This window comes from Xenopus laevis, chromosome 6L, assembly GCF_017654675.1.
Source record: "Xenopus laevis strain J_2021 chromosome 6L, Xenopus_laevis_v10.1, whole genome shotgun sequence".
NCBI lineage: Eukaryota > Metazoa > Chordata > Amphibia > Anura > Pipidae > Xenopus > Xenopus laevis.
The window spans coordinates 28,666,250-28,910,042 of record NC_054381.1 but is presented as its reverse complement, the minus strand read 5'-3'; the positions used below and the strand labels follow the sequence as shown (position 1 = coordinate 28,910,042).

Below are 243,793 nucleotides of genomic sequence, written 5' to 3'. Positions count from 1 at the left end.
ATTAGAAATCTGTGTGAAAATCTGTGTGAGAATGGCGTCTTGTCATTTATGAGACAGCCCCAATGCAAGTAGACGGTGTGGCACAGAGGAGTGAGATGAGACTGAGCAGGTGGTTTATTTTGGAGGTAGAGAGGCCAGGCCATAAGACACAATAAAACTACATGTCCCAGTGTACACAAGGGCCCTGTGAGGAGGCGCTGCTGCTGCTGCTGAAGGATGTGCCTGTGAACGCGGGGGATGATGAAACGTGGGAGGCGCTTGAGTCCTCTCATCCCCATCAAACCACCCAATGCAGTAAAAGCACAAGAGCTGTAATGGCAAGCGGCGGCGGCGGCACACAATGCAGCACTGAGGGAGCACTGAGTGTGTGAGAGAACCCCGGCCATTTCACCTCAGCACCTCGGCATGCGTCTGTCGCGCTGACACTGGCAGCCATGCACATCAACGGGGGCCCATTAGCTTCATGGATCTGCTGTGTGATTGGATCCATCCATCTGGCTCATGCGAGCACCCGGCCAGGTGAGTTATCCATTTGTCAGGATCCTCACATCTGACATGTGTTTATTATTTACAGCCTTTATTATTATTATTATTCTCGATTCCTGTATGGCTACAGAGTGTCTCCTCCTCTCATTCCCCTGCATTGGGCTGGGAGTCCATTAGTGCAGGTGACCTACAAAACAAGCTTGACTGTGGGAGAATATAAACACACTGCTCTGGGTACCAGTCATCAATTGCACTCCTGTGTTTATTCACTCTCCCTACACCAGCCTTTCAGTCACACGCTCAATTCCTACATTCAGTGGATTGACCTGTCTAAAATGCAGAGGCTGGGGTCGCAAATGGACAGCTTGAGGGGCAAAATGTCTTGCTTTCTCCAGTCCGGCACAGCCAAGATGTAAGGGGCTAGCTTTGTGACGAACAATCTACCAGAATATGGCAAATGGAAATACTGAAAAAATCCTGAATTCGATAGCCGAACAGATGGCCAGCAATGTTTGTGTGATTGTTTACTGTACAGATAATTAAGCGCTAGTCTTAAGGGACCACCCGTGCCCCTTGCACTATAGCGTGTCCCTTTCAGGCTTCTCCCAACCTTGGGTCCCCCAGATTCAGAGACAGTGACTCCCAGAATCCCCCCACTTCACAACAAGCAGTGTGCTGACAGAAAGGTGACTACCTCTCTAAAGCTGGCCAAAGATCTCATCGTACGAATCGAGGATTCGTGCGATTTTCAGAACGCGCGTGGAGAGTCCCGACATTTTTCGTCGGGCGGAGATCATCGTTTAGTCGATTGGACAGGTTAAAAAATTTCTGTCGGCTGCCGATAATATCTCTGCGTGTATTGCCGATCGTGCGATTTTCAGTGGGAGACTGTCACTAGATTTTGTCTATCGTCGATTGCTGTCAGGGGCAGAACATCGGCTGATCTGTTCTTTAACTACTTTATTTGATCGGAATGGTTAGTGGCAGGTCGGGAGATGGGAAAGTCCGATCGTACATTGATTCGTACGATCGGATCTTTGCGTCTGTGGCCAGCTTAACTCTGTTACCGTTGAACTGTTTTTGGGATGCTGTGGGTCCTACTTTAACTTCAGTTCTGAGTACTGAAAAAGGAAACCATTAGTCTCTGAAATGTGTCCATGTTTCTAAAATGTTATACTCCCTCCCCCATAGGGTTGCCACCTGGCCAGTATTTTACCGGCCTGATAAAAATGATGCTTGTCCCCAGTGGTATTAATAGTGAAAAAAATCTAAATATATAGGAAGGCCAGTATTTTTTTCCAAAAACAACCCTGCTCCCCCATGGCATTTATAATACATGTGGGAGAGTCTGGTATGGGTGCTATAGCAACATTTTGTTATGTAAATACATTTTAAGATAGGAGGGTCCATGTGCCTCAGCTGGTGTTCATTCAATTCCCATGTCTTGTTTGGGTTATAGAGGGAGACACCTAGTTACTGCATGGCATGTAAATAAATTCATGTACACTTGCATAAGTTTGGCACTGCAGGCCAGTTAGATTCAGAAGCCTGGATGTATGAGATTTAAAGGCACCATAAAATCAGCTCAGTGTTATGTGTGTTTTTCCTCCATTTATATTATTTTTGTTTCTTAGAAAATGGCGGGACATCAGGAATGCAGAGAAAAAAAGAGAACAGCGTCCTAGGGATGGAGGATACAGTACCATTGCGTTTGATCTTTAGTAATGAGGAGGACAATCAGACCACCCAAGGATTGCTCAGCACCAGAGTGAGAGCAGGGAGCCCTCAGCACCAGGATCAGGTAAATAGGGTGTGTCCACTTTAACTGGTATAGAGCGTTTGAGTTCTTGATGCCTTTATTTTAAATGTAACTACAGGTCAAGGTTTGCATTTTATTTTGTTTTTTGTAGCAAAAGTTATTTCAGGGGGTGCGGTGCCATTATACTTTTCTCTGTTGGGCTGTTGTTGGCAAGAGGTTTAAAATACTGCCGGTAATTTCATTACCAACATTTCAATGCTATTTAAAGTTGACTAGCATTACACTGTACTGAGAGTCATGTGCAATGTCAGAAATGGTTCCAAAACATACTTTAGGTCTTAGTGGTTGCAGGTGGGGTTTAACAATAATTTACTTATTGTGATTCAATAACCTGTGTTAAAGGGATTGTTCACCTTGGAGTTAACTTTTAGTATGATGTAGAGAGTGAGATTCCGAGAGATTATGCAATTGATTTTCAGTTATTAATATTTGCAGTTTTGGGGTTTATCTTTTAATTCAACAGCTCTCCAGTTTGCAACTTCAGTAAGGTAGTTGCTAGGGCCCAAAATACCGTAGCAACCATGGATTGATTTGAATGAGAGACAGGACTAAGACAAGTGGAGAGAAAGATGAGTAGTAAAAAGTAGCAATAGCAGTACCTTTGTAGCCCTGAAATGTATTTGTTTTTTTAGATGGGGTCAGCGACTCCCCCATTTGAAAGCTGGAAAGAGTCAGAAGCCAAATGATTAAAAGCTATAAATAAATAATGAAGGGCGATTGAAAAGTTGCTTAGAACTGGCCATTCAAATACATACCAAAAGTTAACCGAACGGCAAATCACCCCTTTAACCTGAAGATACACTTCATTTCTAGTTGTAAATGTGAGTATTTAGTGTGGTGGCACACGGGGAGATTTAGTCGCTTGCGATAAATATTCTCTACTGCGGGCGACTAATCTTCCTAAAATGCCTTCCCATTGGCAAGAATGTGAATTGATGAAGGGATGGCATGAGTACCGCTTCGGTTTTCTGAAGTCACCCGAACTTGCCTCACAAGGAAACTTTGGGTTACACATATGTGTCTTGTTGGTGGGAAGGCATTTCGGGGAGATTAGTCGTCCGCAGTAGCAAAGATTTATCGTAATCGATTAAATCTCCCCGTGTGCCAACACCCTTATAGCACTGTGGCACACCACATGGTCTACTTGATTTGATTTTCAGTGTTGAGTGTTCTTTTCTTTCTCTGTGGACATATGGCTTAATTGGGCCACTTACTAAATGTAGTTGCATGGTGTGCACCAAATGGCTGTTAGGCTGTTACCTTCATGGGCTGGCCAACCACTATTTCCTTTGACGACTGTTTACATTTCTGACCTGTGTCCAATTCTTAAGGTGGCCATACACGGAGAGATCCGCTCGTTTGGCGATGTCGCCAAACAAGCGGATCTCTCTCCCATATGCCCACCTTGAGGTGGGCAGTATCTGGCTGATCTGATCGTGGGCCCTAGGGCCCAACGATCGGATCCTAATGAATGGGAACGGGCGGTCGTATCGCGGGACAGCATCAACGAACAGATGCGGCCGCGATCCAACTGGATTTTTTGTCCCGTCCGATCGAGATCTGGCCTACTTTTGGGGAAGCCCGTCGGGGGGGCCCATACACGGGCCAATAAGCTGCCGACTCGGTCTGTTGGCAGCTTTTATCGGCCCGTGTATGGCCACCTTTAGTTCCACCTGTAATTCCCATGGCTTGTGTGTATATAAGGCCATGCAAAACGAATGGGCAGCCTAGCATGTTGAGTGTGTTTTGAATGGACCTTCCTTCCTCCTGTCAAGTTTGAGGAATCAACATAATGGATATAAAGAAGGGATGTCTGTGCTTTAGAAGGACACTGGGTAAATTAGGCTATCCTGCTGATAATAAATGCACGACGTCATCCAGTAAGCAATATCTTTATCTTTACATGACACATAATTATTTACTGGGAGTGGGGCAGGATGCAATATACAGAAAACAGGCTCAAGCTGCCATTTTTCTGCACTTTGCACCCTGCTGCACCATTAGCATCTGTAAATATTACAGGTCACCTATCTCTAACATACCTATATACTGTATATGTAGTGCTGCTTATACTACACAGAGCTTTTCACTAAATATTTCTTGCATATTGACCCATAGAGCTGACAGACTAAATTTGCTTTCTGAGCTTAGGTGACTTGTCCAAGGCCACAGGGGACAGAAACTGGAGTGATCAGTATGGGCAGACAGAATAATGACAAGCTGATTATGTATGGCAGATCAGGGGTTTGGCTAAGTCCAGTGTTTGGTCCATTATTGGTATTTTTGCAAACCTATAAAGCTGGATCTGCAGTATTGTCCTGTTCTGAGTCAAGATTATTGATAGATTAAAAGATTTTATACTTTTAAACTAATTTACCGATTGCCTCTATTTTTGATGATTCTCACACTCAAGGTTTTATTAGGGAATTTACCCATAACCCATAGACTGGGGTTCAGTTATGAGACCATCAGTTACTTTAAGACAACTGGGCTTTCTATGAACATTGTTTATTTGCCAACAAACACCGGTCATCCCTTTTTGATACCCCTACTCTACCCAAACCATGCTCTGTTCTGCCTCCGACCACATCCCTGGCCCCATCCTAATTATGTCCTGTTCTGAACTTCCCTTTGCCCTACCCCTCATGGAATTTTTTATTTATTAAATCACATTACATTAAATAATCAACATATGATAAACAGTTCACAAATCATAAAACAAAAATGACCAAAAACCCCACAAACCCACCTATATACCCTCCAGCCTGCAGGGTCCATCTCGCTGTCCATTCGCAACTTTCCCTCCAAGCAAATTAAAGGCCAGTTTACAAAGTCCGTTTTTTACCCCACCCCTCATAGGGTCATAAATATAGATAGTTATGGAACAAATGACAGGTCTGTGCAGGGTTGCACTGGGCTGACGGGGACACCAGGAAAAAACCTGGTGGGATGCTCAACTCCCCCACTGATATTGTGTCCACAATGCGTAAAAGTTTGGTACATGTTGTATGGCAGGGGGTTGGTGGCACTCACAACTGCGATGGGGGCTTTCAACCCCCGGGGCCCTGGACACCCCAGTCTGACACTCTTGGGGGCAAATTCACTAAGATTCGTAGTTGCGCCAGGCGTAACTTCGCCACACTTCGCCGCACATCACCACACTTCGCCAGGCGTAGTTGCGCCAGCGCTTCGCAAATTCACTAAAATCCGAAGTTGCGCTCAGGGGTAGCGTAAGGTTGCGAAGTTGCGCTAGCGTTGCTTCGCTAAGTAAAGCGAAGTTACGCTAGCGAAGGCTAATTTGCATACGGCACCAAATTCAAATTTCAATGGAGGAATACGTATCAGCACTACAAATGGCTAGAAAAGCTTCAAAACATCAAATAAAAATTTTATTTTGCCCTACACATGTGCCCACTGTCTTGGTAAGTTGCCATGAGTCAGGAAATGTAGGGGGGAAGGAGGGGAGCCCCAAAAATTTTTTCGATCTTTTTCAGCCTATCACCCATAATGTAGAAAACACGCCAGCGTTTTTTGGAACTTAGAAAAAATGTTGACTTTTTTTGAAGCAATCCCTATCTACTCTATTGCGCTTCGCCTGGTCTGAGGTGGCGAAGGAAGTCTAGCATAAAAGGTAGCGTTCAGTACACTGCGCGCGTTAGTGAATTTGCGTAGTTACGTCGCTAGCGAAACTTCGCCAGGCGTAAGGGTGCGAAGTAACACTAGCGAAACTATGCCAGCGTTCGTTAGTGAATTTGCGCAGTAACGAAAATGCCAAACGCTAGCGAAGTAACGCTAGCGTTCGGCGCTTAGTGAATTTGACCCTTGGTCTGTGGTTGAATTATGCATATTGCATAAATGTATTGAAATTGTCAAACAGGGTTCCTTTAGCATCTTTTCTCTTTAGCATCTTCCCCTTCCAGGAGCAGTGTTGGACTGGCCAACCAGGATACCAGGGAAATTCCTGGTGGGCCCAGGTGTCAGTGGGCCCTCCTGCTACTAAACATTTGACCTATTTCATGGCCATTCCTTATTTCCTTAGCAAAGAGGCTAAATAGATGGAATAATAGATTATTGTATGTAAAGAAAAGAGAACAGGAAAACATAGGTAGAGTGAGGAGAATGAGAGTGGGCCCCCGGTCTAAAGTTTTTTGGTGGGCCCCTAGTGTCCCATTCCGACACTGTCCTGGAGAACCCCTGCTGTACAGCCCTAAATCACAGATACTTCATAGTCTATAATAGAATGTCAGAAGACTAATATGGAGGACTCCGAATAAGAATAGGACTTGTGTTCCTTCATTTAGGGGCAGATATATTAAGGGTCAAATTTAAAATGTGAATTGGAATTTTCAAATTTTTTTGTATGGTCAAAACTCAAATTCGAATTGCTAATAATCCAAACTCCATTTGAATTTCAAATTGAATTAGATTTTCGAGATTTATCAAACCTTGCCCCTTTAAAAATTCCAATGCTACTATTCGCCACCTAAACCCTGCCGAGTTCATGTATAAGTCAATGGGAGAGGTCCAATGACCAATTTGAAGATGTTACTTGCCTTCCTGAGATTTCTCCGAATAAACACGATTCGAGTTTAGTCGAATTCGAATCAAATTCGATTTGAGTTTTCGGGTCAGTAATATTAGTTCGAGTTTTAGATATTTAATTTTTTTTATTTAATAATCCCCCAATCCAATTTCGGGTATATTCGAATTTATTATTGTTAAAAAAGAATTCGAAATTCGACCTTTGAAAAATGTGCCTCTTAATATTACAAGTATGTAATGTATGTAGATGGAGTCTGATGTAATATTCTAACAGAGCTATTTTTTTATTGTAGTGGCCTGACTATCTGATGCACCCCATGTTCTAATAATATAGTCACTGGGGACCTAAAGGCTGCTATAGTTATTGAACTGTGGGTTATCTGACCAACTGGCTTATGGGCAAGACACTGTTTTACTCATTCACAATATCAAACCAAATGATGAAATTTAACAGAACATAAGCCTTGGCTCCTTTGAGTTCCTCATCTGCTGATTTATCATATACACAACCCATGGATGAAATGTATAATCTGGACAGTTCAACTCCGATCCAATGGGATCCAATGGCGTTTTAATACTGCTCCCCTATGTGACAAACATATCCAAATGCTAGGGTGGTCAAAACCACTACTTCGATATATTCATAAAGATGATGTTAAATTTTGCAGATCTATGTTTGTAAATTCTTAATTTTATATAAAAAGTCAGCTCACCTTTAGATGATATAAATCTCTAATAAAAGACTATAGAATATACATCAAGGCTGTCCAGTTGGCGGCTCTTGGGCCGGATGCAGTCCCTCAAGGGATTTATATGGCTCTTAGCCTGCCTATGAGCTCTATAGATTTCTTTGTGTGGCATTGTTATTTTACAACCAATCAGTATGTTAAATGGTGCAATGGTGTGCAGCTAAACAAATCCTTCATTCCACCATGGCTTTGGGGTTTTTAGGTTTTATGTATAGAGTTAAAGGTGAACTTAATTAATGCCAGCACTGTGCCAATAAACTACAAATAATCTACATATGCATTCAAACTATAGGAATAATATTATGTCAGTGATAATTATGCTGTGCTTTTAGACAGCACTTTGCTTTCATCATGAGTTAATACATATTTAATAGTCTGCACTACTGAGCCCTTAGATAGATTTTCTCCATTTTAATGTATTGTGTTAATGTCTACATACTGTATAAATACATAACTACTATATGTTGCCCCGCCACCACTTTGAATTGGGCTACTGTAGGAAGTTAGATGAATATTGGACAGGGCGAGCATATATACCAAACTGGATGCAAAGTGATCTGGGGGGCTTACCGTATCAGACCCTGGCCCACCCCTGTTCTGTCTCTGCCCCGTCTCAATTCTGCCCCCACCCACCTGCAGTGCTCGCTGCTTCACTGCTTTGGACAATAATGGAAGACTTGGGGTAAAGGGTGACTATACAGTAGTGATCCCCAACCAGTAGCTCGTGAGCAACATGTTGCTCTCCAACCCCTTGGATGTTACTCCCAGTGGCCTCAAAGCAGGTGCTTATTTTTGAATTCCAGGCTTGGAGACAAGTTTTGGTTGTATAAAAATAGGTGCACTGCCAAACAGAGCCTCATTGTAGGCTGACAAGTCACATAGGTGCTACTAAATGGCCAATCACAGCTCTTATTTGGCACACCAGGAACATTTTTCATGCTAGTGTTGCTCCCCAACTTCTTTTTTACATCTGAATGTTGCTCATGGGTTCTAAAGGTTGGGGATCCCTGCATGCAGGAAGGGTCCTTTCTATAATAGTGTGTAAAATGCCAGAAAAAGTGTAAAAACCTGTGTAAAATAAATGGCAAATTTATCAAAGTTTATGCTGAGAAAAAAAAAAAATATGGATGAAACGGCTGCTTCCGATTACACCAGCTTTTTACACAGAGGTATACTGAAAAATCATTACGCAGCTTGATAAGTACACCGGTTTTTACACAGCGATGGTGAGTATGGGCCTCTCATCTTAAAGGGGTTGTTCACCTTTAAATTTAAAACTTAATATCCTGTAGAGCAGGCATCCCCAACCTTTTGAACCCGTGAGCAACATTCAGAAGTAAAAGGACTTGGGGATCAACACTAGCATGAAAAATGTTCCTGGGGTGCCAAATAAGTGCTGTGATTGGCCATTTGGTAGGCCCTATATGGACTGACAGCCTACAGGAGACTCTATTTGGCAGTACACCTGTTTTTTATGAAACCAAAACTTCCCTCCAAGCCTGGAATTCAAAAATAAGCTCCTGCTTTGAGGCCACTGGGAGCAACATCCAAGGGGTTGGAGAGCAACATGTTACTCACAAGCTACTGGTTGGGGAACACTGCTGTAGAGAGTGATGTTCTGAGACAATATGCTATTGGGTTTTCATTTTTTTTATTAATTGTTGTTTTTGAGTTATTTCATTTTATATTGAGCAGTTCTCTAGATTGCAATTAGAGCAATCTGGTTGCTAGGGCCCAAATTACCATAACAACCAGTACAGTAACTAGATGTTACTGGGCCCCACAGCAAATTATTTTTCAGGCCCCCAAAATGTCTCAACCTGTTTTACCAATATTTATTGAAATTGTATATGAATTAAGACCTTGTGGGGCCCCTATAGCTCCCGGGCCCCCTGCAGCCGCCAGGTCTGCTTTCTCTGTAGTTATACCCCTGCTAACAACCTTACATTGATTTGGTAAATTAAATCACTGCCTGACAACCCCAGTTTCTGCTATAAGACCTTTTTTCTTATTTATAAGAATATGAAGTGGTTCTCCTTTAGATGACTTCAGTGGTCAGAATGGCCCACGCAAAAATAAGCCTTATGTTACTCATTAGTTATATTTTCTGCTCACTTTGGCCATCTATTAAGACTTTGTATTGGTCAGTTATATTTAAGCGTACTAAATTGTACGTATGAGGGATGACAGGCCAATGTGCTACCAAATTCTCATTCTGTAGACCTCCAAAGTCTTGGCATATCCATGCTTATACAGGTAGGGGATCCATTATACGGAAACCTGTTATTCAGAAAGCTCCGGATCATGGAAAGGCTGTCTCGCAAAGACTCCATTTTATCAAAATAATCAAATTTTTTTCCAAATGATTTCCCTTTTCTCTGCAATAGTAAAAAGTACCTTGTACTTGATCCCAACTAAGATATAATTAATCCTTATTGGAAGCAAAACCAGCCTATTGGGCTTATTTCATGTTTACATGATTTTCTAGTAGACTTAAGGTATGAAGATCTGTTATCCGGAATACCCCAGGTCCCGAGCATTCTGGATAACAAGGTCCCATACCTGTTATAGCTGTCAGCCAAGTAGCATTTGTCCATTTCTGATGTGAGAAGGCTTGTCATGTCTCTGGTGTCCCAGTCTGGCAGCTCAGTAATTCAGGCGCAGACTCTAAACTGTTACAATTTTGCTATATTTAGTTGATACATTTCTCAGCAGCATCTCTGCAGTATTAGCAACTATTGTATCAATTCTAACAGCTGCCTGTAATGAAACTCAGTGATTCAGCTCAGCAGGAATAAAGATAAGAAATATATCAACTAAATGTATCCATTTAGAACAGTTTAGAGGGTCGGCGAACCCCCCTCCCAGAGCTTCTTTAGAAGGTGAAAAATTTTACTTCACACTTCAGTATTAGAAGAACGGTCACATATAGAAAATAGAAAGTAATTGGAAAAAGTCTTTATTTCTGGTGAACCAACTGAACTGTTGGAAGGTGAACAACCCCTTTAAGCTGGCCATAAATGAAGAGATACGCTCGTCTGGAGACATCGCCAAACGAGAGGATGTTTCACCGATATGCCCACCAATTTGTAGGGCTATATTGGGGTAATCCGAACATTCAGCCCTAGGGCCGAACGATCGGATTATAATGAGGGCTCCAACGGGTCGGGCAGTAGAAAAAATGAAACCTTCCCGATCGATATCGTGGCCAGATATCGATCGTGAAGACCCGTCGGAAGCCCCCATACAAGGGCAGATAAATTGTGGATCCAAAATGGCTAAAGCTTTACTATTTGGGCCCCATTTGCTGTACCATATAACTTTGCTTTGCAGATCCCCAGTAGTTTTGTACCTTATATACCCTTGCTGCTTTGAGATATCTACAGATCACTCAATGTCCATCTGCTTCCATATAAAAACAGTATCAATTTTGTATGTTCCCAAACTCAATATCATATTGCAGGATCTGTCAAAGTTCCTGGGTATACTGTAATGAATCCTATTTATTGTTGCTCTTTCATACAGTGATAAATGTCACAATGGCCAGTGTGTGAAGGTTTGGAGAAACCAAATAGAAGTGTATTGATTATATTCTGTGCAGTGAAAGACGAGAGTCGAGAGAGAAATAATAGGGCGTGTCTGTGAGATTGCTGAGTTGGCTTGGATGCCGAGGTGGTTCAAGGACAGTAGAGCGGAGAATGTTTGAGGGAAAGGTGGGAGTCTGATTGAGGAAGGAACACTGCCTTAATGGACAGGATATTAAACACTGCCACAAAAATACTCTTATAGAACATGTTATTGATGTAAGGATAGCAGTTTATTAATGCAGACTTGAATAATTGAATGCTGAATCAGATATCAGAGTGATGGCCATAAATATCTAAATAATGGCTCACAGAAGATTGCATTAGGTAAGGTAGGTTATACCCTTCAGTTTCCTCACTTCGGGCAACTTCGGAAAACGAAGCGCCGCGTGTGCCTTTCCCCAGACGATTTTCATTTTAGCCGGTGGAGGGCAGGGGGTTGGCAGCTTGGGGAGATTGTCGCCCCGAAGAAGAGGAGGTTTGTCATTGGGGCAACTAATCTCCCCGAATCTGCTTGTGTGGCCAGACCCTAAAAATGAAAAATTCGAAGTAAGACTTGCATTTGTTAAACCAGAGATAGACAACCTTCAGCCTTTCAGATATCATTAAACTACAATGCCAGGATATTCTTTGTCTGTTGGTGGCATAGACATGTAAAATGTGAGACGGGCACTCAATGATCTACCAGCCACCAGCACAAATAAGTTAAAGAGATAACATCTCTACAGCTTTACGCATTTCATGCTCCAGGAGCACATCATCATGGGCTGTTGGTGATATGGTGGGGAGAGGAAATATATATAGCACTGCATATAAGAGGAGGCCCAAGTGCTCTGCCCTGAGCCTTCAGGGAGTGGACAACACTGTGTTTTTTGTAGAGCAGGCACTCAAAGAGCAGTCCTCCAGGCTCAAGCCTATGATTAAGTTATGTGAGAACTCGAAATGCGTAAGGCTGTGATCCATGTTTGTACTTTTATAAATACTTGCTTTTTCACTTCTCTGCCGGGAGGACTGCTCTTTGAGTGCCTGTTCTACAAACAACACGGGAAGAGAAACTTCACAACATCTGAAGGTGGGCTCTAATTGTTCTTGAAAGGGTTCCAAGAATTGTAGTTTAACAGTAGCTTTGAACAGGTTGGCTTGGCACAGGAGGCTCCATTGTGATCTTTGGAAAAACTTAAAGGAGACATTATACTCTTTTAAATATAGAAGAGATGTTGTTTCAAAAGTAATGTTTCAAGCTGTTTTATTGAATATTTCTAAATAAACCCTTATAATCCTTCCCTTCTCTTACACTTCCTGCTCCCTGTTGTGCAGGGGCAGTCCGCACAGTGTATTTTAGGATAGGAACCAATCAGTTTCAAATGAGGGGTGGGTGTGTTCTAATGGTCCCTGCCAGAAGCACAGTAGCATACCTCCCAACATTTAGGAAACAGAAAGAGGGAGGCCCATTTTTGTGGCCACACCCCCTAATTACCATGTTCATTTTACATAATTTGGCAGGTTATGAAAGTTTGAACACATTTCTGTGGTTTTTATATGTTATTACAGTTTTGCAAATGAAAATGCATTGCCCTTTAAGCTGTGAGTCCAAGTTCTTATCTTATCAAACTGTTACAAAAGAATGTCAAGTATCTATTCCGGGCTGTCTGCAACATGCAATTAAGTTAGAAACTTTGTATCTGTTTCTGGCTGTTCAGTGCAGCAGATCAAAGAGAAACCTGGGACTTATCAGTACAAATCCGTGACAGTGGGTTGAGCTGTCAAAAGCGGGACTGTCCCGCTCAAAATGGGACAGTTGGGAGGTATGCAGTAGGAGGGGGACAGCCAATCACAGCCCTGCAGTCACACAAGCACAGATAGACTTCAGTTCCCTATCAGGTCCTGCTAGCTGCTGATTGGTTCCTGACATACAATGCAGTGAGCTGAGAGCCGCAGGCTCCTCTGCACAGCCTGGGAATTAAGAGAGTAGGAAGTGTAAGAAAAGGGAGGGAGGGATTATTAGGGTTTTTGCAGAAATATTCAATAAATCAGCCTGAAACACTACTTTTTAAGCACAATCCGTCTATATCTAAATGAGTATAATTCACTGGTTCATTCTTATTTTTAACACAAAATGTCTCCTTTAAGCTATATCCTGGAAAACTTATCAGTGATAAAAGATCTAACTGAATCCAAGATGCTTAATTTCCACACTGAAATGGTAGCCTGTTTGTTTCAGTTCCAGGAACTATTGTACTGTAAATTGATTAGTCAGACCTGACTGTACAGCATGTGCCTTCCTAGACTTCATTGCACACCAGGGCCTGCCTGGTTCTCTTAGCTTTTGTTTATTGTAGCAGTTATACTGTTTATACCTTGGCCTCTGTTGTCCTCTTCTCCATCTGTCTTCTGTATTCAGCACCTCCTCTGTGCTAGACAGTTTTTCATAAACGCAAATGGACTGACTGCTACACTACATCTAAAAGACATGTAAGATTACTTTATGAGGTGTGTAAAAATTACCAAGGTCGAGCATCTAATTAGCAGATTTACATTTCTAATATTTGATTGGTTGCCTAAGGGTTATCAGACAATGACAGTCTCTCCTTTATTACATAAGCCATTCACTTTTAAAGGAACAGTAACATCAAAAAATGAAAGTGTTTTAGAGTAATAAACATATAATGCAGTGTTGCCCTGCACTGGTAAAACTGCTGTGTTTATTGCTGATATTTTTTATATAAATAAGCTGCTGTGTAGCAATTGGGGCAGTCATTCAAAGTTGAAAAGGCTCAGGTTACATAGCAGATAGCAGATAAGCTCTGTAGAACATAATGGTGTTATCTGTTATCCACTATTTAACCTGTACCATATAGTCCTTTTTCAGTTTCTACAATTGCTACACAGCAGCTTGTTTATATGAACTATAGTAGTGTTTCTGAAGCAAACGCATCAGTTTTACCAGTGCAGGGCAACAGTATATTATATTTTTATTACTTTAAGACACCTTCATTTGTTGGTGTTACTGTTCCATTAAGCAGTGCTGCATGATTTTGTGCTGAATGGAATTTGCAGGGAAGAAGAAATTAATGTAGGCTGAGGTTCCCTGTAATAATACCCCCAGAACTCACAAACAGATGGTACAGGGGCAATTACATGTATAAATACCCCCAGAACTCACAAACAGATGGTATAGGGGCAAGTACATACATAAATACCAGCAGAACACACAAACAGATGGCACAGGGGCAAGTACATACATAAATACCCCCAGAACTCACAAGTACAAGGCTGCATACTGCAATAGATAGGGCTTTCCTTCCTTCGTTTTCTCCCGCGCTGCAATCTGTGCTACTGGCCAATCAGATGCTCCCTGGCTGCTCTCTCTCTCTCTGTCACAGCTGAAGTAATACGATCCGGCAGCACCATGACAAGGGAGGGGGGAGCGAGCAGCTAGGGAAGGAGCTAAAAGAAAACTCTGCTGCACAGAAGAAAAATCTTTGAGGGATCGCGACAGAAACCACAGTAAGCTGGGGCCAATGCACGAACAGGTGGAAACTTATGTGCACAGTCCCAGGGGGGGGCACTGCCCCCTCTTGCCCCCCTCTGTGGACGCCCATGATTAAATACATATCACTCTGCGTTGCTTTGCTTTGAGGACTATTGCAGTGTATTGAAACACCTCCTACCAGCAAGGGGTTAAAGAGATGCCACTAGACGGGAGGTATTGTATTTACAGTTTGTTGATCAGGGGCATGGAGAGAACATCAGTATGCTTGTGTAATGTATATTGCTCACAGAAAGTGACCTTGCACATAATAGCCTACCCAGAAGGGGGAATTGATCTAAGCCTCCCAACATGTGCCAAGGTGGATCATAAGAAATAAACCTTAAATGTTTAGGGCAGGTGTGTCCCTCAGATGTAATACATATAATGACATTTAAATACCCAAGCAATTTAAATCTTTATCTATTTTTCTATTCTATTTTTCTATTCCTATTTCTTCTGAATGTTGAACCCCCTGCACCAATTGCACCTTGGGACCATGCATGTGTAATTGTAAAAACTAGATGGTAAATACTACCATGTTTTGCTGGAATGATGACATTACACCGCTGTCTGTGTATTCATTGCTTAGATTAATGGTTAGGTAGTACAGGTATGAGATCCGTTATCCAGAAAGCTTACGGGAAGACCGTCTCCCATAGACTCTGTTTTTTCTAAATAATCCAAATTTTTAAAAATGATTTCCCTTTTCTCTGAAATAATAAAACAGTACCTTGTACTTGATCCCAACTAAGATATAATTAATCCTTATTAGAGGCAAAACCAGCCTAATGGATTTATGTAATGCTTACATGATTTTCTAGTAGACTTCTAGTAGATCCGAAAATCTGTTATCTGGAAAACCCTAGGTCCTGAGCATTCTGGATAACAGTTCCCATACCTGTATCACTTTTAACTATTTAGATTTTTCCAAAAACAGGATATTCCAAAAACAAAAAAAAACAAAAAAAAAACAGAAGTACATATAATTATGTTTAAATATATAATACTACAGGTACAGAATCCCTTATCTGGAAACCCGTTATCCAGAAAGCTCTGAATTATGGAAAGGCCATCTCCCATATCTCCATAACATTTTATCCAAACAATCCAAACTTTTAAAAGTGATTTCCTTTTTCTCTGTAATAATTAAACAGTACCTTGTACTTGATCAAACTAAGATATAATTAATCCTTATTTGAGGCAAAACCAGCCTATTGGGTTCATTTGGTTTTTAAATTATAATTTTAGTTTCTAGTAGACTTAAGGTATGGAGATCCAAATTACAGAAAGATTCACTATTCGGAAAACCCAGGTCCTGAGCATTCTAGATAACAGGTCCCAGGGATGCATGGGGTCAATTGTTAAACCACTGAATTATTTTGTTGTTGGAATTACCAACAACCACCTAAAAAAACCTTTGTGAATGGGTGAATTGTAGCAGTAATCTTTCCAAAGCATACTAATCAAAATATAAAAATGATGAGGCAGCACTTTCTTTTCAAAACTGAAAAAGGTGTATTTATTGTGAACAGGAACAAGCAAGCAAACATATTTGGGGTATTACTCTGCCCTTTTTCACTTCATCTATTTAAGCCACTACAAACTCCCCCCTCGCCATGGGTTGGGGCAGCCCGAAAGAGTTTAAATGCAGTCAGTGGCCCAATGGCCCACGTAGTGATTACAGTGAGTTTGATAACTAGGCAGTTATTAACTGTGCAGGGAATTATATATATATCTGGAATATATATATATATATAATATACACATACATATATATATATTGCTATTTTTTATTATTCATATTTCTATTGAAAAGAAATTACAGCAAATCCAGTTGATTTGACTTATTAATGTAGATATACTTTCTTCCAGCTTTCAATTGGGGGGTCACTGACCCCATCTAAAAAACTAATGCTCTGTAAATGTATTGTTATTGCTATTTTTTCTTACTCATCCTTCTATTCAGACCCTCTCCTATTCACAGTCTAACCTCTTATTCAAATCAGTGCATGGTTGGCAGTGTAATTTGGACCCAAACAACCAGATTGCTGAAATTGCAAACTGGAGAGCTGCTTAATTAAAAAGCATAAATAACTTAAAAAACACAATAATAAATCATTTACTACTTAGAATGAGCTCCCCCTATTCACTGTTCTGGGCCCTATATATGCAGCTGACCCCACAGATGAAGAACTCATATAAGACATTCACAATCATTCAGTGCTGGATCCTACCAGACACATAGACATATGTCAGGGTACAGGAATATGATGTACAAAGGAACGCACACACATTTATTTGGAATGGTCTAAACCAGAATATCAGTGTTTTATGGTGGACAAAAAAGATCTAAACTATTTGAACCTCAAAATAAGGCTTGCCCAGTCAAAGTTATCCTTAGTGAGGCTTAAAATATTGTCCGTTTATAGCCTATTAATTGTAAAATTTGCCATAAATCCTAAAAACGGAAATGTCTTAATTTTAAATGTCATATAAAGTGTAGTTAATATGTTAACTCATAAACAGACTATATAATGTTTTTCTCAACCTAACATTTATTCCAGCTGTAAAAAAAACACTCATGCTGTAAGTCACTGACAGATTTCTCCTGCCCTAACTGGCTGATTTCAGCTTGAGCCAGCATAAATCATTTATATATAAAAAAAAACTATGAGAAAAAAATAAAAAACCTATTCATGAAAAATAAGGTGCAGGTATTATCCAGATTATTCAGAAAGCTCTGTATAATGGGAAGGCCAACTCCCATAGTCTCTTTTTTTAATCAAATAATTCACATTTTTAAAAATGAATCCTTTTTTATGTTTCATTGATTTGTATTGAGAATTTTCAAGGATATCGAACTTATACATTTACAGACATCCACTGTGATAATACATAAGGTATGGGGATCCCTTATCCAAAAAAAAAAACAGGTCCCCAGCATTCTGGATAACAGGTCCCATAACACATTCAACCAGAAATTTTAAATACCATTTTATCTTTCAGAACTCAAAAAGGCTAAACCAGAATCTTATATAGCAAGTGTTTTTTTTTAGTTTTTATCTTTACCTATTCTTGCCCCAACCATGAAACCTCATATGTAGAAAACAGGACAAAAATAATACTGGAATAAGTTGTAAATTGCAATTAAAAGCAGTATCTGTCTGTACTTTCCTCTTTACTGCTTGCCTGACTACACAAACAATAGAGCAGTAATCAGCTGTCCTACAGCCAAGACTCCTGTTCTTGTTGCTCGTACAGGACTAATAAGACAAGGCTGAATTTTAGCCGGCACCTGCGGAAGTGCATAGGGCTGTGCAATATTTAATATGTTTTTTTTGGCACAGCTAATTTTTAAAGGAGAACTAAAGCATAACTAAAGAAGTAGCTAGAAATGTTGTGCATTATGTTTTGGGCTTCTGTACCAGCCCAAGGTAACCACAACATTTAACAGTAAAGATCTATGGCATGGAAGATGCCCCAGTAGCTCCCCATCTTCTTTTCTGCTGATTCACTGCACATGCTCTCTGTGCTGCTGTCACTTACTGAGCTTAGGGACCCACTCACAATATACAGAATATAAATGTCACAGTATAAGTTACTTAATACTGATAATTACTAAATGGCAGCACAGAAACCAGTGCAACTAGCATCCATCAGGATTTAAAAATCAGCCCTGTAGCACCAACCTCATTTTCTGCTTGTACCGTATATACTCGAGTATAAGCCGAGTTTTTCAGCATCCAAAATGTGCTGAAAAAGTCTACCTCGGCTTATACTCGGGTCAGCGGGCAGTAGCCAAGATTGCAGCCACTTTTAATCATTCCTATACCAACAGTTCACTTGGGGAGAGACTGCAATATCCCACAATGCCCTCTGTTGGTTTTATGAAAGAATAACAGTGCGCCCTCTGTTGGTTATATCAAAGAATAACAGTAACTGCAATATCACACAGCGCCATCTGTTGGTTGTATCAAAGAATAACAGTGACTGCAATATCACACAGCGCCATCTGTTGGTTGTATCAAAGAATAACAGTGACTGCAATATCACACAGCGCCATCTGTTGGTTATATCAAAGAATAACAGTAACTGCAATATCACACAGCGCCATCTGTTGGTTGAATAAAGGATTAACAGTGATGGCAATATCACACAGCGCCATCTGTTGGTTATACAAAAGATCAGTGATGGTTTTATGACACACAGCACTCTCTGCACAATTCTCTGTCACCATCAACTTTGCAAAGAAGTCCGGTCGATCGCTGGGGGAGTCTCTTTGGCGGAAGGTGCGCTGCTGGGAGACAGGGCTGTAGTTGTGTCTAGGCTTATACTAGAGTCAATAAGTTTTCCCAGTTTTCGTAGGTAAAATTAGGTACCTCGGCTTATACTCGGATCGGCTTATACTCGAGTATATACGGTAAATTTGTGACGACCCCTAAACTTAGCTTCTCATCAGCTGCTCAGAGCCCACTGAGCATGTGAGTGTCACAGACACTTTCCAAGATGGTGACCCCATGTGACAAGTTTGAAGTTCTGCATCATTGCTGCTATTGACAAGATAAAACGTTAGGCTGGTGCAATAAGTTCAGTAGATAACATATGACATTTTTAGCCACATTCATTTTTAGGGTTTAGTTCTCTTTTAATTGTCTCAACAACAAACATGGGAGAGCTGGAAAAATGGGGAGAACAATAATGTTGAAAAGGTTCAAAAGGTTATGGTTATGGTAAAGTAAGTTATTTTGACATTTGGAGCTAATATAGAGTTTTCAAAATTAGACTTTAGATCCACTCTAACGTTTTCTGTTTGGCTGGGCAAAAGTCTTTGCAACCCCAGATTGCATTCTGACTTAAAGGAAAATGTAACCCTAAATTAGAATGTGGCTATAAATGCTGTTTTTAGTATTCTGATCTCAAAGTACCATCCCAGATGTTCATCAACCCTGTAAAAGTAGTGATCCACGCTCTTAAATTTGTCCACAGTAGCTCTCCATCTTTTGATCTTGTAAATACACACACTTTGTGGCCTGCTGCAGAGAAACTAAGTTTAGGGGCCGTGGTAAATCATCAGAACATTAAGGCTAAGGCCACACTAGGCGATAGCGCCGCGATTTGACTCGCGGCGACTTTTCGCCGCGACTTTTAAGCCGCAATCGCTGGGGAAACTTTTGCGCTGGCGTCTATGGGGAATCGCGAAAAATCGCCAGCGTAAAAACACACGCGGCGATCTTTTTTCTATTGTCGCTCGAAATCGCCTAGCGAGGCAATTTCGAGCGACAGTAGAGAAAAGATCGCCGCGATTTTTCGCGATTCCCCATAGACGCGGCGCTATCGCCTAGTGTGGCCTTAGCCTAAAGGGGTGGTTTACCTTTGAGTTAACTTTTAGTATGTTATAGAATGGCCAATTCTAAGCAACTTTTCCATTGGCCTTCATTATTTTTTTTTTTTATATATAGTTTTTGAATTATTTGCCCTCTGCTTCTGACTCTTTCCAGCTTTCAAATGGGGGTCATTGGCCTTATCTAAAAACAAATGCTCTGTAAGGCTACAACTGTATTGTTATTCCTTCTTTTTATTACTCATCTTTCTATTCAAGTCCTCTCCCATTCATATTCTAGTCTCTTGTTCAACTCGATGCATGATTGCTAGGGTAATTTGGACCATAGCAACCAGATTGCTGAAAATTGCAAACTGAACAGCTGAATAAAAAGCTAAATTTATTATTACATTTCCCCAACATTTTCCTTCTGACTTTCGCATTTTTTTTTTGATTTTTCCCCCGGAAAACTCAGATTTTTGCCCGAAAACTCAGAAAACTTCAGGGTATTGTACGAAACCCTGCGCACATCAAAAAATCATTGGGACTTCTCCAATTGACTTATATGCAACCTCGACTGAGAGGTCTGAGATGCCAGATTTTCTGATTTGGACTTTTCCATCCTCGGGGTTTAATAAATTCCAAAATTTTTCCGTGATTTTTGCATTCAGAGTTTAGTAAATAACCCCCTAAAAGTTAACTTAAAGGTGAACAACAAATAGGGAGGTTACATCTGTCGTATAAGTTGTAATATCATTTCTGATGCTGAATAATGGATTTTGTGCTGTCTGAATCTGAATCTGAATAAGCTCCAGGGGGCAGTGAATGATGATCCTATATGAATAACAATGATAATAATGTTTAGGAAAGTAGCCTACATAAAATTGGGTTCACATTTTGGGTCTTTCTGGGCTCTGCCTGTGGGAACTGTAGTTGGCTTTTGCTCTGCACAGTGGACGTATTATGTGCACTGAATTTATTATCTTTTAATTAAGGCTGTGTAAAGTAATCTGAGCTTTTATTAATGGCAAAGGCATCAGGACAATTGTTGTTTGTGGTGAACCTCAAAGGCCTTTGAAAGGGCAAAATGTACATGATAAGAAGTCTACTTTAACAATGGTTTAAACTGGACATGGCAACAAGTTAAGCTGACCACAGACGCAAAGATCCGATCGTACGAATCATCATACGATTGGACTTCCCGACCTGCCACTAACCATTCCGATCAAATAAAGTAGAAAAGAACAGATCAGCCGATGTTCTGCCCCTGACAGCAATCGTACGAAAGTTATGTCAGACCAAAGCTAGTGATAGTCTCCCACTGAAAATCGTACGATCGGCAATACACGCAGAGATATTACCAGCAGCCGACAGAAATCTTCTAACCTGTCCGATCGACCGCCAGACAAAAAATGCCGGGATTCTCCACACACGGTCCGAAAATCGTACAATCCTCGATTCATAGGATCAGATCTTTGCGTCTATGGCCAGCTTTAGATATCTAGAAATATGGATGAATTTGCGAAATTAGGATTCGTTTCGGTATTCAGCCAAATCTTTCGCAAAAAATTTGGTTTGCGTTCATCCCTACTTGTGGAACATCTAACAAAAGGTCAAAATGGAATTTTCCATCTCTGAAAGGGCATTCCTACACCAGGATAGGGTACACCATTTTCCACCCATATCTCTCACAGACCCAACCTATCACATAAAATTTCTACCTATAAACAGTATGAGATGGATCCATGGTGCTCCCCTAAAAATTTAATTTAATTTGCTTGAGTGAAAATTTGAGAAACGGCAAAGAAAATTACCAAATGCATGTCAATGGTCGTGCAACAGTTTTTCAAACATTATTTTTTACTATAAATTAGAGTTCCAGGAAAACAAGGCAAAATCATCCCTATAGGCCAGGATGGATTTATGGTGGATGGTTGGGTTTTTATACTACATTTCACGATGTGCCTTGCAGATAATTAATTCTACCATTTGTTCTAGCTTTTATGTATTTCTGATTGAATGGTGAGTAGATTGTCTGGGGCGCCAGGACCCATTGCCTCTTACTGTAGAATTTGTATTGGAGGAAGTTCCCACTACCTCTTGTACTGCCTTTACTGTTTATGCATTCGAGATGTAGGGATATTGTTCTTGGAAGTCACTGGACTTTCATTTTTATGGTTTGCATTTCCTTTGTTTTTGAGTTTTCACATCAGGGACAGCAGTGCTCTCAAAGCATTGTACATGCCTGACATTCCTGCGTGGTGATAGATATCAGAAAACTATGTTTAAGAGTCTATATAATACACAAAGCCGTGAATATCCTGTAAATTATATCCTTATAAACAGTGAGTTCTGATGTCATCAGTTATAAACGGTGAGTTCTGATGTCATTTCTGCCACATGACTCACTGAAATGTGTGTATTATAATAAATAAAGTACCCCCAGTTGTAAAATATGAGGATATAAGAAGTTACTGAGGAGTTCCATGACCTGTATAAAAACACTCGGCCTTCGGCCTTGTGTTTTTATATGGTCATGAAACTCCTCGGTAACTTAGAATATCCTTATATTTTACAAGAGGGGGTACTTTATTCACTATATCATAGTCTGTTAGTTTAATATAGAGTGGCCAACCAACTGATCTTTAATCAGGCTAGGCAGTAGTACAAATGTGCTGGCAATGTATGAGCTGGTAACTTCTTTAAATTCTAAAATTCTGCTCTAAACTCAAAATTCACTATTTGTAATTCTGCAGGCCTGCCTTCTTCTGCACCTGGTCTACCCCATTGCCTGCGACCAGCTAATCTCCTAAACCTGGACCACATTAATTTAAGGTGGCCATACACGGGGCGATAAAAGCTGCTGACAGACCGAATTGGCAGCTTATTGGCCCGTGTATGGGGCCCTCCGACGGGCTTCCCTGATCGCTATCTGGCCGAAAGTCGGCCAGATGTCGATCGGACTGGACTAAAAATCCCGTCGGATCATGGCTGCATCTGTTTGTTGATGCGGTCCCGCAATCCGACCGCCCGTTAGCCATCATTAGGATCTGATCGTTGGGCCCTAGGGCCCACGATCGGATCGGCCCGATATTGCCCACCTCAAGGTGGGCATATCGGGGAGAGATCCGCTCGTTTGGCGACATTGCCAAACCAGCGTATCTCTCCATGTATGGCCACCTTTACTCATCCCCGCACATACATTCACTCACTCATTCCGTCACATACATTCACTCACTAATTCCATCACATACATTCACTCACTCATCCCCACCCAATCCACCCATTTATGTCACATCACACCCCCCTTACATCCAGGCTGGAATTTTTACTTTCAAAAGGTGACAGTTTTAGTAGGAATCAAATACCAATCATATTCCTGCTTAGCAGAAATCTGCAAAAAACAAGCCATTGTTTATCACTAAAAAATGTCGAAGATGATCTTTATGACAGTTGTAAGTAATGCTTTTTTCTCTTTGCAGCTCACTCACGTTGCCCAGGCCAGCTTTCAGATTGATGCATTTGGGTCTTCCTTCATCCTGGATGTGGAACTCAATCAGTGAGTATGAAATACATTAGTTATTATTATGCCTTGGTATGGTTCCTACTCATGGGACTACTTTTCTGCATTCATAGAGCAAGTTCCTCTCAGCCCCTCATTCACGTGCTTGATAGAACCTACAGCCTGATGAGCAGTTCTGGTGTTGGTCCAACATAAAGATTGACTTTCACTCTTAGGGAACATAAACATTAGAAACTGCACACCTCGGGCTTTGCTGCCTAATTAAAGGCTTATCTATAAATTTTAGTCATCTTCATACTCTCTTTAGAATATTAAATACTAAATGTTGCTTGCTTCCCTGCTTGTATTTTATGTTCAGATTGTATTCCAAAAGAAACATAGCAGCACTTTCCTTTTATTAAATCAATTCAGATATGAAAAGAAAAAAATATAGGATTGTTTTGCCATGAATAATGATTTATATTAGCGTACATATCAACATCAATTAAATCAAATTAGTAATAGATAGAGAAATAGAGAGTTTTTGTTTAAATAGGACCCTTTTGGAAAGGGCATTTCTGTATTTCACTTTTTGGATAATGGGTTTCCAGTTACTAGATCCCATAAATGCATTAAGTAGAGGAAACAAGGCCCAAACAGCTTTACTTAAAGGACAAGGAAAGTCTAAATGACTGGGGGGAAGGAAATATGTTACAATCACTAACATTAAACTCAGAACTCCTGATCACTAAATACACTGCCCTAGGTATATTTGTTCCAGTGCCTTCCCACCATCTTCTGAAAGGTTCCTAGGCTTTTGCTTAGACCCACATAGGACCACTGGGATGGCAATTGCTATACTCTTTACTGTACAGTAGAGTGTAAGTGTAACTGGCACTTTGTATAGAATTGTGAGCTTGCCTTTGATTAAGGGAGTTTATATAGCGACTAAAGCAATTCAATGTGAAATTAAGGGCTGTTATGTGATTAAAGAGTTAAAGGAACAGTAACATCAGAAAATGTGTGTTTTTTATGTAATAAAAATATAATGCAGTGTTGCCCTGTACTGGTAAAACTGATGTGTTTGCTTCAGAAACACTACTATTGTTTGTATAAATCAGCTGCTGTGTAGCAATGGGGGCAGCCATTTAAAGGAGAAAAAGCTCAGGTTACACAGCAGATAAGCTCGGTAGAACATAATGGTGTTATCTGTTATCCACTATTTATCCTGTGCCATATAGTCTTTTTTCAATTTTATATGAACTATAGTAGTGTTTCTGAAGCAAACACATCAGTTTTACCAGTGTAGGGCAACATTACATTTTCATTACTTTAAAACGCTTTCATTTTTTTTTGGTGTTTATTTGGTGCCCTGTTAAGGGCCTCCCCTTAGTTCATAACAAGATTACGGGTATAGGAAACACTTCTGTATCTACCAGTTCGAATTTGACAGCTCCAAGAATATCTAGTGCAACAATTTAATATTCACCCCAAATGTTACCTTAAATGTTTTTCAAGATGGACATTTACTTGTATCTAATATATAGCAAACAGGCCTTTCAATTGGTCTTCAGGCTGAGCCCTCCTTCATCTGTTCTATGCTCCTCCATTGTGACCCGCCCTACAGTTTGTGAACTACTAACTTAAGCGATGGTGCTCCAGAATTCCTGGGTTTTTCATCTGAAAAACACAGGCATTCTGGAAAATAGATCCCTTAGCTTTATAAGAATATTTATTACTGGTTGTTGATGACTTATGCATTATATCAACTTTAATTGTGTGGGTTTCTTTGAGGCCTGATTCATTCAGTGATCTCAGCACATCTGAAAGGGCTAACTCTGCGGCTTTTGACTGGAAGAGATTCAAGAATTAGTTTCCATGAGAAACCTGGCAAGCAGATTGATGAGACCTAACTAGATAGCAGAATATACATCTGGCAAGGGAATACCTGCTGAGGAAAGAACATTAATGCAGACACTTACATTTCTAGGGCTTTAAAAAAAAAAAAAAAAACTATCGTTCAAGTAAGAAAAATGTTTGGGGGAATGAGGAAAAAAAAGAGGAACAGAATTATTGCTCGGAGTTTGTTTTGGTTAAGAGAACACTTTGAATGCATGCACAGTACAATGCACTTCCAACTCAATACAGGTAAACATTGAACGTGCAGAAATAAGTGGTCATTCCCTTTAGACCTGTGCTTTACACCGTAACCAGCTATTTTATCAACACATCTTGAGTTCTAGGCTTAGTATACCTTGCGTAGCTTTTGATCTAGGACTTACTGTACCTTACAGATCTTTTTAATTTAGGGCTTTCTATTATGTGGTAAAAATACATTTGCAAATTATTGGGACTGGGAGACCAGTACCAGACTGGTAGGGGGCCAGAACCAGGGGATGCATGAAAAATTTGATATTCCAAGGGCTGGAGTTAAATTGCCTTCAACCCTACATGAAGTGGCAGCGCTTATGGGACTGGATGGGTTTCATCATAATAGGATGTGACTGGGGTGGATTGTGTATATACAGACCATACTTTTTTAATGGGGTTTATCTATACTTGTTGGAAAACACCTATAGCCAGTGGCCCAGGTGATCAAAATTTTATAATTGGCACAGCCTCCCAGGAAGTCTCAGTTGTTATAACACAGATGTTACGAGATTGGTGCCTGTGTGATTGGATTATCTCGCCCTGCTGGCTCTGCCTATTGTTCATATTCAGACATGGGCAGACTTGTTGGAGTCTTTGGGGGGTATCAGTACTCTCAATAAAGGGATAGGGTGCAGAAGGCAGTAGTATCATTAATAAAATACTACAGGTAGAACAGATTTACAACATAAGTATATATGTGTAAATTGCCCCAAACAGTAGCAACACTTGTAATAATGACCACAAAGACATTTGCTATATAATTACACAACTCATAGGCATCCCCTTAGACATCACAACTCATAGGCATCCCCTTTTCACCTGAGGAAGGCTGTTGAGCCAAAACATGTTGTGTATGACACTCCACAATGATGCTTTCATTTGCACTATGCTCTCCGGGTTAAATTTTGTTTCATTTGGAAATTTACTGCAGCATACACGGGGCTGCTACCTGTTAAGAAGCATTACACGGTAAAGACTAAAGAAAAGGTCCAGCTTTATTGTTAATTGATATTTACATTCCCCTTTGACTACATGTCTTGCTCCTTGAGGCTCCAGGTTACTGCCTGTGTTAGCACTGACTACTGAGTTAATTAGCACAAAAATCAATCCAGATACTGCTGGTTACAGACCAGATATGCAAAAGGACAAATAGGGCAAGGTCTGGGAATATAAGCGGAGCAGCGCTGAGAGTTGGAGTCAGAGGTTTAACCTATAGAGACAGCCAGCAATGAACTGGTGTGTAAAGGGAGGTCAGTGATGCAGGAGGGTATTAGTATGATATCATGGATTGACACTTTCATGGTTCTACCGAGGGGAGTTGGGTGAATACGCAGGACGGGCTCTAATTTGAGATATATGCAAGTAACAATGCAAGCTTCTCTGTTGCTGAATTTAGCAGCAATTGTCCAGTAGCAGGCAGGGAGGTAATGTTTTTTTGTAAATTGTGTGTTAATATGTGTGTTAATATTTTGTGTGTAAATATAGAGGATACACCCCCTGTCTGTTTAGGTCCTTCAGGAGAGGTATAAATTATATGGGCAATGGCAATGGCACTTTGCTGCTTATACTACAGGCACGGGATCCATTATCCGGAAACCTTTATCCAGAAAGCTCTGAATTACAGAAAGGCTGTCTCCCATAGACTCCATTGTATCCAAATAATCCAATTTTTGAAAATCTATTTCCTTTTTCTCTGTGATAATAAAACAGTAGCTTGTATTTGATCCCAACGAAAATATCAGTAATCTGTATTGGAGGCAAAACTAGTCTATTGGGTTTATTTCATGTTTTCATGTTTACATGATTTTCTAGTAGACTTAAGTTATGAAGATCCAGAAAACCCCTGGTCCTGAGCATTCTGGATAACTGGTCCCATACCTGTATTTCCTTGATTGCACAAAATACTACTCCTCCATAAACATTAATGGGGTGGTTCACATTTAAGTTAACTTTTAGTATGTTAGAGAATGGTCAATTCTAAACAACTTTTTAACTGGTCTTCATTATTTATTTCGTATCATTTTTAAACGACTGGCCATACCAATTTCCAAGAGACCTGCAACTGCTCCAGCAGAATCAGGGTGATTACTATTACAGTTTATAGAGGGGTATTTGCAAGCACTTTGCTGCCTGCCCTCCCATCAAGCTAGAAATTCTCGCTATTGAATTGATACCCGCGTGTTATTGCTATTGTTGTCAGGTTGATTGTATCTTCTAAACACATGCAACATGATTATGACCATTACTAAGGGGCAGATTTATTAAGGGTCGAATTGAAAATTTTAATTTTTTTAATGGTCAAAACTTTCAAATTTGAATTGTGAATTATCCAAACTCAATTTGAGTTTTAATTTTATGCATACATATGTAGGAAGTGCTGAATGGAAAGGGAAAGTAATTGCCTGCCCCGCCTCTAAGGCATAGAGGCGGGGCAGACAATATTTGATTGACAGCTGAGAATTTTAAATAAGTTTACAGCAGCTATGAATGCTTTAATGAAAAAAGAATTTGGATTTCATGTTTAACTTAAAAACAGCTGTTTATGTCTGGGTGACAGGTCCACTTTAAGGAGGGAACATTCTGCACACACTGATACTAACGCATGTCGTGTATTGTGCATATATATACGGATGCTGCTGATGTCATTACTGAATTAGGACAGCTTGAAAAATATTTAACCAAAAGCAAAATATTTATTTCTGATAAACAAAGCGTAAGCCAAGAAATCAATTTTGTGGTGGAATTCATTAAAATAATTTGCAAGGCTCACGGTGGAGAAGGTCAGTGTTTGTAAGCACTGTTAAATAAACCGACAGTCTGTTTGTATAAGGCACTGATCCCCAACCAGTGGCTCGTGAGCAACATGTTTTTCACCGACCCCTTGGATGTTGCTCCCAGTGCCTCAAAGCAGATGCTTATTTTTGAATGCCAGGCTTGGAGATAAGTTTCAAAGCACTTATTTGGTACCCCCAGGGACCTTTTTTCAATGTGAACAAAAAGTGTGGGGACCCCTGGTATAAGGTGTGGGGAACATAAGAGTGAATGTTTTTAGTTGCAGGCACAGAAATGGCAGAAACAGTGTATATATCTAAAAAAATACAGGTAGCATCTCTTTATGTTGTCAGCATCATCTTATTGTACATAAATGTGATACTGTACAAACAATTTCTTTATGGATCAAACAGCTTGCTGCAAACCCAGTAAGGGTAAGGCCACAGGAGGAGATTCTGGGAGATTTTGTTGCCTGTTGACTAATCGCCTTGTCTTCTGAGTGACAATCTCCCCGAACTGCCTCAGCGTGTTTTCCCATAGGCTACAATGAAAAGTCGCACGCGCTAATGCACACGTGGCGATGCATTTTCTATAGTTGCCCAAAGTTGTCGCCCCAAATCTCCTTGTGTGGTCTAACCCTAAGAAAAAGCCCACTGTAGTGCTTATGGGTATCCAGTTTTAATTTGTTCTCTAAGGACCATGCTTCCCTCCTTTCTTTTTTCTGCAGTTACTCTTTCTGCAACCATACACCAATTAATCTTACACCCCTCTTGCTTTTCTTGCATCCATTCTTATATTGTTCTTTCAGCAACCCTTGTTGCCTTGTAATTGAAACATAATGGGGCAGCCCAACCTTCCCTTGATCACATAAATGTTTTTTGCACAATGCTACTAAATCTTAAAGGGGAACTCCAGCTTCCAAACCAAAATCTGATAAAGAGGCCCACATAACACAGAAACCCCTAATAAAGCCATCACAGTTACCTGTTCCTTCAAAAAGTATGAATAAATCCCATTTTATATGCTGAAATCCAGTTGTTTAACAGTTCTTCTCTTTCGGCATCATTTGAAATCCTGGTAGGGAAGGAGGGACTAAACACTGACATTACAAATTGTAACAACTTCTCCACAGCTTACAGACAACATGCAGATACATAACCCACAATGCACTGCACTGTGATGTTCCTTTCCTTATTGAAGTAGTCAGACAGATCAGCAGGAGAGCAGGGGGCTAGGCTTAGGGAACTGGCAGAAACCATTAAAAATAATGAAAAGTCTGCATATTTTTTAAATGATGCTTGAAATTATGTGTATTATTCAAAAAGCTTAAATAATGTTTTTGTGGAGTTCCCCTTTAAGTAAAAAGAGAGCGATAGAGGGTATTCATATCTTTTCACAACGGGCCTTGTGGAATGGTGTTTATTTAAAGGGGTGGTTCACCTTTAAGTTAACTTTTAGGGGCAGATTCACTAACTTTCGAGTGAAGGATTCGAATGAAAAAAATTCGAATTTCGAAGTATTTTTTGGGTACTTCGACCATCGAATTGGTTAAATTCGTTCGAATTCGAACGATTCGAAGTAAAAATCGTTCGACTATTCGACCATTCGATAGTCGAAGTACTTTCCCTTTAAAAAAAACTTCGACCCCCTACTTCGGCAGATAAAACCTACCGAAGTCAATGTTAGCCTATGGGGAAGGTCCCCATAGGCTTGCTAACCTTTTTTTGATCGAAGGATTTTCCTTCGATCGTTGGATTAAAATCGTTTGAATTGTTCGATTCGAAGGATTTAATCGTTCGATCGAACGAAAAATCCTTCGATCGATCGATCGCAGGATTAGCGCTAAATCCTTTCAATTCGAGGGTCGAATTTCGAAGTATTTTTAACTTCGAAATTCGACCCTTAGTGAATCTGCCCCTTAGTATTTTATAGAGTGGCTAATTCTAAGCAACTTTTCAATTGTCCTTCATTTTTATTTATAGTTTTTGAATTATTTGCTTTTTTCTTCTGACACTTTCAAATGGGGGGGGGGGTCACTGACCCCATCTAAAAACAAATGCTCTGTACACATTTATTGTTATTGCTACTTTGTATTACTCATCTTTCTATTCAGGTCTCTCCTATTCATATTCCAGTCTCTTATTCAAATCAGTGCATGGTTTCTAGGGGAATTTGGACCATAGCAAACTGATTGGTTTAATTGCAAACAGGAGAGCTGCTGAATAAAAAGCTAAATAACTCAAAAACCACAAATAATAAAAAATGAAAACCATCTGCAAATTGTTTCAGCATATCATTTTCTACATATTACTAAAAGTTAACACATTCTACAACATGGCAGTTACGAATAACAGCAGCAGTGTGTTCTAAACACATTCCAGTAAGCAAAATTACTGGCATTAACTCATATTTTATTAATATAAAGCTGTTGAGGAATGCTCTTGCAAATGGTTTCAGGTTATTGTCTAAATCCATTAAATAGGCAGAAATAATAGCCACTTCTTTGCTGACGTCCCATTTTTACTGAGTAACTTGTTACTCTGCTATAGTAACCAATCAATAATCCTGCATACAATTTTTTCCGTCATCTGGAATCCTATTATCCAGAAACCTGTTATCCAGGAAGCTCCAAAATATGGGAAGGCCATCTCCCATGGACTCAATTTTAATCAAATAATTACATTTAAAAAAAAATAGATTTCCTTTTTCTCTCTAATAATAAAACAGTATCTTGTACTTAACCCAAACTAAGATATTATTGATCCATATTAGAGGCAAAACAACCCGATTGTGTTTATGTAACTATTTTTTAGTAGACTATAGAGAAGTTATGATATTATGAAATTATGGAAAGATTCCTTATCCGGAAAACCTGAGCATTCTGGATAACAGTTCCCATACCCGAAATCATTTGTACGCACAATGGGGCAGATTCAGTACAGCGAGGAAAATAAAGTTATATCATGATTTTTCACGTGAAAACTCATGGACAAGCTTCAATTTGAGGAGAAAATTTTTTCCTCATAGACTTCAATAGAGTTTTCACTGGTAAACCATGAGATAAGTTGTTCTGAATTGAATTGCATCTGAGATTAAATCTCGTCTATGAGTTTTCACATGACCTAAGAGTTTTCACATTGGCCTCAAAATTCTGCATGCAGTTAGCACCCATACAGCCTTCAATGTGCAATGTACAAAATGTAGCATCTGCAATGCCAGTTCTTGGTAAAAGAAAAGAAAGTGGTGTAAAAAGTCAGGACTAGGGATGCACCAAATACAGGATTCGGTTCGGGATTTGGCCAGGATTCTGCCTTTTTCATCAGGATTCAGATTCAGCCGAATCCTTCTGCCCGGCTGAACCGAATCCGAATCATGATTTGCAAATGCAAATTAGGGGTGGGGAGGGAAAATCACGTGACTTTTTGTCACAAAACATGGAAGTAAAAAATGTTTTCCCCTTCCCACCCCTAATTTGCATATGCAAATTAGGATTCGGATTTGGTATTCGGCCGAATCTTTTGCAAATTATTCAGGGGTTTGGCCGAATCCAAAATAGTGGATTCAGTGCATCCCTATTAAGGACCACGGAAGAAGTTACAATACAGGCAGGCTGGAGTAGGGTTAAGAGGCTCAAAGTCGAAATCCAGGCAAAAGTCAAGGCAAGCAGCTAGCAGAACCAGGAATTGAACCCATGTCTTTGGCATCCTTTTATTTTGAATTTTTGCTCCAAAACATAATGATAATGTCACATGACGGCACGCCAAGTCTGACGTTGCGGCTATGGGCAATGCCATCTTAATTTAGAAGTGGAGTTCTCTGTACCAGAGTGTAAAGAACTTTCTTTCTATAAGAATTTTTTGCAGTATATATATTCTGGGATATTTGCATTATGAGAAGGCAAATAGCATGCTTTTGGCTCCACTGTCAGTGAATATCAGATCACTTCCACTTCTTCTGGCTACAAACCTGCACCAGGTTCCACTGTAAAAACCCCTATTATTGAACTAAAACGGAGTTGTGGAGTTAGCTAATACCACAGCAGTGATAAACTGAAAAATCACAGAAAACACTAAAAATAGAATATTTCTTAGAGGACCACTCTGAATATGTGGATAACCGTTTTTGGGGGGTTTAGATCCCCTCTAAAAACAGTGGCTAAGAGGTAGATTAATTTCCGTAACTGTCAGGGAGCAAACACTGCTGCCACTGGAACAACCCCAACCAGAGGGGGTGAAGTAAGGATCGGTGACCCCCTTTTCCTTGCAGGACACAATCACAGAAAACACTAAAAATAGAATATTTTTTAAGAGGACCACTCTGAATATGTGGATAGCAGTTTTTTGGGGGTTTAGATCCCCTTTAAAAACAGTGGCTAAGGGATAGTTTAATTTCTGTAACTGTCAGGGAGCAAACTCTGCTGCCACTGGAGCAACCCCAACCAGAGGGGGTGAAGTAAGGATCGGTGACCCCCTTTTCCTTGCAGGACACAATCTCCATTTCACCCCCACCGGTGGCCCGCAATTCCTCTTCTTGCTACCTGCGATAAACATTCCAACCCCCACCTCGACACAGACCCTGATACAGCACTGCGTATTCTTGTTAACCAATCCCCCTCCCCATTGTTTTATGTTTGCAATGTGACTGACTCCTTAAAGAAGCAATATTTATGCACAGTCATCCAAATAAGGACTTTTGTCTTTTTCCTCTTAGTCTCAAGGGAACGGGCTGCATAATGCAGAATGCGGACGTCTTAAAGAAACCGCCTGGGACATAAGCAGCAAGAAAAAATATGTCTCGGCTAATCGTTTTTGGCAAATTAACTTTTTTATTATTTGCAAGTTGCAACATTTTGTGCAGCCCACACATAAATCACTGGGGGTTAATTATAAATGTGAAAGAGTTTTTCACGGACTATCAGCGCACATCCTGGTGAGATACAATCTGGAACACCATGATAAGGAACAATTTGTTAAAACAGAATGCATCCTTGTACTAATTTGTATTATGATAAACATTGTGGTGTCAGTAATTGATGATCAGAGGAGATTAAGTATCTGCAAGGGGCTCACCATTCAGCAATACTCGTATCTTGCCTTTTAGCACTGGAAGATACCGAGTGTGCATCTTCTGATCAGTTCCCCTGATACATTCATTTTTTTTATGCCAGTGTCTCAGCATTTTACTCAGAAAACACTGTAATGTCTCATCTTGTGTTAAACATAAATAACATCAGGGTCATGTAACAAATTTTATTATTATAAATTATTTTATTTACTTCATTTGAATAAACAACAATGTTGTAAGTGCATAGTATAGAACTTAGTAAGACTTTAGTTTCCTGATGGGAAGATGCTGCAGCTGTAGTAACATAGGCATCATGTTCTATAAGAAAGACTGTGTGCAAAGTGTATAAAACAAGTGCAAAACTCTCTTTTTTGCACTATTCACATAGCCTTACTTGACTGTAGAGAAACACGTGGCTTCCTCCTTTAATTGAACACTGCTTGTTTTTGACAGTGCTGTATTCATTAGGGGCTGGTGGAGAAAGGCATGTAAGCATATCTACTCCCACCTCCTAGCTGTCCCCTAACTTAAACTTCAGTCAGGATAACGGGGTTTCCCCAGGTTAGTGTCGGACTGGGATGCTGAAAACCTTAGATCTGGAGTCCCCAACCTTTTTTTTAACCTGTGAGCCACATTCAGATTCTAAAAAAGTTGGAAAGCAATGTAAGGACATAAAAAAAATCCTGGGGATACCAAATATGGGCTGTGATTGGCTATTGGTATCCCCTGTGTGGACTGGCAGCCTACAGGAGGCTCTGTTTGGTAGTACACAGGATTTTTTGTTACAACTAAAGTGCCTTCAAGCCAGGAATTTAAAAAAAGCACCTGCTTTGAGACCACTGGGGGCAACATCCAATGGGTTGGTGAGCAACATGTTTCTCGATGTTTCTCACTTCCTTAGACTATAGGCCCACTCTCTAACTATTTTTCCTCCTCTCCACACTCAACCTCTGTATTCTCCTAGTCTCTTATTTTACAAACTATAATCTTCCATATGTTAAGCCTCTTTCTTCCCATACAGAATTGAGGAATGACCATGGGCCAACCCGGTGTTCTCCTGGTATCCCTGTGGGCCATAGGATACCATAGGATAATCGGCCTATGGAAGAATCGCTACTTACCGAGCCCAGTGTCACTGAAACAGCACAGAAGATCTTTTAACAGTGTCAGAAAGTCGGGTCCAAGCAGGTTCCCGGGGCTGGGGAGTCTTTGAGGGGAACTATTCCCGGGTGCAGCAACTACTTGATACTACTATGATTTTTATATTTTATTTTATTTATGTGTCAGTATCGCTTTAAGGGAAATAGAACTTCAGGATGTGATGGTATTCATCCCTATGTAAGGAACTTAGTTCTGTGGTTGCCAGGCCCCTTTATTTAATCTTCAATTTCTGCCTTTGAAATGGAAGAAGTGCTAATAGGCAAGCATTTATTCAAAAAGGTTGTTCTACATCAGGGAACTATAGGACTGTTTAACATGTGTTAAACTTTTGGAAGGGATGTGAGGGGATACGATATTGGCATACATTTAGGGGCCGATTCACTAACTTCCAGTGAAGGATTCGAAGTTAAAAAACTTCAAATTTCGAAGTGTTTTTTGGGCTACTTCGACCATCGAATGGGCTACTTCGACCTTCGACTTCGATAGTTGAAGTACTGTCTCTTTAAGAAAAAACTTCGACCCCCTAGTTCGCCATCTAAAAGCTACCGAAGTCAATGTTAGCCTATGGGGAAGGTCCCCATAGGCTTTCCTAAATTTTTTTGGGTTGAAGGATAATCCTTAGATCGTTGGATTAAAATCCTTCGAATCATTCGATTCGAAGGATTTAATCGTTCGATCGAACGATTATTCCTTTGATCATTCGATCGAACTATTTGCGCTAAAATCCTTCGACTTCGATATTCAGAGTTGAAGGATTTTAATTCCCAGTCGAATATCGAGGGTTAATTAACCCTCGATATTCGACCCTTGGTGAATCGGCCCCTACAAGTCATAAATCTGCTAGTATGTGCCACCATGGTTTGATGAGCTATAGATACTGACAGGCCAATCTAATTTTCTTAGAAACGGTGAGCAGAAACCTACACTTTGAAGTTGGTGTGATGTATGTAGATTTTCCTAAAGCATTTGATAGAGAACAGAAGGTTACTGATTAAATACTGGCATCAATAATACTATTTGGGTAGCAACCTGTCTTAAAGATAGATTACAAGATGTGATCATAAATTAAATTCTATAAGTGGAGGTCCTCAGGGGACCGGTCCATTACTTTTTAGCTTCTTTATAGATGTTTTACTGGTTGGCATTGTGTGTGTGTGCAGAATAATTGCACTTTGTACACTGATTGGACTAAATTGTCCAATTCAGTGACATTGGTGATAAATGCAAAGTTATCCTTTTTAGAACAAAATAACCTTGAACTTTTCTTATTCACAAGTGCTATTGCATTGCAAGCTTCATTAATTAATTGAAGTTTTTTTTCAATACATGGGTGTATGGCCCTGCTTAGTAGAGCATACAGTCTAAAAATAGAAAGTGTATGAGATGCAAGGTTAGAGATGGGCACGGTCAGGAGTCAGCAGTGAGAGAAGCCTTGAGAAATCCCAACAGAAAGGGTGGCCATGATACTTCATTGTAGGGGACAATGAGAGAGATTGCTTTGAGAGATAAAAGGAAACCAGAATAGAACAGTGTCACAAATGCCAAGAATGGAGGGACTAGAGGAGCAGAGGATGATCAACAGTACCAAGATATATTGATTGTTGGTGGGCTTTGCTTCCATTAAGCTACAAGAACATTAGTGAGGTTGGACAATCATGTTGAGTATCAGGCCTGGCTTGCAGTTGGCTTTCTAGGTCATCCCACAGGTATTCTTCAGGCCAATCAAGTACCACCTCTATTCTCAACAAACAAACCAGTTCTGTATGGACCTTACATTAAAGGGCATTTTCATGCTGCACCAGGAAAGCACCATCCCAAAACCGTTACCACATGGGGGTATATTTATCAAAGAGTGAAGTTAGAGATCACCACAGCGCGCTAGAGTAAAATACCGCCTCTCTCCATTTATTTCTATGGGATTTTTAAAGGCGTATTTATCAAATGGTGAACTTTCGGCCTTTGATAAATACGCCTTTAAAAATCCCATAGAAATGAATGCAGAGAGGCGTTATTTCACTCTAGCGTGCTGTGGTGATCTCAAACTTCTCTCTTTCATATATATCACCCATTGAATCCACCACATGCCCTAGCTCAAACAATGGATAACATCCCCAGACCCTCCCTCTTCCTCCAGTCTTTGCAGTGCAACAAAGCGGGTAGCATTCTCCTTCTACGAAAATAAGACTTGTCTGTCATACTGCCAAGTGATGAGGAATATTTATCTCTCCAGCAAACATTTTCACTGGTCCAGAGTTCATTGGCAAAGACCTTTAAACCACAACTGATGCATTTTAAGAGGGAATATCTACGTGTAATACGTATGCGTGTGTATTGAAAACGTATAAAGTCTTTGAGAAAGGCTAGGGACCTAGCCGAAACGTTAGTCATTTATAATAAATACCTTCTTGTAGTAGTTATGGATAATTTATTGGCATTGCACCCAGGCAAATTTAAGTAACTTTATCGAGAGTGCTGGCAACCCTTGGACTTGTGTGTGTGTGTGTGTGTGTGTGTGTGTATATATATATATATATATATATATATATATATATATATATATATATATATATATATAATGAATGCCAGTGCTTACAAGTAGTTCCTAGTGAAAATATTGAGAAGTGGTAGGAGGAGGGTAGTGGGAGATCAGGAAACAAACACCCAGTAGGCAAAACACCTGAAATTTGCCCCATTTTCCCGTAGGCCTAAAAAGCTCCTGTATTTAATTATTCTACATGTGGAATTGTGAAATTCCTCCCACTCTGGGGCTTTCAAGCTGAGTTCCCATTCTTAGCAACAACTCACCTGCTTGATTTTGGAGGAGAGAGCCGACAGGAGCAGCAGCAGCATCCTCCACACCTCATTGATCCTATTCTTTTTTGGGAACATTTCCAGTTTTGCCTCTTCATGTTCTGAGAAGCAGCTTGCTCTAATCACTTAAATAATTCACTTTTCACTGTCAATACAAGGAAATAATTCAGAAACATAAAGGAGACAATCTCAAGCAGGCATTGGTGCTGATGCTCAAATGTAAGCCGCAAATGCATTATCGGCAGAAACCTTACCTTCTCTTCTTTGATGTGATTACCTAGTGGCTCACAAGCTCAGCTACAATTCATAATGGCTTTTTCTTCATTTTCTCTACTCGGCTTCCTAAAATAATTTCCCTTTAAATATATACATTTATGTTTCACTTGGTTGGGTAGAGATGTGTTTGGGTACAGCTATTACAAAATACAGCTATTGTATATGGGTATATAAAACAGTTCTGTTGTGTTTTTTGTTATGGGTGTCATGTTATATACTTTAATTGTGTGCAATTTCATGGGCACATACAAAAACAGTATTCAGCTCTGCGCAATATGTTGGAGCTCTAAAAATACTATATAATAATGCAAAGGGAGCCCTGTACTTATCACCTGGTCATTGAAAGATGTAAAATACAGGTTGCTCCTGTGCTTCAGTTTCAATAAAGGGTCAGAAACACCAATGACCATAAAAACATTTATATATATAATTCCACTATATTCGAATTGGCCAAATCTTTTGTGAAAGATTCTGCCGAATACCAAATCTGAATTTGCAAATTAGGGGTGGGAAGGGGAAAATATTTTTTACTTTCTTTTTTTTGTGACAAAAAGTCACGGTTTTCCCTCCCCGTGAAAGATTCGGCCAAATACCGAATCCAAATCCTAATTTGCATATGCAAATTAGGGATGGGAAGGGGAAAAACATTTTTTACTTTTTTTTGTGACAAAAAGTCACGGTTTTCCCTCCCTGTCCCTAATTTGCATATGCAAATTAGGATTCAGATTCGATTTGGCTGAGCAGAAGGATTCAGCCACATACGAATCCTGCTGAAAAAGGCTGAATCCCGAAACGAATCCTGGATTCGGTGCATCCCTAATATATATATATATTAGAGAAAACCTCAACCCGACCTGAACCTGCACTCGTCTCCCCCCTCCATTTATAGACCCGCACAGCCCCACCGATGATGTCACAAAAGGGGTGGGCGGGGCAGGCGCTAGTCTATAAAACAGGAAGCCGGAAATCAGAAGACGGCAGTCTAAGGTCGTGGGCGGAGGTATAAGAGCTCAACCCGAACCTGCCTGCGACCCGGAAGAGGTGCAGCGTGCTCAGCCCGAACCGGGTGGGTGTGATGATTTTTTACTGTAAAGAAATTAATATTTACCAGCGTTGTCCATTATGGATTTCCATTATTGCCAACAGCAATTGACACAAACAGATCAGGGTTTTTTAGAAAACTGCTGGTGTGTCATGAGTCTTGGGAAAGAAGTCGTTTCTAACATTTAATTCTAAATAGTGAAATATAAGACAACATTTTTGCTTACCTGAAATATTTATATCTGTGCTCTTTTTTATAAATTGAATATAATCTTCTCTCTCTAAAAAATCATGAAAATGTGAAGCCGATAAATATTAATAAAGATGTTGCGTGGTAAGTGTCTGCAGTATTTTTTTTTTTTTTTTGTAGCTGCGCCAAATGGTGTTATGTAGGATTGCTATAAATAATTGACAGAAAGTCAGAGCAGGTTGTAGGATCAGAATATGGAGGCTGATGAAAAGCAGAAGTAATTAACTGGCTGGGAGTATTGCTTTAGCTTCAGAATCTATGCTTCATACAAATACATGCACTGACACATAGAAAAACGAATAGTACTCTCGCTGACAATGAACTCATATGGCACCCGACAGCTATGGGCAGTTGTAGCCGTGTATTATCTGTAACATTATTGCATTAGTGAGGTTAGCACTTTGTATCAGTGTTGGACTGGCCCACCGGGAAACCAGGAAAACTCCCGTTAGGCCCAGGTGTCAGTGGGCCCTCCTGCTTTTAAACATTTGGCCTATTAGTAATTAACTATTTCTATGAGAACAAAGAGGCTAAATAGATGCAATAATAGATTATAGTATGTAAAGAAAAGAGACTAGAAGAACAGAGGTTGAGTGATGAGAGGAAGAAAATAGTGCTGAGAGTGGGCCCCTGGTTGAACGTTTTTTGGTGGGCCCCTGGTGTCCCAGTCCGACACTGCTTTGTATTGAAACTATCTTATCATACTCAGTTATAATGACAAGTGGCTTGTTGAATTTCCAGCAAGTTGCACCAAGTCAGCTAATGCAATAACTAGCTATGACTCCATTAGCTTCCCCAACCTGAGACCTGTCTCATATTTTTCATGTTCTATGATGTTTTAGCCTGACATGCCTGTAGCGCTAAGTTTGTCTGACAAACAGTGGTTGGAATCTTTAAGCCGGCCATAGATGTGCAGATTTTATCCATTGTGCGACGAACCCTTGTTTCAGTCTAATGTTCTACCATCAAACATTCAGATTAGAAAAAGAACAAATCAGACAATGTTCTGGCCATTAATTGACAGACAGCAATCGTACAAAAGTTATGCTGACAAATAGTAGTAGCAGCCTCCCATATTGGCAACATGTTGTCTACCGAGGACGGTATTATTTTGCTTTATAAACATTATACTGAACAGAAACGGAAGTTTACAACAGACTGAAGAAAGCTAATACAGAATGTGTGTGAGTCAGCATGTATGGATCCATCTGTGTGCATGTCTATATATAAATACAGCCCTCGTTGTTGTAGGTTTTCTTAATGACTTCACTCTATGGGGGTGTATTTAATAAAGACCTACAGAGTAGTTGAAGGGAATTTGACTGGCCCTTTGAAATCAGTAGGTTTTTGTTCACTTGGAGGAAGGTTTCTTACTCATCTCTCACAATCAATGAGGCTGTTTCTGGTACCGGAACCACAGAAGGTTACTGACCTGTACCGGAAAGAAATAGGGCTGGCATTTAGATTGTTGAATAATTAGACGTTCCTTGCCTAAACCTTCACACAATGCAGCTATGGAGATGTTGGGTGTGACTCCTACCTTAGCTGGAACATTTCACTTCAGATTATTCACTTCACATTAAACTCATCCAGAAGGCAATACTGTCAATCAATAATTAGCAACAGGTAGATTCCACTAACGTGTGGCTCTGATCACTAGAATGGCTGTATATTGTATTTCCTGTATTTCTCAGTGTTTTCCAAGCCCTGATTTCTATTGCTCATAACATGGAAGAGGTCTGGAGATTTTGTCAGTCAGTGTCTGGAACGGCAATAGGAACAAAATGCTATGGCCATGGTTTGTACGATTTTAGGCACTAGCAGCAGTTACCAGGAGATCTACTATTTTTTTATTCAACTGAATGAGATGTTATCTAGGGTGAGTATCAGGATTTGAAATGGTGCCTCAAGTAATCAAGAGTGATCAGAATGCTGCTTGTGCTGTGGCCCGTAGGGCTATAATAGTAACTTGCACTAAGTACAAGTACGGTACTTGGTATCTAGAATTCTCAGAACCTGGGGCTTTTCGATAATTAAGTCTACTAGAAAATCATGTAAACATTAAATAATAGTCTGGTTTTACCACCAATAAGCATTATTTATATCTTAGTTGGGATCAAGTACAAGCTCATGTTTTATTATAACAGAGAAAAAGGACTTTGTTTTTACAAATTTGGATTAATTGGATAAATTGGAGTCTATAGGAGATGGCCTTTCTGTAATTTGGAGCTTTCTGGACAATGGGGTTCCATTCCTCTGACATATGGATGCAGTTAATTGTGCATTATTTTTCTGCAAAATTTGTATTATTGTATTTCTGAAAACACATTGTCATAAGTCAAAAGAAAATTATTGTTAGTACAGGTATGGGACCTGTTATCCAGAATGCTCGGAACCTGGGGTTTTCCGGATAATGGATCTTTCCGTAATTTGGCTCTTACTAGAAATTAATTTAAACATTAAATAAACCCAATAGGCTGGTTTTGCTTCCAATAAGGATTAATGATATCTTAGTTGGGATCAAGTACAAGCTACTGTTTTATTATTACAGAGAAAAAGGAAATCATTTTTAAAAATTTGGATTATTGGGATATAATGGAGTCTATGGGAGACAGCCATTCCGTAATTCGGAGCTTTCTGGATATCGGGTATCCGGATAAGGGATCCTAACAAATATGCTTGTGATTTTTATCTGGAGGGCAAGTCAGTGTAAAAATATTACTACTACATTTCACATGATTCACCACCGCAAAGTTTATGAGTTGACAGCCCAGCATTGGACATGGCATGCCTTCTTAACCTAAATTTAACTGATGATGACCTCTGGGCTTTATCTTATGTCTCTTTACCTATTTGGCTGCTGGGGTACTGCTCCCCTATGTCCTGGATTTACATTACTTGTGGTAAAGAGGGACTGAAAGGCTGTCCTCAGAGTCATGGACACTGTAACATTGATGTTAAATTATATTGATGCAAATTAAAGGAGAACTAAAGCCTAACTAAAGAAGTAGATGTTGTACATTATGTTTTGGCCTTCTGTACCAGCCCAAGGCAACCACAGCCATTTAGCAGTAAAGATCTGTGTCTCCAAAGATGCCCCAGTAGCTCCTCATCTTCTTTTTTACTGATTCACTGCACCTGCTCTGTGCTGCTGTCACTTACTGAACTTAGGGACCCACTCACAATATACAGTACACTTAGAAAATTAATGTCACAATATAAGGCTGATTAGTAATTAATACAGATAATTACTACATGGCAGCACAGAAACCATTGCAATTAGCATCAGAATTTAATAATCAGCTTATATTGCAGACCAACCCCATTTTCTGCTTGATAATTAGTGACGACCCCTAAGCTTAGCTTCTCGACAGCTGCTCAGAGCCCACTGAGCATGTGAGTGTCACAGACACTTTCCAAGATGGTGACCCCCTGTGACAAGTTTAAAGTTCTGGATCATTGCTGCTATTGACAAGCTAAAACTTAAGACTGGTGCAAAAAGTTCAGTAAATAAAATATGGCATTTTTAACCATATTAATTGTTTAGTTTAGTTCTCCTTCAAGACCTTATCATAGGCAGAATTCTCTAGTGAGCAACCATCATAACTGCATTCTACATCTCTTTAATGAATGAATTCATACTAAATAGAAAGTGACAAAGACAGGAAGATGTAGGGATTCAATGGCTAATGTAGTGTAATGAGTAAAGTCAATGAGTAAAGTCAAATAACATCTACACTTATCTTTTTTTCATATCTGGTAACAGGAATCCAGGTAAGGAGCTTACTCTACAGAATCGTCCATGGTCCATTAAACCTGCAGCTCATGTTACTCCCCTCTCAATACGCTGCTGACTCCAGACATCCCATTGAAATGAAGACAACTTATTGCATTGTTATTTCCATTTTCATTTTTACAGGCTCAGGGTTTTGGTTAGAAAATTAACTAGTGTTACTGGATTCCAGTATTTCTAAAAATACTCCATTGGCAAAGTTGTGCTGCTATGCTGAGAGGTACACATGCTAATACAGGTTTGGGATCCCTTATCCAGAAACCCATCATACAGGATTACAGGAAAGTCATGTCCATTTAAAGCAAATAATTCTAATTTCAAAAATGATCCCTTTTCTCTGTGATAATAAAACAGTACCTTGTACTTGATGGTAACTAAGCTGTGTGAATCCATATTGGTGACAAAACAATCATGTTGAGCTTAATTAATGTTTACATTATTTTTAGCAGACTTAAGGTGGGACATTCACTAAGATTCGTTGTGCCAGCGTCCGCTTCGCCGCACTTCACCAGGCGTATTTTCGCCAGCTCTACGCAAATTCACTAAAATCCGAAGTTGCGCTCAGGGGAAGCGTAAGGTTGCAAAGTTGCACTAGTGTTAATTCGCCAAGCAAAGCAAAGTTACGCTAGCGATGCTTAATTTGCATACTGCGCCAAATTCAAGTTACAAAGGAGGTAAATGTAGAATCACTACACAAGCCTGGGAAACCTTCAAAACAGCAAATTTTATTTTGCCCTACACATGTGCCCACTGTATAGTTAAGTTGCCATGAGTTAGGAAATGTAGGGGGGAAGGAGGGTAGCCACAAATTTTTTTTCGATCTTTCTCAGCCTTTCACGCATAGAAAATGAAAAAACGCCAGCGTTTTTTGGGACTTAGAAAGATTTTTAACTTTTTTTGAAGCAATCCCTATCTACTCTATTGCACTTCGCCTGGTTTGAGGTGGCGAAGGAAGTCTGGCGTAAAAGGTAGCGTTCAGAATAATTTGCGCGTCAGTGAATTTGCGTAGTTACGTCCGTTGCGCAAATTCGCCAGGCGTAAGGGTGCAAAGTAACACTGGCGAATTTACGCCAGCGTCCGTTAGTGAATCGGCGAATTAAAGAAAATGCTCTATGCTGGCGCATTCACGCTAGCATTAGGCGCTTCGTCGTTTAGTGAATTTGCCCCAAGGTGTGGTGATGGTGATACATATTATCTGGCAAACAGCAGGTTGCAAGAATTCCAGATAAATGACCCTACACTTGTTTATTGGAGTTTTCCCAATACATGGACATGAAACCCATGAATGGGGCTCGGTATGAACTGGCTGATCATTCAGGGAGCTTGTAGCTCATATATTTCTCACCCATAGCCTAATATCTGATTGCAGTCTGTCTATCAGGAATCACACCAAATTCTATACAAAGTCCAAAGTAGCTGTAGCACACGATTCAGTTTTGTCAATGCAAAAAGTGACTTATTATTAAGTCACTTTTTGCATTGACAAAACTGAATCGTGTGCTACAGCTACTTTGGACTTTGTTGCAATATTACTGGCTCTTCGCAGGGGGCCTTGTATGCTGTTTAGCACCAGATACCTGAAAAGGTTGATGGAGTAACAGGTGAGCGCTCTAATTTTTTGTGTGGAACCAAATTCTATACAGACTTTGGTACAGGAGAGAAATTGCCTGCCTTATATATATTATATGATTTTGTGTATGTATTAGTTTCTGTCTCTAAATGCTGTTTCTTATTAGATACATATGCTGTGTACAGCAGTTAAAGGGGTGGTTCAATTTTAAGTTAATTTTTAGCACAGGTATGGGATCCATTATCCGGAAACCCGTTATCCGGAAAGTTCTGAATTACGAAAAGGCCATCTCCCATTGACTCCCTTATGGTCAAATAATCCAAATTTTAAAAAATTCATACCTTTTCCTCTGTATTAATAAAACACTTGATCCAAACTAAGATATAATTAATCCTCATTAGAAGCAGAACCAGCCTATTGGTTTTATTTAATGTTTACATGATTTTCTAGTAGTCTTAAGGTGTAAAGATCCAAATTACAGAAAGACCTGTTATCCGGAAAACCCCAGGTCCCGAGCATTCTGGATAATAGGTCCCATACTGTATGTTATAGAATAGCCAAATCAACTATTTGCCAAGCAACTTTTCTAATCGGTCTTCATTGTTTAATTTTTATATCTTTTTTGAATCATTTGCCTTCTTCTTCTGACTCTTTGCAGCTTTCAGATGGGGGTCACTGACATCTTCTTAAAACAAATGCTCTAAGGATACAAATTTATTGTTATTACTAATTTTTATTGCTCATCTTTCTATTCAGGCCTCTCCTATTCCTATTCCAGTCTCTGATTCAAATCAATGCATGGTTGAGAGGTAATTTGGACCCTAGCAGCCAGATTACCGAAATTGCAAACTGGAGAGCTGCTGAATAAAAAGCTAAATAATTTAAGCACCACAAATAATAAAAAATCCATTAGCAAATTGTCTTAGAATATCAATCTCTACATCATACTAAAAGTTAACCTAAAGGTGAACAACCCCTTAAATAGCCAAATGTGCTTTAATGAAAATACACTGATATTTGGGATGCACTGAATCCACTATGCATATGCAAATTAGGTCAGCAAAGGTTTAAAAAAAAAAAAAAACTTCCTTGTTCATGTTACAAAAAGTCACGTGATTTTAAGGATTTAGATTTGGTTCACCCGGGCACTTGGAATTGGCAGAATCGTGCTGAAAAAGTCCAAATCTTGGATTCGGCACATACCAGCTAAATATACTGGTCCACATCTGCGGGAGTGACTACATATATATATATATATATATATATATATATATATATATATATATATCATTGAGGCTTGTTTTACCAACATAGCTGCAAAGTTGCAGTGACCTTCAGAAAATATATTTAATCAATCTTGTGTGGTTAATGAAAGCCTATATCTGACTGGCTTGTGTTCCATAACTGCATGATTGCAGTTTTGTCCATCTGTTAGTATCAGGCCTGTCAAATAGGCAAGTATCATCTCTTTTTAAAGGGGAACGCCACAAAAACATAACTTAGGCACATTATTTCAAGCAACTTTGCAATATATATCAATTAAAAAATGTGTAGACTTTTCATGATTTTTAATGGTTTCTGACAGTTCCCTAAGCCTAGCCCCCTGCTCCCCTGCTGATCTGTCTGACTACTTTGCTGAGCTGGCTGAATACTGTTACTTTGTATCAGCAGCCATCTGTCCTCAGCCTGCATCCTCCAAACCCCACAATTCCCTGCACACTTGATTTCAATAAGGAAAGGAACATCACAGTGCAGTGCATTGTGGGTTATGTAGTTCCTGCATGCTGTCTGTAAGCTGAGGAGAAGATGTTACAATTTGTAATATCAGTATTTTAGTCCCTCCTTCCCTACCAGGATTTCAAATGATGCAGAAAGAGAAGAACTGTTGAACATCTGGATTTTTATAGAAAATGGCATTTTTTCATACTTTTTGAAGAAACAGGTAACTGTGATGGGTATATCAGGGGTTTCTTTTATCAAATTTTGGTTTGGAAGCTGGAGTTCCCCTTTAATTACTGCACACACATATACATATATACTGTATATATATATATATATATATATATATATATATATATATATATATATATATATATATATATATATATATGTTTGAGAAATTGACTGTGCACCCCAAAGGCTATCTGAACAGAGTGCTGACACTTAGCAAATAGCAAAGGCTATCTGCACATATATGCAACCGGTTTTTGGAAGGGCTCTCCAGGTGAAACCTTTTTTGGAAATCCAGACAGGACACTGAAAATAATGACATGGTGATCAGCCAATCACTGATCACCACATCACCAGCCCTACCCCTGACATCACCGGCCCGCGATGTTAAAAATCGACAACCCTAGCGACCAAATACTTGCACTCTGAACCAGTGTCCTACTTTTGTGGGCGCTGGGTCAAATCTTGTATAGCTCAAATGGACCCGCACTCCAAAGTTAGTGGTTCATAATTTTTTATTAATCATACTTGTGCATCCAACGTTTCGGCCCACATTATATATATATATATATATATATATATATATATATATATATATATACAGGGCAGCCATCAGGGGGGGACGGGGGAGAGTTGTAGGGGGCCCCGAGGGTAAGGGGGCCCGGCCACGCCACACTTACTTGTTAAGCCGGGCCCCCCCATCTTTCTGAGAGCTGCTGACTTCGGGAAGGCATGGACGTTTAAGGGGCCCTGGCCACCAATTTTCTTATAATGTGGGGAGTGCCCTGGCCACCAATTTTGGCCACCAATTTTTTTTTCTCATGTGGCGCCCTGACCACCAATATCTTTTTATTTAGGTGGGGCTTTTTTTATGAATGGCTATATCTCTGTATATATTGTGGGTTGACCAGACTAAAACGAATTTTACAAACCCTTAAAAGCAACTCCTGGCAACGAGCCATGAGACATAAGAATGTATTTATTTTATATGATTTTTATTGAATTTAAACAGATCGGTTTCATAGTCATCTTCTCTCATCAGGATTATATTAAAGTCCCACACTGTGATTAATGTACAGTCTTATATTTCTTGGTTCTAAAATATCATTATGTAAGAGAAAACCTTGCGGGCATAGCTGTGCCTCTTAAATTCAAGAACTTGAATTTAACTTGAAGGTTTATTTTTATCTGTGTAGATCTCAGTAGTCAATAACGTACAATGTTACCTGCTTGCTTTTTGCCATACGTTTTTGGATATAAATGATTGAAGAGATGCATATTTTATTTCCAGCTCCATGCTTGGTTTAGTAGGACACGGAGGTGGAGCGGCCTTCTCTGTGCCTTCAGATCATAATAGATGAACGTTGACCAGTTTTACACAGCAAATCCCATAACAGAGAAACTATTTCATAAAAATGTGTGACATGTTACAGCAAGTCCTAATGATATTTTCAGAATTTGCCCTCTTACTTTCAGAAGGGCTTATCATATTTTTATATATGTAAAATATCAAGAGCGCACTTCATTCTGTATGTTCTCCTGTGTCTGTATAAGTGTCCTCCAAGTAGAGTCCTGCGCGGGTCCATTTTTGGGACCCGACCTGTACCTGCAACCCAGACCCGCAACCCGCATTCTTACCCGCTTGGAACCGCTACCAGACCCTACCCGCAGCAACCTTATCAGCAACCCGGACCCGCGACCCACTGACCATCAAGAATCAGGAAGTGCTGTCATTGTAAACCGGAAGTGACGTCATCGGAAGTAGCCGTGGCCAAAAAAAAGGAGTAAATATCGCTATTGAGAAGACACGCGGCCTGACCCGCAAACCCACAGAACCGCTGACCCGTGTCTTTACCCGCACCCAGAACTTCTCCCTTCAACCCGCAAGCTACCGCAGGTTTTTGCAGGTAACCCGTGGGTACCCAACCCGCTGCAGGACTCTACCTCCAGGTTTCCATTGGAATATGATCCGATACACTGACTGCTGCATTTTTGTATCCATCCCCTAACTGTAGGGGTGGATAAGGGTTGTTTACTTGTTCAATTCCAGGCAGGGCTTACTAATGGTAAATTCGAAGTTTCGATTTTTTTTTTTTATGTCGAAACTCACACATTCGAATTTAAAAGCACTAACTCAACTGTAAATTCGAATGTGAGATTTAATAAATAACTCCTTAAGTGACCCATGATTAAATGGACGCTACTTTGAGTTAAGGTGGCCATAGATGTTAAGGCTTTTAAAAGATCTTTTCGTTGTCGTCGGACCTGAAATGATCATTTAAATGCAAGATTTGTCCATCAACAAAAAATATCACTTAAAGCAATATCGTCTAGTTGAAGCTTGGAAACAGTGGGTAGCTGCCTGCATGTCCCTGCAAACATTTGGACAATGGATATTGTGACTGATGAACATTTTCCCAACCTGGCCAACGTTGGACGAAAATTGTTAGACGGACGATCGTTCCGGGCAGCCAATAGCCTCACAATAATTTGAGGGATTTGTTAGATTGGATGAAAATTGGTCGAAAAATCTTAACACCTTTACATAAACGTGATAGGAACCTTAGATTGTAAACTCCACTGGGGTAGGGACTAATGTGAACGATTAGTCTCTATAAAAAAAACCTGCATAACATATTATTATAATAACTGGACCCCATGTAGGACATGGCTTGACCCATGAGTCAGCTCCTCTGGCCTCTAACACAGCCCTTGGATACTATTAACTGTATGAGCAGAGGGAGCAGAACATAGTTAATGGGTGCATAGAAAATGTAATGCATGCATACTTTCCTGTGCATTATACATGTACATTATAAGTGCATCCTCCCTCATTATATTAAATCATACTATGCTTCCAAACAGAGTGCTCATTTTATTGATCCTTGAGTTACTAAAGTTATTAAGGGAAAATGCAAAATTCAATTGGTTCTTTAATAATGTAGCCACTTTTAAAAAGCTGGGTTCTTATAGTATAGCAAATGGTTATTTTTAAGCTGTAAGGGGTCCTGTTATTCTGAGACAGTTTAACCTCATGGTTTTGATCCATTAAAAAGGCAGATATATAGATATATATATATATATATATATATATATATATATATATATATATATATATATATATATATATATATATATATAAAATAAAATTAAATCACGTGTCTATATTGGGAGTATTTGAGGTTGTTTTATTCGGAGCATAGTAGGCCTCATTTATTACTGGAGTGAAAAGATAAAGTGTACACATCTCTTAGTATTATCTATTACTCAACCCACTAATGGAACTCTGCATTAACTTTCAGATCCAGGATGGCAGTAATTCCATGCATTCCAAGTATTAACAAGTGCATATCTGTTGCATATATGGGCGCAAATAACTTTTATGAATGGTGCCAGTGTATGCTCAATTCTGCATCCATTTGTGCACTTGTGCTTGCCTTTAAGGAGAAGGAAAGTCGTTTAGCACAAATCTTACTGTAATTTGGATCTTCATACCTCAAGTCTACTAGAAAAAATTGTGTAAACATTAAATAAACCCAATAGGCTGGGTTTGCTTCCAATAAGGATTAATTATATCTTAGTTGGGATCAAGTACAAGCTACTGTTTTATTATTACAGAGAAAAAGGAAATAACTTCTAAAAATGTGGATTATTTGGATAAAATGGAGTCTATGGGAGATGGCCTTTCTGTAATTTAGAGCTTTCTTAATACAAGTATGTGACCTGTTATGCACAATGCTTGGGATCTGGGGTTTTCCGGATAAAGGATCTTTCTATAATTTGGAACTTTATACCTTAAGTCTGCTAAAAAATCATTTAATTGTGAAATAAACCGAATAGTATTTTCTCACTAATAAAGATTAATTATATCTTAGCTGGGATCATGTACAAGGTATTGTTTTGTTAATACAGAGAAAAAGAAAATATATTTTAAACCTTTGAATTATTTATTTAAAATAGAGTCTATGGGAGACGACCTTTGTGTAATTCAGAGATTTCTGGATAATGGGTTTCTGGATAACGGATCCTATACCTGTAATGGGTTTCCAAATAATGGGTCCCATACATGTACCTTGAAAATGAAAAACCTCCCAGGCCGCCAACAATAATGTGCTTCGAAGAGGCAAACTTATTCATCTAGGCCCTCTAATCTACAGGACAGGCTTTTGGGGCTTCATAGATTTTATCTGTCTGATTTTCTGTGCTGCGAAAGCTGGTATTTATTGTCCTTTATTAAACCTCATTGAGTGAGGGAATCCACGCAGGCAGTGAAATGCAGTGTAGAGTAGAATGTGAACCTGTGCCACATTGGGATTAATGCAGGGAATGTCCTGCAATAACTGGAGAGTCAATATACAGGTATAGGATCCATTATCTGGAAACCCGCTATCCAGAAAGCTTCAAATTACAGAAAACCATCTCCCATAGACTAAATTCTATTCAAATAATCCAAATTTTTTAAAAATGATTTCCTTTTTCTCTGTATTAATAAAACAGTACATTGTAAATGATCCCAACTAAGATATAATTTATCCTTATTGGAAGCAAAACCAGCCTATTGGGTTTATTTAATATTTACATAATTTTCTAGTAGATTATGGTATGGAGATCCAAATTAAGGAAAGATCCGTTCTCTGGAAAACCCCAGATTGCGAGCATTCTGGAAAACAGGTCCCATACTTGTTTATCCCTCCTCATCATTCAACAGGTTATATATATTAGCATTATGAAAAGGTGGCCAGACTGTTGACTGTGGGGTAGTGAGCTGTAAGTGCCCATACACAGGCTAATAAAACCTGACAACTTCAGACTGGGCCCCTTCCAATTTCTTGCTAAACTGATATCTGGACAGCAGATGGGGATCACATTGGCATGTTTATGCTGTCCCCTCCCATAGTTTCTGCATTGACCCAAGTTAAAATTCAATCATCCTTGCACATAAAAGTTCAAATCAGGGAAAAATCTGCTCCCCAAATGAGTGAATCCTTTAGTGTATGGGCAGCTTTACTAATGATTTCAATATTTGTGTCCATGTAACAACACAAGTCAGAAGGTTGTTATGCATGGCACATATTTTTTTTTTTTAAACATGCACAGTAGGTGGGCAATATATTATTTATTATTTTGCATGAGTGATGTCACGGCAAAATATAACAGTTAGCAGGCCATTAATCATATTAATCATTGATGTCAGTCACGTAGTAAATAAACCATGCTCATCATCGTTAGCAAGAGATGAAAGGAGATAAGAGTTGTAGGCATTTATATTTAGCATTCACTTGGAAAATGTGACTTCTGAGCAATCTGCCCAAGCACCAGGATAGAGAGTATCAGCCATAGACAGACCAAGCACCAGGATAGAGAGCATCAGCCATAGACAGACCAAGCACCAGGATAGAGAGTATCAGCCATAGACAGACCAAGCACCAGGATAGAGAGCATCAGCCATAGACAGACCAAGCACCAGGATAGAGAGCATCAGCCATAGACAGACCAAGCACCAGGATAGAGAGTATCAGCCATAGACAGACCAAGCACCAGGATAGAGAGCATCAGCCATAGACAGACCAAGCACCAGGATAGAGAGCATCAGCCATAGACAGACCAAGCACCAGGATAGAGAGCATCAGCCATAGACAGACCAAGCACCAGGATAGAGAGTATCAGCCATAGACAGACCAACCACCAGGATAGAGAGTATCAGCCATAGACAGACCAAGCACCAAAATACAGAGCAGCAACAATAGACAGAGCAAGCACCAGGAGAGAGCAGCAGTCATAGACAGACCAAGCACCAGGATAGAGAGCATCAGCCATAGACAGACCAAGCACCAGAATAGAGAGCATCAGCCATAGACAGAACTTTTCCCATTCAAGTGAACTGGAACCAGTGCAGATATAGGATGTCTTGATCACTGAGACTGGCAATCATAGATGCCCATATGCCGTTAACCTTGCTCTCAGAAATTGATTAGCATTTCATTATACACCATATACCCTCCAGCTTATGAACAGTGGTACAGTGGGCCTTTCTATTGGTTCATTTAAGTTGAGTAAAAATGGGTCGACCCAAACACTAGGAAAAACATTTATCAAGTTTCGAATTCGTGTTTTTTAAAACTCCCATAAACTCAAAATTCAACTAATCGAAATTTATTATAAAAATCGAATTTTGTAACCTCGCGTGAATAGGATGGACGCAAAAACTCAAATTGAATTTGATTTGAATTTTAAAAAATTTATTAAATTTGACAGTTTTGACCTTAAAAAAATTTGAAATTTCGAATTTGATTTTTCACTTTGACCCTTGATAAATCTGCCCCCTAGGAATTGGAACTCCTTTCTTCTTGTTATTGACATTGTAATTGTAAGGCTTAAGGCACAAGGAACTATAATTGGATGGGATAATTGCGAAAGCAAAGCCAGTACCATGTAGTTTCTCTTGTGATGATTCATTAACATGAACCAAATTAATCATCAAAATTAAAAATTAATAAACTTATTTTTTTATTCATAATGATGTTTCAGAGCCAGACCAATACTGTTTATCTTTGTAAATCAAGTAATAGTGTTCATTAACGTAAGTCTAATCCTTTTTTGTTTTCTTCTAACACAGTGACTTGTTGTCTTCAGACTACCGGGAAAGACATGTAACCCAGGATGGGAAAACAGTGGAGGTTAAAGTAAGTCTTGGTCTCCTTTTAAACATTTTCTAAGCTGAAACTGTGTGGTCACTAAATGAAATATGCAAGTCAGATATCTGCAAGGTTGTCTGTTCATTATCATGTGTCCATCCCTTCTTTATTACCAGTAAGAAAGGACTCCTTAGTGTCTTGACTTCAGATCACCCTTTTCTGAGACCACTGAGGTGCCTCCTGAATAAATCTCACCCCATTCACTTAGACAGCAATTTGGTTTTGGTAATAGTGATCAGTGAAATGCACAAGTGCAGAAGATCTGGTATTAGGTGGGGAGGAGGACATCATGAGAAAAGCTCCTGTTTGTGGAGAAAGTGTATACAAACATACGTTTATGAATGGTAAAAATCTTTTTGTTTTCAAAATTCCAGGCATATAAATGATTGATAATACTATAATACTATAATATATTTTCAACAGAGATCTTCAGTCCCCAGCAGTTTGTTTGGAAAGAATATGGAAAGGTAAAGTTGTAGACAAACTCTTATCAGAGACACCAACCCAGAGAGGTTTTATTTACAGGGTGTCTTGGTCATTGACCCCCAGGTGAGGGGGACTAAAAATGGGGGACTACTGAAGAATCCATTTGAGTTGACATGTCTGCCATTATTCGAGCCATATAGGGGCAAATTCACTAAGCGCCGAAGCACCTAACGCTAGCGTGAATTCGCTAGCGTTGGGCATTTTCGTTACTTCGCAAATTCACTAATGGACGCTGGCGTAACTTCACTAGTGTTACTTCGCACCCTTACGCCTGGCAAATTTGCTCAACGGACGTAACTACGCAAATTCACTAACGCGCGCATTGTACTGAACGCTACCTTTTACGCTAGACTTCCTTCGCCACCTCAGACCAGGCGAAGCGCAATAGAATAGATAGGGATTGCTTAAAAAAAAGTTAACATTTTTTCTAAGTCCCAAAAAACACTGGCGTTTTTTCTTTATTATGGGTGATAGGCTAAAAAAGATCGAAAAATTTTTTGGGGCTCCCCTCCTTCCCCTCTACATTTCCTAACTCATGGCAACTTTACTATACAGTGGGCACATGTGTAGGGCAAAATAACAATTTTATTTGCTGTTTTGAAGGTTTCCCAGGCTTGTGTAGTTCTGCTCCATTGTAACTTGAATTTGGCGCCGTATGCAAATTAACCATCAATAGCGCAACTTCACTTTGCTTGGCAAATTAATGGTAGCGCAACTTCGAAACCTTACGCTACCCCTGAGCACAACTTCGGATTTTAGTGAATTTGCGGAGCGCTGGCGAAAATACGCCTGCCGAAGCGGACACAATGCAACTACGATTATTAGTGAATGTCCGACCAAGTCTTTAGCTGCTCCTGTTTCACTGCATAGAGAAGTCAAATGCAAAAGCTTACATGTATTCTCTTATATTGCCCATATGAATACGGTACTGTTCATTAGGATAATGAATCTGGGTAGAGTAAACAGGTTGGTTTGACCATGGTAGGCCTACCACAACCCACACCTTTGTTACATAATCACTGAAGCACATTAATCTATGTGTGAAAGAGTCAACTTTTCGTCAACTACAGAGAGACTTCTGTGGGGTGTAGCCAACAGTGCACAAATGCGACACTTTGACCTCACAATTCCGAGCGTTAGGTATTTCTGAATCTCTTCTTTCATATCAGTTATGTACAGCAGGCAATCTGTGGGCATGTAGCATTAAAGGAGAACTAAACCCTAAAAATGAATATGGTTTTATATAATAATATGAATCGAATCGAAAACCCTTATCCTGAATCATTTCCAAGAACACCTGTACTTTATAACAATTTAATAGCATTGTAATCAATAATAATATGCTGTAATCAAGACAACAATGGGTAGGGAAAGACAGACAAAGTTTTAACTCTGGGTATATGCAGACAAACACACATGATAAATATTCTAGCTACCAGTTGCCCTCTAGATGTTTGTTGTTGACTATGCAACTTCCACCATCCTAATGTCAGACAATTTGGGAGATGTTGGAAGTTGTAGCTAAAAAACAGCTAGAAGGCCGCATAGACTGGGCATCCCTGATTAATGCATTAACACCCCTTCCTAGTTCCATCTTGCATAGCCAGGGGCCCCTGATCTCTAACTCCAGCCCTGCACCACTGTTATATTTGGAAAACACAATCATTTACATAAGAAATAGAGCAAGCGTGAAGGATCTGCCTCATTAGCTCCTGCGACAAACACTAGGTAATGTTTCTTCCTGAATCTGGCACAGATCTGTTTATGTTTACCTAAGAAAAATTAGCAATTTGGTTTGAGGAAGACAATTTGTTTCATATCTCTATTGTAAATAGTAAATTCACCTAACTGCCATTAATTCTTCATAGGCATAATCCTTAATTTCAGAAATAAATATGAGCTGTATTAAAAATGCAATATAGATGGTGCCTGGGGGGATTCCTATGCCTTTAGTTCCAGCCTTTAACTGTTTTTTTTATAGTAAGTTTCATTTGTTTTGTTACAAATGTACAATGAGACACAACAAAAGGAAGACTAAATGATATAAAACAAAAATAAGGAACAGCGAAAGAAAAAAAAAAAAAAAAAATATATATATATATATATATATATATATATATATATATATATATAATAATTTCTAGTAATTGAACTGTGGGCAAAAAAGTACAGTAGAGACAGATTTAATCAAGCATATAGGTTTAAAAATTTCTACATGTAACTCAGCAGGCATTAGCATTTCTAATAGAGGTGTTATCCAGAATGCACGGGACCTGGGGTTTTCTGGATATGGATCTTTCTGTAATTTGGATCTTCATACCTTCTGTCTACTATAAAATCCATGTAAACATTAAATAAAGCCAATAGGCTGGTTTTGCTTCCAATAAGGATTAATTATATCTTAGTTTGGATCAAGTACAGGGTACTGTTTTATTATTACAGAGAAAAAGGAAAATAATTTTTTTAGAATTTGGATGATTTGGATAAAATGGAGTCTATGGGAGACAGCCTTTACGTAATTTGGATAATTTTGGATAACGGATCCTATACCTGTATCAGCTTTGTTACAGGACACCGAGGCTTCCAGTTCTGACTCCAAATTTTCTCAATTTTTTTAAAAGTGCCTCTGACAAAGATTCAGGAGTCTCTTAATGGGTGGGCACATCCAGTGCAGCACCACATTTTTTTTAGCATAGAATAATAACACCCTAATTCTGAAACGAGCCTGGTTTGTGGTGAGGACATCATCCAGGACACCAAGGAAGCAGAATGAAGATGACCAGCCTTTTCCTTTTTGTGATCTGAGCCACTGTAAAAATAACAATTACATTAAAATATATATATTATGCATATCATGTAACTGTAATAGTTGCACCAAACTGCATCATTAGGGTAATGGACAGCAATTCACTGATTAGTTTGCCGGTGTTTCAGTGCCCCATGAGGATCACTTAGGGGGTTATTTACTAAACTCTGAATGCAAAAATCACAAAAATTTGTGATTTTTTTTTATATATAATCTGACTTTTAAAAAATCACGAATTTTTCAGAATTTATTAAACCCCAAGGATGGAAAAGTCAATCTGAAAATCCAGCATCTCAGACCTGTCGAGGTTGCATATAGGTCTGGGAGAAGTCCCAATGATTTTTTGATGTGCACTGGGTTTCGGGCAATACCCCGAAGTTTACAGTGAAAATTACGAAAAATTTGTGAAAATCGGATGAAAAAGTCCGAACAATTTGTGAAAATCTGATTTTTTCCCACAAAGCAAATTTTCTGGAAAATGTAATAATAAATAAGCATAAAAAACCCGAGCGGATTCGATCGGAGTTTCTAGCAGAAAATATTGAGATAAATTCGGACTTTGATAAATAAGTGCCAGTTCCTGTGCTTGCCAGGTGATAGTCAAGTGCAAAATCCTGACACTTTCAGTATATCTTCATAAATGGAAAATGAGGGGGGGGGGGTTCCTAATGCTTTTTAGAGTGCTTATGGGTGCTAAGTGTAAAATATTTGGTAGCTTGCAGCATTTACAAACAAAGTACACGTTCTTTAGCTAATCTGTGTACTTATTTATCAAAGAATCGAATTAGAATTCACCTCAGTTGTATAGAATTTTTAGAAGCATGTTTATGGAAGGGTGAAAATAGGGCAAGCCCAGGGTCGAACTGGTGTGACTATGGTAAAATCCTCAGCCCTCTTGGGCTCCAATCCAGACCTGCTCCCTGCCATGGGTGCTGGACCCTTACTTCCCCAGAACCCGATCGTGGCAGCAACAAGATAGAATAAGCTATGTGTCGGGGATGGCGGAGGGGGGTTGCAACTGGGGTGGGGGTTTGGGCAGGAGCCCCGGGGGCTCCTGCCCAACTGTCCCGTTTTTGAGGGACAGTCCCTCTTTTGACAGCTCAACCCGCAGTCCCTTGTTTGTACTGGAAAGTCCAGTTTTTCTCTGAACAGCCAGAAAAAGAAACAAAGTTTCTAACTTAATTGGACTTTGGCAGAGAGCCCAGAACAGCCACAGCAGCAGATAAGATACTTTTGTAACAATTTCGAGATAAGCGAATAAGTAATTGTAACAATAAAAGATAACAGGTCCAATTCACCTTCAGGGCAATTCACCTTCATTAGCAAAACTGTAATAACTGGAAAAAAAAACCACAGAAATATGTTCAAACTTTCATAACCTGCCAAATTTTGTAAAATGAACATGGTAATTAGAGGGTGTGGCCACAAAAAATGGGCGGGGTCAAGCTATGTGCAGTAACTTTTTTGTCCCTACTTTTATTTCCAAAATGTTAGGAGATATGCAGACCCCTGAGGCAGCAGCCCTGGTGGGCCCAAGACCTCCCCAGTCCGACGTTAGGTGGCCCTATACAAGTGAGCTGAGAGTGTTGAACTCTATTTTCACTTTTTAATAAATATGCTTTAAGGCATTTACTATGAATAAAACAAATAATGTTTACTTTATACCAGTTATTTCCCTGCAATTATATCGTTAAATAATAATGAGTACAAATTGCTTGCATTCACAGATGACAAATACATTTAAATAGTTTAGTACAGTCTTATGTTTCCAATAGTAACCAGGAGCTTTTGGCATCTCATATCTTTTGTCTATAGCAACCCATACATCGGCTCACTGTTTAAAATACCTGTGTGCCCTATAAATACCCACAACTCCATTCTGTTAATATTTAAAGCAGCATTAATAGAGTTGCTCGGTAAGAAAAAAAAAAGCCTTTTGGCAGTTAAATGCTTATCCATCAACTAAAGCAGTTGGTGCTTCATAGAAATAGAGTTTGGCTATTGTTTATTAAACACTGTGACTATGAGGCAATGCCAGTCTGTGCTGTACAGATTTCATTCACAAGCTGTGGAATTCCTTGTGCACTGGGCAAGAGAACGTGAGCTGACTGGTAGTGGAACTTTCAATGGGCCTCAAAGGGTTCAGTATCAAATACAGAGAGGGAAAAAGAGAAGAGAATAATGGAGCAAAAGAAAGGCCCTTGGAAATCCATACAGGGTGCAATGATGTCATGTTGGCTTCATAAAAAGGGCCAGTTCAAGAGGAATTAACTCCTTTCCTGACACCCAAAACAGTTAAGAGGCACATTTATCAAGGGTCGAATTTCGACCCAAAAACTCCCATGAACTCAAAATTCGACCAATCTAAATTTATTGTAAAAATCTAATTCTTTAAACTTGGGTGAATAGAATCAACCAGAAAACTCGAATCAAATTCAATTAAAATTTTAAAAACTGGAAGGCTACAAACATCACCAAATTGATCCCTGGACGTCTCCCATTTACTCAAACAGCAATTCTGCAGGTTTTAGGTGGACGAATAGTCGAATTCAAGGGCCAGAGTATGATAAACCTTGAAAATCGAATTTGAATTCTTTGAAAAACTCCAATTGAATTTGAATAACTCCCTAGTCGAATTTGACAGTTATGACCATAAAAAAAAACTTGAAAATTTGAATTTTCAATTCGACCCTTGATTAATCTGCCCCTTAATGCTGTATTACATGCAGTTTTTGGAAAGGAATATGAAAGGGTATAGTAAGAGCCTCACTTGCCCATTGTTAGGTGATTTTATTATGAGTTAAGAATTCTACAAATATACAAGATCAAACCCAAAGAATTAACATTTTAATACTGTACATGGAAGGCAATAGGAATACATTAGGAAAAAAAGAATGGTTGGATGATCTACGGGAAGGCAGGGGGATAAGTAGGAGAAATAATACAGACAAGAAGGCAAGGAGATAAAGGGAAAGTTAAGGGGATTACTTGTAAAGACTGAATACATGTGCACTGTGTATACTGTAAGTACAATTAAATGAAACGGCTCATTCTGCACTTTCCCTATGGCCAGCTGCTGGCTAGACCATTGCACTGGCACTTATTAGCTGAGTGTTTTATGTTAAAGAGAATGAAGTGCACCTTCTCAGCTTATTGGCCCTTTATTCTTAATGCCTTTGGTGGTGTTAATATTTTATAAATGAACAATAAAAACTTTAGTCTCTCAGGTTACTCGGTGAATGTAAGAAAAGCCTAGTAGGCAACACCATAGTTAGATAAGGGCAAATGAACATTCAATCAGGATTTTATCACCAAGGCCTTACTTGCTTATCATATATATATATATATATATATATATATATATATATATATATATATATATATATATATATATATCAGCACACAGGGCTCAACTGCCTGAAAGAAAATACTAGATCAGCTGCTATTGGCAACATTACAATTTTATAATGGCAGTGCATAGTTTTACCTTAAAGGAGAAGGAAAGCTCCAAGACAGTTTATTGGCAACAGTGCAAGCTAGAATGCTATATTTATTCTGCAGAATGCTTTGCCATACCTGAGTAAACAGCTGTAGACACTGTCTCGGTTTGTTTAGGATAGAAGCTGCCATATAAACTTGGCGTGACATCACTTCCTGCCTGAGTCTCTCCCTGCTTACTTACAGCTCTGAGCTCAGATTACAGCAGGGGTGGGAGGGGGGAGGGGGAGAGGAGCAAACTGAGCATGCTCAAGCCCTGCCCTGGAGGTTTATGCTGCAAATAGGAAGTCTGATACAGAAGCCCATGTGTACATAATAGATGGAAAGAAATGCTGTGTTTCTTTTGACAGAGAACTCAGAGCAGCATTACTTTGAGGGTTTACTGGTGTATTTATATAGACCTTTCTGATAAAGCTTACTTAATTTTAGCCTTTCCTTCTCCTTTAAAAACGCAGAGTAATGTAGTAAATGTTGCAAAATTTGTACCAGGTCTAGTTATCCACAGCAACTAATCAGATGCATGCTGACAATCAGGTGACTTTATCTGCTGATCAGTTGCCTTTGGTTACTACACCCAGTACAAAGTATTTTGCCTTTTTGTACATTAGAACCATAGTAACATATTAATAAAGGTTAAAAAAAAAAGTCCTTCAAATTTAACCCTTCACTGAGTTCCTTTCTAGCTTCTACGTGATCCATAGGAAGATATACCAAACCTTATTAGTCAGTTTGCCATACAAGGGAAGATAATTCTGGACTGATGATTCTAGCAAACTGCATCCATTTTTACAGCAGGGGGTGCATGGCTTTCACGTTGGGCTGTATAGGTAGGTAGATAGATAGATAGATGATAGATAGAAAGATATATGGATAGATAGATAGATAGATAGAGACAGACAGATAGATGGCTAGATGATAGACAGACCGATTGATAATAGATGATAGACAGATAATAGACAGATGATAGATAGATGATAGATAGATAGATAGATAGATAGATGCTGTAGATAGATAGATATAGATAGATGATAGACAGACAGACAGATAGATGGCTAGATGATAGACAGACCGATTGATAATAGATAGATGATAGACAGATAAATAGATGATAGATAGATAGATAGATAGATAGATAGATAGATAGATAGATAGATGATAGACAAACACTACTGCAAACATTGTTCTTTTTAAAAAAATGTTTTATTTATTTACAGAAATAAAATCAGTCTTATGAGAGAATGTAAGATATACATAATTAGGGTACTCGACTGTTACACTAAGCATACATCAGGGGAGAGATGCAGTGAGCAAACATAGAGCTGGACTGGTGAGGAAATGGGCTGAAAAAGTTACAAGAAGCAGGAGATAAAGAGGGAGGGGACATTGAGGACAAGTTGTGGGGAGTAGAAGGCCACAGAGAAGACATGAGGGAAGGTACAAAGCACAGATAAGTTATGGTTAGAATGTGCTTATATACAGTAGGTGTAAGGAGAGGCCAATAGCCTTTTCTTTGTCATCCTCAAAAACCATTGTGTGTATATATATATAATACACAAAAGCCATGAATATCTTGTAAATTATATCCTTATAAACGGTGAGTAGTGATGTCATCAGTTATAAACGGTGAGTAGTGATGTAATTTCTGTCACATGACTCACTAAAATTTGTGTATTATAATAAATAAAGTACCCCCAGTTGTAAAATATGAGGATATTATAAGTTACCTTGGAGTTCCATGACCTGTATAAAAACACTCGGCCTTCGGCCTCGTGTTTTTATATGGTCATGAAACTCCTCGGTAACTTATAATATCCTTATATTTTACAAGAGGGGGTACTTTATTCACTATATAATACACAAAAGCCATGAATATCTTGTAAATTATATCCTTATAAACGGTGAGTTCTGATGTCATCAGTTATAAACGGTTGAGTTCTGATGTCATTTCTGTCACATGACTCACTAAAATGTGTGTATTATAATAAATAAAGTACCCCCAGTTGTAAAATATGAGGATATTAGAAGTTACCTCGGAGTTCCATGACCTGTATAAAAACACTCGGCCTTCGGCCTCGTGTTTTTATATGGTCATGAAACTCCTCGGTAACTTATAATATCCTTATATTTTACAAGAGGGGGTACTTTATTCACTATATATATAGCATAAGGCATCCATTACTGGTAACCCCCCTTTTTCTCTGTAATAATATAACAGTACCTTGCACTTGTTCCCAGTGTCTTATCCCAGTGGGGGGGAAAATGTTACAAATGCAGGTATGGGATCTGTTATCTGGAAACCCATTATCGAGAAAGGATTCAGGAAAGGCTGTCTCCCATAGACTCCAGTTTATCCAAATTATCCAAATGTTTAAAAATGATTTCCTTTTTCTCTGTAATAATAAAACAGTAGCTTGTACTTGATCCCAACTAAGATGTAATTCATCCTTATTGGAGGCAAAACAATCCTATTGGGTTTTATTCATGTTTAAATGATTTTCTAGTAGACTTGGTATGGAGATCCAAATTATGCAAAGATCCCTTTGCATTCTGGATAAGGTCCCATACCTGTACATTTTCTTAATAGACCTACCATAAGGTAGGCCAAATTTGGGCTTTGTTTCAAGCTATATTCCATAGTCAATCCTATACATCAATACTTATCTTCTGATCTCGCTAGTTTGGGATCCTTTAGGGCACACGATCAAATTCGGGGAGATTAGTTGCCCGGCGACAAACTGCCTCATCTTCGGGCGAATAATCTCCCCGAACTGCCTCCCACCGGCTAGAATGTAAATCACCGGCGGGATGGCCCTTGGAGCGCTTCATTTTCTGAAGTCGCCCAAAGTTTCCTCGTGAGGCAACTTTGGCCGACTTCGGAAAACAAAGCAATCCGAGTACCATACCGCCGGCAATTTACATTCTAGCCGGTTGGAGGCAGTTCGGGGAGATTAGTCGCCAGGCGACTAATCTCTCCAAATCTGAGCATGTGCCCTGACCCTTACAGTGACCTATGAGTAAGTGATGTGTGCACAACACGTGTATCTGTGGGATCTTGGGTGACATTTGGTATAGATTTAATCCATAGTGATATCAAGAACATGCCTAGGCCACATGTAAGTGCCCACCAACAATCAGCAACCACCTACAGGCCACATGGTTCAAGTCGTAGAGTCCTAGAGACTGGGGTACAGCACCTTTAACCAGCCTGCTTCTTCAAAATAGGGTAAAAAATAGGGTAAAAAAACCCTAATTTTAACAATGTTATTCAAAGTAGCATGTGAGAATTGAATTTAGGAAAGAAACTGACTGCTGCTACATTCAGTGGTACATGCAGTCAGGACAAGCAGTCTACAGAATAGCAAGGAACAGACAGATTCTTCCAGGATTCGGTTTTGGGATTCAGCCAAATCGGAAGACGGGGAGGCACATTTATCAAAGGTCGAGTTTTAAAAACGCCCATAAACTCCCATGAACTCGAAATTGACAAATCTAAATTTCTTTAAAAAATTAAATTTTCCAAACTGGGGTGAATAGGATCGACCCGAAAACTGTAATCGAATTTGAATCAAACTTGATTCGAGTTTTTTCTCTGAAAAACAACTTGAATGTCAGGAAGGCTGCAAACAACTCCAAATTGATCCCAGGACATATTCTTGACTTAAACAGCAATTCGGCAGGTTTTAGGTAGCGAATAGTCGAATTCGAGTTCTTCAGGGGCCAATGTATGATAAATCTCAAAAATCTAATTTGAATTTTTAAAAAAAATTTATCAAATTTTGACAATGCCCTAGTCTAATTTGACAGTTTTGGCCAAAAAAAACTCTAAAATTCGAAATTTAAATTTTCACTTTGACCCTTCATAAATCTGCCCCTTAAAGTCACGTGGACTTAGGGTAGGATTACATGGAAGTTTTCGGCACGATCCCGATGCGCTGCAACAAAACGCCAGCGTCAAATCGCATGCAACGGAAATAAAGTAAGTAATTTAAATGTGGATGAAATCGCAGCGTTGATACACTATGCTGCGTCTGCATCCGACAGTCATGTCGCATCGGATTTGACGCTGTCGTTTTGTCACAGTGTATCGGATCGCGCCAAAAACGCCCATGTAGTCCTACCCTAAGGGTGTTGATTCAGTAATTGGCCAAACTTTTTGTGGAGTATTTGGTATTCAGCAAATCCAAACATTATATTACTGGTCTGGCGGCACAGCTGTGAGTTGAAACAATATTTTTTAAAACATCAATTTTACCACGTAAATAAATGACAAAAGCAACCATCTGACTAGTATTAATGATCTTGAAAGATATGATTGATGCTGTTCAGGGGGGCACAGTTGGTAAAACTCAGGCCCTGTTACTTATGTGTCTTTGTCTAGCGGATTCGTTTATCTGTCAGTCCATGTACTGTCTGCAATTTGCACGATATAAATATTGTAATAGTTCAAAAATGTGGAGCTCCAACATCCTCTGCCCTTAGAGTAAGTATTGATTTTACCATAAACATTAATGTAAAAAGCAAATAAATATTTAATGACTCTCTGGATGAGGGAGTATGGGATGGAAAGGATAGAGATTCTTCTAACTTTCAGATAAATAGTTCAACTGCTGATAAGTTTAACTAATAACTTTCTGGTCCATTACTGCACAATACGAAGGTAAATATAGTTTTTCATTTTAATACACAATATTATATACGGGATATGCATTCATGTTTAATGACCAGTTTATTTGAGTAAGAAGCAAATGTGAAAATCACTTTAAGGCAGTGATTGTTGAACTTTTTCAGGTCAAGCCCCATCTTGAAGTTCCTTGTTCAGGGCTCCCTAATCTGATAAAATGAGTACAGATAAAAGACAGATCAGCCATGCATCTTGGTTTCTAGGATATTTAGGGCCCGATACTCTGTAACTGACCTTCAAATTGGGCTTTCAGGTGTATCTAGGGGAGCAAATGACTATTCTTATCTTAATTAGGCTTTAGCCTCAGTCCCCCCAATGCTCCCATCTCCCCCAGGGCAGCCAGAACCACTACTTCTAGCACAAAGTAATAGCGCATTCGATCGAATTAGATTCTAAGTTTTTAAAAAAAAAAAAAAAAAACCTTTGATTTTTCAAAGTCCATCAATTGACTCCAAATAGGTTCTAGGAGGTCCCCCATAGGCTTAAACTGCAAATCCGCAGGTTTTAGATATCGAATGGTCGAAGTCGAATTTTTGAAGAGACAGTACATAATAAATTTCAATATTCGGATTTTCTATTTTTTTTCAAATTCAAATCATATTTGGACTATTCCCTAGTCAAAGTACACAAATAATAACTCGAAATTCAATTTTTTTTAATTCGAATTTTCACTTCGACCTTTGATAAATCTGCCCCTTAGTATATAGAATTCAAAACAACCTGAGAGTATTTTTCAGTATAAGACACAATGTTGCCGCTGTGTGAGTCATGGGTAGAGGAACACTATAGTAAATGTGAATAGCATGTCTGAAACATGTTATGTATGCATTGTATACAAGTGACCATGTTTTGGAAATAAATAGTCCCCTTACCCTTTGCACCCGTTTGTGCTCTGGTAGAAATGAAGCTACACAGGTTTTCTCTTACATAGACACAAGATAAAACTGGGTCAGCAAAGAGGAATTTTGGCCTCAAGTGGAAACTCTGTGACAGGAATAGACAGAAAAAAGCAAAACAATGTCCTTTAAATTCAGCAGAAGAACAAAAATCTCTAACTATAACTTTTGAGCTTCATTAATCACAGTCCAAAATCCTAGAGCAGTGCTGTCCAACTTATGTGGTACCAAGGGACAGCATTTTTCTGGCCTACATGATGGAGGGCCAATAGGAAGCCAGTTGACCACTACCTTTCTTTTTTTAAAACACACCCATGTTATCAGAAGACATTTTAAAACCATTTCCACAATAATGGTAGTAGCACACCAAACTGCAGGGATATCACTCATCTCTCATATGTGAAAAAGTTTGTCATATTAGGACATACCCTTAAATCCATATTCGTCCCCCTCTCCTTTAACACAGCCCCCAACACATAATTAAACACCTTAGGGGCCCCTAACAACAATTTTCAAATGTTAACAAACCCCTACCAGGCTCACCTCTCACAGACAGAGTATGGCACACACAGACAGAGTAGGGCAGGCAGACTATGGCACACACAGGGAGCATAGGGCAGGCAGAGTATGGCACACAAAGAGCATAGGGCAGGCAGAGTATGGCACACACAAGGCGCATACGTCAGACAGAGTATGGCACACACGGAGCATACGTAAGGCAGAGTATGGCACACACAGGGAGCATACTTAAGGCAGAGTATGGCACACACAGGGAGCATACTTAAGGCAGAGTATGGCACACACAGGGAGCATACGTAAGGCAGAATAGGACAGGAGACAGGGAAACCTATCAGGACCACTTTAACCCTTTGCCTGCCAAGCAAGTACACCGTACGTTCTGGCAGGCAAGGGCTTTAACTGCCAAGCACGTACATTGTACGTTCTTGCAGTTTAAACATGCTGTACTCTGCATCAGCGGCTTTAGCCGCCTCTGCAGAGGTTTAGCAGCATTGACAGCCCCCTGGGCAACAAGGCTGGGGGGCTGTCATGTCGGTCCTGCGACAGGATTGTCGCAGGGCCGATCTAAAAGAGGCAGACACAGCAAATCGCGTGTCTGCCTTGCTGCACTGCTTCCTCCTGCTCACCTCGTGTTCCAGCGACGCCCACACACTTCCTGCTTGCTGTGAATCTGCAGACAGCTTCTCTCTCTTCTCCAGCTCTCAGATCAGCCAAAAACGGTAAGTGCCCTTTATTTTACACACTTACATACACCTACCTACATTATACACACATACACACATATTTTAGTGTAAAAAAACAAAACAAAAAAAAAAGTTTTTTTGAATTTTTCATTTTACACTTATATGCACGTATATGCATTTATATACACTTATATGGACTTATATACACACTTATACACACTTATACACTGTCACACAATTCTTGGAAGTGTACACACATGTATACACATTTTATTTTTTTTACTTTTTCATTTCACCAATTTGTGGTTTTTTTACCCCTAAAAACTGTTTATTTCAGCAGCGTGACTATTGGATAATCGATTTCGGCCACTAATTACGCTGTCGGTGCAGTTATTTTGTTATTTCATTGATTTGCACAATTTTTGTGGTTTTATTGCAATTTTATCCCTGCATTATTGTTCCTTATGTATCTTTAGTATAGTTTTGCTGTTTGGTGCTTTGGTATATTATTTTACTTAGATTGATCCGTCAGAATATATGCTTTCCAAAAATATATGGTTTTCTGGGGTCTTTTTACAGTTTGGGGGTCTTGCGGCACATAACGCACAGTTGGGGTTCTCTTTTCAGCAGCTTAGTTGGCCAGCGTGAAAATTCAAATGCACATTTTTCATTTGGGGTCGTACACACCATATACTTTGGTAAATCTATGCATATTGGGCATCAAACTATTCAGTAGACCTCTGATGTTTATATTTGGGGTGATTTTTCTTTGTACGTAAAACATTGTGTGCGATAAATGTGGCAAACTGCAACATTTTTAGCCGATTTTCAGAAATGTAAAAATCTCTATGTTTAGAAAAGTTTTGCAGTTTGGTACTTTGCTGTAGAAAGACGTCTTTATCTTGGTTGTTTTCGTCAGAATGTGTACTTTCCAAAAACATATGGTTTTGGGGGATCTTTGCTGTTAGGAGGGTCTTGAGGCACATAATATGAAGTCAAGGGTCTATGTTTACAGAAGGCGAATCGGCAGTAGAGAAAACTCATATTAACTATTTACATTTGGGGTCCGCACATGCCAGCTGCCTTGGGATATCAATGCATATTGGGCATAAAACTGTTCAGTAGACCCTTGGCATCAGTATTTATGGTGTTTTACAATTGTATGTAAGAAGTTGGGTGAAATAAATGCGGCCAATTGCAATATTTTTAGGCGATTTTCACAAATGTAAAAACCGTTGCTTATATTGCCAAATTTAGGAAAGGCTTGCGACTTGGTACTTTGGAGTACAAAGACATGCATACCCAATTTGGATTCACGGGAATGTGTAATTACCAAAAATATATGGTTTTCTGGGGCGAACATACTTTTTTCTACCTTTGCCCCCCCCCCCAAAACTATGTAAATGTGTTGATTTTGCAGTACCTGAAATGACAGACTATATGGGGGTCTTCCTTTTGGGGCCCCTATATGCCACGTGCTTGGGTACACCTATACATATTGGGCATCAAACTGTTCAGAGGACCCTAGGCTTTCATATTTGGGGTGATTTCTCTTGATACCTAAAAGTATGTGGGTAATACGATGCTGCAGGGTAGAAATTTTGAGGTGATTTTTGGAAATATCACCAAAATCACCAAATTTAGGAATGGTTTGCGGCTTTGTACTTTGTAGTACAAAGACATGCATACCCAATTTAGATTCGTGGGAATGTGTACTTTCCGAAAATATATGGTTTTCTTGGGTGAACTTACTTTTTTCTACTTTTGCCCCCCCCAAAACGATGTAAATGTGTTGATTATGCTGTACCTTAAATGACAGACCATACGGGGGGGGGTCTTCATTTTAGGGCCCCTATATGCCACGTGCTTGGGTACACCTATACATATTTGGCATAAAACTGTTCAGAGGACCCTAGGCTTTCATATTTGGGGTGATATGTCTTGATACCTAAAAGTATGTGGGTAATACCATGCTGCAGGGTGGAAATTTTGAGGTGATTTTTGGAAATGTCACCAAAATCACCACATTTAGGAATGGTTTGTGGCTTGGTACTTTGGAGTACAAAGACATGCATACCCAATTTGGATTCAGGGGAATGTGTACTTTACGAAAATATATGGTTTTCTGGGGTGAACGTACTTTTTTCTACCTTTGTCCCACCCCCAAACAATGTAAATGTGTTGATTTTGCAGTATCTGAAATGACAGACCATATGGGGGTCTTCCTTTTGGGGCCCCTGTATGCCACGTGCTTGGGTACACCTATACATATTGGGCATCAAACTGTTCAGAGGACCCTAGGCTTTCATATTTGGGGTGATTTCTCTTGATACCTAAAAGTATGTGGGTAATACGATGCTGCAGGGTAGAAATTTTGAGGTGATTTTTGGAAATGTCGCCAAAATCACCAAATTTAGGAATGGTTTGCGGCTTGATACTTTGGAGTACAAAGACATCCATACCCAATTTAGATTCGTGGGAATGTGTACTTTCCGAAAATATATGGTTTCTGGGGTGAACCTACTTTTTTCTACTTTTGACCCCCCAAAACGATGTAAATGTGTTGATTTTGCAGTATCTGAAATGACAGACCATATGGGGGTCTTCCTTTTGGGGGCCATGTCTGGCTCATGCTTGGGTACACCTATACATATTGGGCATCAAACTGTTCAGAGGACCCTAGGCTTTCATATTTGGGGTGATTTCTCTTGATACCTAAAAGTATGTGGGTAATACGATGCTGCAGGGTAGAAATTTTGAGGTGATTTTTGGAAACATCACCAAAATCACCAAATTTAGGAATGGTTTGCGGCTTTGTACTTTGGAGTACAAAGACATCCATACCCAATTTAGATTCGTGGGAATGTGTACTTTCTGAAAATATATGGTTTTCTGGGTTGAACGTACTTTTTTCTACTTTTGACCCCCCCAAAATGATGTAAATGTGTTGATTTTGCAGTACCTGAAATGACAGACCATATGGGGGTGTCTTCCTTTTGGGGCCCCTGTATGCCACGTGCTTGGGTACACCTATACATATTGGGCATCAAACTGTTCAGAGGACCCTAGGCTTTCATATTTGGGGTGATTTTGCTTGATACCTATAAGTATGTGGGTAATACGATGCTGCAGGGTAGAAATTTTGAAGTGATTTTTGGAAATGTCACCAAAATCACCAAATTTAGGAATGGTTTGTGGCTTTGTAGTTTGGAGTACAAAGACATGCATACCTAATTTAGATTCGTGGGAATGTGTACTTTCCGAAAATATATGGTTTTCTGGGGTGAACTTACTTTTTTCTACTTTTGACCCCCCCAAAACGATGTAAATGTGTTGATTTTGCTGTACCTGAAATGACAGACCATATGGGGGTCTTCCTTTTGGGTCCCCTGTATGCTACGTGCTTGGGTACACCTATACATATTGGGCATCAAACTGTTCAGAGGACCCTAGGCTTTCATATTTGGGGTGATTTCTCTTGATACCTAAAAGTATGTGGGTAATACGATGCTGCAGGTTAGAAATTTTGAGGTGATTTTTGGAAATATCACCAAAATCACCAAATTTAGGAATGGTTTTCGGCTTGGTACTTTGTAGTACAAAGACATGCATACCCAATTTAGATTCGTGGGAATGTGTACTTTCCGAAAATATATGGTTTTCTGTGGGGAAACTTATTTTTTTTACTTTTATCTGGAATTACAGAACTGATAGCTCAAATGAGGTGTCTACATTTTAGGGCCCCTATATGCCACATGCTTGGGTACACCTATAGATATTGGGCATCAAGCTGTTCAGTGCACCCCAGGCTTTCATATTTGGGGTGTTTTACATTGATAGCTAATGATGTGTGGGAGATATGATTCTGTAGATTGGAAGCTTTGAGGTCATTTTTCAAAAAATTCACCAATTTCTATAAAACATTATAACTTTAGGAAAGAATTGCAACTTGCTAGTTTGGAGTACAACGATATGTTTACCCATTTTTGATTCACCAGAATCTGTTCTTTCTAATAATGGGTAGTTTTCTAGGGTAAACCTACTGTTAGTGGAATGTTTGGCCTTGAAATCAGAAGTATGTCGTTATGTGGAGAGGTTCTTTGGAAATTTGGTAGTGTACTGCTTGTAGATTTTGATCTATACAAGTGAGAAATCTCCATAAAACTATATATATTTGGTATTGCCGCGTTCAGGAGACATAGACCTTTCCAAATCAGCTGTGTTCTCATACATAAAGTAAATAATGTTTCTGGTATATGTGATTGTTCTTTGTGAAACATGATTTTTTTTATTTTATTGGACACTTAGAAGCCTATATTTTTTTACAAAAGTAGAATTACACCAAAATTCTTGCATATTTTGAAAGTTCAGGTTGTCCTGAAATAAACAATATATTGTTTTCCTGGGTAAACTAAAAGACCGCCCCAGGAAAGGCCCTTAAAGTGAAAGAGTGCAAAATATCTAAAAACTGCTTGGCAGTAGATGTTCGCATCTAGGACAAAATGGCTGGCAGGGAAAGGGTTAAGATGAACCGTTTATACTGTGCTATATACAGTGACAGTGCTGGTGCCCCTCCAGCAATTTGTATGAGTGTGAACAGGTGAACAATGTGGCCAATTTCAATCTGGGTCTGAGGTGCGAACAGTACAGGCCTTTACGGGTGTTAACAATAGAGGCATTACATGTGTAAACAAAGTGTTTGCAGCCTTGTTAGTAAACATGCCCCTTGTTTGAGGTGTGAACAATGCAGGGGCCAGTTAATCTAAATACGAATACCTTTTAAATCTTACACAAAGGTCACAGCAGTCAGACTTTCATAAGGGGGGCCACACAAGGAGGGGCACAGGGTTGCCAGCTGGACAGCACTGTCCTAGAGACGCCCCTGTAATAGCAGAGTTGTCAGTTCAGATGAACCTTGTGGTGCAAAACATTTGTTCTTTAGGTATGTCCCTATATATTAAGATGCTAACTTAAAATAGATGTTGTTGAAAGGAGATTAAAAAGTGGGGTTGTGAACGCCAAGATAAAGTCAGCCACTTTCTTTGGGAATTGAGAATACTCTGAGAATATTTTTAACTTTCAAACAACTGGAGTATTAGGTTGTGAGCATTAGGTTGTGTTCTAGAAACAGTTCAATGCTTGTACAGGCGTGGGATCTGTTTCCCAGAATGCCCGGGACCTGGGGTTTTCTGGATAAGGGGTCTTTCCATAATTTGGCTCTCCATACCTTAAGTCTACTAAAAAAAATCATTTAACCATGAAATAAACCCAATATGATTGTTTTGCTGCCAATACGGATTAATTATATCTTAGTCGGGATACAGTATATGGTACTGTTTTATTATTACAGACAAAAAGAAAATCATTTTTAAAAATAAAAATGATTTGATTATAATGGAGTCTATGGGAGATGGCCTTTCTGTAATTTGGAGCTTGCTGGATATCGGGTTTCTGGATAACGGATCCCATACCTGTATTTCACAGATCTGCAAGGGCTCTGGCACATGGAGCAATTCAGAGTGTTTTGCCACCTGCATGATTTTCAACTCAGTGGCAATACATTTTATATTGCCTCTCAATCCATTAAATAGGTCAGTGAGCATTTCTATGCAATAATGAAGTGCATTATATGGGTCCCGACAGTTACCAGTGAAATGAATTGAGGAGAAATTCAGAACACAAATGGGCAGATTTATCAAAGGTCGAATTTCGAATTTATGTCAAATGGTTTTGTTTACTTAAATTCGAATACACTCACAACTCGAATGGGGGGTTATTTAAGAAAAAAAATTTGACCGTCTAATATTCAATCAAATAGCCCGACCCAAAAATTGTCAGGAAGGCAATTAACATATTCAAATTGTTCATGGACCTCTGCCATTAACTTTTAAATGATTTCAGCAGGTTTTAGGTGGTGATTATTGGGATTAGAACTGTTTCCATGGTTGAGGTTTGATAAATCTCACATTCGAATTTACATTCAAGATGGTGCTTTTAAATTCGAACGTGTTAATTTTGACTTAAAAAAAAAAATCAAAAATATGAATTCAAATTTACTATTCGACCCATAATAAATCTGCCACAAAATGTATTAGAAAGCCCCATCTCCCATAACCCTCTGTAATGCAGATGATACGACAGTCATGTTTTGCAAGTCCTGCAGTGTCAGCAACCTGATTGGCCAAATAATTTATTACCAGATACTGTAGCCAAATCACTTGCTGTATCATAAACCTAGAGACTATAAAGCTTGTTGGTCTTGACTCCCCGGTGATATACAGATTTTAAAAACAGAAGCTGTGTAGTGTGTATAGGTATATAGCCTATCCACTGCATATTTTAGTCTCTATGCAGCAGATACGGGGGGGGGGGGATGTTTCTTCAGCTAAAAAATGTAATTCTGTGTCACTGTGCGCGAGATGTAGCTCCTGCCTAATGGTGTCAGTGAGTACAGATCCTGCCAGTGACTGCCTATTTCTATAAAAACAGAATCTGCTGCAAGACGAGGTCTTTTTCCAAAGCGTGTTTGAACATATTTGAGTGGGATGTGGGCCGAATCACTCTCCATGTGCCACTTCTGTTTGTACTCAATGCCCATGAAAAGTAGTGAGGAATTCTAGGCACAAATATGAAACAAAAAACAGCCTGAAATCAGGGTTTCTGAATGCTTACACCATGTCCTCTTTTATACTGCAAAATTAGGAGGCAGTTTAATTGTGTAGTGACTTTGTCACTATGAAGAAAGGGTGGCCTCAGATCAACGGAGAAATGCAAGAGCTAAGGCATACTGTATATACATATATGTAGTCTGTGTCCTTATATTTTACTGTTTAAGTCAATATACAGGTATTGGATCAGTTATCTGGAAACCTGTATCCAGAAAGTTTTGAATTACTCAAAAGCTGTCTCCCATAGACTCCATTTTATCCAAATAATCAATTTTTTTAAATGATTTCCTTTTACTCTGTAATAACAAAACAGGACCTTGTACTCGATCCAAAGATACAATTAATCCTTATTGGAAGCAAAATTGGGTTTATTTAATGTTTACATGATTTTTTTAGTAAACTCAAGGTATGAAGATCCAAATTACGGAAAGATCTGTTATCCGGAAAGCCCCGGGTCCCAAGCATTCTGGATCACAGGTCCCATATCTGTATATGCGATTTGCAGATCCGCACTGTTTTATGAAGCATACTATCATATAAAAAAATGTCCTACCGTATATACTCGAGTATAAGCCGACACGAGTATAAGCCAAGGTACCTAATTTTACCTACGAAAACTGGGAAACTATTGACTGATGGTGACAGAGAATTGCCAAATGGATTACTGTGTGCATTGTCCCACCGTCCCACTACCATGTGCAGAGGGTGCTGTGTGATATTGCCATCACTGTTAATCTTTCGTATAACCAACAGAGGCCGCTGTGTGATATTGCCATCAATGTTAATCCTTCATATAACCAACAGAGGGCGCTGTGTGATATTGCAGTCACTGTTATTCTTTCATATAACCAACAGAGGGCGCTGTGTGATATTGCAGTCACTGTTATTCTTTCATATAACCAACAGAGGGCGCACTGTTATTATTTCATACAACCAACAGATGGCGCTGTGTGATATTGCAGTCACTGTTATTCTTCCATATAACCAACAGATGGCGCTGTGTGATATTGCAGTCACTGTTATTCTTTCATATAACCAACAGAGGGCGCAATGTTATTTTTTCATATAACCAACAGAGGGTGCTGTGTGATATTGCAGTCACTGTTATTCTTTCATATAACCAACAGATGGCGCTGTGTGATATTGCAGTCACTGTTATTCTTTCATATAACCAACAGAGGGCGCACTGTAATTCTTTCATATAACCAACAGAGGGTGCTGTGTGATATTGCAGTCTCTCCCCAAGCGAACTGTTGGTATAGGAATGATTAAAAGTGACTGCAATCTCAGCTACTGCCCGCTGACTCGTAAAACTCGGCTTATACTCGAGTATATATGGTATAATGAGTTTAGGAGCTACTTCAGATAGTAGTGAGATCTCATGAGACAAAGCCCAGACTGATCCTCAGCAGCTGCAGCTTGACTGTTCAGTTATTGACCTATAATAAACAAGAACCATGCATACCCTGTAAATTATATCCTTATAAACGGTGCTTAGTGATGTCATTGATTATAATCAGAGCTTAGTGATGTCATTTCTGTCACATGACTCACTGAAACTTTTGCATTATAATAAATAAAGTATCCCCTGTTGCAAAATATGAGGATATTAGAAGTAACCGCGAAGTAGAGTCCTGCGCGGGTTCATTTTTTGGGACCTGCAATCTGCAACCCGGACCCGCATTCTTACCCGCTTGGACCCGCTACCCGAACCGCAAGTACCTTATCCGCTGACCATCAAGAATCAGGAAGTTGTTAACCAGAAGTGACGTCAACGGAAGTAGACGTGACCAGAAAAAAGGAGTAGATATCGCTATTGAGAAGACCCGTGGCCCAACCCGCAGAACCGCTGACCCACGTCTATACCCGCACCCAGAACTTCTACCTGCAACCCGCAGGGTACCCCGCGGGTACCCTACCCTCTGCAGGACTCTACCTCAGAGTTCCATGACCGGTATAAAAACACTCACATGTTTTATATGGTTGTGGAACTCATAAGTAACTTATGATATCATTATATTTTGCAAGAGGGGGTACATTATTCACTATATAATCATACAATCACTTAGAGGAACTGGTACACTTACATTCACTCATTGGTTAAAATACAATTATTTCAATACAAAGGCAAATAATTGGCAAAATAATATTGTATGTCCATTCTAATGGTCCATGACCCTAATGATCCATGCGCCTTGGACTATTTGGGTCCAGGGAAATGTAATGTCTTAATGCATAATATATATACAGTAGGTGGGACCAGAAAATAACAAATGTGAAATGAGGGAAAACTTAAAATCAGGGGATGTAAAATTGAGGTTTCAATGTATGTAATATCTATGTGTTTATTTCTTTAGGGCGGAGAACATTGTTATTACCAAGGCCAAATAAGAGGAAAAGCCAAATCTTTTGTGGCTCTATCAACTTGCAATGGACTTCAGTAAGTCTCATTCTCTTCTACTGTCATTTGTTTCAAAATAATATCATCTGCATGGTCAGGGCAGTTCTGAGGGTGGAGGGTTTGTCTGCTAATGCCGCCCATTGGCATACTAGGGTGGTCTCCAGCCAAACCTTTTAGCCTACAGGTATGGGATCCATAATCCGGAAACCAATTATCTAGAAAGCTCCGAATTACAGAAAGGTCCTCTCCCAAAGTTTTGGACTCCAGTCCTTAAGAGGGATATAAATGAGCTGGAGAGAGTGCAGAGACTAAGTGCAACTAAATTGGTTAGAGGGATGGAAGAATTAAAGGGTAGACTGTCAAGGTTGGGGTTGTTTTCTCTGGAAAAAAGCCGCTTGCGAGGGGACATGATTACACATTACATGTAGATTAGAGGACATTATAGACAAATAGCAGGGGACCCTTTTACCCATAAAGTGGATCACCGTACCAGAGGCCACCCCTTCAGACTAGAAGAAAAGAACTTTCGTTTGAAGGGGGTTCTTCACAGTCAGGACAGTGAGGTTGTGGAATGCACTGCCGGGTGATGTTGTGATGGCTGATTCAGTTAATGGCTTTAATGGAGAAGGAAACCCCCTGGGCGCAAAACCCCTCCCCCTCCCCTGTGTTGCCCCCCCTCCCTCCTCCCCCCCTGGCCTACCTGTCCCCCTGGGCAAATGCCCCTAACTTGTTACTCACCCCTCTGCGCAGGTCCTGTCCACGGAGTTCACAGGCGCCATCTTCTCCCACGTGGTCTTCTTCCTGTTTTGACCGGCGTCTTCTGGCGCATGCGCAGTAGATCCGTACCTGTAAATGTTCCTACTGCACATGCGCCAGAAGACGACTATTCGACCATTCGATAGTCGAAGTACTGTCTCTTTAAAAAATTCTTCGACCCCCTAGTTCGCCACCTAAAACCTACCGAGGCCAATGTTAGCCTATGGGGAAGGTCCCCATTGGCTTTCTAGCAATTTTCTGATCGAAGGAATATCCTTCGATCGATGGATTTAAAATCCTTCGAATCGTTCGGTTCGAAGGATTTAATCGTTTTTAATCGATTATTCCTTTGATCGTTCGATCATAGGAATAGCGCTAAATCCTTCGACTTCGATATTCGAAGGATTTCAATTCGGCTGTCGAATACCGAGGGTTAATTAACCCTCGATATTCGACCCTAGGTAAATCTGCCCTCTAGTATCAGAGCATGTGATATTCTGTCAATTCTGATGAGTAATTAATTTGTTTTTTGGCTTTGCTAAAATGAATCTAGGTATGAAAAACAGTAGTTATATTCTCTAAGGAAAATATTTCATCTCATACAATATTTACTAAACTCCGAATTTGTGATTTTTTAAAATAAAATCTGTAATTTATTAAACCCAGAGGATGGAAAAGTCAGAATCTGAAAATCCTGCATCTCAGACCTGTCGAGGTTGCATAGAAGTCAATGGGAGACTTTTGATGTGCACTGGGTTTCGTGCAATACCCTGAAGTTTTCGGGTGAAAATTGCGAAAAAATATTGAAAATCTGATAAAAAAATCCATAAAAATTGTGAAAAACTGATTTTTTCCCGCAAAGCAAATTTTCGAGAAAATATAATAATAAATAAGCATAAAAACCCGAGCAGATTTGATCGGAGTTTGTAGTAGAAAATATTGAGATAAATTCGCACTTTGATAAATACCCCCCTTAGTGTAGGATTGTGATGTTCTACCTACAGCTTAGAGGACCGCTGCCATCTTCTGGTTATTTTGCAGTAAGACATTGGCCTTGCTCATAGAAAAATGTTTGGCATGATCTTTACACCCCTGTATATTTTATTCTTCCAACAATAAAACTGAACATTGTCATATGGGGGGGTGTAAGATATTTTTTCCAAACACAGTGGCATAAGTGTAGGAGAAAAGAACAGCGTGGGCTCCCACTGAATGCTCTAGAGATTGTTGGCGCTGATATTTCAGTTGTAGTTATGACATTAGAATGCCTTGTTATTGTTTTGCTTACAGATCTATAATACCATCTGGCCACTAATTAGGATATTGTATTGATGTCTACTTTGCAAATTCTCTCCGGCTTTTTAAGGCAGACTTTAGAAAGCAAAAGCCGGTCGTTGGTCAGGCAAGCAGGGGTTAGGATCTGGAAGCTGATACAGGTATATGTTCGGAAACCGATACCTTTATCCAGAGGGCGGAAAACCCATTATCCAGAGGATCGGAAACCCATTATTCAGAGGGCCACCTCCCATAGACTTCATTATAAACAAATAATAATTTTCCTTTTCTCTTTAATAATAAAACAGTACCTTGTACTAGAGTCCTGCAGCGGGTTGCTACCCGCGGGTTTCCCGCAAAAACCTGCGGTACCCTGCGGGTAGAAGTTCCGGGTGCGGGTCTAGACGCGGGTCGTAGGTCAGCCACGGGTCTTCTCAATAGCAATTTTTACTCCTTTTTTCTGATGATGTCACTTTCGGTTTACAATGACAGCACTTCCTGTTTCTTGATGGCCAACAGCTCGGCGGTCTGGATTGCGGATAAGGTACTTGCGGGACAGGTAGCGGGTCCAAGCTGGTAAGAACGCAGGTTGTGGGTCTGGGTTGCAGGTTGCGGGTCGGGTACAGGTTCCAAAAAATGGACCCGCACAGGACCTTGTACTTGATCCCAACCAAGATATAATTAATCCTTATTGGAAACCCCAGGTCTCAAGCATTCTGGATAACAGGTCGCATCCCTGTACCTAGTCCAACACAGGTTGATCTTTAGCTGATGTGACCACCCAAATGGTGGGTCAGGTTGGGCTGATAAATTTATTAGGACTCTAGGCCAATGATTGGATCAGGAGAATTGAATGTATACACAGCCCGATGCAGCCCTTACGTAGTTGGATTTTCTTTCCTTTCTGATCAGTATTTGGTCCAGCAGCAGCCAATTGCTAGTACAGGTATGGGACCTATTATACAGAATGCTCAGGACCTGGGGCTTTCTGGATAACGGATCTTTCTGTAATTTGGATCTTCATACCTTAAATCTAATAGAAAATCATGTAAACATTAAATAAACCCAATAGGCTTGTTTTGCATTCAGTAAGGATTCATTATATATTAGTTTGGATCAAGTACAAGTTACTGATTTATTATTACAGATATAAGGGAATCATTTTTAAAAATTTGGATTATTTGGTTAAAATGGAGTCTATGGGATACGGGCATTCCATAATTCAGAACTTTCTGGAAAACGGGGTTTCAGATTACTGATCCCTACCTTTATGTCCAACATTTTATTTTTCATGGCATGTCCCACTGTTAGGATGTAACTACCTTTACTTGTAGGGTATCCATATCTAGGTCAGTACAGGACACTTTAAGTAGAATAAAAGTGGTCCTTTAGAAGTAAACCAACCCAACTGTAACAATTTTAACTTCATTTGCTACCAACTGTTTCTATTGCCCATTTCCGCAGTCTTGATTTTTCGTTAAAGGGCATGTAAAGTCTAAAATAGAATAAGGCTAGAAATGCTGTATTTTGTATACTAAATATAAACATGAACTTACTGCACCAAAAGCCTAATCAAATAATTTATGCTTTCAAAGTTGGCTACAGGGGGTCACCATCTTGTAACACCATCTTTGCAAGACCAAGACTGTGCACATGCTCAGTGTGGTTTGTGCTGCTTAGGGATCATCATAAACAAAGCTGCTTGAGTTCTGCATGGCTGGGAAGTAAGGCAGGGGCTCCCTCTGCTGTTCATAAGTATGATTGTTTCCCTGCTCAGCAATTAGGGACCGTCTGACAATTCCTATCCACAGCAGTAAATGAAGGGAGAATTTCACTGCATACAGTCAGGTTTCTTATAAAAACAGCACACATTTTTTAATTAAAGTATACTGGAGATAGGTTTCTTTTTCATTAAAGAAAGTAAAAATGGGATGCCTTTACATGCCCTTTAATTCTTTGTCAATTCAAACATTTTTATTTTTACAGTGGGATGTTCTGTGATGGAAACCACACATATCTTATTGAACCAGGAGAGAAGTACAACCCAAATGTAAGTGAGAGGGGGGGGGGTTTATATATTACATTTTTGGCTAACTACCTGTATATTGGAAACATTTTTATTTCGCACAGTTTTTATTTTTATACTGAACAATTCCTTTAACATAACAGTTGAAATGATACAACCACATTCCCATGAGCAAGGGCCGGAACTAGGGGTAGTCAGAAGAGGAAAGGGGGCACATACCTCTTTTGCCTGCCTTCCCCTAGTTTCGGCCCATCTGTAAGTCCATGGGGGGTGCAAGACGTTCCAAGGAAACAAGTGGGGGTGTTCTGATAGCAATGTGTCAGTATTGCTAAGAAAGGAATGAGCCCAATTTCTTTTTGTGGAAATACAGACCCATGCCACTCATATCCCAGTGGAAGTCACTGCAGATGACTCTAAGAGCAAAGATCACTCGTGTCAGTCTGTTAAGCAGGAGGTGGTGGGATAACACTGCTCCTGCAGGTACCACTAGACTTTTGGGGGCCAGTAGTAATACAGACATGATCCTAATCATTTAATATGAAAGTACTGATAATACTTTAAGCCTTTTAACAATTCAAAGCAATGCTTGGAAAGTGCAACATGTTCCTGAGCAATACACGCCTACCCGTGGAGTCTGTAATGCCTTATCATATCTCAACCCATTAAAGTCAACCAGAGATACAGAGGCAGGAGGTTTGCCTAAATTCTCCATAAGACTGCAGTCATACACATTCCCATGTGACAGGAGCCTACCAATATGGCTATCATCACTCCCAAAAATGTCTCTGTATGCACATTAGAAAAAAAAATTCAACGAAGGAAGCAATAGTTTTAGGAACTAGTGTGCATGCACCAGTGAACATGACGTTAGCTGTTTCCTTCTCCTGCTGTATAACGCTCCAATGCTTTTTATTGTGTGCTCCGAAATCCTACATTTACTACTGTACATCAAGCAGCAGTGATACTTCTGCCTCTGTTTGTACTAGGGATGCACCGAATTCATTATTTTGGATTCGGCCAAACCCCTGAATCCTTTGCGAAAGATTCGACCGAATACCGAACAGAATCCTAATTTGCATGTGCAAATTAGGGGTGGGAAGGGGAAAACATTTTTTACTTTCTTGTTTTGTGTCAAAAAGTCACGCGATTTCCCTCCCTGAACCTAATTTGCATATCCAAAGTTGGATTCGATTTGGCCGGGCAGAAGTATTCCGCCGCATCCTGGATTTGGTGCATCCCTGGTTTGTACAGGTACTGTAAATTATTTTGTTGTAAAGAGCACAAAGAAATTGAACCCTTAGTTTCCCTTTCATAGGAGAATAGGGGTTAAATATCCTTAGAAAATGAAGCATTTATCAGTGTCATTGAAAAGAAACTTAACATGCCTAGCCAGCCTTATACTTTTTAAATTTAGGGATTTTTTTTCCTTTTAAGAGCAGCCAAGACAAAGCGTGAGATCTATTATTTGTTAAAAACTTTTTATTGAACATATGCCAATAACAGTAATAATTACATACTGAGCCCATCAGTGGCACAGAAATGGACTCGCACAGATGTAATAGGCGCACAAATATAATGAGCACATGAAATATATCAATAGCAAAAGCAGTGTGAGTAACAACCATGTGCGGCAGAGAGATATATACATCATACATACAGTTTTACTGCAGTGCCCAGGGAAACAAATATTCTGTATTGCCCAACCCTTATGTCTTGCTTGTGTTCAACTCAACTCAACTCTGCCCAGTGTTGTAGGGCTGCTGCAAAACCCAAGTGATTGGAGTTTTTGCTTTACCCCTAAGCCCACCATGACTGCAGCCAGAGTAGAAACAGACCAAAAATTGGTAAATACAGTCACATGGAAGGACGAGGTCTTTGAATTTTTTTTTTTAAAGACAGAGGAATAGGAGTAGAATCACTAAAGGATGAAGTGGCTAACGCTATCGACAATTCATCAGCGTTGCCACCCGCAGGGACATTGGCAATTCACTAACAGGCGCCAATTCGCTAGTGAGAGAGACCGTTTGCTAGATTTCGTTCGCACTCTATCGCCAGGCGACTTTTTGCTCTGGCGAAATGTAATTACTCTGCAAATTTAGTAAAGTGCAGATTTTACTGAATGTTACCTTTTTTGCCAGAGTTAACTTTGCCAACTCAGACCAGGCGAAGTGCTAAAAAGAAGCTAGATTTTCCTCAATCGTCTGTCACTTACATCATATCCTGTGTGCCGAAAATGCATTAAAGTTCCAAAAACCAGTTTTCTCCAGACATTTCATAACATATGGAACATACATTTTACAGTGGGCTCATGTGTAGGGCATTATATTAACTCTCTTGTCTTTATTAAGGTTTCCTGGACATGTGTAATAAAAAGTGGTAACTTCAAGCATTTGCACCAACATTTATAATAAAGACCTCCATACAACTTTAAATTATCCGCCTTATGCTAATTGACCTAAGCACAAAATCAGTAGCGAAGTGAAAAGTCGCCAACGTTCGTGCCCATGACGAAACTCTGCATATTAGTGAACTGGCGAAGGCGTAGCGCATTTGTGCCTGGTGAACTGGTGCAATCGGACGATGGCGAAAATTCACCAGTTAGTGTATCTACCCCATAGAGTGTTCTAAAAAGGGTTATGTACAGGAGTCAGAAGCGACCATGTAATGACACCAACCCAGCAAAAAAATTAAAAAAAAAAAAAAATACAATAAAAAATTGCTTACTTAGGCATTTTAGACAATTAAAAAATTGCAGTCTCTTGAGTGTTTAGTCTTAGAGGCAAAACATATCTTTTTCTGCCACTAAATAAGACCATAATGAATTGTTAGTGCTATTGATATCCACAAAAATACCCTGGTCAGAGCAAGGCACATGGCAGCTCCTACACATATGTAAATCAAAATTACGCAGAGACTAAAAATATTGCTAAAAAAAGGTAACCTGCGAAAATGGGTATTGGAAGTAAAACACAAAATCATGTTTCAAGGGGAAGTAACACAAAGGCTCTTTCTGACCTGATTCGCCAAACAGCACTATATCATTTACTGCAATGCTGTTGGTTAAGTTTTGACTATTGTTACATCTATATAAAATATGAACACACCACATTATTCTATAGTATAAAAATCTTACAGCCTATACAGGATCAGGTTATAATGATGTATATTTTGGGGAATGACCCAACCAGAACTGTATAAAATAGACTTACAGTCACACATTTTTCTCCAAAAAAACTAGTTTCCTTTTAATGCATGTTCTAAGCGCACAATTTCACGGCAGATAATGTCTACAGTGCATTACACAATTCATTTAGCAGCAGCTTTGCTCAATATACTGTACTGGAACTGGATATACAACCAAAATATAAAGGAGACATTTCATAGGAATGCACTATATCTGTACTAAACAAAATGCCATTGATTTAATCTATTTATGTAAACAAATGTCACATCATAAACCATATAACAGTTAATCCAGCAGTTATGAACTACTGTTCCCAGCACCCTCTCTCAGTAAACAGCTAGTTCCGGACGCTGACAGATACAGAGTGAGGGATGCTCCTTTCATAATTGCAGCTGAAACTGAATTGAAGGCAAATACATAAAAATTAAGCTTTTCAAAAATCAATGAGGGAACACATTCGTTTTAAAAAATATAAATACTGTTACTCATTACAGACTTACACTACTAAAAGTAACGTGCTGCTGTATGATACTGTTACTGTTACTACAAATACAGGAAAATTAAATTTTTGCTCCAGTTCATCAAAATAAATTCAGAAAAAAATTCAGTGTTACTGTACCGTTGCCAAGCCTTGGGATAAGATACTAAAATCACTTAGCAACCATCCAACAGGCTCAAAACCCTGATTTTATAATCCCATCATGCAAGAGTAGATGGCTCCAGCATTCCTGAGACCTTTTTCCCATTCCTACCAAATGTTCTGTGGCTATAGCAGCTCATACACTTAGGGACAGATTTATTAAGGGTCGAATTGAAAATTCAAATTTTCAAAAAATTTTTTATGGTTAAAACTGTCAAATTCGACTAAGGAATTATCCAAATTCAATTCGATTTTTTTTTTTAAAAAAAATTCAAATTTGATTTTCAAGATTTATCAAAATTGAGATTTATTGAATTTATTCGCCACCAAAAGTCTGCCGAATTACTGTATAAGGCAATGGGAGAGGTCCAGTGACCAAATTGGAGATGTTTGTAGCCTTCCTGACATTTGAGGTTTTTTTCAGAGAAAAAACTCGAATCGAGTCTGGTCGAATTTGAATCAAATTTAATTTCAGTCTTCGGGTGGGTAAAATTCACCTGAGTTTCAGATATTCAATTTTTTTACTAAATATCCCTCCCAGTCGAATTTCAAATATAGTCAAATTTAAGGGAGTTTAAAAAAAAAAAAAAAAAAAAAAAAAAATCACATGAATTCGAAATTCAACCCTTGATAAATGTGCCTCTCAGTAATGGTTGGCCAATATTATAATTTTTAATCATATTTCCGGTCACTCAGCGTAAGCCCTCGGGTAAGTTTTGAGAAATCCCATAAGTCTGTTTGTGAAGGCTAAAAGTATTGTTCGCTACATTCCCATAATAAATAATATGGGGGTAATGTGTAATAAAGTGTGCACAAGTTCTAGAAATGTAGCCAATCAGATGGTAACGTTTAATGGTCTGAGGTTTGCAAGCAAATCCCAAGGTTGCTCGGGGTTACTAGCTCTGGAGCAACCACTGCCCTTATTTTTGTATTATTCACTCAGGGTCATTTATCAACAATGGCCAAATTTACCCATGGGCAGTAACCCATGGCAACCAATCAAATTGCTGCATTCATTGTTCTACTTGCAGCTGGCTTTAAAAAGCTAATCACCAATTGGTTGCTATAGCTAACTGCCCATGGGCAAAGCCCAGTGTTGATAAATGAGCCCCACTACGTTTTTATATGACTGTAACTGAATTTTAGGTTTAGTAGTCCTTAGGCATTATTTACAAGATGGTGATTGTGCTTAGATCTGTGTCCAAGTTGGACCAACCAATCGTAGCACTACTGGTGTACTGTACCACACCGTAGCAGGTTGCACATGAGAAAAAAAAAAAAATAGAAGTGGAGGCAAAATGAAGGAATGTACATTACAATTGACAAAATATATATACATACATAAGACGAGATGTACCATGAAAGTTCCTAAGCACAGGCATGCATATGTTAGGCAGTGTGTGTAACAACAGGAATGTCTATCTCGATGGCGGACATGCGGGAGCGGGACTGGTAGGACGGGGGCACGTAGCTGTGCATACTAGGGACGTGGGAATACAAGGGCTGCCAGAATGGAGAGGGCAGAGATTTGCAGGCACAATACCACAGAAACAATAGCAGAGCAGTAAAGAACATGCCCCCGGAACTGCCAATAGCCACAAAAACAGCAATGTCGTAAGTAAAGTAGGGCCCATACTTGACATTTAGAACTCCATTGTAAAACACAGACCAGATGGAGGGCATAATGCTCATGATCCCTGCTAGTATATATAACAGCCCTGCCACAAGATGGCACCCAGAACTGTTAATGAGACATTTGACCAGCTTTAGGTTTGGCACACTTGAGCTAAAGGTGGTGTTACAGATTCCAGTCAGGCACAGTATGAGTGCGGAGGCAGCGGTCAGGATGCTGAAGGGCAGAGCGAATTGCAGAACACGTATGTCCAGCTGGTCCACGCTTGCGTACCAATCCATATCATACATCATGCAATCCCTGCTCCACTCCAAGCGTGTGCATTTCACCCACAGCCCAATGCTGACAGTCAGGTTTTTCTCATTCCGGTTGTAAGTGTAGAGTTTCATTTGCCTCCATTGAGGCAGCAGAGTCGCAGCAAAGAGCCCCGAGATGGAGGCCGTCCCGCATACAAAGGCGAATAAGGTCACTGCGTGGACTTCCTGACAGCCCATTATGCTCCTCGAAAAGCCTGGCGGACAAAGAAAACAGAGACAATGTTGAAATGATGATTTTTTTATTGTTCCACAAATAATTGCTTTTAAAGGAATAGTAACACGAAAAAATTAAAGTGTGCAAAAGTAATGGAAATATAGTGTTCAGAAACTCTGCACTGGTAAAACTGGTGTGTTTGCTTCAGAAACACTACTATAGTTCATACAAACAAGTTGATGGTTGAAATGATGGTTGATCCCAATGTTATTAATAGGGCAAAAAGATAAATATATAGGAAGGCCGGTATTTTTTTTCAAGAAAACGTGGCAACCCTATATATGGCACAGGTTAAATAGTGGATAACAGATAACACCATTATGTACTACAGAGCTTATCTGCTGTGTAACCTGAGCCTTTTCTCCTTTGAATGGCTGCCCCCATTGCTACACAGCAGCTTATTTATATAAACAATAGTAGTGTTTCTGAAGCAAACACAACAGTTTTACCAGTGCAGGGCAATACTGCATTATATTTGTAATGGGGATGCACCGAATTCAGGATTCGCCCTTTTTCAGCAGGATTAGGATTCAGAGTCTTTCTGCCCGGGCTGAACCGAATCCAATTTTGCATATGCAAATTAGGGGTGGGGAAGGAAATTGCGTGACTTTTGTCACAAAACAAGGAAGTAAGAAATGTTTTCCCACCCCGAATTTGCATATGCAAATTAGGATTTGGGGGTTCTGTATTCAGCCAAATCTTTCATGAAGGATTCTGGGGGTTGGCCAAATCCAAAAAAGTGGATTTGGTGCATCGTAATTTGTATTACTTTAAAACACTTTCATGTTTTGATGTTACTGTTCCTTTAGGTTCCTGCAATTCCACAATGTACAATATATTTACCCTCATCCCTGAATGAAGCATAGTATCAGCTGTAAGTGAAAGCCGGTGGGAGGAAAGAATGCCGCTATCTATCACTGCAGCAGATAACACCCACGTACATATTGTTCACTAAACCAGCAAGTGCCAGCCAGTAAATGCATGCCAACAGTGTTCATCTGTTTTATGCTCTTCATGGGCCTAAAATCAGTCACATTTAGCAGAGAATGTCCTACAAATGTTCCCCTTTCCACACTTCAGCATTGACAGGCGCAGGTTCTCCTTTTTGGGGGGGAAAGCCCTCACCGGCCTGGGTAATTTTCTAAAGAAACACCATACTGTAACCGTACCTGTCACTTTTAGGCATCTCTCTCCAACGGAGACTCCACACATGCAACACAATAAAGGGTTCTGGGTTGTTTTTTTTTTAAAGAACACTTTTTTCAGATTAATTGTTTACACATTGTTCCCCAGAAATAAAGACTTTTTTCAATTACCTTCCATTTTTTACCGTCTTTTCAAAATCTAAGTTTAAAGTTTAAGGGTAGAACTACATGGATGTTTTTTGGCGCGATCCGAAACGCTGCAACAAAGCGCCGGCGTCACATTGCATATGATGGAAGTAAGGTAAGTAATGGAAATGTCGGATTAACACTGCGACTTCATCCGACATTTCCATTACTTATTTCCATCGCATGCGATTTGATGTCGGCGTATTGTTGCAGCTCGTCGGATCACGCCAAAAACGTCCATTTAGTCCTACCCTAAGGTTTCTTACTCTGGCAGCTCAGTAATTCAGGTGCAGTTTCTGCGCTGTTAGAATTTTGCAACATTTAGAGGCACATTTATCAAAGGTCAAATTTTAAATTCATGTCCGTTTTTGAAAACTCCCCTAAGCTCCCATAAATTCGACCAATCGAAATTTAAAAAACAAACAAAAAAAACTCATTTTAAAACTCGGATGAATAAAATCGACCCAAAAACTCGAATTTCATTCAAATTTAAAAAACTTGATTACAGTTTTTTCTCCGAAAAAAAATCTTGAATGTCAGGAAGGCCGCAAACAAATCCAAATTGATCCCATGACTTCTCCCATTAACTTAAAAAGCAATTCAGCAGGTTTTCGGTGGCGAATAGTTGAATTCGAGTTCCTAAAGGGCCAGAGTATGATAAATCTCACAGTTCAAATAAAAAAATAATCTAATTTGAATAACTCCTGTTGAATTTGACCATAAATTTTTTTTAGAAAAGTCTAATTTAAAATTCGAATTTAATTCGAACCTTGCTAAATCTGCCCCTTAGTAGATACATTTCTCAGCAGCATCTCTGCCATATTAGCAACTATTGTATCAATTCTAACAGCTGCCTGTAATGAAACTCATGGATTCTGCTCAGCAGGGCCACAGAAAAGAAATGTATCAACTTAATGCATCGATTTAGAACTGTTTGCAGGGTCGACGACTTCCCCTCCCAGAGCTGCTTTAGAAGGTGATAAAATGACACTTTACAGTTCAATATTAGAAAAACAGTCACACATAGAAAATGTAAAGTAATTGGAAAAGTCTTTATTTCTGGTGATCTATCTGAGACCAACTGAAAAACGTGCTTTTCAACACAGTAACTAAAGGGTAGGGTTAAAAGTTAGGTACGGTCATAATGATAGTATCTCTTTAAATTTTATTTACTTGCCTGGTGGTTTCATAGGCTGGGTGTGTGCAGGGCTGGTTAACCTTCCCAAAGCCAGTCGTATAATGTCAGTAGACAAATAAGTGCTGATTACACGTCCCCACTGATATGGGAAGGGAAGCCTGCGTGGGAGTTTATTCATAGCAAGAGCAGTCTCTACAAGTAGCTGTCATTTATAGAAAGGGATTGCTGTACTCATTAGTTCCACATTTAACATTCATTTCATATGCAAAAGCCCAGCAGCTGATACATTTAGTTTCCCTGCAAGTTGCCCATCACTTATAAAGGCATGTGCTTGATCTTAACTCTCCTATATATTCAGGGAAGTATCTTACTCAGAACATGTTGATACTTGTTGTTTTAAAAGTCTGAACTTTTAGAATTCCATCCAGTAAGGTAGAATTTGCTTGTGTAAAAGGTTGAACTTCATGGGCATGTCTTTTTTTCATGCTCAGCTTCTAGAATACTTTGCATGGAATACGGTGCATTCTCGGTTACAGGGTATGTGATATTCACACTGTGCTCATGGTTTTCCTTTGAAACAATAATACAGGCGGTGGAACCTCCAGTATAGATACAAGGGCACTTTCACATAGACATAGTTGCAGTTTGGGGGCACCCTGCATTGTACCACTGTTTATTTCAGGCAGGACTGATTACAGAACCTTTAACCCCCCCACCAGCCAGCCAAATGATTGCCAGCAATGTAACCATAGAGATAAGATTCATGCCCAATCAACAACACACCCACCCAGTGTCAATGGGAACCAAAATGGGATATTCTTTATAAACTGGATTTCAAAGGGGAACTATCAAAAACGAACATTTAGGGGCACATTTACTTAGCTCGAGTGAAGGAATAGAAGAAAAAATACTTCAAATTTCGAACGTTTTTTCGGCTACTTCGACTTTGAATCGAACTAAAAATCGTTCGACTATTCGACCGTTCGATAATCTAAGTACTGTCTCTTTAAAAAAAACTTCAACCCCCTACTTCGCCAAGTAAAATCTAACGAACATCAATGTTAGCCTATGGGGAAGGTCCAACAAATTTCTGGTAGAAGAAAAATCGTTCGATCGATAGATTAAAATCCTTCGAATCTTTCGATCGTAATTGCGGTAAATCCTTCAACGTCGAAGGATTTAATTTCGACAGTCGAATATCGAGGGTTAATTAACCCTCGATATTAGACCCTAAGTAAATGTGCCCCTTAATATAAGCTTCATCATACTGAAATAAAACATTTTGTTAATACAATTAAATATTCTGCATATTTTCTGAAATAATCAAGTTTCTCTTCACTATCCCTCTCTCAGCATATGTTTCTCTTCATTCTGTTTTCATGCAGCAGTTGGGTGTCAGATATTTATTGACTATGAGATCCAGTATATCTTATTGGGGGGGAGGGGTTACTTCTTTTCCTAGCAGATGTATTAGAGCTCACTCAAATAACTGATTCCATTACAAAAAAATAAGTGCCTTTTGCACAAATTCTGCATGTAGAGAGACATGATGTCTAGTGATTTTTAATATAGTGAGCTCTAATACATCTTCTAGGAAGAAAAGAGCCCTTTATAAAGCTGGCCATAGAAGCAAAGATCCGATCGTACAAATCCTCGATTTGTATGATTTTCGAACCGTGTGTAGAGAGTCCCGACATTTTTCGTCCCACGGAGATTGGTCGTTTAGTCGATCCGCCAGGTTAAAAGATTTCTGTCGGCTGCCGATAATATCTCTGCACGTATTGCAGATTTCCAGTGGGAGACTGTCACCAGCTTTGTCGGACATAACTTTATTACGATTGCCGTCAGGGGCAGAACATCGGCCGATATGTTCTTTTACTACTTTATTTGGTCGGAATGGTTCGTGGCAGGTCGGGAGATGGGAAAGTCTGATCGTTTGAGGATTCAAACGATCGCATCTTTGCGTCTATGGCCAGCTTAAGGTATATTGGATCTAACTCTCAATGATTATCTGACAACCAACTCCTGAATGAAAAGAGAATGAAGAGAAACAGATGCTGAGAGGATAGTAAAGATAAACTTGATTATTTCAGAAACAGTACAGAATTTTTAATTGACTGTATTTAGAAAGTTTCTTATTTCAGTATGATAAAGCTTATATTAAATTTTCATTTTCACTATATTTCCCCTTTAAATAACAACTGGGGATACATTGGCAGGAGCATTCGGAGAGACTTCAAATGTCGCCCACTTGTTGTTGAGATGGTTTCTCTAGTTCAGTGCATCACCCACAGTAGGAAGTTAATAATTTACTGAAAGAAGGTACATTAACCAATACAGTGTATATTTTTCCCCTTCTTCCCTTTTCCGCCATCCCGGCAGTTCTGGGAGATGTCACCCTGAAGAAGAGAAGATTTGACGCCCTGGCGACTTATCTCCCTGAATCGCAGCGTGTCTCTGCCCTTAAGATTGCAATATGGAAAGCTGCTAAATAAATAGCCATATAACTCAAAAAACCACAAGTAAAAAAAAAAAAGGAAAACCAATTGCAGAGTATTTTAAGAATATCCCTGCCTACGTCATAGTAAAAGTAAATTTAAAGGTGAACAACCTCTTTTAAAGCAGCGGTGGGTGCAACCATATGGGGGGGGGGGATACATTTGGAATGTCCAGTCTACAGTCCAACAGCAGTTGTTTAGCTACAACTCCCTGCAGCCTTCTGCTGTTGCTATGACAATAAAGTGGCAGGCAGCAGGGGGCATTTGGCTGCCTAAGAGGTAAAGTGCAATAAGGAGGTTGGACAATTCCTACCAAAACAATCTCACATTTTAGGCAAAAATCAGCCACTATATAGCATATCAGAACTAGGTACCTAGTTTGGGATTTGTAGTTTCTCGACCTATCGCAGCAGCAGCAAATGATTAGCTCAAACAACCTATGCGCCTACACAATGCGACTGAATATGTAGCTGGCGAGAGGGCGATGCGCGGGTCGCGGTCAGTGGTCGGGCGAAGCACATATCCAGGTGACTAATCGCTAGGGACATGTTTAAGCTAAAGAAACAGGTAGGTAAGATAAAATGATAAATAAACCTACCAGCAAGCAAAGAACAAGCAGCGAGCTAAGCGCTCGACCTCCCACACAGCGCTCTGATCATGCGCAGCTTTTCTAAAGCCAAGCGTGCTGGGGATTGTAGTTTCGGCCGCAATTTCTCACGCAGCCAATACTGTTCCAGGAACCACGTTTCCCACAATGCATCGCACTCCAAGCACTTGTTTAGGGAAATCTAGACTTACCTATTGTGAGGGGTTGGGGCTGTTCTTTGGTAAATATTGGAAATTAGAAATGTAATGTATTATTATCCTACTGGATCATTATAATTCCCTCCACCTCGCCCATTGATTGTTATCGGATAAAAAGCCAATATTTTTTTCCTCACTGAATCAAAAATGTGATCTAATCTGCGTGGAGTATGTACAATTTAGGGATTTTAGATTGTAAACTTCACTGAGGCAGTAACTGATATATCATCTCTATAAAATGCTGCAGAATATTTTGGAGCTATATAAATAAAGGATAATAATCTGGAGGTGCAAACATTGTGCCTATTTAATCATGTGAGAACATTGTTTTGGCAGTTTGTTTTTTTCTGCACTAGCACAGCTTTACAGTGTGCGACAAAACTTCCCATTGCCATCGCCTTAAAAGGCATGTAAAGGCAAAAAAATAAAATCCCATTTTTACTTTCTTTAATGAAAAAGAAACCTTTCTCCAATATACTTTAATTAAAAAATGTGTACCATATTTATAAGAAACCTGACTGTATGCAGTGAAATTCTCCCTTCATTTACTGCTGTGGATAGGAATTGTCAGACGGTCCCTAACTGCTGAGCAGGGAAACAATCATACTTATGAACAGCAGGGGGAGCCCTGCCTTACTTCCCGGCCATGCAGAACTCAAGCAGCTTTGTTTATGGCGATCCCTAAGCAGCCCAGACCACACTGAGCATGTGCACAGTCTTGGTCTTGCAAAGATGTATAACAAAGTTACAAGATGGTGACCCCTGTAGCCAACTTTGAAAGCATAAATCATTTGTTTGATAGGCTTGTGGTGCAGTAAGTTGTGTTTATATTTAGTATAAAAAATACAACATTTCTAGCCTTAGTCTATTTTAGACATGCCCTTTAAAGGAACAGTATTGGGAACCTACTCAAATAGCAGAAATGATGAGATTTGCCTGTGTTTTATTCAGAGATGGGTTTGCATCAAAACCAGGCACTTTTAATTTTAAGTGAAAAAAGAAACACCAAAGACTCTGTATTAATCAGTCCTCAGCCATGTTTAATACCATAATGAATGGCCAGATTGGCCTTTATTACAGCAGGGTTGTTTACCTATTACTTACAAAACTTTCCACACAAGTATCAAAAATATTAGGGATGTACCGTATCCAGTATTCAGTTCGGGATTCGGCCGAATCCTTCTGTACGGCCGAACTGGATCCTAATTTGCATATGCAAATTAGGGGCAGGAGGGGAATCACATGACTTTTTGTCACAAAACAAGGAAGTAAGAAATGTTTTCCCCTTCCCACCCCTAATTTGCATATGCAAATTCAGATTCGGTTCGGTATTCGGCCAAATCTTTTGCAAAGGATTCGGGGGTTCAGCCGAATCCAAAATATTGGATTCGTGCATCCCTAAAAAATATAAATATATCCAGCAATTAAAACCACTTTGACCTCATCATAAGCTGTAAATATACTCCATGGGCTGTGAGCTGCTATAATCATGTAAAAAGTGTACTATAAAAGTCATTTTTCAAATGAAACCCACATTCGTTTCTCCCCCTGAGTTGGTGCTCCTTTTAGAAAGAAAACAAACAGCCTTTTTGTAACCTTTCCAACGTACTCTTTGCGGATGTACAAGCCCAAGCATGGAATGACTGGAAAGATCTTGGTTTGGTGATTTTAGTGCTTTCCTCATGCTGGTTCCTTTTCTTTTCTAAAAACCATCACTGGCCAGAGGAAAAAATGCAATTTAAAGTGATTGTTCACCTTCCAAACACATTTTTTAGTTCAGTTGTTTTCAGAGCTGCTTTAGAAAGAGATAAGAAGGTGAAAAATGAAACTTTTAACTTCAATATTAGAGAAATTGTCACACATAGAAAGTAACTGAAAAAATTATTTATTTCTTGTGAACTACCTGAAACCAACCAAACTAAAAAAAAAAGTGTTGGAAGGTGAAAAACCCCTTTAATTCATGGGGGGGGGCAAAGTTTTTTTTTTTTACATTGACCACATAACCCCATTTAAAAAAAAAAAACACTGAGAAGGGTTATGCCTGCATTAAATCAAAGGCTTATTAAGGTTTTTAAAGGAATTGCTGGCAGTGAGTGTAATATAATCAGTCTTGGCTTGATAAATAGGGCACGCATATAAGAGGTACTTTCTGCCAGAAGGACTCCAGCACAAGCAATATGATAAACATCTCCCCATATGCTGATGATTCAGGTTACAATAAACCAAGTCAGTTACACTGCAGCTCTCAGGGAGAGAAAGATATTCAGAAAATGAATGCAATATTATTCTGGGATACTAACCCATAGCAACCAGTCTGCTGTTAGAACTGATTGGCCAGCTACAGTATTACCATTTTAAGCACAAATCAACAGATTGATATGGGGAAATACCATCCCTTACACACAGTTGCTGCAGTTCCCAGCATCCCCAATGGCTGCTTGCTGTTCAAAGATCCCTGCGAGTTGGGGAGCAGGTGAGCTTTAGTTTAGTGTATGTCCCAGAAATATCAACTAAACCAATTTAATTAAAATAATGATGATCCTTTTTGGGCATATTTAAGAATTTAGACATTTGTATCGCTATCCTACAACTTGTGGCTGCATTCAGTTTTGTATATAACTTAGCCACTGATTTTTGAACTTCTTTTATTTCCTAGGAGGACTATCAGTTCCATTCTGTATATAAATCAAAAGTACTTGAATTTCCTCTGGATGAGCTGCCATCTGGTAAGTTTCTGGCATTTTACCCATTAGTTTAAATTGTCATTTCTTACAGGAGATTTTGACAACCCCATAGGACCCTCTGCCCCTTCAGGACGCCATCTTCGACTGCATGGATGCCTACATGGATTATATAGACGAGATATTGCTCAGCACCTTGTATAAAGGGACATAAATATACATAAATATAAATATCTATGTAGAACTAGGATCCCATGACTGGAATGAAGTAGAATGACGCATAAGTACCCTGGCATACATTCACCCAATGCAGGCAGAAAAATTGCTGCAACTTTTTCAAAATGACTTCCAGCGCAATTCTAATTACTTAAACATTACACAATGGGCCAGACTCACTAATGATCATTGTGGATATGTCACTTTGCAGATTGTTACTGACCTAAATAATGACTCAAGCCAAATGATTTTCTTTCAAACTAAATAAAATATTGATGCTAATATGTCCAAATGTGCTTGGCATATACATAGAGCAAACTGTATACTTATTATCAGAAATATCTCTATGTTGCACTGGTGCTTAACTACATGGGTATCTTGAACGTATTTACTAAAACTGGAAAATTTTGTTCCTACGCAGATATCCATAATCAAATCTACGCTTTCATTTTCTAATATGCATCTGACTTAACACAGCCAACTGCTGGTTGCAGTGGGTACTATTTTCCCATTGTAAATAAATGTTTTGTAATCTGAAGGGCAGTCTGCAACAATTGCTAATCTCACCTGATGTGATTGGAGTGCATCTCTCTCTGTGGGCAAATCCCCCACCATTTCTGCAAAAGTCAAGGCAATGTCAAATGCAGCCTGTGCTTTCCCTTACTCATACATAGTTATTGAATACCAGTACCATAAAGTCCTTGTCTAAGGCACTAGTTTTGTATATAAGGACTTAAGTACAGAAAACCACCAGCACAGTGTGACTATGAAGATTTTCATCCATCCTAGATACACCAGCACAGTGTGCTTCTTCTAGTCGCTATTCTATTCTGCATGATAAATTAGCAGTTCATTGTGATTCATACCGCAGACTGCACTGGTTTTTGTGTAGCTTTTGCGGTATACAACTAAATTAATTGTTAAGACATTCTGAATGTGGATATATATGTTTGATTTATAAGGGGTGAAATGGCAACCCTAACTACAAGCCTTGCCAGGTCTAAGGGAATCATTGGAGCTCTGTCTTAATTCATTGGGTACAGTTGGTGATGTGCCTGTCTAAGGAAGGGGTTTATGTGGCCTACAGCACATCTGTAAGTGAAATATATTTAGAAAATCAGACACTTTCTAATGACAATTTCTGTTTGATTTCCCAGATGATTTTGTCCTCTGTTTTATATGATTTCTCGTTATTTTATAAATATATGATATCTCGTATATTTCTCTAATTGTCTCTTCTTTCCACTTTACGTTCACTTTTCACCATCTTCCGCATCTTCGGTCTTCTTCTGTAACAGATGCCGACACTGAGCTATTTGCCGCATGCACAGTTGGAATCATACTGCTATACACAACTGTGCATGCGATGATAAGTTCCTGAAATTGCTGAAGGGAAGGAAGAGGATCCGAAGATGCTGAAGATGGTACCCATGAGCTCCCCTGCAATACTTTGCATGGATACTTGAGCATGATATTCAGGGAAACATTTTGGAATAATGTACGCTTTGGGGAGGAAGCAGGGAGGGGGGACTATCTAGGTTAGTGGGTGAGGCTTTTCTTAATAGTGTGGGGGGGTTTAGTTCTCCTTTATAATCTTATTTATTTCCCTATCACCTTTTATTTAAAAAAAGGTATATTATATATATGAAATATATTCTTGCACCCAGATTGGATCTAATGATAAATGATGCTGGCTAAGTGCAGTTGTGCCACTTCGCTAAAATCTTCTGTAGGAATTAGTCAGGGCTGTATTGCTCTGGCAGAATTTATAAACTTGTGGGTCAGTTCTTATATATAGTGGCAGAAGAATGATAACAAACAGCACCTATGGTTACATCTGAAATCTGGGGTCTCTAGGATAGGACAGCAGTCTAAAGGTGGCTGTAACTGGGTTGACCTGTACAGTACCAGATTGATGGGCTTGTGGGCCAATAGGATGGATATTTTAAAAGGGCCATACATGTGTTGATATTTCTATTAGGATAAAGTCAAATTGTTGAAATAAACAGCTCTTGAAAAAGGGTTTCACCCGAAACATGTAGTGTGTTGCACTGCTAATAAAAAAAACACATGCAGTTTGAAAATACTGCTTTGAAGCTGTTTATTCCAACAATTTGACTTTATCCTATACCTTTGGGAGTGTGACACAGGCTCCTAGGAATTCACAGCGATACAACTTTTGAATTTATACGTTGGGACCAGCAATTTGTCTTATTTGATATTTCTATTATTCATTTGTTTAAGAGGAAGCAGGAAGTGAAGGGAAGCTGCAGCTTCTATTTACTTTTTTTATGCTGACCAATGTTCTTTTTTTTTTTCTTCACAATTGTATGATATGATGCCGAAATGGCCTCCCAATTTTCCATGCATTCCCAGATGGTCATAAAAAATGCTCAAAATTGTTCAAACTACCAGGGTAAATCATGGCATTTATGACATGCTTAAGTAGAGATCAGAAGTAATTAGTTTCTGTTGATTTGGACCTCCAAATTACTTACTTACTTCAGCAGGTTGCAGGTGGGTAGTGGGCCTAATTGTGCCAAAACCATCCCCACCTATGATGTCAGTTCCAGTACCCTTCTGATATGCCTTTCTTGACTGCACCCCTTCCGCCACTTTCATTTATAGAATTTTACCCGCCTAGCCTCATTCACGGACATCACAGTTGGGTGGGTTGGGTGTGGGCATACAAGTGATGACAGTACAGTGGGTCAGGTTGAGTTAGGTATGGCAGAGGACGGGTATCACTAGAGATAATGTATCCATAACCAGGAATAGCACACGATTCAAACAAGATACAATACTTCTGCTGTGATGCAGGAAATTCAGATACGCTTAGAAAACACTGGAATGGTTGCTGTATAATCTATATAATCTTTTCTTGTTTAGAATTCTGGGCACTAAATGACACTTCAGTAAGGCTAAGCCAACAGACTAGAAGCCAAAGGAAAAAAAGGCAGGTAAGTACCACACTTTCCTGGACTAACCTGTAAGATTCTTTGTTGCAGGTGTTACAGATCACCTGAAAAACTAGTAATACAGCTAGAACTTTTGACATGTTGCAGTCAATATAGGATGTACTGTAGTAAAAGGTGGAAAGTTTGCTATTGTGTAGTAACCCATAGCAATCAGCATGTAGTAATTTAAAACACAATTGGCAAAGCATCCAGTTTTCTTTCTGTTTTTATAATATCTTAGTAATTGCGGTTTACATGGAACATAATCACCTTTTATTATCCGACATTCAGCTGGTTCACATAGAATGTAGATACTAGTCCATTCATTTTATCATCTTTTTATCCTCTTCTTATTGCAGACACGGCGGTATCCTCGCAATGTCGAAGATGAGACCAAATATGTTGAGCTTATGATCGTTAATGACCATTTAATGGTACAGTATTCCATCTTGGAAATACCGTTTGCTTCCGTCAGGTCCCTTTTCTTTTAAAAACAGTTATAGATATGTTGTAGAGTGCATGTACCTGTCATCTATCCCTTTGGTAGTTGTAGCAGTAAGCTACAGAGGATGATTACCTTATAGGCAACTCAGAGTTGAACCTAGGGCAGGTAAAGGGGAGCTGGGAGGAGGGGGGCAAAATGATAGCCTGACTGTACCCATATGATTTATATGAATATTTTCATTTTAGTAGATAATACATAGAATATTATACTGGTAATATATGAACATTTGTTTTTCTGATTTCTGTTTGTACCAAATAGGATATATACAGTTTTTAATGTTATGTTACTGTAATCATATAGTTTTTTCTCAGTATTTTAATTGTTTTTCTTCTTTCAGTATAAAAAGCACCGTTTATCAGTTGGTCACACAAACAGCTATGCCAAATCCGTTGTGAACATGGCAGATTTAGTGAGTATAAACGGCTTTCATATCTGTGCAGAGAAAACAATAGGGGTCATTTATATACATACATCCTTCTGCCCGGCGAATCCTAATTTGCATATGCAAATTAGGGGCGGAGAGGGAAATCGTGTGACTTTTTGTCACAAAACAAGGAAGTAAAAAATGTTTTTCCCTTCCCGCCCCTAATTTGAATATGCAATATGCAAATTAGGGTTCGGATTCGGTTCGGTATTTGGCCGTATCCTTCACAAATGATTCGGGGGTTTGGCCGAATCCAAAATAGTGGATTTGGTGCATCGCTAATTAATAGCACACTCCTTTATCAAAACCTACCATTGTCATGGTCTCTTTTTGTGGTGTATTAGATATACAAGGAGCAGTTAAACACAAGGATAGTGCTGGTGGCCATGGAAACCTGGGCAACTGATAACAAGTTCAGCATCTCTGAAAATCCATTGCTAACTTTGAAGGAATTCATGAAATACAGACGGGATTTCATCAAAGATAAAAGTGATGCTGTCCACCTCTTTTCGTACGTAAAAAATGATTGGCCTTCTTTAATATCTTGTATTTATATACTGTACTATGTTTTTTTTTTTACACTTTGGAGGTTATTTACTACAACTCGAATTTATCTAATCTTTTTATTAAACCAAGCTTGACAAAACTCCCATCCACGATTTTATATTATTTATCAATAAAATAACTCAAAATAATCGGGTTGGGACATGGGATTGATCGAAAACTGGAATCCTACGATTTTTTGCTCGATTTTTTTCAGATTATCGGATGAAACCCAGCGCAAAGTACAAAATATTCAAATTGTAAAAGGGACCTGTGCAGTTGACTTCAACATGACTTGGGCAGGTTTGAGATGGCGGATTTTCAGATTCTGACTTTTAGCAGCTTCGTAAAAAAAAATTGAGGTTTTTTTTCCCTCTAAAAATTAGAGTTTTTGCTCAATAAACCTTGACCAGAAAAAATTGAGGTTTAGTAAATAACCCCCTTTCTGTTGTCTGTACACCTGTCTGATTTACCTATTGATTACCCAGCACTGGCATAACCAATAAAACCATTCCTTTTTTCACTTGTGGTATTTTGTTTTGAAACATGGTTCTGTGTATATTTGTCTGTATACTGTGTATTACTGTGTTTCTGATATACTAGCCACAGTTTATATATGTTTCAATGTGCTTGTTTTGTTCTCTGCCTAGTAGTGTATGTAATACCTTTTTTATTTTATTTTAAAGGGGAAGTCAGTTTGAGAGTAGCCGCAGTGGTGCTGCGTATATTGGTGGAGTGTGCTCACTGTTAAAAGGAGGAGGTGTGAATGAGGTATGTAATATTGCACAATTGATACTCTGACTCTGACAATTGATACTCTGATCCAATGGTTAAAGTTATTTCAGATACATTTGGTTGGAATCAAATGTTAACATTTGCAGCATAGTTTTAGCCATCTACAATATGTTTTTACCTAAACCTGCAATAAAAAAGTTGCAGTCAACCTGCTATCTGTCTGCCAATCTCTGCCTTGCAAACTGCTTAGTAAATTGCTATGTTTCTGTGTTGTGTTGATATGGAAATACGATAACCAACATTTTATATGGGCATGTTTGTACCGAGGCTATTTGGGAAATGATCACCTGTCTACTTAACTTTGCCTTTTGATTTCCTTCAAGTTTGGAAAACCGGATGTAATGGCCGTTACTTTGGCTCAGTCTCTGGCTCATAACCTCGGAATATTCTCAGACAAGAAGAAGTTGTTAAGTGGTACGTATGGGTAAATCCTTTCAAGAGGTCCTCTGCACTCAACCCATTATCAATATATTAAGGACATTGAGACATTTTGTGCCTTAAGCTACTAAAAATGCCTTACACTTAAAATAAGGAGAAGGAAAGATACCAAGGCAGTTTATTGCCAACAGATTAGCCACAACAGTGCAAGCTAGAACACCATTTTTATTATTTAGAATGCTTTTCCATACCTGAGTAAACAGCTCTAGACACTGTCTCTGTTTGTTTAGGATAGCAGCTGCCATATTAGCTTGCTGTGGCATCACTTCCTGCCTGAGTCTCTCGCTGCTCGCTCATAGCTCTTAGCTCAGATTACAGCAGGGAGGGGAGGAGAGAGGGGGAGAGGAGCAAATAGAACATGCTCAATCTCTAACCCTGGAGGTTTAAGATGAAGGAAGGAAGTCTGATACAGAAGCCCATGTATACACAGTAGAAGGAAAGAAATGTGGTGTTTCTTTTGACAGAGTACTCAGAGCAGCATTACTTTGAGGGTTTACTTGTGTATTTATATATACCTCCTTTAAGGCACCAATGGGGTTATATAATAAAATGCACTTAGTTTGCCCAGGGGCAGTAACCAATCAGCAGGTGGCATTTACTGGTCACCTGTTTAAAAGCAAACATCTTATTGGTTGCTAAGGGTTACTGCTCCTGGGCAAATTTAGTGCCTTTTATTGCATATGGGGGAAAATGTCTCAATGTCCTTAATATATTGATAATGGGTTAAGTGCAGAGGATCTCTTGTATTTGTCTATATAAATTTTGTGGTCACACCCTCATTGCACCCCACTTATTGGTTTAAAAATGAGTTTATCTAGAATGCTCAAAATTACAGGAAGACCAAAGTTTAATCAAATAATTCACATTTTTAAAAAAATATTTCCATACTTGCTAACAGGTCAGAGACTGTATAACTTTGTTTACTTATTATAATACAGCTGTACAGTTAAAATGTGTGATGAAGGGCCCCCATATGTAGTTTTGGGGACAGAGGGCATGCAGTAGAGCTATCTCAGCATGGCCTGCACTTTATTAAAGTGACTCAGAACGGGATAATAATTTAGAAACTACAGAGTGGATGACCTTTGGGTTAACTTTTAGTATGATGCAGAGAGTGATATTCTGAGACAATTTGCAGTTGGTGAACCAACCCTTTAAGGCATTTTGGAGGTAAACCATTTTTTTGGGGGTAGCATTTTAAAGATGATCAAACTAATTAGTGGTTATAAACTGTGAAACAAAGAAATTCTCCAAATCTTGGACTGCTGTTAATTGAACCTAACTTCTAGACTTTAGGAGCCATTTACTGAAGAGGGGCAAAAAAATGTCAGCTGCAAATCTTTGTTCCCAGTTCTAGAAGCAGAGAGAGTTGTCCTTGATTGTAAATAGTGTGCTGGTGAGCACATACATATCCACATGCATACCTCTTGCTTGAATCATTTTTGAGGAGCAAGAAGGTGGGCATGTGGGTACAGAGGCTATGGGGAGTGCTGTACTTTTATGTAAAAAGTACTCTCTTGCACTCTAGCAAGATTCACTCTGCACCTTTAACTGACTGTTCCAATAATGGTACAAGGTAAAGTGCACTGTTCACCACACCAGTATGGGTGCTCCTAGCTTCCTGACACCTGGTTTGAAAAAAAAAATATCTTAAACTTACCAGGTACCCCTAGTGAAGTAACACCTGAAACACGGTTCTGACCTTATTCATGATAGCTATGGCCCTGCCAGGGATCGGCATAAGCATTGTGTATGGTTAAGATTTTGAGACCTTTACCATCCCAGCCCCTTGGTAAATGAACCCTAGAAAATGTTTAGCAGGTTATACATGGAATCTAGCCAAATCTGATTAATCCCAATTAAGAACAATTTAAAAGTTTGGTCTTTTAACCTTAAAAATAACGAAATCCTACCCTGAAGTTTAATGTTACAGTTATGAATTTTTGGCCAATTGCACTCCCTGTACATGTTTACTTCATATTTCTACATCAGATAAACATGTTTTCTGTTTGTATGTGTAATGCACTTTCAGGGTGTATATATAACGGGATATTGTGCTTTCTGTTACAGGTGAATGCAAGTGCGAGGATACGTGGTCTGGATGCATCATGGGAGATATTGGGTAGGGGCAACCATTCATTACTGCTAGGGAATTTCATTCCATTTCTAAAATAGTGCTTATTGCCAATGTAATGTTAGAACTGACAAAATGTGAACATTTCTTTCTTGACTTAACTAAAATACCACAGCACCCATCAATGTAATGGGAAATCTAGAGTGCTTATATACAGTGCTAGTGCAGAGCTAGCTTCTGATGAAGTGGTTTTTGAACTACGAAATGCTTTAAGCCAAGCTTTGTCATATTGCTCGTCTTAAAGAGAGGTCTCCAACCTTTTTTACCAGTGAATCACATTCAATTGTAAAAAGAGTTGGGGAGCAACATAAGCATAAAATAAAGTCCCTGGGGTACTAAATAAGGCCTGTGATTGGCTATTTGGTAACCACTATGTGGACTGGCAGCCTGCAGGAGACTCTCTTTGACAGTTCACCTGGTTTTTATGCAGGCAAAACTTGCCTCCAAGCCAGGAATTCAAAAATAAGTACCTGTGTTGAGGCCACTGGGAGCCATGGGGTTGGTGAGAAACATTCTGCTCTTGAGCCACTGGTTGGGGATCAGTGTTCTAAAGGGATATATAAAGGGTTATTTACTAAAAGCCGATTTTATCTCATTGTTTCAATTTTTCCACAATTTTTTTTTTCACGATTTTTCCACAATTTTCTCATGAATCGTTCAATTTTTTGGGGGGTTTTGCGTGAAAATCCCACATTTTTGGGATTATTTGGCTAAACCCAGCACAAATCACCGTATCTTCAAATTGGGATGGGAACATCTCCCATTGATTTAGAGATATCTGATTTTCGGATTCTGCCTTTTTGCAGCATCAGGGTATAATAAATCATGTAAAATTCGAGTGTTTTTGCCCCAAAAAGCCAGACCAAAAAAAATCTGAGTTTTAGTAAATAACCCCTATGTGATGATTGCTGCGCTTTGTTGGGTCGCCTCTTATATCCCCTCATTCTTGAGCTAACAGTTACGGACATATACATGAATCATGGAAGTGAAAATCTGGGTCATAATTATCACTGACAATAATGCATGTTAGGCTTTGAGTCCTGTGAGATTAATGCTCCGTTTCTCAGTCTATATAAGAATTATAGCCACAGACTCCCACGGTCATAGGAAGTAGAGACAATCACTTCAATGTAGGAAATTAACACCCAAGTACAAAAAAATAACTATAGGCCTGATCATTTCTTTTATCCTGTGGTTACTGCTCAATAAAAAATATTGATATCTTCAGATTTACATACCTCTTTTCTGTGCTACGTGGATCTGAAGTAGTACAGAAAAGAAGTGTAAACATAAAGTTGACTCACCCGTAGACTTTTATTGCATTAAAATTTCCATTTGCTACAGTCTAAGCATACCCTTATAAGAGAAAATTGGATTTGACTGCTTAAAGCAGTGGCCCAGGGAATTTCTTTGGGAGAACCACTTCATCCGGCTTAGTGTAAATGAGCTTTCTTTTATATGTATAAGGTTAATTATACAAGAAAATACATTTATGCTGATCCAGTTCCATTATTGATCAGCTATGTGATGTTAAGTAGTTTGGCCCAACAGAACAATACCATACTATAAACTACAAAATCTTTTTTTATTCCTGTTTTAAGTGACGTCCGTGCTGGCCTACTAACCTGCATACTGTGCAGCGATATGATTTGTATTAGTGCTGACAGTAATTGCTGCCAGAGACCAGTAGGCGCAGCTAGATTGCTAAAAAGAAGATAAACCAAACCTTTTTGTTTGGTAAAATTGCCATTGCACTCTGGGAATTCACATGGCAGGTTACATTAAGCTTGCATAAATTTCTCAAAAGGAAAACATATGATGAAGTCTGAACAATAGCTATGTTTGTAGTAGTACCCAGTGATACAATAAGATGCTAAGATATTAATATACTGCAAAATAATTACGGCCACAAATTCAAGAAAATAACCAATTTTAAATACTGTTGCTAGAATAATGCTTTAAAGAGGGAATAGTTAAAACCATTGGGGGATGGCGGGTAACAAGTCGGCACTACTCTTCTTAAAAAAAACACACACGTCTGGGGTACTGTTTATTGAGTACCAAACTGCCATTTTTTTCAGGCCTCCCAAGTGTCTTAGGCATAGAGGCGGGGCAGACAATTACTTTCACTTTCCATTCAGCCCTTACTAGATGTCACTGCTTTCCACACATTCCCCCAGTTCTCTTCACCATTTAATTGTGTAACCAGTGCATGAAAATGGACATTAGGGCCCCCATTCTGTTGCACAAACAAGATTCTGAGATGATGCAAGACTTGCCTTAATAACAGTGTCCACAATATGGTTCCTGACTGCTTGCTATAATTATGGACTGATGGAAACAAGATTCAAATAATTTATACAGTGTAATTAAAGTTTATTTTGCTTGACTAATGTGATAAAATAGGATTTGGATTCATTTTTTTTGCTATTTGCACAAACTCTCTCTTATCAGGTATTACCTTCCAAGCAAGTTCTCCGTTTGTAACATAGAAGAATACCATGAATTTCTAAATAACGGGGGAGGAGCTTGCCTGTTTAATAAGCCACTTAAGGTATGTGTTTTCTGTTTCCACCTGCTTGGAATAATGTTTGTATTCATAGACCTGATAGATGATACTTCTTGTATTCTTTATCAAAGAGTGAAATAATATATATATAAATACATGTTAATAATAATAATAATAATAAAATAACGATTTACATGTACAGGATAAAAAAGGAGGGTTGCAGGTATGGGATCCATTATCCGGTGATGCCTTATCCAGAAAGTTCCAGATTACAGGAAGGCCACCTCCATTTACGCAAATAATTCACATTTTTAAAAACGATTTCCTTTTTCTCTCTGATAATAAAACAGTACGCTGTACTTGGTCCCATCTAAGATATAATTATTCCATATTGGAGATTAAACAAATTTACTGGTTTTGTTTAATTTTTTTTAAAAAAAATTTAAAGATAAGTACACTTTAGTCAAGGAAAACCAAATTATGGAAATACCCTTATCCAGAAACCCCCGGGTCCTAAGCATTCTGGATAACGAGTCCCATACCCGCGTAGCATAGGAGAAATAGTACATAGTAAATGCGTCTCTCACCATAACCTCACCACTGTCATTTATTCTACAGCTTTTGGATCCTCCCGAGTGTGGAAATGGCTTTGTTGAGACCGGGGAAGAGTGTGATTGTGGCACTATTGCAGTATGTGCATTGTTACTTTGACTTTATGGGATGCTTATCTGCTGTCTTACTGTTTCCACTGTAAAAATGTTACAGCTGTATATACCCTTCTCACCTCAGAGAGTAATGGCTGCACTGTTGCCCTAAATCTCTGCTGGCAGGAATTGGTAATGTCAAGTATATTTTATATTATATACAGTATGTACACATAGATCATGAACTGACAATTTTTTGCAGCCACCATGCACTAGAATGATTATTCCATCATTTCATCGCACAAGCAGTGTATCAAACATTAGAGAACAGCGTCTGATAACTTTTCTTTGCACAATTTGCATGCATTGACACTTGATTCAAAAAGCAGCAAAGACACGTTACTTGAGCGGTGTGCTCATGTGTATTTTTTTAAACGTAAGTGGGGGCAGTGATCACAGGACTATTTTATATCAATCCTTCTGAAGTGGTGTCAGTGGGAGCTTATCTTGATTCCTGCCTATTGTTCAATTGACAGGCTCAGCAGACAAGGCTCTATTTACATTACAGCAGCTTGTAGGAGGGAGGGGTAATGACATCACTCTAACTTGCAGTGCAGCAGTAAAGTGTGACTGAAGTTTATCAGAGCACAAGTCACATGACCTGAGGGCAGCTGGGAAATGTCAAAATGTCTAGCCCCATAGCAAATTTTAAAATTAGATATAAAAAAATCCATTTCTTGTTTTGAAAAACAGATTTCAATGCAGGATTCTGCTGTAGTAGCACTATTAACTGATACATTTCGTAACAAACATGTTTTTCCACGACAGTATCCCTTTAAATATTATACTTTTGGGCTTTTTTTCCTGTAGTGTATAGAAAATGTATGGGATAAGTTCTTACATTGTTACTGGTTCTTCCCTGCATTTTCCCATTTTCCCTTATTCTCGAGCTGTTTTGCCCAAAGGTCTGTGTTGCTGTTTTAGCTCCTAACATATTAAAAATGGCTGCTTCATTTTTAGGAATGTGCTATGGAAGGAGGGGAGTGCTGCAAAAAGTGCACCTTAACTCAAGACTCAGAGTGCAGTGATGGGCTGTGCTGTTCTAACTGTAAGGTAACACATCTCATCGCTCATTACGCCAGTGTTTGAGACATATGTTTGAGCACTCTGCAAATAAACTGAATATACTGTTGTTTTCCCTTTGGTGGAATAATCAAATAATTTAGAAGGAAGAATTAATGTATATCTCCCTGCCTATATGTTGAGTAGCCAAACAGAGAAATACTGAATTAATGCCAGGAATTTACTGGTGTACCCAGTATGATTCCAATCAGGGTCATACCCCTATCCCCATAATTGCGAGCTTACCCTTCCCCCGTATCTACCTTTTTACTTTGCTGAAGATCCACACCCCGTTGAATTACTAGTTGTTTAATTTCAAATTACTTTTATCCTAGTTAATTTTTAAGTGGCAGGGGGACGAGAATACATGTACTATGCATGTTGATGGGGTACAACGTCTCATAGTAGTGACATCACTCCAGCTAAGGGTGACTGGCAATTGTTGCTCCCTAAAGAGCTGTCTCTTAGTGGTAAGTGGGCTCTCAAAGAATACACCTGACATCTCATTTTCAGCCTTTCAACCTTTGCTGCCAATACACCCTATTAGTACTTTGCATTGTGCTTACATTTTTCATCCCTGCCACCACCAGTAAGAAATTAGATTAAAGGGGTTGTTCATCGTTGAGATAACTTTCAGTATGATATAGAGAATGATATTCTGAGACAATTTGCAAATGATTTTAATTTTTTATAATTTAAGGCTTTTATTCAATACCTCTCCAGTCTGCAGTTTCAGCAATCTGGTTGCTAAGGTCTGTATTACCCTAGCAACCATGCACTGATTTGAATAAGAGACTGGAATATGAATCAGAGTGGGCTTGAATAGAAAGATGAGTAATAAAATGAGCAATAACAATACATTAGTAGCCTTACAGAGCATTTGCTTTTTGGAAGGGATCTACGATGCCCATTTGAAAGCTGCAGACAGTCAGAAGAAAAAGGCAAATAACTATAAAACTATAAAAAATAAATAATGAAGACCAATTGAAAAGTTGCTTAGAATTGGCCATACTATAGCAACTAAAAGTGACCTTAAAGGTTAACCACCCCTTTAATTTAGATATAGGTCCTGAGGTTTGTATTCCTATTAAGACCTTGTGCCCATAGGGAAAACATGCCCATTTGTCATAAATACATCACTGCCCGTTTTCAGCAGTTCAGTGTTCATAAGGGGATGGCCGCAAGCAGCACACAATTTTTTTTGGATGTCCTCGAGCTTCCACATCATTCAGCTTCGCAAATTTCTAGCCCTTGTGTCAGGGGCTTTTTTCATTGTTGTTTTAGACCATTATAGGCTTACATGGCTGGAGCTAAGTTAATGGCTCCCACGGAGACTGCCATTAAAACTTGGCATCAAAATCTCCTTCAATCTCCCAGAATCATGTAAAAACACAACCTGTGGATTTTCAAATGGAAGTTGGCTGGAAATAGTGCTGATTAAAGGAATAGTTCAGTGTAACAATAAAAACTGGGTAAATAGATAGGCTGTGCAAATTAAAAAATGTTTCTGATATAGTTAGTTAGCCAAAAATGTAATGTATAAAGGCTGGAGTGACTGGATGTGTAACATAACAGAACACTACTTCCTGCTTTTCAGCTCTCTAACTCTGAATAAGTCAGCGACTATAAGGGGGGCACATAGAACATAATTGTTCAGTAAATTTGTAATTGATCCTCAGCATTCAGCTCAGATTCAAAAGCAAAAACAGTTCTGACCCATGTGCTCCCCCCTCAAGTCACTCATTGGTTACTGCCTGGTCACCAATCAATGAAAACCAAAATAAAATAGTGTTCTGGCTATTATGTTAGACATCCAGTTACTCCAGCCTTTATACATTACATTTTTGCATAACTTATTAGAAACTTATATTATTTTGCACAGCCTATCTATTTACCCAGTTTTTATTGTTATACCGAACTGTTCCTTTAAGGGATTACTGTTTACTGCATTTGGAAGATTGCAAGATTTTGATGCTACAGGGCTCATTTGCAAAGCAAGTGCCAAGGCAGAATTCCAGCATAATTTTGGGCACTCTACCAATATGGATACTAATTTCGTAAATCACATGGAAGTTTCCATTTGATCAATCACTTTGGGTGCAAATTGCATAATTCTTTGGTGCAGATGGCCTGGAACAGATTAAGCATGTGCTCAGTGAGGTGAATGCACAATGCTCTATTACTTTGGAAAGCCTACTTTAATCTTCCATTTGATTTAAATGCAATCACTAACAAAAAAACATAACAAATGTCCATTTTTTTGAAGTTCAATCCTAAAGAGATGCTGTGCCGAGAAGCTGTAAACGATTGTGATATCCCAGAGACCTGTACAGGAAATACAAGCCAGGTAATTTAGAAGCATAACAATTACACTTAGGGGCAGATTTACTAAGGGTCGAATATCGAGGGTTAATGAACCCTCGATATTCGACCAGGAACTAAAATCGTTCGACTTCCAATATCGAAGTCGAACGATTTAGCGCAAATCCTGCGATCGAACGATTAAATCCTTCGAATCGAACAATTCGAAGGATTTTAATTCAACGATCGAAGGAATATCCTTCGATCAAAAAAACACAGGCAAGCCTATGGGGACCTTCCCCATAGGCTAACATTGAGTTCGGTAGCTTTTAGCTGCCGAACTAGGGGGTCGAAGTTTTTCTTAAAGAGACAGTACTTCGATTATCGAATGGTGGAATAGTCGAACGATTTTTAGTTCGAATCGTTCGATTCGTAGTCGAAGTCGTAGTCGAAGGTCGAAGTAGCCCATTCGATGGTCGAAGTAGCCAAAAAAACACTTCGAAATTCGAAGTTTTTTTAATTCGAATCCTTCACTCGAGCTTTGTAAATGTGCCCCTTAATGTATATTACAGCAAGGTTTTATAATACGTTTTGCCAAGTTAATTATATAACTGGGGTTCATTACTATTTTATTGGCCAGCAGAGGATATACCAAGAGGCAAATCTTATTTTGGGAACATTCAAAGGCATTAAATTCTTAAGCCAGTGTCAAATGCGGTGCATGATTTCTTCACTCATTGCTCTATATCAGTTGGTTGGATCTGGATCTGTGTATCATGTATGTAGCCAAATTGGACAATGGTCAGTGACTGCTTTGGGGCATATTTATTAACATTGGAAACAAACATAACTAGTGATGTTGCCCATAGCAACCAATTTAGCAGCTACCCGTTTAATGCTTTAAAAGTTCATTCAAGTGCACAGCAAAGTATAAGATGTGCAAAATAAAGCCAAGTATAGGAAGCAGAATGTATTTCCCTGTAACTAAAATACATTTTTGTTCCCTCAGTGTCCTGCTAACATTCACAAACTGGATGGATACTCTTGTGAAAGCATGCAGGTAAGGTTGCACCTACAATAACTTTCTCTGACCACTCTGAAAGCAGTGTATGTGAAATCTGGATCATTTAAAGACCTGGGTGCTAGTTATTCTCTCTCCTTCTCAGGGTCTCTGTTTTGGAGGAAGATGCAAAACAAGAGACCGACAGTGCAAGTATATCTGGGGTGAAAGTAAGTATATATGAGAAATATATGGAATAAGACTTGTCTCGGTTCCTTTATTTGTCACATACAACGTTATACAAGTACAACCTGTAGTGAAATGTACGCTGATCATTCCAAAACTGTGTATTTTTTTAAATAACATTATACTCATGCAAAAGAAAAATAGTACAATAGTGCTGATGGAATTTTTCTGTTTAAGACCCCTTGGAGATTTAACTCTGGGTCAGGGCAAAGAGCAAGGTTACAGATATAGGAAAGTATTGGTTTATCAGTCATTAGGCCATAGCTCCAAAAATATCCAGGGCAGCTAATAAGTTTTCACCATAAATCTCTCCCAGTTGACCTTCAAGTTGGCCTTAGTGGTATATGTAGGAATCTAAAGGTGGCCATAGACGCAAAGATTCGCCAAACGAGTGGATCTTTCCCCGATATTCCATTAACGAGCATGGCTATATCGGGCGTAATCTGAACGTACGCCTGAACAATCCGATTACGATGCGCAATGGGCTCCGGCGGGATCGGTCGGGTCAAAATCAAACCTGTCCGATCGACCAAATGACCGATCTCCGCCGGACGAAAAGAAGCTGGCACTCACAACACATGATCCGAAAATCATACGAATCCTCGATTCGTACAATAGGATCTGTGCGTATATGGACACCTTAATATACATTGTCTCCAAATCTTGTGCAATGTGTCTTTAGACTCAGTCCTCCCTGCCCCTACCCACAACCCCCAGAGGGGCCAGCCCTACAGTTTGAGAACACTGTTTTAGGGTCACATTCAAATACAAATGACAATTTTAGGATGTATTTCTAAATGTACTGATATATGTTATTAGACTTTGTATATCTGCTCAGAAGGTCATTTAGGGACAATGTAATCACAGTTTCAAAGCCATGTACAAATGCATGTCAGACACCATGGTGTAATGTAAAGTTCTAGGGATCTTGCACTTTTAACTCCATTTCCCTGCATGATGGAATATACAGTAGCATTGTACTTTGTTGTGGATCAGCATATAATGGGCTTAGGTTGATAAGCACTTGGATTTAGGTGCCAAAATATATACAAAATACATTAAAAAGACACTGCACAGGTCAACAGGTTTTAAGTAAACAAAAATAAAGTTATCTAAGATTTTGGTCACATCCAGCGACCTTCCTTAGTAAAACAGTGTCTTGTGTGTGTATTTATATATAAAAATCTGCAAAATAGGCCAACACATCAACTTTCTTGAATTTGTGAAATTTTATTAAATCATCATTTTGTGCTTTCTGGATTTGGATACATTATTGTTTGACCAAGCACCTAGAAGCGTATCAAGAGAAAGAGTGCAGGCACTTTCTGGACATAAGAAAAAAACCTCTTTTGATTTCAGAAGTGTCGGCTGCAGACAGATATTGCTATGAAAAGCTGAACATTGAAGGCACAGAAAAAGGCAACTGTGGTAGAAATAAGGAAACCTGGATACAGTGCAACAAACAGTAAGTTACACAGGGGATATTTAGCAAGAAATGATGTGCAACTGGAACTACATTCCCGTTCATAGCATTTAATAGCAGAGAACTAGAGAGATCACTAGTAAGTTGCAGAGATCTATGTGGAAGTTTAATCCTTGGGGTGATTTTGATTTGCTATTCTGGTTTGCACTGTGATGCAAAAGTGTAATGACTGCTGCTAAATCTGCAAAGAGTACACACTGTATGTGCTGAGGTACTTGGGGCAGATTTACTAAAGGTCAAAGTGGTCGTCTCAATTCACTAAATTGGGAATTTTAGAGAAAGTTACCTCATTCGCCAGAGTTTCCTTCGTTAGCTTAGACAACATATCCTGTATGCCGGAAAGTCATAAAAATTATTTAAAAAACCCGGCTGGCATTTTTTCATATTTTAAAGTGGGATTGTCTTTAAAACTTGCAACTATTAAAACTTTTTGTTTAAACCCTTTTTTTAACCATTTGAGGGGCATGCCACATTTATTTTAGGGTGGGCTCATGTCTAGGGCATTATATGATCTCTTTTTTGTCTTTATTAAAGGGATACTGTCATGGGAAAACATGTTTTTTTTCAAAACACATCAGTTAATAGTGCTGCACCAGCAGACTTCTGCACTGAAATCCATTTTTCAAAAGAGCAAACAGATTTTGTTATATTTAATTTTGAAATCTGACATGGGGCTAGACATTTTGTCAATTTCCCAGCTGCCTCCAGTCCATGACAGTATCCCTTTGAGGTTCCTTGGACATTTGTAATAATAAGTGGGCACTTCAAGCATTTGCACCAACATCTCTAATAAAGACGTCTATACGACCTATATGTACCTGCCCTATTCAAATGGACCTAAGCATAAGAGAACTAACAACATTTTTCTAGGCAGAAATGAACGTTAGCGAAAGTTCGCTATGAAATGCTCGCGCTGAAAAAGTAACGCTAGCGAAACCTCCACATCATTCGGCTGCTGAGACACAACTTCCCATTTTAGTGAATTAACGTAGTGGTAGCGAATTTGTGCCTGGCAATGTGGAGTGTGGCGTAGAGTGGAGCAAAGCTTTCGCAGGTGAAAACTCACCCTTTAGTGAATTTGCCCCCTTGCGTGAGGCATCTTCAAGGACAAAATGGTCCCTTCTGATGCATGAACCATCTCCTACCTTTGCTTCAGTCTGATTAAAGGAAAAACTATACCTTCAGAATGAATATGGAAATACACCTAAAAGTTCTCATTGCCTGTACCATTAAATGGCATCTTCCATATAATTCTGCATAAGGCAGCAGGGGTAATTTTAGCAAAAGAACAGTGAGTTAAATGTCTACAATCCTCCTACAAGCCATAATCCTTTATTTTTGGATGAGCCATAGCTTTATCATTATCCCTTGTGGCATAACACTTACACGCTTCAAAAAAGGGGCAACTGACGTGATACCAAGGCTTCACTTTCCAATTAACAGATATGGTCAGTGTGCTTAGAATAATGGATTTTCCTTCCCTATCTGCTAGGCTTTAATTCATCTCTTTATTTTGACTGGCTGCAACATTGTGCGACTTCTGCCAGTCATTTATTTCATGCGCATCCTAATTACAATCCCAACCCTAGCGCTGACTTTTATAATTAAGATCCACTTGCATTTTATTTTCTAGCTGATTATCAATCTTTCTATATACGTGTATATATATTCAGGACAAAGGCAGGTTTTATTTTTTGTGTGCAAATTTCTATTTAAATGACTTATTTTATGTGCAATTTGTTGCAGAGATGTACTATGTGGCTATCTCTTGTGCACCAATATTTCCAATGTGCCGAGGCTGGGGGAGCTGGATGGAGATGTTACCTCTTCTTCAATTGTAAATCAGGGAAAGCTGTATAACTGCAGGTAAATAATCTTCTGTGTAATTTAAATGGAAATGAAGGCAAATATATCATCTGTATACTTGAGGTTTTGCTCAATATTTTTTTAAATCAACAGAAAAACAGAAGAGCACAGCACAATATGTATTGATCTCTATACATTTATTTGATTAGCAGACATACATAGCAATGGAATGGCAATTCTGTAAATAATCTAGATTAATGAAAAAGTACCATGAAGTAATTCAGTTATTATGTTACTAAGATCTTTTGCTTTACACATGTGGAATTGCTTTTCAAAGAGAGCCCGGCAAGATTGCACTTGGAGTTACTGATCAGTGCTGGTGTTATATAAAGTAATAGGGTGTCATGGCAACGATGATGCAAGACGCTCTCCATCTCTCTCCTAGCAGATGCATTGGGTAGTGGTTTTCACTGGAATGGGGCTAAAATGCAGGGGAAAAATAATTTATATTGTGTTTTCAAATAACTTTAATTTTTTTAAGATTTATTTATCGAAAAAAGAAATATCAAATACTGGAATGGAAAAATTCTGCAATTAAAATCTTTTAAAGGAGAAGGAAAGTCGTTTAGCACTTGGGGGTGCCAAATGTAAGGCACACCCAAGTTAATGTATTTACTTACCTGAAACCCTGGGCCGGTGCTCCTATCAGCCCTGGGTTATTCCAGCGAGCACCATGAGTTGCTTTTTCATTCAAATTTCAAATTTCCCTGGGCAGACGCATGCGCAGTAGAATGAAAAAGCCGACTTTTTAATTAAAGTTCGGCTTGTGCGCAGCCACGCGAAGTAAGAAGGAGCCGGAAGAGGATCGCTCCGTGGTGCTCGCTGGTATAACCCGGGGCCGGTGCAGTTTTCTGCTGATAGGAGCACCAGCCCAGGGTTTCAGATACGTAAATACATTCACTTGGGGGTGCCTAAAATTTGGCACACCAAATGTGAAACAACTTTCTTTCTCCTTTAATCTTCTATAGAAGTCAATGGAAGGCAGCCAGGAACCCTTAGTTCTAGAAATGTCTGAAATCATAAATATGTTGATGATAATGTTTTCCTTGCAGTGGTGGGCATGTGAAGCTGGATGAAGACACCGACCTTGGCTATGTAGAAGATGGCACTCCTTGTGGCACTGGCATGATGTGCCTTGAACACAGATGCCTTCCCATCGATTCCTTCAACTTCAGCACCTGCTTGGGCAGCACAAACAAAATTTGCTCAGGGCATGGTGTAAGTATTTATACATCCCATTTAGGATTTAGAAGACTAATTTTGGTGTGTTTTTTGATATAGGGCCTCTTTGATTATTTTAATTGGGAGGTTTGTTATATTATTGTTGGCCTCAGGATGGACTATATGTGCCTGATTGTCTAAAATACATGAAAATAACATTACCAATGTATTATGTGAATTGTCTGAATCCTTTCTCTACTGCATGCAGTATTCATTTAGGAGCAGGATTTGGGCAGGTACTCAGCTCAGTCTGACCAGTAATAATCTATATTATCTAATATTATCCGAAATGCATTATTCAGAAAGCTCCTAATTATGGGAAAACAACACTCTCCCATAGACTCCATTATATTCAAATAATTCACATTTTTAAAAATGACTCCTTTTTTCTCTATAATAATGCAACAGTACCTTGTATTTGATCCCAACTAAAATAAAATCAGTCTTTATTGGAGGCAAATCCTACTCGGTTTATTTAATGTTTACATTAAGGTATGGAGATCTATATTATGGAAAGATCCCTTATCTGTAAAACCCCAGGTCCCGAGCATTCTGGATAACAGGTCCCATACCTGTGCTGCCTAAAGCAGAGTCTGGAGAAGCTTTGTAGTAACACAGAGCATTGGTTGATATGTATAAAAACCTTCAAATGAAACTTTCCAAGTCTTTTAGTTTATTTATAGTCTTTTTGTTTACATTGCAAATGACATTCACAGATAGTATGATGTGCAAAATTACTTTTAAGCAAATACACCCAAAATGTTCTTTGTGGACAGCTTTTATGTCATGGCATGGTAACTGCTAAACTGCAGGGTAGAGACAAGTCCTCCACCATACACGTAACACCTCTGTTGGATAAAAACATAAAATTATATATATATATATATATATATATATATATATATATATATATAGATAGATAGATAGATAGATAGATAGATAGATAGATATATAGTCTGTTTGGAAATAAATAAATTCCTGGACCAGCACTAACCTTCACGTAGTCTTTTATTTCTCACACATAAAACAATCCGACGTTTCGGTCCTTTTTGGGAAGAATTCTTTTGGAACTGTTAAGGTATTTAAACGTTGTTTGCACAGAACACAGTATCCTTGAAAAAGGTCCCAAAGATGACCGAAACGTCGGATTTGTTTTATGTGTGAGAAATAAAAGACTACACGAAGGGTAGTGCTGGTCCAGGAATTTATTTCCAAACAAACTATACAATCTAAAATTGACCATGCACCCTGCAAATAAAAGCATCAGAGTGCAGGTATTTTATGAAATATATATATATACCATACAGTTCTGAATGTGGATCGCCACTGCCCCCCGAGGAGTATATGTACCTGTCCCTGTATTGACCTGTAGAACTGAAATGCTATACCGGTATGAAGCCTTATAGACGTCTGTCTGACAATTGCAGGTATGTAGCAACGAGGTTAGGTGCATCTGCGACAGGTTTTGGACAGGAGAAGACTGCAGCAGTTACTTACATTATGATCATATTAAACCGGAAGGAGACAACAGAGATGAAGGTCAGTATACCCTCATTGGTACTCAAGCTTAGCACCATATGCTACGGGGATGGCGTAGCTCCATCTGTTAAAGGGAACCTGTCACCCCACTAAGTCTTTTTTATGAAGTCACTTACACTATATAAATTATTTAAATCTTGTTTATTTTAGTCTTGGAATTCACAATCAAATCAAGCAGGCAGCTGCCATTTTCTGGACACTGTTATTAAGGCAAGCTTTGCATCACGCCAAAATCTTGTTTATGTGCCAGAATGGGGCAGCTGATACCCCTGCGCAAGCACTGGCTACACAATTGGGAGGTGTAATGTGGAGAGTGCAGTGATATCTTGCAAGTGCAGAATGGAAAGTGAAAGTATTTGCACATAGAGGAAGGGCAAGCAATATATGATTGACAGCTGGGACTTTTAAACAGATTCATAACAGTTGTGTGTGTTTTGATAAAAAAAAAAAAAGAATTTGGGTTTGATTTTTGAGTTTAATTTGAAAATGACTTTTATTATACAGCTTTTTATATCTGGGTGACAGGTCCCCTTTAAGATGACATACAGAGAGGAGTGGTATTGTGATATCTATGAATAATCCCAAGAGTTCTGAATTTAATGAAATAGGAAAATAAATGGGCAGAAAGTCTCTTTGGTGAGTTGTAGCATAATGCAACACGGGCAGGTTAATTAGCTCTTGATAAAATTGAGTTTTGTGTGTGTGTTGTGTGACTGCCATAGGGATATGAGTTTTTAAGATCTGTAAGAACAAGGCCTGGGGTCCCTCTGTCACATGCTCTGTCACATGTTGACTAAAGGCTAATGCATTGCTTCATGCAGTTACACTATATTAACAGACAACAGATGTCACATTGTAAGGAGATGTTAAAGTATCTACTTTATTTTTGCAGGTGTAATTAGCACAAACATAATAATTGGAGCTATTGCTGGCACCATACTAGTGCTGGCCCTGGTGTTAGGAATAACCGCATGGGGGTACAAGTAAGTGCTTTTTTTCTATCATCTGTCTGTCCTTATGGTTCTGCACCTCCTTCATATACATGCACAGAGCAAGCCCCTTCATACAGGCCTTGCATGAGCCACATGGATGTAGTGCAGGAAGAGCAGCATCATGTACTCCACTATTAACATGCTTCTGTTGTTTCTCTTATTTTCTTGGCAAACAAGCTCCATCTACATGAGCTGGAGATACCATAATGCTAGCCTCAGCTCTAAATGTATCCACAGACTAGAACTGCAAGCTTGCACTAAATGTTCAGATAAAACATTGCAGCTCTGGCAGATCCCACTTATATGTATGAATAGAAGGCAAATGCTATTCATAAACCAAATATATCTGATAAGGAACAGTAGCTCCCATTCATTTTGGTGTGTTTTGTCTGTTTTTACTCTCTACTCATTGTTGTTGATTTTGCCCATTTGAAGTTCACATTGAGTAACTCTTTGTTTTCCTTTGACATGAAAAGAAACTATCGACGAGAAAGGTAAGTGCTTTAACATCAGCCATGATAGACATGTTTACATTTCCAATAACAGACTGGATTGTTATGTACACAGTTCCATAGCTCCATGCTCAGGGTGTAGGCCTCCCATTCTCTCTAAACCAAGTGGAGAATAGTATATGAATTAATTTTGTGTAAGAGATGCTCATTTTGCTCTACCCTTATGTGAGTAGCCATGATCAGACAGCGAGCAGTATATTCCCCCTGGAATGCTGTTATGTGGGTGATGCATAGGTCTACAAATATATAGCTCAGTAACTGACATCAACCCAGGGTGCCATGATGTAGAGTAATAAAGATGGGGAGCTACTGGGGCATCTTTGGAGGCACAGATCTTCCTTGCTAAAGGGCTGTGGTTGCCTTGGGCTGGTATAGATGCTAGAAGCTGTACCATGTCTAGCTTAGTTCTTTTTAGAGATTTAGTTGTTCTTTAAATGGGTTTCAAAGTCAAAATCAAAATGTAATTTTCAGGTTCTCCACACAAAAATAAACAGATCCCCAATTGATTTGCTTTAAAAAGTTTGCACCATTTTAAAAATAGAGGCTTGTTTGTCCCTCTGACCCGGCAGCCAATTTTGAATGTTGTTCTGATGGCCCCTGGTTGTGCTGCTTAGGAGGAATTTTTGGCTCCTCGATTAAAGGCTAAACAAAATCGGGTTTTCAAACATTAGGCAGTTGAGAAGGAACCAAACATTCCTCAGCAGCACAGCCATCCCCCGTCAGAATGTCATTACGAATTACTGTCAGGTCAGAGGGGGAAACAGAACAATGTTTAGTCTTTATTTCTAAAAAAATAATTTTTGAAGCAAGTCCATTGGGCATATGGTTATTTTTATGTGGACAACATGAAAAATCTATTTTTGTTTTTAGATTTTAAAACCCCTAACTATAATGTGTAAATAGGGTCTAGCCCCCCAATTTAATTGCTGCTTTATTTGCAACTTATCTCCATACTTTCCTTTTTATACTGGGGCAGGGATCAGATTGGGACACACCTTGTGTGCATGGGCAGAGCAGCAGCTATGAAATATTGAGACAAGATTGTTTTTTTAATTGGGGCCCCATTCTACCTAGTTGAAAGGCCTACTCCTCACAGAGATAATAACTAGGGCTTCCTGGGGGGCTAGAGCCCTGACAACTAAGTCATATAATATCTGATGGTGTGAGATTCTCTTTAATCTTGCTTCTGGCACACAATAAACAAAACCTGACATTTTGCAGTCTAGGAAAGAATATGAATTTCACCTTCATTATTGGACATGGAATGTAATTATTGTATCGCTATGGCAGCTGGGCCTTTACATTTGTGTTTGTTTCAAGCTCTTCAGTTCGATGTGTACAATACAATATAATGAACCCACTGCATTGTGCTAATTCTGATGTTGGCACTCACACATGGATATATTGCTCCCTTATAGATGATGTAAATACCTGGGCACGTCAGCAATTATCAGTCATTATTAGTGATGGGCAAATCTGTCCCGTTTCACTTTGCCGAGACATTTGCAAAAACTCAGTGAAACGTTAAAAAATTTGTGAAATGCATTGCAGTTAATGGGCGTCAATATTATTTTGATGCATGACAATTTTGACACGAGCAAAAATTTTTATACGCGCGACTCTTTTGTCCAAATGTATTAGTCAATAGGCATCCAAATAATTTTTACGCACATCAATTTGTTGCTGCAACGAATTTTCCCATGATGGAATCCGGAAATTCGTTGCAAATCCATGCCTGATGAATATATTCACCCATCACTAGTCATTATTTTATGTAGCACTGGCACATTCTTCAGCCCTGTACAGAGATTATACATCAGTCTCTGTTCCGGCGGAGCTTACAATCTAAGGTGCCTATCACATTCACACACACAGCAGGGCCAGTTTCATCAGAAGCCAATTAACTTGCCTCTATGGTTCTGAAGATTGGGAGGGAAATGAAAGAGCTGGAGGGAACTGACACAGGCAAAACATATACACATACCGTGCCCTGGCTGGAATCAAGCCCATCAGCCAAATATGTGGCTTTGCCACATTATTTCTAATGAGACATGACAAGGGCAGCTGCTTGTGGTTTTTCACATGGGAATAGACAACACTCCATGTGTGCCGCTGCTCTGAGCAAATATTCTCACTGGATGTGAAGAACAACCTCATGAAAATACTAAAGAATTGCTGCAGATCTAATGATGACAAGCCAACTTGTATGGCTGCTCCTCCATGTTTTAAATCCAATGTACCGTACATGTTCCATTTCCCCTGTCTGTTCCCCCTCCTCCTCTGAACTAATTTGGCTCTATGTCTGCATGTGACTTTGTTTCCATGTGCTTTTGTCTTGTTTTCTGACTATACAATATCTATTATGCTTTAGACAAATACCCCAGGGAGATTATGTAAAAAAGCCTGGAGATGCCGACTCTTTTTATAGCGACTTGCCTCCCGGAGTCAGCTCAAACTCAGCATCTAGTTCTAAGAAGAGGTCTGCTATTCTGTCGCATTTTCAGATATCTGCCTGTTCCATCCCACATTATTCCATTAGTCAGAACATTTCATTATTTTGCAGAAGGTTTGATTATATCTTTTTTCTTCTCTGTGGAAATATTTTTGAAAAGAATATCCCGTCTTTGACTACAAAGCAGCACTTGCCTTTCCAGCTGGGCTCTTATTAGTGGCCAATTTCTGGAAGCTTCCAGGCTTCCGTACTTATCTACTGGGGAAACTAGTGCCACTATATATATATCAAGGGATTTCCTATTATGAAGAGGTTCCCAGGGGGAGGGCAGAAGTGTGGGTAAATGTGAGACAGGTATATATACATAAGAGGTGGGGATCAGCAGATGAAACTTAAATCCATAATATTTGGGATTTATGATATTCTCCTTAGGTCAGTAAGGTGATAACAACATCACAGGCGTCAACATTAAATTGTAACAAGCCATTCCGCTCCTTTGAAGTCAAAGAAGACAATTTATAATATCTTTATAGAGTAATGCTCCTCAATTTATGCTGCATGGAAAGATATTACTGTATTTAAACCTTGTGGCCGTTGCACCAATGTTTCTTTAGTGAAAGCTTAGCGTTAGCCCTAACATTAGGTCCTGATTATGGTTGGTGTTTCTATTCTATAACTATATAATTATCATAACAAGATAGTAGAATATGACAACATATGAGTGTTTTGTGCATGAGTATGAGATGCCATATTAGCAGGGCTTGCTCAACAAGAGGCTTTTATAACCCCCCCGGCCAGAGAGTTTTATGTCTGATATCACTTTAATAAAATCTGGCGAACAGTCCCATGGGTATGAAGATAACTGGCCCATAATATGGAACAAGTTGGACTGTGATTCTCTAGACTAAATGGTATAGCAGTGATATGACTGTATATTTAAAGTGAAAATCATTGGGGGAAATCTCTTTGTCAAGCAGCCTCCAGTTATTAGGATGCAAATCTTGAGCCCTGGGCTTGTGCTCTTCTTAGGTAAGAAATGTACCAGCCTGGGGTATATTCCTATCAGCATGTGCCGCAATCTTCAGTGTTTCCCAAAGGCCTCCTTTGGCTGTCTGGGCCCATGGACATTTGCAATACAGTATAAAATCAAAAGGGACCTGGAAGGCTCCATTGAGAAACAGCTGAAGATGGAGGCTCGGCACTCTTAGGTATATAATCTTGGCCAATGTGGTTTTCAGTTATGAGGGACATCACTCTGGAACCTAAGATTGGCAATCTTAAGGGAGGGATGTTTGACAAATAGGTACCCCCCCTCAAGATTTTCACTTTCCTTGTCCACTAAATTAGGATAAATGGTAGGCAATCCCTACTTAACAAAGGTGTTTCTCTAACGTCGAGACAGATAGTGTAACTTGTTGTCACCTGTAATTTATTTTCTAAGGTCACAATACATTTAAAGGATACATCATATTGATGTGGGCCCTGCAAGTGAAACAGAAGCATTTGAAGCGTATGTGTAGCTAAATACCTGTTACATGAAAGTTTTCTTACTTTATTAGTATACTACAATATACCTGGATATGGCTGCCTCCCTTTGCAGATGTAGTTGGGGCACCTTTGTAGGTATTTCTTTGTCTCAGTGATCAGTTTTTAGCTACACATAAGGCACTTGCTATACATGAGAACAATGCATTTCTGCATATGAGTCTATGCCAGGGATGTATTGTAGCCCGTAATGTTACACATCAAGCAGTACTGATAGGCTGAGATCCCTATGGTCAATAACTGGACATCCCTATTGTAGACTGTACATATATTTCTTAGTTGACATCTTTAGAGGCCCATTTATCAAAGTCCGAATTTCCAAAGTCTGAATTTATCAATACATTTTCCGAAAATTCGGGAAAAAATCGTGAAGAAATTAGAATCATACGAATTTTTCGGATACTCCTTCCTGAAAAATGACATTTATTCAGATTTTTTCCCAAAAACGACGAAATCTTCGGATTTTTGCACGAAACCCAACACAGATCAGAATATCATTGGGACTTCTCCCTATTGACTTATATACAACCTTTCACTAAAAATTCAGATTTTTTTCTAAAAAAACTAGAATTTTGCAAGTTTCTGGCATTCGGACTTTAATAAATAAGTGTGTTACCCATAGACTTAGGAGCTCATGTATACATCAAGTGCTTTGTTCCTTATAAAAAGGGCAAGTGAATATGTTATTATGCAGGAAAGCTTCTTATTACTGAGTCACATCCCTCACCCTAGAGTAATTTAGTCACTTTGAGATCTACGGCTCGGAGCCTGGCCCATCATGATTCATGAACAATGTCGTTGTGTTCCATCCTGCATATCCTAACAAGAACACTTAGAAAAATCAAAGCTTATGTTGTTACTTTTCAATTAAAGCGAATTTAGAAGAAAAAAAGCTCCCATTGTACTGGCAAAACCGACTAAGTACGTATTTTGCTTCTAAATCACATAGACCTGTTTCATGTTTCTTTTGATGCACTCTGTTTTCCAGCCCTCCCCGTTAATTTAATAGGCTATCTTTATTTTCCTGTCTAATTCATAAGGGTTTTTTTTATTTTTTTTTAAATCCTTTTTTGTTGTTTTCGTTGTGTAGCAAAAGCTTTGTTTGTGTGATGTTGGTCAAGCAGAAGAAAAACACAATGGCGGGAATGCAGTCCATATTGTAAGTTAGATAATGACTTTTGTGTCTTTGCTTCCAGGTCAAATGGTTTATCCCACTCTTGGAGTGAAAGGATCCCTGACACTAAGCATGTCTCTGATGGCTGTGAGAATGGTCGGTCACGAAGTAACTCCTGGCAAGGTATAAACTGCCAGATATGTAATGTGGCAGTCAGTCTGAATTGGGCAGAGTATGTCCTATTAAAATGAATGGGTGTGTCACATCAGTGGTCTTGTGAGATGGCTGAGATATGTTTTGGGCCCTAATAAAAGACACTCAAATCTATTGTCTGTTTTATAATTAAACCTTACTGATTGGTAGAATATTTATCATCCATAAAATATGAGGGTTCTTGAATTCTAGCGCTCAGGAATCCTGCCTTATTGGTCATTTCCTTGCTAAGCAGGGGAGGAGGTTGAAATTTTAATTTTGAAAACAATTAGTAGAAGACTTTCCACTTACAATGGCCTATGATGTTTGTAGTACAGTAACTGAATCAGTCAATAGCATATGGGGTGACATGGGAGTTAAAGGTGTTGCTCACCTTTGAATAACTGTTAGTATGATATAGAGAGAGATATTCTGAGACAATTTGCAGTTGGTTTTCATTTTTTATTATTTGTGGTTTTTGAGTTATTTAGCTTCTTATTCAGCAGCTCTCCAGTTTGTAATTTCAGCAATCTGGTAACTAGGGTCCAAATTACCCTAACAACCTTGCATTGATTTGAATAAGAGACTGGAATATGAATAGGAGAGGCCTGAATAAAAAGATGAGTAATAAAAAGTAGCAATAACAATACATTTGTAGCCTTAGAGAGCATTTTTTCAGTGATCCCCCATTTAAAAGCTGGAAAGAAGAAGAAAAAGGCAAATAATAAAAAAAAAAAATTAAGACCAGTTGAAAAGTTGCTTAGAATTGGCTATTTTATAAAATACTAAAAGTTAAATTAAAGGTGAACCACTCCTTTAAGTTTCATTCAGAATGTGACTTAGGCCACACATAGTCTGCATCAGATACAACACTTTGTTAATAGACCTCCCTAGTAATACTTGATATTACAAAAGTGAGATACAGTTCCTGGTCACTTTGACTTTTGAGTTGATGAACCAGTGTCACAAGAAACTGGATGCTTTTGTATTAGGTTGTAATCGCCCAATCACAACAAGCCTCTTGGATGAAAACGTAAAGGCTTGAAACAAAGCTCTGTGTTCCTCCTTATAGAATCCAGTGACTTTTGCATTAAATCTACAAGCGTACACTTTTAAATGTTTGTGTACAAGGTGAGGAGCGGCTTTGCTTGATAAATCAAGTGGTATTTACATTTGCTTGCTCCGAGACACTAATTCTTACATTCCAATCCATCAGATATAGCTGTACTATTTTGTGATCAAAGCCAACTGCTTTGTTATATGTGTATGACCCATGTCTGTATAAATTAGGAAAGGAAAAACACTGGTTTATTACTATTAGTATTTTTTAAAGAAACATTTTGATTTATTTCTCTTTGTATATAACATTTCTGCAGGTAATGTAACCAGCAGCAGGAAAAAGCTCAGAGGAAAAAGATTTAGGCCACGGTCCAATTCCACAGAGTAAGTGCACTGAATTTTACACTATTTATTCACGCCCATCTTAGTCTAACTTATTATCTAGCATACGAGGGGCTTCCTGAGCTCATACATATTATCAAGCATCAATTATCATACATTACTCAAGGCAGATTTAAAGACATTTTTGCATTTTATCTTGTTATCTTGTAACAAATACACAGTCTGTGCTGTACCAAAGGGGATTCAGTAACTATCATAGTTATATTGATGACAGGTGAAAATACATGAAGCGTTTTATCTGTGTAGCAATACACGTTCCAGTAGCTTTTTTCTGATAAAGGCCAACATAATGTCATTGTCACTGTAATGGCATCATCCAAGCAGATGCTAATTAGCTGAATTATCCACAGGAGAAAGCCTAAAAAATAGCATGGTTTTCAATGATCTGGAAGTGCAAACTTGCTATCTGTGATGAGCATAGGATGCTCCCAACATTGGGGGAACGGATGACCCCACGCCATGAAGCATCTATATTAAATCTGGTGGCACACGTGAAGATTCGGGGGAGATTAATCGCCTAGCAACAATTATTCTTGTCTTCAGGTGACTAATCTACCCGAAATGGCTTCTGCCGGCACGAATACAAATCGCCTGCAGGATGGCATATGAATAACTTTGGATTTCCGAAGTCGCCCCCCAAAGTTTCCTCATGAGGCAACTTCGGGCGACTTCGGAAAATGAAGCATTACGTATTCCATCCCATGGGCAATTCAAATTCTTGCCGGCGGAGGCCATTTCAGAGAGATTAGTCACCCGAAGAAGAGAATAATTGTTGCTGGGCGACTAATCTCCCCCAAATCTTCACGTGTGCCACCAGCCTAGCTTTCCTGAGCCATCATTAGCCTGAGCCGAGGTCTATAAGTCTTGATCCTGTGCTCCAGGAACACCCTCTGAAGTGGTCCAGCGAGAATACTCAGTAATATCCTGCATACAAATAAGCCGCTAATATTAAGTTCATTATGAAGAACCAGTTGGCTTATTTACATGATTGATTGATGACCGTCCGGCAGGATAAGTTGTGAAACCAACTCGAAAGATTGGCTGAAATAATTATCTATAATACACAAAAGCCATGAATGTCTTGTAAATTATATCCTTATAAACAGTGACTAGTGATGTCATCAGTTATAAACGGTGAGTAGTGATGTCATTTTTGTCACATGACTCACTGAAACTTGTGTATTATAATAAATAAAGTACCCCTTGTTGAAAAATATGAGAATATTAAAAGTTACCTCGGAGTTCCATGACCTGTATAAAAACACTCGGCCTCGTGCTTTTATATGGTCGTGGAACTCCTCTGTGACTTATAATATCCTTATATTTTACAATAGAGGGTACTTTATTCACTATATTATGTACACACTAGACTGTGGAATAGAGATATTTTATATTTACATTTTACTTGTACTTCTCATAATATCATTTTGATTCTCTTGCTCTGTTGTATTAGGACTCTTTCACCTGCCAAGTCTCCATCATCATCTACTGGATCTATAGCATCTAGTAGGAGATACCCATACCCCATGCCACCACTTCCAGACGAAGAGAGAAAAGCCAGCAAACAAAGTGCAAGGGTATGAAATACTTTATTCCTGCAGTTGTCAGGAGACGGTTGGACTGTCCCTGCATCTCCATAAGCACTGATAATATATAACAACATTGTCTTTGTAGAGCTCAGACCCATCAGCTTTTAGGTCAGTATTTGCCAGACTTTTTGGTTGATGCCCCACTTGGAGGACCAGCGTCTATTCAGATTTTAGCAAATTACAAAATGACAGATATACAGTAGGAAATTATTGGTTTCAGTAGGAAATTATTGACATCAGGAGTGTCAGACTGGCCCATTGGGTACTGGCAAGAAAACCTGTGAGTCCAGCCCAAATTTCACCTACTCAACTAACAGCCACAATCTATTATACAGCCATGCCTGCTCTGCACCCAGTGATATCCCAGGTTGGGTGCTGCTGTATAAGAGATTGGGTAAGGGTGTTGCATGGGTGCTCGTGTACAGGCGGTCTGGGCTATAGGTACAAAAAGCCAATTGTAGCGCTACCAAAGTGTAATAAGTCTGAAACAAACAAAAATAAAGAAGGGGATATAATATACCCACAGTTCACCCCAGTGCATGTATATGGAACAACAGTAAAATTGAGAGTGTGTGAGAAAAATCAAACAAAACGTAGTTAAAAATACAAATACATTTGTCTTCGTATTTTTAATTATAATTGCACCCCTTTTGTAAAATATGAGGATATTTTGGATATGTCACTTTGGAGTCCCATGACCTGTATACAAGTTCCTTGTGTTTTTATGTGGCTATGGAACTTCCCTGTGATTCATAATATCCTTATATGTTACAGTAGGGGGTAGTTATTGCATTGTATAACTAATATGATATCTATGATTTGTCTGTCTTTGTGCAGCTCTGGGAAACCTCCATATAAATGATTGGAAAACACATTGCTTCACCTGCTGGAGAGTTATCTCCGTACCCTCCATCCATCTTATACATCATCCCGAGCCTCTTCACCCATCCATACTAACGGACCATGGACACATCGCTGTTTACAGAGGACCCTCTTTACCGCTGTTGGGAAGAGTCTCTTAACGACCAACTGCAACTTCTATATTCCTCATTGGGGGGATAACAAACAAAGGCTCACAAGGACACAGCAGAGAAAGAAGAGAGTATTTTTATGCATGAGAAAATATGAATATCTTTTGAGACACCGGTTATAAATACTACATAGAGCAGCCCACTCATCCAGTGGCAGAAACTGAGTTGGACCCAGTCATTGGTCGCATGCAGTCACTATGGAAGATTATGTTGAGTGCACGTTCACCCTGTATTCCCATCTCCAACGATGACACATATTCCAGCCTAGCATGCTGTCATGGCGAAGATACATTTTTAATTTAAACGACCAAATTTACAAAAAAAAAAAAAAACAATTTTGTACATATGTACATTTTAAATGGTATAAATACATTTATTACATAGTAGCTTATTTTGTCAAATGCTTAACAAAAGCTGTTCAGCGAGTGAACCCGCCGCTACCATTTCACACGGGTCTCCGGAAGGAAGTGGAACGATCCGCCGCTACCATTTTACACGGGTCTCCGGAAGGAAGTGGAACGATCCAACGAGCAGTGGAGGGATTCGGCTGAGAACACAGAGATATATATATATAGACAGAACAAGTCAATAACCCATACATTTTAGATAGAAATAGGTATTTCTTATGTAGCTAGGGGGGAACAAAGGGCATTGGGGGGAAAATGAATGCTTTGATAATGTCTTGAAGATTTTTTTTTTGCCATATATTTTGCAGGAAATAGAGATTCAAAAAGAAAATGCACAATGAATTCTAGGCATTATTGTACTAACCAACGAACACTCAGAAATCTATTCCACTACCGCCCAGTAGGCGGCCATCTTGGAGTTAGTAGAACGACCGTCGATACTGATCGCAGGATCCAAGGAACTTGCAAAACAGCTCTCAAAGCCAATATATATATATCTCCTATATCCAAGCACAAGCTTGGGGACACAAGGAGTTTTATTTCATTACCTTACGGATACGCCAACGTCAATACTGTGCCTTTCAGATGTATCAGCTGAGAGTGAGAAGCTTGGGACAAACATAACGGGCAACTGCTATGGGGGAGAAGGCTACGTGTGTGTGTGGCTACAGACGATCAGCATTATCTCTCTCTCTCGCTATACATATATATATATAAGGCAGACAAAGTGGAATGTAACAATCCTTTATCTTTGGTACCGCTTCCCTTGTATTGGTTATGCCATAGCTTTTGTTAGCGTGCCAGTGTCTGTGTATAGCGCTCATTCCCCAGCCTTGCCATTGTCTTGGTACAACCCGACATGTTACTAAAGTCCTGATCAGCTGCCAAGTGGTGAAAAAACCATACGCCTCATACTGATCTGTAAGCTTGTGGCAATATTAGGGATGCACCGAATCCAGGATGCGGCCATTTTCAGCAGGATTCTGTTTTGGCCGAATCCTTGTGCCTGGCCAAACCGAATCCTTAAAATCATGTGATTTTTTGTCACAAAACAAATTCGGTTCGGTATTTGGCCGAATCTTTCACAAAGGATTCAAAGAAAAACAAAAAAGCAGGGAGCACTCACTGACCCTCATGAATCTCCGATGTGCTACTACGTAAACCGCTCCCGATGCGATATTCTTTCGACACAGAGCACCGGCAGCTTTAAAGTGGACCTGTCACCCAGAAAAAATAAATCTGTATAATAAAAGTCCTTTTCAAATAAACATGAAATCCAATTTTTATTTTTTATAAAAGCATTTATAGCTGTTGTAAACTCATTTAAAAATCTCAGCTGTCAATCAAATATTGTCTGCCCCTTCTCTATGCCTTAGGCATAGAGGCGGGGCAGACATTTACTTTCAATTTCCATTCAGCACTTCCTAAATGTCACTGCTCTCCCCTCATTCCCCATTTCTCTTAACCATTTAATTGTGTAGCCAGGGCATGGGGATGGACATCAGGTCTCCCATTCTGGTGCACAAACAAGATTCTGAGATGATGCAAGGCTTGTCTTAATAACAGTGTCCACAAAATGGCTGCTGCCTGCTTGTTATAATTATGAATTCCTAGACTGAAGGAAATAAGATTCAAATAATTTATGAAGTGTAATTAAAGTTTATTTTGCTTGAATAATGTGATAAAATAGGATTTTGAATTTGTTTTTTGGGTGACGGGTCCCCTTTAAAACATCCTTTTATTTGAAAATCTTTAAAACATCAGACAGAGCGCATAACAGCCAATATGCTTGACGCGTTTCGTGGACAAAACCACTTCCTCCAAAGGATTCAGTGGTTCAGCCAAATCCAAAATAGTGGATTCGGTGCAACCCTAGACAATTTGGATGAAATTGACCTGATCCCCCCCAACCCCCTGTAAGAGGGATTCTGGGAGTTGGAAGTCAACAGTTAGTACTTTCCTCATCTCCGAAGCCAACCAGGACTGGCGTGTGGCAACAACTTCTTTTAACATTTTCTAGAACGTTAGCAACGCCGTTCCATTCCTGGGGTTGATTTTATAAACTCAATTGCCATCGTTGTATCATAAGAAAGAAACAGTAGAGATTATCACTAATTTCAAGCTTTACACTTTCTTTTCTATTTTTGCCCATAGTATGTTGGCCCTGCTCATTTGTACAGTTGGCCCACTCTATAGTGCAGGCAGGGTAAATATAACCTCAAGACCAACTGCAAGGAAGCAATAGATTTGATGAAGCGTCGGTTGGTCAATAGCTGGATGTATTTGAGAACAGGTAAAATAAAGTGGGCTTCATTCGTGCCAAGTGTCTGTGCATCTCTACTTCCTGGTTCCGCAGAACTGACACTTTATCTTTCCTTCCCCAAATATAAACTCTATGCCGAGACTTGCTGTTATTCCTCTAGCGGGCACTGCTAAAGGTGAACACACATTAAATTGTATTGTGTATGGTGTCCTGCCCATTCTCATACCCATGCCCTATACATATCAGTTCGGGATTGGGCAAGTTTCAAAATGTAATTTGCTGTTGCACAATGTCAGCCATTCAGGGTTGGACTGGCACTGCTACCCTAGAAGCCCCCCACGCACCTCTTATACTTACTTTTATAATAGGGGGAGAGCGATAGCAGGGGGCAGGCGGGATCAGGTCAGGCCCAGTCCGACTCTCCAGCCATTACTTGGTGTATCAGCAGACGAGGAATGAGCTTACAAACAGGGGTCACTGACCCCAGCAGCCAAAAACCTGTTGTTCTGTGAGGCTACAATCTAATTATCATTGTTTATTTGTATTTCTTATGTTTCTTTTTCCTATTGATATATCAGTCTCTCATTCACGCCGTTGCCTGGTTGCTAGGGTGAATTGGACCCTAGCAAACATATAGCTGCTGAAATTACAAATTGGACAGCTGCCGAACAAAAAGCTCAAGAAGTGAAAAAAAACACAGAAAACTGATTGCAAACAATCTCAGAATATCAAGGTCCGTGTCATACCGAAAGTTGATTTTAAGGTGCACAACCCCCGCTAAGAATGTCTAATGGGGTTCCCATGAACCTCTGCATCTGTTTTAGTAGCCAATAGGGATGCAACGAATCCAGGATTCCGTTCGTGATTTGGCCAGGAATCCTTCTTCCCGGCCGTATGAAATCCGAATCCTAATTTGCATATGCAAATTAGGGCAGGGAGGGAAATCGCATGACTTTTTGTCACAAAACAAGGAAGTAAAAAGTTTTCCCCTTCCCATTTTCATATGCAAATTAGGGTTCGGTATTCGGCCGAATCTTTCACAAAGGATTCGGCCAAATCCAAAATCGGGGATTGGGTTCATCCCTAGTAGCCATACAGTACAAATGGTTTGTACGCAGAATTCAGTAGAAGAGGAACAATCACACTGGGCCACACAATATTCCGTTTTTTTGTTTTTGCCTTCCTCTGTATCAACTGGCAGTTAGGCAGGTTAAAAAAAAAAAAAAAAGTAAAAAGGTTGAATTTGATGGACGTGTGTCTTTTTTCAACCTAACTTACTATATGACTGTGTATCCCTCCTGCAAACCTCACACACACACTTTTTCCTAAAATAATTTTTTTTCTAACAGAATGTTGTTATTTAAACCTGCACTCGTGTCAGCACCAGGAAGAGTCACTGTCATTATTGGTCACATGATGCAATCACAATCCAGAGTGAAATTGTTCTAATGTGTCAATGAATAAATACCCTGTTTTTTCTATCTGTAATTTCTGCTCATGGGTATGCTTCTATGAATGATAAAAAGGGACGCAATCCTGACAATAAAGAGATTGTATCTGTGCCTGAAGACTTTGTATATTATTCATTAAAATGGCGACATGGGGGATGGGACACATTTTCACTACTACTGTTAGTAGTTTCACTGTTGCTGTAGCCAAGCCAATGGGAGGATTATTACTACCCTTTAAAGGAGAACTAAACCCTTAATTAAAAAAAACTCTACCCTACACCGACCCCCATCCCTCCTCCCCCCACCCGAGTTTCTTCTTAAATCTGAAAACATTTGAGTTGTGAGTTTATTTGAGGTATAAAAAAAAACGATATAAAAGGAGCTCTGTATTAGTCATAGTAATGTGTGCCTTGCTTGGTGATTAAAGGAGAAGCAAACCCAAAAGTTAAAAAAAACCCTACCCTACATAGGGTCCCCTCCTTCCCCCCTCAGCCTAAGTGTTACCCTGGACAAAACTTCAGCCGCTTCGGTAATCTTCAGAATAAGACCAATGCTTCAGCACTGGCACGCCGGTCTCATGTCGAAGATTACTGAAGAGAAGAAGATGGCGCCTGTGAACTCCGCTGGACAAAATCTGCAACGAGTGGTAAGTAAAAAGTTAGGGGCATTTGCCCGGGGTAACAATTAGGTAAGGGGGTTTTAACTTTTGGGTTTGCTTCTCCTTTAATCACCAAGCAAGGCACACATTACTATTAATGAGACTAATGCAGAGCTACCTTTATATCATGTGATGTGCTGCAGTAAGTTTACCATGTGACGGGGCGAGTTTTAGAGGTTTAATTTATACCTCGAATAAATTCACAATGTTTTCAGATTTAAGAAAAAACTGTGAAAAACTCGAATTTATAGAGTTTTCGGCAAAAAAAAAAATTTAATCAATCGGGTGTTTGAGCAAAATCCACCAAAAAACACCTGAACATCATGAAGGCTATTAACATCTTTAAATGGTTCAAGGGATCTCTGACATTGACTCCTACATGACCTTGACAAGTTTTAGCTGGTTATAGTCAAATACAAGAATCCTCTGCACTCAACCCATTATCAATATATTTAAGACAGAGACATTTTGTGCATACTGCTACTGAAAAATGCCTTACCCTTTAAACAACACAGGGATTGTTTGTCCATATATTGCAATATATTTAAGCTGGCCAACTACGTCACAGTCATCCCATATCTGGCCAGTTCTACGCTCAATTTTATCTGATTCATTAAGAATTCTATTGCTTCATTATACATTTTACACATGGACTAAGTTTTACCTGCAACTTACTTGCTGCTTTCAAAGTAAAACCAAACTTGGCTGCCCTTTTATTAGACACCAGTGGGATCACCTGACTATAGCTGGGAGGGGTGGGAGCTACAACATGGAGCTGGTCACTGCTCCTGTATAACTATAAGAAACAAGGGAAAGTTGTGCTCACCACTAGTTTTTAAAACCATTAGGCGGGGGTGCAACGAGGCTGTGACCACAAAATACATATAGTCAAATACAAGATTCCTCTGCACTCAACCCATTATCAATATATTTAAGACAGAGACATTTTGTGCATACTGCTACTAAAAAATGCCTTACCCTTTAAACAAAACAGGGATTGTTTGTCCATATATTGCAATATATTTAAGCTGGCCAACTACGTCAAAGTCATCCCATATCTGGCCAGTCCTACGCTCAACTTTAAAAAGGTTTTAGATGGTGAATTTTTCGATTCGAGATATTTCCAGCCTCATTACAATAAATCTTGAAAAATGTACGTTTTTTTTTTTGTAACCTGAAAATTTGAGTTTTGACTGAAAAATCGAAAACTCATATTTCGGGTAAAAAACATTTCGACCGTTGATAAATAACCCCTCAATTATTGCTGTTAAAGTCCAACAGAATGCTGTTAAATATCCAATGCGTACAACAGAGTTAAAGTTGGGAAAAACAACAAATATTTGCAAGATTTAAAGGAAAAGTAAACCCTCAGAATTTTTTCCTTTGCCGATCTTTTTCACAGTTCCTCCACTGGATCATCAAATCAAGCAAAAAAAAAATAAATAACAGAACCTAGTGCAATATTGTTAATATTCAGTGCAGTCACCAGAGTGTGATAACACTAATCTGAGTGTCTATGCACAGATTTTTCGTGTATGTTTTAAAGTGCTATTGTGATTTCTACACTGTACTTTCTCCAAAATAAAATTATAATTAAGCCAAACAAAGTGCTTTTAGTTCCTTGGACCGAGTGACATTGTCAGTCTGTGCTCACTTTATAGCTCAGTCTCAGTGGCTTCATGGCCCAGACTATAGGCACTAGGGCTGCTGTAGACATTGCAAGAGATACATAAGGGCTCTTACTCACTGGCATTCTGACCTGCGCTCCCCTGCGTTCCGTTTTTTGGCGTTCAGCCGCAGGGGAGCGCAGGAATAGACGCATGTCATTATTTCAAATGGGGCTGTACTCACTCAGGCGCGTGTAGGCGCCGAACGCAGGAAAAATGCAGCATGTTGCGTCTCAACCTGCGTTCAGCGCCTACACACGCCTGTGTGAGTACAGGCCCATTTGAAATAATGACTTGCGTCTATTCCTGCGCTCCCCTGCGGCTGAATGCCAAAAAACGGAAAGCAGGGGAGCGCAGGTCAGAACGCCAGTGAGTAAGAGCCCTAAGGCTCTTGCTAATTAAGCATCACATCAGCTACTCATTAGTATAAACAGACTCAACATTGCTGTTACTATCAATGCCTTTGGTGTTAACAGAAAATCCTTTGGATACATATACAGCTCAGGCTTACAGTGGCCTTGTATGAAAAGAGTTAAAGGGCAAGTCAACCCCAAAATAAAAATGTGCCTAATAAAAGAAAACATAATTCTAAGCAACTTTCCAATATATGTTTGTTAAAAATGTCCAGTGCTTTTGAAGTTATTTGTCAAAACAATTGCTTTTGAAAGCAGCATTTCCTTAACTAGTAAATGTTACTTAGTCCCCAGGTCTGTTAAAGGGGTTGTTCACCTTCCATTCACTTTTTTAGTTCAGTTGTTTTCAGATTGTTCACCAGAAAACAAGACTTTTTTTCAATGACTTTCCATTTTTTACAGTTTTTTCAAAATCTTAATGTTGAATGTCCCTGTCTCTGGCGTTTCAATGTGGCAGCTCAGTAATTCTGGTGCAGATTGTTACAATTTTGCAACATTTAGTTGATTTTTTTTAGCAACATCTCTTGAGTATTAGCAATTATTGTATCAATTCTAACAGCTGCCTGTAATAAAACCCAGAGATTCTGCTCAGCAGGGACAAAGATAAGAAATGTATCAACTAAACGTATCAATTTAGAACAATTTACATGGTCGGCGACTCCCCTCCCTGTAGTGATGTGTCGACCTCGCAGTGCTCCTCGTGGGTGGCGGGCAACCACCTTCAAATGCCGGCAACCAACTTCCAGGTTCTGGTTTTATAGTGTCGCGTCTGCTTGCCCCGCCCCTTTTGTGAAGTCATTGTGACATCATCGGCGGGGCAGGTCGGCGTGGGTCTATAAAAGGATCCCCGGAAGTGTGTGCGGGCAGGTGCGGGTATTAGCAGGGCGGGTTAGGGTTGGGTGTGGGTTAGGGAAACCCTGACCCGCACATCACTACCTCCCAGAGCTGCTTTAGGGCTCTTACAGATGAGCATTTTTAGCAGCGCTCCCCTGCGTTCTGGTTTTGTGCGTTCAGCTGCAGGGGAGCGTAGGATTAGACGCACTGAATTCTTTTCAATGGAGCTGTACTCACACATACATGCAACATACTGCGTCCCAACCTGCATACAGCGCTTACATGCATCTGTGTGAGTACAGCTCCATTGAATTCAGTGCATCTACTCCTGTGCTCCCCTGCAGCTCAACGCATGAAACCGAAACACAGGGGAGCGCAGCTAAAAAGGCTCATCTGTAAGAGCCCTTAGAAGGTGAAAAATGACACTTTACACTTCATTATTAGAAAAACGGTCACACGTGGAAATTTAGAATGTTATTGGAAAAAGTCTTTATTTCTGGTGAACTATCTGATCCACCAGTGCAAAGAGTAGAAACTGACAAACACTGCTTTCAATAACAATACATATACAAATAACTTCAAAACCATAGAAACTTTGTAATTGATGTATATTGTAAAGTTGCTTAGAATTATGTTTTTAATAGGCATTGCCATTCCCTTTAAAGCATGTGGACCCTTATGCCTTACTTGTGACTATCATTGCCCTGTTCTTCGCTAATGTATCTAGATGGTTAAATGGAGGCACAGAATGGCATTTGCTTGCTATATATAGTGCCCAGGCCTCGTCATTTCCATAGATCACAAACTCTTTTATATTAAAATATTCATCGTCTGCCTCTGTGGCATTCAGCGCCTCCCTTTGATTCCCCAGTAACATCGCCCATTGCACGGGAACATCACAAACGGAGCATTTTGATGTCTGCAGATGCTTGTATCTTCTCATCCATACACAGGTAATGCTATGAAACTCCATAAAGATGAAAGTACCAGCAATAGTAGCAATTTCTTACTGCTACCTTTATTGTTACAATAACCTGATTATAAGCCCCTAACCAACATCTCTTTGTGCCCCTGCTCCAATGCAGCCATTAACTTCACAGGCTGGTTTGATCCACACTCACAATGTAATGGGGCAATTATATGTCACCAAACACACACAAGTGCATCACATTTAAAGAAGAAAAAAAGGAACAATATATATTGGACATATTATGGAATGATCCAGTTCATTGAAAAAGACAATTATTCTTTTAAAGGGAGAAGAATAGGAGGACAGTCGGCAAAAAAGATGGATGGGTTCAGTTGCAACAATTATAAACAGCTGAGAAGTACAAGTGTACTCCGTGTGCTTAATACAGATATGGGACCTGTTATCCAGAATGCTCGGGACATTGGGATTTCCAGCTAACGGATCTTTCAGTAATTTGTATCTACATACCTTAAGGCTACTAGAAAATCGTTTAAACATTAAATAAACTTTATTGCTTCCAATAAGGATGAATTATATCTTAGTTAGGATTAAGTACAAGGTACTATTGTATTATAACAAAGAAAATAATTTTTAAACATTTGAATTATTTGGATAAAATGGAGTCTAGGGTCCTTAATTTGGAACTTTCAGGATAACGGGGTTCTGGATAACATCTAATGACAGCCATCGTTGCACTATATGTTTTCTTTTCTTCCGTACATGCACCTGAAAGTATATGGAATAGTCTTTGGTCCAATGATGGGAGGCCATAACAAATAGACCCCCTAGAGTGATATATGTTGTGATTAGACCCCCATGATAGAAACACATGTGGGAATAAGCATTGCTAGGGCATAGATGGAAGTAGGGACGACTAGAGGGTGAGGCTTGTGCGAGGGAGGATCCCTAGAGAGGGTGTATGTAGCCATGAGCTTCTCTCAGATAAATCACCCTAGAGAGCAATGCATGCTTATAATTGCCATTCTTATTCTAAGGTTTAACAGAAAAAGGTGGCTGTATTTCAGTAATAGGGTAACATCCATATACAGGTATCGGACCTGTTATCCAAAATGCTTGGGGACCTGGTGTTTTCTGGATAATCGATCTTTCCGTGGTATGGATCTACATAGCTTAAGTCTACTAGAAAATCATGTAAATATTAAATAAACCCAATAGGTTTGCTTCCAACAAGAATTAATTATATCTTAGTAGCTAGAGTGCATTCATGGAAGACAGTTTTGGCCCAGTAACACATATCACCATTTACGTATTTAAAAATGGGCAGTTTTCTTTCTCTTCTGTCGTATCTCTCCTTGCCATGCCTTACCAACGACACATTTTGGTTCACGGTATAATTCATCAGCGCCCTATTTATCTAGAGACAGACTTCCTGTGAGAGGGCTAAATGCCACTAATAATAAGCAATTCTATGCTCAACAGGCACCGTGTGAATAACAAGGGTCAAGCTGACTTTTCTCCCAGGCCAAATGAGTTATAACAAGCAGGTAATTTCCTCCTTCCTCCAGTATTATCCACTCCACCAACTAGAATGGATTAGAGCTGCATGAGAACTTCTCCTCAGGTCCAAATAAAGATTTCAGGTTTCGTTTGGAGGTGCTACAGCAAGGCTAAGGGGCAGATTTGCTTAAGGGCAAAGTGACTAACGCTGGCGAAAATTCAGGCACGATTTACTAACGGGCGCAGGCGTAACTTCTCTAGCGAAAGAGACAGACGCTAGTGATCAGTCTATCACTAGGCGAATTTTCGCTCTGGCAAATGGACGTAATAAGATGCGGATTTTACTGAACGTTACCTCTTTCACCAGACTTGCCTTCGGCAGCTCAGACCAGGCAAAGTGCAATGGAGTGCATAGGACTTCCTCAATCTCTAGTGGAAAAATTTTCTAAGTCCCAAAAAATTGCTGGCCTTTCCCTTTTTTTTCAGAGTGATAGCCGGCAAAGGTCTGTAAAATTTTTTTTAGGCAACCAGTTTCCCCCCTCCATTTCCTAACATATGCAAAATAAACTATACACTGGGCTCATGTGTAGGGCAATATAACAACTATATTGTCTTTATTAAGGTTCCCTGGACTTGTGTAATGTAATGTATTTGTTGCAACATATACGTCCATGTAACTTTATCATTTCCCGCCGTATGCAAATTAGGCAACGCTAGCGCATCTTCTCTTTGATTGCTGAAGTAACTCTATCGAAAATTCGCCAGCGTTCGGCGCCCTGGACCCAGCTTCACATTTTAGTGAATTAGCGTTGTCCTAGCGAATTTACGCCTGACGAAGTGTTGCGATGGCTGCGAAGTCGACGCTGGCGAATTTTCAATGGTTAGAGAATTTGCCTCTAAGATCACTGGTTCCTTTTATACCCCAAAAAAGATTTGTTTTTATTGCTTATTATTTATTTATTTATCTTCTTACAGCTCGACGCTGCTCCACCCCTGCAGTAGCGCTTTTTGCAAGTTTTTTAAAATCAGTTTGGATCATTTACAGCCATATTTGCTCCACTGGAGTCTGTGAGAGCCAAAACAAAGTTCCTATGAGTATTTTGTCAAGCTCCGACGCAGCTAACAATTGTGCTATCATTAAATCAGTTGGGGGTTAAATATATGACTTTTTCTGTAATTGTAATTGCTGTACTGCGTTTTGTACAGACGTGGACACTCCATTGGCTTAGTTCACCAATTATCTAGCCTGAATATATCCTGCTAAAACCGTTTGAAACTTGTGTTTTGTAAATGTCACTTCTAAAAAATTAGCTTGTTTCTTACCATAGAAAAATAAACTAGCGGCGTGATCCCATTGTAGGAAAAAAACCCATAAAACCAATCTGATCAGATGCCTCTATAAAACCAGTATTTCCATTGTGTTTAATCAAAAGAACATTCTCAGAAGAAAACCCTATTCATCGCGTCGCTCGCCGGTTACTTTCACATCAAAGGGAAGGTCACAAATGATCAAGAGAAAATAAAAATACAAGAACAAAACAAAGTAGATCTAAATGCTCATTTAAGTGCCCCCATAAGCCCTGTGTGGAGCTAATTGAATCCCACTTTAGCCCAATTTCTCATTTCAGGCAGCGACTATTGAAAGGTTTTGAAGGCCCGGGCCAATTGAAGAGCACTTCAGCTGTGCATTGCATAGGGTACAGTAGCAGCTATATGGGCACATAGTGTGTGTAACATAAATACCATGGATGCATCTTGCTTACAAGCCATGATTTACTGCGGATAACCCCTTGAAAGCGAAGGAAGAGATGGAGGGTGCATTGCGATACTGTTCCCAGGCTAATGTGCTCCACTCAGCTGTGCTTGCTGCCCACTGACACTCTCTCTATGAATATTTTCCTACACCATCCTCAGTAAAATCGGTGTAGTGGGTGCTTACGGTGAGAATGTATAAGGTTGTTTTCTCAAATTTAGCCTGAAGGCTGTCAGGGTGTCCTTGTAGCTTTAGGTCAACATCTGGTGAACTGCAGAGTTAAGGTGGCCATACACAGAGATCCACACGTTTGGTGATTTTGACCAAACAAGCAGATCTCTCCCTGATATGCCCACCTTGAGGTTGGCGATATCAGGCTGATCGGATCACGGGCCCTGGGGCCCAATGATCGGATCATACAGGCGGTCGGATCGCGGGACGGTATCAACAAACAGATGCCCGATCAACATCTGGACGACTCGACCACATATCGATCGGGAAGCCCATCAGATGGCCCCACACACGGGCCAATAAGATAAAGACACAGAGTATTTAGGAAAAAGCATGCAGGAGACAAGTAAGAGATAACAGCAGACTGAACTGAATAATAAATGAATACTAATATTTTATTCTGTACTGAACCAGTGCACAGGAATTTCACGTTAGATGCTGATACTACAATCACAAGTAAACTGCAAGATTCCAAGGGGAGAAATTTACTAAAGGGCGAAGTGGCCGTCGCTAGCAAAAATTCGCCACAAATCCAATTAAAATATATTTAATTTTTTTTAACCATTTGAGGGGCATGCCACATTTGTTTTAGGCTGGGCTCATGTCTAGGACAATAGAGGATCTCTTTTGTCTTTAATTTGCTTCCTTGCTTACACTTCAAGCATTTGCACCAACTTCTCTAATTAATGGTTGTGATTGTTACATGTAAGCTATGTTTAGAGTGGCTAGTTATATATGTATATAGACTTCTGACTAGTCCAACATTTCCTTTTATGTTATGGTGTCTGGCCCCATCCATTGCTGGCGTGTAGGGGGATTATAGGGCTTAGGAGGCGATAAAGAAAATGATCAAAATGAAGACCTTCTGCAAGGCAGAATCTGCCACTTACATCAGTAATGAACGCAATGGGAAATCATTTTATATTCTTAAATCTCCTGTCCCAAAATGCAAACGGGAAATAAAAGAAGGTTTAGAGGCCATTTAAAGTAAAACAACAAGTACTTTACTCCTGATAATTTATATTATTGTGTTATTCAAAAACCGTTCATGTTCAGAAAACATATTTGTTAAATTTAGTTCTAAATAACCATTTATTAACTTCCACTTGCACTATACAACGTGTTTGTGTTTATCTATAGACATTATGTAGGTTCCCCCCCCAGGTCTTGCATTGAGCCAGTCTGTGTTGAGTGTGCCCAGTATGAGTTATTTCCACTAGCTGTTGCCCTATACACAAGCTTGCTCACTGTTGTGATCTCATGTATAACACATTGTTCTACATTAGGAATACTATTGACTCAGACAATTTCTGGCCCCCTTGCTGTGACGCAGGACCGTAGGAGGGGCTTCAATATAAATATTCACTTAGCAGTTCAGCTCTTACCTCTCATTCTTAGAACAGAAGCCGGCTCAGGTCTGTGTCCAACAAACATTGTTATACTTAAGGCTAAACATTTTCCCAGCAGTCCTATCTGTTCATCTAGATACCCAGTTCTGCCTATCATCTTTCTTTCTTTCTTTCTTTCTTTCTTTCTTTCTTTCTTTCTTTCTTTCTTTCTTTCTTTCTTTCTTTCTTTCTTTCTTTCTTTCTTTCTTTCTTTCTATCTATCAATCATCTATCTATCATTCAATCTATCTATCTATCTATCATCTATCTATCTATCTATCTATCTATCAATCATCTATCTATCTATCATTCTATCTATCTATATATCTAATTATCTATCTATCTATCATCTATATCTATCTATCTATCTATCTATCTATCAATCATCTATCTATCTATCATTCTATCTATCTATATATCTAATTATCTATCTATCATCTATCTATCTATCTATCTATCTATCATCTATCATCTATCATCTATCATCTATCTATCTATCTATCTATCATCTATCTATCATCTATCTAATCGATCTATCTATCTATCTATCTATCTATCTATCTATCTATCTATCTATCTATCTATCTATCTATCATCTATCATCTATCTATCATCTATCTATCTATCTATCTATCTATCTATCTATCTATCTATCTATCTATCTATCTATCATCTATCTATCTATCTATCTATCTATCTATCTATCATCTATCTATCTATCTATCTATCTATCTATCTATCTATCTATCTATCTATCTATCTATCATCTATCTATCATCTATCTAATCTCTCTCTCTCTCTCTCTCTCTCTCTCTCTCTCTCTATCTATCTATCTATCTATCTATCTCTCTGTCTTCGCCTACATTTATATATCAGTTCATGATACATTTGATGCTGTAAACATGTGTATTTTTTTCAGGTGACACCTCATTGTAATCTTCACACGTGAGTAAACTTTGCATTGTTAATATAGTTGTTAAATTATGTGATGTCTCTCCTGTTAGTATCTGTGAGCATTTGCCTTTGTATATGTCTGTGTGTGTGTGTATTATATATGCAAAGATCATTTGAAAAAAATATTTCTGTTAAAAAAACAGTTCGTTTGTGTCTGTATAAGTGTGCAGCTTGTGTATGTTACACTCTCCCTTCTTCCAGTACAGTGACATGTGTTTTATATATTGCTGACCTGCTGGTGCCTCAACTCCCAAAGCAATGTTCGTGTTGCTGGAAAATACTCTTATGAGTAATATTTCGCTCTTTAGGAACAGTCTTTAAAGGGGGATCTCCACCCAAAAACAATTTAAAAAAATGTAATTCTAGGCAATTTTCAGTTTTAGAATAATAAATGTTCAGTGCTTTTAAATGTATTTGTAAATGCAATTGACTGTTTCCACTCTCTGCACTCCTGGCTCTGACTCCTGAAAGCTGGTTTGCAAGTCTTACCAAAGTGACTCCTTCCTACATTGTTTCAAGAGTCAGATAACAGTAAGAGATAAACCAAAGATGTTTCCAATAGCAATTCAATTTGCAAATAATTGTACAGCCATTGAATATTTGTAATGAATGAAAGTTGCTAAGAATGACATTGTCTTTTCTTAGGCAAAAATAACTTTTGGAGGATTATCCCTTTAAATGTTCTCATTTTGTAACATGATTTTGTAACCTGGCTTTGGCTAAAGAGAGTACTGAGTCAAACACTGCTCCTATAGAAAGAGCCGGTCTGTTCTGAGGAATGTACAAGTGTATTTGAGATGAGCGGTAGATGAGCAGGAATTAAAGGGGAAACAGAAGCCTGTGTATATGAGATGAGCTCAAGTGCAGTCTCCCCTTTTCTTTCTACAAATAATGAACACTTCAAAGCTCACAGAAAAATAAAAGGTGAAATCAACTACTGCCGTTTCCCAGTAAATTAGATCAAATGAGATGTCTTTGTAAGGAGCGGAGGTAGCGGCTCATCCTGATGTGCGGCCACAGGTACAGATGGATCTGGTTTAACGCGTGTATTTGACCTGAAATCACAAGTTTAGTTTATTTGATGTATTTAAAAACAAGATTCAAACCATCAAAAAATGAGAAAGTGCTCTGATTTCCTTAAATGTTGGTGTCTTTGTAACCTCCATTGGGCTCCACTTGAACTTTTTTTAAGACAATGAATGTAAAAGTCTGTCCTTTCTAAAAAAAATTCATATATTTCTTTCCTTACAAAAAAACAAGCTTGACTAAAGTGTTATTCACGGAGGGTTGTAAAATTGTCAGATACCCCCCCCCCCCCAGTGAATTTAATTGCTAACCTTGTTCACCTCTTTGGTAAAAAAACACTTCATCATTGGGCACTTTTCCAGTGGATGCTTCATTACCATATTCAGAGCCTTTTCCTGGGATCAATTGCAGCAGTCCAGAACTGTTCACATGCGCAGTAAAGTAACACTGGAAGCTGCCACATGTACAAATACAGTAACTGCAATTTTACTTTACTGCGCACATGAACAGCCTTGGGCTACTTGCAAGGGATCCCTGGTGCACTCAGGACAAGGAGCACAGGCTGGTGTGTTTTTCAGTGGAAGACATAGCCAATGATGGGCAGGCTTGCAACTAAGGAACAAATATGGCCTATGATTAAGTGTCTGTAACACGAAACGCTTAAGGCGGAGGACACAATAAATCTTTTCTACTTGATGTCTACAATTTGTTGTAAGATTGCCTTTATTTGAGTGCCTGCCACCAGATTCATTTACGATTGTCCCCTCCCCAAGCTGAGGGCTCAGGGTGGTGCACCTGGGCCACTTCCTATATGTGGTTAGTAAATACTCCACTAATTAAATAACCTTGGTTTCATTACAACTTAGGAACAAAACCAGAAATGTGAGTTCCTCCAAAAAAAAAAATAAAGCAGCAAGTAAAACAATAAAAAAAGTTAATGAGGACATATTAGGACACGGACTGATGCGGTTCGTGCCTGTTGGGGCACTTACTCTTAGGCTTGAGTTGAGATGAAAAGAGGGCTCACAACAGCTTGCCAGAGGGACATTTCAATGCTCTTTCTGTACCTGCCAAGGATATTTATCAAAGGGCAAAAACAAATTGAACTCTTTCTTAAAAATGCCTATAAATGCCTACAGGTCTACTTTCACTCTTAAATAAATATGTAGGGGCCAGGGGTGTAACTGCAAAGGATGCAGACCCTGTGGCTGCAAGGGGGTCCAGGAGGTATAGGGGGCCCCATGAGGCACAAATAAAGAGCAATTTCAACAAGTATTGGGAAAACAGGACAACCTATTGAAATGTTGGAGGGCCCTAAAATTAATTTGCTCTGGGCCCACTGGTAGGGGCTGTGAAACATTGTGTGAATCTTGGAAAATTACAAGCAAGACGTATGGAGGCAGTGTAACTATCTATATAAATGGGGTTCTAACATTTCCACTGACCGTTGTAGGGACCTCAGAGGATAGAAATGGAAGGAACCAGGGTGAGAACACATTTGGGTTCTGGGAAGAAGAAGAAGAGGAATAGAGCTGAATGGCAGAGGGAAAAAGTGAAAGGGTTATATGGAGCAGTTCTTAGACAGTAAGATGCCATCCCAATTGGTTATTCCATGGTATTGGGGGGTGGACAAGTGGAAGAGTTATCAGAGAATGTCACACAGTAAACTCTCAGTGCAAGTAATCCATGTTTTTGCAATTTCCACCAAAGTCAGCACATGGAATATAGACAAACTTTATCTACAGGTTGTTTTGTTACCTTTTTCTGTTACCTAGTATGTTCCACAGCAGACAGAGACAGTATCATTAACACTGATCTTATCTGTATTGCTTTCAGTGCAGATACTAGGTATCCTTGGATGGACCTGTGCTGTAGAAAAATCAGCCAGTTGGTCTCTGTTCTTACACATATTGGTCATCTTGTTTTTGCAGGACATGGAGTCTGCCACTATCAGCTGGTACATTCAGCTTATCTGCTTGCTCATGGTGACCTCGGTCCATACAAGGTCGCTTTATCACAAAGACGTTCACGGTCATCCGAAGTCTGGGAGCCTTGGCGAAATTGACCACGAGTGCTGGGAGTCTTCATCACGCAAACTGGTAGAAATGAAAAAGCTTAGAGTAGCGGATACTATCCTAGGCCTTTGGGACTTCATGATTTACCTAAAGGAATCGGCTAATCCAAAGCACAATGCTCTGTTTGATGGGTTAGCCCAGGACTTTTGGGACATATATGTGGACTGTGTGCTCTCCATTTCTCATGGTATGGGCAGAAGAGAACTACTCAGCCCAAATCATTTCCCCGATTTACCATTAAAAGGTAATTTTATCAAAATCCTGTTATTCGTTTGATAGTGAGAGTCATAGGTTTAATATTTAAACGAAGCTTATTTAATGTGTGCTTTTTACCTGCTAAATAAAATATAACAAACTTGAATTGTGTACAGTAAAGCACTGAAATCTTCATTTAGTTTGGGGAGAAAACCTTCATTTTCATACGTATTGAGCATCAAAGGTTGAGAATTCATTTAGACAAATGATGGTTGCACTGAATACAAAACTCTTGGATTGGCTGAATACTGAGTCCTCCACAAATGATTCAGATGAATAACGAATGGATTCCTCCTGACAACTACATTCCTCCTCCGATACATAGCCCTTAAAGCAGAACTAAACCCCCTTTCTAATAAAAAAACCCTACCCTCCATAGTCCCTGCTCCCCCCGCACAGGTATTCACACAAGTAAATGCCTCTAAGCTGGTAATTACCCCTCATTGCAGAGTCAGAGCTGCGGAGCTCACGGGCGCCATCTTGCAGCGCTTCGGGAATCTTCGGGCTTTCGCGCATGCATAGTTGTTCGGGACTGGAATATTGCTACAACTTTGCATGTGCGTTTAAATTCTGAAGTTTCCCAAACAGCTGAAGATGGCCCCCGTGAGCTCCGCTGTGCTGACTCTGCAATGAGGGGTAATTACACATTACGCAGGGGGGAGCAGGCGGGGGACTATGGAGGGGGGGGATTTTTATTAGCAAGGGGGTTTCCTTTTCCTTTAAAAGAGGAATAATATATAGAACTATATACTGTGTTTACACTGTTGACCTTATTTACAAAGATCAGGACAAGGTTCACCTTCCTGTGAATACATTGCTATCTGCATTCAGTAGCACCCTATTAAAATACATTACTATTCATTAAGGGGTAGACAGAGGGAATCCTCATGGCTGCCTACTATATTGTAGATGCAAAAGCTAGAGTGCTGCAGAATGGACACAGAATGCAGGAGGCCCATGTGTTTAGAGACAGTCTATGACATACATTAAGTACATGACTCTTGTCTGGGATGTAACCTATATCTGCCAGATGTTTGGAATGTAGGACACAGCTGATCTGAGGCATTTTTGTACCTGACAGGCTGCTCCCACCATCTTGCCCCATTTTTTATCTTTCCATGAAGCAATGTGCTGTGGAAATGGCAAATTCCTTGATGTTTGGTAGGCCTCTTTTCCATCACAAAACAGTTGGAGGCACAGAGAGTGGACATGATGGGCTTATTGCCTTAGCTCTATAAATCCTCATGAGCAATTTGGCCATGTGTGCCTGGATAGATTAGATAAACCTTGATAGATTGGCCTATTCAGTATTGCAGACCAGTGTAATTTGGTGAGCATTTGACACAATTTTCATGACAACTAGGTCCTTCAGCCTTCTTAACGTACAGCTACCAAAAACGTCAGAGTTCCTAGTTCAGGGATAGGCAGCCTTTGGTGCCCAGGGTGTTGAGTAGAATGGTTCCCATCAACCCCATGTCTACACCAAGTAGCCAGAGGCATCCTGTGAACTGTACGTCTGCAACCTCTGGTGTTCTAAACTCTGCATTCCCTCTGTTTACTTTTATACCACTGTTTTAATGTATCTGGAAACAACCTGCACCTATAGAGATTCCATATTTGTTGGTATAAATGATACAAAACACTAGATGCACTATGACTGCTGCAGGCCAGTTCCCACTGTAACACCCATGGTCCTGCAGGCATTTCATCATACGTTCTGGATTGATCAATGTGATATAGCCCGATGAAGAGTCCTTTGGGTTCAACTTCTCCCTCTTTGTGATCCAAAATCTGCTCCATTCCCTTAAGCTGGCCATAGACGCAAAGATCTGATCGTACGAATCGAGGATTTGTACGATTTTCGAACCGTGTGTGGAGAGTCCTGACATTTTTCGTCCGGCGGAGATCGGTCGTTTGGTCGATCGGACAGGTTAGAAAAAGTCGGCTGCCGATAATATCTCTGCGTGTATTGCCGATCGTACGATTTTCAGTGGGAGACTGTCACTAGCTTTGGTTGGACATAGATATCGTACGATTGCTGTCAGGGGCAGAACATTGCTGATCTGTTCTTTAACTAATCTGACTGGTAAGACTTTGATCTGAATGGTTAGTGGCAGGTCGGGAGATGGGAAAGTCCAATCGTACGATGATTCGTACGATCGGATCTTTGCATCTATGGCCAGCTTTAGAGTAGGGATCTCCAGCCTTTATTTTACCCATGAGCCACATTTGAATGGAAAAAAAAGTTGGAGAGCAACACACACATGCAAAAAGTGGCAATTATGGGCTGTGAGTGACTATTGGTAGCCCCTACGTGGACTAGGAGCCTACAGGAGGCTCCGTTTGACTGCACACATGGTTTCTATGCAACCAAAACGATCCCCTAAACCAGAAATTAAAAAATAAGCACTGCTTTGAGGACATTGGGAGCAACACCCAAAGGGTTGGTGAGTAACATGTTGCTGACGAGCCACTGGTTGGGGATCACTGCCTTAGAGTGACCATAGCAATGATACATATATCAACTACACTGTGCATCCTCATATTTCACCCTAACTGTCCTCAGCATAGGTACCCCCATAAATGTCACCCTCCCATAGGAGGTACCAATTTCTCAGACTGCTGGTCTTCAGTTTAACACGACTGACGTACAACAGAACAGGGAAAAACAGAGCAACATTGGTGATTCACCTTGGGGTTCCATTGAAGGGTTCTCTTTGTTCAGTTTATTTAATAATTTGCCCCAATTCCAAGAAAACCTCTTGTAGTCTGAAAACAAGAATGTTTCCGTGTCATTTAGTTAGCAGCGCAACAAACCCATTTCTTATACAGAGTTATTAAAGATCCCAAGGTCTGAAATGTATAAACTGTTACAGACACAGAATTCTTCTTACAAATTGCAGCTGGAGATCTCAGTGTAATAAAAGAAGTGATTAAACCAAATAATAAGCTGCGTGATGATTGTACTCCGCTGCTTTACAGAGTCTGCGCCTAATCAATATGTCATCTATTGAAATATATCTGTATGAAAGAATACCATTATATTTTGTATTCAGGAGAAACAGCAATTCTGGGATTATCTTTGCAACTTAATAAATGAAATTTGTCATATCACTTTTTTCCTGTGTGTTTCTATTAAACACAATTCGCTTGTACAAATTGTTTCTCATGTAATTGCCCAGGCTTGCTGAATTGCAAGGCTTATTCTTTAATTTTGATTAAGAATTGTATTTATGCACAACTTCTTATATTTATCAAAGAGTGAAGTTAATAGTGAAATTCCGCCACCTCCCATTCATTTATATAGGGTTTTTAAAGGCGTATTTATCAAAGGGTGAAATTTCACTTTCACCCATTGATAAATACGCCTTTCAAAATCCCATAGAAATGAATGGAGAGCTGTGGAATTTCACTCTAGTGGCGGAACTTCACTCTTTGATAAATTTACCCCATAGGGCTTATTAACCATTGTCATGGGGCAAGTGTAGAGTACTAAGTGGGCAAGGAATTGCATTCCTGAAAGCCCATACTTGCAGTTCTAAATAACACTCGTGCTAGCGGACATGCTCCCACTACCTACTCTGAAAGGAGTGTTAGCGAACATACTGTAGAGGCGTACCCTTTTAGAAGTTCATTTATTTTATTGTGTGCAAGTGCACGCCCCTTGTGATTCACTGTTGAGTTAACTTTTAGTAAATTATAGAAAGGCTAATGCGAAGCAATTTTTCAATTAGCCTCTATATTTATTTTTTTTATATTTTTTTAATTATTTGCCTTTTTTTCTGACTCTTTCAGATCTCAAATATAAAAAACAAATGCTCTGTTAGGCTACACATGTATTCTTATTGCTACTTTTTACTACTCATCTTTTTATATTCAGGCCTCTCCTACCGTGTCGGACTGGGACACCCAAAAACCTTAGACCAGGGACCCACTCTCAGCACTATTATTCTTCGTCTCCTCACTCAACCTCTATTCTTCTAATCTCTATTCTTTACATACTATAAACTATTATTCCATCTTTTTAGCTTCATAGAAATAGGGAATGACCATGAAATAGGCCAGAAATTTAACAGCATGAGGGTCCACTGACACCTGGACCCACTGTGAGTTTTCCTGGTTTCCCGGTGGGCCAGTCGGACACTGCTCTCCTATTCATGTACCAGTGTCTTATTGAAATCAATGCATGGTTGCTAAGGGAATTTGAATACTAGCAACCAGACTGCTGAAATTGCACACTGGAGAGCTGCTGAATAAAAAGCTAAATAATTCAAAAACCACGAATTAGAAAAAATGAAAACCAAATGTGAATTGTCTGAATATTACTGTCCACATCTACATTATACTAAAAGTTGATTTAAAGGTGAACAACCCCTTTAAAGGAGAATTCAACCCCCACTGTGATAAGTCCACACTGGCCCCCCTCCCTGCCTCTCCCCTGCTTAGTGTTACTCCAGAATTGTGTCCCCTGTAGGATTACTGAGCATACATTCAGAGTGACATCTTTGGCGCTTCGGTAATCCTCGTAAATCGAGAGGCGTTGCAGCGTATGTGCAGCTGGAGCAGTTTTCCGGTTCGTTACAACTGCGCATGTGCCGGAAGTGTCGGAAACTGCCGAAGGGAAGGAAGAAGACCCGAAGATTACCGAAATACCGGAAGATGGCAACCGCAAGCTCCGCTGCACTTACTCTGCATGTACGGTCAGTTATCCTACAGGGGACACAATTCTGGGGTAACTTAGCAGGGGGGAGGCAGGGAGGGGGGCCAGTGGGGATTTATCACAGCGGGGGTTTAGTTCTCCTTTAAGCTGTACTTCTTGCACTGCCTTAAAAATCTAGCACAGGGAGCAGGACACAGTGTTAGGAGAGCAGACTTTACTTCTTTTTACTGCCTGCCAATGGACCTAGCCCCTGTGGCTCCTGATTCTCTCTAACTTGTGCCTCTGAACAACACGCAAGTCAGGGATGGATGGATGTCTAAATGCCTCCTCCACCTGCCCCTCTTGGATCAAGTGCTGTCTAACACAGGCAAGATGCCACTCAAAGTGCCACGCAAAGTGCAAGAAATAGCAGACTGCTGCCTTTTTTGGACTTTGCACAGTGCACGGGACATTGTAAATGATCTTCTTTGGGTGTAACACACAAGACAAGGTGCAACGTTAAAAAAAAAACAACAGGGTACTTAACACCTTGCACTTTGCACCGTGCATCAGGTAATGATGCTTCTTATTCATTAAAGGAGAACTAAACCCCCGTTAATCAAAAATCCCTATCCCCTTCCCTCCATTACCCCCCCCTCTGCTTTCTCCCTCCATCATACCTTAGTCGAAAAAGTGTCCCTGACATTAACCATGAGAGTAGCACAGCGGAGTCAGCACCATCTTCTGTATCTTCAGATCCTCTTCCTTTCCTTTGGCAATCTTCTGAGCTTTCCAGCACAAATACCAGAATTGTCCCAACTGCACATGCACAAAAAAAGCTCAGTGTCGGCGCTCACTTCCGTGGGGAACCACAAGATACAGAAGAGCTCCGCTGCTCTTGAATATGCCAAGGTTAATGCCAGAGACACTTTTTTAGCTAAGGTACTATGTAGGGAGAAAGCAGAGATGGGAGCAATGGAGGGAAGGGGATTTTTGATTAACATGGATTTGGTTCTCCTTTAAAGGCAAAATTATCTGCAGCTATATTACACTTTGGCATCCCTAGTCTTGAAAAAAAATCAAAAATATACAGACAAACAATCTAGAAAACAACCTCCCATAGGTTGGTTTGGTTTCCAGCACTGCTCTAAAAGATGAATGCACATGAGGAATAAATATGAACTCTACTTAAACACTAGCTGAAGATATTTGTGCAAATGTGAGACACATTCTAACACAGTGAATTTACCAATGTACACTGCTGTCCCTTATAAGGGAGACCTGTACCATAGCAACAAATAAACTGACCCTGGTGTCATGTGATATTACTTTCTTTATCGGCCTCCTGGTGGCCGAAGTAAACATGGCAAAAATGAGGCAGAGAAGATATAATAGGGCAGCACATCAGCTATTACTATGCTAATTAACTAATATGTGAAGTTGAGCTCTGGGCACCACACGATGGCGACTTTTCGCTAGCGTTCCTTCGGCAGTGTGAGCATTTCATAGTGAAGATGTGCTAGTGTTCTCTTGTGATCTTGCGCTTAGGTCAATTTGCATAAGGCAGGTAATTTAAAGTTATATGAAGGTCTTTATTATAAATGTTGGTGCAAATGCTTGAAGTTACCACTTTTTATTACACATGTCCAGGGAACCTTAATAAAGACAAGAGAGTTAATATAATGCCCTACACATGAGCCCACTGTAAAATTAATGTTCCGTATTTATGAAATGTCTGGAGAAAACCGGTTACCCAAAAAAGTAAATTAGGACTTTTGCAGCCAATTCCGCATAAAAAAAGGGAAAGGCGCTGGCGTTTTTTGAACTTTAATGCATTTTCGGCACACAGGATATGATGTAAGTGACAGACGATTGAGGAAGATTTAGCATCATTTTAGCACTTCGCCTGGTCTGAGGGGGCGAAGTCAACTCTGGAGAAAGAGGTAACTTTAAATAAAATCCGCACTTTAGTGAATTTGCGCAGTAACAATAGTTCACCAGAGTGAAAGTGGCGATGGTCCCGTTCGCTAGCGAATAGGGGCCTGCATCTGTTAGTGAATTGGCGATGTCCCTGCAGGTGACAACACTGGTGAAAAGTCGCTAGCGTTAGCCACTTTGCCCTTTAGTTAATCTGACCCCAAGTAGGGTATAAAATATTTTAAGGGGGATTTGAGCCTAAATAGCATTTGCTCATGTCTGCACTTAGTATGAGTTATTAGAATTTCTAAATACTCACAATATTTATTGTGTGTGTAGTGTTTGTTGCATACTGCAGGCACTTCTGAAACTCCGTGCACAGTGCACACACAGAGGAGTAGGGAAGAATGTGGGAGGGGATACAACCAGATGTCCAGCTGCGTGAAGTCTCTAAAAGGGCATGTAAAGTCTAAAATAGAAAATATAAACATGAACTTAGTGCACCACAAGCCTAATCAAACAAATTATTTATGCTTTCAAAGTTGGCTACAGGGGGTCACCATCTTGTAACTTTGTTAAACATCTTTGCAAGACTAAGACTGTGCACATGCTCAGTGTGGTCTGGGCTGCTTAGGGATCATCATAAACAAAGCTGCTTGAGTTCTGCATGGCTGGGAAGTAAGGCGGGGGCTCCCCCTGCTGTTCATAAGTATGATTGTTTCCCTGCTCAGCAGTTAGGGACCGTCTGACAATTCCTATCCACAGCAGTAAATGAAGGGAGAATTTCACTGCATACAGTCAGGTTTCTTATAAAAACGGTACACATTTTCTAACTTCACTCTTTGATAAATTTATCCCTACGGGAGACAGACATTACGTAATTCGGAGCTTTCTGGATAACGGGTTTCCTGATAATGGATCCCATACCTGTACTGACTCCAAAATAATCAGAATTTTCAAAAATAATTTTTTTAGAAATAATAAGACAGTGCCTTGAACTTGATCCCAACAAGATACAATTAATCCTTATTGGAGACAGAATAATCCTATTGGGTTTATTTCATGTTTACATGATTTTCTAGTAGACCCAAATCCTAAAAAAATCCAAACTAGGGAATGATCCATCGGAAAACCCCAGGTCCCAACATTCTGGATAACATGTCCCATACCTGTACCTGCAAAATTTTACCAATAGGAAACTACATAATGCTCATCATTATATATGACTGGTGTTACGCTAAACTGTAAACAGACAAAAACAATTAATATTAGCCTTCTATGTATTGTTATATAGGGTGTAATTCAACAGACATTGATTATTTATTTAATTAGCTGTTATTTCAACTTGTTATATTTTCCAATAATACAATCATACACAGCATCACATTGCAGAAAATATACCCAAAGGCACAACATAAAGGTTTGGCAGTATTTACATAGTGTGTGTGTTAGGGATTATAAATAGTTTCTCACTCCAACATTTCCCTCTGTTTTATATCTGCAACAATGTCAGTCCTGCATATAACTGAGGATACTGGGAAATAAATCCATAGTAGGGATGCACCGAATCCAAGATTCGGTTCAGGATTCTGCCAGGATTCGGCCTTTTTAGCAGGATTCGGATTCGACCGAATCCTTCTGCCCAGCTGAACCGACTCTGAGTCCTAATTTCCATATGCAAATTATGGGGCGGGGAGGGAAATTGCGTGACTTTTTGTCACAAAAAAAAGGAAGTAAAAAATGTTTTCCCCTTCCCACCACTTATTTGCATATGCAAATTAGTATTTGGATTTGGTTCGATATTTGGCCGAATCTTTCGCAAGGATTCGGTAGAATTCAAAATAGTGGATTAGGTGCATTCCTAGTTGGGATGCACCGAATCCAGGATTTGGTTCGGGATTCAGCCTTTTTCAGCAGGATTCGGATTCAGCTGAATTTTTCTGCCCGGCTGAACCGAATCCGAGTTTGCATATGCAAATTAGGGGCGGGGAGGAAAATTGCATGACTTTTTGTCACAAAACAAGGAAGTAAAAAATATTGATGCACCGAATCCAGCATTCGATTCGGCATTCGGCCAGGATTCGGCCGAATCCTTCTACCCAGCCGAACAGAAACAGAATCCTAATTTGCATGAATGTAAATTAGGGACAGGGAAGGAAATCACGTGACTTTTTGTCAAAAAAACAAGGAAGTAAAAAATGCATATGCAAATTAGGATTCGGATTCGGTTCGGTATTCGCCGAATCTTTCACAAAGGATTTGGGTGTTCGGCTGAATTAAAAATAGTGGCTTCGGTGCATCCCTAGTAAAAAATGTTTTCCCCTTCCCACCACTTATTTGCATATGCAAATTAGTATTTGTATTCGGTTCGATATTCGGCTGAATCTTTCGCAAAGTATTTGGGGGTTCGGCCGAATTCAAAATAGTGGATTCGGTTCGGGATTCAGCCTTTTTCAGCAGGATTCGGATTCAGCTGAATCCTTCTGCCCGGCTGAACAGAATCCGAGTTTGCATATGCAAATTAGGGGCGGGAAGGGAAATCACGTGACTTTTTGTCACAAAACAAGGAAGTAAAAAATGTTTCCCTTTCCCACTCCTAATTTGCATATGCAATATAGGATTCGGTTCGGTATTCAGCAAAATCTTTCGCGAAGGATTCGGGGGTTTGCCCAAACCCAAAATAGTGGATTCGGTGCATCCCTAATCCACAGAAATAGATTTTCGTATTCTCTTGACCAAGTGATTGGCAACAAGGCATGCAACACCAAACAGAATCAGTAATAAGCACTGTTAGACATTTCATTTCCAACTATATAAATAATACAGAAAACAACACGTTTATAAACCTTAGACTACAGTTTAACATCTGTAAAAATATTCAAGATACATTGGGGTAAATTCACTAAAGGGCAAATTTTCACCTGGGAAGGCTTCGCCACCCTTCGTGACACTTGGTCAGACGTTAATTCACAGCGAATACACAAATTCATCAAAATGCAAAGTTAAAGGGCATGTAAAGTCTAAAATAGAATAAGGCTAGAAATGCTGTATTTTGTATACTAAATATAAACATGAACTTACTGTACCACAAACCTAATCAAACAAATGATTTATGCTTTCAAAGTTGGCTACAGGGGGTCACCATCTTGTAACTTTGTTAAACATCTTTGCAAGACTAAGACTGTGCACATGCTCAGTGTGGTCTGGGCTGCTTAGGGATCGTCATAAACAAAGCTGCTTGAGTTCTGCATGGCTGGGAAGTAAGGCGAGGGCTCCCCCTGCTGTTCATAAGTATGATTGTTTCCCTGCTCAGCAGTTAGGGACCGTCTGACAATTCCTATCCACAGCAGTAAATGAGGGGAGAATTTCACTGCATACAGTCAGGTTTCTTATAAAAACGGTTCACATTTTTTAATTAAAGTATATTGGAGATAGGTTTCTTTTTCATTAAAGAAAATAAAAATGGGATTTTATTTTTTGGCCTTTACATGCCCTTTAAATCTCGGGAGCCGAACGCTGGTGAAGTTTCACTAGCATAAATTCGTCAGTGCAAGCATTTCATAGCAATTTTTTTGCTATCGTTCATTTCTCGGAACTTTGTTAGTACACTTACACTTAGATCAATTTGAATAGGGCGGGTATATATATTCCCCTCAAATGGTAAAAAAAATATTTAAAAAAAAATATTTAAAACTTTTAAACACAATTCCACTTTAAAATATGAAAAAACAGGATATGATGTTACTGACATAAGATTGAGGCGGATGTAGCTTCATCTTATCAGTTCGCCAGGTGTAAGTAGGGTTGCCACCTGGCTGGTAAAAATTATGGTTGATCCCAATGTTATTAATAAGGAAAAACGTTAAATATATAGGAATGCTGCAACCCTAAGGGTCCGATTCATCAAGGGTCGAATATCGAGGGTTAATTAACCCTCGATATTTGACTGGGAATTAAAATCCTTCGACTTCGAATATCGAAGTCGAAGGATTTTAGCGCAAATAGTTCGATCGTACGAACGTTTCGAAGGATTTAAATCCAACGATCGAAGGAATATCCTTCGATCAAAAAAACTTAGGAAAGCCTATGGGGACCTTCTCCATAGGCTAACATTGAGTTCGGTAGCTTTTAGATGGCGAACTAGGGGGTCGAAGTTTTTTCTTAAAGAGACAGTACTTCGACTATCGAATGGTCGAATAGTCGAACGATTTTTAGTTCGAATCCTTCAATTCGAAGTCGTAGTCGAAGGTAGAAGTAGCCCATTCGATGGTCGAAGTAGCCCAAAAAACACTTTGAAATTTGAAGTTTTTTTACTTTGAATCCTTCACTCGAAGTTAGCGAATCGGCCCCTAGGTGTAAGAAGGAAACTGGCAAAAATGGTAATTTGCACTTTAGTGCGAATTTTTCGCCTTGCAAAAGGCCGAGAAAATTTGCCTGGTGAAAGGGTGTGAAACTTCGTTAGCGACAGTCTCTTTCACTAGCGAATTGTCATCTACGCCTGTTAGTAAATTGGCCCTGGGAATTGGATTTCTGGCGTATTTTTCGCTAGCGACGGCCACTTCGCCCTTTAGAAAATTTGCCCCTCATAATCATGTCCTTCTACACTCATAGATGTACTTTCAACTAGTTTATGTAGTATTTATTTAACATTCATCTGGGTCGGGATTTCAAACAGACTATGGCACGAGCTCAGTATACAAAAACATGGTTATCTATTAAAAAACACAGTTTCGCTGCCACTTTATCATGTATATTTGTGACCTTTTTCTTAATATCCATTCCATAAAAATACATGAAACTTTAGATACAAACCAGTGTAACTACACATAACAAACGATGTAAACAACTTGAATCGGATTTGGCACAGAAAATCATGCCATTGATGGATCGGCATCAGCAGACAGCATGGCCTGAAGCCAAATGAGTTCACTATACTGTATGTTATGTGGATCATTAATGTGGTTTACTACTAATTAACAGTCCACTAGGAATAGGCAATAAATACACTGCTACATAACAACTTTGTCACAATATGAGCCCGTCACAGCACATTACATTTCTCACAATAAGAAAATAAACATTAGTTGAAAACCCTTCTCTTTCTTCAAGGTTAATTTTATCAGGCCACCAGCACAGAAGCAGTAGCCCTAAATATAACAGTATAAATATATTGTGTATTGCCACATGGAGAGGATTGCACAGTCTGCATCCACTGATGATTGGTTGTTATAAAGTTATTTGTTGTGCCAACTGGTTGGAATCACATAGTATTATGGTGACGTAGCTCTGGCTGGTAAATGCTGGTTGTGACTAATTCATCCAGTTTTGGAAGACCGCAGAATATAAATGTAACATTAGACCTGTAATTTATTTCTGCATATTGGAAAGCTATTGGGAACTGGATGCTCTCCTTTTTGAATACTGTTACAGAGGCTTTTGTTGCCATTACATGACCAAAGTTATTGGCAAAATGTTATATACTATGGCATTGTGTTATCATTAGTGATGGGTGAATTTATTCGCCAGGCGCAAATTGGCGGCGAATTTGCGCGATTCGCCGCCAGCGAATAAATTCGCAAAACGGCCGCAAAAATTCGTCCGCGTCAAAAAAAAATTCGCCAAAACGGACGCCGGCGTCAAAAACGGGAGCCGGCATAAAAAAAACGGGCACTGGCGTCAAAAACGAGACGCTGCGCCGTTTCGTGAATTTTTTGCCGTTTGGCGAATTTCGCGGGAAATTTGCGAATTTTCCGTCGAAGCGAAACTGCGCAAATGCGACCATCACTAGTTATCATCTGTATCTCCCCATCCATCTGGCGAGCCTTATTTTTTGGAATGATCCTTCCATGATTTTCAGTTAGAAAACTAGCCATCACTGTAACATAACTGGGTGTATCTGCTGCTGTATAGACTTTCATATATTTGGGGGATCCTTTGGCAATATCATTTTGAATTTCAGGTACAGTTCGTCTCCAGTAACCATCACATAACTGTGACCCTCTCAGGAGATACGTGGGCTGCAGATCCACTTGTGTTCTCTTTGAAATGATTTTTCTCCCGGCCTCTTTTTATCCTCCTCAGTCTCTTGCTAATGCATGGGCACAGCAAAATAATCTTACCCACAATCACTATGGTAGGGAGCACAAGAGCCAACACAAAGCTTGGAGGGGTGTAAAATCTGTAGTAGTCTTCTTCGAAAGCTCGTTTCCAGCCATAGATTAAAACATGGAAGGTGCTTATCAGTAAAGCAACATATCCAAGGGTAGACTATAGAGAGAAATGAAACATTGGACAAATTAGTAGAAGGAGCAGGCTTAGAATGAACATACATACATAAACCTCAAGCGCCTGTTTTTCATCAATATATAATACTAGATATATAATACTATATATAATAATATATATATATATATATATATATATATATATACAGGTATGGGGCCTGTTATCCAGAATGCTTGGGACCTGGGGTTGCTGGATAAAGGATCTTTCTGTAATTTGGATCTTCATACCTTTAGTCTAGTATGTGAACATTAAATAAACCCAATAGACTGATCTTGCTTCAGGGGTCGTTCACCTTTCAAACACTTTTTTCAGTTCAATTGTTTTCAGATTGTTCCCCAGAAATAAATAATTATTTTAATTATAAATAAATTTTCAATTACTTCCCATTATTTACTTTTTTTACTGTTTTTCCAAAACTTAAGTATAAAGTTGAATGTTCCTGTCTCTGGTGTTAGTCTGGCAGCTCAGTAATTCAGGGGCAGACTCTGAACTGTTACAATTTTGCAACATTTAGTTGATACATTTCTCAGCAGCATCTCTGGAGTATTAGCAACTATTGTATCAATTCTAACAGCTGCCTGTAATGAAACTCAGTGATTCTGCTCAGCAGGGACAAAGATAAGAAATGTATCAACTAAATGTATCAATTTCGAACAGTTTACAGGGTCGGCGACCACCACCTCCCAGAGATGCTTTAGAAGGTGAAAAATTACACTTTACAACAGTGACACATAGAAAATATTAGAAAAAGTCGTTATTTCTGGTGATCTTTCTGAAAACAACTAGTTGAAAACCTCCTTTAAGGATTAATTATATCTTAGGTTGGATCAAGTACAAGGTACTGTTTTATTATTACAAAGAAATAGGAAATCTTTTTTAAAAATTTGGATTAACTGGATAAAATGGGAGATGGCCATTCCATTTTCTTGATAATGGGTTTCCAGATAATGGATCCCATACCTGTACTGTATCTACATATGTAAGCAGCAAATATTCATTATATCATTATTAAAGGAGTACATTACAGTATGGAATAATACTTTACCATCCATTTACTATATTTCAATCAGATGTGGCTACAGCAGCTTCTGCTATTCTCTGCTAGTACCACTGATCAGTAAAGTCTGGAAGATGCAGATACACAGAGCCTGGACCCGGTATGTTTCTGACTATTCTGCCTTGTAAGACAGCAGACCCTATGCCGTCACCTCATATAATTATATTTAAAAACATAATTTCCAGTTAAAAAGAACAGAAATTCTGCTCATAAAAGCAGAATCCCTTGCAGTCCTTTATAATGTGCCATCTGGGGCAAGTAAAACACCACTGACATGGCAACAGTATTGGGCTAGTGCCCCACATGCTGAGTCTGGAGTTTCAGTCCACACACTCTGACAACCACGACTGATGCTGCAGGAGGTCTAATATATAAATATATGTAAATGTATATGTGTAGAGACCCTGAGGTCTACACATATTTTTCCTCTGGCAGTTTCCCCTTAGTTTGGACTCATAAGACGGTCCTCAGTGAGCCCTGGGTGAGTCTTTCCCTTATCAGGTTAAAGTCTGATGTCAGAGCAATTTAGAGGCCCATTTATCAATTTTGAATTCATGTGAATTTTTTTTACTTCGAATATACTCACAATTCGACTGGGAGGTAATTTAAAAAAAATGTCAATGTCTAATATTCGATCGAATGGTTCCGACCCAGAAATTCGAATTGTATTCAATTCGTATGAATTGAGTTTTTCTTCTGGAAAAAAAAAACTTGAATGTCAGGAGAGCTATTAACATCTCCAAATGGCTCAGTGGAGCCAAAAGGGAGAACACACATGCTCAGAGCTCTCCTCCTGGATCCCACCTAGCAGGGAGGTGGGTACAGGATTGGTCTGAGCAGGTGTCAGGCCTGGTTAGTTTAAAGGTGGCCATACATGGAGAGATCCGCTCGTTTGGCGATGTCGCCAAACAAGCAGATCTCCCTCCGATATGCCCACCTTGAGGTGGGCAATATCGGCTGATCCGATCATGGGCCCTAAGTTTATTGCACCAGCTTAACATTCAGCTTCTCAATAGCAGCAATGATCCAGGACTTCAAACTTGTCAAAGGGGGTCACCATCGTAGAAAGTGTCTGCGACACTCTGAGCAGCAGCTGAGAAGCTTAGGAGTTGTATCAAATGATAAACCAGAAAATGAGGTTTGTTTGTAATATAAGCTGATGCTACAGGGCTGATTATTAAATGCTAATGCTAATTGCACTGGTTTCTGTGCTGCCATGTAGTAATTATCCATATTAATTACTAATCAGCCTTATATTGTGACATTTCTATTCTATGTGTACTGTATATTGTGAGTGGGTCCCTAAGCTCAGTAAGTGACAGCAGCACAGAGCATGTGCAGTGAATCAGCAGAAAAGAAGATGGGGAGCTACTGGGGCATCTTTGCAGACACAGATCATTACTGCTAAAGGGCAGTTGTTGTGACAAAATACCCAAGTGTGAGTTACCCTAAAAAAATGGGAAAAGACCAAAACTATGTCAGCACTAGTAACAGTATGTAGTAGAAGCAAGGGGCAATGGCACATACAGCATTTTGTCCCCATGAGGAGGTTGTTTTTTCACTGGGGATAAAATGTAAGTTGCCCTTAAAAAAAACTGTTAAGGCCCAAACTGCATCAGTACTAGCAAATCATTTTACCATTCTGTATATCTGTAAATCTAAGAAATGTGAACTGAACAAGTTCCAAAGTGCTTAAAATAGTGTATTAAAACGTACAGTATATATTTGGTTTAGTAGCATTGGAAGATAGCATATTCCAGTCATAAACAATGAGGGTTATAATCTTCAGCTAGAGAAGGCCATAGCCACGGCACAGTTTTCAGCACAGATTCCAAATGCAGCTTGGCTGACTTTTAATTGGAACAAAATCCAACAGGTTCATCACACTTTTTAAGCTTTTACTGTATATTCACCAGCCTTACACCAGTGAAATATACACAATACCCTGCCCTTTTTACACACATATCTCACGGGTTGTATAAGGAAACGAAGCATGTAAATAACATAACTAACTAGGGCTGGTGCTGACACTGGAATATGATGTTATGAAATCAGATTTAATCCACCCGTCTTACTGGTTCTATGCAACATGTTATTTATTACCTATTTTAACTATTTCTCAAAATTTGAAAAACAAAATTCATGAAGCACAATACCCTATAGATAAATCAGGGAGGTCCATCAGATGGACTGCTTGAATTTTTTTTTTTAGGAGAGTCGCTGTTTTGAAACAATAATTAGGGGCCAATTCATTAACTTCGAATGAAGGATTCGAATTTCGAAGTGTTTTTTTGGCTACTTCGACCATTGAATGGGCTACTTCGACCTTCGACTACGACTTCGACTTCGACTAAAAATCGTTCGACTATTCGACCATTCGATAGTCGAAGTACTGTCTCTTTAAGAAAAAACTTCGACCCCCTAGTTCGCCACCTAAAAGCTACCGAACCCAATGTTAGCCTATGGGGAAGGTCCCCATAGGCTTGGCTAAGTTTTTTTGGTCGAAGGATAATCCTTCGATCGTTGGATTGAAATCCTTCGAATCGTTCGATTCGAAGGATTTAATCGTTCGATCGAACGATTATTCCTTCGATCGTACGATTGCAGTATTTGCGCAAAATCCTTTGACTTCGATATTCGAAGTCGAAGGATTTTCATTCCCAGTCGAATATTGAGGATTAATTAACCCTCGATATTCGACCCTTGATGAATTTGCCCCTTAATGTCAGAAAGATCATTAACTGTTCATGTCCTCTTTCCTGAATTCTTTCATCTCTTCTCTGTTTTACACTTTCATTTTCCTGCCCTTTTTTTCTTCCTCCTCTGTTCCTTTCCTCCCCTATCCCCTTGTATCTAATTCCTACCATATACCCAGCTAATTTACCAGTACTCTGTTTGAAAGCCCAGTGTGTAGTATTTATGTCGGGGATTAGGAGTCTGTGCAATGAAAACAAGGGAAAGATTATTTCATGTAACAATGGATTACTGTTTGCACTACCTGAATGAAGCTAAATTCTCTCCAGTTTAAGGCGTTGTTGACAGATGGGATGGAGGTCACTGCCAGCAGGGAGAGTAGTCCCAGGCTCATTATTCCAAAGGAGATGTACATTTCTATTCTCCACACCTCTTCCTCATTCCACGAATTCTCAACATTTGCATGAACCTAATGGATACAATTTCAATTAAAATTATTAGAAAACCAAACTAAATGAATTTCATGAACAGTCTAGGATTGCTTTACATACAATTGTACATTCATAGAGTATGTCTCAAGTCTAGATTTTTTTGGCTTCACCATTTTTTTGGATCTTTTTATTGAACCCAGATAAGTTATTTAGCACTTTTGTCACTGGACCATCTGAGCTAAAAACTGAACACTGCTTATATGAGTAGTAAACACAGGAAGGGGGGTATACATCTGCATTGGTTTATCCCAGTACAACGTAGCCATGTAGTTTTTACTTATCGAATGCAGTTAAAATGTGATTGGTTGCTATTGGTTTCTAGACTGCAGGAAACATTTGGCCATGCTACTGGCAGTGTCGGACTGGCCCACTGGGATACCCGGAAAACTCCCGGTGGGCCCAAGCAGGGCCGGATTTACATAGTGGGTGCCCCTAGGCCCACTGCCGTTCGTTGCCCCACTTCCCCTCCCCTTTATTCGGGGAAATTTTCATCATCTGGACTGGAGCAATGGGGTTTGGCGCACGGGAAATTTAAAAAATGATTGTATTTCCAGTGTTTTTGAACCAATGTGGGTGTGGTTGGGCAGCATGCCGCCCCCTAAAATCCTGCCACCCTAGGCCCGGGCTTAGGTGGCTTTTCCACAAATCCAGGCCTGGGCCCAAGTGTCAGTGGCCTTCCAGCTAATAACCATTTGGCCTGTTTTATGGTCATCACCTACTTCTGTATGGGAGCAGAGGCTATATAGATAGAATAATAAATAATAGAAAGAAAAAGAGACTTGAAGAATAGAGGTTGAGTGAGGGGAGGAAGAGGAGAAAAAGTTTGGAGAGTGGGCCCATGGACTATGGTTTTCTGGTGGGCCCCTGGCATCCCAGTCCGACACTGGCTACTGGACTATGTGGTTATATTCTGGGTGGCTAAAACCCAAGGCCAAGCTCATTTCTGGTTGGCTAAAATCCAAGGCCAAGCTCAATTCTGGGTGGTTAAAATCCGATTCTGAAGCCCTTGATAAAGGAAGCCCTGGAGGTATGTAACTAATCACGAACAGCATTGTTTTCAATATTAATGCAAAAAGACTGACATCGTTTGGAGGCAGTGTATTCAGCCTTGCACTGATGATGCAGAGTCCCGGCCTGAATGCTGTATACAGGTATGGGACCTGTTATCCAGAATGCTCAGAACCTGGGGTTTTCTGGATTAGGGTTCTTTCTGTAATTTGGATCTCCATACTTTAATGTAAACATTAAATAAACCCAGTAGGCTGGTTTTGCTTCCAATAAGAATTCATTATATCTTAGTTTGGATCAATTACAAGATACTGTTTTATTATTACAGAGAAAAATCATTTTATTATTTGGATAAAATGGAGTCTATGGGAGACTGCCTTTCTGTAATTCGGAGCTTTCTGGATACCAGGTTTCCGGATCTCTTACCTGTACCTCAATTATTTCAATAAGCATTGCATACACCCCTCAGTCTGTTCAGTTTGCCTTAACCTTGCATTAAGTGATGTTAGCTGTATAGTAATGTGCTTTAGAAGAGACCTGAGCTTGTGTTCAGTCTAATTAAAGGATAACTAAACCCTAGAAAATGCCATATTGTACATACTAAGCTTATTGCACCAGCTTAACATTCAGCTTCTCAATAGCAGCAATGATCCAGGACTTCAAACTTGTCAAAGGGGGTCACCATCGTAGAAAGTGTCTGCGACACTCTGAGCAGCAGCTGAGAAGCTTAGGAGTTGTATCAAATGATAAACCAGAAAATGAGGTTTGTTTGTAATATAAGCTGATGCTACAGGGCTGATTATTAAATGCTAATGCTAATTGCACTGGTTTCTGTGCTGCCATGTAGTAATTATCCATATTAATTACTAATCAGCCTTATATTGTGACATTTCTATTCTATGTGTACTGTATATTGTGAGTGGGTCCCTAAGCTCAGTAAGTGACAGCAGCACAGAGCATGTGCAGTGAATCAGCAGAAAAGAAGATGGGGAGCTACTGGGGCATCTTTGCAGACACAGATCTTTACTGCTAAAGGGTTGTGGTTGCCTTGGGCTGGTACAGAAGCTCAAAACATAACGTGCAACATTTCTAGCTACTTCTTTAGTTAAACTTTAGTTCTCCTTTAAAGATAGAAAATTAAATATGGAAGAGATTATTACCTGTTGATAGGCCATATTAAGAAACAAATAACGTTCCGACCTCCTCATTGGCAAACACATGCTGTATACAACGTGAACGCAAGCAAAAAAGAAGCTTAGCAAGCCCAGTTGTTTTCTACACTCCAGCCAGCTCTCCAGCCATGGAGGAAAGCGTCTGTACTTTGTACCATAGTAGAGCTGGTAAGCTGCAGCCAGAAGGCCGGCAAGGTAAACCAGAGACAGAAGGGTGATCGCTACTATCGGCAAAGTCTTGTTCACAATTTCAATAGGAATCTTGTAGAAGTCGCTCTGTTGATTTCTGACGTATGGGTGAATAATATCCCGAATAAAAGTGTAAATGAAGAAAAACGTAGCAAGGCCTATTGATATTACTACAGGGCCTTTCCAAGGTGTGAATAGGCGCAAAGGGATGTTTTCAATCTCTCTTGATGAAGACAATGTTCCCAAGTCAATCGGAATGAAGTTCATCTTTCGAGCCAGTTCAATGACTTGTTGACGAGCAAGGACATTATTGCTGCAGATATACACCTGCAAGTATCCCCAAATAAATGGGATTAGCAATATACATCAACAATAAAATAACAATAAATATGTAAGTTTATACAATGTATATATTTCAATGTACGATATAGCTGTTAAAAATGCCTGAAAAAATGTGTTCTTTGTATGTAAATGGGTAAATGTAAAACAATGTTGTTCTAGGGACAGGTATTTGCCATAGTAATGGATTTTTCCTTTTCTGAGGCTTATTTAAAATTGATGTTCCTACTATATAAACTAAGGATACACTGAATCTACTATTTGGGACTTGGCCGAATCCCAGAATCCTTCGTGAAAGATTTGGTCGAATACTGAACCAAATCCGAATCCTAATTTTCATATGCATATGCAAATTAGGGACAGGAAAGGAAAAAGTGGAAAAAAAATGTACGTCCTTGTTTTGTGATGAAAAGTCACATGATTTCCCTTCCCGCCTGTCTAATTTACATATGCAAAGATTCAGATTCGGTTCAGCCAGGCACAAGGATTCAGCTGAATATGAATCCTACTAAACAAGGCTGACTCCTGGAGGAATCCCGGAACCGAATACCGGCGGAATCCCGGAACCGAATCCTGGCCAATCCCAACCCGAATCCTGGATTCGGTGTATGCCCAATATAAACTCAAAGAAGGTATTTGTAAATAAAGGGTTGAACTTGATGGATGCCTGACTTTTCTCTACCTGACATTATGGGGCAAATTCCCCAGTTAAGGCTCCGCCACACTTCTCCACTTCGCCAGGCGTTTATTCGTTAATTCACTAAAATGCAAAATGGTGTTTCTGTATCCGAATGCTGGCAAAGTTTCGCTAGAGTTAACTCTTCGCCCTTTAGTAAATCTGCCCCTATGAGAGATTTAATATTACACTAGTCCCTTGTGTTGGCAGTATAGTCAAGTTAAACTGAGCTGATCAGGGATCCAAGGTTCACTGGTTAATTCACTGGAGGGAACCTAAGAAATCTGCAGTGCCGACAGAATTTGACTTTCCAACTTCTTTAATATACAGTAGCTTTCCCTCTTTTAAAGCACCACTCTTTTTTTTCCACTACAATGAAGTAATTCTGTGTGCATATGACATGTTTTAAGGGCAATATCTCGGTAAATCTAGCATTTAAAGAACTACAGAAGAAAGTACAGTCTGCACTTGGTTGTCATATTTCTAGCCACAGAATTAAACTGCTCTCTTGTCGTCATTAACCTTTGAATCAAAACAGGAGTTAAAATTACAATTGTGAAAACCAAATCAATAGCAAATAGATCAGATCTTACCTGGCTGCTGGCATCTTTAGGTCCGCGCTGTAGTGCCCACGCTGAGGTAACATTAAACCCTTTCACCACATGGCAATCTGGAAACAATGAAGACAGGTATTCGGCATTCGATTCTGGGTACTGATCCACCCGCATGTTATTGCTGACGTCCACTAGTATTTTTCCTGAGAGCAAATGTTTAACATCCCACAAGGAAGAATAATGTTCTCTGTGTATTGCAATAAATATAATATTTGCCTTCAAAATTGCATCTTCATGGTGCGTTACGTCGACAACATGGGGGAAGAAATCTGCTGCACATTTTGGGTCTCTGCTTCCAATGACCACATGGTACCCACACCTTATGAGCCTTATTGTCAGGGACTTGGCAAAATCTCCACTTCCTAAGATCCCAATTGTGGTCTTGTCTTCCTTTACCCCATTTGTGCCATTTGGCAGAAAGGATTCAGTAATACTCTTTGGACTGCCCATCATTGTGATTGCCTCCATGCTCCACAGAATGTAGTCTTTATCTTAAAGATAAAAAAAAAATAACAACAAAAATATAATATTGTAAATCATGGGAATAAGGCAGGAAAGAAAAGAAAGAAAAGAAAGAAAGAAAGAAAGAAAGAAAATTCAAGCAAATTCCAGAATATACATGATTAAGCAGTTTTTATTTGAACATAGGACAAGTCTCTGCTAGATGAGAATTTATATGCAGGCATATGAAAAAGACACTATAAAAAAGTATGACTAGGAAGGTGAGTCAGATTTTAAGGCACACTTTATAAAAATCCACTGCTAAAATGCAGAATCAAGTAAAGAGGATTCCCTGTATTTACCCTTTCGGCATTAATCCGAATAATAGACTATAGTAAGACCCTACATATAGAAATCATTTCATATTAAGCATAAATAATATAATGAGAAATAAAATGATTATATATAAAGGAATAGGACCTGTTATCCAGAATACTCGGGACCTGGGACTTTCCGGATAATGGATCTTTTCATAATCTGGATCTTCATACCTTAAAGGGATACTGTCATGGGAAAAAAATTTTTTTCCAAAATGAATCAGTAAATAGTGCTGCTCCAGCAGAATTCTGCACTGAAATCCATTTCTCAAAAGAGCAAACAGATTTTTTTATATTCAATTTTAAAATATGACATGGGGCTAGACATATTGTCAATTTCCCAGCTGCCCCGAGTCATGTGACTTGTGCTCTGATAAACTTCAATCACTCTTTACTGCTGTACTGCAAGTTGGAGTGATATCACCCCCTCCCTTTTCCCCCCCAGCAGCCAAACAAAAGAACAATGGGAAGGTAACCAGATAGCAGCTCCCTAACACAAGATAACAGCTGCCTGGTAGATCTAAGAACAACACTCAATAGTAAAAACCCATGTCCCACTGAGACACATTCAGTTACATTGAGAAGGAAAAACAGCAGCCTGCCAGAATGCATTTCTCTCCTAAAGTGCAGGCACAAGTCACATGACCAGGGGCAGCTGGGAAATTGAAAAATGTCTAGCCCCATGTCAGATTTCAAAATTAAATATAAAAAAATCTGTTTGCTCTTTTGAGAAATGGTTTTCAGTGCAGAATTCTGCTGGAGCAGCACTATTAACTGATGTGTTTTGAAAAAAACATGTTTTCCGATTACAGGATCCCTTTAAGTAGTTATTATTTGAAGATAGGACAAGTCTCTGCTAGATGAGAATTTATATGCAGGCATACGAAAAAGACACTATAAAAAAGTATGTCTAGGAAGGTGAGTCAGATTTTAAGGCACACTTTATAAAAATCCACTGCTAAAATGCAGAATCAAATAAAGAGGATTCCTGTCATTAATCCAAATAATAGATTATAGTAAGGCCCTACATATAGAAATCATTTCATATTAAACACAAATAATATAATAAGAAATAAAAAGATTATATATACAGGAATATGACCTGTTATCCAAAATACTTAGAATCTGGGGCTTTCCGGATAATGGATCTTTAACATAATGTGGATCTTCATACCATAAGTCTACTAGAAAACCGTGTAAATGCTAAATAAACCCAATAGGCTGGTTTTCCAATAACGATTAATCTTAGTTTGGATCATATAAAAGGTACTGTTTTATTATCACTGAGAAAAGGGAAATATTTTTTTAAAATTTGTATTATTCTGAGAAAATGGAGTCTGTGGGAAAGCTCAGTAATTCGGAGTTTTCTGGATAACGGGTTTCCGGATAACGGATCCTATACCTGTATACCTAGGTGAAAGTTTTCCATATTTAAATTGCTCTTACTGTAATGGTATTATTGGGAACTGCGGCAGGTGCAGGGCCAAATCTAGGGGTAGCCATGTGTCTAGGGCACAATGGTGGGGGGCTCTAGGACCCTAGGCACATACCTATCAGCCTCCTCTAGCTCCTGTACATTAGAATCAGGAGTTGCCAAGCAGGGAGTTGCAGCAGTGTGGGGTGGAGGGAAGAAAAAGAAAGAGGGGTTGCTGAGTGGAGAGTGGTGAGGAGCAGGCAGATGAAGCTGTGGGTTTGCGTTGGACACCCTTTTGTTTTATCCCAACTTTGAATTTATTACTTGTGATAGAAGTAATGTGATTTCATCTGTGACAGTGAGACCAAATACACAAAAAAGTGAGATTAGCATATTATAGGGGTTGCTTGCCTTTAGATGAACTTTAAGCGTGATGTAAACAGTAATATTCTGAGAAAATTTACAGTTGGGTTTCATTTTTTATTTGTGGTTTTTGAGTTATTTAACTTTTCAGTAGCTCTCCAGTTTTCAATTCCAGCCATCAGTTTGCCACGGTCCAAATTCCCCTAGCAACTGTGCATTGATTTGAATAAGAGACTGGGATATGAATATTAGAGGGGTTGAGTAGAAAGACGAGTAATAAAAAGTAGCAATAACAATAAATGTGTAGCCTTACAGAGATTTTTTTTTTAAATGGGGTCTGTGACCCTCATTTGAAAGCTTGATAAATGAAGGCAAGTAATTAAAAAACTATACATGATAAAACGTGAAGTCCAATTGAAAAGTTGCTTAGAATTAGCCATTCTATAATATACTAGAGGTTAACTTAAAGTTGAACTACCCCTTTAATACAAATACAAGTGCATATCACTTTTTTAGAAATGGGACATAGTCTCACCTAACTGAGGTTGGCAGTGCCAGAAAAAATAGAATAAAAGAAATAAAAGGCATTAATTATGACATTCATAATTCAATTAAGAATAAAATTTTCCTGAATCATTCCTTTGGGTAATTTCTGCATTGTTTTCCTATAAAGTGAGACTTTATGTCACCGTTTTAAAAGTAATGTATGAGTATTGTTACAGGCCACTATATATTTTATTTTCTTATCTCAGCAATAATAATTGCTAGTATTGAGCACCCAGAGATGTTAGAAAGAACCTTAATATTGTATGGAAACTTACTTTTGACAAAAGGTTCATTTTTGGATAAAGCTGCTGACATTTTTTGCCCTTTTATGAGAATATATATACTGTAGGGATGCACCGAATCCAGGATTCAGTTCGGGATTCGGCCAGGATTCGGCCTTTTTCAGCAGGATTCGGATTCGCCCGAATCCTTCTGCCCGGCCGAACCGAATCCGAATCGTAATTTGCATATGCACATTAGGGGCAGAAGGGAAATTGCGTGACTTTTTGTCACAAAACAAGGAAGTAAAAAATGTTTCGGTTCGGTATTCGGCGAATCTTTCACGAAGGATTCGGGGGTTCGGCTGAATCCAAAAAAGTGGATTCGGTGCATCCCTAATATACTGTTGTACCCTCAGAGGATTTATTACAAAGAGCGAAATAATCAAACTATGAACACTAGTTGGGGACTTTAATTGCAACATGTATTTAATGTCTTCCCTCTCAATTGAATGCCAAATGCAGCACACGTTACAACTAGCAGTGTGGCTGATGAGTGTCACATGTTGTGTATCTTATAAATTGCTCTTTGCATCAATGACATCAGATCACACGCTGCAAGGAGCAGTCTAAAATAACTAAGCTATTTACATCTGGGCAGGCAGTGTGCAAAGTGCATACAACAGGTGCATTCAGCCTTATTCTCTTGCACTTTGCACACTGCCTTCCTGCTTTAAACGGATGGTTCAACTTTAAGTTAACTTTTAGTAGGTAATAGGATGGTCAATTCTAAGCAACTGCTCAATTGGCTTTCATTGTTTATATTTGTATAGTGTTTAATTATCTGCTTATTTAATTAATTTAATTTTAAAATGTTATCAAATAATTATTTGCTTGTTTAATTAAAATTAAATGCTCTGTGAGTCTAAAAATGTAATGTTATTGCTACTTTTTATTATTCATATTTCTATTCAGGCCTCTTCTATTCATACCCCAACGTTTCGGACACCAATTCTTTTGTAAAGAGAATCCCCTTGACAATGGACTTTTTATTTTGCAATTATACATTGTTGTGATTATATGCTTTATTAAACAATTTATTTGCTTACCTTAAGGGGCACATTTACTAAGGGTCGAAGTGAATTCGAAGTGAATATTCGAATTGAAAAACTTTGACTATTTTTTGGGTACTTCCACCAAAGAATAGGCCAAATTCGACTCGAAGTGAAAATGCTTCGAATATTCGACCATTCGATAATCGAAGTACTGTCTCTTTAAAAAACTTTGACTTCAAAACTTTGCCACCTTAAACCTGCCGAATTGCTATGTTAGCCTATGGGGACCTCCAAGAACATATAGCCAATATTTGGCTAAGTTTTTAGAAGTCTAAGTGAAATCATACGATCGTATGGTTAAATCATTCGAATCGAAGTACGATCATAGTACGATCGTAGTATGATCATACAATGTTTTAAAATCCTACAAATTCCACTTCGAATGTCGAACTAGCTTTTTGCACTTCGAAATTCGACCCTTGATATGTCTGCCCCTAAGTGTATGTACTAATGATGTGGCGTGCAGAGTACTCCCTCCATTTGATGCTGTTTTTTTATTCAAATCAATGCCTGGTTGCTAGGGTAATTTGGACCCTAACAACCAGTTTGCTGAAATTGCTCTAACTAAAAAGCTATAATAACTCAAAAACCACAAATAATAAAAAATGAAAACCAACTGCAAATTGTCTCAGAATACCATTCTCTACATCATACTAAAAATTAAAGGGCATGTAAAGTCTAAAATAGAATAAGGCTAGAAATGCAGTATTTTGTATATTAAATATATACATGAACTTACTGCACCACAAGCCTAATCAAACAAATAATTTATGCTTTCAAAGTTGGCTACAGGGGGTCACCATCTTGTAACTTTGTTAAACATCTTTGCAAGACCAAGACTGTGCACATGCTCAGTGTGGTTTGGACTGCTTAGGGATCGTCATAAACAAAGCTGCTTAAGTTCTGCATGGCTGGGAAGTAAGGCGGGGGCTCCCCCTGCTGTTCATAAGTATGATTGTTTCCCTGCTCAGCAGTTAGGGACCGTCTGACAATTCCTATCCACAGCAGTAAATGAAGGGAGAATTTCACTGCATACAGTCAGGTTTCTTATAAAAACGGTTTCTTTTTCATTAAAGAAAATAAAAATGGGATTTTATTTTTTGGCCTTTACATGCCCTTTAAATCTCGGGAGCCGAACGCTGGTGAAGTTTCGCTAGCATAAATTCGTCAGTGCAAGCATTTCATAGCAATTTTTTTGCTATCGTTCATTTCTCTGAACTTTGTTAGTACACTTACACTTAGATCAATTTGAATAGGGCGGGTATATATATTCCCCTCAAATGGTAAAAAAATATTTAAAAAAAAGAATTTCACTGCATACAGTCAGGTTTCTTATAAAAACGGTTCACAATTTTTAATTAAAGTATATTGGAGATAGGTTTCTTTTTCATTAAAGAAAGTAAAAATGGGATTTTTTGCCTTTACATGCCCTCCTTCAAACCCCCTTTAAAGAATTGTCACAGGTAATTTTGGACCTTTATTGATGAGGGTCTGTATTCATGAGGGGCATGGGTGGCAGGTATGTAGGTGCAAAGCACAGCCATGAGCAGTAAGGGGTGCACCCTTATGCTTTTGCAATTCTGCCTGGGTCTGCCCGGGTCTTAGTTTATTATCCTAATTATTTAGTGTATCCTAATTCATTTCTCAGACCATCCTCAATACACAAACACAATAACATACAGCTATTCCAGCATAGGGGCTGCATAGAAGATAAGTGTGTAAGTACAGGTATGGGATCTGTTATCCAGAAAGCTCAGAATTACGGAAAGGTCATCTTCCATAAACAGCATTTCATCCAATCAATCCAATTTTTTAAAATAATTTCCTTTTCCTCTGTAATAATAAAACAGTAGCTTGTACTTGTTCCAAACTAAGATCTAATTAATTCTTATTGGAAGCAAAACCAGACTATTGGGTTTATTTAATGTTTACATGAATTTGTTGTAGACTTTAAGGAGAAATCAACCTATCCAGAAAAAAAGCCGTGCCTCCCGCCCCAGGTAGACCCCCCTCCCTCCTCCTCCCAGGCTAACTACCCTCCCCCCAGGGGAGATGTCCCATACCCCATACTTACCCCACGCCGCATATTCTTCAAGCGAAGTTCCACGCGTCCATCTTCTGCGTCCTCGGTAAGCTGACTGAGGGATTGGCAATTTCCTTGCAATTCCACCCAGTTGCGCAAACCGGCAAACTGCTCCAACTGCGCATGCGCAGAAATACAGATCTCGCAGTCAGTTTACAGAGGACGCAGAAGATGGACGCGTGGAACTTCACTGGAAGAATCTGCGGCGTGGGGTAAGTATGGAGTGTCAGGCATCTCTCCGTGGGGTAGTTAGCCTAGGGGGAGGAGGGAGGGGGGGTCGACCTGGGGTGGGGGGTACGGCTTTTTTTTTCAGAACAGGTTGAATCCTCCTTTATGTTATGAAGATCCAAATTACATAAAGATCCCTTATCTAGAAAACCCTAGGTCCTGAGTATTCTGGATAACAGGTCCCATACTGTGTCTACCAAAGGACGATAAAATTTAGGAAGGCACCAAGGCACTGACAGCACCGATATAAAGTGGATTGCAACCGAGAGCAGGTGGCTGGATACCTAAACAGCTACTGTAGGTAACAGGGGTTTGCCGGTGCCCTGAGAGGGCAGTATACTGTCTGGAGATTGGAGGACACGGGTCACCTGGTACCCAAAGTGGAATTATAATAATCAGCGCTCACCTCAGTTCATTGTAGGATTATTGAATGAGGTCAAACAGAAGGAATACACGGCTGTGGAAGCCTCGCAGGATCCAGAGACTTCCAGTATCAGAGGTCTCCCTCATCTCTCCTTCCCAGGGGCCGTGTGAGCCAGGAAGAGGAAGCAGCGTGGAGCAGGGAGGTTGGAGGACGAAGAGGAGGAGGAGGAGGAGAGGCCAGTTTCCACATCAAGGCTGGCTCTGTTACCATCTGGATGTATCGCCCACAAGAGTGCAGCAAAGGCACAGAAATCTAACCGCAGTAGCAAAGTAAAAGCCAAATACAAGAGCTGCAGCCTTCACTAAGAACAGCAGTGACAGATGTCTGACCTTCCCTTCCCCAAAGAAGCAGCACATAAAAGATAATAACAATTGCTCTGCCCTCCCCGTCTGCTGCTTGTCTTTCCTCCAGTTTAAAGTGACAACATCACCATGGCAACTGAGCAAGGTGTCAGTGAGGAGGAGAATGCTGCTCATTCAAACCTCATTCAGCAGTTCATATTCGTAACCCCCTCTATTCTAAGTTTCTTGTTAAATATTTCTATACAATTTACCCTCAGGTGCAAATGCCATAAGCCCTGGGGTCCCTGAGGTTTTGTTATTTATTAGGGTGATGACACACAAGGACATATGTCACATGAGAGAATTCTGTGCTCCCCGTCAGGGTCAAATCTCCTGAAATTCCCTTCCCCTACATTTTTCAGTGCTTGCACCATTCATATGTTTAATGCCGGTGATGGTCCCAAGATACGCATACGTATAGAAACGGATCTGCACACACTCAAGTTAATGCAGTCGGGGAGTATCCCCTTTTATTTAGCCATTCAACGTTTCAGGGGGGAGTGTGTGCGGATCTGTTTCTATACGTATGCGTTGCTAGGGGACCCGGCCGGGTCAACGGAAGAACGCACCACCATTGCAGGAACTACAGGTGTACAGTAGGAAAAATTACATGGTCCCAAGACAGACACCCACTAAGCCCAGCTGTACCTGCTTGTAATGGGGAACGAGCTATTTCTGTCATGTTGGCAGGCTGCTTACAAATAAAAACACTACTCTAGCCTATTGAAGGATCGTGCAGTAGTGATGTGCGGGCCGGCCCTATTCCCGCAGGGAGTGTGCCGGGTTTGGCCAATTTGCAGGTGGCAGTAAGGTCCGGGTCGAGCTTTTCTTCCTGCTCTTCCCGCATGCCACCTTACACTGCCGGCTTCCGACTTCTGGTTTTATAGCTTCACACCTGCTCAGCCCGCCCCTTTTGTGACATCATTGGCGGGGCGGGTTGGCACAGGTCTATAAAAGGAACCCGGAAGGGCGGTGCAGGTGGAGCCTCCAGCCCAGACTGGGCATGTTAGCTGAGGTGCTTGGGGGCAAATTCCTATGGAACATAGTAATTTGGAATATCATAGGAATGTGTCAGTATCACTTTAAAGGAGAATTCAACCACTTTCAAAAAAACACCCTACCCCCCACCCCATGTAGACCCACCTCCCTCCTCCGCCCCAGCATAGCTGCCCCCGGGGGAAGTGCCCCTAACTTTATACTTACCCCTCGGCGCAGTTTCAGGCATCAGAGTTCCACGCAGCCATCTTCCGGGTCTTTGGAAAGCTGAGTGACCAAAGAATCGGCACATGCACACTTGGAGCAATTTGCCAGTTTGCGACAACTACGCATGCGCTGAAACTCACGAAAATTGCAGAAGCGCCAGAAGAATGGCTGCGTGGAACTCCTATGCCTGAATCTGTGCCGAGGGGTAAGTATAAAGTTAGGGGCATTTCCCCGGGGGCAGCTATGCTGGGGGAGGAGGGAGGGGGGTCTACATGGGGTGGGGGGTAGGGTGTTTTTTTTTTTTGAAAACGGTTGAATAAACAGAGTTTTATGCATGGATTCCTGATCCCTTATAGTGCAAATTATCCATTCCATAAGACTAAAGTTAATCAATAAATTTACTCTAATAGTCCAAGGAAAAATGAACAGAGATGTTTTTAAGAGTAGGCTTTGCCAACTATTAACTTCTGAACTCAGTATCTCTCAGACTCAGACACTACCATGACCGGCCCAGGTGCAACACCTGACCCCCCCACCCCTCGCATGATCTTCTTCTGTCAAGCACGTGTGTGTCGTTTCACCTGTGATGAGGTGCCATCATGTTTTTGGCTGGGCCCTGGCACCGCTGGTAGGTATGTCACTGTTACTCAGCAAGAGAAGTAATTCAGTGCAATCATCTTCCATTAGCGGAATTAGAAAATGTTCTGCACACTTCTGTACTTTGCGGGTGGAAATATTTTAAGCAAATCTGCATGAATACATGTATATATATATATATATGGAGTGTATTTCCTTCCCCCAATCCCAGTGTAATTGCAGGAGTGCTGTTGCATTTGTGTGTGTGTGACACAAATCAGACACAATTTGATTAAAATTTTCATCAGGATGACATTGTTTATTGCGCTAGATGTTAAAAATATGTCTGTGCCTTTTATTTTTTTTAGACTCAAATCCACTACCCATATTGATGCTGGTTGTTGTGGGAACCCTGGAGATACCGCCAGCTTGAAGGTGATTAATAATGTAGCCGACAAAGACACATTTCTTTAAATCTTCGTAGCAGTAACTAGGACCAGTAGATGGTAGTATAGTCACATATTATAGTTATATAAATATGGTCCTATAAAGGGGCAAAGCAAGATGCTGGCTGAAAGAACCTCACATAGAAGAATTCTATACCTTTATACTATTCTTAAAAAAAATCTTTGAGGTTCTTGGGTTTATTAAAAGTTACCCGAAAATAGCGAGATATAATTATCTATAAGTGTACTGAAGTCTAATACTAACTACTGACAGTACTAAATAGTTTGAAAGAAGGCTAATTAAAGTTTCACTGGTTTTGTAACTTCTGAGAACATAACAAGGTTACCTTTTAGCCAGTGACTCAGCTCATTCTCAGACTAAACAGGAAAGAAAAGAGCTAAGCATTAATGGCAGCACCATACATGGATTTGTTTTCTGATCAGATTACACACTGGAAACCTGCAAATAGTTACAGTTTTGAAACAGTAGAAACACGGATAAGCTGAACACACCAACAACAATACCTGAGCTATATTCTCACATCAGATGCAGGCCTGGGAGTCAATATAGGCCCTGTCATTCCAAGTACAGAGAAGCCCAAACAGCCTCCTACCAGCCTACTATATGGTAACTTTTTATGGAGCCCTACAGCAGCCCCTCTGGCATTTGCCAGAACCCACAGATTGCCAGTCCGGGCCTGATCAGATGGGTGCAAAAGACCTACTTTAGGATCATCCTTATTTGAATTCCCATTATAGGTGGTGCACAGCCACAACTATTTGAGATTTTAGTTTCCTGGGAGAAATACCAAATAAAATTTGCTGCTTTTTTTTTTTTTTAGACTCATAGGGCTGATTTAAGACTGCAACAATGGACCCAGTTGTTCCGCAAATTGAAGATACTGGTGTCCAAAAGCGGCTCTTTCCACCTCTGCGTAGTAGCGCTGGTCTGCCACTTCATTTAGCTGAACTCTTGGGATTCTGCCAAATCTTGAAAAAGTGCTAGAAATTGGCAGATGACTACAAAAAAAACAATCATTTTAGTAAAGTAGAATTTATTTAACTTAATGTTCTGTGATTTTATTTATAGCTTGTATGACAAAATACACTTTTTATACACGATCACAACTGACAGTGTGTCAGATTTATAAAGTGCTGAATGGGACAAAATGAATTGTTTCTCTGGGACAAAATCCCATGCAATCCCAATCCCTACCAGTGTTATGTCCCTGGTCACCTTTTTGCTGCTCTATTGAGCCAGTTCTCTTCTGTTGTCAGTACTCTACACGCATTGCAGGTTACAAAAAGAAAAAAATAAATGTCATTTATTTACACCTTACTCCCTGAATGTAGGGAGTAAGTCTCTGCTTTCCAGAATGGAGCACAGAGATCTTTGTTCACCCAATGAAAGCAGCATTTGGCAGCTATTTATTCAAACATGGTGGGAGGCACATAGGTGTTCAACACTTTACCCGTCCCCTAACTTAGGAGTGCTGAATGGCACAAGCGGTAAGTACAGGATTTCACTGAGAATGCCTGAGCCAAGCTTGGCTTGTTTTACCAGATTTTTTTATCCAGCTCAAGGTGCAGAGCCAGATCATGGATACAAGTGCTTTTAAATGAGCACTATGGGGCCATCTTTTGCACTCCTTAGTTCTCTTGAGCTTGTTCCCAGAGTGTTAATAAGTCTCTGAGATCTTGAAAAGTATGAGTAGGACTAGGATAGGGCTGTTCTACATGTAAACTTGTACTACATCTCTGAGCTTAACATTACACAGAAAAGCCATGAAATATGCAAGGGTATGTGTATTTCCCCTGGGGCGGCAGCCCCAATGGACCCTACTCCGACACTGTAGCTAATAAACACTACTGGTGTCAAAATCAGTTCACAGAGAAGCCCTCTTTAAATTGAGCTTCTCCTTATCTAAAAGCCTAATAGGCTTCTTGGTGGATTGTTGATTTATGATTGTGCTTGGAAGAACATAAAATAGTATGAACTTTACTTGTAGTTTCAGGTTTTGCCCTGGATGGTGCAAGAAATAACAAAAAACATTCATATTCCTCATTGAAAACAATAGATATAAAGAATTTTTAGCACAAGCCATATTCATTAAACCAATGTTGAAAAAGGGGTATGTTGCCCATTTCAAAAGTTCTAGGAAGCAGGATAACTTTTGCAAAAACAATAACATCTGCAAAGCCAGGGCCAGATGCCCTATAAACAACATCACCCATGATTTCAATAAATGAGTGGATTTAACACCATATAAAAAAAAAAATGACGTACAATTACAGTAGAAGATTGCATTCGGATTAAGTCCTACAAGTGCACACATTTGTTCTGAGTCCCTTTGGTGGGTTCACACCCTGATCTGATATTCTGTATTCTCTTGTCCAGGCAGGGTAGGAGCAGAATGGCTTTGCAAAGCAGAACAATAATGGGAAGTAAAACCGATATCATGAAAGTCGGAGGTGTGTTCCATATAAATTGATTTACATCGACCCATTTGTTCCAGGCAAACACCAGCGCATGCAGAGTGGAAAGAAGGAGTGCAGTGTAGCCCAGCTTGCTCTGAAAAGAAAGGAAGGGGGCTCAGTTAAACCAGTCCATATAGATAACAAAGATTAGATGCATGTCTAGCTGGATTAACAATGTATTCAAATTAGTTGACATACTGTAAGATTGTCTGTCTCCTTCCCTCAGCCCTCTGGTGCAGCTACACAATTCCCTAAACACCCTGTCCTGTGTATATAACAGAATGGGAACTATATGACCTGGGATGTGTGATTATGTGGATAACATGAAAACTGCCCCATGCTCTATTAGCTTTAGTAAATCTATGAAAGAGAGAGCAAATAAATCAAAGTGAAATTATCATATTAAAGGAGTTGTTCACCTTTAAATTAACTTTTAGTATAATATAGAGAGTGATATTCTGAGACAATTTGCAATTAGTTTTAATTTTTTATTATTTGTGGTTTATGAGTTATTTATCTTTTTATTCAGCAGCTCTCCAGTTTGTAATTTCAGCAATCTGGTTTCTAGGGTCCAAATTACCCTAGCAACCATGCACTAATTTGAAAAAGAGACTGGAATATGAATAGGAGAGGGCCTGAATAGAAAGATGAGTAAGGAAAAGTAGGCATAACAATAAATTTGTAACTTTACAGAGCATTTGTTTTTTAGATGGGGTCAGTGACCCCATTTGAAAAGTTGGAAATATTTAAAAATAATTAAAAAACTATAAAAAAAATAATGAAGTAAAATTGCTTAGAAATGACCATGCTATAACATACTAAAAGTTAACATTAAGGTGAACCATCCGTTTAATAGATTTACCAGTGCCAAGCACTTTAATGAAATGAGACATAGTATTGCCCAGTTGAGATGGATTGTGCCAGAAAAAGTAATATAAATATATATGGTTTTGGAATTCATGTCAAACATGTTTATCGTAATGATTTTCATAGGTTTCTACAGCTTCTTTGTGTTCTGTCATATGATCACTGCCCTCCACAACCCTGACTGATACATTTCACACATTCCTACACCATGTTAAGCCATGAAACTATGCACATGATTGCATGCAAAATGCACAGACTTAAAATGTGAGAGCATTCTCTGCAGCAATTCCCACCACTGTCAATGGTAATTTTCATCAACATTAGGGCTATGTGTGAGCTGGGGGTCTGCATATTGAGAACAGCTTGGACGCTTCTAATTATGATGTGCCACAATGATTTTGCCAGTTTGGGACATTTTCATCCCTGCTATAAAAATCAAATGCTGAATCAGTGCAGTCTCAAACTCACTCCGGAGCTATACAAACTTACTTCAGGTTTCTTATAAAAACGGTACACATTTTTTAATTAACATATATTGGAGATAGGTTTCTTTTTCATTAAAGAAAGTAAAAATGGGATTTTATTTTTTTGCCTTTACATGCCCTTTAAATTCATATATTTATTCCAGGGGCTGATTTACAAACACGTGCTAAATGACACAAGTGTATTTACCAATAATAAGCAATCTGTCTTTCGCTTGTATTTTCAAATTAGTAGTAGACTGTTTAAAACTAAATTCTCTCATCAGGTATTAAGAGGCAGCTAGTCCTGAAAACGATCACGGAAGTCCTGCCGTGTAAGGTAAAAAAGAAAATGTTATATATGTTGATACAGGAGCTATGGCTAATGGCTGGCAATTTAGAATATTGGCCTACATGTTTTTTGCAGCCCTAAGTAGGCTAACTTTGGCAGTACTTTTGATATTGAACGGTATGCATTAGGGATAGGCGATGATGCGATTTCCCTAATATGGACACACAGTAAAGGATGGACTACACATTCATGAATCAACTTTAATGGACTAACTTTGGATTATCAGTTTGATATTGTTTGATATATTGTTTGAATTTTGTAATATCTTATTGTATTCGCTTGACACTGTCACTTTAAGAGATGAATGGGGAGGATCCTTGTATGAAGGTATTTAAGACCATAATGCCTTGCACCCGGTACACTTGAGAAAGGGCTTGGCCTGAAATATGTAGTGTACTCACACTGCAAATAAAATAACACTTGCAGTTTACTTAAAGGGATCCTGTCATCATAAAACATGTTTTTTTCAAAACGCACCAGTTAATAGTGCTACTCCAGCAGAATTCTGCACTGAAATCCATTTCTCAAAAGAGCAAACAGATTTTTTTATATTCAATTTTGAAATCTGACATGGGGCTAGACATTTTGTCAATTTCCCAGCTGCCCCCAGTCATGTGACTTGTGCCTGCACTTTAGGAGAGAAATGCTTTCTGGCAGGCTGCTGTTTTTCCTTCTCAATGTAACTGAATGTGTCTCAATGGGACATGGGTTTTACTATTGAGTGCTGTTCTTAGATCTACCAGGCAGTTGTTATCTTGTGTTAGGGAGCTGTTATCTGGTTACCTTCCCATTGTTCTTTTGTTTGGCTGCTGGGGGGGAAAAGGGAGGGGGTGATATCACCCCAACTTGCAGTACAGCAGTAAAGAGTCATTGAAGTTTATCAGAGCACAAGTCACATGACTTGGGGCAGCTGGGAAATTGACAATATGTCTAGCCCCATGTCAGATTTCAAAATTTAATATAAAAATATCTGTTTGCTCTTTTGAGAAATGGATTTCAGTGCAGAATTCTGCTGGAGCAGCACTATTAACTGATTCATTTTGGAATTTTTTTTTTCCCATGACAGTATCCCTTTAATGCTGCCTTACAGCTGTTTGATTCCTACATTTGAAATTGGTCACTTTTGTGGTGGTGCACAGACATCTGAATCACGAGCACGACTGAACCATAACCTTTCTTGGTCCCCTATTGACCATGGTCAGACTGGAGCATTGAGGGCCCAGCAGGGCTGCAAAATGAAGGGCCCTCCTGGAAGTCCCCGGTGGCCCCCTCCCGACCTCCAAACTTACACCACACGCATGCGGGAAAGACGCGACGCAACAACTGATCAACGATCTGGGCAGTAGGTCTGGGCCAGCTGGGGCCAGCCGGAGCCCATGAGGGCCGGGGCCCACCGGGTTTTTTCCCGGTGTTCCACCAGCCCAGTCTGAACCTAGCTGTCAGCTATGAATGGTTTAATATAAAAAAGAATTTGGGTTTCATGTTTAGTTTGAAAATTACTTTTATTACACAGCTTTTTTTGTTGGGGTGACAGGTCCCCTTTAAATAGCAACTTGATTGCTATTATTCAGTAAAAGCTTCACCGTGATGTGTGGAATTCTTTCTAAATGGGGAATTTTTTGTGACTTTTTTTGGGGGGTAGGATGGTGGAATTTTCCATCTTTACTCATCAAGAACAAACAAGGAAAGACTATTTTAGTGTGTACCTGAATAAACTGGAACTCACGCCAAGACAGCAAGTTGCTTACAGAGGGAATTGATGCTATTGCCAATATGCTCAGTATAGCAAGGGCAAGAATTCCAAGGCACACGTAGATTTCCATTCTCCAAACATCGTGCTCAACCCAAGCATTTTCCTTTTGCTGTTTCACCTGCAGGAAATGAGTAGGCCAATACAAAATACATTTATCCCTTACATTCCTCCATTGCATTACATTCTTTACATTGTAACTGTAACTGTCTTTTTGTAATGTCAGTCACCATAACTTCCATGTAATAAAAACATATAAACTTCAAAAACCCAATTAGGGTTATTTTGCCAGCAGAATGGATTCATGCAGCTTAGTTACCATACATGTATATTACATTGTACTGTTTTATGATTATACAGGTATGGGATCTGTTATGTGGAAACCTGATATCCTGAAAGCTCTGAATTATGACTATCCAAATAATCCAGATTTATAAAAATGATTTCCTTTCTAATTTGTTATAATTAAACAGCACCTTGTACTTGATCCAAACTAAGATATAATTAATCCTTATTGTAAGCAAAATCAGCTTATTTGGTTTATTTAATGTTTACATGATTTTCTAGTAGATTTAAGGCACGAAGATCCAAATTACAGAAAGATTGATTGTCCGGAAAGCCCCAAGTCTCGAGCATTCTGGATAACAGATCTCACCCCTGTAGTGAGTTTCAAGATAGTAGATCCCCTATCTATATACTTGTATTTAACAAGTATTTATGAAGCACCAATTTCTATTCTTCAATGATGTACATTGGAAGACTGTATAAATCAAACATATCAAACCGATGCATGATTTAGAGAGGGTGCTGATCATTAGAGCTTACAGTCAAAAAACTGTTATGACACACAAAGTGTAAGGTTCTGCAAGATCAGGAGTCAGCAAAACTAAGTGAGAGATGTGGCACTTAGTGGGTGGCAGCGTATTATAGCTCATATACAGACTGAAAGCTAGCCTAGATGAGGGTAAACGTCTTTAAAGAAAACTGTTTTAGAGTTTGTTGAAAAGGTAGGGTAGAACTTGAAAGGGGAATCAAGCGATGGGATGTGGCTCGAGTGAGGTTTTTTAATTAGTGTATGTAAGGAGGTAGTGAATGAGATGTTGAAGAGTTGATTGTTATAATATCCTAATGTGCAGTTTAAGTTCATAAATATAGGTTAAAGCGATATTGTGTGCTGATTTAAACAACAGAGTCAGTAGTTTACTTTTTATCCTGAATGGTAGCGGAAGCCAGAGTCAGGATTATTAAAGTGGCAGAGGTAAAGTCATACGTTCCAACATTTCAGAAATAAAAAGAGGGACAAAAAAAGAGTTGCCCTGCTATACGCGGCAATTTTTTGACCACGCCCATTTTTGTGGCCACACATCCTAATGTTCATTTTACAAAATGTTTCAGTTATTACAGGTTTGTTAATGAAGGCAAATTGCCCTTTAAGCTGTGAGTCTAACTTTCCCCAAGGGAGCTCCTTATCTAAATTGTTACAATTACTTATTTGCTTATCTCTAAATTGTTAGAAAAGTATCTTAACTGCACCTGTGGCTGTTCTGGGCTCTATGCCAAGGCCAATTAAGTTAGAAACTTTGTACCTTTTTCTGGCTGTTCAGTGCAGAGAAAGTTGGGACTTTTCAGTACAAATGCTGCGGGTTGAGCTGTCAAAAGCGGGACTGTCCTGCTGAAAACGGGACAGTTGGGAGGTATGGGTAAAGTGGTGAGTAAGGTTTATGAGCCTCGCAACTGCATTTTTAATGCACTGGAGGGCAGGCCAATTAAAAAAGGGTTGCAAAAGTCAATATGTGATGTGATTAATGGGAGTGGCCAGATTTAAGAAATATGCGGTACTGAAATTATTATTATTTATGTATTGAGTGGATGTGAGTGTGAAGGGTAGGGCAAAATCAAACATTATACCAATACACTGGGCTTAAGGGGAAGCAATGGTAGTATGATTTATAGAGTGATATTCTGAGACAATCTGCAATTGGTTTTCATGTTTTATTGTTTGTATTTAACTTTTTAGTCAGCAGCTTTCTAGTTTGTATTTTCAGTAATCTGATTGCTAGGGTCCAACTTATCCTGGCAAACATGCTAGAGACTGGAATATGAATAGGAGAGGGTCTGAATAGAAAATAAGTAATAAAAAGTAGCAATTATAATAAATTTGTAGCTTTACCGAGCATTTGTTTTTTAGATGGGGTCAGAGACCCCCATTTGAAAGCTGGAAAGAGTCAGAAGAAGGCAAATAATTCAAAAACCTATAAAAAACAAGAAAAAATGAAGACCAATTGGAAAGTTGTTTAGAATTAGCTATTCTAAAACAGGTAAACCTAAATTTCTGGGCAGTTGAGGACCATTGCTATCTTGGACAATTTTCTAACTACAAGACTTGACAGTATATTACCTGTTGATAAGCCCAGTTCAGAAGTTTGTATCTGTAGGACCTTCTCATTGGGTAGGACAAACTGAAGAGAGCATGCATTACTGCAAAGAAAAAACACAGAAGTCCAAACTGCTTCCGTCTAAGCATCCAAGTGTTCAGCCAAGCTGGGAACCTTTGGTATTTTGTGCCTCTGTAAAGCTGGAAAAATGCAGCAAAGATTCCAGGCATGTACGCCAGGGACAAAAGGATGATGGAGATCACAGGCAAAACTTTGTTGACCACAAGAACTGGAATTCTATAGAATTCATTCTTATTGTTCATAAAGAACGGCTGCAGCACTTCTCTGGCCACAGTATAAACAAACACGATGAGTGCCAGAACCGATGCTACCGTTAAAGGTAAATGCCATTCTGGGAACAGCTCGGCCTTTCTTCCATTTCTCACACTGGTAGAATTCCACACAGATACATCAAAATGGGATGATTGTTCTTGATTATCTTGTTCCGGTTCTGCCTGACAATCCTGGTTCTGGAAGAAGCAAAACAGAGAACCCAGTCTTATGTAATGCACAGTTTGATAAATCAGTGAACAATTTCTGAAGTCTATCTATCTATCTATCTATCTATCTATCTATCTATCTATCTATCTATCTATCTATCTATCTAGCCATCCATGTATCTATCAATCTATCATCATCTATCATTTATCTATCTATCAATCATCTTTCTATTATCTATCTATCTATCTATCTATCTATCTATCTATCTATCTATCTATCTATCTATCTATCTATCTATCTGTCCATATAGCTATCTATAAACTGTCTATCTATCTATCTATCTATCTATCTATCTATCTATCTATCTATCTATCTATCTATCTATCTATGACAATGTAGCCATTAAAAGTCCAGTCACATGCACAGACAGTCAGTGAAACAGAATAAAATCCATCAAACTGACATATCATCTCTCTGTTTTATGGTGATTCATGCAGAAAAAGCTGGCAAGTCTCACACACTTGGTTTTTACAGGGAACATTTAGTTAATTATTAGATTGATAATATTGTGCTATTTTTTTTAATTCCAAATGTTACTTTGCCTCTGTTTACTGTAGTTACAAATGAAAAATCATAGGAACATGACCTCTTAGTCCTCTCTCTTGTTTACTACAATGACCAACGTCAGAGGTTTTGTTGTCCAAAAACGTAGCAAGCAATCAGTGTTTGATCTTTTGGACATTTAATATCCAACATGACTTAATACCAGGACGCATACAGTATTGTATGTACGTGTTGGGAAATAGTTGGATGTCAGCCATTATAGATTTATAGGGTAAATGAGATTTTGTTCTTCCTGCTTTAATATGCAAACACTCTGATATTACCAGTTCACCCCCGCAGTCCACATTTTTCCATCGTTGCTGTTCCCAGGTTTCTTCTTTACTTGATACATGCAAATCATACAAATGCCCATCTGCCATGGGTAACTCTTTGAAAAACAAATAGATCTTGGTTAAAAATAGATCATGTAAAACTCCATGCAGCACTATATATATTGTGTCAATACTGGTATGGCATCTGTTATCCAAAAACCTATTATCCAGAAAGCTCAAAATTACTTGATTCTAACTTAGATATAAAGAATCCTTATTGGAGACACAACAAAGCTATTGAGTTGAATTAATGTTTCAATGACATTTTAGTAGACTCAAGGTATGGAGACCCAAATTACCGAAAGACCCCTTAACTGGGTAACCCCTGGTCCTGAGCATTCTGGATAACAGATCCCATACCTGTATATAAAAAATATATGCTTTACTTTGAAACATTTCTTATTATATTAATAATGATTTTTACTGTTATGACATTTTTATGAACCGTTACCTCATAAATACATAATTCCTTAAAAATTTAAACTTGCACAGATTTTATACAATAGCTAGATTTACATCCACAGTTTAACTCAAATTTCATATATTACAGGTATGGGACCTGTTATCCAGAATTCTCAGGACTTGAGGTTTTCCGGATAACAGATCTTTCTGTAATTTGGATCTTCATACCTTAAGTCTACTAGAAAATCATGTAAACATCAAATAAACCCAATAGGCTGGTTTTGCTTGAAATAAGTATTAATTATATCTTAGTTGGGATCAAGCTACTGCCTTTCAAATGGGGCTCACTGACCCCATCTAAAAACAAATGCTTTATAACAAATATATTATTATTGCTACTTTTCATTACTCATCTTTCTATGTAGGCCTCTCCTATTTATATTCCGATCTTTTATTCAAATCAAGGCATGGTTGCTAGGGTAATTTGGACCCTAGCAATCAGATTGCTGAAATTGCAAACTGGAGAGCGGATGAATAAAAAGATAAATAACTCAAAACCCACAAATAATAAAACATTCAAACCAATTGCAAATTGTCTGAGAATATCACTCTCTACATCATAGTTAATTCAAAGGTGAACACCCCCTTTAAACTTGAAAGAATAAAGGTTGGACATCCCATTCCATAAACATTTTAATAATACTTATTGAAATGCACCTTAAAAATAAAAGGAAAAGACAACGTATACAAAGGAGTAGCAAATAATGTAGAAATCAATGATGTAGTTATGGTGAGGGCTATTTACTTTGTGCTTCCTACACAATGAGAAACACGTGAGAGAAAGCAACGTAGCATGGGTCACTGAAACAGAATATTTGCTTTGAGTGAATAAGCAGACAGCCAGTGCACTGCACATGCTACAGCCGGAAACCATGTGATACTCACTTTCACAGTCACCTGAGAGCAGATACGAGAACGTAAGGAAACAAAAACGTCTTTCATAAAAAACGCCAGCAAATATTCTTTACAGAATTGGATCTCTAAACCGTATTTGTCTCTTGGCCTCTGCACACAAGAGACTCACACAAGTAACCTCTGTGGACGTGGGGCTGAGCAGAATGTAGGAAGGTAAATGCTCAGAGCACAGCTATGACTTTATATATAAAGAATTCGGATACAGTATTTACTTTGTGTATTCTGAAATGAATTAGGAGCAAATTTGCCCAGTGTTACTAAATGATTCCTACTGAGTAGAGACTACCTCCAAAGCAAACAGCCATACAAGCTTATCTCATATTTATGTAATTACATACACATTTATATAAGTACATACAAAAGCATGTAGTTTTAGATCTATATAATGAATTTTACCATATGTGCAGAGGGGGCTAAAAAGAGGCAAAGTTTGGAGAAAAAAAAGAAACTGCAGCTGACTAGTGATGGGCAAATAAATTCGCCAGGCACAAATTTGCGGAAAAATGAATACCCTCTCGAAAATTTGTCTGCGAAAAATCCACCACTTCAAAAAAAATTGGGCATGTGGCAGAATAGTGGTGCACATTGTTGCGCCTCAAAATTATATGGACTTTTTCCCAGTTTCCCGAATTTCACGGTAAACGGGACAAATTTGCCCATCACTACCGCTGACAACTGAGACAATTTTAAAGCTATTTATTCACAGTTGTAAACATAATAAACAACACATAAAAACATTCATCTTATTACATCTGTACCTTTCTTATTTTGAAAAATTGTGGGGGGGGAGGGTAGTGGAAAGGCCCCAGGTGCCTTGCACTGGTTTGGAGAGTAGAACGAGTATAGGAGAGAAAGCAAAGGAGACGAGTGTCTTCCTGCTCAGCCTGATATTCCACTAATAGTGGTTTTCTGACTTTTTCTGTTCAAGTCCAATATTTGGACAGGGATAACCCTTAACTAGCTCAATTTATGAAAGTCTTGAGAGCCATAGAATATCAAGACCGAAAATATGTGTATACCTCAAATCTCATGCTTAGGGTCAGGCCACATGAGCAGATTCGGGGAGATTAGTCGCCCCAGCGACAAATTTCCTTTCTTCGGGGCGACAATCTCCCCGAACTGCCTTCCCCGTGCCCTCCGCTGGCTAAAATGAAAATCGCCTGGGGGAAGGCAAACACGGCGCTTCATTTGCCGAAGTCGCCCGAAGTTCGGAAAATGAAGCGCCGCATGTGCCTTCCCCCAGGCAATTTTCATTTTAGCCGGCAGTGGGCAGGGGGAAGGCAGTTCGGAGAGATTGTCGTCCTGAAAGGAGGAGATTTGTCGATGGGGCGACTAATCTCCCCGAATCTGCTCGTGTGGCCAGACCTCATTGTGCTTTAAACTATGAGGACCTATCTAGAAAATCAAATAGTTTGCTCCACAGTTTGGGAACCAATGAACATTGCCTCTTGGTACAACATATTGACACCTTGTGAGTCTTATAAAACTATTGCTCTCTCCTGATCTTACCCATTGTTGCTAAGCATAAGAAACCAATTGTTATTTTGGTGTCATAATACTCCTTGCTGTGCTTCAAGAAGCAGCTGGTCACGGCCTGCATTTTTTAGTAGTGTGGGATGTCGTAGCCAGTGCGTCATTCTCCTGACAAAACCCAAGGCAGAGATGAACAACTGTTGACTCTCTACTCTAGATATTATTCACTGAAACCGACTGAAAGCTAAATTAGGAGTATGGGAGCTAAAGGTCAACAATATTTGGAAGGGACAACTGTTTGCTTAGCAAGACTACAAAAGCATTCCCAATGAAGATAATTAACACAGCCATGGGCCATTCAGGTATGCTCTCTGACTGAATCACACAAAGGCTGAACGGCTGACAATACGAGGGACCACACAGTATAGCTGCTTTTTTATTGTTCCAGTTGTTTGTGCAGAAGATTAGCAAGTGAAGGGGAGCACTGTGCTTACTGTATCTGCTGATGCACCATGCACTGGCTGACTTGGGTCATCGGCAGAAGATATTTTCAAACCTTTCCCATTTTAAACCGCCCGATAGGCATAGCACTTGGATATAAGTAATGATTAATGAGCCACCATACACGTACCAATAATCATCTGAAGCTTTGTTTTTGGTATGTAGAGGCCAGCCCAGCTCTATTCATCTCTTTGACCACAAATAGGCTTTCCAATGATTGCCGAAGCTCCAAACCTTGTTTATACTGGCTCTCAGCACAGCTCTGACACAAGTCACTTAACTACAAGTAAAGCGCTACCATTACCACGTCTGTGGTTTGCCCTTGATGCTTCATACTAATAAGCAGAAATGGGAAACCTTTTGCAGAACTACAATTTCCAGGATCCCCCTGTATTTCTACAAATGCCGGTGTGCTAAAGGTTGGTTATCCTTGACAGTAACTTGTTAATCAGTAACTAGCAAGTTACTAATGAAAAGTTCGTTTGCATTGCTGCATTTGTGTTCCTGCCACAATGATGCTCAAACTATTTCCTAACACACTTTCCTTATTTAAAGGGACAGTAACACTAAAAAACGAAAGTGTCCTAAAGTAATGAAAATATAATGTACAGTTGTGCTGCACTGGAAAAATTGGTGTGTTGGCTTCAGAAACACAACTATACTTTATGTAAACAAGCTGCTGTTTAGCCATTCAAAGCTGAAAAAGGAGAAACTGCACAGAATACACAGCAGATAACAGATACACTCTGTAGCATACAATGAAATTCTTCAGTACATATCTGTTATTTACTATGTGTCCTGTGCTTGGATGGCTGCCCCCCTGGCTACACAGCAGCTTGTTTATATAAACTATAGTAGTGTTTCTGAAGCCAAAACACCAATTTTTCCAGTGCAGCAGAACAGTACATTATATTTTAATTACTTTAGGACTGTTACTGTTCCTTTAAGTCTCGGAGGGACAGACGCTTTTTTGTTCTGACTTCTGAGAAGTGCTACTGTTCAAAATGAATGAATTAGGACTAAAAAAGCAAAGCTTCAAAATCAAGACAAGCAAAAATATTTCCAAACATATTCTGGCCTGTGGGTACGGCAAACACTGAGCCACGCATAAACTAGAGGTCACTTCCGTTTGAGTGAAAGACTTTCATTATGGTCATGTAATAAAAAAAACAAGTAACGTAAGCACGCTGAGCCTGACTGTCTGGTTTTTATCAGTGTTGATGGCTTTAAGAAATTACTAGTTTAAGTGCAGAATGCCAACTAAAAAAGTAACATGTTGTGAACTGCAACTACCAACAGTCTTATATAGGGCAGTGCCCTGTGTTTTTTATGGGAAGAAATGATCACATCTTTTTTGCAAACTATTAAACACATTCTCTAAAAGTGGGAGAAGCACAGTGTGACTCATGTCTTGACGGAAATTCAAAAATAGACCCTGCCAAGTAAACAAAGGCCTAAATAGCTCCACACAGGCCCAGTATAAAGCACTAATCTATGGCAGCTTACAGCAGTCCTGTGGGCTTTTATTATCACAGTTCCAGTCCAATCACATATCATAGGGTATATGGTTATCCATAACAGAATAAGGTCTTGACCTTCAGAATACAGAAACATAAAAGTGCTGTTAGTGTCAGTCATCTGCCCAAACCAGTTTATCCTTTATGGCAGAGCGAGGAAGAAAGGTTCATGGCACCCTAATGCATTCCTCTTCTACTGGGACGAAAAAATCATACAGAGTCTATGGAGAAGATCTTCTTCTCCTCTGTGGAACTATTGAATTCATAAGGCAAAGAAACTTGAATATTTATTTACATTTAGTGACATGATGTAGAAGAATAAAATTCAATGGTTTTATAGGATTTATATGGGGCAAATTCACTAAGATGCGAAGTTGCGCCAGGCGCAACTTCGCCGCACTTCGCCGCACTTCGCCAGGCGTAGTTTCGCCAGGGCTCAGCAAATTCACTAAAATCCGAAGTTGCGCACAGGGGTAGCGTAAGGTTGCGGAGTTGCGCTAGTGTTGATTCGCTATATAAAGCGAAGTTACACTATCGAAGGCTAATTTGCATACGGTGCGAAATTCAAATTTCAATGGAGGAACACGTATCTGCACTACAAATGCCTAGAAAACCTTCAAATCAGCAAATAAAATTTTTATTTTGCCCTACACATGTGCCCACTGTCTAGGTAAGTTGCCATGAGTCAGGAAATGTAGGGGGGAGGAAGGGGAGCCCCAAAAATTTTTCGATCTTTTTCAGCCTATCAGCCATCATGTAGAAAACACGCCAGCGTTTTTTGGGACTTAGAAAAAAAATTGACTTTTTTTTAAACAATCCCTATCTACTCTATTGCGCTTCGCCAGGTCTTAGGTGGCGAAGGAAGTCTAGCGTAAAAGGTAGCGTTCAGTACACTGCGTAAGTTAGTGAATTTGCGTAGTTTCGTCGCTAGCGAAAATTCGCCTGGCGTAAGGTTGCGAAGTAACACTAGCGAAACAACGCCAGCGTTCGTTAGTGAATTTGCGCAGTAGCGAAAATGCCAAACGCTAGCGAATTAACGCTAGTGTTCGGCGCTTCGCGGCTTAGTGAATTTGCCCCATAGTGTTTTCCCACAAACGCATTTAACAATGAATACAGGTAAGGGACCTGTAGCAGAATGCTCGGGACCTGGAGTTTTCCGGATAAGGGGTCTTTCTGTAACACAGATCTCCATACGTCTGCTACAAAATTATTTAAACATTAAAGGGCAAGTCAACCCCAAAATAAAAATGTGCCTAATAAATTAATCCTAAGCAACTTTCCAATATACATTCATTACAAATTTTCATTTATTTTAATGTTACGCTATTATAAACAGCATTGGCTTAACTCCCAGTTGTTACTTTTTAAACAATGTTGCAACTGGCTTGATTCTCCAGCAAAGAAAGTCTGTTAATCAGCTGCCTTGTCTTACATTGTATCAACAGTCATAGGGGTAAATTTATCAAAGAGTGAAGTTCCGCCACTAGAGTGAAATTCCGCAGCTCTCCATTCATTTCTATGGGATTTTGAAAGGCGTATTTATCAATGGGTGAAAGTGAAATTTCACCCTTTGATAAATACGCCTTTAAAAACCCATAGAAATGAATGGGAAGTGGCGGAATTTCACTCTAGTGGCGGAACTTCACTATTAACTTCACTCTTTGATAAATATACCCCTTAGGGTCAGGGCACACAGGCAGATTCAGGGAGATTAGTCGCCCATCGACAAATCTCCTCTTCTTTGAGGCGACTAATCACCCCGAACTGCCTCCCCTGCCTTCCCACCGGCTTAAATATAAATGGCCACAGGAAGGCACTAAGAGCACTTCGTTTTCCGAAGTCGTCCGAAGTTTCCTCGATTGAGGCATCTTAGACATCAGGACAGAGAATAGAAAGGGACAGACAAACAGTGCTTTTAATAGCAAAACATATACAAATAACTTAAAACCCATAGAAAATTTGTAATGAATGTATACTACAAAACTGCTTAGAATAATGTTTTCTTTTTTTATATTTTGGGGTTGACTTGCCCTTTAAATAAACCAAATAGGACTGTTTTCGCTCCAATAACGATTAGTTATATCTTATTTGGGATCAAGTACAAGGTACTGTTTTAAAGGGGTGTTTCACCTTTGTTATCTTTTAGTAGATTATAGAATGACCAATTCTAACAAACTTTTCAATTGGTCTTCATTATTATTTTTTTCATTATTTTCCTTCTTCTTCTGACTCTTTCCAGCTTTCAAATGGGGGTAACTAACCCCATCTATAAACAAATGTTCTGTAAAGTTACAAATTTATTATGGCTACTTTTTATTACAGATCTTTCTATTTAGGCCTCATGTTCCAGTCTCTTACTCAAATCAACACATGGTTGCTAGGGTAATTTGGAACCTAACAACCAGATCGCTGACATTGCAAGCTGGAGAGCTGCTGAATAACTCGAAAAACCACAAAACAAAAATTGAAAACCAATTGCAAATTGTCTCAGAATATCACCCTCTACGTCATACTAGAAGTTAACTTAAAGGTGAGCAACCCCTTTAATATTATTACATTAAAAAAAAAGAAAACATGTTTCAAACTCTTGAATTATTTAGTTATAAGTGGAGATGACCTTCCAGTCATTCAGAACTTTCTGGATAATGGGTTTCAGGATCACAGATCCCATAGCTGTACTATATAATATTGAGTACTGCAGTCTTCCTGTTGGTGCACAACATGAAATAGCTTCCCCCATTGCACAAAAAACACATAAGTAAGTTAAATGAATAAATTAATTAAAATATAATCACAGGTAAAGCTTTTTTTTTTTATAATTCTCTATTTTTTTTAATTATTGTGTTTGAATCTGCTTTTCCTTTTTTTTTTATTGTTCAGCTCATTGTCAAATCAGCCTATTGTGCACACACAGTGTACTGTCACAGGCAACCTCATATAATGAAAATCTCTATAAAACCCTATTTAAATCAGTTACATTAACTCAAATGCAGCGAGGTTAATAGAAACAAATGATCTTAATGCTAAAGAAGTAACTCACCAAAGTGTAGAGACAACTGTGCAGGTTGGAAAGAGAAGAACTTGCTGCCGGGAGTTGTACAGACGCCTGTAAGCCCTCCCTCCAAAATACACACCCTCTGCTCAGACAGCTCTAGCAGCCTACACATTTGCCTGCTGCACTTCTAGTAAAACCTTCAAGAAATATTCCCTTCAAGCCTTGCTCATTTTCATAATGAGGCGGTGCCATGTGTAATAAGATTCCTTATCCAGCATAAGCTGAAACTTGAAAGGCTGCCTTAAAATGAGCTTGTGCAATCTGCTGAGCAGAACTGATTGAATGAAATGGGCTTTTTCTTGCACTTGTTCTTGGTCATTTTTTCTATTTGTCAGTCTTCAGCCGCCAGGGATAGATAGATAGATGATAGATAGATAGATATATTCCTTTATTTATCACATACAGTGTTATACAAGTACAACCTTTAGCGAAATGTGCCCTGATTATTCCAAAATGGTGTACATTTTTAAATAACAGTATACTCGTGCACAAAAAAAATGCTATAGTGCTTAAATACAACAAACAATGATAGTGCAATGCATTTAACAATGCATATTAAATATAAATAAATAGCATATAGTACCATATTTTTCAAAAACACAACTGCAATATGCTTTTAATATGAAAAGAATTACTACATAGTTACATAGTTAAATCGGGTTGAAAAAGACAAAGTCCGTCAAGTTCAACCCTCCAAATGAAAACCCAGCATCCATACACACACCCCTCCCTACTTTTAATTAAAATTCTATATACCCATATCTATACTAACTATAGAGTTTAGTATCACAATAGCCTTTGATATTCTGTCTGTCCAAGAAATCATCCAAGCCATTCTTATAGTCATTAACTGAATCAGCATCACAACATCACCCGGCAGTGCATTCCACAACCTCACTGTCCTGACTGTGAAGAACCAACTATGTTGCTTCAAGTGAAAGTTCTTTTCTTCTAGTCTAAAGGGGAGGCCTCTGGTACGGTGATCCTCTTTATGGGTAAAAAGGTCCCCTGCTATTTGTCTATAATGTCCTCTAATGTACTTGTAAAGTGTAATCATGTCCCCTCGCAAGTGCCTTTTTTCCAGAGAAAACAACCCCAACCTTGACAGTCTCCCCTCATAATTTAAGTCTTCCATCCCTCTAACCAATTTAGTTGCACTTAGTCTCTGCACTCTCTCCAGCTCATTTATATCCCTCTTAAGGACTGGAGTCCAAAACTGAACTGCATACTCCAGATGAGGCCTCACCAGGGACCTATAAAGAGGCAGAACTATGTTTTCATCCCTTGAGTTAATGCCCTTTTTTATGCAAGACAGAACTTTATTTGCTTTAGTAGCCACAGAATGACACTGCCCAGAATTAGACAACTTGTTATCTACAAAAACCCCATGATCCTTCTCATTTAAGGAAACTCCATTTAGTGTATAACTTGCATTTATATGATTTTTGCCAAAGTGCATAACATTGCATTTATCAACATTGAACCTCATTTTCCAGTTTGGACAGTTTTCCAGTTTAGACAAATCACTCTGCAAAGTGGCAGCATCCTGCATGGAACCTATAGTTCTGCACAATTTAGTATCATCTGCAAAAATAGAAACAGTACTTTCAATGCCCACCTCCAGGTCATTAATAAACAAGTTCCTACCGTGAAACACTAATAGTAACCATAAATTGTGCATATATTGTAAACAATTAGTGACAGGCAAATTAATTAGCCAGGCATGGATTTGCGGCGAATTTCCACGTTTCGATGCCCGCAAAGCAAATTTGTAAAACTGCAGCAAAAATGTGCTAGCAAAAAACACAGCAACCAGAGAATAACAACATCTAAAATATCAAAAAAAGAAAAAAAATATATTCAAAGGTTCCTCAATACCAAAAGAATTGTAAAAAGAATTAAAAAACTAAAAAAAACTGTGGTGGTATATCATGATTAAGAAGCATAATAATAATAATAAAAATACCTATATCATACTGGGGCAAATAAGAGCCATGAGTTAACATGTCTGTATCACAATTCCTATACAGGTATCAAGACATGCAACTGATCTGTGCAAGCATTAAGAAACACAGTGATCCAGCAGTATATACTGACCGACTACAGACTACTATAGTTTATATAAACAAGCTGCTGTGCAAGCTGCTTGAAAGACCAAGACCATGCACATGCTCAGTGTGGTCTGGGCTTCAGTTGGGAGGTTAAAGGGCTTATTCATAGTATGATGTAGAGAGTGATATTCTGAGACAATTTGCAATTGATTTTCATTTTTTATTATTTGTGGTTTTTGAGTTATTTCAATTTATACTCAGCAGCTCTCCAGTTTCAGCAATCTGGTTGCTAAGATCCAAATTACCCCAGCAACCATACATTGATATGAATAAGAGACTAGAATTTGAATAGGAGTAATAAAAATAACAATAAACGTGTAGCCTACAGAGCATTTGTTTTTAGATGGGGTTAATGACCCCCATTTGAAATCTGGAACGAGTCAGAAGAAAAATGCAAATAATTAAAAAAACTATAAAAAATAAATAAAAGTCCAGATGAGAAGTTGCTTAGAATTAGCCATTCTCTAACATACTAAAATTAAATTGAAAGGTGAATTACCCCTTTAAGTTTAGGGACCATCATAAATTATTAAAACAGCACAAGTCAAATAATATCTGCCATAGAGCCGATACAGCATGATAATCAGATTAATAATCAGAATATACAGACTGCACTGGATCTTCAGATATGAATCTCTACACCGTCACCGGCTGCTCTACAGGGAAACAAACAAAGCTGCACGAGTTCTGGGAAGTAAGGTGGGGGGACACCGGGAAAATACCCGGTGGGAACGACCCTCAATGGGCCCCCGCCGGGCCAGACCCCTCTCCAGATCTCCGCAAAAAAGTTATTTTCCCGCAGCGCCATCAGCTCCTTCACGCAGATGTGCTGAGCGGCTCCTCCGTGTGCGCACACTCGGCGCGTCACAGTAGGGGGTCGGAGGGGGGCCCTGGACAGTAGTCCCGGTGGGCCCCAGGCCCCCCAGTCCGATCCTGTATCTGCAGCTGTCAGAGCAAGAAAAACAAAGTGGGAATTTTACTCCATACAGTCAGGTTTCTTATAAAAACGGTACACATTTTTTAAACAAAGTATATTGGACATAGATTTTATTTTTCATTAAAGAAAGTAAAAATGGTACGGCATTTATTTTTTTTGCCTTTACAAGTGAATGTTATGAATGGCTGCCGTGTTTACAGTAATAAATAAAAGTGGCTCAAGGTGCAGTAGTATTTGCATGGAAACAAAGTCAACTATTTAATTTAAAGAGATACTGATACCAGAAATTAAACTCTTTTTTACATCTATCATAATATTGACTTTGAAAGTAACTTATAACTTTTGGCATAAAGTATTTGCACAATGCTTTTACATTACCTGTCTGATGCCCCATGTTCCTCTATCAGGGGGCTGCCATATTTGTGCAGCAGGAGTCCGTTAGCATTAGAAACTTTAACTGACAGGCTGAGATGGAACAGTCAGGTTGACAAAATAGTCTGATTTAGAAACTTCAATTAACAATAACTTACTGTAGATAAACAAACCTCTTAGCAAAAAACCATCAACATGACCTATAGGTAACTTTTAATGTGCATTTATATTTTAGTGTATAATGAGAGAATTCTAGTTTTACTAGGTACAGACATTTGGCTAGTTTCCCTTTTTCAGACCATGTAACAAGAAGTCAGGGCATTTGCCAAAACACTTACTTTAATGAAAACGAAGTGGGGATACAATCGATTGCATTTCAAGACATCTAATTCAAATAGTCCCACAGACTTCAATGGAGTTTTCATGTTATAAGCATTATTGGAAAAAGGGGGATCTTAGATGAATTAAAGGACTTGCTGCCTGTAGGCATTATTCTGTAAATGGCACAAGCAATCTTTAAGGAAACCCCGGGTGAGTTTCAAAGCTGCCCAAGTTCTTCTTCATTTCAAAAGCAAGGCCGGGTAAAATGAGAAAGATTGCCGAAGTTTTTTTGCATGAAACCCTACGTGATTAGTAAACTCCCATGGGGTTACCAAAAGGCACACATAATCTTAAATTGGCTCTATAATTTCAGTGTACTTTGATTGGCATATTGTCAGCAGCAGGCCCGGATTTACAAACTTGCCGCCCCTAGGCCGGCTCTACTCATCGCCCCCACTCCCCTGCCAGTGCCGTCCCCTTCGCTTCCCCCTGTCCAGCACTGTCGCCTCCACTTCCGCTTCCCCCTGTCCAGCGATGTCCCTCCCCTTCCAGGTGCCGTCCTCTTCCCCCTCAGTGTGTGCGGGCGTATGCGCACATCTTAACACTTGGGAACAGCACTGGAGACTGACGTGAGTCTCCAGTGCTAGTTACTGATGCGGCAGGGCCGCCCCTGAAATTGTGCCACCCTAGGCCCGGGCCTATGTGGCCTTGCTTTAAATCTGGGCCTGGTCAGCAGTAAATAATGGAGGTCAAACTGCTTATGTAGCAAGGCACACAAACAAGTGAAAAAGATTTTAAAGAAAAGCGTAGTTGTAATGATTTTGGGTTTACCAAAGAGTCACTGTTTTATCCTCCACGGTTGAACATAAGGGCAGAGACACACGCTAAGATTCGGGGAGATTAGTCGCCCAGCAACAAATCTCCTCTTCTTCGGGGTGACTAATCTCCCTGAACTGCCTCCTGCCAGCAAGAATGTAAATCGACAGCGGAATGGCAATCGGTTCACTTAGTTTTCCGAAGTCGCCTAGCACCCTCTGACAAACAGCTTGTTCTTAAAAACCAAACACAAGAACGTTCAGGGACAAAATAAGCTAACAACTACACAATCAGATACAAATGTAATTAAAGATTTGCATTTGACTAAGAACTTGAAAACATCAAAGAAATGAGTATACTTTAGAAGTTCTTCTTTTTTGTTATGGATCACTTTGAATGGCTGTGGTACTTACAGTAATACATAAAGGTTGTTCAATGTGCAGAAGTGCTGGCATTGAAACAAAGGTAGCTACTTAATTCAAGTATATAATCAGAGAATTCTAGTTTAACTAGGTGCAGACATTTGGCAAGTTGCCCCTTTCCGTACAAAGTAACAAAAATGATTTACATTTTGGCAAGAAACATGAATTAAGCAGCCAGGATAACACTGTAAACATATTACAGTGAAGTAGATGTGAACTGGGAATGCAAATAGGTTCCATTCTGATGTTATTATCACCTGTTTTTGTGCTCATTACATTTACCCAACCTGCCACCTCCCTTAATCACATTTTATTAGGTTCTCTACTTGGGTGATCGACTTTTTCTGACTACCTGAACACATAGCTAGAGGACTAGTGGCTCGGCATTTTTCTGTAAATGGCACAAATATAGTTTCATGTTAGATCCAAGTATAGGAGAAGGAAGAGGAACTCCAGCAGTATTACTGCAAACAACTTTTTATTCCAGGCAGTGGTTGAACCCAAACCCGAAACATGTTGTGTTTACCACTGCCTGGAATAAAAAGTTGTTTGCAGTAATACTGCTGGAGTTCCTTTTCCTTCTCCTATACTTGGATCTTTTGCAGTAGTTGCAGCACAGAGCAACTATTAAGGAATTGGATGCATATCATTTGGAAAAGCTGTGCTGACCACAATCCCCCTCTTCTATTTTTAGTTTCATGTTACTCCCAGCATACCTTGATCGGCACATTGGCAGCAGTAATTAATAAGGATGCACCGAATCCACTATTTTTGGATTTGGATGAACCCCCAGAATCCTTGAGAAAGTTTCAGATGAATACCCAATTGAATCCTAATTCTAATTTGCATATGCTGCGTGCGTGGTTAAAAATAATGTTTACGTCCTTGTTTTGAGATGAAAGTCATAATTTTAAGGATTCGGATAGACCAGGCACGAGGATTTGGCTGAATCCAAATCCTGTTGAAAAAGGACGAATCCTGACCAAATACCAGACCAAATCCTGGATTCGGTGCATCCCTAGTAACTAATGGGGGGGGGGGGTTAAACTGTCCCCATGGAGTAAGGCACATGAACAAGTGACAAATAGGGATGGGTGAATCTGTCACGTTTTGCTTTGCCAAAAAATTAGCGAAACTCCAAAAAAATTCTCAAAACGGTGAAAAATTGGTGAAACACATTGAAGTCAATAGGCGTCAAAATAATTTTAATGCGCATAAATTTTTACACGTGCGACTTTTACGTCACAGCAAATGTTTTCAGCAGTGAATTTTTCCAGCACAAAATTTGCAGGTGGCGAAGTGCAGAAATTCCATGCCTGGCGAATAAATTTGCCCATCACTAGTAACAAAAGACAAAAACTGCTGCATTATAATGATTTTGTGGATTTTATCCATGTACTGTTGAAGAGCAACTAGCCAAGTCAGAACAGTTTTCAGCTTTCTGGTGGCTTGAAAATCCCTCTGGAGTTTTAGTTTTTAGTTTTTATATACTTATAAATGGTATATTGAATAAATTCATTTCCTCGTGTTAATGCCAATTGAATGTCCTACTTAGAAAAACATTTTTATTTTACCATGTGATTCTTTTATGCAAAATCCTCCAGGAAGTTCAATAAAAAAAAAAAAAAAAGTCTTCCAGGAAACAAGTTTCTGCATATTCAAATAAGTTAAATATAATTAATAGGTGTTTAAAAAAAAACAACTGAAAATAGTATTTGGAAATACAAGGATGAAATAGAGCACACTAAAATTGTTTTCACCCTTGCTTAATCCATTAATACAATTTATGTCCAGACCCATTAAAGGTTAACAGACCTAGTATATCCCTGTGATTTATACGGAATCATTGTTAACAGATAACTGCTGCTTTTTCATTCCAGTGAGACGTTACTACACAGTGACATCTGGTGGCTTTGGCTGAAGTCGCTGTCTGTGAATGTGAAATTATTGTGAAGTAAATACAGCTACGTGGAATTGCTAAACTTGAAGAGGATGTATCTTTTTACAATGAAGAAATCATATAGGGGCTGATTCATTAAAGGTCGATGAATGAGTGTTATTTATAGCATGGCGTAAAAATGTTATCACTTCTTATATTTTTAGAATTAACAATCAATTCACTAAAAGTTTACTAGTCTTAAGCTGGCCATAGACGCAAAGATCTGATCGTATGAATCGAGGATTCGTACGATTTTCGGACCGTGTGTGGAGAGTCCTGACATTTTTCGTCCGGCGGAGATCGGTCGTTTGGTCGATCGGACAGGTTAGAAAAAGTCGGCTGCCGATAATATCTCTGCGTGTATTGCCGATCGTACGATTTTCAGTGGGAGACTGTCACTAGCTTTGGTTGGACATAGATATCGTACGATTGCTGTCAGGGGCAGAACATTGCTGATCTGTTCTTTAACTAATCTGACTGGTAAGACTTTGATCTGAATGGTTAGTGGCAGGTCGGGAGATGGGGAAATCCGATCATATGATGATTCGTACGATCGGATCTTTGCATCTATGGCCATTTTAACTTATAAAGTGATATTTTTACGTTCATTTTAGCTGAATTGTTTACGGTAATTTATAGCATGTGTTATTTTGTGCGATATCTTATGGCATTTGATATAGTCACACGTTGTTAGTGCAATCTATAGCACCTAAGACATTCGGGATTCCTCTGGCAGAGTGGAAGTCTCTTTTTACAGTATTCTAGTCATTCCTTTCCCTGGGAAACAATATATTTCCATGACACAGAACGCAGTGCATTCTGGACCTGCACAAGGTATCATGATTAATTAACCCTCGATATTCCACCCTCGGAGTAAAATCCTTCGACTTTGAATATCGAAGTCGAAGGATTTACCGCAAATTTTTAAAAATGATTTCCTTTTCTGTGTAATAATAAAACAGTAGCTTGTACTTGATCCCAATTAAGATATAATTAATCCTTATTGGAAGCAAAACCAGCCATTGGGTTTATTTAATGTTTATATGATTTTCTATTAGACTTAAGGTATGAAGATCCAAATTACAGAGAGATCCATTATTGAAAAACCCCAGGTCCCAAGCTTTCTGGATAACTTGTAGCAAATAAAGCAGCAGCACTCCAGTATTTTTGAAAATTTGTAAAACTTTACTCAAATGCCATATATATAAAATATATTATTTAAAAAAATATTCTGCACAATTCTCTCCAGCTGGTGGGTTTACAATGGAAACAAGGAGGGACTGTAAGACCAAGTACAGGTATAAGATCCTTTATCCAGAAATCCATTATCCAGAAAGCTCTGAATTATGGGAAGGCCATCTCCCATAGACTCCATTATTCAAAAGATTAATATTTTTAAAGATTATATCTTTTTTCTCTGTATTAATAAAACAGTAGCTTGTACTTGATCCAAACGAAGATAAAATCCTTATTGGAGGCAAAACCAGCCTATTGGGTTTAATTAATGTTTAAATGATGTTTTAGTAGAAAGATCTGGGTCCCGAGCATTCTGGATAATAGGTCCCATACCTGTACATCATTTTACTCCGTGGCTCTTCAGAATAGCAGCTTAGCACTGCTGTGGGAAAATTCTGATATTAGCAGAGTAAAAATAAAATGAAATAGACAATTAATGTAAATTGAAATACAGGTATGGGATTTATTAACCTGAAAAGCTTGTTATCCAGAATGCTCCGAATTATGGAAGCCCACTTCCCACAGACTCGATTTTTAGCACATAATTAGATTTTTTTTAATGATTTCCCTTTTCTCTGTAATAATAAAACAGTAGCTTGTACTTGATCCAAACTAAGATATAATTCATCCTTATTGGAAGCATTAAAAATGGCTCTAACTATCTTCTATGCCTACACCCTGGCAACTAGATATCACTTGAAACTGTAAGCCTGAGAACTGCAGGACAAATATAAATATTTTATTTAAAAAACACAGTGATAACTAAATCAAAAGAAGACTGATTGCACAGCTGCTGTCTGCATCATACTTAACTTTTAGGTGAACTAATCTTTAAATGTATATTCCCTTCACCCATCTCTTTGTTGAAATAGAAGCCAGAGTTGTATATTTGGTATAAAGGGAAATAAGGGCAATTGGCGTGTCTTATCAATTTGTGCTAACTCGAGGCACATGATAATGCTACTCACACTCTTACTCTATAAAACCCCTTGTGACTGTGAGAGCTGACCAGATATTCAGCAAGCATCTCTGCAAGGAAACTGAGAAAGGAACCGTACAGATGAATATGAACGTACAGACTTATATAGTAGCTTTGCTGCTGAGTTTTCCATGTACCATTGTAGCAGGACCTCTCCATGCCCAGTGTAGGCTGGAATGGTATGAACTGTTTTATTTCTGCTTTTACTTGTAGATGAAGATTTTGCAGGTACTGACCCCAAAATGTGATTGGACAGGCTTTTCTTTATGACTTTACACAGTTTCCAAATCGTTAAAACAGCCAATTCACTAAACTGAATGTAATCCTTTTGGATTCCGCACTGAATCAATACAGTCTTCTATTTTCTCTGAACTCAATGGAATAGGTAGAAAGTCACAAATGTATTAATGTCAGACAAGGCAGATATCTGTGCTGGGGAACTCAGACTTTTACAAAACAAACAACCAGGAGTTAAGTGAATGCCTCATTCAGTAGCAAATGTTTTTACAAATAACTTTACAAGCACTTAATTAATGTATATTGGATTTTTTTTTCTTTTATTATGCAAACTTTTATTTTAAGATTAACTTGCCCTTTAAGCAGTCAACCCATGTAACTAATAATGCAAAACCTTTGTAAAATGATTATTGATAACTTCCACAAGTTGTTGATTTTCTATATACTGTACAGTATTCGTTTTATAGGGATAAAGTGACAGGCAGCCCTAACTGTAAAGTGTCTTTACTAATTTATGTTCTTTTCTGTTTTTCTGTAACCCAGGAGATTTGGAATTACCTGTTACGAAGTCTACACAGCTCTGGTGACACAGATCAAGCAATGGACAACTGCACACAGCTGCCAACAAGGAGGGGAGAGATGTTTGTATGAAGTAAGAATATGGTTACAAAATAGCTTGACCCCGAATTTTTAGTCTGGGGATAGCACTGCTGCATTATTTAGGCACATGTTTTTTTTGATTCGTACCACTTTAAGAACAAACATTAAATATTAAAATATTTCTAACATCTGCCGCAGAATAGCTAAAAGATGAACCTTACTTTTTCTCCATTTCCAGAATAACTTTGTTCTAGAATTGATAACTATTAGGCACTAGTTGGGCTCATTTATAACCACCGGGCAAATTTGCTCCCGGGCAGTAGCCCATAGTAACCAATCAGTGAACTTTTAATATATTCTAGAAAGGATAATTCTAAGTAATTTTTCAACAGGCATTTATTTTTTATTTATTTTATCATTTCTGAATTATTTGCCTTCTTCTTCTGACTCTTTCCAGCTTTCCAATGGGGGTCACTGACCCCATCTAAAAACAAATGCTCTATAAGGCTATAAAGTTAATAAGTAGATGTGTTGGCCACCATATATGTTAATGGCAGTTGCTGAGCAGGTGGCAAGTAACACTCCAGGGAAGTTGGGGTGCTTGCCATTTCTTTGCATTTCCATTAGTTTTGTTGGAAATTTATGTTGGTGTACACTTCCTTTATAGAGTCTGATTAAACTTTCATTTTCCCGACGTGAGAAAGTGTATCTTACATCTGAGTTTTAATATTAAATATATGTAGCTTTTTCTTCTAGAATGTTTTTTTTTCACCACTTTCATGTGGAAATGTGAGGCATATTCAGTGGTTGACAGAGAATGGGATTAGGTGTTCAGGAGATAGAAAGAAGCCTGGTCTGATGTTCTTCTATTCTAAAAACATTAGAATCCTAAGATAACGTCTCACATCTTTCCTAACTGGAAGGGTTGCAGGTTGGACATCCCCATAATTTAGTTTTCCTCAATCTGTGGCACCAACCTCCCTGGTGCCTCCTAGAATCTAACACCAGCCACCTTGGACTATTCTAGTTTTAAAGGAGAAATCAACCTGTGGGGAAAAAAAACCCAACCCCCTACCCCAGGTAGCCATCCCTCCTCCCCCCAGACTAACTACAACCCCCCCGGGGAAATGCCCCATACTGCATACTTAACCCTAGGCACAGAATCTTCCAGCGAAGTTCCACACGTCCATCTTCCGGCTTCTCTGTAAATTGAGATCGGCAATTTCCGTGTAATTCCGCACATGCTCAGTTGTCGCAAACCGGCAAACTGCTCCAACTCTATCAGTCAGCTTACAGAGGAGCCGGAAGATGGACGCGTGGAACTTCAGTGGAAGAATCTGCGCCGAGGGGTAAGTATGGAGCATGGGGCATCTCCCAGGGTGGGTGGAGGAGGGAGGGAGGGCTACCTGTGGTGTGGAGTACAGGGTTTTTTCCCCAAAGGTTGATTTCTCCTTTAAGGCTTTCCACAAGTGGGATGTCCACAAAGCTTCCCAATTCCCTAAGTAGATTCCTTTATACACCAGCCCTCAAGGCACACAAATCTAAATTGTTGGCACTCCTGCACAGAATAATCTAATGTCCACCAACTAGCTTTCGTTTCTTTTTTGCCATTAATCTGAAAGTCAGTATGTTGACAATTAAAATGACAGAATATCCCCACTTTGCAGTACATATGAATATACTATATCATTTATAAAGACATACTTTCTGATATGATTTGAATATGAACAATTCATTTTTTGTCCCCTTTAGCTTCAGTCTGCTGATCCACACTACATAGTGGCAAAGCACACCAACCGTGTACACAATTATGTGGATGATTTGTCCTTTAAACTGCAGTCCTATGAAAGAAGACTGTCCTGTTATGTCACGGTAAGTACCTGGATGTGCTCTCTGTGTTAGGATCAACATATAGGATATTAACGGCCAGCATCACTGCAGTATAGATCTCTCGATTTGAGCATGGTTGCATCCTGGGCCACCACCAGCCATTTATAAGGCTGGTACAACACTAACATTGGGATCAGTTATGTAGTTGCAGTGTTTTTCACCAATATATTAACCCTTTCTGAACAATTTGAGGATAATAATCAACATCATCGTCTGTCCTTCAGTCCTATAGCACAACTTGAATCCTTGTTCTATCTGGACTCATTTCCATTGTACTCAGAAAGGCATCAACCTGGATACCTCCATTATCAAAGAGGAACAAACTTATTTTATGGAGTATTTTGGGAATATAAAAGGTCTTTCCAATGGCTGGTTATAAATCAATTAGAGACAAAGGAACCTGCAAAAATATTTCTATTGATTTCTATTCAGCTTTGTACATAGAATGTCTCAATACGTTGTTGCAAAACTGCAACTGCCCACATTGGCTGAACAGTAAATCTGATTTTGGGATTCGTTTTGCAACGACTGGCCTTCCTAAAGGTTATTATTCTCAGATATTCTTGAGTAATGCGGGACATACACTGTCACATATGCTTCTATAGCATGGTTAGCAAACAAGCAGATATACAGTATACCCATTGTGGCCACCAATGCAGTGGGCTAAATCCAGTGGATCCAATTATTGGTTCAGGTGGAGATTTTGGCTTAGAGGTTAGGTGATTTACCTTTGATGTGGGATCTCATGCTAGAGACCCTGGTTCAGTTCCCTATAGCAACTTCTTGTGATCTTGGACAAGGCGCTTAAAGGACAAGGAAAGACTGTTTTTACAAAGTGGCCATTTCAATATTCATATTCCCCTCTCCCCGATCACTACATTTTTAAAAAAAAAAAAAAACATCTGTAAAGAGATTGATCACTTTGTATGTTTAAGCTCCATTTGGAGACCGCATCCTCCATCTTTGCCCGAATCGAGTCACTATACACTTCCTTCCTGTTAAACTGCGTATGTGCGAACTTTCCTGTCCATTCTGGAGAGAGAGACCAGGGATGAAAGCGTGATAACGATAGGAACAAGCTATTGTGCATGGTCTTGTGAACAGCGTTCATTCTATACTTAAGATATTGGTAAATCATCGGCTAGGGACCTTTAAATAGGCACGCTTCAGCAAGATTCCTTAATGACAGCCTTCAATGTACGGCTTTAAGGTACGCCTTTCCCTGGACTCCTTATTATATTTAGCCTTTCCTTGTCCTTTAATTTCCTGGTGTCCTAGTCAGGGCCGGAACTAGGGGTAGGCAGAGTAGGCACGTGCCTAGGACGAAAAGTAGGGGGGGGGCCAGGCACCCACCTTCTCTGCCTCTGCTACCCCCTAGTCTGGTCCCCGCTCACCGTTCTGGCCGGCGTGTACGGCCTGTCCCTTTCGAGCCACATCTTTGCTTCGTTCATGCACATCTTTTTCGCACATGCGCACTAGCGTTTTTTGCACATGCACACTTGTGTTTTTCGTGCATGCACATGGCTGTATATAAAAATAATTTCTATTTCTGGTTGTATTGCATCAACATTCAGATGTGGCCCTCACCTGAAGGTATTTTCAAACCTTCCCCCCGTAGATTTATCAGCTTATTAGTGTGTGTATGAAGGTCTTCAAACACTTTAGGGCTAGGAAACAAGTAATACCTTTATGTTTCTAGATTTTGAAATTGGTATAGTTTATAGATAAAGCCAGTCAGAAGTGAGAATGATCCTGAGATGATTCCAGCATATCTATAACATTCATAAATAAAAAATGTTATGTTTACAGGCATTTTCAGTATCAGAACCATGGTATATTGTGCAGGACAATGGAATAAATTATTGCAACCTTCATAACCTTGTTGATGGTAAGGCACAGTCAAAAAAAGTGATTATTTTCCATGTAATACAATTTAACTCTAATGACTAATAGTCTTCTTCTTCTTTGGTAGGAAGCGGCTTGACTCAAGTCCCAAAATACAGTGAGTCGACAAATGATTTTATGTGTACCCAGTATTCTAAGGCTAACTGCACTGTGTATTGACATCTCAACAAAGAAATGGGGGAAAAAGGAGTAAAGAGAATGGAAATGACTCCCCATATACAGCAATTTGGCTAAATGAAGCATTCGTTCTCCAAACCGACTCCAGAGCTTCATTCATAAGAAAGTCCAACCTGATAGTATAGCTAACAGCCAGCACTATCTTTCTTTATCATATTGTATCATGTGCCAGACAATACATTATAATACAGTCATTGTGAAGTATCCTGTGTCTGATTATTTCATATTTTAATGTAAGATGTGGGGATGCATTGAACCCATAATTTTGGCCAAATGACAAATCCTACAATTTGGCTGAACACAGAACTGAAGCCAACCCCTAATTTGTATATTCAAATCTGAGTTACACCAAAAGATTGCATCATCAGTGAACAAAAATACAACCACAAGAGGCCATACAACACCTAATTGTTAATTGCTGGAAATGGAAAGCGGCTAGATTCCCTGAGGAACATAGAGGTTTTAAAAGGTCCACAAGTTAAGCCACTACAGGTATGGGATCAGTTATCTGGAAACCCGCTATCCAGACTACTCCAAATTACAGAAAGGCATTCTCCTGACTCCATTTTTATCCAACTCTATTTTATTTATTAAGGTTCCATGGACTTGTGTAATGTAATGTATTTGCTGCAACATATATATCCATGTAGCTTTATCATTTCCAGCCGTATGCAATTAAGGCAACGCTAGCGCATCTTCGCTTTGATTGCCGAAGTAACTCTAGCGAAAATTCACCAGCGTTCGGTGCCCTGGATGCAACTTCGCAGTGAATTATCGTTGTCCTAGCGAATTTACACCTGGCGAAGTGTGGCGATGTGTGCGAATGAATGTTTTTCCCAGTGGCCTCAAAGCAGAAGCTTATTTTTATATTCCAGGCTTGGAGACAAGTTTTGGTTGTATAAAAGACAGGTGTACTGACAAACAGAGGCTCCTCTAGATTGGGAACCCCTGCATTATGCCATAAGTGGTCAAGATCCAAGAGTGGGTACTATTGATTGGCATACACACACACAATTGTATAATCCATGGAGGAGCCGGCACTCTCGTCACTATGTGCAAACGTGCCTGGGTGCAGTGTCCAAAGTGTAAATTGGCTGACCAATCATAAACATCATCAAGTCATTAAATAGTTAAATAGTTAAATACAACTATACATTTGTACTTACAGAAATAAGACTATAGCTCCTTCATTTAGTTCGTAGAAGGATTAAAAACAATACAAAGTAACAGTCACTTCCTATTCGATGTTAATCTCAAATTAAACTATCTATGTTACATAGTATCAAAAACATGAGTATAGCTGAAAGATCTGAAATAAGTGACCCTCATCTATGCAAATAACACTCGGATCTATGTCAAATCAAGTGGAATCTTATATGGTTCACAGGCCAGGACCAGTATCCATATTTATAAAAACTAATGAGGTATTAACCCCCACTTGTGACAGGAAACAATTGGTTAATATAAACCTTTGAATGCTGGAACATTGTGTTACCTAATGGTACTGCATGCTACGGGGCAAATCTACATATGTGTATTATAGCAAAACAACATGTGCTTTAACCCCAAATAACCATAACTCTACAAGTTATTAAACCCAGTGCTATTGGTTAACAACATAATGTGATAAACTCATATTATAAGTGTATAGATACTCATCCAATATTATATGTATCAACCTGGAAAGTGTGTATTGACTCTGAATACTAATCAATTATTTAAAATATATAAACCCCATTTTACTAAACTAAAAATCACAAAAATGCAAAAAATAGTGTCAAAAAATATAAAACACGAATTACGACCAAAATTAAAAGCACAAATAGTGCAGTGAGACTGTTCCCCGAGCTGCATATAGTTCATGGCAGATGTCCAGCAATTAGTATGATCACCTGAACCCTTTGTCGGGTAAACCCCAGGAAAACAGTTCAAGGCCCGAGTTCAGGAACTCCAGAAAACCAGCAGATAAAGCCACCGATGTAGAGGGCAACGGAACACTAACTTCTCAAAGATCACTTACTGCGGGCCAGCAGCACGCCGTATATATATACATAACAGGTCGATACCTGGTTCTAATGCAGTGTGATTTTTCTGGGAGCCATAAAAGAACAGATCATCTGGTGCACATGCCGAGCTCCCCAGTTGCCTTTCATGTGGATGAATGGCGTGACCCCAGCTATACTGGATATTACATATGAGTAGAGAGCTGCTTTTTCTGCATCTGTCAATAAAAATAATAATAATAATAATAATAATAAAAGTTACAGTACTTATGCAACCAGGTACCTTTTTATGCTGTGATCACACTTATGCAACACTCACTTGCTATCAATTACATTTATTTATGGAATATTTGATCAAGTCCCTGCACATTTCCCAGAAGTGCAAATATTTATTTTTATTAACTTTTAATTAGTGTGAGTTTTAGGTTCTGTTAGTTCTGTACTTAAAATCTTACACAGGGGAAAGTATACTTCTAGAAAATGTTTTCCCTCAATACAGCAGGGGGCAATGTGCTACTGCCACAGTATGCGACGTCTACTGCAATATACCTTTCCAATTCCTAAAGACAGACTTATAGGTAAAATAAAGTTTGGTTTTAATATGCAAACAATAATTTTTTTTTAGATTTTAAATGCTGTAATGTTGTAATTTTTAACAGTAAATCTATTTTATTCTGAAATATATTTATTGCCAGTACATCTCTTGTAATATAATAGGTAAATACAATTTGTGGGCAAATTCCTTGACAGTGGCAGCCCAAATAGTATTATTATCCTTTACAGAGACCATGCATCATTCCCTGCCCCAGTGGAGCTTACAATCTAAGGTCTCTATTGCATTCATACACATATGGTCAATTCTATTAGAAGCAATCAGAATATTTTTGGAATGTGGGAGGAGTTTGGAGTATTAGAGGAATCCCTTGCAAGCACAAGGAATCCTACCAAGGTCATTGACTTACACCGACACACAAGGTAAGCGCAAGTAGGTCAGGCCCTTACAGTTGTATTTGGGAATATGTGATGTTAAGTGCAATGAGTTGGGGCAGAATCTTCTCTGTTTGGGAAGGTGCTGATCCCCCATCGCTGAGCACCAGGATATCCCTATCCCTAAGGCCAGGGTGTGCAAGAACTGTCTTTTCTACACCCGTCATTAACTTTCACCCCAGACACAAATGCAAGAACACGAAGGGGCAGATTTAATAAGGGCAGAATAGTAAATTCGAATTTTAGAATTTTTTTTGGTGTGAAAATTCACACATTCAAATTTTAATCCCCCTATTCAAATGTAAATTCGAATGTGAGATTCATCACATACCTAATTTTCGGGCCGGAACTATTCGATCGAATATTAGATATTCAAATTTTTTTCTTTAATATCCTCCCAGTCGAATTGTAAATTTCCAATTTATTAGAGTAAAAAAAAATTCATGTGAATTTGAAATTTGACCTTTGATAAATGGGCCTCTACGTGGTGCAAAATCACATATCTTAGTGCTTATTTAAAAAGCAATGTGTTCAGGGTCTGGCTGTGTTCTGCTGTGGTCCTGGGCTCTAGCTGCTCTCAGCACATAGCACCAGATTTTATATTCAGTGCTAGGTACAGAGTGTAGCATCAGAAGGTGCAAGTCTTGGCAGTACTATTACATATTTCTTGGGACAGAGGGGGAAACCAAAGAGATATTTACCTTGGGCCTACCAGTATCTTAACAGTTTTAAGCGGGACAGTCCCTCTTTTGACAGCTCTACCCGCAGTCCTGTGTTTGTATTGGAAAGTCCCAATTTCTCTGCACTGAACAGCCAAAAAAGATACAATGTTTCTAACTTAATTTGCTCTTGGCAGAGAGCCCAGAATAGATACTTAAGATACATTTGTAACTGTTTGTCCCTTGGGAGACGTTAGACTCACAGCTTAAAGGGCAATTCACCTTCATTAGTAAAACTGTTATAAAACATAAAAACTACAAAAATGTGTTCAAACTTTCCTGGCAAATTTTGTAAAATGGCCATGGTAGGGGGGGTGGTTGCAAAAGGGTTGAGGTCAAAACATTTTTTTGTTTCTCTTTCCGTTTCCAGAATGTTGGGAGGTATGCAGTGACATATTGTTAAGGTGTTATCTTGCAATAGCAAACAGCACACACATATGGAGAAAAGTAGGTATTTAAATTATAGTCAGGCTGGGCTTTTATACCGGTTGTAGATGTCTCATCAGTAATCATCTGACTGTTCCCTGTGCCAGTCCTGTTCTTGATTGTGTAAAATAAAAACTTGCCTGATAAAAGATAACATAGTTCTGAACAACTTTCCAATATACATTTACTAAAAATGCTCAGTGCTTTTAAAGTTATTTGTAAAAACAATTACTATTGAAAGCAACATTTGCTTAACCATACCTCCCAACTGTCCCTTTTTCGGAGGGACAGTCCCTCTTTTGACAGCTCAACCCGCAGTCACTCATTTGTACTGGAAAGTCCCTCTTTTCTATGCACTGAACAGCCAGAAAAAGAAACAAAGTTTCTCACTTAATTGGCTTTTAGCAGAGAGCCCAGAACAGCTAACAGGTGCAAATAAGATACTTTGTAACAATTTTGAGACACAAAAACACAGTTTAGATAAGGAGAAATATTTTCAAACTTTCATAACCTGCCAAATTTTGTAAAACAAACATGGTAATTAGGGGGTGGACAGGTCTGTTAATCAGCTGCCTTGTCTTACATTGTATAGACAGTATGAGTCATCAGGGCAGTGAAAACCATAGAAAATTTGTAATGAATGTATATTGCAAAGTTGCCTAGAATGATGTTTTCTTTTATCAGGCAATTTTTTTATTTTGGGGTTGACTTCCCCTTTAAAAGTGCAAAAAAATCATTTAAACATGAATCAAATCCAATAGGATTGTGGTGGCTTAAATAAACATGAATTACATTGGGATCAAGTACAAGGTACTGTTTTATTATTACAGAGAAAAAATGTAATTATTTAGTTATAATGGAGTCTTATGTGAGATGGCCATCCCGTAATTCTGAGCTTTCTGGATAACGGGTTTCTGGATAACGGATCCTATACCTACATCCAAATACAGTTCTGGGGTCATAAGGAATCCATACTTGGTGTTCATGCTGGACAGTAATAGTTGCTTGCTTTTTGGATGCTGTAGCATGCCTTTTTCAATCATTTAGTAGATACTTGAGGAAGGGTTGAATTTTTATTTTTACCAAGGTAAAAGCCAAAGCTGGGTGCTATTAATGCAAATACATGCTGAACCTAGATTTCCAGTACACCTCTTGCAAACCAGATGTGACAGCAAAGATATCCACATTTGTGCAACGTTTGTGCACATTTCACAGCCTAAAGGAACATATGACAAATTACGGCTCTTTTTTCCAAACTATTTGTATGGTGGTGAAAGATTCAAAAAGTGTAAAAGAAGTCAAATTAACAGAAAAAAATCTCGAGTGCTATAAATATTAGATCTAATTGACTTAATATTTATGGCACTCACACTACTATATAGTAAATATATATATATACAGTTCATAGATTTTACTTGCCTTCAGAGGTGAGAGTATACAATGTGCATGTTCTGATTTGCCTACCTAATGTCTGCCTGCTTTTCAAGAAATTCTAGGGCTCACCTCCCATAAATCTATTGCTATCACCATTTTATATAAATGAGTAATGTGCAGCCATCATCCTTCTTACCCATTATAATTTAATTGGTAAATATTAATCTATAATCTCAGCATCTGACTCTGAATAATAATGGCACTTGGGTTCCGATCTTGGGTTCCAATCAGGGCACTATCCCCGAGTATAAACTTCTCCCAATCTATGATCAGAATAAAGGGGATTGGGGGAAGGAACAAGAGTGACTAGGACCAAGGAACATACATGGGAGGCTAAACAGCAAAACAAAAAATCAGGCTACAGAGATTTAGAATTTATTCTGTCTTTCTTATTACTATCTTTATAACCCTGCATGGTTCCAGGAATATGGCAAGTGTAAATGTTATGTTCTCAGTGTGTTCAGTAGGAGATGGCATGGAGCCTAGAACTAATTTGTTTGTAGGCTTGCCTCACTTAAGGTGAAGTTTCCTATTGGTATCTCTCTGCAAGCCTGCAGTGAGCCATGTATGTACTCAAGAAAAAAAAATAGAAATTTCAAAAGAAGAAGTGATAATGGAATGTGGCCAACAAAGTTAGTAAACAGAATTCATTTAGGAGACAATCTGCGTTTTGTTTGTGAAGCTGTGATTATCCAGAGCTATTTAATACTCATGTATATGACTTGTGTCAATAGGATTCATACACTGCAAGTGAATTCAAGGGGTTAACCTGTAACACTAATCAATTCTGTAACTTGTGACCAATCAGCAGTTCGCCTGGTTTACCAGAAGTATAATGATGAAGGAAGCAAACATCTCATCAGTTGCTACAGGCTCAAGACCAGGGCGAGCTCTGACCATGCAACTTCACTGGTAGGGCAATGGCTTCTGCACGTGACTGATCTTCTGTACAAAAAGCTTTCCCACTGTCAATAATGTGAATTGCTGGTGGTAAAACCCATGTCTCATTTCTGCATCCCAAAATGGCTTAAAGTTGCCTCAAGGGGAAACTTCAAGTGATATATATTGTGTATTAGATGTATGCATTTACATGTTGAATGACTAAGAATATTCTTATCTATCCAATGTGTTCATGTTAGTTTTGGGTGGGCAGGTTCTGTTTACAGCTGAGAGTGAAGCTGCGCATTATTGCCGGGATATTGGGGGGGATATGTAAGATATCAGAACCCAAATATGAGATTAACATTAATGCACAAAATTCACACACTAGTGGTGTAGCGTCATAGGATTCAAGCAACAGAGCATTGTGTTCCGCTTGTTGCAACTCCATCCAACCCTTGGCACGGGATACGATCTAGTTTCATAATGTGAACAGATCTTCTTTATAGTACAGAAATCATTTTGCTGGACATCTGACTAACTGTGCAAACTGATTTGAGAGCATAATGTACTACAACACACTATGCTATAATAGTATTTCTAAAAACAAAATTTCTTAGTATCAAAGATAGATAGTAGATACATCATTTGCCATTCCAGGGTTCCACAATCTTATATATCAGTCTCAAAATACAGGTATGGGACCTATTATCCAGAATGCTTCAGACCTGGGGTTTTACGGATAAGGCGTCTCTACTTAATTTGGATCTCCATACCTTAAGTCTGCTCAAAAAAATGTAAACATTAATTAAACCCAATAGTATTGTTTTGTCCTCAATAAGGATTAATAACTTCTGAGCTGGGACCATTATCTGGAAACCTGTTATCTAGAAAGCTCTAAACTCCATCTCCCATAGGGGTAAATTTATCAAAGAGTGACGTTCCGCCACTAGAGTGAAATTCCGCAGCTCTCAATTCATTTCTATGGGATTTTGAAAGGCGTATTTATCAATGGGTGAAAGTTCACCCTTTGATAAATACACCTATAAAAATCCCATAGAAATGAATGGAGAGTGGCGGAATTTCACTCTAGTGGCGGAACTTCATTATTAACTTCACTCTTTGATAAATATACCCCATAGACTCCATTTTATTCAAATAATCCAGATTTTTTAAAATGATTTCCCTTTTCCTTGATCCCAACTAAGATATTAATCCAAGGCAAATAGGTTGGATTCAATTAGACTGTTCAATCACAGTGATTGAACAGTCTAAGATATTAATCCTTATTGGAGGCAAAACCAGTCTATTGGGTTTATTTGATATTTACATGATTTTCTAGTAGACTTAAGGTATGAAGATCCAAATTACAGAAAGATCCATTATCTTGAAACCCCGAAGTCCCGAGCATTCTGGATAACAGGTCCCATACCTGTACAAGGTATACTTTTATTATTAAAGAGAAATTGTAATTATTTGATTGCATTGGAGTCTATGGGAGATGGTTTTTCTGTAATTTGGAGTCTTCCGAATAACTGTTTCCGGATAACAGATCCTATACCCGGGGGGAATATAGAATTAGGCTTAGGGTAGGGCAGACAATTGCCCTTGGTTCTCAGTCTCATTATAGCCCTTTGGATAGACAATCCCGTTGGGTATAGTGCCAAGAGCAGATTGTTTCTCTTTGTTAATAAAATAATAAAAATGGTGTGCATCCAATCTGGTTATAATCACAAACCAGTAGATATGCAAGCAGGTTATTGCTGATCTTCTTACAGTCTTTAATAACATCACACATTGAATTTAGAAGACCTTTTCATTGCGTATGGTTTATTATACGTTTGAGTTAATTTTTAGTATGATGTAGAGAGTGATCATCTGAGACAATTTGCAATTTGTTTCCATATTTTATTATTTGTGGGTTTTGAGTTATTTAGCTTTTTATTCAGCAGCTCTCCATATTGCAGTTCCAGTGATCTGGTTGCTAGGGTCCAAACTACCCAAGCAACCATGCAATGATTTGAATAAGAGACTGGAATACAAATAGGGGAAGGTCTGGATAGAAAAATACACAGAATCCAGGATTTGGTTCGGGATTCAGCCAGGATTCAGCCCCACTATTTGGGATTCGGCTGAATCCCCGAATCCTTGGTGAAAGATTCGGCGAATACCGAACCGAATCCTAACCCTAATTTGCATATGCAAATTAGGGTCAGGAAAGGATAAAGTGGGAATTGCAAATTAGGATTCAGATTTGGTTTGGCCAGGCACAATGATTCGGGCGAATCCGAATCCTGCTGAAAAAGGCTGAATCCTGGCCGAATCCCGAACCGAATCCTGGATTCGGTGCATCCCTAATATCTATCTATCTATCTATCTATCTATATATATATATATATATATATATATATATATATATATATATATAAAGAAGATCAGCACTCTCTGTAGTTTGGTGAAATTGTGTTGATTTATTAATCAAAAATCACATCTTATCGCAAATTTTTCAACAGATTCGCTCATCACTAGTAATAAAAATGTACTGCAGATCCTAAAATGGATTATGCTTGGATAAAGTTTGCAATAACTTTATTATAACTGTATAATGTTACAAAAGAGAAGAGAAAAGACAAAGAACCTTGTTTTGTGACTGCGAATTGCCTTCAATGGTTAAAATTAACCCTCACTTATGTAGACCGTATGTCAATTAACTTAGTGACCAACTTTTTTACTTAGTTTTTAATTCTGGCATTTTTGTATCAAATTACAACCTTTTACTACAGTCCCCTCCATCCTGATTATAAGCTCTTTTTCGCAAAAAAATGACTAAGCCTGAAAAATAATAATAAAAATATGTAAAATTAGGTGTAAGTTTCTGCACTGTCAAAAATAGATCCTTCATTGAAGTCGCTGAAGTCAATTCAACTTCAGACTTGCCTTTTGTTTCCTCTTTTTTTTCAATTGACATTTGCTAAAAGCTCATTTTGGACAAAGCTGTGAGAATGTACTTTGTGCCTCTACAAATAAGAGTGTTACATGGTTGGTTTGTGTGAATGTGCTGCAGCTTGCTCTTAACTCTGCTGTGACGTGGATCAAGTTGTGTGCAGCAATTAGCACCAGTCCCATATGTGATCGGAACTATGTGCAAATAGGATAACTTCTCCGAGCACTGGAGATAAGCATGTTATGCAAGCAAACATAAGCTACCATATGCAGAGGGATTGATTTCTGTCTGAGGATAATTCCTCGACGCGTTATAACAGTATATATAGAAATCTCCTGATAATCGTTTTACACTCAAACACAAAACACCCGCCAAAACACAATGTGCAGGGACCCGATAAACTGTGATACACATGTAATGCTTTGGCACAATGACAAAAACATCTTCTCATTAACACATTGGGCAACCACGTGAGACCTCGTAACAGCAAGGGTGAACAAATAACCGACAAAATGAAAATTGTCAAAGCTATAAAAATATACAAGAAAAAAAACCATTTGATTTTAGATTTAATTTAATATTCTTTATATATATATATATATATATATATATATAAAAAAAAATATATATATATATATATATATATATATATATATATCATACAGAATAAGGTCCGCACTCTCAGGACTTAGGAAAATGTAAAAGGTTTTTATTCACAAGGAGACTGAGGTTTCGACCTCTTCGGAGGCCTTTCTCAAAGCACTGATAGATGTTACAGAAATGCTTTAAATACAGAGAATGGTGGGAAAAAGTCAGATTGGAAAAGACGTGTCAGTACAATCGTCAGAATACGTAACATAATTAGCATACAAATATTTAAAACTATACACTCATTGCATATATCACTTTCAGTAATTACACAGGTACACTAACATTTAAACTCAACCTCTCCTCCAATATACATTGTTAAAAAACTAAAAACAAATACTAAGTAACATTCTGCTGCCCTCTGTGGCCATTTGTTGCTTCCTTAGCCGCAGCTGTTCATTTAGAAGTTTTATGTTACATTTAGTATCAAAAAAAGAGATAAGATTATAGGTCGTTGTTAAAGTGAACTCCCTCAACTTCACAATCGTAAAGCCCTTACATCATGTAATAAAACTAGTATATCCCTCAATTCCAGCCAGAAACATGCATATTATCCCTCCTTCTAGGCAGAACTTTTTTTCTCCCTTCGTATGGTAATTAACCCCACATGCAGATATTAACCCTTCATTCTAAAGCCTGGTGGTTGTGAAAGAAAAAACCTGATGGTCTGTTAAAGAAAAAACTCTGATCCTATGGGGAAGGTCCCCATAGGCTTTCTAACAATTTTTTGGTCGAAGAAAAATCGTTCGATCGATGGATTAAAATTTAAGCGTTTCGATAGAACTATTTTTCGTTTGATCGTTCGATTGAACTATTTACGGTAATTCCTTCGACTTCGATATTCGAAGTCGAAGGATTTACATTCGGCAGTTGAATATCGAGGGTTAATTAACCCTCGATATTCGACCATATGTAAATCTGCCAAGTTGTGTTCATTATGCTGGCAGTTATATTATACTGTAAAGTAATATTATTATACTGTTAAGGTTATTCTGTAGTTATATTATCAATCAATTCAATGCTATGCATTTCCCACAGTCCAGCCCCCCAATTGTCTGAGGGACCGTGAACTGGCCATAAATGTGTAGCCTTGCAGAGCATTTGTTTTTTTAGATGGGGTCAGTGAACCCCATTTGAAAGCTGTGTCAGAAGAATATGGCAAATAATTAAAAAATGATATAAAAAGAAAAAATGAAGGCCAATTGAAAAGTTGCTTTGAATAAGCCATTCTATCACATACTAAAAGTTAGCTTGAAAGGTAAACCACTCCTTTAATTACTTTTTTTTACCAAGGCACTGCTAAAGGGGTTTGAAGCTGAGAATGAAGTGATATGGCTTAATATATTCAATATATTAAATTTATAAAAATATATTAAATTTCAACCAAGGCACCATCTCCAAGGAATATATATGTTCTTCCTGTGTCTGTGAAGGTTTCCTTCAGGTACAATAGGCTGGTTTTGCCTCCAATAAGGATTAATTATATCTTAGTTTGGATCAAGTACAAGCTACTGTTTTATTATTACAGAGAAAAAAAATGAGCGATTTGGGAAAAAAGTCTGAAAAAATCATAAGATTCAGGTTTTATCGGGTTTTTTCCCAATTTCGATTTATTCAAATTATTTGAATGATAAATAAGGCAAAATAGGCATTGGAGTTTGGTCGAGGATTTTCAATTTTAATTATAACATAAATTTGGATTTTAGTAAATAACCCCCTTAATGTAATGTCATTATAGTTTGTCTTTGCAGAGAAAAGCAGTTATTGGTTTGTTGGAAAACCTATGACAAATCTAAGGTTAATTGGTTGGAAATATTTAGCATCAGAGATGCAGGTGGGGCAATTCATTCACAGGTAAGGAATCTCAAATTTGGATGCAAAAACAAGGTCCATTGGGGGGAGATATTCTGAAAACTGTACAGAGCTAGATAACAAAAAGCCAGAGCCCTCCTGTAATTCATACAATGCTTTAAGAGCCGAGGGAATCATTAGTGTAAATTTTAAGTTCTTTTCAGATTGATTTGATTTACAGCCTTCTATCTGATATGCAAATGGAATTGATTTACCGAGGAATTCCCATGATTCAGGGACTAGATGTAATGGTGCCAATTTAGGCAAATTGATTTGTGCACTGAAATGCAGTTGGAAACACTTTAATACAGGACAAAAATAACTCCCTCATCAAAAGGTGCTTCTTATATAAAGGGGTATTTTTTCTTCTTCCTATCCTTGGTAATAAATGAAAATATGATAATATACAGTATATAACTGGATTGGACCTTCAGTGGATCCATCATTTAAAAGCAACAAAAATACAAAGGGAAAAATCCACATATGACATTTATTCTGGCTTTCGTTTTAATGCATTACTATAAAAAAAAATTATTTTCCAGTCTATTTACCAAGAATTTTTAACAGACTTTTCAACCTCTCTTGGAGAAAATGTTTCCTAAGCTCAAGAGCTGGTGGATTTTCCTTAGGAGGTTTACGAATTTGCTTTTTGGCGAAATTAGTCAACAGCCTTCTCTTTTGCTGCTGAACAAAGAAAAAGGGCTTTTACACACGGGCATTTTTTCCTGCGCTACGCTTTCTTCTGTTCAGCCTCAGAAGAACGCAGGAGTAGATGCTCTCAATTATTGTAAAGTGGGCTGTACTCACACAGACGCATGTATGCGCTGAACGCAGGTGAAATGCAACATGCTGCGTCCCACCTGCGTTTGGCGCTTACATTTGTCTGTGTGAGTACAGCCCCCTTCACAATAATTGAGTGCGTCTACTCCTGCGCTCCCCTCCGGCTGAACAGAAGAAAGCGCACTGCAAGGGAGCGCAGGAAAAAATGCCTATGTGTAAGAGCCCAAAAACAGTAGTATAAATACTACCCAGTACTAGAATGTTCAGAGGGGTTTTAGGCAGCAGAAAAGGAAAAGGAGATATGTTATCATGTTATCCCAAGTTATTTATACAGATTGATATTGCCATATTCAGGGTCGGACTGGGGGGTCTGGGGCCCACCAGGGATGCTGTCTTGGGCCCCCCTGTGACCCCCCCACCCATACCGCAAAGACCACTCTGGGGACCCTGCCGTTCACGGACACTCGTACCTTTTGTGACCAGGACAGCGTTAACAGGGAGCAGGTCTGGGCCAGCGGGGCCCACCAGGTTTATTCCCAGTGTCCCACCGGCCCAGTCCAACCCTGGTCATATTAAAGGCTCATACTGATGGGTGTTTCACCCTGGGGGTCAGTTTTCCTGCATTCCAATGCAGCGGAGCACGAGCTGCATTTCATTCTACTCTCTCCTGCGGTGGAACACAGGAAAATTGACTGCAGGGCGAAACGTCCATCAGTATGAGCTATAAAATCGGAATGGAATTGATATCCCTTTATGGTTACATAGGTTAATGACTCACTGGGTTTTTTGTTTGCCTTCCTGTGGATCATCATAATTATAAAGTGGATTAAGGTTGAATTTGATGGGTGCCACATTTTAACCGGTATATGTAAAAGTAGTTATGCACTGAATCCAGGATTCGGTTCAATATTCAGCCAGGATTCAGCCTTTTTCAGTAGGATTTCGGCTGAATCCTGAACCAAATCTGAATCCTTAAAATCAAGTGACTTTTCGCCACATAAACAAGGAAGCAAAGAAAATTTTAACTGCACCTAGGGGAGACTGTCAAGGTTGGGGTTGTTTTCTCTGGAAAAAAGGCGCTTGCGAGGGGACATGATTACACTTTACAAGTACATTAGAGGACATTATAGACAAATAGCAGGGGACCTTTTTACCCATAAAGTGGATCACCGTACCAGAGGCCTCCCCTTTAGACTAGAAGAAAAGAACTTTCATTTGAAGCAACGTAGGGGGTTCTTCACAGTCAGGACAGTGAGGTTGTGGAATGCACTGCCGGGTGATGTTGTGATGCTGATTCAGTTAATGACTATAAGAATGGCTTGGATGATTTCTTGGACAGACATAATATCAAAGGCTATTGTGATACTAAACTCTATAGTTAGTATAGATATGGGTATGTAGAATTTATGTGAAGGTATGGAGGGGTGTATGTATAGATGCTGGGTTTTCATTTGGAGGGGTTGAACTTGATGGACTTTGTCTTTTTTTAACCCAATTTAACTATGTAACTAACTAACTATGCACCTGTAGCATGCGGTTCTCTTCCACCCTTCCTTGCCCTCATTTGCATAAGTAAATTAGGGTTCAGATTCCATCCAGATTCCAAAAAAATTGTTTCGGTGCATCTCTATGTCAAAGTGAAATTAAAAAGTGGGGTAAATTAATACAGTCTAGAACACGACAATATGCATCTTAGTTATAGCTATGCAGATTTAAAGATCTATTTCCCATCAGGGGCTATTCTATATTTAAACATATTCTTTTCTTTGTGAACAAGAGGCCATGGACAAAATTCCTTTGAAAATGAGTCAAAATGAAGTATAGAGAAATAAAGTTATGGTGTGAAATATTCATCCGGGCCAGTAAATTGCTTTGCATTACTATAAAGGGCCCTTATTTCACAGCTTCCTGTAACGTTCACAACTAGGAACTGTTGTGACCGAGGATAGCCACTCCAAGGGGAGTGGATATGGTGGACGCCCAGGGGTGTAGCCATAGGTAATAGTAGGCAAAAACATGATGGTGATGAAGTTATAGCAGGTTTATTGCAGACGGAACACAGAAACACAAAAGGCAGGAACAAGCAGAATGGCTGATCGAGGAATCCACATGGTGAGGGAAAAAAGGGGAACACAGGAACAAAAGTACTCACTCAGGAAACAAGGTAACAAGGTTTTCAGGAACAAGACAAACAAGGTTTTCAAGGTTCAGGTTCAGATTCAGGTTCAGGTTCAGATTCAGATTCAGATTCAGATTCAGATTCAGATTCAGATTCAGATTCAGATTCAAAATAGCAGGTCAGGAACAAACAGGATACAATCAATGACTCAGCCCTGAGCAAAGCTCAGGGCGGGGTTTATAAAGGGAAGGTGATTAGGAAATGGGAAACACATGAGGGTAACGAGGTGGGTGGAAAACAGACTGTGAATGGCAGATAACAGAAAACAATACACACCAAAGTTCAGAATCAGCCCTGAGAGCCCCCAGTGGCTCATCAGGTAAGTGCTGCAATGAACAGAACAGCACCACCAGAGTTCAAGTCCCGGGCTGATCCTGACATTACCCCCCCCTTGAGGATCGACCTCCGGGCGATCCCAGGATCAAATGGTCCCCCATCCATTTTAGTCCAAACCCTGGGGAAATGGGCCGAAGCCTCGCCAGAAACGAGAACAGGAGCTTCTTGAGGATTGGAAAACAAAACAAAGAAATTGCTGGGGTCAGGAGCCAGAACAGGAACATTGGCAGAATTAGGAGCCAAGATATCACAGCCAGAGTCGGAAACCAGGACATGAAGACAGACAAAATCAATACAGGCACCCATTACAGGTGGCGGACCAGGAGCTTGGACACCCATCACGGGTGGCAGACCAGGAGTTTGGACACCCATCACGGGTGGCGGATCAGGAGTTCGGACACCCATCACGGGTGGCGGATCAGGAGTTTGGACACCCATCACGGGTGGCGGACCAGGAGCACGGGCACCCATCACAGGTGGCGGACCAAGAGCACGGGCACCCATCACAGGTGGCAGACCAAGAATACAGGCACCGATCACGGGTGGCGGATCAGGAGTTTGGACACCCATCACGGGTTGCGGACCAGGAGCACAGGCACCCATCACAGGTGGCGGACCAAGAGCACGGGCACCCATCACAGGTGGCGGACCAAGAGCACGGGCACCCATCACAGGTGGCAGACCAAGAATACAGGCACCGATCACGGGTGGCGGATCAGGAGTTTGGACACCCATCACGGGTGGCGGACCAGGAGCACGGGCACCCATCACGGGTGGCGGACCAAGAGCACAGGCACCCATCACAGGTGGCGGACCAGGAGCACAGGCACCCATCACAGGTGGCGGACCAGGAGCACAGGCACCCATCACAGGTGGCGGACCAGGAGCACAGGCACCCATCACAGGTGGCGGACCAGGAGCACAGGCACCCATCACAGGTGGCGGACCAGGAGCACAGGCACCCATCACAGGTGGCGGACCAGGAGCACAGGCACCCATCACAGGTGGCGGACCAGGAGCACAGGCACCCATCACAGGTGGCGGACCAGGAGCACAGGCACCCATCACAGGTGGCAGACCAGGAGCACAGGCACCCATCACAGGTGGCGGACCAGGAGCACAGGCACCCGTTAGAAATAGGAAGAGGCAAGCCAGGACAGCAATACCAACACCTACAGCAATAGACCTGATAGAGACAGGATTAACCGCCCTACCAGGTCCAGTAGCAGGGAAAGTGGCACTATCCAGGGCAGGCAGGTCCTCAGGCCCGGAGGCCAGGGCAGGCAGGTCCTCAGGCCCGGAGGCCAGGGCAAGCAGGTCCTCAGGCCCGGAGGCCAGGGCAAACAGGTCCTCAGGCCCGGAGGCCAGGGCAAACAGGTCCTCAGGCCCGGAGGCCAGGGCAAACAGGTCCTCAGGCCCGGAGGCCAGGGCAAACAGGTCCTCAGGCCCGGAGGCCAGGGCAAACAGGTCCTCAGGCCCGGAGGCCAGGGCAAACAGGTCCTCAGGCCCGGAGGCCAGGGCAAACAGGTCCTCAGGCCCGGAGGCCAGGGCAAACAGGTCCTCAGGCCCGGAGGCCAGGGCAAACCGTACAGAAACTGGCTCGGGAAGAAGCAGTCTTCTGCGAGCTGACACGGGAACGGAGTCTGGCTGGGCTGCTGGCACGGAGACTGGAACCGGCTGGGCTGCAGGCACGGAGACTGGAACCGTCTGGGCTGCAGGCACGGAGACTGGAACCGTCTGGGCTGCAGGCACGGAGACTGGAACCGTCTGGGCTGCAGGCACGGAGACTGGAACCGGCTGGGCTGCAGGCACGGAGGCTGGAACCGGCTGGGCTGCAGGCACGGAGGCTGGAACCGGCTGGGCTGCAGGCACGGAGGCTGGAACCGGCTGGGCTGCAGGCACGGAGGCTGGAACCGGCTGGGCTGCAGGCACGGAGGCTGGAACCGGCTGGGCTGCAGGCACGGAGGCTGGAACCGGCTGGGCTGCAGGCACGGAGGCTGGAACCGGCTGGGCTGCAGGCACGGAGGCTGGAACCGGCTGGGCTGCAGGCACGGAGGCTGGAACCGGCTGGGCTGCAGGCACGGAGGCTGGAACCGGCTGGGCTGCAGGCACGGAGGCTGGAACCGGCTGGGCTGCAGGCACGGAGGCTGGAACCGGCTGGGCTGCAGGCACGGAGGCTGGAACCGGCTGGGCTGCAGGCACGGAGGCTGGAACCGGCTGGGCTGCAGGCACGGAGGCTGGAACCGGCTGGGCTGCAGGCACGGAGGCTGGAACCGGCTGGGCTGCAGGCAGCTTTCGGGGAGCAGGCACAGGCAGCTTTCGGGGAGCCGGCACAGGCAGCTTTCGGGGAGCCGGCACAGGCAGCTTTCGGGGAGCCGGCACAGGCAGCTTTCGGGGAGCCGGCACAGGCAGCTTTCGGGGAGCCGGCACAGGCAGCTTTCGGGGAGCCGGCACAGGAACAAGGTCTGGCTGGGAAGCCGGCACAGGAACAAGGACTGGCTGGGAAGCCGGCACAGGAGCAAGGACTGGCTGGGAAGCCGGCCACAGGAGCAAGGACTGGCTGGGAAGCCGGCACAGGAGCAAGGACTGGCTGGGAAGCCGGCACAGGAGCAAGGACTGGCTGGGAAGCCGGCACAGGAGCAAGGACTGGCTGGGAAGCCGGCACAGGAGCAAGGACTGGCTGGGAAGCCGGCACAGGAGCAAGGACTGGCTGGGAAGCCGGCACAGGAGCAAGGACTGGCTGGGAAGCCGGCACAGGAGCAAGGACTGGCTGGGAAGCCGGCACAGGAGCAAGGACTGGCTGGGAAGCCGGCACAGGAGCAAGGACTGGCTGGGAAGCCGGCACAGGAGCAAGGACTGGCTGGGAAGCCGGCACAGGAGCAAGGACTGGCTGGGAAGCCGGCACAGGAGCAAGGACTGGCTGGGAAGCCGGCACAGGAGCAAGGACTGGCTGGGAAGCCGGCACAGGAGCAAGGACTGGCTGGGAAGCCGGCACAGGAGCAAGGACTGGCTGGGAAGCCGGCACAGGAGCAAGGACTGGCTGGGAAGCCGGCACAGGAGCAAGGACTGGCTGGGAAGCCGGCACAGGAGCAAGGACTGGCTGGGAAGCCGGCACAGGAGCGAGGACTGGCTGGGAAGCCGGCACAGGACCAGGAAAGCTGGAGACTGGAGAGCCGGCACCAAAGCTGGAGACTGGAGAGCCGGCACCAAAGCTGGAGACTGGAGAGCCGGCACCAAAGCTGGAGACTGGAGAGCCGGCACCAAAGCTGGAGACTGGAGAGCCGGCACCAAAGCTGGAGACTGGAGAGCCGGCACCAAAGCTGGAGACTGGAGAGCCGGCACCAAAGCTGGAGGCTGGCGAACCGGCACAGGAGCAGGTGACTGAAGAGCCGGCACACGAGCTGGAGACTGGAGAGGGTGCTGGGAAACTGTAGAAAAACTAATAAACTGGGGTTCAGGTCTGAGAGAAAAAGAGGGTGACCTGGGTTTGGCAGCTGCCACAGGAGCAGAAGGTTGTGGAGGAGACAAGGGCCCAAAAACTGGAAGTGGCCGATCTGACACAGGCCAGATAGCGGTTTGTAGTTCATCTTCATCCGAGTCTAGATCCTCCCAGTCCTCATCGAAGGCAGAATCCTCCCAATCATCATCGGAGACAAAATCCTGCCAGACATCATCAGTGAAATGGATGGCGTCTTCTGCCTTACCCTCTCCATCCCAAGGGAGTTGCAGTTTAACAACAGAGTCAGAAGGCATGGAGGGCTTTCCCAAAGGCTTCCTGTAGTTGGGCTGAGTCATTCTGTAACGTTCACAACTAGGAACTGTTGTGACCGAGGATAGCCACTCCAAGGGGAGTGGATATGGTGGACGCCCAGGGGTGTAGCCATAGGTAATAGTAGGCAAAAACATGATGGTGATGAAGTTATAGCAGGTTTATTGCAGACGGAACACAGAAACACAAAAGGCAGGAACAAGCAGAATGGCTGATCGAGGAATCCACATGGTGAGGGAAAAAAGGGGAACACAGGAACAAAAGTACTCACTCAGGAAACAAGGTAACAAGGTTTTCAGGAACAAGACAAACAAGGTTTTCAAGGTTCAGGTTCAGATTCAGGTTCAGGTTCAGATTCAGATTCAGATTCAGATTCAGATTCAGATTCAGATTCAGATTCAGATTCAAAATAGCAGGTCAGGAACAAACAGGATACAATCAATGACTCAGCCCTGAGCAAAGCTCAGGGCGGGGTTTATAAAGGGAAGGTGATTAGGAAATGGGAAACACATGAGGGTAACGAGGTGGGTGGAAAACAGACTGTGAATGGCAGATAACAGAAAACAATACACACCAAAGTTCAGAATCAGCCCTGAGAGCCCCCAGTGGCTCATCAGGTAAGTGCTGCAATGAACAGAACAGCACCACCAGAGTTCAAGTCCCGGGCTGATCCTGACACTTCCCCATATAGGTTACATTTCAAAGCAAGTAACATTTGTGATACAGAAATGTGTTAAAATAGCTGCTGGAAATACAGACACCTCCCAACAATAAGCAAGCGCACATGGAGCATAATATCTAAACCAGATGTCTCTATTTATGCACAATTAGAATTACATAGTCATATATATATATTAATAAAGGGAAAAAGAGAAACTTTTAAGGATGATAGATGTCAACGCACCCTCATTGAGCAAATGATCCATTGAGCTAAAGAGAGAGACAGATTTATGGTGCTATTTGCAATGAACAAGCATATTGTGAAATTGCAAGTGTGCAAACATAAATGTGGGCCAGAGACAAAATCAGAATCATTATCCAAGCAAGGAAACATGGTGTGGTATAGACATACAGGATTTATCTGGTCGAGGTTTTAAAGGGAGATTTCCCCTTGACAAAGGCTATAGTGCCAAAACGTTGGGGTGTTCTCATTTTTGGCAAGTGTATCTGCTCCCTGTGGTTTGTCTCTTTTTGCCTTGATCTTGTTACTTGCTGGTATGTACAGTATATATTTCTGCTAATACTGTTGTATTTGATAAACCAGTTTGTCTGATGTAAAAAATTTTTTTGCTATCTACTATAAAAGAAAACATTTTTTTAATACCACCTTTTTCTACTAAGTGTTGTTTCTCTAATTGAGTGTGCAACCCCTCTCCATTTCTATATACTGTTTTGGGTAACTGACTGTCGGATTACCTGGGCTTATTTGCACCTCATATACCTTAAAGTATTTTTTCCATTGTGAATATTGGGAGCGCCCTCCACCAACTTATTTTCGTTTAAAGGGAGATTTATCATAACCCAAAGCTGCTAAAAATCCAAATCCGAAAATATACTCCATCTCAAACCTGCCGAGGTCATGTAGAAGTCCTTGAGGCAGATGTCCATGAAGTTGTTTCTTGACATCGTGATCTGCTCTGGATAATCCGAAAAAGTTGCGTTTTCGGAGCGTCAATCATACTATACGAATTGACGTTTGATTTTGCTGTGACTTTTTTTTCGAGAAAAATGATTGATAAATGAGTTTAATTTGTAGAAAGGGAGTTTGGTCGAATTTATTGTAATACAAAAATGAGATTCATTTGAGTATTAGTAAATAACCCCATAAATCTCTGGATGAAACTACTGCTTTCATTACTGCCTGTCCCCCAGGGCAGACACTAAATATAGGTATGGGAGCTGTTATGCAGAATGCTCAGGACCCGGGGATTCCAGATAAGGAATCTTTCTGTAATTTGGATCTCCATACCTTAAAGGAGAACTAAACCCTAAAGTTAAAAAAACCCTACCCTGCATAGACCCCCCCTCCTCCCCCTGAGTCTAGCTGCTACCCGGGCAAATGCCCCTAAGTCTTTACTTACCCCCTCCGTGCAGATTTTGTCCAGCGGAGTTCAGGGGCACCATCTTCATGTACTTTGGTAATCTTCGGAATAAGACCGGCGCTTTGGCAATTTTTGTGAGTTTTGGCGCATGCACAGTTGTCGCGAAAGAGAAAATTGCTCCAATTGTGTATGTGCTGTAATCCAAGGATTACCACAGAGAACTCCACCGTGAACTCCGCTGGACAGAATCTGCACAGAGGGGTAAGTAAAGACTTAGGGGCATTTGCAAAGATGTATAACAAAGTTACAAGATGGTGACCCCCTATAGCCAACTTTGAAAACATAAATCATTTGTTTGATTAGGCTTGTGGTGCAGTAAGTTCATGTTTATATTTAGTATACAAAATACAGCATTTCTAGCCTTATTCTATTTTAGACTTTACATGCCCTTTAAAGACATTGTTTAGCCCTGAGGACTATTATGAGTTTTGCAGCCCAGGGCAAAAGAGTTTCCGACTGTATCTGACTCTGGGCCCAGGTTACCACTTCATTTCAATCAGCAAAAATACCAACGAACTGACTAATATGTCATGAGAGTGAATGCTTTGGGCTTTAGATATGCATATAGCCCCAACTCACGCAATATGTCACATGCAGAACATACTGACTATAGGCATTTCATGCATTCATTGGTCACTCATATTTCTATAAATGTATAAATCCTCTACAAACAGATGTACATGCTTGTGACTGCCCGTGATATTTTTTTTTTTAAGATCCCTACTAACTCAATTTCTTTGTGCTCTTGTACATTTGTGATTTCAAAGGTTATTATTCTTGGAATAATGACCTAATTCTTTGATTTTCACAATTTGTTGTTTTCTTCCTTAAGGGATCCTGTCATTGGAAAACATTTTTTTTTCAAAACGCATCAGTTACTAGTGCTACTCCAGCAGAATTCTGCACTGAAATCCATTTTTCAAAAGAGCAAACAGTTTTTTTTTATATTCAATTTTGAAATCTGACATGGGGCTAGACATTTTGTCAATTTCCCAGCTGCCCCCAGTCATGTGACTTGTGCCTGCACTTTAGGAGAGAAATGCTTTCTGGCAGGCTGCTGTTTTTCCTTCTCAATGTAACTGAATGTGTCTCAGTGAGACATGGGTTTTTACTATTGAGTGTTGTTCTTAGATCTACCAGGCAGCTGTTATCTTGTGTTAGGGAGCTGCTATCTTGTTACCTTCCAATTGTTCTTTTGTTTGGCTGCTGGGGGGGAAAAGGGAGGGGGTGATATCACTCGAACTTGCAGTACAGCAGTAAAGAGTGATTGAAGTTTATCAGAGCACAAGTAACATGACTTTGGGCAGCTGGGAAATTGACAATATGTCTAGCCCCATGTCAGATTTCAAAATTGAATATAAAAAAATCTGTTTGCTCTTTTGAGAAATGGATTTCAGTGCAGAATTCTGCTGGACCAGCACTATTAACTGATTCATTTTGAAAAAATGTTTTTTTCCCATGACAGTATCCCTTTAGGTAGAGTAATTTGACTTGCATTAACAAGGGATTCCTAAATGATGGCATTGGGCCCAAAAATGGGTTGCCTGCTATTTAGGATGGGTCTCCGTGCTACATACAGTAAAATTCTCCCTACAACAGAAATAGTAATAATATAATGCGCACAACAGATTTCAGTCCACCTCTTTCAACTGCATGCTCCTTGCTCTGTGCTATGGGTATGACACCAGTAATATACAGCCCTCCAGTATCTATGCCCATAGTAAATGAATCATCTAGACTGTGTCTACATAAATTTTAAGTGAGATTTTATAGGTTGAACTCTTACATTTTATGGCCTGGTGGTGGTGGGGGCAATGCTACACAATGGGTTTGGTAGACCCCAGTAATGCAGTACAGGTCCGGACTGAGAATTAAAATAGGCCCTGCTATTTAAGGTACACAGAGGCCCAGTCAGCCCAAACAGAGGCCCAAACAGCCCTCACCAGCCCACTAAATAGTGACTTTCTATGGCACCTTATAGCAGCCCCTCTGGCATTTGCCAGAACCCACAGATTGCCAGTCCGGGCCTGATGCAGTACAACAAATACTCTAGGATTACAGTCACAGTAGACTTTTGCTGTAAAAACATATACGTTTTGGTATTAATAGCCCTGTGCTGAGCGGGGACCTGGGATGCTGTACGATATGAACAAATAAAGCACTAACACTGATTCAGTGAGCTCCTTGCATGATTAAATGTTAGCACAACACTTGATTTATCAGACCTGTGGGCTCATTTAACCCAATTAAAATCTGCAGTTGGAGCTCTTTCCTCTGGCTGTGAGAATGCTGTGCCTCCCAATGTCCAGGAGTTTCTTGCTGAGCCGAATGCTGAAACCAGCAAACAGCCCTGACCAGTTTCTACTCACTGATAGGAAAGCTTTCTTTTCTTTAGCACTTTAGTTCAAAGTGTTTGGGAACAGTTATTTGCCAGTTTCTTTACTGAATTCTACAAGGAGACCAAGGGCCAGATTTAATTCAGTGAGAAAAAATGGTTTATCACCTACAAACTCATGGATGAGATTCAATTTGAGGAGAAAAGACTTTTCTCCAAATTCAGTTCCAGTTTTTTCCCAATAGACTTCAATTGAATTTTCACCTGATAAACCTGATAAGTTGTTCTGAATTTAATTGCATCTCATATTGAATCTCATCCATGACTTTTCACATGATAAACCTTTTTTTCACTGGATAGAATCTGGGCCATAGTCTGGTTTTTATGTAAAAAGGCAAAACATATTGTAAGGCTGTACTGGACTCTATTAAAGGGCATGTAAAGGCAAAAAAATAAAATCCCATTTTTACTTTGTTTAATAAAATGAAACTTATGTCCAATATACTTTAATTAAAAAATGTGTACCGTTTTTATAAGAAACCTGACTGTATGCAGTGAAATTCTCCCTTCATTTACTGCTGTGGATAGGAATTGTCAGACTGTCCCTAACTGCTGAGCAGGGAAACAATCATACTTATGAACAGCAGGGGGAGCCCCCGCCTTACTTCCCAGCCATGCTGAACTCAAGCAGCTTTGTTTATGATGATCCCTAAGCAGCCCAGACCACACTGAGCATGTGCACATTAGTCTTGCAAAGATGTTTAACAAAGTTCCAAGATGGTGAGCCCCTGTAGCCAACTTTGCAGGGGCGTAACTACCGGGGGAGCAGGGGGTGCAAATGGGCCCCCCCCCAGAAGATCGTGCGCGCTGCAGCCGGCTGGAGTCGGCTGCAGCGGCAGAAAAAAATGGAGCACACGAGGGTGGGGGCGGGCCCGTCTGCACGGCCCGCACCAGGGCCCGCCCCCACCAAGTTACGTTACTGCAACTTTGAAAGCATAAATTATTTGTTTGATTAGGCTTGTGGTGCAGTAAGTTCATGTTTATATTTAGTATACAAAATACAGCATTTCTAGCCTTATTCTATTTTACACTTTACATTTTATATGTATTTACTTGTAACAGGGCTATAATTTCAGAGAAAACTTCATTGTCTTATTCCTTATTCCATGAACCCAAATAGACTAGCACTAGTAACAGTGCTAAGCGAAGCTGCACTAAATTTGCAGTTTTCCTATGATTAAAGTATGGGATCTGCTATCCGGAAACCCATTATCCAGAACCCTCTGAAGTACGGGAAGGAATAATTCTTATTTATAAAAATGATTTCCTTTTTCTCAGTATCTTGTATTTAATCCCAACTTGGATGCAATCCATCCTTACAGGAGATAAAACAATCCAATTGGGTTTATTTAATATTATTTCAAATGATTTTTAACTAGACTCAAAGGGGTGGTTCACCTTTAAGTTAACTTTAATATGTTAAAGAATAGCCCATTCTAAGCAACTTTCCAATTTGTCTTCATTATTTATTTCTTATATTTCTGATTCTTTCCAGCTTTAAAATGGGGGGTCACTGACCCCATCTAAAAACAAAGGCTCAGTAAAGCTACAAATGTAATTTTTTTTACTTTCTATTACTCGTCTTTCTATTCAGGGCCTCTCCTTTTCATGTTCCAGTCTCTTATTCATTGTAATGCATGGTTGCTAGGGTAATTTGGATCCTAACAACCAGATTGATGAAAATGCAAACTGGAGAGCTGCTGAATAAAAAGCTAAATAACTCCAAAATACAACTAATAAAAAATGAAAACCAGTTGCAAATTGTCTCAGAATGTTACTCTCTACATCATGCCCATGTTGACTCAAAGGTGAACAACCCTTTTAAGTTATGGAGATCTAAATTATGGAAAGATCTGCTATCTGGAAAAAACCCAAGTCCTGAGCATTCTGGATAACAGAACCCATGCCTGTACTAGACATTCACCTCCTACTTATCTGGCATAAACAATTTCATTACTGTTATACTCATATAATGGGGGTTATTTATCAAGGTCCAAATATCTGAACCTCGAATAATTCGTAGTTTTCGGAGCAAAAAAAAAAACGAAGAGATTTATTAAAGTCTGATGGTCTAAAACCCCGGCATCTAAAAGCTCTCAAGGTCCTGTATAAGTCAATGGGGAAGGTCTGCGCTGATGTCCGTACCGATATCCGATGATTTTGCGTGTTTCTGCGCAAAAAACTCATCGTTTTCGGGGAAAGCTCAGAAGTTTGCCCGACCCTATTTTTTCTGGCTTTTTTCTTCGCAAATAAGCTCCATTCAGGAATTCGGAGTTGCTCAGATTTCTATCTTACAAATACTGAGATAAATTTGGACTTTGATAAATAACCCCCTAAATGTACAATGTGGCCTTTCAAGTAGGGTCGTCACCATTGGTTTTGCCAAAAACTGGACAAGGGGGCAGGCTGATGACATCGGGGAATAAAACAAGCGATGCATGATGTCATTACATGTGGGGGGGGCATGTTTATGTTTTGTGGGGGCAGGGCTGTGATATCAGAGGAGTATATTGGCTAATACACATGCTGAAACCGAACAAACCAAACCCCAAGTAAAACAGAACTGTTTGGTTCAAAACTGGGCAGGTGGCAACTAGTGACGGGCGAATTTATTCGTCAGGCATGGATTTGCAACAAATTTCTGCATTTCAACGCCCACAAATGTTTTCCAAAACTGCTGGAAAATTCGCAGACGAAAAATTTGCGCATCAAAATTGGTGCGCACATACAAATTGTCAAGCGTCTAAATTATTCCAACGCCCATCGACTTCATTTGGACAAAATAGCCGCGCATGTAAAATTATTTTGACGCCCATTGACTTCAATTATTTTCGGAGGACAGATTCGCCCATCACTAGTAACAACCCTAATACCAAGGTATTTTGAGCCACCTCTGCCTGCCGTTGGCCACATGGGACATCATGATTTGGATATAATCTGGTCTATAACCATGCAGAATGTCAGCTAATCAGCTAGAAAAAAAAAGAAATAAGAACCATAGAGTGTAATAAGTTCTACGCCAACTGTCAAAGCCACCTGTGATTATTAATAATGAGAGTAATTAGAGAGAAACATAAAAGAGAAAAAAAAAACAAATAAGTGATATGAAGGAAACCTGTGCAGTTCTTATAAATCTACTGCTTACTGAGCACAGCAGCATGTATAGGAAACTGTGTCGAGTCCAAATCTCTGCAGCTTCCTTGTCTACTTTTCTCTACAACATTACACTGACTCTCCTTCTAAGCTGTAGGAAAAACGTTGTCTCTATGTCAAATGTTTAACGAGGCAATAGAATTCGTGAAGGGGTGGTTCACCTTTAAGTTAACATTTCATATGTTATAGAATGGCTAATTCTAAGCAACGTTTCAATTGGCCTTCATTTTTTCCTAGTTGAATTATTTGCCTTTTTCTTCTGACTCTTTTCAGCCTTCAAATGGGGGTCACTGACCCCATCTAAAAAATGTGCTCTGTAAGGCTACAAATGTATTATTATTGCTACTTTTTGTGATTCATCTATATATTTAGGCCATTTCCTATTCATATTCCAGTCTCTTAATCAAATCAGTGCATGGTTGCTAGGGTAATTTAAATCATAGCAATTAGATTGCTGAAATTGCAAACTGGAGAGCTGCTGAATAAAAAGCTAAATAACTAAAAAACCACAAATAATAAAAAATGAAAACCAATTGCAAATTGTCTCAGAACATCACTCTCTGCAACATACTAAAAGCTAACTCAAAGGAGAACAACCCCTTTACTGAATCAAATGAAAGTGAAAGTAGGACTGGCCATACCGGGAATGCTTTCATGTAGTTGGCTGGCATGAATATATGACAAACAATTCTTGTTTTGTTTAAAGGGTAAGGCATTTTTTAGTAGCTTCATGCACAAAATGTCTCAATGTCATTAATATATTGATAATGGGCTGAGTGCAGGTGACCTCTTGTATTTGTCTACTGGAATACAATACAGGTATGGGAAACCCATTATCCAGAAAGCTCAGAATTAGGGAAGGCCATCTCCCATAATCTCCCATAAACTAAATTTTATCCAAATAATCCAACAACTTTTTCTGTAATAATAAAACAGTATCTTGCACTTGATCCCAACAAAAATATAATTACTCCTTATTGGAGGCAACACCAGCCTATTGGGTTTACTTAGGGGCCGATTCACTAAATTCGAGTGAAGGATTCGAAGTAAAAAAACGTCGAATTTCGAAGTGTTTTTTGGGCTACTTCAACCATCGAATGGGCTACTTCGACCTTCGACTACGACTTCGAATCGAAGGATTCGAACTAAAAATCGTTCGACTATTCGACCATTCGATAATCAAAGTACTGTCTCTTTAAAAAAAACTTCGACCCCCTAGTTCGCCATCTAAAACCTACCAAACTCAATGTTAGCCTATGGGGAAGGTCCCCATAGGCTTTCCTAAGTTTTTTTTGATCGAAGGATATTCCTTCGATCGTTGGATTAAAATCTTTCGAATCGAACGACTCGAAGGATTTAATCGTTTGATTGAAGGAATAATCCTTCGATCATACTATCTGCTATTCAAAGTCGAAGGATTTTAATTCCCAGTCGAATATCGAGGGTTAATTAACCCTCGATATTCGACCCTTGGTGAATCGGCCCTTAAATGTTAATGATTTTCTAGTAGACTTAAGGTATAAAGATCCAAATTACAAAAAAATCCTTTTTCTGGAAATCCCCAGGTCCCGAGCCTTCTGGATAACAAGTCCCATACCTGTACTAAAGTGTTTTTCCTAGTAACGGGTAGTAATGGGTAAATATAGTACCTAGGGCTTTTTGGATAGGATTTTGCTTTTGTATTAAACACAGCCCTATGCTAACACTCAGTTAATATCCACCTTGATCACAAGTTCAGTAACACATTTATTGAGAATCATCCTCTTTCGAGATCCGCCACTCTGTAAACCTTTCATTCTCAGTCTAACTCCCTTAATCTTACCTCCCTTTTTTTTTTATTTGGTGATAAAATTTCCTATTACATAGAGGAACACATTGTTTAAATTGGAGCAGGGAAATCAGAGCTGCTATATTTCAGCCTTGTTCTCAAAGCACAACTGGGTTGCACTCTTGCTTGTAAACTCGCTATAAACACAGGAGAACGGCAAGGATTACGGTACAATGGCTCCTCTGTGTGCCGTGTGCTACCGTCGCATTGAAGCCCTGTCATTTTCAGAGAGATGCGGCTTTTATTTATCGGCCTGAGCTACACTACGCCAGCATTCAGCGGGGTGCATTTTGTTTTACAAAGCTTGTTTTCCATCAACTCACCCACGTTTAACTGCTGGGCCCAAATACATATAACCCTATGGAGCTGTGGCTCTATTGGCATTTGGAAATATATCAAATAAAATCCCAACACTTCTTTATTACAAGTGTCATTAAGGAAATTAATCAGTGTGACGGGATCCTAAATATAGTATCTTAGGTCTAGAACCATCTTGCTGAAGCTGGGAAGGTGTTAATGTCTGGACAGAAATAGAGGAGAGAAAGTTTCCAGGCAGGAAAGGAAGGACATCAGAAAAACATCTTTCCAAACGTACTTGGAGCCAAGGATAGATACTGTGTGTGTATATATATATACTGCAATATATACTGCAATCGGCAGTGGCATTAAAGATGCGGCCATAAAAGTAGCAACGCGGCCGTGTGTATGATAAATTAGGGCCAGAAAAAAAAATTGTAGCATCGGTACGAAGTAGGGAAAATAAAAAAGAACATATTTATTAACTACCAAACTGGGATTTTCCAGCAGTTAGATTTAACTATTTTATTAAAGGAGTGGTTCATCTTTAAATTAACTTTTAGTATGTCATTAAATAACTAATTATTAAGCAACTACATGTTTTCTTTTTTATAGTTTTTGAATTATTTGCCTTCACCAATCTTTCCAGCTTTCAAATGGGGGGTCACTGACCCCATTTAAAAACAAATGCTCTGAACGGCTACACATGTGTTGTAACTACTACTTTTTATTACTCATATTTTTATTTAGGCCCTCTACTATTCATATTCCAGTCTCTTATTCAAATCAGTTCATGGTTGCTAGGGTAGCAACCCTAGCAACCAGATTACTATAACTGCAAACTGGAGAGCTGCTAGATAAAAATCTAAATAACAACAAAAATAATAAAAAATGAAAACTTATTGCAGATTGTATATTGAATATCACACTCTACATCATAGTAAAAGTTAATGCAAAGGTGAACAACCTTTTAACACTTTCCTGACTTTGCAAAATTGCTCTGTCCATCAGAAAAAGTGTTTGCATGAACTGGCACATTTAGCAATGTAGATAGATAGATAGATATAGAAAGATAGATAGATAGATAGATAGATAGATAGATAGATAGATAGATGATAGATAGATAGATAGATAGCTAGATAGATAGATAGATAGATAGATAGATAGATAGATGAGAGCTAGATAGATAGATAGATAGATAGATAGATGAGAGATAGATAGATAGATAGATGGATAGATGATAGATAGATAGATAGATAGATAGATAGATAGATAGATATAGAAAGAAAGATAGATAGATAGATAGATAGATAGATAGATAGATAGATAGATAGGGATAAATAGACGATAGAGAGTTTATGATAGATAGATGATAGATAGATAGATAGATAGATAGATAGATAGATAGATAGATAGATAGATAGATAGATAGGGATAAATAGATGATAGATAGAGAGTTTATGATAGATAGAAAAATGAGATAGAAAAATGATAGATAGATAGATAGATAGATAGATAGATAGATAGATAGATAGATAGATAGATAGATGATAGAAAGATAGATAGAGAGATAGGGATAGATAAATAGATAACCAGATTATAGCTAGATAGATAGAGAGATGATGATAGATAGATGATAGATAGATATATAAATGATAGATAGATAGATAGATTTTAGAAGCATTGTGGAGCGCTAACACACCTCTGAATACTTAAAAGGGAAGTTAGCATCAAAGTTAATGTTTTGTACGATATAGTATGTCCTATTCTTCAAAATGTTTCAGTTGGTCAGTAGTCTTCCTTTTTTGTCACTGACTGTGGCAGCCAAAAACGATTGCTCTTAAAAGCTACAATTTTATTGTTATAGTTACTTATCAACACTTATGAATGTTCTATTTATCTTCCAGTTTGTCACTGAAACCACTGTCTGGTTGCTAGGGTCCAGTTTACCCTAGCAACTAGGCAGTGGTTTCAGAGAGCTGTTGCAACTGGAAAGGTACTATACAAAAGGCTAAATAATTAAAACAATATAAAAAATGGAGACCAATTGCAAACTTATCTCAGAATATCACTGTCTACATAATAGTTTAACAGTTAATTTGAAGGTGAACTACCGATTTATTCCCATCTGCAAATTGCTAGCAGGACTAAGGACAATTTATTTCACAAATAGTATCATTTTCAAGTACTAAAGAGAAGGGAAGTGAAATCTAATGTGAAATCTAATAATCATCTATTACAGACAGTAAATTAGCCCATTAAATGCTGATATAATGGGAAAAGTAATTTCACATAAATTTAGGTCTCAGTTGCCAAGAAGTGAACTGTACTGGATAAGTTCCCCTTTGATTTAATCTGTCATTGATAAAAGAGCGTTCAGACTTTTTTAAACCAATTAAAATGTTTTAGCCTCAGGAGGTAAATAAAAGCATATGATAGAGCTAAAGCAGACGGTAGAGAGGTAATCACTACAATAGTTCACTATCGAACAATATTGAACACTGTAACAATAACATGTAATAAATCATCCTGAAAGGTACATTGGATATGATTTTTCCAAGGACAAATAAAGTATACTCATGAGAGACAAAAGGAGGACTGGGTTATTTTTATTGTCCATTTTAGAAACTATCGACAATTCCTTTTAAAGTAAACTTTATTTGGCTTGGCAATGGAAATGAGTCCCTCTTGCATTTCTGAAAGAACAATGACTGCGCTGAGAAATAAGACGGAACGGCCAATTATCTATTTAAAGTGATCACTCTAGGCCCTTGGATATCAGGGTTTTTTTTTTTTTGAGGCCAAGAACCTCTGTGTGGGCCATTATTTATGTAGCTCATACAGGTGTGGGATCCGTTATCCGGAGACCTGCTATCCAGAAAGCTCCGAATTATGGCCATCTCCCATAGACTCCATTTTATCCAAATAATCCAAAATTTTAAAAATGATTTCCTTTTTCTCTGTAATAATGAAACAGTACCTTATTGGAAGCAAAACCAGCCAATTGGGTTTATATAGGGGCACATTTACTAAACTCGAGTGAAGGAATAGAATAAAAAAACTTCGAATTTCATTCGAATTTCGAATGATTTTTTTGGCTACTTCGACCTTCGACTACGACTTTGAATCGAACTAAAAATCGTTCGACTATTCGACCATTCAATAGTCGAAGTACTGCCTCTTTAAAAAAAACTTCGACCCCCTACTTCGCCACCTAAAACCTACCGAGGTGCAATAGGCTTTCTAACAAATTTTTGGTCGAAGGAAAATCGTTCGATCGATGGATTAAAATCCTTTGAATCGTTAATTTTTCCTTCGATTGAACGAATTGCGGTAAATTGAGGGTAATTAACCCTCGATATTCGACCCTAAGTAAATGTGCCCCCTAATGTTTACATAATTTTATGTAGTTCCAAATTCTGGAAAGATCCATTATCCGGAAAGCTTCAGGTCCTGAGCGTTCTGGACCTGTATCACGATTACTGACATAGCATTTTAGTCTAAGGAGAATAAACATACGCCCCAACACTAATATTTTAGGGTTCAAAACCCTTTTTCTGTGCCAGCCGTTGTCAGTTTTTCTATACTTATAATAGTCATGACAGGTCTCGCCCATCTGCACTGTCACAACTGAAATAATAATTGGGGGTTGCTCTGGTCCTCGATCATTCATGTCACCATAGCCAATCAATATGAATCTTTCTACCTATATCCGCGCAAGACTCTGCTCCACTTCCCTTATTCTGCTCTTACAACTCAGCAGGCAAGTGATAAATGATGAGTTTGCTGATGCATTTACACTGTCTCATCAATCAATAACAGATTTATAGATTGTTAATCCTGTGTTCCTACGATGACTTCTGTATGTACTTGATCCGATCCCGCTGAATTTGATGTATTTCCCCTGGTAGGTGCATGTGTATGTATGTCGCTTCCTTCTCTTTGGCTACTCCAATATTATGTTTATACTATACTGGCATTTGTTTTATTTGGGAAGGAAGGAAGCACAAGGCTATGTTTATGGAAAATACCCTAATTCATTCCCCAGAATGTAAATCGCATGGTTGATGACATCACTGATTATGTCATAAGTGCAGCATGTACTTTGGTGATGGAACGTATTCAGACTCTGTAACCAGCATTGTCGGATTAGGGTCGCAAAACTGAATGTGCCTTGACGCTATTCTTAAATGTACAGTACTTGCATCCATACATGGTCATTTAAAGGTGTGGTTCACCTTTAAGTTATTTTTTGGTATGTTATTGAATGGCCTTTTCTAAGCAACTTTTCAACTGGTCTTCATTATTTACTTTTTATAGTTTTTGGATTATTAGCTTTATTCTTTGGACTCTTTCCAGCTTTCAAATGGCGGGGTTGACGGCCCCATCTAAAACATATGCCCTGTAAGGCTACAAATATATTGTTATTGTTAATATTTATGACTCATCTTTCTATTCAGGCCCTAGGCTATTCCTGTTCCAGTTTCTTATCCAAATCAGTGCATGGTTGCTATGGTAATTTGGACTCTAGCAACCAGCTTGCTCAAATTGCAAACTGGAGAGCTGCTGATAAAAAAGCTAAATAACTCAAATAAAAACCAATTGCAAATTGTCTCAGAATATTGTTATATCATACTAAAATTTAATTTAAAGGTGAACAACCCTCTGTAAACTAGCACCAAGCACTAATGCACTTCAGTTTGCTCCAATGAATTGAGTGCAGTGCGTGCATTGACTCAAGAATATTGAAGCACGAATTTGCGGTGAAAGTAAATTCGTGAAATTGCCACTTAAATTCGCCGGCGACAATTCTAGGCACCCATTGACTTTAATTGGCGTCAAAAATACGCGAAAAATTTCACGTATTTTTTACCGTGTCGTGGGAAATTCGCAAATTTTTTTTGGCAAAGCGAAACTGGAGAAATTCACCCATCACTACTCAAGAAGGCTGCAAATGGTGGAAAGTGCAGTTTTTGAACACAAATCACCTTGTTCCCCGCCCCCCACAATGCAGCCACAAGCTCAACTGACATTTTCTACTTACTCTACTTGTTTCTACATGTTAGATACAGGGTATTTCCCTCCCTTTTATAGTGGCTTATGATTAGTGATGGGCGAATTTCTCCTGTTTTGCTTCGCCTGTCAAATTTGCCAATTTCCAGGAAAATTCGCAAAACGGCAAAACATTTGCGAAATTCGAAAATTGTCACCCGCGTCAATTTTGAAGCTTGCATTAAAGTCAATGGGCGTCTGAGTAGTGTTGACGCGCAAAAGTTTTGACAAATTTTCGATTTTTCACCAGTGGCGAAACGTGGAAATTCACAGTGAATTAGCTCCTGAATTTATTTGCCTATCACTACTTATGATATATCTGCCCTGCAGCCCTAGCTATGAGATTGTGTGTGTAAGTTTAAATCAAATGTCATTGCCCAAATATGAATATGAATCAGCAAATAGTGCAGTTTTTAAAGTCCACTAACAGTTATTGCTTGTTCAAAAGTTCTGCAAATGAATTTAGTATCAGCAAGTCACAGGATAAGTTCAGGCTTTCTTCCTCCCCTCACTTTTGCACAGACATATATATAAATTGCTATTGTTTTGTCCTTTCCAGAAGAAAAGCAATTTTTAAATTTCCGCTGGAAAATTGCCATTCGCACTTATATCCAGCCCGAAGAGATTTTTTTTTTTATATTTCATAGATATCATGAGCGAAATCTACATACTGATTAAAAGGATCCTTTTTATTTATCTCTGCCAAACGGTATTAAAATGACAAATAATTGCATTTGCGGTGTGTGCGGAGCGTTAGAAAGCACATTAGGCGCAGGCAATGACCATTTGTTATCCTTTGTCAGGAAAACAAGGCTGTTAATGAAAGTGAATGAAAGGACACTTATCGAGGAGGCTGACACATGGCCCCTTCTCAAGGAGATTCCTGACACGAGTGCTAATCAGAGGATTGAAAGGTTAGTGCAGATGCGAGTCTGTGAGTAGAAAGACCAATAACAAGAGCAGCCTTACATTATCCATAATGTCTGCAAACAATGCATTAAGGAAACTCGTCTAATTCATACAGAAGTAAACTAAGCAGCTGCACAAACATCTTCACATTCATGCCAACCTTTTTCTTCTCTTACATTGCACTGGTTAAGATACAGTAACACGGAAGGTTATTTTATTGTTAATTTATAATTATATATTCATTGCAATTCATAGGTGATGCACTTTAATCTGTGAACCAAATGACTTCCCAAGTACAGGGAGTGCTTATCCTTCACATGCTGAACCTTTAACAATAGGAGGTTCTCTATACGATGATATAAAGTCCCACAATAACTAGTGCTGTTGGTATTTAAAAAAAAGTTTATGGAATTCTGGTTTTCTGCATTTATCATGCCCTTAAAACAAATGGCTGCAGGCATATTGTATTACACAACAGAAGAATATCAGACCACTAATTTAAGTGCACTGACCTAGAACACATAGAGACAAATTTACTTATGGTCGAATATCGAGGGTTAATTAACCCTCGATATTCGTCTGTCGACGTTAAATCCTTCAACTTCGAATATCGAAGTCGAAGGATTTACCACAATTAAATCCTTCGAATCGTTCGATTCAAAGGTTTTTAATCCATCAATCAAACTATTTTTCTTCAACCAAAAAAATATTGCAAAGCCTATGGGGACCTTCCCCATAGGCTAACATTGACTTCGATAGGTTTTAGGTGGCGAACTAGGGGGTCTAAGTTTTTTTTTAAAGAGACAGTACTTCGACTATTGAATGGTCGAATAGTCGAACGATTTTTAGTTCGAAACGTTCGATTTGAAGTCGAAGGTCGAAGTAGCCCATTCGATGGTCGAAGTAGCAAAAAAAAACATTCGAAATTAGAAGTTTTTTTTATTCTATTCCTTCACTCGACCTAAGTAAATGGGCCCCCTCGTGAGGGGCGAATTTGGGGCGTTTTGCTTCGCTGAAAAATTTGCGAATTTCCGTGAAGTTTGTGAAACGGCGAAAAATTTGCAAAACAGTGACGGCATCTCGTTTTTGATGCCGGTGTCTGTTTTTGACGCCGGCATCCGTTTTTTTGATGGCGCCACAAATTTTGTGGCAAAAATGTGCCAGCGTCCACAAAACGGACACCAGCGAATTTATTTGCCGGCAGCGAATCATGGGAATTCACTGAGAATTCACGCCTGGCGAATAAATTTGCCCATCACTACACATGATGGAATGTAAATAGTCCCATGCATGCCAGGAAATGCAAGAAGTAAAGCACCATTGCATTTAGGCAAACACTTTCTTTTTGATGAATGTATTTATTTACTTACAACTGCCCTAGAGTTTACAAAGGCCAAAATCAGCTTAGCCTACTGGAAGGAAGTAGTAGCCTAAAGTGGCTATACACATAATGATTGTATGATATTTGGTATGTTGGGCAGTATATCTCGAGCAATGTTTTTGACCTGTGGATATGTGTCAGATCATCAGCCAGGCACCATTAAAAAATGTAATTGCAGCGAATTTCTGCGTTTTGCCGGCCGCGAATAAATTCGCAAAACTGTGGGGAAAATTCGCCATAGAAAAATCGAATGCGTCAAAAAAATTTGAGTGCCCATTGACTTTAATGCATTTGGACAAGATACACGCGAGTATAAAAATTGTCGCGGGCATCAAAATTGACGTGTGGTGAAATAATTTCACATTAACATTGTCTAAAATGCGTTTCGCTAATTTTTCACCATTTTTCGTGAATTTACCATTTTTCAGCTAAGCAAAACAGGAC

General features: G+C 39.5%; 4 protein-coding genes and 1 long non-coding RNA gene across 8 annotated transcripts; 1 reads left to right on the top strand and 4 right to left on the bottom strand.

Moving 5' to 3' along the window:
- Nucleotides 1-231: 231 nt before the first annotated feature.
- Nucleotides 232-128,721, top strand: adam22.L (ADAM metallopeptidase domain 22 L homeolog). 4 transcript variants are annotated; one of them, NM_001087444.1, is given in 33 exon segments: nucleotides 297-519; nucleotides 2,121-2,287; nucleotides 23,515-23,591; nucleotides 52,990-53,056; nucleotides 75,663-75,745; nucleotides 79,724-79,787; nucleotides 94,179-94,248; nucleotides 97,309-97,379; nucleotides 97,736-97,810; nucleotides 98,219-98,290; nucleotides 98,650-98,816; nucleotides 99,535-99,546; nucleotides 99,548-99,584; nucleotides 99,587-99,619; nucleotides 99,967-100,057; nucleotides 102,152-102,203; nucleotides 104,670-104,769; nucleotides 105,343-105,414; nucleotides 106,389-106,481; nucleotides 108,757-108,837; nucleotides 109,801-109,851; nucleotides 109,958-110,021; nucleotides 111,397-111,502; nucleotides 113,267-113,386; nucleotides 114,439-114,604; nucleotides 116,035-116,146; nucleotides 117,039-117,129; nucleotides 117,615-117,632; nucleotides 120,022-120,216; nucleotides 122,844-122,944; nucleotides 124,330-124,396; nucleotides 125,868-125,991; nucleotides 126,841-127,363. In NM_001087444.1, coding segments are annotated over 33 exon segments (2,805 nt in total). In that variant the 5' UTR covers nucleotides 297-434; the 3' UTR covers nucleotides 126,862-127,363.
- Nucleotides 11,649-14,503, bottom strand: LOC108718821. The gene is made up of 3 exons (XR_001936075.2): nucleotides 14,444-14,503; nucleotides 13,538-13,641; nucleotides 11,649-11,709 (listed from the first exon to the last, which is right to left on the bottom strand). It is a non-coding gene; the product is annotated as an uncharacterized LOC108718821 (long non-coding RNA).
- Nucleotides 84,014-91,342, bottom strand: cldn12.L (claudin 12 L homeolog; the record flags this gene model as incomplete). Its single annotated transcript, NM_001092177.1, is given in 2 exon segments — nucleotides 84,014-85,731; nucleotides 91,317-91,342. A coding segment is annotated over 1 exon segment (738 nt). The 3' UTR covers nucleotides 84,014-84,976.
- Nucleotides 128,722-157,087: 28,366 nt separating the features above from the next.
- Nucleotides 157,088-173,551, bottom strand: LOC108718820 (metalloreductase STEAP2). Its single transcript, XM_018267296.2, has 5 exons — nucleotides 173,110-173,551; nucleotides 165,898-166,409; nucleotides 164,089-164,616; nucleotides 161,734-161,898; nucleotides 157,088-157,660 (listed from the first exon to the last, which is right to left on the bottom strand). The coding sequence occupies exons 2-5, from the start codon at nucleotides 166,384-166,386 to the stop codon at nucleotides 157,376-157,378; spliced, it is 1,467 nt and encodes a 488-aa protein (XP_018122785.1). The 5' UTR covers nucleotides 166,387-166,409; nucleotides 173,110-173,551; the 3' UTR covers nucleotides 157,088-157,375.
- A 1,986-nt stretch (nucleotides 173,552-175,537) lies between these two features.
- steap1.L (six transmembrane epithelial antigen of the prostate 1 L homeolog) lies at nucleotides 175,538-193,446 on the bottom strand. The gene is made up of 5 exons (XM_018267294.2): nucleotides 193,321-193,446; nucleotides 185,365-185,468; nucleotides 184,000-184,506; nucleotides 181,558-181,722; nucleotides 175,538-178,265 (listed from the first exon to the last, which is right to left on the bottom strand). The coding sequence occupies exons 2-5, from the start codon at nucleotides 185,458-185,460 to the stop codon at nucleotides 178,014-178,016; spliced, it is 1,020 nt and encodes a 339-aa protein (XP_018122783.2). The 5' UTR covers nucleotides 185,461-185,468; nucleotides 193,321-193,446; the 3' UTR covers nucleotides 175,538-178,013.
- Nucleotides 193,447-243,793: the final 50,347 nt, after the last annotated feature.

What these genes read in the sequence shown, in the direction of transcription:
- adam22.L (XM_018266306.2), top strand. Translation starts at nt 435, where the DNA reads ATGCACATCAACGGGGGCCCATTAGCTTCATGGATCTGCTGTGTGATT. An exon ending in GAGAGAAGTACAACCCAAAT is followed by an intron (nt 79,788 to 94,178) that starts GTAAGTGAGAGG and finishes TTTATTTCCTAG; the next exon opens with GAGGACTATCAGTTCCATTC. An exon ending in GGAAAGCTGTATAACTGCAG is followed by an intron (nt 113,387 to 114,438) that starts GTAAATAATCTT and finishes TTTTCCTTGCAG; the next exon opens with TGGTGGGCATGTGAAGCTGG.
- LOC108718820 (XM_018267296.2), bottom strand. Translation starts at nt 166,386, where the DNA reads ATGGAGGCAATCACAATGATGGGCAGTCCAAAGAGTATTACTGAATCC. An exon ending in CTAAAGATGCCAGCAGCCAG is followed by an intron (nt 164,617 to 165,897) that starts GTAAGATCTGAT and finishes GGATACTTGCAG; the next exon opens with GTGTATATCTGCAGCAATAA. An exon ending in TTAATATGGCCTATCAACAG is followed by an intron (nt 161,899 to 164,088) that starts GTAATAATCTCT and finishes TGTATCCATTAG; the next exon opens with GTTCATGCAAATGTTGAGAA.
- steap1.L (XM_018267294.2), bottom strand. Translation starts at nt 185,460, where the DNA reads ATGGCAGATGGGCATTTGTATGATTTGCATGTATCAAGTAAAGAAGAA. An exon ending in TGAACTGGGCTTATCAACAG is followed by an intron (nt 181,723 to 183,999) that starts GTAATATACTGT and finishes CATTTCCTGCAG; the next exon opens with GTGAAACAGCAAAAGGAAAA. An exon ending in GTGAGTTCCAGTTTATTCAG is followed by an intron (nt 178,266 to 181,557) that starts GTACACACTAAA and finishes CTTTCTTTTCAG; the next exon opens with AGCAAGCTGGGCTACACTGC.